We start from the raw sequence: 286545 nt of genomic DNA on the forward strand, positions 1-286545 counted from the left end.
ATACAAGAGCTGGGGTGCAAGCAGGTGTGTGTTGGGGTGGTGGTGAGAGGATTCATCAGAGACAGAGTGGGGAGCAGAACAGGCGGATCTACTGAAATCCACTGCTGAGGGGAGCAGCGGGGAGACAGGAGATGTCTGCTGCGCCCTGTGGGTCAGCTCCCTGGCCGGGCATCGAACACATGTTGCAGTGGCTGCCAATAGCTTGATAGCGCTGCCAGGGGTGCCCTATACATTTGATTCTTTTTTTCATTCTTATTTGATTTTTTTGACTTATTAAATAATTTTAATACCTGTGGGAGAATCACCGCGTCAAAACTTGCAATACTTTCAGAATGTACGTTAAAAAATTCCTTTCTTGTGTCTGTGGTATTGTTGAGGGAAACACAGCATCTGCAGCTCTAGCGCTGAAACTAACCAGCAGCCCTGCACCCGGCCGTGGGGACCGCGCGCCTCCAGGGCGCAGCGCCCCCAGGGGCCGCCAGGGGCCGCCACCGCCGGCGGAGCCCGACAGCGCCGCTCTGTCTCCCCCGCCGCCCGAGGAAACGCGGACGGAGGGCGCCGCGCAGTGCATCCTGGGTCGGTGTAGCCATGGCGGCTCGTGTCCTTTGCGCCTGTGTCCGCCGACTGCCCGCGGCCTTCGCGCCGCTGCCTCGTGTCCCCGCGCTGGCCGCCGCCCGGCCCCTCAGCACCGCCCTGTGCCCCGTCGGGGCCCGGACGAGGCCCGGGGCGCCGCAGCCCGCCGCGGTGCTCGCGCAGGTGACTCGCGGTGACTTTGCTGGGGCTCGGCAGGGGTCAGGGCTCGGGGTGCGGGGGAGGGGCCGCCGCGGGGCCGCGCCAGCTGCGGGCGGGGAGGACGGGCGCGTTTGGCTTCCCCCCCTTCCCGCTGCCCAACGGTGCGCGGCTGACCCCTCCCCGGAGGCCGGGTGACCTGGAGAGACCCGCGAGGGCGCTGGCCCGTCTCACGCCCCTGGGCTGAGTGGCCCCTTCCTGAAACTTTGGGCAAGTTTCGTGACCTCGCCCAGCTTCAATGAGAACCGTGAAATTGGGGTACCGCGTCTCTCTTTTGTGGGGTTGCAATGAGGTTTACTGAAGATACTGCACGTAGAGCACCTCGTGCGTTGCTTTGGAAGCTCTCAACATAGTGGGAATAGTGATGATAAATGCGTGATGGTTTTTTAGGGGAAGCCAGTGACGGTGCAGCGTGGACTGCACGCTCGCCTGCAGCCCTACCCAGGACAGTTTCTTCCCTGGGTTGCTGGATGTGGCACATTTTCCCTGTTTCCAGAATGCCTGGAAGTAAGGGTAGGAGGCAATATTTAGCAAAAGGTTTTTTATCGGATGAAACTTTTGTGAGGCTGAAACTTCGTAGGACAGCGATTTTCAAGCCTAGCTGCATGTCAGATCACCTGGGTAACTTGAAATGACAGTAGGTGTACCCCCTGCTCCTTTAATTGTCAGCAGTGTGAACTGATTTCTTCCTGCACAGACACTGCACCTGCACACCGCCTTCCCTTTCCTTGGTCTGCCTTTCCCTCCTTGAATAATCTGTCTGGTTCTTTTCCTAGCTCACTCCAAGTCTGGTATCTTCTCCTTCCTTGTCTCAAGGATTGAATGACAGTTTTTGTTACTGAAGAAGCCTGCAAAAACCTATTGTCATGACTCCTGCCATTTTTTTAATAACAATTGAAATGAGCTGTTTGGGTTGGTCTTTTCCATTAAACTGTAACCTTCTCTAAGGTGAAAGGTCACACATCTCAGTCATCTTTGTAGTTCCAGCCCATAGCAAGTGCTTGGCATATGGGTCAAGCTGGACTGCTGAACAGGCATGTGAAAAGATAAAGGCAAGACTTTGCTGCATGTGAGGACAGGTGGGTGGGTGGGGAGAGCAGAAACAAGAGGGACTTCGCTCACTCCCAGGGAGCTGCTAGCTGTGAGCAGCACCGCTTCTCAGGCAGCGGTTTCTCCAGCAGTCAGGGCTGAACATGAAGACACATGCAGAGGCGGGAACTCTCCTGCCAGTGGGTTGGGTTGGGATACCGCGAGAAGTGAGGGTGAGAGGATGGGAAGTAGGGTTGGCACTGAGATTTCTGCCTGGGGGCCCAGGTAGTGGAGAAGGAATAGAGGTCTGTGAGCAGGTGTTTTGGTGATAGGTAAGGAGTCCAAATCCAAACAGACAAGATGTCTTTCCTGGGGAGTTTTTGAAGGTCGCCTTTGGAGCCCTCGCTTTAGGCTCCTTGAGTTTCCCTGAGTCAGAGAGAAACCCCAGAGGAGGTAAGACGGGTTCTGGTGGAGGCTAGTGGGGTTTGTTTTGTTTTCAGTAGCCCAGGGGATAGTCAGTCACTCTCTGCACACCACACCTTCTCTGATGTCTGTGGGAGGTGATTGAAGCTGCTTAGGATGAAGTGTACGAAGGTCTTGAGGAACACGTAACACCAAAATAGACCACGTTGGATGTTGGGCACACATTTCAGAAGCGCTTGCCCATTCTGTATCCCGTTTTCAAATGGCTGATCCTCAACAGGAAGGAGCTGGGAAGGCTCTCCAAGAGACCATGTTGGGAGGCCTGGGTCAGATGCCTGACCTGTCCTTCCTCAGTTTCCTCATCTGTAAAAAGGGCATGATAGTAGTATGTGTCTTGTGGGATTATTGTTAGAACAGAGGAGACAATGCATGTGAAGTGTTCAGTTGTGCTGTCGCCTGATTTAATGATTAGAAATCAGTAGAATCCGGAGGAGAGCCTTGGGAGGGAAAGGGTAGGATCAAGTACTTTGAAGCAACACTCCCACCAAAGCCTCAAGCTTTAGGCCATTGTCAAACTTCTCAGGTCATTACATCCTGATCCTCTTAGCCCCAAGGAAGCGCTCGCTGTGAGTGTGCGCCCAGCAGTGTCTGGGCCCTTTACACTGTCTTACAGATGCTGCATGATGGCCCATTGAACTTGGTGCTGTCCTTTATCTCCCTTTTGTAAGGGAACAGAGGCTAAAAAGAAATAACTTGCCCAGGGCCAGAGAACTAGTAAGGAAGAGCTTGTGCCAGGGTACAAACGTGCTGTCTCCTTCCATATTCTTCAGGCCCTCCTACCATACCTGCCTCAGGCTGGCCTACTGCTGCCACCTGCTTCAGTGGCCTGTGGCCTCCAGGTGGAGGCCCTTTAATTGAATCACAGGGCGTTCGTGGCCCTTTTCGACATAACCATAGGCCCCTGAGCAGCGGTGTATGCGCGTGCCCTCAGCTCAGTCCCCCTTCGCAGCAGTAGCCCCACCTCACGCCATTCCTTCTGCGCGCACAGGCGAGGCTTGTTAGGTACTTCCACCCCAAAGTCCTTTTCTGTCATTACCACTATTAACCCGTTTCTTCTTCCTCTTTCTTCCTTTTTGCTTCATTTTATTTGGAGCTTAGAAACCTCTCCTAGCCATTGTTGATAAGAAGGCCTGGTGATGTTCCCACCGCAGAGGTTTCCTTAACCCATAATGTATTGAAGACAACATAGACCAAAAGAACAAGTGCTCTGAAAGTACTTTAGAATATCCATAAAACACTTCCTCTCGCTTTTCTTTTTTTTTTTTTTTTAAGATTTATTTTTATATGCATACAAGAACTGGGGTATAGGCTAGAGATGTGGGGGGTGAGAGGATTCACCAGAGACAGAGTGGGGAACAGAGCAGGTGGATCTACACTGCTGAGGGGAGCAGCAGGTGAGTCTGGAGAGGTCTGCTGCGCCATGTGGGTAGCTTCCTGGCCAGCCGGGCATCGAACGTGTGCTGCAGAGGCTGTGGATAGCTTCACAATGTGGTGCTTAACCCCATGGGCCACCAGGGAGATCCTTTCTCTCGTTTCTTTAGCTTGCCGGTTACACCTGATTTCAATACGTCTGATTTTTTTTGTAAGATAAGTGTTTTTTGTACAGAGGTGTACATGCTGGTTTGGTTCACTTGGCAGTGTTTTCGTTATAATTTTCATAGACCTGGGTGACTCAGACCTGAACCCCAATAAGCAAATCCAATTTCAATGGGAAATGCCTAAGAACTCAAACCACAGACTAACCCCCAGCTCTGAAAGGTAAAGGTGCTGCTGCAGTGAGCAAAGCTCAGGCAGCTGTTTTTTCCTCTTGTCTCTTCTGTGGTATTAAGCCCCTCGCCTGTGTTGGAGCTCATGCGTCATTGGTGAGGGGATGACGTTGAATATCAAGTAGGCTGATACCAGCCATCAGAGATAATCTCTGTCAAGGCAAAGATGAGGACAAAGGCTGGTTATTTGGGCAGGTCCCCAGGAAGGAGCATGTCTGGACTATAGGAGATGTCACTGTGCCTGTCTCTCCTTGGGGTCAGCAGCTGCTTCCTCTGAGCTAGCCAAGGTCAGTGTGGTTACCCTGACTGGGGTCCAGGGAGACACCTCCAGTGTATATTCCCTGGTGTGAGTCACCTCGCAGCCTGCCGTCATGGCTCTTCCTGCGGCTTATTTTGACTGAGGCGTGGCCATTAGAGGTGGTAGTCCTGGGAGAGGCCTTTGGCTGCTAGAGGCATGAAAACAGGCTCTTCCTCAGGCCCTCGATGATGTTTGTGGCAGTGAGTCTCACTGAGCAGGTCAACATCCCAAGCCTGTGGGCTGAGCAGAGGAGCCAGGGGCCTGTCCTGGCTCCGAGGGGAAAGGAGGTGCATCTTATGCTGCTGAGTGCTGGGCCTCTGAGGCCACAGGGCCGTGATGGAGTGTCCTAGTGACCAGAGTTAGAGTCAGGGGAAGCGGGTTCTGAAGCCCTAAATGCTTGGTTAAGATGTCTGTGGACTAGTGCATTTATTTAGAAGCATTTTCCGTGAACCCACCTGCTTTCTTCCTGCCCTGGTTTCAGGTTGCGAGCAGAGCTACACAGCTGTGCCGCCAGTACAGCGACGCGCCCCCTCTGACGTTAGAGGGAATCAAGGACCGTGTTCTGTATGTCTTGAAGCTCTACGACAAAATTGACCCAGAAAAGGTAATGATCGGACTTAAGTGGTGGTTTTGTTTGTTTGTTTTTGTTTTTTGAGAGGAGTAGTACAAAATTCCAGCCATCAAAGGACAGAGTCCATCAAAGGACAGGGCTCCCTGCCACCTAGTCCCCCCATGGGAGGCCATTGGTGGGACCAGCTTGTGTCTGTGCAGAGACACTCAGCGCATATGTGAGTACACACTGCAGAGGCGGTGAGTAGCTGAGATGTAGCTGAGTATGGCTGAGAGTAGCGCTCCCCCCTTGTAAAGGTGCACAGATGGTAGCAGACCTTACATACCATTCTGCACCTTGCTTTTTTAATTTACACGCCTGGAATAGTAGTACATAAATAGTAGTATAAATATATATATATAATAGTAGTAGTGTATCATAGTAGTATATAAAAAAATTCTTTTCAAACTATTTTGTGGCAGGATAGTTTGGTTTTGATATAGGATTTTTAAGAATATGTCCTAGTGACCCTGAGATCTCAGTTCAAGACAGGGTGATGCTAAATACTGCCTGCTGTTGTGGAGGGGAAGGAATGACACTGGTGGGGTGAGGCGGCTTGGTTGTCAGTCGGGCAGCAAGGAAAACCAGACTCTGAGATGTGACCAGAGATGCCACTAGGATAATGCCAAGTGTACGTCCTGTTCTCCCATTCAGAGCAAGGTCGCAGTTAATGTAAGCAGCACACCGAGTGTTGTTGCCCACACAGGTTAAATGAATAACATTCGTTAAGGCTCTTTATGTTTTTAAAATTTAATTTCTAAATATCTTCCATATAATGATTAAGTGAAGCAGGTGCACTTGTGGGCTAAATTGCGTTTGGTGTTCCTTTTTTGCAGCTCTCGGTAAATTCCCATTTTATGAAAGACCTGGGCTTAGACAGTTTGGACCAAGTGGAAATTATCATGGCCATGGAGGACGAATTTGGTAACACTCACGGGCTTATTTGTCCTGGGTCTGCATATTGTGACTCTTGATTTAGGTGGACGAAACAGAAAGAAATGTTGGGAGTCTGAATTGGGATTTGAATCAAACAAATACAAACAGTAGCGCTGCTGCCCCCTCCCTCCCCCCACCACACGCACTTGCTCACCATCAGGTGAGGTGAATATTAGGAAGAGGCATTTGATCAGAAAGCACTTAGTGCAGGTCGGCGGAGGCCTGGTGAGGATGGGACTTGGAGTCTTGAGCTGGGGCTCCTCAAGGTGAAGGTGCCGCCTGTGGAGAAGCTGAGCCTTAGCCCCGCTCAGGGCCTAGACCTGCATGTCTGTGCCTGGAGCTGTAACCGTGTGCTGGGGGCAGGCTACAAAAATGAACAGTGATGTAAGAAAATACAGAAAGGAAGAAGAAATAAATTGCACTGTAATCTTATAGTTTCCTGCTGAAAACAGCATCCTAGCACTGGAAAACAAACACACGCCATTGTGCCCAATAGGATGGATGTTGTCTAGAGCACAATGAGCTCACAACTTGAGTGGGATTTTGGGTTGCTGGAGGCGTCAGTGTACTTGTGGGTGTTACAGAAGTTTTAGGGGCTTTCAGTCCTACTAGGTTTCCTGTTGCTACACTCATGCATTGCTGTGATTTTACTTTCAGGGTTTGAAATTCCTGATATAGATGCCGAAAAGTTAATGTGTCCACAAGAAATCGTAGATTACATAGCAGATAAAAAGGATGTATATGAATAAGATAGCAGGTAAATAATTTGACTTATAGAATGATATTCCTCCTTAAAATCAAATTTCTCTGGTTCTTAAGTGAAGTAAGACATGGGAAAGATTGGAATGGTTGGCAGGTTTTCACTGGTTATAAAATGCAGGCCCCCTCTGGTTCTCTGCCACTCAAAAGGAACCAGCCTTGGTGATGGTCTCTATCCTCAAGGGCAGTTGAGAGCAATTCCTTCCTGTCACTCTTTTTTTTTTTTTTTAAGATTTATTTTATTTATGCATGCATATAAGAGCTGGGGTGTAGGCCAGAGGTACGGGCAGGGAGGGTGGTGAGAGGATTCACCAGAGACAGAGTGGGGAGCAGAACAGGCAGATCTACTGAAATATACTGCTGAGGGGAGCAGTAGGCGAGACAGGAGAGGTCTGCTGAACCTTGTAGGTCAGCTCCCTGGCCGGGGATTGAACTCAGGCCATAGTGGGCATGGCACTAAGACTTAACCCCTAAGCCAGCAGGGAGGGCCCTGTAACACTTCTTATTTTTTTTTATTTTTTATTTTTTCTAAATATTTATTTATTTATACAAGCACTGGGTACAGTCAGAAGCGCGGGAGGGTGAGAGAATTCACCAGAGCCAGGGCGGGGAGCAGAGCAGGCAGAAGGACAGAAGCACACTGCTGAGAGGAGCAGCGGGCGGCAGGGGAGGTCTGTGCGCCATGTGGGACCCTCCTCTGGTGGCCAGAGCAGCCTGGGATTGAACCGGTGCTGCAGAGGCTGCAGGCAGCTTCGCAACTCAGCGCTTAACCGCTGCGCCACCGGAGAGGCCCTGTAACACTTTTTAAATAAAACTTTGTATTAATGTTTATAACTTAGTTATCTTGGATTTAGCACCTAAAAGATTTTCACTTAAAGTCAGCAGTAGTGTACCCTCCCCCACCAAGAAAAAGAAAAAGCACCACCAAAAACTGAACTCATTTTGTCTTTGCCAGGCCCCCTTTCTCCACTGAGAGAAGATTCAGAAGATGCTGGCAAGTGTCTGCAAGTGAGAACACATTTGGCATCATCGCTGACTTTGACAGAGTAATTCTGTTTTGACTTGTATTTAAATTGTCTAAGTGTTTTTTCCCTTTGAAAATAAATCTATAAACCCAAGATTTTTCTCTGTCTTCAGTTATTCAGTGATGTCTATAAAGTGCTTTTTATGTTGGCAATACTTGCTATTTTTAAAACTTTCATTAGTATTCATATCAGAAATGACTTCTAGCAGTATATGTGAAGTTTCTCATTTCCTTTAGTGTAAGGAACCAGTGTGTTAGTGATAAAAGGACTTTTTGCCTAAAAAATTTGTCTCCATTAGTTTATTGAGGTAATTTTTCATCTCTGTCCTTCCTGAGTTGATAGAATTTAGTAATTTTGGAGGGTAGAAATTCATTTTCCTCTGAGAAGGTCAGTCTGACATTCTCCCTCTGGCATAGATGAGTATCAGGTGGATACTCTCCTCTTAGCACTGTGATATGTCTTTGGGCTGTGTATCGGCAGTTGCCTTGCTCCTCCAGTGGTGCAGTTTGAGAGGGGTGTCGTAAGTTGTGCTAGTAGGAAGCTGTGTCCCTGGGGTGAGGACTGGCAGTGACCTTAGCTGGCAGAGCACCTCCCCACCTGGGGTCAGGTGTGGCTGGGTCCACACTCTCACTGCTTCCCTTCCTGGAGGTGCCTCGTGTTGCCAACCCCTTCTGCGAGGCCTTAGCATGATTGTAGGTGTAGCAAGCAGACAGATTTCCCTCCTTTTCACCAGTAGAAGCATTTGTTTTACTGCACCCCTTTTTGTTAATATTCAAGCTATCTTGGGAAGCTGCCAAACTGGTGGGTGCATAAGGAGTTTCCTCTTTCTCTTTCCACCGCATTTATTCAGCAAGTAGCTCGAGTCCTTCCTAGGCACTGGAGACCCAGCAGGGACCGAAACAGACTGCAAGGAATGTACCATAACTGAATGCCTAGGCTACAGGTTCTAACTATTTTTACCCTCATGGCAGCTGCACTTTGTTGTAAAACTGCCCCTCTAGTTGTTTCTGCCTAGATGAATTCAGAGTACTGCTGCTAAGTGGTTGCTTGATCACACCTGTGCAGAAATGACCCCTCCAGCCCATCCACATCATTCTGCAGTTAAGAGTCAGAACGAGGGGAAATAACCTGAATCATGCAGATAATTCAATGGATCTGGGTTTTCAAACAACAGCAAAGGCCTTTTCTGCTCCAAGAACTTGCTAGAATGTTCTTTTGAAAGACCTGGGTACTACTATCAGTAGGCAGTGAACTGGTCAAGTGTGTGAATTAGAACATATAGATTTGTGCATAGTTTAAAGGCCTCCCAAACATGCCTCAGGGGCCTGTGTCTGTGCTGGGCGGTACCGTTTCTCTCTGTGAGGCCTCATAACCTGCTTCTGGCATTGTCTCTAGTTCAGACACACTCTTCTCACTGTCCCCCAAACAGCCAGTGCATTCACCGAGACTTAATGCGTGTAGGGGGCTAAGCTGTGGGCTAGGCGGGGCCTGAGTACACAAAGGTGAACAGTGTGTCTGCTCTCAGAGAGCTCCCTGTCCGGATGGGAGGAGTTACGAGTGATGGACTCACTTTCAGCATCACCAGTAACAGCAGGAGCGTTTGCTGGCAGAAGTGAACTGAGGACAGGTGACCTGAGGTACTCTTGCTAGAATGGCTTAACCTGAATGTTCAGGAGGAAGCAACTCCAGGTGGTGGGACTTTTAAAAGATAATGTCATGGGGGAAAGGATGGTAAATTTCTTAGGAGAATAACTAGTAGTTAGATTACTCCAGGGGGATAAATACTTAGTGACGCTTCAAGATTTCTGTAGCTGACTTAGATGGCTCAGAAAAAACAACAGCAAAATGTTAACCGGTGACTGTAACAGGTACACATACGCCTGTGCATTGTACTACTTTTTCAGCTACTGCTTGAAATTCGTCAAAAAGGGAGAAACCACACATGTAACAAAAAATACAGACTGATGGCATACGACTGGATATCCAACAATATGCAAGCGGTTAAATAGAAAAAAAGAGCCATGCAATGAAACTGGCACTGAAAAGTAGTAAACGGCTTGTTTCCATCACTGTGAAACATCAAGATGTTAAGGATTACCACACGATGGTAGAAATACATGCGGCTTATTTTGTTGTTCAGTATTTTCTAAATTATATATACCATGTATTGTGTAATAAATGAAAAGCAAAATATCTAAAAGTATGCATTTTAAAATAACAAACTAGGCGTTTGGAAAGCGGGCTAGTTCAGGGTGCTGAGGAACTGACTCCTGTGCCGTGAAGAGCCAGCATGTGGAAAGGGCAGGAGATACAGACTCCAGGCTGGAAGGATAGTGCGTCAGGAGTCTGAGGTGGGACATCAGTTGAGGCTGGGCTATTTGCTAGAGCATTGCTTGGTTGAGGTGCTGCCAGAGCTTAAAGATGTGGCTGGGAGCAGCTCACAAGGGCCTTACAGTCTGATGAAGGAACTCATTGGCCAAGGATTCCGGCAGAATTTTCTGAAGGGGAGAAACAACTAGATGCTTATGAGCTCAGCCACTGGTGGCAGTGCCAAGGGTGGACTGACAGGATATGGCTACTAGAGGAGCACATGGAAAAGGGCAGATTTGGAGGTTGGGATAAAGTGACATGGACAGTAAGACATTCTGGAACTACAAATGATGGGCTGTGGCCTGAGGAAAAAGGAAATGGTCTAGGCTCCCCCTGAAGTTTAAGGCTTGGCCTCCCAGTGCTGCTATCTGAACAAGGGACTAGAGGAGGATCAGATCAGAAGGGGAAGCCTCGGTTTGGGACATGTTGGGTATGTTTGTGGGATACCCAAACAGAGGGCAGATAAAAGATTAAGAACTCAAGAAAAATGCCAGGCTGGAGCCCGAGTGTTGACAAGGTGCTGCCCTGGCTGGGCTAGTTTCTCCTGTTGCCAAAGGCCCACTGAGGACTCCCCTCCCTCCTCTGGTAAGTAACTAAGTGGGAATGGTTGACTCTCTGCTCCTGCGATGGCCCCTTCAAGCTTAAGCCTATAGTGAGTTGTTTCCTTCAAGGATGAGAAACGAAGAAAACTAAGAGACCTTCCTACTATTTGAATTTTTTCCTCATGTAGAAGTATTTAAAAATTTTAAGTGGTAGCCAATAAATGAACTAATGTCAAGGCTCAAAGTTTAAAAAAAGAAGAATCACAAACGTGCCCTTGAGACATAATAGCTGCATCAGGCAGAGAAAAAAAATATATAAATTCTTTCCTGAGTTCTCAACAATGAGACAAGCACCTAAGGGTATGTCCTTTGACATTAAGCAAATTTGGGTTCAGCGACAGGCATATGGCCTTGGCAAAGTGTCTTCTGATGGACAAAGTAGGGGTGACAAGAGACAAGGGGACAATATTAAGGGTCACAATGAAAACTGAGATTAAAAAATACGGGAGCGAGGGGAATTATTCTATAAGAGACAAAGGCCAAGACTAGCAAAAATAAAAAAGGATATTTAAAAAATATAAGGCTAGGATAAGGATTTAAAAACATTAAGGGTTACTGATTGAAAAATAATTGCTCTAAATGACATTTTGGACTGTCTAGTAGAGGACAGGGGTGAACCGATCTCATCTTAGTTGAGAGAACAATGCTGTGCTAGGGAGCCACAATATCATTCCTAGGAGAGTCGTGCTAAAATATCCACAGAAGTGTCTTAAGTCTGTCTGCACGTCTGTCAAAGATTCCAGCAAAATCAAGTGTATGCGTGTCTAGAGGAGACAGAAAGCAAACATGGCTAATATTTTAGCAATTGGCTACTCTGAGGGAAAGTTATCAGGTGGTCAGTCTTATTTAAGCTTGCAAATTTTCAAAGCACAAAGGGAAAACAGCAGGGAATTAAAACTATGTAAGGCGGAAAGGAGAAGAAAAAATCAGGAGTTCAAAAATGGGGTGAAAAAAAAATGGGGTGAACAGTAAGAAAAGTTGTATCCGGAGAAAAACACAGGTGAGCAAGCTTTAGAACAGAACTAGCCTTGACACCAGAAGCCAGGAGTAATCCTGGCTGGTGGTGCCCAGGTGGGGTTGGCCGAGGGCTCCCGGGTGAGAAGCACATCACTTCCTACAGCACAGATGGGCTAGTCAGACCACCTTGAGCAAAAGCAGAAAGGAGCTGGTGCCTCTTGGCCCACTGACTGCCAGGTCTGAGGGGTGCCTGTTGTGGAGGGTGCTATTATGTCTCAAGAGCAAATGTTTGTGATTCTTCTTTAGTTGCCTACAGTGGAGAAAAAAACGCCAGCTGTCCCTCCAGAAGGCGTGGTGAGGTACTCAGACTGGGGATCCTCTCAGGCACCATCTGAGGAGAGTCAACCAGCCTACTGGTTTTACAGTATCTAAAATAACGAGGATAAAACGAGATAAATCCAGAACGAGGATAAATCCAGAAATATTCTCTGTGCACCCAGAAGCTTCTCTTTGTGGGCACAGGCCAACATAGTCCGTGGCAGTCCCACCCCATGGCTCGCCCAGGTCTTTAAGAAACTAACAGTTTTGTTTTGAGATTATGAGGCATTAGAAATAGGGAAAAGTTGGGAAGTGAGGCCAGAACCCTCAGAAATGGCAGGAGAGGGGCCCAGCAGGAGTGGTGTGCTAGCAATGATAGCACACCATGCCCAGGATTCTCTTTTTGCCTTATTTCTGGGTATAGATCCTCTCCCCCTGGGTCTCTGCAGCTTGCAGGGAGAACCAGAACTACATCTCAGTGTTTTCTAAATGGCCAGGTGAAGTCCCATAGGCACTAGAGGGGGAGCAGGGGGTAGGGGGGGACAGGCCCAAGGTCAGGGAGAGGCATCCCCTCTGGAGGAGGGCTCCCAAACAGCGATGTGGCTGGCGAGTTGGTCACTTTGGCCAATACAGAATAAATCAAACCAGGTTCCCTGAATAACCATTTTCAGCAGGAACAAATGTGGATATACTTAAAAGCCAAATAATACAGTAATAAGTGAGACCACAGCTGGCGGAACAAGGGGCTCTGGTCCCACTTCCAAATAATGGTCAATTCCCAGGTACAGATCAGGCGCATGAAGAATTGACAGGAAAAAGAGACACAATTAATTATCAAACTTTAATTGATAGACTAATCTTACAGGATAAACAATAAGACAGCTAGTCAAGGTTACACTTTAAAAAAAAAAAAAATCCAGCAGCGCAAATCTAATAGACTAAATACGTTCATCTCCTCCCAAACAGGCATTAGATTTAAAAACAAAAACCAGAACAGAGCACACGCCACAAGGAGACATGGTTTTTACGTATATTGTCAAATAATTCCGCAGAACTCTTGAAGAAAAAGAAAGAGGTTCTTAGAAATTTAGAAAGCAGTAGACCCCCACCAGCCTGACAGGTAGGTTCACTGGATGTTCCGCACGTCAGAGGACTCCTGACCGCCTGTCGCCTCAGAAAGGCCACCAGGTCCTGTGAAGAGGAACCAGGCGCCGCTCCAACTGGAGATGTCTCACAAAGCCTCAAGACAAAGGGGCCATCCTTTGCAAGACAACTGGCATGAGCAGATGCAAGGAGCGAGGAGGTCTCCCTCCCAAGATGGGGCGGAAAGCAAGGCCGCCCTTGCTCGGCCCTTAGCACACTGTGTCTATCCCCTGGGCCTTCTCCGCCCCAGGCAAAGAAAGGCGGGCCAAGTGCAAGTGACCAGGATGGCTCCTCCAGGCACATGGTTCAAGTAAGAGTACGAGGAACACAAGCCCCTTCTGGCTGAAATATGGCAACTCTTCAGAGAGGCAGCAATGTGGCAAAGTTGGTCTCTTTGGCCCTCTTAACAGAACGTAGCAACTAAGGAGGCTACCGAGGGCCTCACTTGGGCCCCTGCCACATCAAGATTATAGGAAAGTGCATCCTTAGCTCGGTTCAACTTCATTTAAAGAGAACTAAAACTACTTGCAAAAGGCCCATCATCAATCAAAATACATTAATACCAAAGAGTTCCAGCAACTGGCGAGTTGGCTAAGTCCTCTGAAACGGAGCTGAGAGGGCCCCGAGCCTCCGCAGGATCCCCTCGTCAGTGTTCTGTCAAGTCACCTCAGGGAGGGAAAGAAAGGCATGATGTCTGTGGGCAAAGATCGGCAGGAAGACCACTAGCAGATTCTAGACGAGCAAGCAGCCCACCAGGAGGCTCTGAGAGGCGTCCAACGAGGGAGATGTGCTTGCCTGGCCTGCCCCCTGAGCACCGGAGCCTGCTCTTAGAACCAGCTCTGCCGTAGCCCCTGCAGGCCCTCTGCCCGGGGAGGAAAGGTCGCACCCCAGGGAAAGAACTAGTGTGCTCCAACAGGGCAGGCCTGTGTGGAGAGAATCCTGAGGAGAAAATTAACACTGCAACGCTACCTAGGGGAAAAGAACTTCCGCGTGCTCACAGAGGCGTCAGTGCACTCTGGATGGCGAGGAAAGTGGGAAGAGACTGCTCACAGGACTGAGTGACAAGAGTGAATACTGCTGTGACCTGGACACGGAGCTAACTAAATACTTCTCCCCGGAGGGCCAGTGGCGTCCACCTTTGCTCTCCCAGGGGCTTCCAGCAAGGTCTCCGTGCAGACAGGGTCAGGAGCTAGAGCTCAAGATTGTTCCTGAGCCCATTGAGCGAGCTCTGTAAAGCAATACTCAGACAGCTCTGTACGAAAAGGTGTCATTTACATTATTATTTATATATAGTATCTTGAAGTAAGGAAAAAGCACCATTTTACTTAAAATAAAAAGATTCACACAGGCTTTGGTCCTGTCTTAAAATGACACCCGCCTGAGTGAGAAGCAGTTTGGCCCTTGGGGAGCAGGGAGACGATGGAACACATGCCGTCACCCGGAGGAAGGGGTGGCAGGTGGCGTGGTGGCCACATGAAAGGGGAGAGAAGACCTGGAGGGAAGGGCCTCTGAGCAGCACTGTGAGGCCAGCCTGGGGACAGAGACGCCCGCGGCCCTGTCAGGACGCGTCTCCAGAACAGGGACACTGGCCAACAGAAGGGCAGGATTCAAAGTGAGATGACGCTCTACTTGCTACCTGACCGTGTCTTCTGTAGACCTGTGGAGTGCAGAGGCTTCCAGGCAGCAAAGCAGCACTCTCTTCTCTGCGAACTGCAGGCCCACGAGGACAGAAAAGCTGCAGTTGCTGCTCCTTTTTCAAGGGATGAAAAACAGGCAGTTTCTTGGATGCTACACTTCACATATGTATGATGCCCCCAAAAAAGCGAGAGTGGATTTTCCTGCCCAGATGCACAACTTGGCATTGACTACACCACGAAAAGCAAGAGCCTGTCTACAAGGGCTGGATTCCTGAACTACAGCTTAGGAGGGGAGGGTGTAAAATATCACCATGAACTGGCTCACAAGGAACAGTCATCTTAGGCGAACACATGCTAATACATTTCACAGAATGAGGGGAAACAGCCTAGAATCCAAAATGTGAAGTTTGGAAAATCTCTCGTCAAACCTTACTAGGAGAGCCTGCAACCAGGGAGGGGAGAATCGCAAAGACAGCAGCAGAGAAACAGCAAACAGCACAAAGGGTATCACTCACCAAGAGACTTCCCCCTATTTCAGAGTCAATCAAGCCAGAAGGAGACAACAGAAGTTCACATGTACGAAGAACAAAGGGCTAAAACCAGAAGAGGGTGAGCTAATCACAAAAAGCCATTTATCCCATCTTCGATGTCTAAATACATGGGCCAACCCACTCGGTCAGATGTCTTCTTATGGAGAAAGGTGGCATTTCTGAACCTGGGATGAAGGACACTTGAACACAACGCATGAGCATAAGGACCAAATGGAGACGCGTAATTGAAATAATCGTTGGACTGCTTAGGAATTTCTCAAAACTTCCAAAGAAAGAAGATACCTGGGTCTGTGGCTCTATGGCTCAAACTGTCTTCCACTGGCTCCTCCTCCAAGGGACTCTGCTGATGTGTGGAGTGGCCCCGCCCAGGTCAGCCAGACGGGCAGGCCACCATCAAACCAGCAGTGGGACCCCGCAGACTGGGGCCCAAAGGCAGGACATTTAGACAGGAGTCACTGTGAGATACTCTGCTGCTCGACAAACACCACAGCAAGTGTGAGCGCTCCCTGACCAAGACCACATGGCTCCTCCCCTCCCACCGCGCATTCACCAGCAGCAGCTTGGCGGGAGGGAGGCCAGGCAAGGAAGCATGGATGAGGTACGAAAAGAGGAACTGACATCTTTGGGTTTTAAAAACAAAAACTCAAATCTAAGAAGTGAGAAAGTAAAAAAAGGGGAAGAATTAAATCTGAATCAAGGGAGAGAAAAATATGGCTTACTAACCCCCCCATTTTTGCATACAATTTTATATGAAAAATTAAACAACAAAACACCCCAACTCATCACAATGCAGTCCAAATGTTTGCAACCAAATATTTATGAAAATATTTCAGTTCAAATCATTGGGGAATAAAACCAGAAAGCTTTTGACCATTCCTTTCTAAACAAGATGAGGAGACCTACTCTCAAACACACTTCAGAGTATTCCACACAACATGTTCTGAATTCAGATTTATTGATCTCCACTGTATTGACTTTAAAAATGGTATGAAGCTGACTGGAAGAAAGGGAACCGGTGATTTTAAGTTAAAATTAAGCTAATGGTGAAAGTCCATCACCTCTGGCTTCAGTCACCACATCGCCTTAGATTGGATATAGATTTTTTTGAACAAAGTTCCAGAACTCTGAAATCCAGGGATGCTGCAGGCCTCTCCCAGCAATGTCCTTCACTTTGGGTCAGTCTCCTGGGCCAGAGGTGAAAGTGCTTTCAAAAATACTGCCATTTCCCCAGCACAGTGTCTTTGATTGCATCCACATATTGAGTTGGAACCCAGTACACCCAGTAGTAAGAGGCTTCCGTGGGGCCCAACTGAAACGCCTGGAAGGGAAAAAGGAAAACCAAGCGGTACTTCAGCGCTCAGACGCAGAGCAACAACACACACACATACATACACACGCACGCAGGCACACGCGCGCGCGCACACACACACGGGGGAGGGCGAGAAGGGAGCGCATTAGGAAGGATAAAACTGCAATGGGGAGGGAACATTCTCCTGTCAAAAACAAAACCAAGAAGGTGGGAGAGTTAAGCATAGCCAAGCCTAAAGCAGTGGTTCCCAAACTTGGGCGTACATCAGACCATCGTGAGGGCTTGTTACAAGAGACGGATGGGCTCCACCAAATCAGAGCTTGATTTGGAAGGGTTGGGATGGGGCCTGGAGACCTGCATTTCTAGCAATTCACAGGGGGAGATATATTGCTGATCCAGAGGCCACAGTGTGAGAACCACTGCCCTAGAGAAACTCAACACGTGCACAAGGAAACAGAAGTGAATGTTTGAAGCAGCCCTGGCAGGAACGCTAACTCAGGAAGCAACCTCTGTTCCACCAGCAAGGGAGCGCAAACCTGAGCGTGACAGTGGCCTATTCATCTGAATACTGGATTACTTTTCAAAGGTGTTAACTGGATCTATAGCTAATAAAGACAGATCATAATGTTGTACCAAAAAAGCCAGTTGCAGAACGTTATAGATCATGATACACTTATGAAAACTGGAAAAACACAAACACTGTATCTTACACGTGAATATATATGGAAATAAAAGCACAGACAGACGGGAGGGAGCAGATGATCAATCAGGATAGTGGGAGTGGGGGAGGGGAAGACAATGGGGACATAATCACTGTTGCCAAATTTTCTTTTATTTAAAAAATGGTTTAAAGCAAGTTACAAAATATTTACAATTATCATTTCTTGATGAGGGTCTTATGGGCTTGTTGCAGTTTTCTGTGATTTTTTTTAAACATTCTAGATGAAAAAGCACAGCCGCCCTTTGCTGAATTTGAATTGATACCTTGATCTAACTAACGAAATGGCACCTGCAAAAATACTTGAAAACAGTTTTATTAGGACAGAGGCACAGGCACTACTTCATGGGCTTGGAGGAGACGGAAACTGTGAGAACCACCTCTGCCACTGAGGACTCCAGAGAAAGACACATATTTAAGCTCAAGACCCATTTCAGCACCAGCCCTCCGGACCGATCTTAAAAGATGTCCAAAACGGTCCCCATCCCTTGCTAACTGGGGCTGCACATGGGTAAGATAAATGTTTCAAAAGGGAAAGGCCCCAACACTATTTAAGTTCAACTTTAAAACAAACAAGCAAACAAACAAAATAACTGGGCAGGCAAAACAAATCCATCTGCAATCCTCCAAAGACTACAGAGAGACTGGGGCGCAGGACCGTGAGGGCCTTAAAGAGCTCCTGAGCCACAGCCTTCACCCCTAGCAGGGGAAAACCCCAGGATGCCTGTAGCCCACAGACCGCAAACCCCCAAAAGGACAGGAGGGGCGGTTTCCTAGAGCCAGAGGTCTGCTGCATAGTATAATCCCTTTTCTGGGGTAGCCACCACTACCCTTGACCATGGACTCAAGAAGCACCACCCCCAGCTCACACCACTCGCTGTTCATTCTCCCTGGCCGGGGCCAGCTAACACCTGTCTGCTACACATGGAAAATCTGCCACCTCAGAAACAGAAAAGCAGGAATCCCCACCCCCGCCAGAGCAACTTCTGAGTCAAGGTAGCTAAAGTTCATTTCTAAAGTGGCCCCTCAAAGAGTACTGGGAAAATAGAGGGGGTGCCTGAGTGGCTTCACTAATGGCAGCCCTGAGTTCTCAGCTCTATTCTGCAGACCCGGGGTGCCCCCAACACTGCCGGCGGAGCAGCCTCTTTAGACTGAGAGACCTGGCCTCCCACAGGGCCCTCGGCCACTCAACGACTGCAGCCTGGCGGGAACAACGCCAGCAGAGGGGCTGCCAGAGTCCTCTGGAACACCACGGCTGGGGGAGGTCTCCTCTTATGCACAGCAAAATTAAAAATGAAAACCCACAAAAGCCATTCCTCCTCTTTATATTTATTTTCCTGGCTAAAAACAAAATATTACAAATAAGGAGGCAAGAAAGTGAGAACACGTCCCCTGCAAACTGCTGGGAGGTGGGGGTGGGTGGGTGGTGGCAAAATAAACAAAAGTAGGAGGAGGTCATGGGTTAAGTTCTAAAAGGATGAAGAAAAAAATAAAACAGTGAGTCTTCTGAATGCGTTTTCTCAAGTGAAGAAAGCTCAGGGAAAACTCCGCCCCCGTCAGAGAAGCAGAAGCAGAGCCGGGCGAGGGGCTACTTACCATCATGTGGTAGTCCTCGTGTCCTTCGATAGGTTCACTGACCACATTTTTAATGGAGCCCATGGGCAATTTCTCAGTCCGCTCTAAGTTGAGAGGGATTACAGTGATTATTCAAGGGCCCGCCTGCTCTACTCCTGTGGCAAACCGAGTCACCACGCCCTGCGGGACGACGGGATGCCATCCGATCAGGGCACAGGCGCCTCCTGGGAGCTGGGGACTTCTTAGGACCAAAGGGGGACCCAGCTCTAGCAACGGCACAGCAGGTACTGAGAGACGCATCTTTGCTGGTATTATTTCTAAAAGTAGGATGATTGACACCCAAGAAATCCCTCCATGTCCTTCTGCCCAAGCCCAGCCCTGGCACGGTTTCTGACACCCGGGGAGGGGGTTTCTGACGTCCGGGAGGAGGGAGGTCAAGAGCACCACGGACAGAGGCAACCACACCGCCGCGGCTCTCACAGGGAGGCGCAGGACTTAAGGCCCTGAGATTTGTTTCTACCCACCCCCCCAGCCTGCAGACCAGACCTCCCGCTTGCCCCCCTGCACCCCCACAGACACACTCGAGTAAGTTCTCTTAAGACACTCATAAGGTCTCATGATTAGCAATGAGGACAATCACCTCTCCTGGGAAGACACTCTGCGGCAAGTTGAAAGATGGCAGGTAAGAGGGGGAGGCAGTGAAGGGTGCCTGGAGCGAGCTGAGACCCCAGTAAGCCAAGTGAAGCGGGTGTGGGGGGGGGAGGTGTGTGGTGGTGGGAGAGGAGAGGGGAGGGCTGGGGGATGGGAAGGGAGGGCTGGTGGAGGGACAGGGGAGGACTGAGGGAGGGGGAGGGGAGGGGAGAGAGGAGGGCTGGGGGACTGGAGGGGGGGAGGGGAGGGAAGGGGAGGGGAGGGGGAGGGCTGAGCCTGCTAACAGGAAGCCCCGCCCAGAAGCAGCAGACACCTGGAGATGGGAGGTCTCAGCAAACAGATAAACCCAGTAGAGAAGAAACACACAGCCTTTGTGGGGAAAAAATTGAGAAAAGGGACACACAGGAAAGAGCTGACTAAAAGGAATTCAGAGACCTGGGTTTTGAGCTAGCGGGGGGCCTGAGACTTCTGTTCTTTTCTGTGAGCTCCAGTCTCTGAGCAGCCCTGATGATGTGGGTCAGGTTCTAACTTTCAGTGTCTCTAAAACAGTGCAGGGCTTGGCCAGGATTTGTCTTTAAAATGGAAACGTCTTGAAATACAGACATCTTGAAAAGTCCAGAGATTTCACACAAAAAGCTTTCTGGCTTCTCTTGAGGACTCAGAAGATTTACCAGCCCTGGGCCCTTATTCCTGAGTGACAGCATCAGCTAGGTCCGACTCAACAGCCCTGCAAACAGGACACATGCTCCCCTCTCCTGCCTGGAGCATGTTCATCTTGCTTGGGCAGGCTAAGGCTGTGAGTACTGCCTCTTACCCAAGCTGCCAGAGGAGACCTGAGTGTCACTTGGTAAAGTGTCCCATCAGGGATGGCCAGTGACCTGCTGGGGCGGTCACGGCAGCTTCTTGCCAGCAAAGATGAAACTGGGGACAAGCTGTCTTTCTAGGGGATTGCGTGTGACACTCAGGACAGGCCACCTGGGCAACTGAGTGAGATGAATGCCTGAGGTACAGAGCTGTGGAGGATGGTGGTGTGGATGGCAATGTGAATCTCAGCCTTGGTCAACCCTTGAAGACTCAAGTAGTTCATGGCCATCCATGCTCTTTAATGAGGCTGATGAGTAAGGAGTCTTTTGACAGCTCTGTAGACAACATGGCCAGGTTCTCTTAGAACTTTATGTCAAAGTATGAAGATGCTGCTCCCATGCGTTGGAATAAAATCCCCAACACAGGTATGGGAAGTTCTCAAGAGTCCCTGCAGTCATATATTTCCCACATAACCTCAAACATGAAAATACTCCCCGAGGTGCTGCTAAGTACCTCCAGACTAGTGCTCAGCCAGACTTCCTGCCTGCACCCCTCCCAGCACCGCTGGCCTTGTAACTCAGCCTTAGCAACTGCCTTCCATTAGGATGCCCCAAGGTGAAAGTGGGAGAAGAGGGGGCACCCAGCAAGTCAGCACTGTGATGAGAAGTGAGCAGGTCACCTGCAAAATCTTAAAGACTCTGACAAAGGGGGCAGCTCTCCGCTGAGCAGAAAGGGGCATGATGGGATGGGCTCTTGGGAGAGAAGAGCCTATCAAGGCTCAAAGGCCCTGGGAAAACCCGGGACACCTTCACATCTTCTGCAAAACTTGCTTTGACGAGCAGTTTAAGTCCAATGGGAAATGCAGACCATCACCAAATTGTCAGAAAACTCAAGTGTTTTTAGCATTTCGGTCTCTAGTCTAAGAACCAGGATAGGGCTGGAAGAAACTGATTTTTATATTAGGTGACAAAAATCTCATTCCTCATTGCCCCTTGCCCCAGCTAAATTTTCATGGACCCATTTTTAACTAGACTCATACTAAATGGCCTGTCCCTGAAACCAATGAACCTCAGGTGACGGGCCCCTATGCTTTTCCTGGGCATTTACCTCGCACACTGAACACCTACAGTGCTGGCCAGAAACAGGTGAATTAGGCATGTTCGGTCCCCTCCAGGAATCTAACGGGACAGACAAGTCAGAGAGTGAGTAACGAGTGCGCTGGGGCGGAGGGGAGTGCTATGAACAGAAGCGGCAGCAATTCTCCGGAGGGTGGCGAGACACAGGGAAGGTTTCATCAGGAGAGGACGTTTAAGTGGGACCTTGGAAGATCTTATTAACGAGGGCCAGGAAGGCGGCATTCGGCTCAGGGCCTAGCATGAGCAAAGACGTGGAGCTGTGCAAAGCATGTTGGGAAGGTGAGGAAGTGATGCTGCCGAAAGATCGAGGGGAACGTCCCGCAGGGCAAGCAGGGCAGGAAGCCAGTTTAAAATTAAAACTACGGCCCCACTGTTGAGAGCACTGGACACTATGTCTGGGCATTCAAACTTGGCTTTAAAGAGCCAAAGGTATTTGACTTGAACACAGGAACCTGTGCTGGAAAACCAGTATGGAAGGCGTTCAGGGTAAGAACACCACCAATGGGCGCAAGGAAACAGGTTACCTTGCTTTAGCGGACCAAATTTAAAGACGGCAGGAGCCTTAAGTGGCACAGCAGAGGGGCAAACAAAGGGACAGGTAATTCTAGAGGGTAACTTGCAAGATCTGAAGCATCTGGATGAAGGGAGAGGGAGGACAGTCACAGACACTTTCCAGAAAACAGCACACAGCATGCCTGGCCCACCGTGCACGGGCAGGGGTGGGTGGATGGGGGCAGGCAGGGACAACCAGGCAGGAGGGGAGGTCCCTCATACTAGGAAAACTTGCCCTAGTACAGGGGCAAACTCTGACCTACAGGGGCCAGGCACGGGGCATAAATGAGGGGAGCTGGCGACGTACAAAGAAAAAGGGGGCGGTACGGGCTGCGGTGTGGCCCTTCCTGGACAGTTACTCGCTCCAGCAGATCGCTGCCACATGAGAATCAGATCCAGAATGGCTGTATCTTTTGACTTTTCTCAAGAGAAGCCAAAAAAAACCAAACAAAAAAAACAGACCAAGTGAAATCTCCCCATTTTTAGAGACTGTGTGTAAACCCACGACACCCTGTGTGTGGACCAAACCTGGCCCTCAGGTCACGTGTTTGGTACCACTGATTTGGGTGCAACTGTACAGCCAACATGTGATGGACTGGCCCTGAGAGCAGAAGGGAAAGAATGAGGGAAAAGGGTCCAAACAGGTGAGCGTCTCAAAGCGGAGTAAAAAAGCCAGGAGCACGCAAAGCACAGCGAGAGAGACGCAGAATGAGGAGCAGAACCGCACCCAAGCCCAGAGCTGCTGGGTGCCAGAGGCAGTGAGCCAGGAAGGGGCCCCGAGCAAAATGTACCTTTAGTGCCGATCCACAGCTGGTCTTGCTCGAGTTTAAAGGTGAGCCTCACTTTTCCACCGGACTTGTTGTACATGCCCGATAAGGGTACCGTGGGCAGGCGCTCCTGGAGCAGGGTGAGAGGGGGAGGGTGGGTGCACAGACCAAGGAAGAGAAAAGGGACAGCACTCCAGGACTGGATTTCGGGAGCCTGGGGAGTCAGAGGGGCCCGATTCCTTTCCAGAACACTCACGAGGAGTCTGGCTTACCTGGGCACCCTTAACAGATGGCATCACATCTTCGGGTTTTCCTTTATCCAACACTTTCCTGTGTTGCTATAACACAAGTCAGAAAAGATAATTAAAAGATAAAGAGGACTACATTTTAGTCATGCTACTACCTCTGAGGAGGATGAAAAAAGCTCAATACTTGGGTTCAAAAGCTTCCTGTGTCTATAGATTATGCTTTCTTTGTGACTATACAGCAGAGATGTCCAACAGAAATGTCTGTGCTGATGAAAAGGTTCTCCTTGTCATCCAAAACAGTAGCTACTTGTGGCTATTAAGAATTTGAAATGTGGCCTGAATTTTTTTATTTAACTTTAATGAACCACCTTTGACTACCAGAGCAAACCTCTAAAGTAACTAGGATTTTTCAGACTGTTAATTCAAATAAACCTCATACCCTCACACCACCCAAAAATCACTACAGAAAGGATTAAACGTCACATCAGAGAGCCACACAGGGCGCAAAGGGTTGTCACATACAGAGTAACAACCATTTCCATCAACTTAACTCCAAAGAAACCCGCAGTGATGGCCTTTCTTCAACAAATGGAGACTGCAAAAGTCTCTCCTAGCACCCCACCCCCAACCCCAGTCACACAGAAAGCTTAGAGCCACATTTCCAAAGAGAAATGCTGATTACTCTAGAGCCCGACGTCAACAAGCCTGACCCAGCCCAGGAGTTGAGGCAGCTCATGAAGGGTTTCATTAGGCTCATGGTCCCTTGCTCTGGTCTGGGCAAATGACCGAGTCTGGTTTCTGTGCTGTGGCTTTATAGGTGCAGTCATTGTTTAGCAAAGCCAGAACTATGGGGCAGCGAATGCGTAAAGGGTAAAAACTTAATTAAATCCCAGCATCAAGTGGCTATGAGCCAAGTGGAAAGCTCACTGGCATGTCAGAACCCTCCAGAAGGAATACAATACTGCCAGGATGCTAGCAAAGAGTCACCTATGCCTCAGCCCCAGCCTCTTGAAGGAGCTGATAAAAAGCCTGGGCACTTGTTCCCTCTTATTAGACCATGTCATGCCTGATGGCTGGCATCGGTGAAACAAAGCAGCATGGAATTAGAAGTGTCATTTGAATCAGAACCTGGAAGTACCTTTTGAAGAATTTTCCCTACATTATGGCAAACAGTTCCAAGCCCGTTAAGCCACTATTAGCAACTTGAAGGCTCTATTTGAGAGGCACGTTATGCTCCAAAGGCATGAGCAGTGGGAACACGCACTCACTTTGGACATGCTCATATTCGATGGTTTCTTGTATATGGCAGAGAGAGGTGGGGAAATGGAAATGATCTCAATTTGTTATGACACTACAACCTCAGATTTGGGGTGAAAGTGTTCAAGAGCCCACTTCAGAGATATTAATACAGATTCACAATCAACCTTTTATCTGTAATCCCATGGGTGAATGGGGTTTTATAAGCCTTTTGTAATGTCCAAACATTTCAGGGATTTTTATAAAGGTAATAGTTTTATAAAACATGATCCTCTCTGTGGGGCCTAGGGCAGCACCCTATCACCAAACACATTAATATTTTGATAGCAAAACATGAACATTCACACTAATTCTGGTCAGGTTTTGCTGCCAAATTTAGAAACACATTTGGTTTGCAGACTCTTTTTGGTCTTAGAAATACACACAAGAAAATGGAGACATGGAACACAAAATTAAGTCCTCACACTGCCAGCCATATGCCTTGGTGCCCACGGTCACTCAAAATGATGTTTGTTCAAGTTGGTAAGGTCAGCAGTTAAGTTGAATATACCTATTTTCTTGGAATCTAATAAGAGTGGCTGGAAGGCTCCAGAGCAACAAGTGGGGTTCACTGGCTGATCAGCTCAAGAGATGGTTCTTCCAACCAGTTTCTTCTACAAGAACTACTTTCCCTAATTACAAAGAATTTTAATGGCTAAAATAAGCACAAGACAAGGCAGGATCCTTTTCATACATAATAAGCAACAGAAAGTCTGGGAAAATCAAGTCCCCATGTAACAAATCAGGAGAGATAAAAAAAAAAAAATCAGTGTAGCTGTCTTTCTAGTCAGTTTCATTTGGCTTCCGGAAACAGTTTTAGAGGAAGCTCTAAAATGTCGATATCCCTGCCTATCCAGACATAGGCTTGTTGACATGGGGGCAGCCACAGACCAAAAAATAAATGTAAGCGCTTGTATAAAATGTAGTGGCATGTTTCTCTAGCACTAAGTAGGAGAGAATCCCACATCTGAATCCTTCCAATACCTGGTCTGAAGCCTGCCTTTACAAAGGCCTTATCCTAAAGTAGGTAGACTTGAGACACACTGACCAGCCAGATGAGACAAAGCTGCAAATCTCAGGTAGTTGTCACCTCCACTCAACAGCCAGCCGCACCCAACTGCTGCCATAAATTTCCATCATGGGCCCTGTCCGAAAAGGAGCTTATTCTAGGGAGAATACAACCAGCCAAGGTTTGAGAGGACAAAGCCTCCAACTTCCCAGGACTGACAATCACATGACGGACTCACTTTCTGTCTGCAGAGAGGCTCCTTCTTGTTCTCTTCGGCTTTCGCATCCTGCTGCGCAGCATCTTTGGGTGTGTTTACTGCTAAAACATCATTTATTGTGGAGCCAACCACCATGATCTTGGCCCCACTGGTCACTTTTATTTCTCTCAATGTCTTATCCTCAGGAACCAGTCCTTTATACATAACTTTCTGCATGGCAGGCGGGAGACCTTGAGAAAATGTAAGGGCATACAATGAAAAGAAGGAAAGATAATTGAATCTGAACCAGAACCCTTCAGCAACACACCCGGCAACAAATACTGTTCTACTTTTGTGATTTTGGGCAATTCACAACATCTCTGAGCCTTGGTCTCAAAAACTTTATCGCACGATGGCAGTCATTTCTTCCCTATAGACTTGTTTTAAGGATTATGAGATAACACAAATGTAGTACAGCCCATAGTACAGCAGCTGGGGTTCAGTAATTGTTCAATAAGTATTAGTTACGATTCATTCCGAATTGCTCCTCAATCATCCAATCATTCACTCAATTATTAAACTAGAGTCAACAGGCTACAGGAATACTGAGACCAGTCATTTCAAAGTTCATGGTTTTATGGAGCTTACTGTCTACCAAAAGAAAGCTTTAAAAGAAAATCAAATCAGAATGCAAAATGCTATAAATGAGATAAAATTAACCAATATGAGCATCTGTGAAGGGATCGGCATGATAGTTGACAACGGTGTTTCCCTGAAGTTCTGAGAATAACTAACACATTTGCTAGACATTAATTCCTGGCCATTCCAGACCGACTGAATCAAAATCCCCAGTGAGAAAGGCGGAGGAACTGCAAATTTAATACCTAATTGCCTCAGGTGATTTTTATTAGAGAGGCTTGAACAACGCTTGTTAGAAGCCTAGACCTAAGCGTCAGACCTGGGCTTGAATCCTGGCCCAGCTATTGACTAGCTTTATGATCTTGGGTCTCGTTTTCCCCATCTGAATAATGGGCATTCAATTACTTACTTGGGAGGGCTGTTTGAGGGTTGAAGGAGCAAATGTCACGAAAGCAGCCAGCGCGGTGCCTAGCACCGTGTAAGCACTAGCAATCGGCAGGCGGGATGGGGAAAGCTGGCAGCCGCTGGCAGTGCCACGGGAATTACCTGTAATCGAGTGAATCTTCTGCTTTAGTTCGGAGCCTGTGCTGTCCAGGGGGAACTTCACGTCGTGCTTGGTCTTGTTCCAGATGATCTTCAGGTCCACCAGCTCTCTACCTGCGCCGCCGCCAGCGTCCTCACCGTTGCTGACCGAGGCCTGGGCCGCGGGGTCCCCAGGGGGCTGGGCCGGGGCCGGCTGCAGGCTGCCTGGGCCGGCGCAGGAGTCCTCGACCGCCGCCCCCGCCGCGGCTTCGGCCTCCACGCAGTTGAGGGACCGCGCGGGCGCCTCGGTCGCCACGGCCTCGGCCTCCGTGTCCATGGCCGGCTCCTCCATGCCTGCAAGGGGTTAGGGGGTGGGCGCTCGCCGCGGGCTGGGCCTGGGGCTGCTCTCTGCCCGGGCACCGCCGGGCTACCGCCCCCAAACCAGGCTACTCCCGCACCAGCGGGGGCCGCAGGCCCCGCGGGGCGCCCGCCTCACCTCGGCCCAACCCCGGCACCCGCCATCCCCTCCACACTCACCATCCGGGGCTCCGGCCGCCGCCATGATGATTGTGTACAACACCCACCGCGCCCGCAGAGGCCGCCGGGAAAAGGCGAGCTGGCCGAGATTGGCCCCCGTAGCAGCCCCTAATCTCGCACAGCCTGGCCGGAAACAGGTGGAGGTTTCTATGGAGACCCGCCTCCTCCGCTTCCCCGGTCCGGCCCCTGCCACGCTTTAGTTTTTAGGAGCCGAGGGGGGCGGGTCCGGAAAATGGCCTGCTCGACGGGTTCCGCCCCCTAGAAGCCGACTGGGGCCCCGGTCGTGCAGAGGGGGCGTGGGCTTGCAAGCTGGAAGGACTGTGACTTTAAGAGGCGGGGCCGCGCTCGCTGTGGCGGAGGCGGATTGGTTGAGAGAGAACCCCGGAAGTGATGCACCCGGAAGTGCACGTGTGCGATTCCGCTCCACATGGCGGTGCTCCTGAAGAGGTTGCTGCGGGCGGGGAGGGCCCCGGCGGCCTTCGGCCGTTCAGTGGTACGGCTGGAAGCCAGCCTGGGCACTGAGCCCGGGGCTGCGGTGCGAGTGAGGTTCGCTCCCAGTCCCACAGGTAACTTGGGCGGACGTGACGCTGCAGGCTGAGGCCCACCGTCCCGTCCCCGCCCCCCGAATGTTCGAGAAAGAATCCCTTCCGGTGGGGTCAGATTGGGCGGGCAGTGCGACCCCATTTTACAGAGGCGGAGACGGGACCGCCAGAGGAGAGTGTTCACGTTGCCGGGACTCTCCTTGTTGTAGTAGTCCAGCTCTTTCGGTCTCTTTTCAGCTATTCAATAAATGTGACTTGAGCACGGACTGTTGCGTTAGGCGCTGTATTAGGCGATGGAATACAGCGGGCATGGGGAGAGTAGGGCCTGCTCGCAAGAATCCTACACTGTCGTGGCTGCGACAAACGCGTACACAAATAATTAATTCTAGCCAGTCACGTGCCATGCGGGACTTGAAGCTGGATAGTGGAGTGGGGATTAGGTAGGAGGCTCAAGAAGGCCTTACCGAGAAGATGACATTTGAGCTGAACCAAATGACAAGGAGCTAACTATGTGAAGTCTATAGGAGAAGCTTTCTGGGCAAAGGCAGTTAATTGCAGGCACAAAGGTCCTGTGATTAATATTGTTGGAAACGAGAAAGCGAGGCATGGACCATGGTATACCCTAGCAGCGATCTTGTAGGGCCACCCCACCAATTGCCAGAATTCTTTTGTCACTAAGCATGTGTCTCCAAACCACATGGTCTGCCTTTAAGGCTAAGCTTGTGGCTAGATCTCAATGCAGAGTGATAGATGATTTCTTGACAGGAAGTATAGTGTCCAGCAGTGCTGCTCAAACCATTGTGCAAGGGATGGTTTTTAATTTACGTTCAGTGATGGGTCAGTATCACTATAAGAATCAATGTAAATGAATTACTAGACAGAGACTCAAGAGCATACAAAATATGACCGTATTTTGTCCTATTAGCATCAACAGATTTAAAATTCCTATATCAAATTGCTATCAGTTTCTAAACATATCCGCTCAATTTCTGTGCTTACTTGGTTCTGAACCAGAAACTGTACAGACCAGCACTAGTCTGCATCCCAGTTGGAGAACCACTTAACATAAAGGTTGGGTGTCAGGGCCTGGGATTATCTGGGTGCGAATTCCTGACTTTGCCGCGTATCAAGTAAACGTAGCATCATTTTGTTCAAAGTTAGAGGGAACTGTTTTTTTCCTCCCCAGTGTTATAACAAAACCATGGTACTGGAGAACCTGATATACTTGCTTACTAGGTTTGAGATAATGCAACTGAGGTGCTTAGCAAGATTTCATATGGAAAGCACACAGCAGCCTCTTAAGATTATTCTCATTTTCTTGCTTATTTGCCTGAATAACCCATCTGGGAAAGTCTGTTGATGACAGATGAAAGAATTGTCAAACAATATGGATCATTATAATAGCTAAGCATAATTAAAGAGTGTACTTTGATCAGCATTTAGTCCTCTCCACAACCCTATAAAGGAAGGTGTCTATTTTTTTAATTTTTAATGACTAACTGATGAGGAAGTTGAAGCTCATAAATGATAAGTGCCCAAGGAATAGAACCACTAAATGGTGGATACAGAATTTGAATCTAAGGCTTTTTGATGTAAGAGGTCTTGCTTTCAACCCCTTTCTTCTATCTTGGGGGCCACTGGTTTGTGGTGGCCTTGCAATAACTAACTGAAGGTTGCATTTGTAATCAGTGTTGAACTGGAGTCTGCCTGCCACCAGATGAGCTTCTTGTCCCTTGCTGCCTCCTATACCTGGGAGAGGCAGGTGAGCTCATTGTGGAGACAAGGCTGTGGGCTGAACCAGAGCAGGTAGGATGAGAGGAAACGGTGGCCCTGAGAAAAATCGGTCATTTTAAGTTTTCAGTTGGGATTGATAAAAAAGTAAAATGTTAAGATTTTAATCTTAAGAGGAATAGAGGACAATCAAGACTTTTGGTTAGTGTTTAAAGTCAGAACTGAAGGTAGAAAACTCAAGTAGACAAAATTCAAAATGTATAATGTGGTAGCAACATACCATCCATGGAGGAAATTGCAAAATGTAATTTTACAGCATTTTACAATTGGATTTTTCTTATTCTTTTTTTTTTTTTTTTTTTGGCCCAGGCACGTCATTGCATTGGTATAAGTTAAGCACAGATGATGTGACTTCAATGAATAATCCTCTGTGTCCCTTTTGGATGAAAGTTAGCCTTGAGGCAAATATCAAAATAGATAGACAGGTGCAGCTGGGGAGAGTTGGAACCTCTTCCCAATAGAATGACATGCTCCCGGGCCTCCCTGTGGTGCAAGGGGTTAAGACGCAACCTATGAAGCTATTAGCAGCCACTTCAGTATACAAGTTCGATCCCCAGCTGGGGAGCTACCCATATGGTGCAGCAGACCTCTCCTGCCTCGCCCGCTGCTCCCCTCAGCAGTGTATTTCAGTCAATCTGCCTGTTTAGTTCCCCACTCCGTCTCTGGTGAATCCTCTCATACCCCATACCTCTGGCCTGTACCCCAGTTCTTGTATGCATAAATAAATAAATCTTTAAAAAAAAAAAAAGACATGCTCCCAAACTTAGGTAGTCTTCCACTTCCTGGGTGAGGGACTAATGAATGGCCACCCCAGTCCTGACTGTCTGGGCCCCATCTCTTGATGGGACAGAGGTAGCAGTGTGTTAGGCTTTGAACTTCACTGGACGTTCTACCACAGGACAGTTTTCTTTCCCCTCAGGTGAGGTCCATTGGCCCATCCTCTTGTCTGAGCTACTCCTTTCTTCTGCCAGGCTTCTTGCATCTGGGTGGACTCCGCACTGCCTTGTACAACTACATCTTTGCCAAGAAGCATGGAGGAAGCTTCATCCTGAGGCTGGAGGACACAGACCAGACCCGCCTTGTGCCTGGGGCTGCAGAGAACATTGAAGACATGCTGGAGTGGGCAGGTGAGGTTGGCAGGGGAAGAACCTTCTCCAAGGGAGGAGCAGGGAGGTAGAAGTCTAGGACTTCTCGCAGGGCCCAGGCTAGAGCAGAAGGAGCTCCTGGAGACATGGGGACATTTGTGCTGGTAGGGGTGGCAGGGCTCCGAGGCTGTTCTGAGATTGCTGTTCTTATCTCAGAAACTCAAGTCATTATCTCAACCTCAATACTGAGAGCTGATAGGAAACACTGGCCAAGTGTACCCTGGAACTTGATGCCTCAGGCCTCTGGGAGCAGGAGGAAGTGCCAGCTGCTTGTTCCCATATGGAATGCTGGCCCAGCTGCTCAAATCATCTGATTTCCAAGAGGAGCCAGAACCCCAGGTTTTTCGCTTTGTTTTATTTAATGAATATGTCCCATTGTTAAATCTGACCTTGGATTTTTTCTTTAATACCACATTGCATGAGCCAAACAAAACTCATGTGGCCTCTAAAGTCTGTCTTCTTGTGGAAAGTTTAATCTGAGGACAGCTGAGCTCAGGGAGAACAAGGAGTGTTTGTGTTCCCTGGGCCAGTAGCTGCCCACCTGCCAGGACAGGTACGACTAGTCAGGCTTCCCAGGTACAATACCCAAAATACCAACACCGCTCTGAAGCATGTGCTCTAATCTCGGGTAAATGATTAACTAGCCTCTGGGTTTTTAAGAGCAGAAATTGATTTTGTGTGTCTTCTGTTGTAGACGCCTTAGCAGGTCTCAGGCGTTCATTCAGCAGGACCACTGATGGTCACCCAAGTTTCCAGCCTTGAACACAGACCCTGTGCTCAGCCAGGAGGAAACAGTTTAAAGCAGTTGCTATAATCTGAGGTGGCAAGTGCTATGGAGCAACAGGTCCAGAGTAGGAAAACAGTGGTGAGGGCTGCTCTTTTGGGGGGGCGGGGAGTGCACGGGCCTCTGAGCAGGCGATCTTAGCGAAGACTTGAACGAAGTGAGGACCCAGCCCCATGGCTAATAGCGGCAGAATGTTAAAAGCAAATGCAAAGGTCCTGTGGAAGGAATGTGCTGGGCGGATTAGAGGAGCAGCCAGGGTGGCCGGAGCACAGTAGTGACCGAGATGGGATGACAGAGGCTGACAGGAGCCAGTTCTGCTGTGCCCTGCAGGCCAGGGTGAGAGGTTCGATTTCATGGAGCACCTACTCCTTGTCAGGCACCAGGGGTAGGTGATGAACAAGACTGCCTTGTGAGCACCACTCTCCTGGAACCCCAGTGCAACCCAATTGTGCGATTGGGCCTGTGGCCCCTCAGCGGAGCTCCCCTACCCCAGCACCTTGGGGAGGCAGCAGGCCGGTATCAAGTCACCTCTCGTGGCAGACTGCTAGGGCTCCTGGAGTCACACCTACTAACCGACCTGTAATTCACTTAATGTAAAGTCCACCATCTCAAAGTATACAGCTAAGTGGGGCTTCTAGTACATACTGTGTTGTGCAGCTGTCACTGTGTTTAATTCCAGAACATTCCCATCACTCCAAAATGAATCCCTAACTTATTAGCAGTGACTCTCATCCTCTTTCCCTCTGACTCTGGCCCATCTTTTCTCTGCTTTCTAATTTGCCTATTCTGGACATTTCATATGAATGGACTGTGTGGCCTTTTATGGCCATGTTTACGTAGCGGAAAGTTCACCTGTGGTGTAGCTTATATTACTACTTTGTTCTGTTTAAGACAAAACAGCATCCATTATATGAAAATAGCACATTTATCCATTGTATGGAAATTGCCACTCATATCCTTTCACGATGGAGGAATATATAGATTATTTCCCCTTTTTGGCTGCTGTGAATAACATTGCTACGACCATTTACATACTAGTTATTAAGTGAACACATGTTTTCCATTCTCCAAGGAAAAAGTTGCTATTAAACCATAGGACATTCCAAGATGTTGAACTTGTTAAAGAGATTTATTGAAAGTTAAGTCAGGAAGGGACCCCCTCCATGTTCCTAATGCAATCCTTTTTCCTGACAAATGAAGCCACACAGGCCAGTGGGAGAGGGAGCTAAGTAATGTTAAATGTACGCAGCAGAATTCACTGTAATCTGCACACACCGTGTGACGTGTCAGCTGTGTGCCTACAGCGTTTCTTTCTACCCACCAGGGGAATTTACCATCCATATCCTTTTGCAAAAGGGGAAGCAAAGACTGAAAGGTGACTGGCCCAGGAGCTTGTTGAAGGCCTGTGCGTGTGAGTTCAGACCTGTCTGTCTCAGGTGAAGCAAGGCTAACCATACACTTATCTTCCAAAGTCATTTGAAAGCTGCTGGAGGGCAGAAGGGCCATCGTCCAGTTCATCTGTGTCCCCTCTTCTGAAAGTCTTTAGAGTTGAATCTATCCTTTGTGTCTGGAGGAAGCTGGATCTTGGGTTGGCCGACAGTAGATCACATTGGCTCTAACAGCTTATGCGCAGCTGTTGTACATGTCAGCCGTTGGGCAGTTGGCTCAAGCACTCTGGAAGCACTGACGAATTTAGTTCCCACGTTCGCTCTGCACAGTAGACCTTTAGCTCCACTTTTCAGAGAAGGAAACCAAGCCTCAGAAACGCTGAGGAACACAGAGGCCATACAATGGCTAGTTAAAAGCTAGCCTGGACCGGATGGTCTCACTCATAGCAGGAATCTAGAAAACTTAAATAAGGGACCAGGAAAAAGAATAACTATAAGAAAGTGAAAATCAAAATCAACAAAAAACTATGAACCAGAGACACTTTTTGGGGGGTGGGGGCCGGGAGGGGAGGGATTGGGGTCAGAATGGGGCATGTGCAGTTGTATGGGGGAATATAAAAATAAAATTTATTATTTAATTAAAAAAAAAAAAAGCTAGCCTGGGTCTAACTCTAATTGGACTCCTTTTCCCTGGCCACTGCAGCGGCCACGTCACATAGCAGAGCCTTTCTGTGCCCGGCTGTCCCCTTACTGGTGGGGTGACAATAACACCTACACCTACTCAACTACCAGTAGGGTGGTTCTCAAGCTTCCAGAGACCATAAAAGCAGCCTGGCAGGACACTACATTCTTCCCCCACCCCCGTTTGTTTATTTATTTTTAAGATTTTATTTATACAAGAACCGGGGTATAGGCCAGATGTGCAGGAGGGTGAGAGGATTCATCAGAGACAGAGCGGGGAACAGAACAGGCAGACAGATGAAATACACTGCTGAGGGGAGCAGCAGGCGAGACAGGAGAGGTCTGCCGTGCCATGTGGGACCCTCACCCAGCCAGCCAGATCAAACCTGCTCTGCAGAGGCTGTGGACAGCTTTACAGCGTGGCACTCAACCGCCTGCGCCACCAGGGGAGGCCCTGACAGGACCCTACATTGTAGCGCTTACACATCCTCAGTCAGTTGAGGCCCAGGCTGGTTTCTCACTCCCCAGGGGAAAGGTGGGTGGAGAGCGTGGACTGGGGTGCCAGTACACCTCTGAACCTCTGATTGACTCCTTACCCACCAGGCATGCATCCTGGCATGCCTTCTCCTGTGCTTTATCTCCTCACCTATAAACGGGAAAGCAAATGCTATCAACATCGTGGATTGCTTGTGAGGATTAAAAGCTTTGCTGTATTTGCAAAACACTTAAGAACAGTGCCTGGACTGAATGCTGTGTGTGTCTTAGTTATCACTATTTGGTGACTATCTTCTCTGCCTGTGTTCCAGGCATTGCCCCTGATGAGAGCCCTCGCCGAGGAGGTCCAGCGGGGCCCTACCAGCAGTCTCAGCGACTTGAGCTTTATGCCCAGGCGGCCGAAGCTCTGCTGAAGACCGGAGCAGCATATCCCTGTTTCTGTTCACCACAACGGCTGGAGCTCCTGAAGAAGGAGGCCCTGAGGAACCGCCAGACACCCCGGTAAGAGGGCCCTTGTCTGTGTCCCAGGCGCCACCCCAGAGTTGGGTGTATTCATTAGCTGTTGCTGCATAACAGATTACCCCAAAACTATCTTCCTGTCTCTCAGTTTCTTGGCTTAGGAGTCTGGACACAGCTTAGCTAGGCTCTTTAGCTCGGGGCATCTCTCAAAGCTGAAGTCAAGGTCTGGGCCAGGCTTGCCGTTCCTCCATGCTCAACATGGGGAGCCTGTCTCCTCTCAAGAGCCTGTTGCCAGGAGACATCAGTTCTGTGCCACTTGGGGCCCTCCACAGCACAGCTCACAAGATGGCAGCTGGCTTTCCTCAGAGTGCGAGAGAGAGCATGTTGGAAGCTAGAGTGTGTTTGTAACCGAAGCGTGGAAGTGACTTCTCATCACTTCTGTTGTACTCTGTTCACTGGAAGGAAGTCACTAGGTCCTGCCCACAGCACTGAGGAGAAGGGATTCTCAGGCAGAAACACCAGTAGGTGGGACCACTGGGGCCTTGTCACAGCTGCCTCCCCCTTGGGGCCCCAGGCAATAACATGTAAAGTAATCGTACATATTTTCTCGTGTTCAATATTTAGAAGATCCAAAGATCCAAAGAGCTAAACACAGAAAAATCTCTGCCCTAACCCTGACCTCTCAGTCCCCCTCTCCAGAGACAACTGGTGCTAGAATTTTCTTACCTCCTCCAGAGACATTCAGTGCCTCTCTGATAAACACATGTTATCCCTCCCCTTTCAGATGGTAGCACAGAATGTACAGTATGTTCTTCTCTACGTCTGGAGGCTCCATTTGTGTCAGTCCCTCCTTTTGCTCGTAGGCTTGCACAGAGACCCACTGTGTAGCTTTGCCGTCGTTACCTTAATCAGTTCCTTATCAGGGAGGCTTTATGGCATTTCCAATCTTTCATTGTTAGAAGAGAGACCTGGGCCTCCTTGGTCTCTCAGGTGTTAGTCTCAGCACTGTCAAGCTGTCACCAGCCACTGTGCCCTGAGTTCAATCCCCAGCCAGGAAGCTGACCCACATGGTGCAGCAGACCTCTTCTGTCTCCCTGCTGTTCCCCTCAGCAGTGTATTTCAGTAGAACTGCCTGTTCTGCTTCCCACTCTGTCTGTGGTGAATCCTCTTACCCCCTGCACCTCTGGCCTACAGCCCAGTTCTTGTATGCATAAATAAAAACAAATCTTTAAAAAAAGAGAGCTGTTGTGGATGACACCAACAGGCACTGTTTTGCGCATGTGCAGTACACGGGTTGACTTACCTCCCTATGTGTGTACCAGCAGGGTTGGTTTGTAGATGCTGCCTTATGGCCCCTTGCTGACTCACTCTCCCATCAGCGCTAGCATCATTCATTAAATTCCAGTTTCAAAGTACTTTGTGGGCAAGGGTTCTGATATTTGTACAAGGTCATGACCTTCACTGAAGCATTGCCTTATTACAAACAGTGTGCTTGACCTGTGACAGTTTCTTTGTTATAGTCAAGACGAATCATGGCCTCCATGCAGCCACTGATTGGTTGAACACGTAGTTCCCTTTCAAGGACACACTCCAGGCATCGTCTTTGTGATTCTGTCAGGGCTTATTTTCTTTCCATAAATATTTTACTGTAATAATAAACAATTATATTATTTTTTTAAATTTATACTTTATAAAAAGCATACCTGTTTAATCTGAAATTACTTGCTTTACATACATTATTTAACTTTCACTGCTAATATGTGAATCTCTTCATTACATTTATCTTTTTTTTTTAAAGTTTTTTTTTTAATTTTTTTTTTTTATAGAGACATGTTTTATTTATTTATTTGTTTGTTTGTTTGTTTGTTTGTTTATACATGTACAGTCAGAAGCGCGGGAGGGTGAGAGAATTCACCAGAGCCAGAGCAGGGAGCAGAGCAGGCAGAAGGACCGAAGTACACTGCTGAGGGGAGCAGCGGGCGGCAGGAGAGGTCTGCTCGCCATGTGGGACCCTCCTCTGGTGGCCGGGGAGCAGCCAGGGATCGAACCGGCGCGGGCCGCGGGCAGCTTCGCAACCCAGCGCTCAACCGCTGCGCCACCAGGGAAGCCCCCATTACATTTATCTTAAATATAAACCAAAATAGCTCAATACTAGCTCTAGAGAATTAGATTCATGTATAAGGATCACGAGTGAATATTTCAATTAACATTTTCAAAAATTGTCTTCAATAATTTCTCCTGTTTTTGTTCTTAGTTTACAATAGTTTTAAGCACACAGTAGCATCTTGAAATCCACGATTTAAATCTAATACCTTCTTGAAATCTTTCAAAGTATCATCAAAATCTCCCACTCTATACAGCATCAATCCTCTATTGTAATATGGAACTTCAAAACTGGATTGGACTCCAGTGGCAGAGGGTTGTCCACGGCACCTTGAAGTGGCCTTGAAATGCTTGATTTGCCCCCTGTGGTGGCCACATCCCCAGGCTGTGTTTGCTCCCAGAGCTGCTCCCATAGAGGCTGTACGGGCACACTGGTGAATAAGCAGAGAACAGCGCCTCGGCCTCCACATTTTCAGCGGTGGGGGATAAGGGTTGGTTCTCGAAAAGTTGCAGTTCTGAAAAGTTCCCAAGCTAGGCTGATGCCAGGGGTCTACAGATCACATTTGAGTGGCAGGTGACACAGACATTTGTCACCTGCCCCAATTGGAGGTGGAAGACACCAGGTGCAGATGTGGGGGCTCTGTTCTGGCCTCTGTGTGCTTCCCTTCTATCCCCCCATAAGTTGAAAGTGGTTTAGCAGCTCCAAGCATTCTCTCCTTGTAGGACAGCAGGGGAAGGTGGGAAATTTAGAAGGGATTTTCCTCCTGTGCTCTCTTACTCCTGCTTAGAGAATCTTTTCCAGAACCTTAACCCTCTCCTCCTCCCCCAGGGTACCTCTGAGTTTTTGTGACAGGAATTTATCTGGGCTGCTCTCTGGCATGCGGCAGGGGGATTGCTTGACTGGCTACACCGATCTTAATCCAACCCCTCAGACTGGGGTTCCTCATTAGCAAGGGCATAGGAGGATAGGCTGGTGGGTAAGCAAACGTAGGCATCTGCTGCATTATGTTCTCTCACTTGGTTTTCCGCATAATAACCTTGTTACCGTGGCATTCAAGACCCAATGAGACAATTTGAAGAGGCATATTGCCCAAGGTCATACAGTTCGCAGAAACAGAGGACTCAACGCCTGTCCTCTCAGCTGCTTCTCTGCTCTGCTTCCCTACAGATATGACAATCGGTGCCGGAACCTGAGCCAGGCGCAGGTGGCCCAGAAGCTGGCCAAGGACCCCAAGCCTGCTATCCGCTTCCGCCTAGAGGAGGAGGCGCCAGCCTTCGAGGACCTGGTGTATGGCTGGAATCGGCATGAAGTGGGCAGCGTGGAGGGGGACCCTGTCATCCTGAAGAGCGATGGCTTCCCCACCTACCACCTGGCCTGTGTGGTGGACGACCACCACATGGGCATCAGTCACGTGCTGCGGGGCTCAGAGTGGCTGGTCTCCACTTCCAAACACCTGCTTCTCTACCAGGCCCTGGGCTGGCGGCCACCTCACTTTGCCCACCTGCCCCTGCTCCTCAACCGGGATGGCAGCAAACTGTCCAAGAGGCAAGGGGACATTTTCCTGGAGCATTTTGCAGCTGCTGGCTTCCTGCCCGATGCCTTGCTCGACATCATCACCAACTGTGGCTCAGGGTTTGCAGGTACCCACTCCGCTGACTGGTCACGGTGGGTTCATAGCAGGACTTCAAACCACCTACCAGCTGCATGTTCTTGGACAAGTTCCTTCTTTTATTCTACAGCTGTTTATTGAGCCAGACACTGTAAGTGCTAAAGCTACGATAGTGAACGATATTGACATGATCTCCAACCTTGAGGAGCTGAGGGTCTCTCAGCCTCAGTTGCCTCATCTGTAAAATGGGACTAAGGGCCTACTCCTAGGCTGAAGTTAGGAATCACTGAGCTCAGTACAGCACAGTTTGTGTGACATTAGCACAAAAATTAAGGAGCCTATGAGTATCACAGTTATATTACTGCTGCTAGTACAAGAAGGTACTCTCAGAGTATCCTTAGTATCACTAGGACCTTTGTTTATTCCAAGCTGAGCCCTTCTCTTTGGCCCAAGACTTAGAGCCAAATCTTAGGCAGGACCAAACAGGATGGCCTTTTGTAGAGAGGATTTCTGAAAATGTGGCTAGTTTGCTTACTGTTTATTCTGCGCTTATGTCATCTAGTCCTTAAAATATTCTTTTTTTTTTTTTAAAGATTCATTTATGCATACAAGAGCTGGGGTACAGGCCAGAGATGCAGGGGGTGAGAAGACTCACCAGAGACACAGTGGGGAACAGAACAGGCAGACTGACTGAAACACACTGCTGAAGGGAGCAGTGGGCAAGACAGGAGAGGTCTGCCTTGCCATGTGGGTTTCTTCCTGGCCAGCCGGGGATGGAACTCATGCTGCAGAGGCTGCAGATTGCTTCATAGTGCAGTGCTTAACCCCTTGCACCACCAGGGAGGCCCAGTCCTTAAAATATTCTTTAAAAAAAAAATTTGGCAGCTCTTATCCTAAGACCACCCTCCTGTGACTACTTCACAAACCTGTCCTTTTCAGAGGCAGTTCTTTAATAATAAATCTGCCCTTTTGGATATAAAAAAATATATATCCTTAAGAGGAGATAATATATATGCCTACTGTTTATGAGGCCTGTGAGGCTCAGAGAGCTTGAGTAACTTGCCCGAGGCACACAGCTAAGAAGGACATGGCAGAGGCTGTTCTTAGGCCAGTGCCTGGCCACAATGCCTACTGCTGGGACAGAACTGGTGCTCACGGAAGGTCCAGGTTGCTCATCTCTGACTTTGGAATCACCCAGGAAGCCTGTAAAACACTGGTGCACAGACTCCATCCAAAACCAATCACAGCAGAATCCCCACGACATGACTAGGCAGCGAGTGTGCTTTTCCCGCAGCTCACCTCTGTGAGGGAAATGCTTTAGCCTCGTGGTTTTCACATGTATTTTTCTGTAGTGACAGATCTCTTTCTGCAAAGTCAAGTGCCTTTGGGCCCTGGTTATATAAAATAGAAGTTGGATCCCTTTGGTCAGAGTGGACTGGGAGGCCCAGTGCATCCCACCCAGCCTCCTGTGTGTCTGGAAGTGGAAGGAGGCAGGCAGGTGGTTGAATGCCTGGGCTTTGCTCCCTTTCAGATAACCAGATGGGCAGGACCTTGCCGGAGCTGATAACACAGTTTGACCTGTCCCGAGTTACCTGCCATTCAGCCTTGCTGGACCTGGAGAAGCTCCCAGAATTCAACCGGTGAGTGAGGACACCCTGAACAGCCCCTCGTGGGAAGGGCTTTCTCGCTGCTGATCAGTCCCCCTGACAGAGGGTATGGTAGGCCCTGCAGTCACACACCTGACTTTAACTTTGGGCTCAGGTGCCTATCACCTGTGTGACCCCAGGTGAATCACCTGACCTTTGTCCTCCTGTCTAAAACAGGGCCATAATAGTACCCACCTTGTGCAATTGTTATCAGAGTTCAAATTAGATGTTGCATCAAAGTATTTTCAACAGTGTCTGGCACACAGGTAGTGCCCACTGTGTGGTAGCTATTGTTTCCATCCTTACCTTCATTCCTAACACGAATTCTGTTAACAGCTGAACCCTGGAGAGGATCACCTTTTTTTCACAGTCACCCCACACCACCCGGAACGAGCACTGTTTCGAGCAGCCATCCTAGGTTACGAGTCCTTGGTCACTGTGAAACCTTCAAATGCAGTGATGTTTCAGACGTCGGTGCATCTCATCCAAGGATGTAGCCGTAAAGGCAGCTGACAGCTTGTGCTTAAAGGGGCAAGGGACTCTTGATGCTTCTCTTGGATGCTGGTCTGGCTGCCTTCCTTGCTTGAGCCCAGGGAATTCACATCCACTGCAGATGTTTTAAGGATGATTCTTTATTTACTTCCCTCATCTGACCTGTGAGGTCAGTTGTATGATTTTGCTCTATTTTACACATGAGGAAACCAAGATGTGGAGTGCTTAGATAACTAGCCCAAGTTTACACAGGAAACCTGGGCACCCCTTAAATGGGGCATTCGAGAGTGAGACAGCAAAAGTGTTGAATGCATCTTGTGCTCACCATTCTTCTTATAGAGAAAGCAGAATCTTGGGGAAGTGGGGTGTTGACAGGCAGAGGCTTTGTGACCCATTCCAGTCCCTTCGAAGCACGAGGGGTGGCAGAAGAAGCAGAATTGGGCTTTGGCCTAATGGAAATCAGGGAGGGGATGCAGCATGGAGATTGCTGTCCTCAGGTTTCGTGCAGCCGAACTGTCACCTTGAGGCGTTTCTGTCGTCAGGCCACTGCTCTGATGCCTGGGCAGAAATAGCAGCAGTGGTGTGGGGCAAGCAGCGGCAGCAGTTAGAGTTCCCTCAGCACTTCCCGGTCCCCACCTGGACCTCACGGTAGGGCTCTCGATGTCTCTCTGTGGTCTCATCGGGTTACTGGGAAAGTCCTAAAAGATTCAGTACAATTTCACGTGATTTTTCTTAAACCTGCTCTTTAAAAAAAAATGGTTTTTGACCACTCTGTGCTCCAGATGGCTTCCCAGGGGGTCTCATCCCTCCATCCTGTAACAGACCCCCCTGGCCAAAGATGTGATGGAAGGCGGGCCTTGTGCCTAGTGCTTTAATCTGCACAACACCCCGTGAGCATAGTCCCCTGTGGCCCCCGCCTTATAGATGGGCAACTTGAGGTCATGCAGCTTGCTGCCAACACTTGGCAGGCAGGCTTCACTCGCAGGCCCACCAGTCCCGCGCCCAGGAGATGTTCACCCACACCTTGCCACCTGCTCACCTTCCCTGCCAGGATGGGCAAGCGCCTGCAGAACAGCCCCACCCTGCACTGCTCACTGTCCTCTCAGGTCCCCTTCTGCCGTGAACGGGTGGCCTAGGGATTGAGAACTGACAGGCCTGGTTGGCGCCTTAGAGACTTGACTGCTTCCAAAGGGGAGAGCAGGGCACTTAGGATTCAGTAAAGCTGAAGTGACAGGGAAACCTGGACTTTTTAACTGTGAGCCCAGAATTCAAAAAACTGCCCTCTGGACTGACCCAGGACTCTGAATCCTAGCGATCCATACTCTTGACTTCAGCCCTTTGGAGCCAGAGCCCCACATCTCAAGCTCTGCGAGGAGACTGACACCCCCAGATCCTGCTTTATAAACTCAGGTGCCAGTAGAGGCAAGCGAGGCAGGGAGCCCAGGTGAGAGAGGTTCAGGCTGCTGAGCCCAGAGCTCTGTGGGTCTCCACCTACTCCAGCCAATTGAAGCTCCAGGAACAAGGCCTCTTTGCAGCCAGATCTGCATTCCCACAAGAAGCCGAGAAACCTGGTATTCTACTAGTTTAAAATGTCAATTACTTATTTACGAATCCAGCACATGTCCAGGTTGCTTAGTGCTCCCAGACTACCAGTTTCCAGCCTTCACCAGATCCTTTTCCTTCTAGAAGTATAAAGAAAATTCTTGTGGGCCAGAGGAGGGATGGCCATATTAATGTGTCCTTCGAAGCCTCCTCCACCCCCGGCCCCCTGAGGAGAGAAGGTTTGGATGGGCTGGAGGTGCCCGCAGCACCTTCCTTGATTTCCATAGGCTGCACCTCCGGCGGCTGGTGAGCAGTGAGACGCAGCGACGCCGGCTGGTGGGAAGGCTGCAGGCCCTCGTGGAGGAGGCATTCGGGAGCCAGCTGCGGGACAGGAGCGTCCTGGACTCTGCCTATGTGGAGAGAATCATTCTACTGAGACAGGTGTGGGGGTAGGGAGCTCCGGGACAGAAGGGGTGGGTGGCACCCGTTTCTGCCCCTTCTGATGTGTCAGAGCCCTGTCCCCAGCCCATTTAGTACCTTCCTCTTCCACCAGGGTCACGTTTGCCGCCTGCAGGATTTGGTCTCCCCAGTGCACGCCTATCTGTGGACGCGCCCCACTGTGGGCCGAGCGCAGCTGGGCGCCATCTCGGAGAAGGCGGATGAGATTGCCACGCGCGTGCTGCAGTGAGTTCCCATGGCGGGCTCAGGCTTCTGCACCTTCCTCCCCCTCGCCCTCCCTGGCACCTTACCCAGGGTGTCCTGTTGGGCTAGTGCTCCCTACTCCTCCATGCTGGCCACTCCTGCAGAGGCCCTATATGAGGTGGCTGAAGAGAGGGGTTCTCTCTCAGGCACAAGGTCACTCCGCCCCCCGGAAGTGGCTTCCCTTTCGTAGAGTCGGGAACTGGCAGTCTAGGGCTGAACAGCTTTTCTCCACATCGCCAGGGCCCTGCCATCCCTGAGTATGCTCTTGTCCAAGGTGGCTCATGGACCACCTGTGATCCAGCCAGAGAAGAAAGGAGGCAAAGGGGAAGGGGACAGGACGTTCCTTCCCCTTAAGGACCCAACTTAAAAGTTACACGTTAACTTCCATCCATGCCTGCCGTCTAGAATGCCTGTCTTATGACCGCGCCAACCTACAAGAGAATCTGGTAAACGTTTTTTAACTTGGCAGCCATGTGTCCAGCTAAAAGTTTTATTACTACATACAAAAGGGAGAAGGACCCTAGGGAGTCGTTACAGCTGCTCTCACGGCCTCAGATCTCCACCGTGCTGGGAAGACGGCCGTGTGGCTCCGCACCACAAAACCTCAACTCCAGCTCTAGCCATGTCTTGAGTTAAATCTGATGAGGCTTGTTTGGCCTGCTTGCGGCCTGGGCAGTGTGCTGTGCTGCTCGGCTTAGGCCTGAGTGGACACTTTCCCAGAAGATGGAAACCAGCAGTTTCCCAGAGAGACTTGGGCACTGACAGCAGGAGAAAGTGGGATGGACGCCAGACAGCAACCCCCACAAATGTCCATTTTACTTAACCTTCACTTGGTTGTGAAGATCAAATTAGATAATAAAAACAAACACCTGTGCTTGCCTGCTACACAGGCCTGCAGCGTGCTGTGTTCTGTGTTACATACCTCATGTATGTATAGGTATGTACATGTGGTGTTTGTACTTATATCCACAGCAGCCTAATGAAGTAAGTACTGTTGTCCCATTTTACAGGTGAGAAATTTGAGGCATAGAGAAGCTAAGTAGGTATCTAGAATTATACAGCTTGTAAGGTGGTGGAGGAAGGATAGAAAATCACCAGGCCAGGACTAGCAGCCATCTGTCTAATCATATTCTCTCTTGCTTTTCCGTGGGATGATGTGCCTAGACAGTACCTGATACCTGGAAACCTCCAATGTTTTGTTATAATATCCATTTTGAAGAGACAAAGATATATACACATGGCAAAATATTAGTACCAGAGGGTTCAATAGCAAAAAGTAGGTCTTCCCTCATACTCAGCCATCAACAGAAAGGCAACCACACTAAGCAATTTCCTTTGTTGCATGTCTCTGTGGTCAAGGATGTGTGTGTAGAATTCTAGTCTTAAAATTTTTAAGATTTTAGGGCCTCCCCTGGTGGCGCAGGTGGTTGAGCACAGCGCTGTGAAGCTGTCCACAGCCTCTGCAGCACTGGTTCAATTCTGGCCGGCTGGCGAGCATCCCACATGGCGAGGCAGACCTCTCCTGTCATGCCCGCTGCTCCCCTCAGCAGTGTATTTCGTCAGTCTGCCTGTTCTGTTCCCCGCTTTGTCTGGTGAATCCTCTCACCCTCCCAAGCATCTGGCCTGTACCCCAAAATAAGTAAATAAATCTTTAAAAAAAATTTTTTTAAAAAAGATTTTAAAATACAATATATTTTTTTAAAGATTTATTCATTTATGCATACAAGAGCTGGAGTGCAGGCCAAAGATGCGGGGGGTGAGAGGAGTCACCAGAGACAGAGTGGGGAACAGAACAGGTAGACTGACCGAAGTACACTGCTGAGGGGAGCATGGGCGTGATAGGAGAGGTCTGCTGTGCCATGTGGGTTGCTCCCTGGCTGGCTAGGGATCGAACTCGTGCTGCAGAGGCTGTGGATGGCTTCATAGTGCAGTGCTTTGCTTAACCCCTTGCACCACCAAGGAGGCCCTTTAAATATAATATTTTGATGATTAGTACATCCAAATCTCTTAAATCTGGATTTAAAAGCTAGATGTTATTGAAAAGGTATATTGTAGGAGTCCCATTTTTTATCCTTGTCCCCTGTTTGCCCAGTTCCAGAACCATGTGTGTTACTACTATTTTTAATTGTCCTAAATAAGCCGTATTATCCCCCCTTTTCTACACTGTCCTGTGCCTTTGGGGGTTTTCTTTCCTCCTAGCAGTACACCTTTCCATCCATCCAGTGCTCAGAGAGCATCCTCATTCTTTTTCACAGCTGCACCTATTCTATTATTATGCCAGTTGACCACATTTTGTTTAACTCACCCACTGAGGGACGTTTGGCTTGCTTCCACACTCTGCTGTTCCAGACAGTGCTGTGGTGAATCACTTTGTTTGGACATCATTAAATTTTAAGGAGCTGTTATTGTTAATGATATTCTCTTAATTCAAGATATTCCATGATAGGGGCTATTCTAATTCCCCAGGACTAAAGTAACTCCCCATCCCTGCCATGGCATCAGATTTCAGAGGCACTGGGGTTCCCTTTCAAGTCAGGAAAGCTGGCACCCAAACCTTCAGAAGCTGCCAGATCTCTAGAAGTCCTTTCTGTGCCTCTGCCATGCTCTGGTCCAGCTCCCACACGTCCTGAGCTGCCACTGTGCACCAGCTCTTTGGCAGCCTGCTTCCTTGCAGTGACATTGAGGAGGGTATCTATTTTTTCCCCCATATCAGAGTTTATATTTTCAATATTTCATTTCATAATTTTGTACATAACAGTAATCATGAGGTCAAGTACATAATACAATAAGAGCAATTTCTTTTATCTCAAATTCAAGCTCAGTTGCTCAGGTACAGGCAGTTATAGGGAATTCTATACTAAAGGCTGTTTCTTCAAACTACTTACAAACCTAGTTCCCCGAGCCAGGAGTGCCCCCGCTAAGCTGACTGCAAGATGATGCTGTTGGAGCAGGTGGTGTCAGAGCTAGCACCAGGGGTCATCTATACCAGTGAGGCTCTCTGGTCTCAACCCCTCTCCAGTGTGGATGGGGTGGAGTTTCCGGTAGTGCCTGAGGGGAGCTGGGAGGTGCTGTGGAATAGACTGGCACCACCCTGCCCCTAACTCAGAATCAGGTCTGGGAACAGGGTTTTTGCGAGTCCAGCTGTAACTGACTTGGGAATTTCTCTTGATATTCGAGCTCACTTTTGGGAGAGGATCTCAACTGGACTGCCAGGAAAGGGGAGGGTGGTTGTGGACCCGATGGATTTTTCTTTCTTTTTCTTTTCTTTTTTTACACTTTTAAAGGACAGATTTGTTAGGAAAAGGAGGAAAAGAGAGGCACCTGCATAGTCACAGGAGGGCAGGGGAGCTCTGGCCTGTTGGATTTTAAATCCTTAAGTGCTTCAGTTTGGGGCAGAGAACAGTTGAAGCAAGTGGGTGGCAATGCCAGTACTGGTGCCAGGGTCTCCTGATCCTTTGCTTACTGTTCCTCTGTGCTGCATCCCCCCAGCAGTCTTGGTGCTGTGTTCCAGATAATTCCCCAGGGCATAAGCTGTCTGTCCTAGGTCTAGCTCAGTCTTATGTTTCTTGTTAGACTCTTAGACTCGAAGCTATTTATTTATTTGTTTGTTTGTTTGTTGTTTATTTTCAGTTAAAAGCTTTGTTTTGTTTTCAGTAACTGTAGAGTGGAGCCACCGTAGGAGTAAGAATCAGAACTCAGAGCTGGGTCTAATCTCCAGCAACCTGATCTGGCTCTTCACTTAACATCAGCACCTTTACCTAATTATTTGAAGATGATGTAGTCATAGCCTATGTGATTTGTAAGTCAGCAAAGAATAGTTTAATGGTTCATTTAGCTCCTTGAGGAACTTCATGGTGCTTGAGGTATGCCAAATAAGCAGCACGTAACCTCATGTTGGGGTTCATATGATGGGGTTCAGTGTGTGGGCTTCTTGGGTCCATCTAAGAAAGAGTTCAGCAGACATTCCCGTTCATCAGCATATGGCAAGTTTAGTAAGGAAAAGAGATAAAGGAAAACAAAACAAAGCAAAAACACCTGTGTAGATACGGGCAGGCGGGAGAGCTGCAGTCTCTGAGCTCTTGATGTAATATTAATTTAACTTTTTATTGAAATACAAGATCTGATCTGATACTTTTGACTACTTAGCAATGTTCAGGCAATATACTTGGAGCTTTACAAGTTTTAACTTAGCCCTCCCATTGCCCCGTGAGAGGCAGACACAATAATTATCCCCACTTTACAGGTGAGAAACCTGAGGCATAGAGATCACAAGACACAGAGGTAACAATCAGGAAATCCTCTTGTTATGGTGCCCTCTTGGTTTCCTGTGTTATGCCCCCTTGGAGTCTCTGGTAAATGTTCCCTCAGTGGTTCTTTTGGCCCCCTTAGTGGGGTTGGGATTCACTGATCTTCCTCCCTCACCCTCCCCCACACATTGGTCATGCACTTCCATTGCAGCTGATCAATAATCTTCAGAAGCTCTCCCTCCCACCCACTTGCCCTTGGCCAGTGCTGGCCCCTCATGAACTGGCCTCTTCTAGGCTCTTCGAAGGAACTGGTACAAGCTTAACTCAGGATGTGCTGAATGGAGAACTGAAGAAGCTGTCAGAAGGTCTGGAAGGCACCAAACACAGTAATGTGATGAAGCTCCTCCGAGTGGCCCTGAGTGGACAGCTGGTAAGCGGCGGCCAGGCCCCCTCCAGCCATTCCACTCCCGTCATGCAGGCGCTCAGGGAAGTTTGGGGGATACCGAGATGAATGGTACCAGATCACTTCCCTCCTTCAGTCACTCAGGGGATAATATTTATTGAATACCTGCTATGTGCAAGCACGTGGATGTAGTCGTGAATGAAGCACACACTCCCTGCCTTCATGGAGCTGGTGGTTGTTTGGGGGCAGCAGATGTGTCAACCTGGGGAAAAGAGGCATCCAGGACCCAGTAGTCAGCCACAGAAATAAGATGATACATGCAAACTCGGCTGGTTGGGAAATAGTCTGTAGAGTGGGCCAGCCTGGCTGAGACTTCTAGACTAGGATGGGCATTAGTTCCCTAGACAGTAGTCAGCAGTAATGTCTTCTCCTTTTGTTCCTAGCAAGGACCACCTGTAGCTGAGATGATGGTGTCCTTGGGACCAAAGGAAGTCCGGGAACGAATACAGAAGGTGCTTTCCAGCTAGAGAGAAATACGTGCTGTGGTGGAGGTGGCCTAAGAACCTGGACGCGTGAAGGCTGCTTCGGAGAGGAGGAGGAGGAGACCTGGGGCCTCTCAGGAAGCTTGAGGAAGGAACCAAGAGTGGAAACAGTCTTCGTCCCTTTGAGCACATTATGGCTCCACCACAGGCCCATCCTCGTAGGTTGGCCAAGGAGGTGCAGCCCCAAGGAGGTGCTGCACCAAGGAGGTGCAGAGTCAAGCAACTCCTTGACTCTGGAAGGGAGGCCTCCTGTCCGGTGACAGACATCACATAGCAAAGGTTAGAAACTGCTTCCCAGAGCAATCGGAGGGCTTCTGCTTTGGTCCACATGGGCTGCTGGAACAAAACACCACAGGCCGGGGGCTTAAGCAACAGAAAATTTTTTTCTCACAGTTCTGGGGGCTGGAAGTGCAAACTCAAGGCCTCAGAGGTGCTGTTTTTTCCAGAGGCCTCTCTCCTCGGCTCGCGGATGTCTGCCTTCTGGATGTGTGCTCACCTGGGCTTTCCTCCTGCTGCCTCTGGTAGCCCTCTGGGTGTCCTCCTGTAAAGACACCACCAGCCAGCTTGGATTAAGTCTCCCTTACCAGCTTCCTTTTAACTTAATAACCTCTTTAAAGGCCCTGTAACCAAAATATGTCACATTTTGAGGTGCTGAGAGTTAGGGCTTCGACATAGCAATTTTGAGGAGACAATTCAGCCCATAACCCAGCAGCAGCCAACTTGTGGATCCTGTTTCTCAGACACCGTCCGGATTCAGAGCCATAAAGGACGGGACTGACACAAGCAGGGCCGAACCGATGCCAGATTTCCTTGGGGATTGTAAAGGGAGAAGCTACTCACCTGCCCAAGGGGGACGTGTTTTATATTGTTCGTCCTTAGACTTGGGGCAGCCTTTGTCTCCCTTCCCTCAGGATCATCTGTTCCTCTCTTCCAGTTCTCCAGACTTGGCCCTTGGGCTGGAGACCTTCACCTGCCTGTCTTGCCTCTTTCTTCACATCCACCTCCTTCCACTCATTACTTGTAAGTCACTCTCTGCTTGTTTCTGTGTGAGATGTTCTTGGGGTGAATAGCAAGAACTAAAGTGAATAGAGGATGATGAATGACCCCCAAGGCCCCCTACAGGGCTGCTGAGCACCCCCCGTGTGGCAGCCAGACTGAGATGGCTCCCGTCAGCCCTTCCCCCTGCGAATAGGGCTCATGGCTTCCATCTGTTCCTGGGACACCTTACCCACAGGGAAAGCCAGTTTCCACATCATGAAGATACTCAAGCAGCCCTTGTTGAGGGGTCTGTGTGACCAGGAGCTGAGCCATCCCGCCAACAGCCTTGAGAAGGAGCTGCCTTGGAAGCTCATCCTTCAGATGAAAGCAGCCCTGGCTGACTGTGACCCTCGGGGAAGATCTTGAGCCAGAACCACTCTCAGACTTCAGACACACACAGATTATGAGAATAAATGTTTATTTATTGTTTAAAGCCACTTGGTTTGGAGATAAATTGTTACCCAGTAAAAGCAGGTACGTTTACCTCGCCTGGGGAAGTATGTATAGGGGGCTCAGAGTTTGCTGAGCCACCTGGAGACCTAAGTCTTTGCATGAAAAGGCAGATAAAGTTCTCTGACTACAAGCAACAGGAACCAACTCAGCCTAACTTAAGTTTATTGGGGACTATCACTTTATGGAGAGTTTATGGGAGTCAAATAATCTACGGGAAAGCCAAATCCAGGTCTTGGAAAAGACAGGAACTAGAGGAGCTCATCTGCGTTCTTCAGGACGGACACACTTGGAAAAGTATTCCACGCAAAGAGGTGAAAAAGAGAACTACCCAGCATTCCCCATGATCAGAGCGAGGGTAGCTGGGGGAGCAGTAGACATGGTTGAGAAATGCAGCAGAGGGGAAATCCAAACTGCCCACTTTTCCACCCGCCTTTCAGGGTGCCATCTGATGCAAGTCACGAAATCTAGATTCAAACCAGCTAAAAGAAGAGTCAGTGTCCTACATAACAGGAAGTTGGGGGGGCGGGCAGGCTTGGTTAATTAAGTGTTCAGTGACATCAGTGTGGCCCCAGGGTCTTTCCATCTCTGCTCAGCTGACTCTAGCATCTGCAGCAGCGTGGAGCAGGTTCCTTCTGCTCACAGTTCACTGCTAGAGCAGTCGGCCTCCCTGCACGTTCTCCTCCTTTGGGGCTCTCTCCCTGAAGGTGAGGAGCTCTTCAAGCGCCCTCCTCCACCAACTTCCTTCTTGAACCCATCTTGAACCCCGTCGTTATGGGGAAGCGGGAGTTCCGGTAGAGCAGTCAGGCCCATGCCCGGGGCAGGGCCAGCTCTTCCTGAGGGTCTTGACGGGGTCTGCAAGGAGCCTGGAAAACCTCAACAAAGCAGGGGTTCAGTTAGTGAAGATGAGTTGGATGGTTTTGTTTTTTTTTTCTTTACATTTTAAAAAGAGGTTTATTAGGAAAAAGAGAAAGAGAAACACCTGCATAGTCTCAGGCGGGCAGGCGAGCTGCTGCTGCTTTGCAGAGGGAAATAGTTTGCAGGGGGGGAAAAAAAAAAACAAAACACCTTCCCAGTCACAGGTGGGCAGGAGCTGCCAAATTGGGTCTTTATGAGGTGCAAGGTGTGGGAGCCATTGAAATGTTTTAAGCAGGGAAGTGACCGGATCAGATTTGTATTTTTCTGTGAGATCATTTTGGCAGCTATAGTGAGAGATTTGAACATGGTCAGAAGAAGGGCGCCCCATGGGCCTCCCTGGTGGTGCAAGAGGTTAAGCACCGCACTATGAAGCAATCCGCAACCTCTGCAGCACGAGTTCGATCCCCAGCAGGCCAGGGAGTTACCCACATGGCGCAGCAGACCTCTCCTGTCTTGCCTGCTGCTCCCCTCAGCAGTGTGTTTCAGTTAGTCTGCCTGTTCTGTTCCCCGCTCTGTCTCTGGTCAGTCCTCTCACCCCCCGCATCTCTGGCCTGTACCCCAGCTCTTGTATGCATAAATAAATAAGTCTTCAAAAAAAAAAGAAAAGAAAAGGGCGCCCCAGGAGGAGATGACAGGCACAAAGGGAGGTTCTTGTCATGCTCAAACCCCATTTCTTCTCTGTAGCCTGACCTTTGCCTGGTTTAGCTTCACCCATTCCTGCCTCGCACACACCCTCTTCTCTGTTCTGCCACCTGAGCCTTCTCGAGGTCCCTGCCTCCCTGCTGCTCTTCTTTCTAGAATGCTGTCAGCCACTCCTTTTTCTTCCCCTTTGCCAAGTGACTTCTGTTTTAGCCTTCAGATGTCAGCTCCACTTTCACCTCTGACTTCCTGCTGGAAAGTCATCTTCCTCTGTCCTTAATCATCAGCATCTTTTTCTCTTCCACAGCACACAATTGGAATTGTGTAAATAACATGTGGTTGTGTAAGATAAAAGATCCCATGAAATAAGGTACCTTATCTGTCTTGTTCACCACTGTACCCCCCATGCTAAGAATGGGGGCCTGTTTACATAGCAAGTGCACAGAGACATCTCTGATTAAATCGTATGGTCAGTACATGAGTCAAGTGTCCCCAGGCTGACTGCCACAGTCACTGTATTAAGTTTAGAAAAAAGATGACAGGCCCACAATGGAGTCACCTATGCTAAGCCCCATATCAGCAAACAGACTGAATTATAGCTTCAGCCTCTTCAAGAAACAAATTCTGAAACCAGCCAATCAGGAACTGCCCAACCAGGCTCCTGCCATCCCCAAGAGGAAAGGGACCTTGCCGCACCCCATCTGCCTTTTGCTCATACCCCTGTGGTCCCGCTTCTCTTCTGCTCACTACGGACAGCTCCTCAAATGCCTTCCATCTGCTAGATTGGATGCTGCCTGATTCGTGAATCATTGAATAAAGTCAGTAAGATCTTTAAAACTCGCTCATCTGAATGTTGTTTTTTAATGTTATTTTCATTAGTGAATCACATGATGCCAATGTTTTTTAATTCAGAAGTCATTACAAGTTTGACTTGGCACTTGTTCATTACGAGCCTGGGGGTGCTCTGCAAACTTATCCTTTATATCTGGGCAGAATGTTAGGATCACAGCTTTTCTGTCCAGGTCAGAGCCCCCTCAGCTTTGATCCCCAACATCTTTCTCCCAGCTGACTCTGTGGGACAGTCCAGCCCAGGTTGCAGGGGGAGCCTTCTCTATCTAGAGAACCCCTTTGGGCCAAGTCCATTCTATCCTGTCTTCATTCATTTGGCAAACATCTGATGTGTGCCAGACCCTGCAAGACGAGGTCTCATTGGTAGTGGCAGCTCAGTCCATAGATGTTTGTTTCATTCATTCATTCAATTTCTAAGCGTTAAAAAAAAAAAAGAAAAAAGAAAAGGTAAACGCCCTGCCTCAAAGATCAGTCTCCTGGGAGACGAACAATCACTCATATGAGTGTGGATGTGGTAACAAAAGTGTTACAGGGCAGCCCTGAACAACGTGATAGAGGAATACAGATCTCCTGGTGTGGGGCAGGCAGACAAGGAAGCCTCTGCCTGGCCAGGAGTTGGGTCGTTGCTCTTTACTTTTGAGTTCAGATAGACAGTGAATAATTTTTTAGTATAAGTTTGTCCCATAGAATATTTGAAACATATATGTGCCAAAAAAATATTTATAGAGATGTGGGTGTGGGGGAAATCAGTGAAGGTGGTCAAAAGTTCCGGACCTCCAGTTAGAAGTTCCAGGGGTGTCCTATAGAGCACCATGACTGTGGTTAACAATACTATCTGGTGTGTTGGAAAATTTCTAAGAGTAGATCTTAAAACTTCTCATCACAAGGGAAAAAATAACTGATGATGGGTGTTCACTTACTCTAGTGATCATTTTGTGGCATATACAAATAGTGAATCAGTTTGTTTCCCTGAAACTGCTTCTAAAGCAGTATGTTAATTATATCTCAAGAAATTATTTACTGTTGGACTGAAATTCAGATTTCACTGGGCTTCCTGTATTTTCATATGCTAAATCTTGCAGCCCAGCCCTGAGGTAGTTTGACAGACAACAGAGGGAGGACACTGGAGAAAGAAGGAACTAGGGTACAGTTAGTTCCCAACTGGTGCTAGAGAAGCAGTTACTGAGAATTCTGGTTCCACCTATAATCATTTTGTGCCTATGTTGTGCAAGCATGCACACTAGGTTCACTGTGCATTTGGGCAGAGTCCTGCAGCCCTCGACAGATTTTGAGGCCTTTAGTGTTGGAGCAGGGAACCAGGTACACAGGCACGCCAGGCAGGGTGGCGGGGCCAGCAAAGAGGCAGGCATGGGCCAGACGGGGGCTGGGAGGCAGGCAGGCAATCGAGCCTCCCAGCACCCCACGAATCTTTGCTCTCTCTTTCCCCTGGCCTTTTTCTCTGGTATTCTCGTTTCATCTCACAGTCTTGCCTTAGAGAGATCCTCAGCTGTGCTGCTGCCGCTGTCTTTATCCTCCTTCTCTAGGCATGGGTGTGAGCATTTACACATGCACACGCCTGTGCTCTTTGGGCACACGTGCCCCTCACCACGCCCATTGGCCCTGGGCATCACACAAGCTGAGAGGAGGGTCAGACTTCAGGTGGTGGTCATAGAGGCTAGCGGCTGGGAGGGCAGAAAAATGCCTGATAACTTCATTTACAGCCTATGAAGTGCCCAGAAAGGAGAGACAGACAACCAGCCACACACTCTACATAAAGGAGATGGAAAGGCAGAGAAGACCTTGGACAGGAAGACCTGTCCAAGCACAAAAAAGGGACCTAGAAAGGCCTCTTAATGTCTGAAGGCAAAACCCCCACACCAACCACTGCACTAAACTGAACTACTTTCTTCCCACTCACTTATCCCTTAAGCGCTCAGCTGTGGTCACTATAGCAGCTGCAGCAGCAGCAGCTCCTGAAGCCTAATTAGAAAGACGGATTCTTGGGCCTCACCCCAGATCTGCTGAACCAGAACCCAGGTGGGCCAGGCCCTCCATTCCGTGCTGGTTTTCTATGCTAAGCAGACATTTTTATTTATTATTATTGGGGTGATGTTGGATTACCATACTGTATATTTTAGGGGTATACATTCACACCTCATCAGGTGTATGTCTGTAGGGTAGGTAAAAGTATCAGGCTTTTCTGCCCTCCCTCCATTAGGATAGATAACGGAACCCCGAGGTCCTGAATGCAGGCCTGATGGCGGGCACCTGGAGTAGGGTGTGGGCCTATGTAGATGGGATTCACCTGGGCTAAGACTGGGCTTTTTTAAGGGTGGCGTCATGGGGGCACCAGCAGAAGCCGAGACAGAAGTAGAGCAAGAAGCTGAGAAAGGAGCAGAGAAGCCGAGAGAACACCGGAGAGCCCAGAAAGAGTAAAGACTTGCTGGGGGCTGGGAGGTCTGCCTGCCTCCCGGCCCGCCAGAACCTCTGCCTGCCGTGTACCTGGTAAATCCCAATAAAAGCCTGCAAAAGCCACTAAGGGCTCCAGGACTCCTCCTTTACCCCATCTGCATAGAAACATAAAGAACCTGCTCAGTGCCCCTCCTGCCCTTACAATGTCACTGATGTGTTCAGATGATGGGGTTCAGTGTGTGGGGTTCTGGGTTCCTCTGAGAAAGATTTTAGCAGATGTTTCTGTTCATCAGCACACAACAAGCTTATTAAGGAAAAGAGAAAAAGGAGAGATGCCCGCATAGACACAGACAGGCAGCCTTAAAGGACAAGTTCTGCATTTTGAAAGGGCCGGTTTACGAGGAAGAGAAAGGGATACCTGGGCGGGCAGAGAGCTGCATTTTGTCAGAGCAAAGGGTATCTTTATGTGAGGTTCTTTGATGAAATGACTGTGGCATTTATTGCCCCAGGGTCATATTGGGTTGGTTCTTTAACTGATCATCTTTTCTGCCCCCACCTCAGATTTCTGGAAACTTCCATAGCTGGTTTACCTTCTAGTTAAGCATCCCTCTCCATCCCCAGGTTCTGTCCCTGGGAAATCTTCCATCCTAATTTTTCTATTCTAAGCTTCCATCATTACCACACCACACCCATCACCAAAGCACTGATATTACTTGCTTCAATCCATTGGGTCCCCTCCCCCACTTAACTGTCACCCACTACCCCATCTGGTAGTGGAAGTTTTGCAGTGAGATTCCAAGGGCTTGTTTTTCCCTCTTCCCTTGTTTTGCTTAATTACATTCCACATATAAGTAAAATCATCCAAAGGTCTTTCTCCTTTGCTTATCTGACTGACTTTGCTTATCATAATCTCCTCCAGTTCCATTTATGGTGTTTGAAATGAGAGGACTTCAGTTTTTTTTTTTTTGTTTTGTTTTATTTTAAAGATTTATTTATTTATACAAACAACGGGCACAATCAGAAGCATGGGAGGGTGAGAGAATTCACCAGAGCCAGAGTGAGGAACAGAAAAGGCAGACTGAGGAAATATACTGCTGTGGGGAGCAGCGGGCACGGCAGAAGAGGTCCGCACCATGTGGGACCCTTGCCAGTGGCTGGGGATTGAACCGGCACCGCAGAGGCTGTGGGCACTCAGCACCCAACCGCTGCGCCACCAGGGGAGGCCAAAGACTTCAGTTTTTTTAATAGCAAAGTAGTATTCCATTGTGTATATGGACTACATCTTCTTAAGTTACTCATCTGTTTTTGGGCACTTGGGTTGTTTCTACAACTTGGCTATTATAAATAGCGCAGCAGTGAGCATAGGAGTGCATATAGCTCTTCGATTAAATGTTTTTGTATGCTTTGAATAGACACCTCAAAGTGGGACTGCTGGATCATATTTTTATTATAATTTAATACATTTTAATAAATTTTGAGAAACCTCCATACTGTTTTCCAGAGGGGCTGGCCTAGTCTTCATTCCCACCAACAGTGTATGAGGGCTCCTTTTTCTCCACATTCTCACTAGCACTTTTTTTTTATTTGCAGAGAACTGGGGTGTAGGCCAGAGGCACAGAGGGTGTAAGAGGATTCGGCAGAGACAGAGAAGCTGGACAGGCAGATTTTACTGAAATACACTGCTAAGTGGAGCAGTGGGTGAGACCGAAGCCATGGGCTGAGCTATGTGGGTCAGCTCCCTGGCTAGGCTTGAACTCATGCTGCAGTGGTGATAGCACTGAGACTTAACCCCTACGCCACCAGGGAGACCCACCTACACTTGTTTTCGGTCTTTTTGTAGACAGTGTGTGGTGGTATCTCATTGTGGTTTTGATTTGCTTTTCCCTGTTGAGAAGTGATGATGGGCATTTTTCATATGCCTGTTGGCCATCTGCATTACATTCTGTGTGTTAATAAGCCTTCCAGGTAATTCTGACACGTTAGTTTGAAAACCACTGCTCCATGTGTCAAAATGTTCAATGCATGCAGGTCCCCAAGATAAGTAAAGCAAGTCAGGTATCATAAATATTAAAGAGGTGATGCCAGGTCCTTGGCAAAAAGGGGAGCTGGTGCCCCCTCCAGAGGGCACAACCTCTATTCATCCATCTCCATGCATTTTTTTTTTTTGCAATGAAGAAACCTGGATTCTGTGTTGCTATATGTGGAATTTTTGAGAGATATGTGCTTAAGATTTTATCTAACCCTTTAATAAACTGGTAAGATTTTATCTTAATGAATAAACCTGTGAGATAGTACAACAATGAAGAAACTGGTGAGCTCAAAGGAGAGTCCAAAGAACAGACACAATTATCCATCAGAAATATTGAAATGAATGTGCAAATGCTGGCAAACTGGTTTTTCCCCAGGCAGAGGAATGTGTCTTTCCTCTCCAGAGAGAATTCATTTAGATGTTTACAAATAAGAATAATTTTCTATTGTTTTTGGTTATCTTTAGGTGACAGGGATATAAAATAATTCCCAGAGAACCAAAATGGAACAATACAGAAGGTGTGCTGTAGACAATGCTGCATTTTCATTGCTGTGCAAAATTTCCCCCATTTGAATAATTTAAGGTCTGAATCTCTCTCTCTTCCTCCTTCCTTTCTTCCTCCCATCACTTTTTCTCCCCCTCATATCTCACTCTTGTGATCCCACAGCAAGAAGGGAACGCTTTGTAAACCAGCAAGAGGGGTTTGCCAGGAACCCAGTCTACAGCATCTTAATCTTGGACTTCCCAGCCTCCTGTGAGAGATAAATGTTAGTCATTCACCCAGTCTATGGCATTTTGTTCTAGCAGCCCATGTTAACTATTGACTGTAAAAGATTTAACGTAAAGGGCTTTCCTGGTGGCCCAGGGGTTAAGTTTCCAGGGGCTGGTCTGAGTTCGATCCCCGGCCAGGGAGCTGACCCACATGGCGCAGCAGACCTCTGCTTTCTCCCCACTGCTCCCCTCAGTGGATTTCAGTAGATCCATCTGTTCTGCTCCCCACTCTGTCTCTGGTGAATCCTCTCCTCTCTCTCTCTCTTTTTTTTTTAAAGAGTTATTTATTCATGCATACAAGAACTGGGGTACAGGACAGATGTCCAGGAGGATGAGAGGATTCACCAGAGACAGAGTGAGGAGCAGAACAGGCAGACTGACTGAAAAACACTGCTAAGGGGAGCAGCAGGTGAGACAGGAGAGGTCTGCCTGGCATGGGTGTGCCAGGCACTATTCTAGGTACTGGGAAAACAGAAGTGTGAAATCAAAGTCTCTGCTTAATGGGGTAAGATAGGTAATGGAGCATAGAGGAACTTGTGTTTCTGTGGAAAATTATACATTATCTTTCCAGCACACCCTTCTGGTTTTAGCCCTCATTGTCTCAGCTGTGCTCTACAAGTTGTGGGTAACCAGATCTACAGACACAGCCGTTATCTGTGGATATCAGATACATTCTTGCCTGTAGACACTCGACTTAATCCTGTCTGCTGCATGGACAACCCTCCCTAATGGTAGAATAGCTCCTTTTGTATCCCTTTGTACATTCCTCCCAACATTGCTCTGTTGCAACATAAATTTGTCCTTTAAAAAAATGTTTTCTTACATCATTGTTCATTTTTGTACAGTATTTGGTTTCTCCCCTCGGATGCAGTCCCCAGAGCTCTCCCACACCACAGCACCCATGCACCATCACCATAGCCCCCTGTGCTCTTCCCTCCCCTGTTGTATTCCCTTTCCCGTCTCCTCCCCTGATGTATGCCCCAGATCTATGGTCAGCTTGCCAGTGTTGTCTTTTCCTGACTCTTTGTTTTCTCTATATTCTGAAAATATTTGTCCGTTTTTGATTGCTCTTTTTAACTGGTTATAACATCTGCTTGCTTCTCTCATTTAATTAAGGAATTAAATAAAATATTTAACACGTATTTGTGTCACAATATGGGAGAATCGCGACCTTTTTTAGGGGGAAATTATTCAACAAAATAAGCCAGTAAATATCTAGCACACGGATGGCGTAGTGCGTTATGGAGAAAATAAATCCCAGCGTGGAGGGAGGCGAGGTGGGAGTGTCATTTTAGAGAAAGGGTTTGGGGCAAACCCTCCTGCATAAAAATAGTACCAATAGGGGCCTCCCTGGTGGCGCAAGGGGTTAAGACACAACCTATGAGGATATGGGCAGCCTCTGCAGCACAAGTTCAATCCCCGGCCAGGGAGCTACCCACATGGCGCGGCAGGCCTCTCCTGACTCGCCCACTGCTCCCCTCAGCAGTGTCTTTCACTCGATCTGCCTTTTCTGTTCCCCACTCTGTCTCTGGTGAATCCTCTAACCCCCCACACCTCTGGCCTGTACCCCAGCTCTTGTATGCATAAATAAATAAATCTTAAAAAAAAAGTACCAAGAAATGAAATGTGTTACTCAAGCGGCTCACGTCCTGCATTCCATCTGGGCAGCGTAGTTTCGAGGTGCGGGACCGGGCGGCCCCGACTCGGGGACGTCTGCAGGGCCCTGGGGCCAGGGTAGGGGTCGCGGGAGGCGGCGGCCCGCCCGGGGGCGGGGCCTGCGGTGGGCGTGGTCCGAGGAGACCCCGCCCCGTCACGTGCCGGCCCGCGGCTGCCGCGTCGGCATCCCCGGAGCGCGCCGGGCGGCGGCGGCTGAGGCCGGGGCGGGCGCTGCCTTCGCGGCGGGGCCGGGCCATGGCGGCGACGGCGGTGGCGGCGGGGGCCGGGGCGGCGGCGGGGGCCGAGGCGGCCGAGGGGCGCGCGGGGCCGGCGGCGGCGCTGGAGCGGTGGCTCAGTGAGTAGCGGGCGCCGCACGTGAGGCCCCGGCCTGGCTCGCGCGCCGCGGCGGGGAGGGGCGCGCGGGGGTGTGTGGGGGGGAAGCCCCTGGCGCGCGCCGCGCACGCACCGGGTCCCGCCGCCCCCTCGCCCGGGGGTCGCGGGCCCGAGACGTCACTCGCGCGGCGCCGGCGCAGCCCCCGCGCGGCGCCCGGCCCGAGCTCAGCCTTTGTTGGCCCTCGCGACCCCGGGGGCGGCGCCCGTTTCGGCCCGTTTCGCGGAGGTGGGGGCTCGCACCTGAGGAAGCTCTCGGCCGGGCGCGGGGCCGCCTCCTGCAGTCTCTCGAGCCGAGAGCGGTCCGGATCCGGCTGCCCGTCTCGGTCTCGCCGCGAGCCCTGGGCTTGACCCGCTGCAAGTGCACGAGTCAGGTCCCGCGTAATTAGTGGGTGACACAGGTGATATTTAGCAAACAGGTAGTGGAAGAAAAATTACAGCTTTTGCATATGTTTACTCCCATATGCCGCCCCCCCATATGTGTGTGTCGTCTCCCACATGCCTCCTGGCAGGCCCCGGGGAGGTGTCCCTGCCGTGCCTGGACGGATGAGGAGAGCACAGGACAGCGACCTGGCTCCTTGCGTCAGGCTCTGCAGGGTGCTGGGAGCGCGGACATGCGTGACACAGGGCCTCGCTCGCAAAGGCAGTGCTTGGTGGGTACAAGTCAACAATAACGGCACTTTGTAGGGTGAACAGAAGTTCGGGGCGAGGCATGCGTTTCAAGCGTGGTGGTGGGAGTTGGTGTATTTCCCTGAGGATTGGCACAGCGGAGGAAACATTTGAGCGGACCATGGAGGTGACAACATTTCAGCCACAGGAAACTCCATGCGCAAAAGCTGGGGGGACAGAGTGTGGAGGGAGCAAGGAGGTCCTTAGTGACATCGTGCAAAGCCTGAAGAGAAAAGGGTCAGGGGAGGAGGCACATTTGGGGCGAGGCCTTCAAACATCTTGGATGCTGCAGAAATGTTTGAATTTTATTTCTGTGATTTGGGGGAGTGTTGGTGTTTCAGCAGCAGACTGATCTAGTTCAGTTCACCTGTTAAAAAAGCATCCTCTGCAGCCCCATGGAAGTGAAAAGGTTGGCAGGTGACAGTGCAGCAGGGGGAGCAGAGAAGCTGTTCATAGTGTTTAGAGACTGAGGTGAGACAGAGGGGGTGGGGATGGAGAGCAGAAGTAATGAGTCAACAGCCTTGGTGTATTGGAGTGGAGGCAAGAGATGGGGGAGGGAGGATCTAGGATGGATTCTGGGGTTCAGGTTCAGGTCTGGTTTGGTAACAGACGCCTCACCTGTGAGGAGGAACTGATTTAGGAAGGAAGGGCAGTGGGGTTATGGAGTTTGAGGTACTTATGGCATAGTCAGAAGGAGACACTAGGTATTTGGTTGGCTTTTGAGAGGGCAAGAGCTGGAAGTCGGCTTGAGAGTCTTCAAATCAGCGGCGGTGAGGTTGTCCAGGTTGTCCAGGGCTGACAGTGTATGTTGAGGAGAGCAGAGGTGTGGAGATGGAGGCGTGCAACATTTAAGAAGCAGTTGGGAAAAGCCGCCTGAAGACAGAGCAGACGAAGGATGAAGGCAGGGAGAAGGAGTCACAGACAAAGGAGGGGTGTAGTTGGTAAGTAGGTTTGCTAGCAAAAGGCGGAGTAGGATGACAAAGGAGAAGGGGGATCTGAATTTGGTAACTAAAAGGTTACTGAGATTTTTTTAGTTAAATGCTGGGGACAGATTAGGAGGCCATGGAGAGCTGTAGGCTTGGTTGCAGTGGCAAAAAAAAAAAGGTCCAGGGCTGGCCCACGGAGGAGACTCACGGGAAAGGTGGCTGCTCCAAGAAGGGGCTTCTTTAGTCCCAGCTGTTTTGGACCCTTGTGGCCCCAAAGTGGTGGGATCTAATGGTTTTTCAGGTAGGGCTAAAACTTCTATTTTTATGTGAAATCTGAGATCTTAAAAGTTAACAACTACTTTGAAATCTAGAATTTGGGGGGCCTCCTTGGTGGCACAAGGGGTTAAGTCTCAGCACTATGAAGCTCTCCCCAGCCAGGGAGGTGACCCACATGGCATAGCAGACCTCTCCTGCCTCTCCTGTCTCACCCGCTGCTCCCCTCAGCAGTGTGTTTCAGTAGATCTGCCTGTTCTGCTCCCCACTCTGTCTCTGGTGAATCCTCTCACTACCATCCCTCCCCCCCACCCCAAACACACCTCTGGCCTACACCCCAGCTCTGTATGCCTAAATAAAATAAATCTTTTAAAAAAATATATAGAATTTGTCTGGTGTAGGTTCTGATAGAAAGAACCTGTGGGGAGGTTGTAGCACTGGCCACCAGCTACCGCCCTCCCTTTTTTTTTAAAAAGGCATTAGTGAATGGAGGGGAGAAGGTTGCCACAGAATTCAGGTGTGAGGAGATTTGAAAAGGGGAGCGTGACTCTGAGTCCCAGTCTGTGCTGCTCTTCCTCTGGGGAACTAGCCCTCCCTAGTTCTAGGCCCCGAGTTCAAGCCCCTGGAGGGGTTCTGTGGTGCTGCGGAGCTCAGGGCAAGAGCAGGAAGGGCTGACAGCCTCGCAGAGGGGAAGTGCGCCTCTTGTTTGAGCGTCTGGGGAAGGAGAAAAAGATGATGCAGGTTCCTTTGTCAGTATCACACGGCCACCACTAGGGTCAGAGGAAGGCGGACTTGAGGAAAGTGGGGAAGTTTGGGATGACTTGTAAGAGAAACAAAAGGCAGCCTACCTGGACACTTGAGAACAGGATTTTGGCACAGTCTCACTCGATATTTTGGGCCTGAGAGTTCTGTGTTGTGGGGACTGCCCTGTGCACTGCGGGATGTTGAGTAGGACCCCTGGTTGCGGTAGATAGCAGTTACCCCCCACCCCCCATCTTGACATGATATCTGCACACTTTGCCTCTCCTTTTCTGCATGAGTGCCTCTGATTCTGGGCTTCAGTGTGCTCATGGGACATCAGAAATGTGTCTTGGAGTCTGTGGTTGTGTGATTCCCCCGCCAGCCTGACGGAGAGGGTGAGCTCTGGTTTAAACCACATTTCTGGAGGGGGTAGGGTGGGGCAGGGAGGAGGTGCCACGGAAGGAAGGAGGGTTGATGGCATGGCGAGGAGGGGTTATAGTTGAAGGAATGTGTGTAGTCCAGGTGGGATGGAGGGGCCTGAGGACCCCTGCGCTCAGGTCACTGACAGCTCTTACCTCAGCATCAGGCAGCTGTGTCTGACCTGCGGTGGCACAGGCATGCGCCTCTGAGGGCTGTGAGGGGCACCTGGAACAGTCGTGGGTGAGAGGTAAATGGTAGCTTTAACTATAGTTAGTCTTTCTAGTTGTGAGAGGCAGAAAACTAACTCATACTGGCTTAACCAAAATAAAAAAAAAGAAAAAGAATAAAAAGGAAAAACATGGGACCTAGGATTGGGGAAGGTGGTTTCCAAAGGCACATCAGGAAGCTGCTACCAGAAGCTTACACTTTAAGAATACAAACAGTCGCTTCTGTGCTTTCTGCAGCTTTCCCCGTCTGGTTCATTTTGGTCATTGGCCACATGACTGCATCGAAGGGGCCTCCTTCCTGTTTGTGGGGTAGGCCTCTTGGGCGGGTGCTGTCATTTATTCAGCCAGCTCCCAGCTGGGGGGCACTTTAGGTTGTTGCCTGTCTGTGCTATTAAAAATAGCTCTGGGTCCCCTTGGTCTCTGGGATTCTTGCTCTGGTAGATTCCAGCTGCCCGGGAGGTAGTAGCTTAGTGAGTTTGGGGGGCTCAGTAAATTCCATTCTGCTACCACCCAGATCCACACCCAGGTGATTTGCCCTGTCTTCCAGCCCCACCTTGATGCCCTTGGGGAATCTGGGGGTCTGGATTGCACTCTATATTCTCTGAGCTTCCCTGAGGGGTATGCGTCTTCTTTCTGTAGGAGCCTGGCATGAGCCCTTGTAGTGGTGGTCTTGGGCTTTCGGCTTGGCTCATTTGGGTGTTTCTGGACAGTAGCGGGGTGTCAGTGTCCCTCTTGCTGTAGAAGGAGGAAAGGTCACATGCCCCTCCAGTGACTGCTTCCCCAAGGCCTGTGCCCGCCCCCCCTCCCTGGCCTGTGGGGGGCTCCCCAACTAGCCAGGCAGCTCCTAGTGCTGAGTCATGACCCCCATGACCTGGGTGAGATGATTTGACTTCTGAATTAGTCTCTTGTGGAGGAGTCCTTTCACTCAGCTGGAGGCTCAGCTGTTACCTAAATGCCTCTCTGGACAAGCTTAAAATGCATGCAAACACTGCTTTTATTAGGCAAATATATGGCAGCTGTTAACTGTCCTGCCTAATGCCAACTACATAAACCACCTCGGTGTCTGGGTAGGCCTTCCACCCCTGATGGGGCTGTGATGGTCACCAAAAGTAAAGCAAGGGTCGTTGGGTCTCCCCAGTCATGCCCTGTCAGGCCTCTGTCTTCTCCTTGGGGAGATGGCCTGTCACACCCAGCTGTTGGTCCTTTGGGGGTCCTTTTCTCTGGGACTGCTCAAGACCTCTGAGGTAGCTGGGCAGGTGAAGATTAGGTGTCTGGAGACCCAGTTGTTTCAGAACTGGAACAACCCCCTCCTGGTGTCAGAAGCGTGTTCGGCCAACTGGCCAAACTCTAGCAAAAAAAATGACGTCATTCATTTATTCATTCATTCATTCAGTGGAGACCTGTTCTGTGCTGGAGCAAGTGAAGATGGAGACAGACCATTTTCCTGCCCCAGGGAGCTGTTAAGTTAGTGACAAGAAAGTCAGAGTCACCAAAAGAGGCCCTGCCTTTGTCAAGGTGGTTAAAGACTTGGCCCTGAGAAATGTTTTTTCCCTCAGGGCCCGGCAGGACTGAATTTTTGTTTTGGTCATTTTCTAGCTTTGTGGTTGGGCGAGTTTCTTGTCTGTAAAATGTAAGATCATAGTGCCAGCCTCAGTTGTTCTGAGGACTCAAGGGGAAGGGATGCGGCAAGATGTCTGACCACAGTAAGTTCTTTTAAAAACAAAAAAGCTAGCTGTTACTATTGCCTTTTTTTGGGGGCTATAATGAACTTTGAATGACTCCTCATATAAGATTACACAATTTAGCAAATAAAAAATGATCATACGCTTTATAGATCTTTTTGCTGCTTGGCCTTGGTGAGGGGTTTGGAATGTGGCTTAACTGGCAGGTTTATTTCTTCCTTTCTTTGAAAAAACTGGTATCTGTCAATACTTCTTCACTTGGTGGGCTGGGGATGTTAGGGGCTGGATGTTAAGAGCTGTGTTGAAGTCTGACTGCCTTTCAGGTGTCAGTCTTAGACTGCAACTTTGTCAACTTAAAGGGCAAAGAATTCTCTTAGATGAGTCAGATCCCCTTAATCAGAATTCCTGAGAGTCACTGCTTTAAATTTATTTCATAGTGTTTCTTTTATTCTCATGGGGAAGGCACTTTGGGGAATATAAGAGGGGTACCTATTTTTGAATTAAGAGGTGGGGACTGTGCGTTGTAATACATGGTAACACTAGCCATCCTTTATGGTTACTTAGTGTTTGCTGCTTCACCAAGCTCTTCAGACACGCCTTTAATCTCATGACAAGCCCATGAGGAAGGCACTGTTGTCCTTACTTCATAGTGAAGGATTGATACGCACGCTCAGAGAACCCAAGGATGCGTCTGCTCCGCGTGCCTGTCACAGCCCCACCAGGCCACTGGGAGGCCCAGGCACCGAGCCGGTTTATTTAGCTGGCATTTGGCGGGCCAGATAACAGGCTGCCATGTATTTGCCTAATAAAGGCAGCATTTGCAAGGGTTGGCGTTGGAGATGGGCAGGTAGAAGGACGTCTGTGCTCTAGGGCGGGAGATGAAAAGCTCAAGCGCGTGTCTGTGAGGAAAGGCATTGACCCGGGAGGAGGGGTGTGTAGGCTTCCGAGACAGAACGTCGGGAAAGCGCTTAGGAAAAGGGGAGAGGTGTCTGGGAACTGATGATATTGTTCCTTTGCTCTCCTTTGTCACCTTGGTATGAAGTTGGTAGGTGGGAAGATGGGTGATTGTCCTCCTTCGAATCTCATTGTTGACCTGGGAGACACATGACTTCCGCGGCGTGGCGTGGTGTGGGTGCAGCCAGGAGAAGTTCAACTCTGGCTGACTGTAGAGTCTTAAGGCATCAGGAGGGAGGAGAGTGGGAAGGGCTGGAGCAGTGCCGGGAGGAGCTGAGAATTCCACTGGCCGTGAAGAATGGATGAGATGTGGAGAAGAGAGGAGTGAACATTCTGACTGGGGGAATAGTGACATCAGAGGTATGACCTTGAGAATCAGTTTAATTGCAGAGCTTGAGAGAGCTGCTCTGTCAGGAGCAGTAAAATATTTCATTGTGAGGAGGGCCGGCCAGGGTGCGCCGCAGTGGGGAGAGAGCCGGGTGATGAAAGGACAGGATGGAGAGGCGGCCATGGCCGGATTCTTGGGCCTGGGCCCGGCTTCTGGCATCCTTGTTGGGTTGCTGGATGAGCATTCTGGACTGAAGCACCAGGAAAGATCCCTACAACCCCTAATTCCAGGAAGGTGGAGGAGCGCCCCTTCCCTCAGCAGGCCTGGGGTCATGATAGGCGCCCCGATAGTCCCCTTTCTCCAAGCGTCTCCTGCCCCTGGCTGTGCCCTGTTGCCTTTGATACTCAGTATCTGCAGATTTTATCCAAATACAATTCTGGTAGGGGAGACTCTTATCGTGATTGGATCTGGGGTCCCTGGAGTTGCCTAAAGTTATAGAAAGGAGCTACATTTTGAGGTGTGAATGCGAGGAGGGTCCTCTTATCACTTGGGAAAGCTTCTTATACTGGCTGGTCAGAGAGGAATCAGTAAGCCAAGCCTTAGAATTAGGGGTGTCACTTTTGAGAAGATGTTGGGATACATAAGTAGAGCCACTTCAGAGTCTCCTAGTATGTTCTGGTCTTCCTGTTACAGGCTTCCAAGCTAAGAAACTTGGTTAGCCTCTCAGATGCTGTGCTCATGCAGGGCAGAGAGCGGGAGTCTGGTTTGGGGCTTGAAGAAGGCCCCCGTGGCTTGACCTGTGCATGAGAAACAGGCCTGCCTGCTGGTGGTGAACCGGAGGGGCACTGGTCCCTGTCCTGATCACCTGTGTCCCCCAGGTCTCATCTCCGAGAGAGGTGATGGCATGGCCCTTGACTGTCAGGCTTTTTGTAGTGAGATAGTTCTCTTTTTCCCTTACAACTTTCCTTAATTTTTTTATTTCCTTGGCAGATAAAGCCACAGACCCAAGCATGCCAGAACAGGACTGGTCAGCTATCCAGAATTTCTGCGAGCAAGTGAATACTGATCCCAATGGGTAAGGTGTCCATCCCACACACGCTTGTCCCAGAGATGCCTCAGCTCAGGGCAAGCTTTTGCTTCTTGGGGCTGACAGTTAGACTTCCTTTCCTTCCCCACCCCCTTCCATTATGTACTGAGAATGTTATTTTTCTAGAAATAGGACTCCTGTGGGTTTTTTTTTTTTTTTTTTTTAAACAGAACAGTTGGTTTATAACTGGCAATTATGAGTGGCTAATGTTATACAACATCAATGCTGAGGAGACCTGAATGTTCTGGAGAGAATGCATAGCAATGTGAAGGAGACTGGTACATTTTCCATCATTTAAATGTAACCTTTTGGGGCTCCCTGGTGATGCAGGGGGTTAAGTGCCAGCACTCTGAAGCTATCCCCAGCCAGGGAGGTGACCCATGTGGCACAGCCGACCTCTCCTGTCTCGTCCGCAGTGTATTTCAGTAGATCCCCTATTTCAGTAGATCTGCCTGTTCTCCCCATGCTGTCTCTGGTGAATCCTCTCACCCCCTGCACCTCTAGCCTGCACCCCACTTCTTGTATGCATAAATAAATCTTTTAAAAAAAATAAAGCACAAGGCCCACCTTCCACCACATCTAGAGCATCAGGTTAGCAATTGAAGAGTCAAGTCAGTCATCCAGGTGCTTACATGTGGCTCAGCTATGGGCATTTTGAAATGGGCTAGAAAGTTGACTACAAAGTTCACTGAAATGTGTCATATGACAGGCGGGGTCTGTGTTGTTCACCACTGGCTCACACTGGGGCCTTCGGGTGAGTTGTCTTGGGGAGGATGATGTGGCCCGGGCAAAAAGAAGTCTGTGCTGCCGTAGCTGCAAGAAGAGTGCCTCGGAGTCGGCCTCCTTCAGAGCCTCACGTGCAGGCTGTGCATGGAGACACTGCCTTGGCTTTGGGACCCAGGCTCCTGGGCAACAGGCGACTTGGCCCAGCAGATTTAGCCAGATTGGTTAGTTTTTCTTTTCCCTTTGGGTTCAGGTCTCTTTATTTTCCCATAGCCCAACACATGCGCCCTGGCTGCTGGCCCACAAGATCCAGTCTCCACAAGAGAAGGAAGCCCTCTATGGCTTAATGGTGAGTTTCGTTAGTTTCTTAGCCTGAGCTGTCCGGTCCTGGCGCTAGAGAGGGTGTGGTGCTAGGCCCCACTGGGTGGGATGGAGAGTTCTTCACTGGCCTGGGGAAGGAGGCCGGTAGGCAGCTCTGGGCTCAGATTGCCCCATCTGAGGTCTGTGTCTGGAGGGCTGTGTTGAGCCTGCTTTGGGAGAAGGAAGGAAAGGTTTATTTCCTTTTACCCTTCTTAGAGTGTGCCTGGCAAGTTCAAGAGCCCACAGGGCCAGATTGGTCACATAAAAGAGTGAGCTGCTAGGGGGAGGGACCAAAATCTTGGAGCACACACGTGCAGTCTGGAGAAGGCAGCGGGAGACGGGACAGATGACTGTTGGCAGACGTGAGCATGACCCAGTGTTGCTAGAACTTCCTTGTTTAAAAGAGAAACCAGAAATCCAGATTTTGACATGCCGTCTCTGAATTTTTAGTGTCGGTGACTTGTTTGAAGTGTGAAACAGCAGTGTGGACCAAGGCAAATGTGTCCACAGCCAGCCTGCCACTTGAGTGCTGCAGGGCCCCTGGGCGCAGCACTTCTTGAATGCTGCGTATCAAATTGCTGCTTGGGAGGAGGAAGTGACTCTGTTCCAAGGGTCTCCTTAAGGGGTTGGGGGGGGTGACCTCAGGGTACACAGCATACTACGCTGTTTGCTGGTTGACAGATGCAGCAAAGTCAAGCAGGTGACATTTTTTCTTAATCTGAAAATGTCACCCTTTCTCTAAAACTTCGTGTCCTCAAAGTCTTGAAGAAACACCAGCCATGGTTCCAGCAGATGCTCATGGGATCTGAGATGAGCCCTGGAGCCCATGCCTTTCTCCTCCTCATGGGGTCATGTTTGTGCAGGTGCTGGAGATGTGCGTGAGCCACTGTGGAGAGAAGTTCCACAGCGAGGTGGCTAAATTCCGCTTCCTGAATGAGCTGATCAAAGTGTTGTCCCCAAAGGTGAGTGCCCGGGACTTGGCCCTGCTCATGTACTCACCTGCCCCCAACTGCAGGCTCCTGTTTCCTCTTCAGTGCCCAGGTAGGCCGGCTCACGCCAGGCCCTGCCCACCTCTCTGTCTGACAGGTTGCTGGGAGGGAAGGGCCTCTCTAAGACTCAGGGCAACCGCCGTGCTCATCAGCTGGTCCCTGCCCTGGGAGTGTCAGCCTTCTCCAGTTCTCCCTTTAAAGATGGCCTTGTGGGTGGGGGTTTCTGGCTGGGGGTGGGGGGATCCCCAACTTGTAGATGCAATTTTCCTGGTAGAGATGGCAAGAGAGTACCAGGTATGCCTTTAGGTGTCACATCACCTACTCCTTGTCCCCTGCACCTTTCTTCCTGGCCCGTTTCAGGCCTCACATCGATGGGGCCTTTCCTTGCTGCTTCTCAGCAACAGTTCTCTGATTACAGTTATGTGTCCTCTGATGTAATTCAACTCAGTTCTGACACCATCTCCCCAGAATTAACAAGGGGCTCAGTCCTACATAGACCACACCTCCTTCAGACCCTTACCATGGGTCTCAGGCATCCCCCAGCTACTTGCATTAACTTGGAGGTTCCCATGATCTCCACCCAGATTCCATAATTCACTGGAAAGACAGAACTCACGACAGCACTATACTCAACTATTATCCTTTATCCTAAGAGACATAAATGGAGAGAAACATAGTGCAAGGTCTTGGGGGTCAGAAGGGAGCAGAGCTTCTGTGCCCTCTCCTTGTGGAACCTGGGCATACCACCCTCCTAGCACATCCATGTTCAAACAGGAAGCCTTCTGAACCCATTGTTTCAGAGTTTTTATCTAGAGTTCCACTATGTAGGTATGAAGATAAAATCACTGGCCTTGTGTCCACTTGTGCCTCTGCCCCCAGCCTGCAAACCACTATCTCCCTCCTCAGCCCAGGCAGGCCTGCTAATTGTCTCCAGCCCCCTCCTCTCCCGGGTCAGGATGCGGCTGGTTGTTCTGGTCCTCTGATCTTGTGACTGATCTTTCTGGAGTGGCCAGCCCCTCCCTTGAGGCTGAGGAGTGGCTGGCATAGACTCTGGGAGGTCTGGGTGGCGGGGAGAGGGACTGTGAGTAACAAAAGGCATTCCTGTCACTTGGGAAATTCTAAGGGTATTTAAAACTCAGTGTCAGGAGTGGGCATGAAGATCAAATACATTTTATTATTCTGAACTTGCTCCAGTCAAAAAATGAGTGTCCCCAGTGGCTCTGACCTGGCCCGTATATGTGGGCTTTAAGAACAAAAAAAGTTTTAAGGCTTGACTCCTTGGAACTCAGAGCCCTGGGGTTGGGCTTCAGAAAAGTTGGCCTCTAGTTGTGCCTCAGCTCTTAACCAGCCCTGGGCAGCTCATTTCAGGCCTCGGCAGCCGGCTCTTTATTGGGAGTGGCTGCTCCGCCAAGTTCCTTCCTGCTCTAATTCTCCTTCCTTTTAATTTTCAGTACCTCGGGTCCTGGACCACAGAAAAAGTTAAAGGAAGAGTCATTGAAATACTTTTTAGTTGGACAGTCTGGTTTCCAGAAGATATCAAGATCCGGGATGCTTATCAGATGCTGAAGAAACAAGGTCTGGCCCATAGCTAGCCCTCGTGCTGCCAGCTGTGCGTTGCAAGTTCCCGAGGAGGACAGACAGTTTTAGTCCCTCGCATGGGCAGACCTTTCCTTCTGGTGGGCAGGAGTTAGGCTGGTTTGGAGATTGTTCTGCTGTGGTTCTCCTCACAACACAGATTTCTAACTCTTCTAGTGTTAGCTAGTATTTCAGGTGGGAAATACTTGCTAGAGGTTCCCCCCTCCCCCCAAAATCTGTTCCACTCTTAGTTTTGGGTCTTCCTTTGCCCTGTACCTTAGAGAGGGTCTGATTCCATTGCCTTTTGTAACAGGAGGTGGTTGTCGCCCGGTGTTGGCTGGCTGGCTTATTGTGCTGGTGTAACCTCTCCTCTCTCCGTGGAGGCCCCTCTCTCCTTAGGTTTCAGATTAATTGGTTGTTGCCCTGTGAGCTCAGCTTTATGATAGAATCAAGAAAAGTTGTGTGTTGCCGTGAAGGTTGTGCAGTGTTGTCAGGGTTGGACTCACACTCTCGCTGCCTCTATCCTGTGTCCTGGAGGCCATGTCCCATCTCCTGGGCCCTGTAGGGAGGGAACCTGGATTCAGGGTGGCTTGTTTTTGCTATCACAGGTGCCCACTTAATGTTTCTACGACTATCAGGAATCCAACAGTAATTTCTGGGTCCTCGTTACATACCTGCATGAAATGAACAGCGTTTTTTTTTTTTTTTTTTATAGAGGCATGTTTTATTTATTATTTATTTATTTATTTGTTTGTTTATACATGCACTGGGTACAGTCAGAAGCGCGGGAGGGGGAGAGAATTCACCAGAGCCAGAGCGGGGAGCAGAGCAGGCAGAAGGACCAAAGGACACTGCTGAGGGGAGCAGCAGGCGGCAGGAGAGGTCTGCGCGCCATGTGGGACCCTCCTCTGGTGGCCGGGGAGCAGCAGGGGATCGAACCTGCGTCGCAGAGGCCGCGGGCAGCTTCGCAACCCAGCGCTCAACCGCTGCGCCACCGGGGAGGCCCTGAACAGCGTTTTTAATGGTGTAAGGCTCAGTGACTGCCAGCCCTTGGGCTGTTCTGCCTAGTTAGCTCTGATATCCCTGTCTTTGGCTGGTTCTTGGGTTCTCCTGAGGGCGGCTCACTTCTGGGGGAATTCCTTTTAAGGTTGTTGATGGTGTTTTTCCCCATAGGCTCAGGAAGCAGACTTTATACTGCATCTTGCTGACACTAGCACATACCCTTATCGGTACCCTAACCTCATGAATCATGTTTTAGGAATCATAAAGCAAGACCCTAAACTCCCCATGGATAAGATCTTGCCCCCACCTTCTCCCTGGCCCAAGAGCTCCATCTTTGATGCTGATGAAGAAAAGTCAAAGGTAAGGAACGCCTCCCTCACCTGGAGTCTGATCAGACCTTTCTTTTTTTGGATTCTCCCAAAATGTCCCCTGACCTCTGAACTGCAGTGGGGAGTCCTTCCTGGAGCAGTCCTTATGAGTGAGGTGGTCTGGTGTCTAGACATGTTCTCCATAGGTGGGTGGATACCAAATGCACCCCCTCGCATCTGCGTGAGTGTCCTTGAGGAAAGAAGGCCTAAAAGATACCCCAAGTGGGGAGTGTGGACAGTGATGGTATCTATTGATGTCTGGGATTGGGGGACGACGGTGGTGAGGAAAGAATTGGTTGTGTCTGGGCTCAGATCTGATTTAGTGCCAGTAAGGCAGGGTCTACCTGTTTGCCTTCCACTGCTATCTCCCAGAAACGTTGTTCCTCTGACTTTCCAGTGAGGTGAGGAAAGGGGAAAGGAAAATGGTCAAACTGAGGCCAGGATTCAGGGCTCCTCATAAGTGCCTCTGAACGGGGTGGGCCCTGAGCACCAGCTACAGCAGTGCTGTCTGTCACCCTCTTCCTGACCTTCCCCATGCCTGGGAAGGTGGTCCAAGAAAGCTCCAGGCCATGCATGTGTCTCCTAGGTCTCCTCTGCCTTCCAGCTTTGCCTCCGCCTGTGCCCTTCCCACGGACCTAGTGCTCAGTGACCCTAGGGTCCCTGTAGGCAGAGCAGGCAGGGCTCTTCCATTTTCTGAGCTGCCTTCTCCAGCTCCTCTCCTGCGGGTGCCATACTGATCAGCGACTCCTCTGTTCCTGCCTCCTGCCAGGATTGGGCATGAAGTGAACAGGGTCATCATAGAGAGCCTGGTGCAGGATAGCCTCAGTATTGTGGATGTTCTCTGTGGGTGCTGTCCTGTCCATTGTGGGATGTTTACAGTATTCCTGACCTGCACCCTCTAGATGCCAGGAGTACTCCCAATTGTGACAACCTGAAAAAATTGTCTCTAGACTTTGCTAAAAGTGCCCTGGGGGCTATAATCCTTCACCTCCCAACCTAGTGGTTGGCGGACGGGGAGATTCCTGACACCTGCATTGTAGTGCCCTGTGAGGGTATGGTGGTAGGATGATGCGTCTAAAGTATGTGAGCTGTTAATTATTAGTGTGATTCTCCTATTGTGATGCTGCTGCTCTGGGCCACGTGACGGAGGAATCAGTTCTCTGCTCTTCCCATTGACCCTTCAGCTTCTGACCAGGCTTTTGAAGAGCAACCACCCTGAGGATCTTCAGGCTGCAAACCAGCTGATCAAGACTTTGGTCAAGGAGGTGGGCAAGTTTCTGGTGGGCTTTTTAGAACTGGCAATTGACGGGGCTGCACGATGTCTGAGGATGTGCTTACGGGTGTGGATCAACACCTGGCTGGGGGAAGGGACAGTTGTCTAGCCCTGTGCTGGGGATGAACATGCTGCTCCTTGGTGGGCACCTGGGTGTGACTAGAAGTAGAATCTAAGTGTACTTCTAGGAGCTCAAAGCACTTCAGCCACCCCAGCTGCTGTCCCAATGACTGATATTGGTGTGGACAGAGTCTGGGTTCGGGAATCTTGTTTTTCAGGGAGATTGAGGCTGGGGTATGAATTAGCAGGCCCCCGAGTACTCCCACTGCATTGCCTTTCCCAGAATTCTGGGTATTGAGCCCTCACCCTCTGCACATGCTTAGTGACTTCTCTGAGCTCTTCACACCTCCCTCGTTCCATCCTTTCCTTTTTCCCAAAAGGAACAAGAAAAGTCAGAGAAGGTGTCCAAGAGGGTCAGTGCTGTGGAGGAAGTGCGCAGCCATGTGAAGGTGCTTCAGGAGATGCTGAGCGTGTACCGCAGGCCTGGGCAGGCCCCCCCAGACCAGGAGGCCCTGCAGGTACTCTGACAAAAAATCCAGTTGTAATTGACTTTGTAGGAGCTCCATGCATTTAAAGCATATTTGCTCTAGTTTGACATGTGTATATTCACAAAGCCATCATCACAATCAAGGTAGTAAACTGGTCACGCACCCTCCAGAATGTCCTCAGGCCCTTGGTCTTTCCTCCATTTCATCTCTGTCTCTATACCGCCAAGCAGCCCCTGACTCACTCTCCTTTCTGATGAGCTTGTATTTCCTAGACTTTTGCATCTATCTGTGGAGTATCAGGGTACAGTGTGTGCCTTCTTTCTTTTTTGGTCTGCCTTCTCCCCCTCAGCTTGAGAGATCCACTCCTTTCACATGTATCAAGTTTTTTCCTTGTTCTGCTGAGCAGTGCCCATTGTGCCTGCTGCCACAGCACATGTCTCCTCAGCAGCTAAGGGATATCTGTGCTGTTGCCAGCCTGGGTGATGATGAGTGAGCTGCTGTAAACAATGTGTACTGGATTTTGTTTGAGCACACACCTTCATATCTCTTGGAGAAATGCCCAGGTCATGAGTTAAGTCTATAGTTCACTTTTTAAGAAACTATTTTCAAAGGATTTATATCATCTTATGTTGCTATCAGCAGTGCTGAGAGGTCCACCTTCTCCATCTCCCAAATTTTCCGAGATCCTTTTTCTTTTTTTGCAACCACTTTATCCAGAATTCACATATTAGAAAAGCAACCACCTCTGCTATCTAACTTGAACACATTAATCACCCCTGAAAGAAATCCAGGCACTCTCCTCTTCCCACCCCTTTCCCCCGGAGCCTCTGGCAACCTTCATCTATTTTCTCTCTGTGGATTTGCCCGTTAGAATGTTTTATATAAGTGAAACTAAGCAACACATGGCCTTTGAGTCTGGCTTCCTCTTAGCATGATGATTTCAAGGCTTGTCCACCTTGTATGTGTTGCACCTCCTGTTATATGGTAACTCTGTTTGCCTTTCTGAAAAACTGCCAAGCTGTTGGCCAAATAATTGTACCATTTTACAGCTCCACCAGCAATGTATGAGGGACCAGTTCTCCACTTCCTGCAAACTTTGTTACATCTGTCTTTTAGATAATAGCCATTCTGTGGGTGGCAAGTGGTATCCTTTGGTTTAGATTTATATTTCTTTGCTGGTTTATGCTGTGCTTTCTTTCATGTGCTTATTTGCCACTTGCTTGTCATCTTAGGAGCAATGTCTGTCTACGTACTTTGCCCATTTTTTAATTGATTATCTCTGCTTTTTAGTTGTAAGAGTTCTTTATATACTCTAGAAAAACTCCCTTTCCAGATAGTTTTCTCCTATTCTGTGGGTTGTCTTTTTGCTGTCTGTCAGTGACTTTTGAGCAAAAGATTTTAATTCTGAAGTTTAATTTGTCTGTGGCTGGTGGTCCTTTTGGTGTCGCATCTAAGAAACCACCACCTTGTGGGTAGATGTCCCAGAAGGCCTTTTTCTCAGACTCTCTTTGGTGCTCTGCCTTCTGCCTCCCTCTGCAGGCCGATTCCCTGTCCTCTCTGTCTTTGTTTCTCCCCTTGTTCCCGCCCCACCCATCCCCCTGCATTCTAGCTTTTATGCTCCTCTACACAAGCCAGCCTTCACATGGTTCTTTAATTTACTTGTCCTTCCATTTCTGCTAACAGGGTTAGCAGAAAACAAACTAGTGTCTTTCTTAATTTTAAATTCCTGAGAGAAAACTCTTGTTTGGCCAGCTTGGCTTATGTATCTACTCGGGTCAGTTAGCTGTGCATGGGATCGGTAATGGTCGAAAGAGAAAAGTCCCGGCCTTTCTTTGTGGTTGGAGGCACAGGAGCAGCAGAGTCAGTGGGCTCGGGCCAGGTGGACACTCCACAGCTGAACTCTCATGGTGAGGTTGCTCCAGGGCACTTCAGGAATGTCGGTGTATTTGACTTTTAAACAGCACAGATTTCCCCCACCTAAAATGGTAACCAGCTCCCAGATAGGAGCCATGCACAGGAAACAAAACTTCCTCTTTACAATGGGTAAAGAGAACTTTGGGAAGTGTGGCAAATAGACACTGGCAAGTGGCTTTCTAATACTGAATCACGAAGTCAGGCAGGCTTACCTTCCACCATAGCCCGTGCTGGCACACCACTGTCTCCCCACTGAGGCCTCCTCTCTTTATGGCAGGTGGGAGCAGAGCCAGATATCCTTATTGGCTCAAGAATAAAGGGACTCCTTTCTGCCGCCTCTCCCGCAGTACCAATCAGATGTGTCTTTTCACTAGCCGGGGTGGGGATGTGGGATGCAGTCAGAGGGAGGGGCCTAGAGTGTTAGGTTCATTACTGAACTCCCTTGAAGGAAGGAAACTAAGATGTATGGGGGCCTTATCTCTTCCTCAGTGTATATGGAGGTGGAAGTTGTCCGGAGCACTCTTCCGGGATGAGAACAATGAGATTTCCCAGATGTTATTGAGGGGAATGAGGCTTGGCTCCGGGAGGACCTCTGCTGGGTGTCTAGGGAGTGCTGCAAAGGGGAAACTGGCATCAGGAAACAGTTGGGTGGGGAGTTTGGGCGGTAGTTGTTGCAGCAGGAGGTTGTACACATCCGTGTGGGGTCTTTCTGTTGTTAAGCTGTTCCGCGTGGGGCTTGGGGGGTCCTGCAGAGACAGTGCTGTGCACACCGAGATGGTGTATTCTTCCATCTGTCTCTGTCGACTGTTGAAACATTTTTTTACCCATAAAACGTGTACATTTGTAGCCCAACCTCTTTCTGAAACTGCCATGTTACTTCAGATGGGTTTGAGACAGACCGGGGGAACACCCTGGGAACCCCAGGCCCCTCTGTGCCCCTGTTGGCGGCGCCTGTGAGGTGTGTGGTGAAACTGAGCTCTTTCCCTAGGCGGTGTATGAGCGGTGTGAGAAGCTGCGGCCCACCTTGTTCCGGCTGGCAAGTGACACCACCGATGACGACGATGCCCTCGGTAACAGTCTCATTCTCCGGTGTGCACCGTAGGCACCACGCTGCCCACGCGCCGCTGCAGAGCCAGAAGCAAGTCAGAGAGACTTGAGGGATTATGGTGATTGGGCTTGGAAGGGCACGGCTGGGTTGAGTTAGAGTGACTTCTGGAGGAATCCAGGCTTAAGAAATCAGCAGCAGGTCTGAGAACATAGAAAGGGGTGAAATTTACCAAGTAGATTGGATGTGAGGGAGAGAGAGAAAGGAGGAGGATCATGAAGGCTTGAGGAGAGCAGAACATCCCACAGAGGTGTAAGAAACAGCTTTGAGTGGTATATCTTACTCACCACTACACACCTTTGGGGGTGAGGTGACCTGAATGAGGCAGGCTGAGTGGAGTGGAAGGGGCAGTGGGGAATTTTAATACCTGTGCACAAGTGTTAAAATATCTGAAACTTTTTATTACGGAAAGATCTCAGAACAAAGGGTCAAAGTAGGATGAATCCCATGTGTTCTTCCTTTATTGTTAGTTGTTATCAGCTCATGGCCGTTTTGATCCTCTTCACCTGTAGAGCTCTCTGCCCACTCCCCCAAGCCCTGCATTCTGCTCTGAAGCAAATTCTAACATTTCTCAAGGGATGAAATAGTCAGTGTTCAGATTCCCGAGGTCATTTCTCTCTCTAACCATTTCTTTCAGTTAATTTTTCACAGTTCCTTCTTGGGCTCAAAAAGAAAAGCCATACTTAGTAATTGGTTGATATTTCTTAAGTCTCTTTTAATGACTAGGCCCCCCTACCCTTCCTCTAGCTTTTTTATTTTCTTGAATGAGAAACATGTTTTTTGTATACTTGTTTTTGGTCTTAATTTTTTTTTTAAGATTTATTTATTTATGTATACAAGAACTGGGTTGTAGGCCAGAGGTATGGGGGCTGAGAGAATTCACCAGAGACAGAGTGGGGAGCAGAACAGGGGGACTGAGTGAAATACACTGCTGAGGCGAGCAGCGGGCGAGATAGGAGAGGTGCCATGTGGGTTAGCTCCTTGGCCGGAGATCAAACTTGTGCTGCAATGGCTAGTGATAGCATGATAGTGCTGTGTCTTTTTTTTTTAAGATTTATTTATTTATAAAAGAACTGGGGTACAGGCCAGATGCGCGGGAGGGTGAGAGGATTCACCAGAGACAGAGCGGGGGGCAGAACAGGCAGACTGTTGAAGTACACTGCTGAGGGGAGCAGTGGGTGCAGCAGGAGAGGTCTGCGTGCCATGTGGGACCCTTGCCGGCCGGCCAGGATCGAACCGGCACTGCAGAGGCTGCAGACAGCTTCATAGGGCTGTGCTCAACCGCCTGCGCCACCAGGGGAGGTCCAGTCTTAATTTTTTGATGGTATCCCTCGTGGTACTTAATAGTTTTCTCTGTTCCTGATATTTCTTATAAATTGCCATTTAGAGTAAGGAGCTTGATCAGATTCAAGTTCAATTGAATACTTCATAGGTGATGTCCAAGAGACCCATGGTATGGTGTCTGCTTGTGATGTAATTATTATCTAAACCCATATTTTCTCAGAAAATGAAGTCAAAGGTAATCAAATTAAAATTTTTAAGCAACTTGAAAGTCCAGGTTAAACACTTTACCCGGTGAATTCAACCCTTATTACCAGTTTGCAACCTTCATCCACAGTTAAGAAACTGACAGAACATAAACATAAATGGCTACTTTTGAGAAGTAATCTTCGCCACTTTGGCTTGCAGTGTTGTAAATTGACCCTTGCCTGGTTGATCTTTCTCTCCTAGGAGAGAGTTTTTTGCAGTAAACCATGAGATAGTCATGAAGTTTTTGAAATCCAGTGTGTATCTTAGGTGCCAAATTTTAATTGGGAATACTTGATCTGTATTTATATTTTATAAAATTTACATGTAAAAAAAAAGTAGATTCCTGTAACCAATTTGTTCTTATACTTTTAATAACTTTCCAATAAGTAATTGCCCAAAATTTCTCTAATATTTGCATCCATTTTGACAAAAAAGCTTAGTATTTTACTTTAAATTAATTAGAATTAAATAAGGCTCTAGTTACTCAAATGAAGGACTCACATTTTAAGTGTCGGCTGTCCCGGTGGAGGGTGGAGGCACAGAAGGCAAAAAAAATTGCTTCCTCCTACATCCAGCGAACTGAGTGTCGGGGCTCAGGGGCTGAGTGACAAGGTCTGGGGAAGGGCCTGATATACTGAACCTGGCAGAGCCTACTGCTGCTTTGTAGAATGGCTTCAGAAAGACTCGGGATTGCTGGTGGCTAAGTCGGGGTGCTCTGATTTTTCTCTTGTTTTCAGCGGAGATTCTCCAGGCAAATGACCTCCTCACCCAGGGAGTCCTGCTGTACAAACAGGTGATGGAGGGCCGTGTCATCTTTGGGAGCACAGTGGCCAGTTCAGTGGGAGACGTACCTGTCTCCAGAGGTATGTGCAAAGAGCATCTCCCTGCCATTTATTTTGGGGCAACCTGTAAGTCTCAGAAAAGAAATGGAATCTCAGAATATTCTGGGCTATGGTGTAGAAGTGAGAGAATGTGCCTTCTTTTCACTTTCTGTGAGAACTGGTTCTGTAGCGCCAGCCTCTGCCTTCTGTGTGGTCATGAGCTGACTGCCAGTTGGACCCAGCTCTGGCTGTAAACAGAAGCAGATGCCTTTATCACACCGGGCTGGATTCCGCCTCTTGTGAGTCCTTACCTTTGAGAATGAGGGGTCTAAGACATGCTGTTGTTCATTGTCTCTTAGTCCCAGGCAGGCTGCATCAGAATCTCCTGGAATGTGGGCAAAAATGAAGATTCTTAGGCTCCTGGCCCAGCCTTCTAGGGATCTGCATTTTTAGCAAGCTTTCCAATGAATTCTGAGGGGGGTCTGTGGTTAGAAATCTCGAAAGACATCTGAGCTGGAGAGGTCAGCTCTGCTGCTGTCCAGGTGGACTGGACATTGGAGGAGACTCAGGTTGCCGGAGTGGGGAAAAACTCACCTGGCTGCCTCAGACTCCAGGTACTTCAAGGTTCTCTGGGTTGTGTTGAGAGTGGCATGACATGATGTCTTTTGGGAGGAGACCTGTGGGAAGATTAAGTAGAGGCTTTACTCTCATTCGGACATTTTTTTTTAAAGATTTATTTTTTTATTTATACAAGAACCAGGCCAGAGGCGGGAGGGTGAGAGGATTCACCAGAGACAGAGCAGGGGACAGAACAGGCAGACTGACGAAGTACACAACTGAGGGGAGCAGCGGGTGAGACAGGAGAGGTCTGCCATGCCATGTGGCTTGCTCCGAGGCCGGTGGGGATCAAACCTGCACTGCAGAGGCTGTGGACAGCTCCACAGTGCTGCGCTCAACTGCCTGCGCCACCAGGGAGGCCTTCATTCAGATTTTTTAACCTAACTCTGCTTTCTAGTCTTTCAGAATCCAACAGGCAGCATGAAGAACTGCCCACTGATTGACTTGGAGATGGACAGTGGATCTGAGCAGACCAGGACTGTGGCACCTTCTTTACTTCATCAGGACCTGGCAGCCTTAGGTGAGGGTGGGTGTTTAGGGGGAGCAGACAGGCAATGGTCCTGAGTTCCAGGGAGAGCAGCCAGCCAGTTCTGCTGGGAGGTGTACCTGCCTGAGAGGGAGTTGGGTATAAGGGGCAGTTTAGAGGGTCCTCTTTGCACTTAGTCTCAGATTTGTGGTGAATGAGTTGTATTACTTTGGGTAATTCATTTTGATTTATCTCAACTCTAAACATTCAGGAGCGGGGAGGTCTTGGTACGAAAGTCTAGCTTATATCAGGCAGGGTTACTGGTGTTCATGTCACTTTGTTCCTTCCTTCCAGGAATCAGCGATGCTCCAGTTTCCAACAAGGTAGGCTCTAGGGGCCAGAGAGGAGTGGGGGGCTTCTCACCCTGTCTTCGTGAGGGCAGCCCTGCCTGGTGGGGAGAGAGGTGCTGCCACATGGCTAGGGGCACTTATGGTCTCCGAGGTTCAAGGCTCCTTCCTCTCCTACACCCTCTGGCTTGAACCCTGGAGAGAGTATCTTTAATTCTCCTTAGATGCTGCCCTCTTCAGCCCGAGTATCCATCTTTTTCACTTTCCTCCCCTCCTGTCCAGGACATATGGAGCCTGGGTCCCAGTAACTTGGGTGAGTCAGGAGAGCCATGCGCAGTGTCACCTGGCCCATGGCCTTTTGTACCCTGGCCTCATTTTATCCTTTCCTGGTTTGACAGGTTGCGGGGCAGAATTACTGTAAGGAAAAGCAGAATCCTACTGCCAGCCCCCTGCAAGGTGGTGGTGGTGAGAGCTCTTCTGCGGAGACAAACTTACTGGATCTCCTCTCTCCACAACCGTCTCCATCCCCACTGTGAGTCTTGTGGGCAAGTGGCATAGACGGGTGGCTCCTGACATAGTCATTGCTGCTGCCCAAGGACCAGGGGTACTACTGCTTTCTGCTGAAAATGTCATCTGGGCTCCCCATTCTAAGTCACAGGAAAACACACAACTTGACAGGACCTCTGAAAATGGGTTTATTTAGGGAGCAGCTGCGATGATGGTTTGAGTCTTTATGTGTTTTTTTCCTCTCTGGTTACAGTGTAATCTGATCATTAGAGAAATAGATAAAATAGAAATTTGGCCTCAAGTGTCACTCACTAAAACATGTTCCTTTGTTTGTTTATTTTTCTGTACACATAGTGATGGGTTATTGTGGCTTATTTTTACACGAATGGGACCAAAATTTACAATCTATACTTCCCTGTGGCTTTTTTCACATTACGTATCTTAGATATAGTTCCACATCTGTTTATATAAATTTGCTTCATTCTTTTTAATAGCTGCATGATAATTCATATACATGAGTGATCATTTCCCTCTTTTTTTTTTTTTTTTTCATTTCCCTCTTGTGGATATTTACATGGTTTCCATTTGGAAACACTTAAAAGAGTGTTTTTTTGTTTTTTTTAAAGATTTATTTATTCATGCATACAAGAACCAGGGTACAGGCCAGATGTGCGGGAGGGTGAGAGGATTCACCAGAGACAGAGTGGGAACAGAACAAGCAGACTGACAAAATACACTGCTAAGGGGAGCAGCAGGCGTGACAGGAGAGGTCTGCTGCACCATGTGGGACCCTCGCCTGCCGGCCGGATCAAACTCATGCTGCAGAGGCTGCGAACAGCTTCACAGTGCTGCGCTCAACCGCCTGCGCCACTAGGGGAGGCCCAACAGTGTTTTTATCGTAAAGATTCCTTTCCGTGAAGGGTGCTCTAGTGTGTGACTATAACACATTTTTACCGATACTGCTTCTTTGCTCTTGGAAAGGATGAAGCAGTTTGACCCCCAAATAGTCCCTGGTAGAGATGCGCGTCCATGGTGTGGGTAGCATGTGCTGTGGATGCAGCCATAGGGGTCTGTCCACTTTACTGCTCTGACCACTTGGCAGACCAGTACACATTCTCAGTTAGGTGGGTCACTCTGTCTGGACTTTAGTTTTCAACTTGTATTCCAAATAGACAAAACCCTAAAGAAGCATGAAAGAAGTGGGCTGTGGGGTTTGTGTTACCTGCTTTGCTTCCTGCCTGCTGACCCCCGTCATCACATACGGGAGCTTCCCTGACTGAACTGCAACCTTAGTAACCACAATAATAATAATAACAGTAGCTCTGGTATTGGGTCCTTGTCACGTGCACACATTCAACTATGTGCTTTTCATGTATTTTCTCTGTGGTTTCTTATAACAACTCTATGAGGTAGATACTAGGTTTATTCCCATTTTATAGGTAATGAAACTGATGCATTGGTCATAACAGTGTCTGTCAGTATCCTCAGGGGCTTGGTTCTGGGACCTTCCCCGTGGATACCAAAAATCCCAGGATGCTCAAGTCTCCCTTGCGTAAAATGCCACTGTATTTGCAGATAAGGCACGCACATCTCCTGTATGCAGGGCGCCCTTCGTATTCAGGAATAGCCCATCGAGGATTCACTCATCTCTGCATTGGAAATTACACACTGTGTAGTAAGGCCACCGATGGTTACGTCTGCACTGAATATGTGTAGACTTTCTTGTCAGTGCTCCCTAAACAATGCAGTATGACACTGTTTGCATTGAATTAGGTATTATAAGTAATGTGGAGATGACTTAGAGTACACAGGCGGTGTGCAGAGGTCATGTGCAGATACTCTTGCCACGTCACATGAGGGGCTTGAGTGTCCTCAGCTTTTGTGTCCTGAGGGGGATGCAGGTGGGTCCTGTAACCAGTCTCGTGGATGTGGAGGGACGACTGTACTTAAATCATTTCTTGGTCACTTAACGATACCTAATATACCTTCAACACCATGAAAGTGGTTGTCGCTCTGCACTGTGTAGAGAGTAATGACAAGACTACAGCGAGTCTGTACCTGTTCAGTACAGACAGAGCCATCAGAGATTTTACTCCATGGTATCTATTTTCCATCCACTTGGATGACTGTGATTATGGAAACTGAGGATGTGTTGGGTTGACTGTATTTTGTCTAAAGTCATTTGTTTCATATATGTGTATACACACACACAGTATATAGTTGTATGTATATACTTATTTTATATCAGATTCCTGGAACTGTCTACAATTTTTGCTAGTCTTGGCATGTTTAATTTCTTTGCAGGAATTATGTCCCACAGAAAACTATCCCTAAGGAGGTGCCACCAGGCACTAAGTCCTCTCCAGGTTGGTCCTGGGAGGCCGGCCCACTGGCTTCTTCATCTTCCCAGAATGCACCTCTGGCTCAAGTATTTGTCCCTTTGGAATCTGTTAAGCCCAGTAAGTAGTTTTCTCTTGTTCTCTTTTTCATTCAGTAGATGCATAGCTTTATCCACTGGAGTGGTGTGGGTGGGCAGGCTTTATATTGGTGGTGGCGAATGAGCAGAGGGTAAGAGGTGACTTCACTGGTCTCTTAGCTAATGCTTCTCTTAAAGTTTTCTCTCTCTGGGGTTGACCATATGAAGGAGACTGGCAGGTAGACTAACTAGGGAACTGGATTCTACTTAGGGATAGATGGTCATTCACCTGGAATTGAGAAGGGAATGTGTACAGGGATGCCTGGCATTACTAGGAAGAGGTAGAATTAGAAGGAAAGGAAGAATGAAGAATCATTTAGGGACCCTAATCAAAGGAACGTGGATATATTATCTCCCTAAAAAAGGGACAGGAAACTGAAGACTCAGGTAAGTAGCTGGCTGCCCACAGCCAGCCCACCAGAATGTGAGCAGGAAACAAGCCAGATCCTTAGCACCCAGGCTGGGGCTTTCTCTGGGTTCAGCGCCCTCCTGTGACAGGTGAGGCTGGATTGCAGGGAACCCTGGAACTGGCCAGAGGAATTTAAACAGCGGGCCAGCAGTGGGAACCCTTGAAGGGTTTATTAATGGTTTATTAATTTTTGATATAAAAATAATGTTAATTTCTTGGTTTTGATAATTGTGCTGTGGCTATGTAAGATGTCAGCATCTGTGGAACCAGGATGAGAAGGGTATGTGGACATTCCTTGTGTTCATTTTGTAAGTAAAGTAAAAAATATTAAAAGTAAAAAAAGTACATGTTGCGTATAGAAGTTTTAGAAAAGAACAGAAAATTAAAATCACTGTGCCATTGCCACCAGAGGTAGAAGTTCTGATAACGTCTTCACGTATTTTCTTGTCATCTTGCCCATGTGCATATGTGCACACGTACATATTTTTTTAGTAAACTGACACCACAGTCTGTGTGTGTGTGTATGAATAATTTTATATCCTATTTTATTCACCATTGCATCATAAGCCCTTAGCTTTTCTTCATGCTTTTAATTGCCCTTCAAAACCTTGATTTTTAATGAATTTATATATTATGCCACTAATTGGATAGCCCTTGATTCATTATTCAGTCCCTGCTGAAGAATAATTTGCTTCCACTTGTTTGTTTCCACTGTGCCATATTTGAGCACCCATTTTAAAATACTTTCCTGATTATTTCAGTGGGATATTTTTTTAAAATGGAAATGCTGGGTGTAGACAAATTTAAAATCTTGATTTGCATTACCAAGTTTCTTTCCAGAACGATTTCCTTCTCCCTCATACCCTCATCACTATATCTCGTGGTTATTTTGTCTCTTAAATATTAGACAGTTTTGTTGTTAAACTATAATTTTATAATGTGCATTTGTATCTTCATTAAGATTTTTTTTTAAAGATTTATTTATTTATTTATACAAGCACTGGGTACAGTCAGAAGCGCGGGAGGGTGAGAGAATTCACCAGAGCAGGGAGCAGAATAGGCAGAAGGACCGAAGTACACTGCTGAGGGGAGCAGTGGGCAGCAGGAGAGGTCTGCGTGGCATGTGGGACCCTCGCTGGTGGCTGGGGATCGAACCTGTGCTGCAGAGGCTGTAGGCAGCTTTGTAGCCCAGTGGTCAACCGCTGCGCCACCAGGGGAGGCCCATTCATTAAGATTTTTTTTTCCAGATGATTAGCGAATCTTCTGCCACTCATTGAGTCATCTACTGATTTTGAAATATACGTTCTCAACATGTTAGAGTCTCATCTTTGGGTCTGTCCTGCACTCTGTTTTATATCACATGGCTTGAATGCAATTTTATGTGTATCTGCGTCTTTGTTAATGCAACTAGTCCTACCTCCCTCTTTTTTTTTAATGGCTGGTTTCCAATTTTTTATCCTTTGAGAGTAACTTTAGTTTCACTTTCCAGCTAAATAAAACAAGTCCTTAGGGATTTCCTTTGAAATGTCATAAACCTATTTTTGGAGAGATTAGTTTTTACGCTTAGGTAAAATTAAATATAGGAGGGCTATGGGTGTGTATGTAGTCACACAAAAGAGACCTGAAGGAAATAGGCCCATATGTTAGCAGTACTTCTTTCTGGGCAGTTAGGATGTTTTTATTTTATTATCTATCATACCCTCTTTTCTATAGCATCCATATGTTCTTTTAATCTTCATCTTCATCAGAAGCATGGTATTTTTTAAACTGGTGATATGGTTAATATGGTTAAAATTTAAACTTGTGGGATGGTGGGGAGAGCTCAGTTTGGAGTCTGAGGGTGTGGGTGACGGTGGTTCGGAAGAGCAGCAGGCGCTGTTCAGGTGGGACACGCTGCAGTGCCTGCTGATGAGGGCACATCTCTTCCAGGCTGGGCTGTCGGGGAGTTTGGTGGCGCTAACTCTTCTGCTGGGTCCTTCTCTGCCAGGCAGCCTGCCGCCTATTATTGTGTATGACCGGAATGGATTCAGAATTTTGCTCCACTTTTCCCAAACTGGCGCCCCTGGCCACCCAGAGGTGCAGGTGTTGCTGCTGTCCATGATGAGCACTGCCACCCAGCCCGTCTGGGACATCATGTTTCAAGTGGCAGTGCCAAAGGTGAGTCATCTGCTGGCCAACTGCTTTGAATTTTTCAATAAAGGCTATGACTTTTGCATACCAGATTCTTTGCTGAAACATTATCTATTAGGTATAAGGGACAGAATCGTCACTCAAAAGTAATTTAAGATAAAAAGAAAATTTTACTGGCTTATCTGAGGATTCATAGATATCTGACTTCAGATGTGGCCAGGTCCAGGTAGGTTCTTAAATGACACCTTAAATCTGTCTCTTTGCACTCTTGACTTTGCTTTCCTCTTTGGAGTCTAATCTCTGATAGACTTTCTCCATAAAGCAAGGCAGTGGGTACTAGCAGCCCTAGGGTTACCTGGTCCTGAATTCTGTTTTCTAAAAGAATCTCTCAGCTAGCATGAGGCATGCATATTGATGACCCAAGAGAGAGCTCAAATTGACCTTCTTGACATGCTTTGGACCCATAATTTGTGTTTAGGGAAAGGAGGTGCTTTGACCAAGTTCGTCATTATAACCTCTTTTCAGGAGAATTAGGATCCTACAGCCCCATCACACACTTCAGAATCACAAGAAACAGGGACAGGTTATGTCCTGAGGGGAAAGATCCAGGACTGATAAAAGTAAAGTATCCTCTTGAAGATTACCTGGGGCACGTATTTATTATCTCTTCTATTTTATAAAGTATTAGTCCAGGATTCAGGGAGCTTAAAGATTTTGCTTACGATTCATAGAGCTAATAAGAGGCAGAATTCAACCCAAGATGTGCCATCCTCTTGAAGCTGCCTTTTGGCAGCCCCGTGGGCCATACAACTTAAGATACATTCTGTGTGTGGAAGGAGAGGCGTTTGGATCCTTGGGTCAGTGGTGGGGTGGAGGTCAAGCGCTCCTGCTCCTCTCTAGTGTATTAGGAATGAGTTACATGTTGACTTTGTCCCCCCATAGTCGATGAGAGTGAAACTGCAGCCAGCGTCCAGCTCCAAGCTCCCTGCATTCAACCCTTTGATGCCTCCAGCTGTGATCTCCCAGATGCTGCTCCTTGACAATCCACACAAGGTATGTTCTGGTATCTTGGATAGGGGAGAGAGGGGCCATGGGGCCGTGGGGCCACTTGAGAGGTAGAGAGAAGTATATTGAGATTTTGCTCTGACGTTTCTGGTTTGGTGGGGACTGGTGGTGGATTGTCCCTTGCTAGAGTCTGTTTTCCTTTGGGGTTTATTGAAACAAGATTTGTATATTGTCATAGCTGGGAACCAAGGCAGTGACAAGAACTCTCCCTAATACCATGTGCCTCTGAAAGAGTGAGGCCTGTGTTTCTTAGCTGGCTCTGAGTCCTGATCCATCTCAGCACTGCCTGAGTGTGGGAGGGCACCAGGATGTATCCCTGGCTCCCTTGTGCTTTGGATTCAAAGCATCCAGGGTGTTCCTGGATACAGCTGTTTGAAGCCCTCCTGTGGGTGGAGTTAACATGCACATACTTTTCCTTGGTGACAATTGGGTGGGTTAAGACTTTTATTCTGGTCTGGTCTATTTGTTATTCCCCACTAATTTAACATCTTTGTCTTCTTCCAGGAGCCCATCCGGTTACGGTATAAGCTGACATTCAATCAGGGTGGACAGCCTTTCAGTGAAGTAGGAGAAGTGAAAGACTTTCCAGACCTGGCAGTCTTGGGTGCGGCCTAACTCTTCACAAGACAGACTCTGCAGACTCTGCCTTTCAAGCTTAGGCAGATGTTTCGCTGTCTAGACAGGACTTATCAATGGCGATTCAATGCAGGGTGCCAAGTTTTATCCTGACTTCAGGCTTTGGATGCCAACCTCATACTTACTCTGCAGATAGTATGTGTGTGTGTATATGTATGTATGTTGGGTAAGGGGGGAGGATAGAGCAGGGTTGGGATGTGGGCAGTGTGGGAAATGCTAAACATTTTTGATAACCATCTGCTATAATCATAGCTGTTTCTGCATGTTGGTGGACAGTGATGTCCCTGCCTCAGGTGAGAGGTTTTATAAGCCAAAGTGTTTTTTTCCCCTACCCATGTATTGTTATCTTCTCATTCATCCACTCTGTGCCTTGTCAGCCTTTGAAAGTCTTGGTTTGCTCCCAGGATGCTTTTCTCAGGGACCTTAAAAGGGACCTGGTTGGTCTTGGGGCAGAGAGTATATTTTGGGACACTCTCTTCCAAGAAAGACCTTGTCTCCATTTCCATTAGTCTGCTGCTTGCATGTGTTCGGTAAGATCTAAATGGAATGCCTGTTGCACTGTTTTCCAGGCAAGTTGCTGCCGCTAGAGCAAAGGACCACACTGGGTGGGCCAGTCATGTCCTTCACCACTGTGCCTTAGAATCAGTCACCCACAGCTGGGCCCACCAGGGCAGAGGGAAAGCAGATCCCAGGGGTTACTCAGGCCTCAGGTTCCATGGGTTTGGTAGCCTGTCTGGGCCCTTACTCAGGACCCTCATTTCCATCCTCATCTTTCTCCACAAGCATTTGCTCAGCTTTTTGATTGTGACACCATGTCAGTCTTTGTATTGATAAATCATAGCTAACAGGTTCACTCTTGCCTGTTGACTTCACAATCTGAGATAGAGAACTGTGATGCTGATGGATATGAAGAGAGCTTAGCAATGATTTGTGTGGTGACCGAAAACAGAAAGTCATTGAATAAACACCCGTGTAGCAAATACACTTTGTGGAGTTTTGCATGAGTGGGAGATACATACTCCATTGCATTTGGAGCTGGTAGACCTCAGGGGAACTCATTTGTTGAAGTAAGGAAGACTTCATGGGGGATGTGGCACCCTAAGAACTGCTTCAGTGAAGAGAAGCTCTGAGGATCTGAATGAAGATGGAAAAGAGGTGGATATTTGTTACTTTTGTGGTTTGAAGAAAAGAATTCAGGTTTATGATCAACTAGTACTTAGTTCCTACTCAGTACTGGGTGCTTTGTGCATGCTTTAAAGTCCTGCTTGGCCTGATTGGTGAGAGAAGAAAGCTGAGTCTGCTGATGTGGCCTAATGGATTAAAATCTGAGCAGCTCACCTCACTGGACGGGATTCTACCTCAGAAACTCTAAGGCTCTGTTTGAGGCTCGTTGTAACAAGATCTGGTACTTTACAGTCTAATCTTTCGACTTCTGCATGTAGTTGGATGTCCTCTAACACAAATTGGTGGGGGTGGAGCTGTAAAAGATCATCAAGGAATGCTAATTTTTAAGCAAATGTGAATACTTACGAAACAAATTATGGGGTGATTTCTTCTTGTGGCATAACTTACCTAATTTTTTTTTTAAGATTTATTTATTTATACAAGAACTGGGGTACAGGCCAGATGTGTGGGAGGGTGAGAGGATTCACCAGAGACAGAGTGGGGAACAGAACAGGCAGACTGACGAAATACACTGCTGAGGGGAGCAGCGGGCACCACAGGAGAGGTCTGTTGTACCATGTGGGACCCTCGCTGGCGGCCGAGAATGAACCCATGCTGCAGAGGCTACAGGCACTTCCCAGTGCGACACTCAACCGCCTGCGCCACCAGGGGAGGCCCCCCACCTAAGATTTTAATCAACAATAAGTTTTACATTCAAATGTTCTATGTAGCTTTTATAGGCTCTGTAGCTGTTCATAGTCAAGAGGTACTCATTGCGATGGCAGTGTCCACCTGTGAAGACTTTCATCCAAATGTGTGAATGAGACTGGCATGTAAAAGACAGGTGACTTTTATCCCATCTTCAAAAATGAACTCACGTGTGTGCCTAAACATTCTTTATTCTGGGAGACAGACTCCCAGTGGTGGTCTGCTTTAGTCAAGTTGGACAGGATAGGCAGGTGTGTATGTGACCTTAGTTTGTTATGCTAATTATTAAGTTTAGTGATCACTTAAGACCCAACCCCTATCTATTCATTCAAGTAGTTGTTCACCAGCTACCAAGAGCCAGGCACAATTGTAGGTACTGCGGGTATAGCAGTGACAGAAAGTCCTTGTCTTCATAGAGTAGTGACAAATCGGTAATAGATCTGGTGGAGATTTGGCATTTCAGTATTTAATCCTTAACTCTTCCAGGATCTTGCTTACCCCATTTCTTGGCCTACTTCTGTGACTGCTGCTCTCACCATCCCTTAACTGGGGTGGTCCTCTGGGTTTAGTCCTTAGGAGTTTTCTAATCACATCTAGGTAATCAACCACTACATGGGTCCTAGGCCTTTCTCCAGCTTCCCTCTCCTTGCTGACATCAGGTCTCTATTTCAGGCTGTTTCTGGAGGTTCTGCTTTTTAAAAACTTTACTTACCTCTAATTTAAATTAAAATGTAAGCATCCACATTTGGTTAGTGCTACCATGTTGCAGAGTGCATTTCTGCTAGTAAATGCTAACCAGTAGATGTTCAAATTATGTTGTTAATTGAAAAGCAGTGTAGTGTGGAAAATTCCAATTTGCTCTTATCTATCCTTCTGGTTATGCAGATGATGTTATGGGTGGTGGGGTTACTAATAGTTCATATTATATTCTTAGTGTGTTGTGTGTTTCTGTCTAGGAATCTGTTCATTTCATCTAGGTTATCTAGTTTGTTGGCATATAATTGTTCATATTTTGCTTTCATAACCCTATTTTTCCCCTGTAGAATTAGTAATATCCCACTTCCATTTCTGACATTAGTAGAAATTAGTATGCTTATGTGACGGAAGTCCTTGTGTCAGAATTGCAGATGAGTTTTCTTTATATACTGCATTTTCTAAAATTTCTAAGCTGAGAAAACTGCTCAATGCTTTTCAAAATTATAAAAAGTGGAAATTCTTCCCACCTGCCCAGATACTTTCCGAGGAGACAATATTCTATCCCTTATGTGACCTTGGAGAGGTCCTAGGCATGTTGGAGCAAATAAGCTGCTCTGCAAGTGGCTTTTCTCTATGTGATCATGAAGCAAGCCTGGCGATTACCGCCATTAGCAGTATGAACTGCATGTATGGCCTGATCTCTCCCCTAGCCTGAGTCAGCCTGTAGAATTCAGTTATATGTTGGCAAGTGCTCCAGGCTAAAATCCTGCTCAGCCTCTTCCCTCCTTGGGTCTTCTTTCCTGCTGGCCTGATGTTTGAGTCTTCCCTAGCAATCTTCCTCCTGCCTTGTTTCTGGGAGCTTGCATGGTGCAGAGGAACAAATACAGGCTCTGGGGGCACCTACATTCAATTTCCAGTGTTTTGCCATCTGACATTTTGGAGGAGTTACTTAAAATCTCTGAGGCTCAGTTTTTACATTAATTGTTAAAAGTGTACTTAATAGATTTTGTTGAGGACATAACAAGTGGACAAAATACCAGACCCAATAGATATAAATGTAGGTGCTGTTATTTCTCTACATGTCACCTCACCTGAGATTCCTCCTATTTTTATTTACCGCTTTGACAGTCGTGACACCTATTTTGTCACTTTGTTCATTTCACATTTCTCATGAAACCAAAGATGTGTTAAGGATAGCATTAACCTAACTGAGAGGCAGCTAAAATACTTGATACTTTTGATAAAATCTTACCACTTCCTCTAGTTGGATAAAATTAGAATCAGTTGCAAGAAATGAAAAAAACCCAAAGTAACCATAGCTTAAACAAAAGTTACACACTTCTCTACTAGCTTCCTGGGACTGCTGTAACAAAGTACCAAAAGGTGAGTAATTAAGTTTATTGCCTGGCAGGTCTGAAGGCTACAAGTCTGAAATCAGGGTCATGCCTCTTCTGAAATCTCTAGAATTCTTATGATTTGCCAGCATCCTTGGCATTCTTTGGTTTGCAGCTGCATAAATCCAAACTCTGCTTTGGTCTTGTGGAATTCTCCCTGTGTATCTTCACACAATAAGACGACCTTTAGAAGGCCACTAATCATATTGGATTCAGGGCTCACCCTACTTCAGTGTGACCTCACCCTAACTGGTTACATCTGCAATGACACTGTTGCCAAATAAGATCACATTCTGAGAACTTTATCTTTTTTTTTCTGAAGGGGGAGATACAATCCATAATTCAAATTCAGGAACCCCAGAGGTAGTGAAACTAGGGCTGGAATTGATCTTAATACTAGGTGCCTTCAGTCTTGTTGCTCCAACATGAAAACATCCCTTTCTGAGAACACTAGTGGTTCAGGGTGGCAGTTAAAATTCTAGCTGCCAGATCCATATCCAGCCAGTAGAAAAGGGGAGGAGTAGAGTATACCCCACCCTTTCAAGAGCACACGAAAGTTCTGCTCACATCCTGAATGTCAGGGCTTGGACACATGAACACACCTAACTTGAAAAGACACTGGGAAATGCCATCGTGCTGCGAGGCTGTAGACCCATGAGGGAGACCCAAAGTCAGGGGATAATGGGCAGCCTCTGCCACACACACAATTTCTGTGACTTTCTGACATTCCCCTAGTCCTTCCCATTTCCCTCCCTAAACTTCCGATAGAGACACTTGCTAAATTAAAAAAAAAATATTTATGCATACAAGAACTGGGGTGCAGGCAATGAGAAGATTCACCAGAGACAGTAGGGAGCAGAACAGGCGGGTCTACTGAAATACAGTGCTGAGTGTATTTCAGTAGACAGGAGAGGGTGGGTGAGACAGGAGAGGTCTGCTGTGCCATTTGGGTCAGCTCCCTGGCTGGGGATCAAACTCAGGCCTCAGTGACTGTTGATAACTTTATAGCTCTGAGACTTTATGGCACTGAGACTCCCTGCGCCACCAGAGAGGCTCTACTTGCTAAAGTTTTGATCCTCACACTTCCCTATCCGTAGACTCTGACCCTACTACTACTCTAACCATAAACTCTTGATAATTTCTACCTTTTTGGATTAATTAAAACTAATTTCACTAGTATTCAAGTTTCTTCACAGTATAGCCTCATCTGAAATGCAGTGTTTTTTTTTTTTTTTTTTGAAAATAGAAATTGTACTGGCTTTTAACTCCAGCAGTTATGAGGATTAAAATAGAAGGGTAAGAGAGAGCAAATTTTAAGCTGTAAGTTAAATGTGTGAGAGATCTGGTACTTTGTTTTCATATGGATGGATGGGTCCTGTGTTCTACCTGATCTGGACTCCTCCCTGGCATAGGAATCTGTTTAGTAGAAATGGAGAGGGCTTGTCCACACAGAAGGAAGCCACCAATTCTAGCAAACCTGGTTTATGCCAATTGCCTGACATGAAACAGCAACTTGATTCTGGTCATTGGGCATTTTCCTCAGAACCTGTCAATGTTTGTGTGCTCTGCTCATAGGACAGACACACCTATCAGACAATATTATATCTTTGATAGCGACTTTTATACTTTGTACTATGATATGATAGGCTGGCACACTTCCTTGTACATAGGGTAGCAGGGAAATGTATTAACCAAATTCAGGAACCCCAGAGGCAACAAGACTGGGGCTGAATCTTTTAGTAACCATTCCTTCTATTCCAACAGCCATTCCTACATGTCCATAAAAGAGCTCTTCATGCACAGGTCAGATTGTCTTCAGATGGTACGGTTTTGCTTCTTACCACACCTATATTAGGGCCATGTAGGGAAGGTTGACTTGCTTTTGGCATGTCTCAGAGAGTGGGTGGAACTTTTGGCTATGGTCCAGTAAGGAGACTGGCAAATCCTCTCCAAAAAAGCAGCTATAAATTTACCTGGACAGATTTGACTATTTCAGCACTCTGGGAATCAAAAAGGGTAGATAACAGTCTGAAAGTGTTTATACTCAAAAAGCTAATTAAGTCTGGGTAAGAACATTTGTAATCTGTTCTTTCCTGAGGCTGCCCCCAGCTTCTCCCTTGCCCCAACTCTGTAGGACTGGCATTTTTGTCATGATGTTATAGTTTGAAAGCCATTATTAGTAAAGAAGAGCAGTTTCTAACCTAAGATGCCACTTTAATCTACTAGGTAGGGAAGAGTAAATGAAGCAATCAAGAAAGGAAATGGGGTGCATATTCAACTTTATATTTGGCACTTCCATCCACAGTTGCTTACCTCAAGAATCTACCATGCGAGAATTCTTCCCCTCTCGTTCCAATTCATCAAGTCCCCCTCTTTTTTCCTCTAAAAATATCTTAAATCAACCCAAATTAATAAGTTTAAATCTTCCCACAAAGAAATGGTCAGGCCCAGATGGCTTCACCTTGAATTCCCTCAAAATTTTTAAAGGTACCAAATCTTTGAAAGCACAAAGTAGGGAAGGCTCACTTTTCAACTCTTCCTGTGAGGCCACTGTTTACCCTTAAATAAAAGTCAGAGAAAGCTGATACAAAGACAATATTACAGAGAGAGACACAACAAAATATTTGCAAAGAAAATCAAATTACAAAGTCATATATCATGACCAGGTAGAACTTTTCCCAGAAACGCAAGATTGGTATGCCATTCAAAAACAGTATGTAATACATCGCATCTTTGAGAATAGAAGACAAAAACAATAGGACGACCTCAATAGGCACAGAAAAGAACATAAGTTTCAACATTTTAAACTCAACAAGTAGTCCGCACGGGACTGTGAGGACTAGGTGCTCTAATTTAGTCCTCAACAAGCGCTTCTAAGTTTGCAGAAGTACGGGGCTCACGCCTGACAGCTGCTCTCCGTCCGGGGCGGCGCTTGTACGCTGAGGTCACAGGCGCGCCGGCAGTCACTATGGTAACGGCCACCTACTTCCGGGAGAACTACGGCGCGCGACGAGGGTCATTTCCAACCTGAACGCGCTGGCGGAGGGGCCGCCGAGGGGCAAGTTGCGAGTGCCGTGGATTCCGAGGTGCCGCCTCCCAGGCCGTAGGCTTCTGCTGCGCGGTTGCCGCCCGGAGCTGGGTCTGAAGGCCTGGTGGACAGGCCCGAGGCGGCGCGGCCATGGACTTCTCCAAGTTCCTGGCCGAAGACTTCGACGTGAAGGACTGGATCAACGCAGCCTTCAGGGCCGGCCCCAAAGAGGCGGCGGCGGGGAAGGCGGACAGCCACGCGGCCACCCTGGTGATGAAGTTGCAGCTGTTCATCCAAGAAGTGAACCACGCCGTGGAGGGTGAGCAGCGGGCCTCGCCGCGGGACCCCCACACCTGGCAGGGCCGCCCCACCTGGGCCCGGGGCTTCCGGGAGGTGCGCGGACGGGGCGGCAGGTGCCGGCTCTGCGCTGCGCCAGCCCCCGCCGGCCCGGTGGGCGCTCCTCGGGGAAGGTTCGCCTGCTGCTCGCCGCCTGCAGCACTTGCTTGTTTGGATCTTGGTTTTCCACCTCTGACAGTGCTGTCAGGTTTCCCTTTCAAACTTGAAAGAGTAACCTTTAAGATTATTAAATAACTGACTGGTCCTTACATTTGGCAGAAGCTTATTTAAATTTAAAGGTGTGCAGCAGTGACACGAGTCGGCAGGATAAGATGGGCTGACCTAAACAGAGACTTGAACCATCGTTTAAGGAGAGTTAATTATAAAAATTCCAGCAACCATTTCATCAGCTCCTCTACCTGATTTTCATTCACCTTGTTTATTTGGCATATTCTGTAGCTAGTCTCTCTACTAGGTTCCATGGGGTCAAATAGAAGCTGAAAAGCTTAAGCAATGGTAAATAGAATTTTGTCTTACAGCTGTGTGTTGTGTTAAGGAGAAGGCGGGGGGGTGGGGGGGAACAGGATGCTCGATTTCACTGCAGAGTCTTTGTTGTGCTTTGCATCTTTTACTTATTGAGCATCTACTATGCATGGGCACTAGGGCTGAAAACCTGAAACTTGCTGTCTTGTGGGGAAGATGGGGAGACAGTTAAATTATAGTGAGGGGTGGCTTCACTGAGGATAGACCCAGGAGCTGTGACAGCTGGAAAAGGGTGCACATACCTCTTGTCTGGGAGAAGTGTGAGGCTTTGGGGGAGACTTCATAGGGTCAAGAGGGGGAGGGCATTAGGAACATAATAGCAAATATTTGTGTCCTTGCTATGTGCCAGATGCTGGTTTAAGTGCTTCATATATATTCACTAAGTGGCCCTCCACCAAGGCTGGTAATGTTGCCCCCACCTTCACCCTTGGAATATTTGGAAATTGGTGGGACTGTTTTTCTTTTCTTTTTCTTTTTCTTTTTTTTTTTCCTGTGGGACCCTCGCTGGTGGCCGGGGATCGAACTGGCATTGCAGAGGCTGCGGGCAGCCTCACAACCCAGCGCTCACCCGCTGCGCCACCAGGGGAGGCCCCATTGGTGGGACTTTTTAAAAGTTGTCTCAGTAGTGGGGAAGGTCACAATGGAAGGATCCAGCATTGCCTAATGGTCTGCAGTGCTGGGGACAGGCCTGAGCTGTAGTTTTCTTATCTGTAGGAGGGGGCCACTGCTGATTGCCAGGGACATCAAGTGATGATACTTTAGGTGAAGCACCTGGTGCTTAACTGCTATTGTCTCAGTTTCTGATTTCTCAGTGTCTGATTTCATTCTCCTGCCTCCAAAGGAGCTATGATTTAACTCAGTGGTGGGAAACAGCTGACGATGGAACAGGCTGATGGCTTGTTTCCTGTTAAATCACCTGCCCTCACTGTCATTACCTCTCCTTCTCCCCCATTTTCCATAGGCTGGGAGAACTGGGCGCTTGGCAGTCTGTGGGGGCACATTTCCTTCCTGTTGTGACATCTATTCCTGTTGTTCACTGGGGATGGGTCTGATTTTCACCTTTTGTACTTATCCTGCTGCAGAGACGAGTCTCCAGGCCCTTCAGAACATGCCCAAAGTGCTCCGGGATGTCGAAGCCCTTAAGCAGGAGGCATCTTTCCTGAAAGAACAGATGATTCTTGTCAAGGAGGACATTAAAAAGTTTGAACAGGACACATCTCAATCGATGCAGGTAAACGCTGCCCTCAATGCTGATTCCTGTGCTTGGAAGATGTTCGTGCTCAGTGGGAGGCCAGGCTTGACTCAGAATTAATTCTGCCAAGATGCAAACTACCTTTTGGTGTGGTTCTTCCACTCGTTTGTCTCAGTACTCACCCAACAGATTTAGCCGAGTGATTGGTTGGGGAAGGGGTACAGAGACTCCCTGAAGATAGCGTGCCACGCTGCTTATGTTTCAAGTCACGGGCTGTAGGTAGAGAAAAGGGAAACACCACTTCCTTAGTTCTTGACCCCTCTTTTCTCTTGTAGGTGTTGGTTGAAATCGACCAGGTGAAGTCCAGGATGCAGCTGGCTGCGGAATCGCTCCAGGAAGCAGATAAGTGGAGCACATTGAGTGCTGACATCGAGGAGACATTTAAAACTCAGGTAGGTTTCTTATTAGGATGTTTTGGCAGGAACTTGAGGGTGGAGAAGCACACGAGATAGCCACGAGATAGCCATTCCCTCAAGCCGTAGGGGCTGCTGAACAGCGGCCATGAAGTCCACCCTGCAGGCCTCGTGTCCAGCAGCTCTACCCTCGAGCTGCTTGACTAAAGCTTCTTAGTCCAGAAAGAGGGAATGTTCAGGAGAACCCTCAATAAAAAAGGTGGAAAATGAGTGAATGAGAGCAAGAATGTGGGCAGAGGGACTTTACACCCCGTGCACCTTGGCAAGTTAGCACCTCTTGGGCTGCAAGGTGTGGAAACTCCTTTTGATACATGGTTATAAGGATGAAGTGAGATTATGATTTAAGAAAAACTCATTTGTAAAACAAAATGAATTATTTACCTTCTGTTCTGCTGTTTTTAAAAACATTCAGCGTTTTTTTTAATTATAAATGCACATGGGAAAAATTTAGTGACCAGGAATCAAAAAATGTCTTTCTCATAATGCTGACACCTCCAGTCCAGTCCCCCGATTTCCCTTCAACATACAAACTCTTTGCCATTTTCATGCCTACCCTTCAAAACGCGCACACACACACACACACACACACACGTATATTTATGTTTCCTGTCATTTTTCCCCAGAATGGTAGCAGCTTATGAACACTGCCTTGCCCTTTGTTTTTTCACTCAAAAGGCTGTGACTCTGTATCAGTGTCCTAAGTACAGTCATGCGTTGTCCTCCCTGGGGTCTCCCCTAGTTCATCACAGAGTGCTCAGGGGCTTCACGAGTTAATTTATCTGGGCCTCATAATATGAGTTGCAAATCTTATTGAATTCCTGGCACGTGTGGATGAGAGAGCTTGGATTAGATACGGCCTTTGATTTTAGTTGTGGGAGACCTCTGCTGTCAATTAGTGAAAAGTTATCTGTCTTGTTTTTCCCCTCCCCATCATCCTGATACTCAGAACTACCTGCCCACGAGACCCAGTGCATCCAGCTGTAGCCCTTCAAAAGTAGAATTTGCTACCTCTGTCCAGAGCCACTCCCCAGTTGCTCTTTCTTTTCTTTTTTTTTTTTTTTTGGTCAGTTGCTCTTTCTTGCACCACCAGGGAGGCCCCCATTTATTAGATTCCTAATTCTTTTTTAAAAATACCATTTTTCTGGGCCTCCCCAGTGGTGCAGCAGTTAAGTGCTGGGTTTCGAAGCTGCCCGCAGCCTCTGCAGTGCTGGTTCGATCCCCGGCTGCTCCCCAGCCACTGGGTGAGGGTCCCACATGGTGCTCAGACCCCTCCTGCCACCCGCTGCTCCCCTCAGCAGTGTCCTTCGGTCCTTCTGCCTGCTCTGCTCCCTGCCCTGGCTCTGGTGAATTCTCTCACCCTCCCGCACTTCTGACTGTACCCAGTGCTTGTATAAATAAATAATAAATTAATCAATTAATTAAAAAAATAAAAAATAGCATTTTTCTAACTATAAACATAATTTATGTGTGTCTTGGGAAGATTTGGAAAATTCAGAGAAATACAAGGCAGACAACAAAATGATGGTGTTTCTTTTCCTTAGTGAATTTTTGTGTCCGTTTGGCATTTTTCTGTATGTTTGTACATATTTGTACTTGTGTATTTTGTGTATGTGCATAAATTTTAGGTAATTTATAGACATTTTAATATCTATCTTTTATCATTTTTATTTCACTTAATTGTAAGTTGTATTTTGCTGTGTAATCAATGCTTCTCAAAATGTGATTTTTGGTGGCTGCCATCTGAGTGACCCATAATTTACATATTTTTTGTAATAAAAGATCTAGGCTGCTTCCAGATTTTTATTATTACAACACTAAAATCACATTAATTAATTATGATTCATTAATATCTTCGTGCCCTTCTGATTATCCCCTGAGAACAAATTTCTGAAGAAGAGAAGAAGAAATACCAGGACCAAAGTTGTGAATATTTTTAAGGCTCTTAGTGAGTATTTCTGTAATGCCTTCTAGAAAGGCCAGACTTACTCTCTTTGTACGCTCACCAACAATAGTTATTGTAAGTTTTCAAAAGCTGTCTCAATTTGTTAGGAAGTAGCACTTCCTTATTTTAGCTTGCATTAATTTATATGCTAATAATATTGAACATAATATGTTTATGGGTAGTTTTCTTATTTTATGAATTGCCTTTTCATGTATTTTTAGTTGAAACCGCAGGGGTCTTTTGAAGTGAATGTCCTCTATTCTGTTCTTATAGGATGTGGGTGTGATTTCAGCCAAGCTAACAGGTATGCAGAACAGCTTAATGATGCTTGTGGATACTCCAGACTACTCGGAGAAGTGTGTGCACTTGGAGGCTTTGAAGAACAGGTTGGAGGCCTTGGCCAGCCCCCAGATCGTGTCTGCATTTGCCGCTCAATCCGTAGGTGCGTGTGGTCTCCTCTCGCCTCTGTGGACACCCCTCCACAAGGCTTGAGAATGTCTTAATGTTGATTAAATCATGTAGATTGGAAGTAAATCTGTGACCTTATGGGGTTGCCTTCCCCCCACTTCAGCTTTTTATGTGGAAGATTTCAAGCATATGGAAAAGCTGAAATGGTCGTGCAGAACAGATAGATTGACTGAAATACACTGCTGAGGGGAGCAGTGGGCGAGACAGGAGAGGTCTGCCTTGCCATGTGAGTTTCTCCCTGCCTGGCCAGGGATTGAACTCGTGCTGCAGAGGCTGCGGATTGCTTCATAGTATGGTGCTTAACCCCTTGCGCCACCAGGGAGGCCCCTTTAGGGTTTTTATCACAGTCCAATTTGAAGCCTGGCCCTTTTTCAGTCTAGTCCTATGACCACACTTGCCTTGGGACCAGAGTCTCTGCCTGATTCATCTTCATGTTTTTTTAAATTATGTTTATTGAGGTAACATTGATTTATAGCATTATATATGTTTTAAGGGTGAGGGTTCAGATAACATACAGATGTATGTTATCATACCATACCTACTACCAAAGCACCAATATATGATACATTATTATTCTTCCATTTTTTTGAGAAATAAGTTTTATCTTACTCCCCTGTCCTCCACACAACTGTTGGTCAGGCAGGAAGAAACAATAGTGGAGCTGTTTTCTGACCTTCACAGCTATTCATACAGGTATATATATATATATATATTTTAATGGTAAATATTTTTATATTTATCATATAAATTTGTTATAACTACAGACTTATGAAACTCACTTGTGTGTTTAGTTGGTTTTTTTTTTAAAGATTTATTCATTTATACAAGAACTGGGGCACAGGCCAGATATGTGGGAGGGTGAGAGGATTCACCAGAGACAGAGTGGGGAACAGAGCAGGCAGACTGACGAAATACACTGCTGAGGGGAGCAGTAGGCGAGACAGGAAAGGTCTGCTGCGACATGTGGGTTGCTCTGCGGCTGGTGAGGATCGAACTGGCACTGCAGAAGCTACAGACAGCTTCACAGCGCTGCACTCAACTGCCTGCGCCATCAGGGAGGCCCTCACTTTTGTTTTCAGGGTATACGTCTAGTTAAGTGGGGTTGGAGAAGTAGGAGTTGGGGGTGGGGAAGAGATAACTCCTTAAGTTGAAGTTTTCCCTTTCCCTCTGGGTGAGCTGGCTGCTTAACGTGGGCATCGGGTTTGAATTATGCCCTCTGGGTTTTGGTTTGAGGAGGGTCAGCCATTTTGACAGCTTTTGTTCAGTTTTGAATCAGATTTAATCCCAGATGTACCTCTTTTTTGGTGGGGTGCCCACTGCTGGGCTGAGCCAGAAACAGACCTTTCCCCACGCCTGGCCCAGGCCTCCCTTTGCTCCTCACTCTCTCTTTTTCCCTCCCTCTTCCAGCTCTCTGTTCAGAGCTGTGCCCGTACTCACTCACCTTGGGCCAAAATTACTGAATACCTGACATTTTCTGAAGTTTACAGTAAAGGTATCTGCCTGGCTCCAGCACAGATAAATGGTCTTGTATTTTGGTTTTGGTGACCAGTTTGGTAAATACTGGGAATATTTATCCCCCCAAAGTAGTGCTCTCTTTAGTCAACCATCTTCCTGGGCAGCCACAGCACAGCTTTACCTAACAGTTTTTATTATTTATTTATTTATTTTTTAAATAATAAATTTTATTTTTATATTCCCCATACAATTGCAACCCCCCCCATTCTGACCCCAATCCCTCCCCTCCCGCCCCCCACCCCCCAAAAAGTGTCTCTGGTTCATAGTTTTTTGTTGATTTTGATTTTCACTTTCTTATAGTTATTCATTTTCCTGGTCCCTTATTTCAGTTTTCTAGATCCCTGCTATGAGTGAGACCATCCGGTATTTTTCTTTTTCTTTTTGGCTTATTTCACTGAGCACGATCCCTTCCAGCGCCATCCATGTTGCTGCAAATTGCATGTGTTTATCTTTTTTGAATGCTGAGTAATATTCCATGGTACATATGGACCACATCTTCTTGATCCAGTCATCTATTTTTGGGCATTTGGGTTGTTTCCAAAGCTTAGCTATTGTAAACAGTGCTGCTATAAACATAGGGGTGCAGGTGCTCTTTGGAATTGATGTTTCTGTGTCCTTTGGGTAAATACCTAGGAGTGGAATTGCTGGATCATACGGAAGCTCTATGTTTAGTAGGTCCAGAAATCTCCACACAGCTCTCCATAGTGGTTGGACCAGTTTGCACTCCCACCAGCAGTGCAGAAGAGTTCCTTTTTCTCCACACCCTCGCCAACATTTGTTGTTGCTAGTTTTTTTAATATGTGCCATTCTCCATTCTCACTTTTACCTAACAGTTTTTAAAAGGAACTCTCTTGACATTCTCCAAGTATACACACATTAATCTTACACAGCCAGTGAGTTCAGTGGATATATGGAAGCAACTTTTTCTAGTAGGTTAATTCTATATGTAGCAGGAAGATTCATTAATTTAAGGGATCTTGTGTCAGTAATAAGCACTTTATAGGCATAGAGCCATTTTCTAACTCATGATTTCTGCCCATCAAAGTGAGATCTACTGGCAGGTCTCCAAGGTGTAGTTGACTTATCTCCACAGTGGTTGCTGTTACAGATTTCCCTAGAAATGGAGGGCAACAAAGCAGAAATGAGAATTGGGCACCTGTTAGCTCAGTGGTTTTTTTTTTTTTTCCTTCTTTTAAATTTAAGTCTAAGGGGCCTCCCTGGTGGTGCAAGGGGTTAAGATGTAACCTATGAAGCTATCCGCAGCCACTGTAGCAAGAGTTCAATCCCCAGCCAGGGAGGTGACCCACATGGCACAGCAGACATCTTCTGTCTCGCCCACTGCTCCCCTCATCAGTGTATTTCAGTCAATCTGCCTGTTCTCTGGTGAATCCTCTCACCCCCCCCACCCCTCTGGCCTAGACCCCAGTTCTTGTAGGCATAAGTAAATAAATCTTTAAAAAAAAAAAAATTCTAAGGTTGTGGCATCTCCATTTGGCCAGGAGGGGGCAGATGGGAGCCAGGGGTGCTGCTGCCCTGTTTGGAGAGCTGTGCTGGGACCAGCCGATCTTTTCAGCAATATGCCTGGGAGCAAGTGCTTTGTTTAGCCTTTTCTTCTGCCCTGAGGGTAACATATGAGAAACAACCTGATATGAGATCCCAGATGTGGCTCTTGAGTTCACTGCTATGTGCGGAATGCTGATGTTTACCACATTATTTACTTGTTCCTCAAACCACCAAATATGTCAACATATAGGAGTTCAGTTTGTTTGCTTTTTTACAGTTCCCACTTGGCATAATCAGAGTTGGAATTTTCAAAGAGGCGGCTGACTTGTAAATATTAATCATGTGAGGACAGAGCAGAATATACAGATGAATAAGACACAGTTGCTAGCCTTCAAGGACCTTACAGCTTGGCGGAGGGTGAGGCTGGGAAAGAACAAATACACAAGTAGTTTTATTACAAGATGGAATGGGAAAATTGCTGTAGGCCTCCCCAGGATGAAGGGAAATCAAGGGAGCTTTTGTGCAAGAGCTAGTATATATGTGTTGAGCCTTCAAAGAGAGCCGAATTAAAATTTTTTTGTTTCTGATTGTCAAAGTAGTAATACCGGTTATTTCAAATTCGAAAATTATAAAATAGAAAATGATTGGTCAGGAAACTCACTATCTGGAGATGACAGTATTTTCTTTCAGTTTTTTTCCCTCTGTGTGTCCATAAATCTTTTTAAGCAAAGTATGTAAATTTAATATTTAAAACCATGAATCTTTTTTTTTTTTTTGACTTTATTTTATTTATTTATGCATACAAGAACTGGGTGTAGGCGAGAGGTGCGGGTGTTGAGAAGACTGACTGAAATACACTGCTGAGGGGAGCAGCGGGCAAGACCGGAGAGGTTTGCTGCGTCATGTGGGTCAGCTCCCTGGCTGGGGTTTGAACTCAGGCCTCAGTGGCTGGCGATAGCTTGATAGCTTCGAGACTTTGACCCCTGTGCCACCAGGGAGGCCCTCTGGGTCTTCTTTTTATCTGCAGTTATCACTGTGACATGAGCATGTCCCAGTCAGTCTGAGATGTTGATGGGGTTGCAGAGTGCCCTCGGGGGTGGCGGGAGCACTCAGTTAGAATGACGCTGCATCCCTGGAAAGGCTTTGGAACATGTCCTGTGGGTGAAAGTGGAGTGCTGGCCTGTCCACAGAGCATTCTCACAATATTGCTGCCTGCTGTGCATATCAAAGGCCTTTGCTGTTATCCTCACCCCTGTTTATATTTAGTCATGTCAGATATGCTCTTTCTCTGGGGACAGAGAGCAGCAGAAAGTGAAGGGTGAAAAGCACAGTGGAAGCGGTCTCTCACCTTGTCCCCGCACATCCTGGGGATTGGAAGCCCCCTTCAATTTTATAACCCAGACTGGCCCCCCGTACCCCTATACCAGCCCTGTCGCAAACTCATTTTACTGTTCACATGTGATGATTACTTCTCTGACATAGAATCTGACCTACATTAAGGATTATTCTGAACAAACCAATATTGTGGTGTCTGATTGTGTCACCTTTTCTTTTTTTTTTTAAAGATTTATTTATGCATACAAGATCTGGGGTACAGGCCAGAGATGCAGGGGGTGAGAGGATTCACCAGAGACAGAGTGGGGAACAGAACAGGCAGATCCGTTGAAATACACTGCTGAGAAGCAGTGGGCAAGACAGGAGAGGGTCTGCTTCACTGTGTAGGGTGCTCTCTGGCCAGGGATCGAACTCGTGCTGCAGAGGCTGCAGATTGCTTCATAGTGTGGTGCTTAACCTCTTGCGCCACCAGGGAGGCCCTGATGGTATCACCTTTTCTATCCTTAACTTTACTTATTTTCCATATTTTTGATCCTCATGCATGAATGTTAATTTATTGTCTAGGTGAGAACTTCTGAATAGTAATCGACATATATCCACATCTTGTTCTTGGCTGCAGCAGAAAACCTGGTAACAGCAGTTACACATTTTATGTTGTTCTCCTTTAGATCAGGCCAAAGTGTTTGTGAAGATATTTACTGAGATTGACCGGATGCCCCAGCTTCTGGCATACTACTACAAGTGTCACAAGGTGAGAGGCTGTGCGGTCCGGATTGTGGCCTGCGCTAGCCCCAGGCTGCATCCCAGGCTCAGAGCTGAGGCAAAAGTATGTTGCTTCCTGGCCAGTAGGGGGTGGTCTTGATCCAGCCCGTGGCTTCATTTACTTAGTGGGAAAAGTGGCCACTTTTCAATGTCTTTTGTATTTATGGCTGGATTTCATTTATAGACTGAGAAGTTATCTTCATTTGTCCTATTTTTGTCTCATAAGGGGAGATTTATGCCCTAAGCTTTATTTGCCCTCAGCAAGCCTTAAGAATTTTATGTTTCCTAGGGTTCTTGCAATCGGATTTCTGAAAAATTTGACAGCTTACTGGGCTAACTTAATTCCTTCAAGTCCAATGCCCAGGTATCTCTTACGTACTGGTGTTGGGATAGAGTGAAGCGCTAAGTAGATGAAGCTAAAGCAGTGCTCATGGCCACCTCTAAGGTCTGTTGGGGAGAGCTGTTGGCATGCTTTGGGGGCAAGATAGAAGAAGAGAGAAGCACTTAGAGGGCAGCAAGTTCAAGCTTTGGATGATAACCGGAGCAGGTGACTATAAATGTTTTCTTTTCTCCCCTGCCTTTTTACGATGTGAATGGTCATCGCTCAGTGCCTGACTGCTCAGGATAGCAGGCGGTGGAAAATCGCTGGCTTTGGTAGGAGGGCAGGGCGGTTTCCCCAGGCAGCGTGTCTCGCATACCCCATAAGGCCCCTTGCTCTGCTTCTGCAGGTGCAGCTGTTAGCAGCCTGGCAGGAGCTGTGCCAGAGTGACCTGCCCCTGGACCAGCAGCTCACTGGATTCTACGACGCCTTGCTAGGTGCTTGGCACACACAGATCCAGTGGTCCACACAGGTAACAACTCATTTGGGTTCTGGGGGGTGGTGACCGTCCCAGAGTGGTCTCTCTCTGGAGTGGGGCCGCCCCTCTTGAAGGACCTCCTCATTTGCTGCCATCACCAAAGGGTTAAAAGATAAGCTTCAAAACCCAGGGCGATAAAATAGGTCTCCATTAAAACTCTTCTTATCACTCTTATATCTATATCTTAAATAGAATCTAATGTGACAACATTGCTTGCTGTTCAGCCAGAGAGCCTGTGGAATTCCTGGAGGCCAATATCTTCTGATCTGAAACCAGGAGGCCCTTAGTCAGGCGATGTTTGCGTGAACACAATTGTTTTTATCTTAACTTTGGGTAAAATTTACCTGACCTAAATTTAGTTTCCCTTGTTCTCACAAGATGCCAAGCGCTAAGAGGAAGAGTGTAATTTTAAAGGCACCCTCTGACTGAAGGGAGAGGAAGTTGGCTTCAGGTGGAAACTTTCCATCACTTTCCCGGCGTCTCTAGGTGTTTTCAGCCATAAAGGTTTCAATGCTTGTTCCCTTGCACACAAGGGGCATGGATCATCTATTAGAAGGGACAAGGGCTGCCTTTCTTCTGACTAGTGACTTACTGGGCCTGTTTATGGTGTTCCTTCCCCCTGGCCCAAAAATTAGCTGTGAATCTCTCTTCGCGTGTTCATCGGAATTTGCCGGAGAGAACTCGGCTGAAGTGGGAGAGAACTCCTCACACAGGGCGGTGCTGTCCCAGGTGGCTAGGGCTCCCTTCTCCATCCTCCTCTTCGCCTCCTTTAGTCAGCCTAATTCAGCCTTAGGTTAAAAACAAAACCAAAAACCAACCTCCTATACAAGTGTCACAGTTTTGAGGTAAATGTCGGTTTTCAGTGACCCCCGTCCACCCATGTTCACGTGTCCTGTCTCTTCTAGTGCTGGTGTCAGGAGCATACAAAGGATACAAATGCCCTTTATCACAGAAGAAGGAGGATTTGTTTGTTTATTACTAATTTTTGATCTGTGATAGCATTACTTTTTCAATGGCCAAAAATTGGTATCGTTTACAGTATCTTAAGGTGAATTTCCTTTGAATGGGAGCCTCCTTTTTCATACTTTGCGGTTTACAAGATATATCTAGAAAATTTACTACTGTGGAACACGAAGACTTGAATCGAATGGGGTGGGGGAAGGGCCTGCGTTTTTTCTTTTTGATTAATTGCTGTAACTCTGTCCTTCCAGTGGCTGAGCAAGAGTCACATTTTTTCTAGACATCAGTGGGTTCTGAAGCTCTTGCAAGACAGTGTGGATGCTGTATGAATGCCGCCATTTTGCTGGTGCTGATAGGACTCCTGGGGTCCACCATTAGAACTGTTAACACCATGTTAGATTTTGTTGCAAATCTTAAAAAAGATTCTGGGTGCTTCTATCTGAAGACTGTGTATTTGATTTTCAGAAATTGTCTGTCAGTGGAGGTTGCCCTCTTGCGTCACTGTCGCTCAAAGGCTTGCCAAGAAAAAGGATTTAGACTTTTCCACTTCCATTCAGACCACACCCTAAGTTGTAAGACATAAGTTGATGCTAATTTCTGCTTTGGTCCCTGGTCTGCTTTTTTTTCTGCACGGTGGCTGTCATCTCCTGAAGCGCAGTACAGTGCAAAGGAAACCAGAGCCTCCAGGGTAAATGTGCTTCCTTCAGAGCCCCTCCCCACCGCCAGTATTAATGTGGAAAATTTCCAGCATATAAGGAATTGAGAGAATTGTATGGTGAAGACCTATGTAGCACCTCCCGAGTGCCACAGTGAACATTGTGCTCTGTTTGCTTTTTTATCAGTCTGTCTACCTATCCACACACCTGTTCATTCACTCATCTTATTCTTTTGGTCCATTTCAAATAAATTGTAAGCATCACTCATTTCAGAACATGCATGGTATTAACTGGAGTTCAATATTAGCTTTATTTTTTAATAAGGTAAGATTATGAAATGCAGTGATCTTGAATATGCCATTGATTTGGTTTTGACAATTACTATGTGATCCTGTTCCCTATTAGGGTGCCAAACATCACCATAAAAATGATCTAGAAGTTGTTCTCATTCTCCATCACTCCAGAAGGCTACCACCATTCAGATTTTTTCTACCATAAATTTGTTTATTCTGTTTCAGAAATTTCATGTAAACAGAATCACACAGTATATGTTCTTTTGATAAGGCTTGTTAGATTCAGTGTGTTGTTGAGATTTATTCATGTCATGTTTATCAGTAGTTTGTTCCTTTTATTGCTGAATACTGTTACATGGTGTGAATATACCACAGTTTGTTTATCCATCCTCTTCTTGATGGACACTTGGGCAACTTCCAGTTTTAGGCTATTACGAATAATAATAGCATTGTTCTGAGCATTGTTCTGTAAGTCTTTTTGTGGACACACGTGTTCATATCTCTTGGGTAAATACCTAGGAGTGGAACTGCTGGGTCACAGGGGAGGCGCATGTTTAGATTTATAAGAAACTGCCAGACATTTTTCCGAAGTGGCTTTGCTCTCTGCACTCCCACAGTGTGAGTCTGATTGCTCCACATCCTTGTCAACATTAGGTGTTGTCAGTCATTTTAATCTTAGCCTTTCTGATGTGTGTGTTGCAGTATCTCACTGTGGTTTTAATTTGCATTTCTCCAACTGACTAAGGATGGAGAGCACCTTTTTATGCGATAATTAACCATTTCTAGATCTTCCTTCGTAAAGTGTCTGTTCAAGTCTTTTGCCCCCTAGAAAACAGGTGGATTATTTGTCTTCTTATTGTTGACTTGTGAGAGTTCATTTTGTATTCTGAGTACAAGTCTTTTAACAGATATGGTTTGTGGGTATTTTCTTTCGCTCTGTGGCTTGAGCGCAAATATTATTTTGATGAATTCTAGTTTATCAGGTTTGCTCTTATGATTATTGCTATTTGTGTTCTAAGGAATCATCACCAGCTCCCAAGTTGCAAAGATCTTTTTTTTCCCCCTAAAAGCTCATTTAGCTTTTGAAGTTTGTTTTATCATCCACCTTGCATAATTTGTTTATGTAGTATAAGGTAGTGTCAAATTATTTTCATAGAAGCTATTTAGATTAATTCTATAACCCTAAGTGATGGTTTGGTCTTGTTGTTGGTGAACTTTTTGGTTGTTCTTTGGCCAATGGCCAGAAAATTTCCCTTGCCAGATTATTTCAATGGCCATTCTGAGAGGACCCTCTTAGAGGACTTCTAAGAGGCCTAGTTTGTTTTAATTATAACATGCATTTAAGAAATGTTATTGAAAGTCTAGGATATGGCTTTCTAGTCAGTTTCAGCTGACCAACCAATTAGAACTCTTTCGAGTAGAGTTATTTAGTCTAATTCTTCCCCCTGTTCCAGGCCATTTAAGTAAGAGATAAGAACAAAAGTTGCGCAGTCCTTTCTTTTAATACATAGAGAAGAGGTAGGATTTCTTTCTAGATGAGAATTGTTTTCATTCCCTTCTTTGATTCCTCCTTAGAGTGAAATGTTTCTTCTAGCAAATGAGGAACTGGGTGGTATCTCAAGGTCTTTACCGTTCTCTTACCTTAGTGTGTTTGGGGACGATGAGGACAGTGTGTGGCTGGGATGCCTGAAATGGCTGGAAAGGTGGGTCTGCTGGTGCCCCTATGTGTGTGGATAGTAGAACCATACAACGCAGGAACTTTGAATTCAAGACAGGAGTTTGGCTTTCTCGAAAAGATAGTCTAGAGCAATAGAGAGTGATTTTAAGAATGATTTTGGTATCAAAACATCACCTACGTAATTTCCCTGTCAAAAAATGTAACCTTCATGTTATCATGAAGAAGCTAAGAGACCCAAATTAAAGATTGGCAAAACAGCTATCCTGGACTCTTCAAAAATTCCAGTGTCATGAAAGAAAAAAAATAAAGATTGAGATACTGTTTTTAAATTAAAGGAGACAAATTAAAAAAAAAAAAAACTAAATGCAAAGGCGTGGTTCTTGGCTGGCTCCTGCAGGATGACAGAAAAGCCACGAAGGACATGAACGGGACAACGGGGAACATCGGATCAGAGACGCAATAGGCAAAGGCATTCTGTCAGGGTTCATTTGGTTAGTGGTGGAGCTGTCACACGGCAGGCCTCGGCAGAGCTGCTTAGTGGCGACACGTGATTCTGCGGCTGCCTCTCTAGTGGTGCAGAGAGAAGCACAGCAGATGTGGCAAAAAAAAACAAAATAACCCAAAAAAACAATCACTGGGGTGGAGGTCTGTGAGGAGCCCCCTTCTAAATGTACTCATCTAGTTTTGTCCAAGAGACCTACAATGCATAGGACAGGAAAAAGACTCTCCGTGAATAAATGAATCTACTCTAAAAGGCTATGAAGACACTATTCCTGGTGGCCCTTCGGATAAAAAAAATCTTCACCGAGAACTGGGTCAAGGGGAGAGGTGGCTGGGCTGGTCTGCACGCTGCCTGACGGTTGTCCATTTCTTACTCCGTGACTTAATTTTTCTTTAATTCTGTTTTGTTCCCTCCCTCATGTCTTCCAGCTTCTGCCTTGACATCTTCACAGTCTTCACTGTAGCCAGTTTTTGGTGAGCATTTCAGTGCTGCTTACCATAGAGTTGAACATAGTCAGGCTCTTGGGGTCAGTGATAGACATAAAGTGGCCAGTTGTTCTGGACCATTCACAAGTGCTGCCAGCTGACTTGGCCCTCTGAACATGCTCACTTTTGTGGTGAGGGAACCTGGGGCTTATCGCTCTTGAGTAGACCACTTTCTGGTGATTGGAAGGGTGCCTTTGAGCCACCCAGGAGACTGCCTCTGTGGAAGCTGTGTGCCTCTCTGGTCCATGCTCTCTCTCCCATTGCAGGTTTTCAAGAACCCCTACGAGGTGGTGACGGTGCTGCTGATTCAGACCCTGGGGGCCTTGCTGCCCTCTCTGCCAGTCTGCCTCAGTGCCGGTGTGGAGCGGGCAGGGCCTGAGCTGGAGCTCACCAGCCTGCTGGAGTTCTATGACACCACTGCCCACTTTGCCAAGGGGCTGGAGATGGCGCTGCTCCCCCACCCACGTGAGCATTCCTTCCTCCCAGACTCTGGCTTGTCTTTACTTGCTCTTTTTGAAACTTCTGGGGCCTGGGTTTGCTTGCTTTTCCAGGTGCTGATTTTATAGAATGGAAGGGATCATTGTTTCCCTTTTCAATAGACATGGGAGGCTTTTCCATGAAGACATTGCCATTGTGGCAATGGTTGTTGTATAATGTATTTACCCAGCACCACTCAGGTGCTTTCCTCGCTCTGGGGAGGAGATGGACCCTTGTAGGGGCAGGATGGGACAGAGCAGGATTTCTATGATCGGAGCAGACCGGGTAAAGGAGTCCTGGAGCACTCAGTGGCCATTGCAGGCTTTTATTGGGATTTACCAGGTACACAGCCGGCAGGGGTGCCGGGGGCTGGCAGGCCCCCCAACCCCCAGGAAGTCTTCACCCTTTCTGGGCTCTCTGGAGTTTTCTCGTGGCCTCTGCTTCTCTCTTCTCCTTCTGGTTTCCCACTCTTTTTGCTCTCTGTTCTGCTGGCATCCCTGTGATTCCACCCTTATAAGCCCACTCTCAGCCCAGGTGAATCCCATCTACATATGCCCACACCCTACTCCAGGTGCCCGCCATTAGGCCTGCCTTCAGGACTGCAGGGATGAAGCATTGATCTTAATGGTGGGAGGGCAGAAAAGCCTGATACTTTACTTACCCTACAACACCTCTACAGGGATTTAGAAGGTAAAAGAGGCAGGTAGCATTTGTAATAGGTCGGTGGCAGGTATGTCTGGGAGAGGAATGTCCTCTACCTTTTAAGTCACACGATTCAATCTAAAAAGTAAGTTGAAGAGAACAAATGGGTTAGAGGAGCTTTTTGAGCATACAAGTTTCAAGGGCAGGGATGTGGACTGAAGGTGGCTGTAGGGGAAATGGGCCCAGTTACACCTGAGAGCGAAGCCTCATGGTCCCATTCAGGCAGACAATGGCTGATGTGTTAGTTTTCCCAGCTGTTTCCCATCTAGGTTAAAAGCACCATAAACTTTTACATAACATAGACCTTGTGACGCATTCTGCTGTCAAATCAGGAAATCACTTCAGGAAAACCTTGTTCTGCCGTTTGGCTGCTTCGTCACTAACTCAGTTTATTTAAAAGTTATTCTCTTTAATTACATTTGTGCATAATTACCTTAGACATTCCAGGGAGTGTGTTTATTGTTCAGGCTCCTGATGATTCATAGGTGTTTGTGGCACGCTCACTAGTTAGGGCCTGGCCGGGGGCAAGGCATGGGGGCCATGTGGTTACTGCTGGGGAGGGGGCACCCTGGGCCCAGTGGCTGTGGGTATCTGGCCACACACCCTCCTGGGTCAGAGAAGGGTAAAGGTGATGCAGGAGCACAAAGCCTTCCTCCCCTTCGTGAGGAACGTTACTGAAGAAGAAAGAATGTCACTTGCAAGAGTCAGATACAGAAATCAATTGTAAGTCAGGTTTAGATTTTTAATGATTCCTATTGAGGCTTTCAAAGTATTTTTTTTTAAAGAATATTTATTTTATTATATTTTTTTTAAGATTGATTTTATTTGGTTTTTTTTTGTTTGTTTGTTTATTTATTTATTTATTTATTTATTTATTTATACATACAAGCACTGGGTACAGTCAGAAGCGCGGGAGGGTGAGAGAATTCACCAGAGCCAGAGCGGGGGTGCAGAGCAGGCAGAAGGACCAAAGTACACTGCTGAGGGGAGCAGCGGGCGGCAGGAGAGGTCTGCGCACCATGTAGGACCCTCCTCCGGTGGCTGGGGAGCAGCTGGGGATTGAACCGACGCTGCAGAGGCCGCGGGCAGCTTTGCAACCCAGTGCTCGACCGCTGCACCACCGGGGAGGCCCTCAAAGTATTTTTTTAAAATTAATTTAAAAGCATTTTGGAAGCATACATAAAAATAAAAGAATGTAAGTTATCCCCAACCTCATCACTCAGAGAGTGCCTCTGGCAACAGTCTGTTATTTTTCCTCCTAATAAATCAGATACAAATGCACATTTTCTACAAATACACATTATATAAATATAAATGAATATAAATATAAATATATACATGTATGGCTATACACATATTCTATGTGTTTAAAAGTGTGGTTCATATGCAATCTTTTCTTTTTGCTTAAAATAAAAAAGCTTTTTTTTTTTTTATTCAAGATTTATTTATTTATTTATACAAGCACTGGGTACAGTCAGAAGCGCTGGAGAGTGAGAGAATTCACTAGAGCCAGAGCAGGGAGCAGAACAGGCAGAAGGACCGAAGTACACTGCTGAGGGGAGCAGTGGGCGGCAGGAGAGGTCTGCACGCCATGTGGGACCCTCCTCCGGTGACCAGGGAGCAGCCGGGGATCGAACTGGTGCTGCAGAGGCTGTGGGCAGCTTCGCAACCCAGAGCTCAACCGCTGTGCCACTGGGGAGGCCCCAGCTGCTGATTGCTTTGTAGTGCAGTGCTTAACCCCCTGCGCCACCAGGGGAGGCCCCTGACACATGGTTTTTAATGACAACTATGGCTTACTTGAAATTTTTTAAATCCACTATTATAAATAAAGGTATCGTGAATAATCTTGCACATTAATTATTATGTCCAGCTCTGGTTATTTCTTAGGACAAGTTTTAAAATTATAGTTGCTAAGGAATGAAAATTTAAAAGATGCTTGCCATATTGTCCTCTTTATTTATTTTTAAAGATTTATTTATGCATAAGAGAATTGGGGTACAGGCCAGAGGTGTGGGGGGGAGTGAGAGGATTCACCAGAGACAGAGTGGGGAACAGAACAGGCAGACTGACTGAAATACATTGCTGAGGGGAGCAGCAGGTGAGACAGGAGAGGTCTGCTGTGCCATGTGGGTCAGCTCCCTGGCCAGGGATTGAACTCAGGCCTTGACAATGATAGTGCTGAGATTTCACCCCTAGGCTACCAGGGAGCCCCTCTTTGTTCATTATTGCTTTTTGTTTCCATTTCCCTAAAGATGAACACAACTTGGTCAAAGTCATGGAGCTGGTGGATGCCGTGTATGCTCCGTACAAACCCTACCAGTTGAAGTACGGTGACATGGAAGAGAAGAACCTACGCATTCAGATTAGCGCGGTGCCTCTGGTAATGTCCTATTATTGCCAGTGGCCTAATTTGAGGAATCATTCTGTTTGCCAGGCATGGGGTTAGGGATGGAATGCACTGGAGAAGGTATGAGGTGGAATCAGGTTTGCAAAGAAGTGGGAACAGGTCTGCAAAAAATGGGCTCTAGGTGCCTCCTGGGCTGTTGGGATCCTCGTATGAAATGCAATTCCAGCTAGGCTGGCAGCTTTCTAGGTCCCCAATAAAGATCTAGAAAAAATAAGATGCTTAAATCTTCTGGGGATGATTCCGTGTCTCTGATTTGAATTCATCCCCTAGAAATCTGGGGATGAATTCAATGTCTCTCATATTCCTACTCTCATAACGGGCAGTTTTGTTTAAAGAAGATGTGCAGATGGCATGGGAGCCAAGCTGGCATGGGCAGTGTTAGAGGTGATGTAGGGATGGGTCACTGACACTGGGGGGTAGAGGTCATTCCCAGTACAAATGCTATTTTAGGGTTGTCCACTCTGGGGAGAGCTGACATTAAAGAATTGATCTTAAAGTCATTAGAATCTGCAGCCTGTTGCCATTTTTGTGTTTTCTAGGGACGTTCCTAGAAAGTGTTCTGCTTCTGTTACATTCTTGCCCCCCAAGGAAGCAGTTTCTGTTCACTGCATTCTTTTGGAGTGTCTTATATGGAGAATTTGAATCCTAGCTGGTAAATGTGAGCAAGACGCCATCTCCACCACAGAAAAAGAAGAAGGAGATGAGAACTGTGAGGATGACTATAAGGATTTGATAGGCTTTTCTGTTGTGACCTCACTGGCCACTTGAACCGGCTGCCCTGGGGCAGGCCTTGAGGAGCTGTCGGGTTAGGGAGTGTACTGCTGACATCCCTGTTAAAAAAGTGGTTGTACCGTGAATGAGGAGGCTTGGCTGTCTGCCTCACCTTAGTGTCTGCTCATCTGTTCTTGGGTCTGAGGTGGCTTTTGCTTGTCCATATTTGCTGTGCAGGAGCACGGAGAGGTCATCGACTGTGTGCAGGAGCTGAGCCACTCCGTGACCAAGCTGTTTGGTCTGGCGTCCGCAGCCGTGGACAGATGCATCCGATTCACCAATGGCCTGGGGACCTGTGGCCTGCTGACAGCCCTGAAATCCCTCTTTGCCAAGTAAGGCTGGGGTGGGGACAGGGCTGGCCACACTGGAGAATGACGTCTGTCCCAGTGAAAAATATGTGTATCCCTGTCCTGTATCCCGGTGCTGCCCCTGGAGAGGACATCACACTCGGGCCCGAGAGGACATTCCCAGGGGTGTTCGCTGGGGCACTGTTTGTAGTGGCAGAACATTGGAAGCAACCTAAATACCCATCAGTTTGGCAGTGGCTGAATAAGATCTGGTGTGTTCACACAGGGGCCGCCATGCAGCAGTTAAGATTTTAGTTAGATCTATGCATAGCAACACGGTTAGATCTCAGAAACATACTGCAGAGTGAATAAAACGAAGTTGCAGAATAAGTTGTAGTCTAACACAGTATGTAAAAAGAACGTACAAAAATGAGGTTTATTTTCTATAGCAGGACTTGATGAACTTTTTCTGCCAAGGGCCCAATGGCAAGTATCTCAGACCTTGCAGCCGTAAAGTTGGTAGAGACTTTTGTGGCCCTTTGCTTTCCAGCATGAGAGCAGGCACAGACAGCACTTCCGTGAATGGGCGTGGCTGTGTACCAGTAAAACTTTATTTACAAAACACCAGGAGTACCAGCTCCTTGCCTGGATCTTTTTTTATACTTTAAAAATGTATTACATATTCCTATAGATAGAGGTCGATAAACTGGAGCTCATGAGTCAAATGTGGCATGCCATCTGTTCTTGTAAATAAAGTTTCCTGGGACACAGCCATGCCCATGCACTTCCTTGTGGCCCGTGATGCTGCCACTCTGTGAAGGTAGAGGCCTGAAGATACCTTAAAATATCTGCGCCCTGACAGGGCAGGGCTGCTGAGTCTGGATGTGGAAGGTTAAGCAACAGAAGACTCAAAGCATTCATTTTCTTTGGGGAGTTTAGGAAGGCTAGGATGGTGGTGGATAGCTTTGTTATTTTCTCTCTTTTAAAAAGGGACACATATTTCTTGTTTCATTAAAAATAGAAAATAGAAAGATTGTGAGCTTCCTGCTAAGTGAAAGTAGCAAGTCACAAAAGGTGACTTGATTCTGTGTAGATGAGATTGGAGAACAGGCAGCTGCAGAGACAAAGTAGATTAGTGGTTGCCTGAGGCTGGGGAGACAGAATTGGAGGAGATGGGGGTGACTGCTACACGTTTTGGAGTTTTTTTTCTGGGGTGATGAAAATGATCTAAAATTGCTGGTGGTGATGGCTGTTCGACTCTGGGACTGCACTATAGGCTTGTGCCCTTAAGTGTGTGAATTGTGTGGCTGTGAATTATGTCACAACCAAGTTGCTAAAACAAAGAGAGAAGGGGAAATGGAAATTAAGTTTAGTTAGCAAAAACAAAAGGGAAGCCAGCCATTTAAGACGGGGTTCTCTGACCTACACCTGAGGTGCAAGGGCCTCAGGATGCCAGCCACTCCAGCCTCTTGCTTATAGACAACTACATTCTTAGGCTCTCCAGGAGACCTCCCAGGGGTAGCTTGTTTAAGAATGAAGTTGCTCTGAGTCTCAAGAAATTCCTTTTATTGAACCGAATGCTGTTTTGCTATAAGTTTAGGGAGCTCTTGTCATTCCAGAAATACTGAGCATGCCCCCGTGAGCTCTGAGGGTCCTTGGGCGCAGTGCTCTGTCGCTGCCCTGGGCAGGCAGCGCCTCCCGGGGAGCTCCCAGGAGCGGCATGGAAAGCCGCTGGGGCCTCATGCCCTGCCCACAGATGCCCGTGTCACCTGTGGATGTGTTCCCGTGGAAAGAGAAGCCTCAGCAACAAGCTAAATTAAAAGAAAAAAAAAAAGTTACCTCTTTCTCTGCCAGCAACCAGGGTTTTTGGATGGAAAGAAATTTTTGAGATCTAAGAAAATGACACTATAAAATAACAAAAATACTGCTTTTAGAAATAACTTTTAAAATATGAAAAGGTATTAAAAAAAAAAGCCTTTCTCCCCCTTCCTGCTTACCTTAGTTCTTCTGAGAAGTAGCCAGTTTTGAACATTTAGCTGTTTGTCTCTTCATTCCCCCGCCCAACTTTAGAGCAGACGTCTTGTGTATCAGCATTAACGACGGCCTCTTGCCTCAACTATGAACGGTGAGGACCGCAGGTACCCAGAGCTGCCCCGCTCTCACCCCGTTCCTCCCAGTGCTGGCTCGTTCTATTTTTACTTTTTGTTTTTCAGTTGATTATTTTAACAACTTCATTTTAAAAAGAATACAAACCCCTCTTGAAAATCCCACTATACCCAAGGATATTTCATGAAAATGAAACAACCGAAACAGCTGATGTTTATGAAGTTAGGGGTTAGGGCGAAGCTCGCTGGCAGGACGGGCCATTGCCCAGGTGTGTGTGTGTGTGTGGGGTTTGGGTAGGGCGTTGAGGGAGGATGAAGCATGCAGGGCAGACAGGAGGACACTGGCCTCACTTGAACTAGACTACAGCAGGTGACAGGTGTGAAAGAGGTAGTACTCGATGGTGATGGAGCCTGGGCCCAGGGGCTCGTCTGGCCTTTACTTTGGGGCCCTTGGTGGGTCAGTGCTCTTCTCTGCATGTTGCTATCTTTCCTCTGAGGAAACTGGTGGTGCCATCTCCTTGAGACAGTGAAGTGAAAGCGTGTAATTAAAGCCCCTCCCAAGGACACACACTGTTCATGTGCCACCAACTCTACAGCCTTAAAAAAGGACCACCCCACATCAGCTTTCATTTCATACTTTTCAGGGAACTCTTGTTTATATCATTTCCTTTACTTCAGCATCATGACAGCTCTGTGAGGTGGTGCAGAAAACAGCACTAAATCCATTTGAAAGACTAGGAAACTGAGGCCCAGGGCTACGGGCCAGTCTTCTGTTCATTCAGGTGCTATTTCCACATGTCTCCCTCAGCCCGGCCCGCTGCTGATTTCCTGGGGACGCAGTTATGAGCTGGGGCTAGTCCTGCCCTCCTAGAGCATCTAGTCTCAAAATGGAAGTACATGTTGAACATGTACTCAGATAAGCTATTTAATCCAACCCATGCCCGGCGCCAGGATGGAAGGTTGGTGTGCAGCAGGAGCAGGCCGCATGTGAGGGAGTCTGCAGCTCCAATCTAGTTTCATGCTCCTGTTCCTTGAGGGCAGGCTCTTGCCCGCCGGGCAGCTTGGTAGTTTAATGTAAATGCTGCAAAACAACCCTGGACAGGGTCCCAGGTGACGGTCAAGTGCCATAGTAGGACTGCGATGTTTTAAACAATTCTTGGAACCAGCTTCCAAAGAAAGGCCCCTGTTAGGACGAGGGAGCGGTTTGCCAGCATCACTGTTCGGTCACCAGGGTCTTAGTCTCAGTGGCTGCCTCCCTCCTCCACTGCAGCTGCTCTGCCGGGTGGGCACGGTGGTCTTGCCACATAGAGCAGACCATTTTGTGGTCACACTGTAAAGGCAGGGGCCTCTGAGTACACATTCAAGGTCATTAGCAGTTTGTCCGAGGCTGTCTGACTCCGGGGGGGTTTGGACCCGGGGTCTGACGCTGTCCTCTTTCCCCAGGTACGCGTCTGACTTCACCAGCACGCTCCAGTCAATACGGAAGAAGTGCAAGCTGGATGAGATTCCTCCCAACTCCCTTTTTCAAGAAGACTGGACAGCTTTTCAGAACTCCGTTAGGTAAAGTGGGGGCTGTAGCTTAAGCCTGCTCCTAATGTAGGAAACATAAGCATGTAGAATGTGGTATATGAAATGGTGACTGTGTCCGTAAGGGGCTGGTTCTTGTTCTCTTGCTGCCATTTCTTCTTCAAAGCAAATACTCTATCTAGCCTCTGAAAACAAGCGACTCAACGAAAACCCACCCACCATATAAAAGCACCAGGGTGGTCCCTCTTGCTCTTACAGTATTTTAAAAAGTTCTTTATGAACTCACCTCCTCTGGGGACTTTTTTTTTTATATTTTGTTTAAGGCTCGCCCCCGCCCCCCAGCCTATGGTTTCTACAGAGCTAAAATAACATGGCGCTTGTATTTGAGAGAACTCGCAGCTGGCTGGACCCTGTTTCTGGATCTCAGAGCCATAGTGTGAGATGGTGAGGCCAGACCCCATGGCCTAGAAAGGGCTGCGTAGGAGTCCCGGTGAAAGGCATTGAGGTGACCCTCCAACCTGGCTGTTGATGAGCAGATCCTGGGTGACCTGTGAGCCCCGAGGCAGACACCTGTTGCCCCAAGCCCTGAGGGGACAGTGTGATGGGCAGTGGCCCTTGGTGTGTCTAACCAGTGGGTGCTGCCAGCTCCGACCTGTGGGCATGTTTTGATCTAGAACACTACATTTCAATTTTGAACACTGCATTTCAACAGAACAATTTTGAATTCATTATCAACATTTAAAAACCAGATTTAACATAATCCGTATTTCTGATTTCACCTAAAAATTGAAGGCTTTGAAAGCTGGGCCCTCATTGCCCCAAGGCCGTGGCCCATTGAGGGTAGTGGCTGGAGTCCCCGCAGACTGGGCATCTGCTCAGCTGTCCTGTGCCTCTGCCACGTGCCTGGTGTCTAGCATCTATACTGTCAGAGGTGAAAAGAATTTAGAAATTTCTCTCAAAACCATTCTTCATGGGTGTACACGCCTCCCAGAGAAGCTGCTTTTTGCCCACTTACAGCTTCTGCCTGACTCTGGCCTCAGCTGGCCGCACTGATGCTCATGACACACGTCAGTGTCGGCAGGTGGCCCAGGCCATGGCGGATCCAGACCCTCCCCAGGCTTCTTTAATCCAGGTACACCCAGGACTACGTCTGAGGACTCTCCCCACGGGCCCAGACCTGGATTTTTTACTTTCTTTGATGAAATGTAGTGTTCTAGATGCTGACTCTGCCCCACCGTCGGTGGTACTGGATGTGCTGGGATATGGGATTCAGTCGGCAGATGTGCCGCTCCTGAGGCGAGGGGACCAGCTGGCTTCCTCATAGGCCTCTCTCAGCGGAATGCCGGTTCCCGCTGCTGATAGGTACTCTTAAAGAAAGTTAAAAGTTAACCAGGCTTAAGATGTTTTTTAATCCTTGGGTTTGTCCTGACATTATAGAGTAGTGTTGAAGGACTCTGTAGTTGGAGTTTGAGGCCTAGCATAAAATTACTTGAAAATTAAAGGATTACTAAACACAGATATGCTGATCACTCGGGCTGCCTTTCATGCGATCAAAGAGAGATGCCTCTGGTGTCAAAACAAGTTTCTCTTCCATGCCTTGCAAATAGCAGACATCCTACAAATACTAAATAATGAATTTTGGTTTTTAAATTTTGGATACGGCGTATTTCTAATTTGTTTTCTCAAGGACAAAGCCCAAAACACCTCAGTATTTTGGAAATGTGAATTTATTTAATAGTGTACTGGGGAGAATTATGATTCAGAGGTTATTAAATGATATTAGAGGGGCCTCCCTGGTGGCACAAGTGGCTAAGTCTCAGCACTGTGAAGCTATTAGCAGCCACTGCAGCATGAGTTTCATCGCAGACTGGGTAGCTGACCCACATGGCACAACAGACCTCTCCTGTCTCGCCCGCTGCTCCCCTCAGCAGTGTATTTCAGTCAGTTCTCCTGTTCTGCTCCCTGCTCTGTCTCTGGTGAATTCTCTCACCTCCCATCCCCCCCCACTCCGCACCTCTGGCTTGCACCCCAACTCTTGTATGCATAAATAAATCAATCTCTTTTTTTAAAAAAAGGAATACTAGAAAGGACTAGCATTTACGACTGACACTAATTACTAAACCATTTCAGCTAGGTGATCAAATGGTTAACTGCTTTACCAGTTCACTCCCAAAGGAGTGAATAGTTAGAATTTTTATGAATGAGACAATGTTTGTCCTGTAAACGTGGCATTCCAGATACTTGAACGTGAAGTGCTTTTTGCTTTGTTTAGGATAATAGCCACCTGTGGAGAGCTCTTGAGGCAATGTGGAGACTTTGAGCAGCAGCTAGCAAACAGGTAGGCGGGGACTGCGTGCTATTCCCCGGGTTTGTGGTTGGGGGAAGGACTTTTCACACAGCACACAGGACAGCAACAACATAGGGTCACTCTGAAAGCCACCAAGCTCAAGGACTGTCTGTACCTAGATACGCAGTGTCATTATTGTCATCATTACACATTTATTGAGCACCTAAAACAGGCACAACTCTCACCTACTTGGCTGTGGGCACGTCATTTTGCTTGGACGAGGACATCACAGCCTCAATGAGGAGTAGTACATATTGTCTTCAAATTATGAACGGGCTGGGTTCTGTCTGCTTGTTTGTCAGCCAGTTATTGGTACTCAAAATAAATCTCGCCAGGGAAACAAATGGTGGCTTAGTCCCTGGGCCGGCCTACAGCACTGAAACGACCCCAGCCAGCCTCCTTCCAGTTCTGCAGTGGAAGTCTGTGCCACTGAACAGACTTGTGTCCAAGATTTTTCGGGTCAGCTCTTGGAAGAGTCCCTCCTGCACCCTTGTCCACTCTACCTGGGCTCTTGTGCCCTGAAGCGACCCATTCAGACTGGTTTGCCCCTCAAAGACTCCAGCCTGCCACATTCCCTTCCTCTTAGCTGAAGCTCTCCTCTCCCGGGTAGGCTGTTTTCTCTACTCTAGGAATTGGGGATAGAGAAATCTGCTTTACATTAGAGTTGTGTGAGGGCCTAGCAGAAGCTCCTTCACCCCTTTCTTGGAAAATTCCGTATTGTCCTAAAGACATCTGTGGTAGGGACTTTGTGGTGGTGGTACAATGCGAAGTGAAGCTGGGGTTGGGGGTGGGGCTGAGTCGCCAGCAGGGGGTCACACTTGCTCCCAGGTTGCCTATTTCTTCTTGTCACCACCGTTTGGGTTTCCTTCATTTCTGAACTCTGGATCATCATATCGCTCTGATTCTCCAGGGGAAAGTCTTACAGTGGGTAGAATGGGGGCAGCCCTGGCTGTTCGTAACTCCTGACCAGCCTGGCATGAAAAATGTGTAAAACCCACCCCCACAGGTGTGGTGATGCAAGTGAGGCACGTGCCTCCCACTCGTGTGCTCACCACCCACGCAGCAAGGGGTGCCAGTGGTAGAGCAGCGAGTACATCTGGGCTCACAGAGGGCTCCTTAGAAGAGGTGAAAATAGAACATTTACCTATTTAAAGGAAAGGCATGTAGTGTATTATATTCTTAATTACAGTAGTAATTATAGGCTGGCCCCAGCTCATTGAAGAAATTAAAGCAGTCCACCAGCATATGAAACGAAAACTGAAAATCTTACCTGGAAACGCTTTCTCCAGAAGGAACATGGTTAACAGTCCCCTTGGTCCCAGCTGGACATCATTTACTGAGTGAGCTCTGATCTTAAGGGGGTCCATGAGTTCACTGTAATCTCCCCAGTGCCAAATAGCTTGCAGGTTCTATTCTTATTCCCCTCTCTACAGATGAGGAGGCGTTGAGGCGTAACGCATGGCATGGGTAGTATCTTTTCAAGTAAAAGAAAGTATTTGGGGAGATAGTTGATTCAACTGAGAGGCAGGATCTGCCCCTGGACACCAGCGGGGTCCAGCAGTGTCCTCACCCCACACTGTCCTTTATCACAGGTGAGTGCTTGTCCTTGGATTTGAGTCTCTGCATCTTTCCATATTGGACAGACGGGTTTTCTTAACCTTTTAATGAAGGTGAAATTACATTCAAAGCACAAGGGGGATCTGCTTGGGAAGGTGCATGATGGGTGAAGGATGGGCCCGCCTGCATCTTGCATCTTGCTGGAAGCCTGACCCCAGCTTTGGAACGTGGTGAGAGCAGACTTGGTGTAGCCAAAGGAGCCTCTGCAGGAGACCAGGTCATTCTGGAAGCTCTAGAAAAGGAAAAGAGGGACAGCCACCACCTGTTCCCATTAGGGAGGCTGGTGTGTGCCACCTATAAAGCTTATCTTATCTCCCGGTCAATCTCACTGGAGAGCCCGGCTCCTCCCAGGTAGCAGAGGTGATCGTTGCTGCCATTCCAGATCGCTTTGGTGGAAGTGTCACATGGGCTGTTGGGCTCATAAGATCACCTCCTTGCAGAGGGAGATGATTTTGTGACTTATGGGCCACCTTGGGAGTCAGTGCGGGTCTTCTCCTGTGCCGGGACATTGCCTTGCTCCTCTGTACTTTTGTGGTGCTCATTTCTGGAACACTGGTATTTTCACCAGGACAGGGTCTTAATAGGGCATTTCGGGGCCTCCCCAGTGGCACAGCGATTGAGCGCTGGGCTGCGAACCTGCCCGCAGCCTCTGCAGCGCCGGTTTGATTCCCGGCTGCCGGCGAGGGTCCCACATGGCATGCAGACTTCTGCCACACCCGCCGCTCCCCTCAGCAGTGTATTTCATCAGTCTGCCTGTTCTGTTCCCCGCTCTGGCTCTGGTGAATTCTCTCACCCTCCCGTGCTTCTGACTGTACCCAGTGCTTGTATAAATAAATAAATGAATCTTAAAAAAAATAGAGCATTTCAATAGGGCAGTCAGACTCTGGGATCCAATATAAATGTCTGCGTTTCCATGACTGAAGAGAGGCTAGCAACTCTTCATGAAATGAGTTGAGGAAATAGAGGGGGTTGAAATGCCATTCCTCCCTCGATTGGCACATGTCCCCCATTCTCCTGGCACAGCTGTTAGCACTTCAGCACATATTGAACCCCTGTTCAGCTCCGAGCTTCTTGAGGGCAAGAGCTGTGTAATCATTTGATAGCCCCAAACCTAGTCTAGAGCCCATGGCCACAATGAGAAAATGCTTCCTTGATGAGTCAAGAAATCAAGTGTACCTCTCATTTAGTTCACAGCATTAGTGAATACGGAACCTAGCAGATCAGGTGCTGAGGTGAGGTCTGGCAGAAGAGGCTAGGGAAAAGATGGCATTGTTCATTGGGGTTGGAGCTGTGTTTGTCCGACATTTTTGCCTACAATCTTTAACACTGAAGACATTTCTGACATATCTGTCTTCATCCTGGATGGCAGACTGACGCAACGTCCCCAGCTGAGGCCCAGACATGTATTGCCGTGACCCTGCAGAGCAGAGCTGCCTTCCTAGGGGCACAGAAGAGCGCGTAGCTCCTAGCCTACCTGTCATTCACCTTGTGGTTGTGCAGCACCTGCCCAGTGCCAGGCCTGTACACGGTGCTACTGACTCAGAGAGAAAGAACGGTCTGTTCTGTCCTCGCAGAAGTAGCTGCATGTGATAAGAGCCCTGGGAGAGGCTGATGGAGCAGAAGTCTGAGTGCCTGGGGGAAGGGTGACGGCTAGAAAGACCAGCACAGAAGCCACCCCTGGGACCAATCCTTGAATAAGAAATCGAATTTCCCTTCATGCACGAAGGACAGGGCGTTTCTGACTGGGGCAGCTCATGAGCAGGGCCTGCCAATGTGGTGGGCATGGGGTGTGAGCTGGGAGCAGGAGTGGGAGGAATGCAAGGAGGGTGCCTGCCTCACTGCTTTTAATTTCATCCTGGGGGCACTGAGGTATCTTTGGGAAGGAGACAAAAGGAGATTTGCCTTTTGGAAAGGCCATTGTTAACCCTGAAGAGGACAGACTAAGTGGAGTGTGGGAGGGCAGTGGGAAGGTCATGGAGATTCAGACAAGGGAGAATCAAGACTTGGAAGTCAGGCAGTGATGGGGATGATCCAGTTTGGCAGCGAGAAGACCCAACCAAAATTCCCTGTAGGCTTAAGCAACGGGGAAAGCTGCAACTTGACCTTGACGGTGGAGGCAGGTGGCTGCTTGTGTTGGCAGTGGTTGCTGAGGAAGGCCCAGCTCCCCAGGGTTTGTTTGCAGATACAGGCCTTCCTTGACAAGCTCGGGGACTTGTTTTTGAAAAAATGAGTGCAACCCAAAGCTTCCATGTCCAAAGCAATTTTTTCAAAAGAAATTATGATGAGGACTGGGCCAGGGAATTAGCTACACTTGAGGTCTTGTCCTGCTGTGTTCACCTGGCTACCTGTGTGCGTGTCATTCTGCACACGTAGATATGGAGACTGGCTGGCAAAGCTGGGCTAAGGAAAGCAGTGGAGAATTTTCGGCCCCCTTTGGAGGGGCGGGGGTTCTCCCAGTGGGAACTAGAGGTCCCGCTTCCCCAGCAGCACCGAAGGTCAAGCATCAGAGAGAGCTTCCTCTGGGTCTTTTTCTTTCTTACAGAAACGGGAAGGTACCAGTTTCTCTCAGGGATCTCTCTCTGGCACCTAGAACAGACTTTATACAGTGCCGATGAGCTCAACCACACAAGCCCCACAGCTGCCATGCTGGGTCCCGTGGGTGGGCACATGGGAGGGCCAGTGGCACCACTGTCCTCGGGAGCAGCTGTCCCCTGCCTGTACAGCACCTTTGCAGGAGGTGGTGCTGGTGGCTCCTCTTGGCTTTGACCACTCCACACAGTGATGCTCATGTAGCAAGAAAGGTCCACGTGGAAAGTGCACAGTGGCTCAGGTTGAGTGAAGTGACAACTGTCCTGTGTGGGCGGTTTGTCCGGTAGGTGACAGTTTCTAGGAGAGTGAGTGTTAAATAGGGATGACCCCCATAGTGTACTACTGTGCATCTGCACCCCAGCTGACTCCTGAGGCTGGAGTGTGTCTCCATGTCCTTCTGTAATGGACCTTAAATCAATCTGCCTCATGAAACTGTCCCGGGGTACACCTCAGGAGGATCTGAGTGCTCCATGAAGAAAGTGCCGAGCAGACGACTCGGGTGTGACCCTCCTTGTTGTCGTTACAGGATCCTGTCCACAGCCGGGAAGTATCTCTCCGACTCCTATAGCCCCCGGAGCCTGAGCGGCTTTCAGGAAAGCCTCCTGACAGACAAGAAGAGCTCTGCCAGGAACCCATGGCAGGAATATAATTATCTCCAGAAAGATAACCCTGCTGAATATGCCAGTTTAATGGAGATACTTTATACCCTCAAGGTATGAGACCGGACTGATGACATTCTTGCAATGGAAAGGTTTGGGCCTGGCACTCACCCTTTCCATGATCCGGGCCACTGGCTCGGTGTGTGAGTCCTGAGCCGTGGCGTCTCCTGCTGCCACTTCTCTGTCTCATTGATATTGAGGTCCTAAGGCATTAATAGACCAGACTGGGTTGGTCCCAACTGAAATATGGATGTAGGATCATATAAATAGTTCTTTGTTACTCAGGAGAGGCAGACTGGGGCACGTGGCTAGATCTGTGGTCGAGTGGGCTTGTCTTGCCCCCAGGCAGAGCTCAGCTTGCCGGCAGGACAGGCAGAGCTGGATGGCCCTGGCCCCCACACAGGGACACTTCCCCTTCCCGAATGGCAGGGAGGGGGCCAGGCTATATACTCCCTGCGAGGGACCCGGCCCAGCCCTTGGGGAAGTTGCTGCTCTTTCCCCAGGAGAGAGGGAGGGTGGAAAGAAGCTAGGAGCCCTTCTAGTGCCAGTTGCTCACATGGCCATCAAGGACTTGGAGATACGTGTTCCCTCCTGTCTGGTCTTGCAGTTTAAGCTCTTAGTTTGCCTGCCATAAAGCTTTGAGCTTGGACTCCTGGGGATCCGGGAACAGGAGAATCTCCAACAAATGGAATGAGCCACACAGACCTGGAAATGGCCCCCAGGCTTCTGAGAGTCAGAGCTGTCCTTTCTAGAACCTCTCCTCCCCTCTGAGCTGGTTTGAACCTCCCTCTTGGTGACAGGCAGAGGAGACATGCTGATCCTCTGGTGCTGAAGCCCATCTAACATTGCCCTGATGGGCTGCGAGCTCTGGGGGTTATGACACAGTTATCCCTGGACATGTCTGAGGCCTCAGTGTTGGCCTTGCAGAGCTTCCCCCATCTCTCTGCACCTTGACCCACCAACGGGCTGCATTTGAACTTGAAAAACACTTCGTCAAGCACTTGTGCAAGTTCATTCATCCATGCTTCTGTGATTAGGTTAAGGCAACTCTGTTTATCTTTATTGCTAATCTGATTTATGTCTGTTTGTTGTAATCGGTTCAGTTATAATAGCAAAACTAAGGTTACATTTTCCATCTCCGTATTTTTCTCAGGCTTTTTGAAATTCCTTGGTACTCACACAGGTCTTGCTGCTCTGGCCTCTAGCCGAGTGTGGTTGACCTGACCTCGCTGGGAGCCGAGCCCTGCCCATCGCTCCTGCTCCTTTGTAGTACTTCTGACCATGCCCCACCCCCCATCTTTACGGGATGGTCACAGCTTAATTTTTCCTGAACTGTCATTGCATAAGCTTGTTAGCACAGATGCATCCCAATCACCTGGGAAAGTGAATTAAAAATCTATACCAGGGCCCCACCACCCCGCTGGGTGGAACCCAAGTATCTGCTTTCCAGCATGTTCCCCAGGGAGGCTGGGGCACAGCCATTGTGGGGACCCCCACTGCTGGAAACCATTCCCCTGTTTACCTCTCTCTGCTTTTTCAAACTGTTTAGCAAAACCTCAGTTGGACTTGAGGCCTAACAAACTATCTCTTGCATTTTCTTGTCTTAGGAGAAAGGGTCAAGTAACCACAACCTGCTGTCCGCGTCGCGCATGGCTCTGACCCGCCTGAACCAGCAGGCCCACCAGTTGGCTTTTGACTCCGTCTTCTTGCGCATCAAACAGCAGCTGCTGCTCGTTTCCAAGATGGACGTGAGTTTCCTGGGGATTGACACCCTCCTCCCCAAGTCTTACCTCCCTCAGAGCACATTTGCCTTTGGGCTCAAATCCCCTCCCCTGGAGCTCGGGAGATGCCACAGTGAGGCCCAGGCTGGAAGTCCTTTGGGGGGGGTGGGCGGCTGGAGCGGCTGTGCTCTGGCCAGGGCTTATCTTCACTGCAGCGACTGCGATGCTGTACATCCAGGCCCTTTCTCGGAACTGTTACTGTTGCTTGACTGACTTCACAGTTTGGAGAGGCACAGGCGTGCCCTATCAGGGAGGGAGCTTACGTGCTAGATAGGTCAGGGCAGGTCAGAGGAGCTAATTGTCCTCTGAGAATGAGTTGTTTTTAGGTCACAGACATTTCTGGAGAATTGGTTCTAGAGCCTTGCTCAGGAGAGTGCCTTATCGCATTTCATCGGGTGCTTTGGCTGGGTAGCGTGGAGGGGGGTCCGTCCTTGATGCCTTTCTGTGTGGCTGCCTTAGATTGGCACACTCTGCTGGCCTTTTCTGCTTATCCTGATTCATTTTCCAGGGATTTCTTGCTAGTCACACTTTCTCTACTGGCTCTATCTCTCTGATCTCACTTTCCTTGTTTGGCTTCTGGGACAGTCCCCTGACTAATCTTTCTCCCTGGCTCCTCAAGTTTACCTGGGTTCAGGCTTTGGGGAAGATAGTCTTTCCAGAAGGATGCAAACATGGGCCTTTCATAGCCAAGAGGTCCTTTTAGGAAGGACTTTAGCCGCAGGAACTTGTTGGCGTAATGGCAGGTTCTCTGCTTTCTGCTGCCCTCTGGAGAGTGCTCACTCACTCCCCATGCGACTTGGTATAGGGAAGATGGAGCTACTCCAACTTTTGTTCTCCTGCCTGCCACTAGCCTCTGTGGCTGCCACCTGCAGCCTTGCCGTCCTGCCAGGCCTCATTACCTACATGTGATATCGTGTTATTGTAAAGAAGGGCTTGGGAGCACAAGCTCGGGCCACACCTGCCAGTGGGCGAGAAGCTGAAGAGCATGGGGCAGGTGCACCTGTTAGTCGGGTGCCTGGAAAGAGAGATCATCATGAGATCCAGAGAGAGAGGGGTCATTACGAGATTGAAGACAGAAGGGAGTCCCGGGAGAGAGTGCAGAGATTGTGGGGGGTTAGGAGGCTTGGTGGCTGCTTCCTTCCCAGCCTCCCTGCCTGCTGGTCTCCCTATATCTGGCCCCTGCTTCAGCATTAAAGGCCTGTCGAGTCTCCCGAGGGCTCCAAAATTTTCTTTTTGTTTTCTTGACTCAACCATGAACCTGCCCAGGCTGGGATGGTTGCAGACATTTGGTCAAGTCTCAGTCCCTCCCTGCCTCTCCGACTCCTCATCCATAAAGTGACACGATGGACCTGCACGGTCATGAGGCTCACCCCTGAAATTCTGTGATTTTTATTCTTGATGTTTTCTACTCCAAGCAGATTTTGCTTTCCTAGTGGGTGGGAGGGTGGAGCTGGAGGAGCCGCTGCGTCAAGGGCAGGGGAGTGATGATGTGGACGGCCCGCTGCAGCCTGAGCTCTGGGCCGCATGCTGAGGCCTCTCCTTGCTCTGTGGCCTCACTGACCACAGGATGAATAATTCTCCCCAGCCAGGGAGGTGAGGGCTAAGAGCTGCCACGAGGAGATGCTGAGCTGGTGGAGGTTTTCTTCCTTTCTCTGAATCTCATCTTTTTAAGAGGAATGACAGTTTTTTTAAAGAAAAATTATAATCATTTTCAGAAATTGAAGCAATACAGGAAAGTACAAAGAAAAAGGCAATAAACCCCATCAAGACCCCACCATCTAGAAGTAATCGGTGTAAATACTGGGTGTCCTTGGAGCCAGGCCCACTCACACGCTGCAGGCTGGTGGCGTCCCCAGCTCTGTAGGGAGAAGTAGAAAGCACTTCCTGTCTGCACGTGCTGCTTTTAAAGACACAAGAGATTTATAATAGAAATTTTACTTGCACTTAACTAGGAAACAAAATAAACTAAATGGCGCCAAAGGAATGGTTGAACTTGAGGTAGTTTTTTCACAACAAAAGATATTATTTTCCAGAAGGTCTCTTCAGAGTTAAGAAAAAGAAAGATTATGGAAACTCTTAAAAGATGGAGCCATGCGCTGTTTTTGTTAATCGTTTTTTTTCCTCCAAAGATTTATTTATGCATATAAGAGCTGGGGTACAGGCCAAAGATGTGGGGGGTGAGAGGATTCACCAGAGACAGAGTGGGGAACAGAACAGGCAGACTGACTGAAACACACTGCTGAGGGGAGCAGTGGGCAAAACAGGAGAGGTCTGCTGTGCCATGTGGGTAGCTCCCTTGCCAATTGAGAATCGAGAATCTAGGCTGTGGACAGCTTCACAATCCAGTGCTTAACCCCTTACGCCACCAGGGAGGCCTTTTGTTAATCATTTTAGATGGAGCTTACTATTTCACCTGCTCTCAAAAGTGAGGGATTAACATTCCTTACCTTCCTCATCTCCTTTCCTGACCTCCAGATTTGGTTGCTTTTATTATTGTGGTTTTTTTTTTTTTTTTTTTTTTTGGTCAAAGCTTAAAATCTTGACCTTCTGTTCTGAAACCTAACTTCCAGTTACTTGGTCTTAGTTCTGCATTGAAAAGGGTTCTGTGCTTCCCACTTGTCCTGGGGGCCCCTACTTCTGCATTCCAGAGCTCATTACCCAAGTGGCTTGTTGGTGGCCTGCATCTTACTTTCTCACTCTAGCCTTACCACCGCCCCCGGGGCTGCTGGGAATGGACACAGGCAGCTGGGGAGATTAGGAGGGCTCTCCCCCAGCGCCAGCTTGAAAGCTCACAATACAAAGGCAAATATGAACTTAAGGATTTGAAAATTAAACCCTGATCATTAAATGTTTGTTTTTAATGTTTGCTGGTAAATCGTACTGCCCTTTACATTACAAGAATATAAACCAACACTGTATTCCTTTTCCAAATAGATTATTGAAGTTTACCTATATTACCTGGTGACAGATGGATAGATAAAGCCCATTTAAGGACACTTTAAATAAATTTTGAACAATTGAAATATAATCCACAGCATTTCCCTGTTGCCCTCTTCAAGTCCACCTCGTCTTGCCTGCTATTTCACCCCTCCCTTGCTCAGTCCACTCTGCCTCACCCTTATTCCAGATTCTTCCACTCTGGATCTGCTCTCCCTCTGCCTGTTCACTTTCTTACCTTGCTGCTCCCACTTCCTCCTGGAAGCCTTTCTCAGGCCTCCAGCCCACAGCACTCGCCCCTCGGACGTCCCCCAGTGACCGTGACCGTGGTCTGTCCCCCCCCATCAGCCCCTGCTCTTGTGCTGCCGGCTCAGCCCCTGGCCTCCTGAGCCACTGCTCCCTGACCCTCACTGCTCTGCTCCTTGCCGCGCTCCTTTGCCACCATAACAAGTACCAGTGACTCTGCACCAATTTGCTTTGTCCCTTCTCTCTAAGTGTGTCTCCTGTCGCTTTCTGTGCCACTGCCCCCCTTCAGGTTCTCATCATCTCTAAACTGTTTCTTGAGCTTTTTTTTTTTTAAAGATTTATTTATTTATGTATACAAGAACTGTACCCGGTATAGGCCAGAGGTGTGGGGGTGTGCGGGTGGGTGAGAGGATTCACCAGAGACAGAGTGGGGAGAAGAACAGGCGGATTGACTGAAATACACTGCTGAGGGGAGCAGTGGGCGAGTCAGGAGAGGTCTGCTGTGCCATGTGGGTCCCCTCCCTGGCCAGGGATCGAACTCATGCTGCAGTGGCTGTGGATAGCTTCTTAGGTTGCATCTTAACCCCTTGCGCCACCAGGGAGGTCCCTGTTTCTTGAGCTTTTTACTGGCTGCTTTCTTACCCTCACTCCTCTGCATTGCTGCGTTGATTTTCACAAAGCATCGCTCTGACCTTGCCTCTCCCAATGCAGAACATTCACATGGAACCCCAAGGCCACAATGTTAGTCTGTTTTTAAAAACTTTTCATTATTCAAAACCACAATGAGAATGGCACACATTAAAAAAGCAGGAAACAACAAATGTTAGTGAGAATGCGGAGAAAAGGGAACTCTCCTGTACTGGTGGGAATGTGGACTGATCCAACCACTATGGAAAGCTGTGTGGAGGTTCCTCAGACTACTAAAAATGAGCTTCCATATGACCCAGCAATTCCACTCCTATGAATCTACCCAAAGGACACAAAAACATTAATTCAAAAGGATGCCTGCACCCCTATGTTTATTGTAGCACTATTTACAATAGCTAAGCTATGGAAACAACCCAAATGCCCAAAAATAGATGATTGGATCAAGAAGATGTGGTCTATATGCAATGGAATACTATTCAGCAATCAAAAAAGATAAACTGATGCCATTTGCGGCAACACGGATGGCACTAGAAGGGATCATGCTCGGTGAAATAAATCGGAAGGAAAAAGAAAAATATCTAATGGTTTCACTTATGGGAGGATTATAGAGGAACCGAATAAGGGATCAGGGGGAAAAAATAACAATGAAAGAAAAAACTAGCAGGCAACCATAAATAAAAGACATTCTGCGAGGGAGGGGGAAGAAAAGGGATCAAAACAAGGGCAAAAAGAGCACAGGGGACTACAGTGAAGGTTCAGAGGTGAACTGGTGGAGGGAATTTTATGGGGAAAACACAATGATGTAAAAGATATAAATTAAAAAAATTTTTCATTATGAAAAATGTCACTTCTATGCAAGAGAGGGTTGTAATGAACTCTCCATGTCCTCACTGCCTGGCTTCAACGGTGACCACATCTCAGCCATCCTGTTTCATATGTACCCCCATAGGAACTCTGCAAATAATCATGACTCTATAACCAACCCTAAAAAAGAAAATTAAAGCTACCTTTTCAAACAAAGATTTATTTATGCATACAAGAGCTGGGGTACAGGCCAGAGATGCAGGGGCGGGGGTGAGAGGATTCACCAGAGACAGAGTGGGGAGCAGAACAGGCAGACTGACTGAAATACACTGCTGAAGGGAGCAGCGGGTGAGGCAGGCAAGGTCTGCCACACCATGTGGGTAGCTCCCTGTCCGGGGATCAAATTCATGCTGCAGAGATTGCGGACAGCTTCATAATTCGGTGTTTAACCCCTTGCACCACCAGGGAGGCCCCTAAAACTACTTTCTTAATATCATGAATCAGTATTCACAATTCCGGTTGTCTTTTTTTTTTTAATAGAGGCATGCTTTTATTTATTTGTTTGTTTGTTTTGTTTATACATGCACTGGGTACAGTCAGAAGCGCGGGAGGGTGAGAGAATTCACCAGAGCCAGAGCGGGGAGCAGAGCAGGCAGAAGGACCGAAGTACACTGTTGAGGGGAGCAGCGGGCGGCAGGAGAGGTCTGCGCGCCATGTGGGACCCTCCTCCGGTGGCCGGGGAGCAGCCGGGGATCGAACCTGCGCCGCAGAGGCCGCGGGCAGCTTCGCAACCCAGCGCTCAACCGCTGCGCCACCGGGGAGGCCCAATTCCGGTTGTCTTATAACGTCATGACTTAACTGAACCGGGATCCAGAGCAGTTCTGCACACTGAGGTTGGCCTATGTCTCCTTTCAATTCCAGGTTCTCCTGCCTCTTTCTCCCTCTCTCCCTTATTGTCACTCGTAATTTACATGTAATTTATATGTCATGGGCTTTACATTTAAAGCCCGTCTTCATCCTCCTAAGTGCATTCTCCTGGACCTCCCTCTCTGTGCCGCACATGTGGGCCATTTCTAACCCTTGAGCCCTAACTCCTTACTGTACAAGAGAGCCCTTAAAGTGGAGGTCTGTGAGGGCGAGGACAGGGTGTGTGTCTGGGGGGTTATGTCAGGGGCTCTTACTCCCCAGAGCTTCTGGAGAGCAAGGGCCAAGTCTTCTGTCTCTGTCTCTGCACAAGGCTATACAGCATGGACACTGGGTCCGTGGGGAGGACTGAAGTGTCCCTTCTCAGTGGAGTTAATTAAAACAAGTAGCACATTTTGCAGCTAAAGAGGACTCTCAAGCAAGAACCAAGGGTTTAGACAATTGTAGGGGCAGGGGTGGGAAGAAAGAACTTATCCAGAGCAAAGAGAAAGAGACAGAATGGAATTGGTGCTGGAGCGCATGGGGAGGACGCTGAGGCCTCGCCCGGGCCAGGAGCCCAGGGGTGGATGTGGCCATTACATTCCGGGAACGCTACTTAAAGGATCAAGCAACCAGATCGGGCGTCAGGTGGCTGTGGAGAGAAGTTCCAGTGTGACCTCAGGATCCAGTCCAGGAGTCTGACCAGAAAGAGCCTTGTTTTCTAGGCTGGCTTTAGGGTGACTCAGGCTGGAATTAGGAAACTGGATTCTGTGGGAAGGGGTGCCAAGCTGAGCTCTACAGCACGTGTGTGTGGGTGTTGGCCGGCCTTGGAGAGTGCGCCGGGAAGCTCATGCTGTGGTGTTGTCGGCCTTCCCACCGGCAGTGACAAAGATTTGTGCTGCAGAGGGGTCACGAAGGGGACAGAGGGGCAGCTGGTGGGCTTTGGAGCTGCCTTCCTGACCCCTTCCCTCCAAGTTCTGAATTGGTAGAGAATTAGACCCAGAGGGCAGGTAGAAGTGAAAGCAGCGGCTTTAACTTGGTGAAGTTAGCTTGGCCTGCAGAACCACCACCAGCGATTGAGGGAGTGAGGTGAATGAGGTTGGGATATTGCTGCAGCCAGAATAGGCTTCCCCAGCCTCTGTCTTAGAGCTGGGACTTACCTGTGTTTCCCTGGAGGAAGTAGGGTGTCCCTAAAATCTTCAGCATGCTGAAAAACCATGAGTTAGGCTACCTGCACCCAGCAACTTCCCCAGTCTGCCCCCAACCCTTGCACAAGAGAAGCTCAGACCACAGGGTGTGAAACTCTTCCATTTCCTGTTCTGAGTGAGGGAACAGAAGGGCTTGGCCTCCATCAAATAGTGTTTGAGAAGGTGGAGTTGCTCAATGTCATGGATGTTATAGATCCACAGGGCTGCAGAGAAAGAGGATGGATGCTTTCTTTGTGGTGGGCTCAAGGGGATGGTTTCAAGCAGAGAAATCCCTGGTGGGGATTCTGCAGACCAGGCCTGAGCAGAGGCGACACCTGCGGGGAATGACCCATGCACTGTGTGTTCCCCAGTGTGGTGCTCGCTGTGCTGCCAGATGGCCGTGACATTGATGGCTTCCTCTCCTTCCTTCCCCAGAGCTGGAACACGGCCGGCATCGGAGAAACCCTCACCGACGACCTGCCCACCTTCAGTCTCACCCCTCTCGAGTACATCAGCAACGTAAGAACGCTGGCACATACAGCCCTTCAGACTTTGCTTGATTCTGGCTCTTCTGGGTAAAGCAGGGCTCTGTCGGGATAGTCTGGACCTTTGCTTTTGGTTGGTCTCCACCCATATCCAGAACTTTATCAGATGAAACATGCTGATTTCAGAACCTGACACATCCTCAACCCTCCCCACTTCTCCCGCTGTGAGGTGTGCCAGTCCCCACGGGCATCAGGGTGTGAGTGTCCTTGTGAACATGTTAGAGAGGGCGCGGGTGTCTGAATTCTTCTCTCTGGCTTTTCGGAAGAGCAGAGTGTATGTTGTTCTGATTGGGAAGTCAGCAGGCTTTTCCTGAGCACCTACTATGTGCCAGGCCCTGTGCTGAGTGCTCTCATGTTTAACTCATGGCAGCAAATCTCTTCACAGGAGTTGAAGTGATAGAGGCTTATATGAAAAAAGAACCCTGGAGAGCAGGGACTTGAGAATCTCTTCCCCCATTCACCCCTGGGAGTTGACAGTCACCCCACGTGCCCTTTCCGTCCTCCTCCCTGCAGTCTAGCAGAGTTGCTCGAAAAGTCCCCGTGCGTAAGGAACGCTGCACGGGCCTAAGAGACCCAGCTGCCTGGACCTCGCCTGCGGGCGGCTCCAGGAAGCCTTAAGGACGATTTTGAGGTGGGTGATTTCTGCCTGACACTCTCGCTTCAGCCCACCCTGCGTAAGTGATGACTCTACTGTAGCAGATACAGGGGGGCCTTCAAAGTCACTCATGTTCATTTGGGAGGATGGGAACAGTGTCATGGCCAGGAGGCAGCCGACTTCTGTTTCCCAGCACTGCCCAGCGTCCTGTGCTGACGAGACTGTCCAAACATGGGTGGGCTTTGTGACCAGGGGGAGTAATCTTGTTTTTTAGAATTGAGACAAGGTGCATCACGGTCTATATTGACTCAGGAAGTGATGTTACTGGAAGGTACTTGAGAGATGACCAAATTGATTTTAACGGTGGAGAAGCTGAGATATAGGGGAGTATGGAAGGCTGGGCTGCGTCTCCAGGCTGGCCCTTCCCTCCTGTGGCGACCCCCTGAACTCAGTCCCCACCTGAACTCAGGAAGGAACATGGACGGGACACTCTGCAGGGACAGTGCTCGCTCCTTGTTGGGGCCATGAGGCCGTGTGCGGTCCAGGCTGTTCAGGGCGCCGCTGGCCGTTGCCTCCACACAGGCAAGCCCTGCTCTGGGCACTGGGAGTGGGGGAGGGAGCCATTCCTCCAGCAGCCGCTGTGAGGACGCCTGTTGCCTCACATCTGTGTCACCCAGAACAAATTTCATCCTCACCAAGTAAGTATTCATTCATCCTCATTCATTCATTCATTCATCCTTCCAAGTAAGTATTAGGTCATCCTCATTTCAGAGGTGATGCAACCAAAGCCCTAGCAGATTAGGTAAGTTGCCCAGTGTCACACGGTGGTGGAGCCAGGACTCAAATCCAAGTCCAGTGACCACAAAGCTTGTCATATTTCCCCGAATCACCACGCTTTCCTGGAACAGGGTGTGTATCCAGGACTGTTTATGGAATATGCGAGGATAGTGGACCAAGAGCCACGGGTATGATGACAGGGATCCCTTTCTGCGCTGATTTCCACTGAGCAAATATAGACAGAGCTCCTGCACGAAGCCTGAACACATGATATCTGTCTGGAAACCACAGTCACCCCCAGGATCTAAGGGCAATTAACTGGCCTTTGAGATGTCAGATTTTTGAGATCTGCACCACAGTGGCACCTTGCCTTGGTGAATCCCCTCGTCCCCACAGAACTGTATGGGCACTGTAAGGGGATGAAAGAGGAGGAAATGTTTTGAAAAATTAAAAACGGTACAGGCACGAGGTATAGTGACGAAGATGCATTTGTTCAAGTAGTGCTGGGTCCGAGGACTAGGCTCGGCTGCAGATGAAAGGTGCACCAGGTTCAGGAGCGTGCACGTGGCAGGTGTTCTGGGAGTGCTTGCTGGATGGAGACACAAGAAGAGCCACAGCGCAGGGTTCTGACACTAGGCTGCCATCCCCGCATGCCCCCGACCGCTCGCCTGCCCCTCTGCACCGTGTCTGGAGTGACAAACCTGACATGAGATTGAGAAATTCAGTCAGTTGAAAGTGAAGACAGAAACACAAGAGCAAAGTCCATCACCTTCGAAAGAAATGCTCAGACAGGAGACAGAAGCAGGCGGTTGCGGCGAGGCGTGCGGGCCAGCTCTGCTCACCCTCTGCATGCGGCCACCGGGTCTGCGCGTCTCAGCTGTTCACTTTGTGAGATGCAAAGAGGTCGTGTCAGGTTTACATCACTGCTGCCCTGTTCCCATCTCAGGACGGAGAAACTGCTGGGGACGAGGGCTGCACCTGATGCTCCCGTCTGCCCACTAGGTTGGCAGGGAAAGAAAGAGCTTGTCTGATGTGAAGGAAGAAACTGGGGGCAGGCGTGGAATCTAGAGTAAAAGCCTGCTGCTCCTGAGGGCTGAGATACACAGTTTAATCGAGGGCCTTTTTTTTTTTTTTTTGTCCAAATCATTTTAATTTTTGAAACGCACAATTTTAAAAATATATAAATAATTTTAAAGCCTGAAAAAAATTGGAGAAATTCCAACCTTAGAAATTAGCCTCCTTCTCTTTCTCTAGCCTTCTGGAAAAAATGATGAATTTGTTGCCATTTTTAAGCTGAAATGGGCAGTGCTTCTTGGTATAGTGATAGTGACCACTTGCCTGGCTTGAGTGAACAATTGCACTAAGTAAATGAATGCGGGAAAGGCTGATTTATTTTGCCATCTGTGTACCTCTTTTTTTTTTTTTTTTAAAGATTTATTTATACCAGAACTGGCATATAGTCAGGGGCAAGGGAGAGTGAGGGGATTCACCAGAGACAGAGTGGGGGCCAGAACAGGTAGATGGACCAAAGACACTGCTGAGAGGAGCAGTGGGTGAGGCAGGAGAGGTCTGCTGTGCCATGTGGGTTTCTCCCTGGCCGCCCGGGGATTGAACTTGTGCTGCAGAGGTTGCAGACAGCATCACAGTGCAGCGCTCAACATGCTGCGCCACCGGGGAGGCCACATCTGTGTACCTCTTTAAAGGGAGCCAAACAAACCATATTCTGTTAGCACCATGGACCATCTCGTGTTCAGACTTATCACCGACAGACCACCTTAGTGCTGGGAAATGAGGAGGTCATGACCCAGCATGTGGTCTTCTGGGCTGGGGGGACTCTGGATTCTGCATCAGCTTCTGGACCCCAATCTCTAAGAGGGACCTGCCCCCATGGGGTTATGTGCGAGGCCAGTTGGAGAACTTACCTTGATCGTCCTCGAACTCAGAGCCTGAGAGTCCGCATCAGCTTTAAGTGCAGATAAACGCACGGGATAAAGGTGGACCCCAAAACAACAGGCTCAAGGAACTTTTAAAGATACATGTATATGATGTCATTGTAACCCAAAACATCAACCTTATTTTGGAACAAAACACGTACTCGCCCTAACACAAAACCGTTGTGAGTCGGAACAGAAACAGGTGTCTAAGTGTCCCGGTGTGGCAGGCACGCGGATCTGAGGGACACACGACAAGCCCTGAGGGTTTCGATGATCTTCTTTTCCCAGAGTTTGTATTATGAAAACAATATCATTTCCTCTCCAGATTAATTTATAATTATAAATGGCTTTTTTTCTCCCCAAACGATTCCTTCCTTCTCTTGGTTAAGTCACCTGGAAGGGAGAGACTGGACCCAAGTCCACAACACAGGATTTCAGTTCGTGCTTGGCTGTGCGCTTGTTGACATTAGCATCTGGTTGCCATCTGTGTACCTTTTGTCTGTGCACAGTAATAATGACTTATATTTACACAGGCGCTTTAAATTTTACAAAATTTACACTTTGGTATCCATGACCTCATTTGAGGGAGAGGTTGCACTGAGTGCATTCCAAGATGCGGGGGGCCGTTAGCGAGAGGGGTGAACCCACGCTCGCCAGGCAAATACCGTTGATTTCTTTCAAGGTGTTGCCGTATCCAGTGTCCCCACATGCCGGAAAGGGCAGGCTTGGGGCGCCCCAGGCCTGGGGGTTTAGTCTCGCTGCCATTTGCCACGAACACACTGCGTGGAGTCATTATCCAGAGGAGCCAGTGTGGGGCTGACATGCTTGGTTTTGCTTCAGATCGGCCAGTACATCATGTCCCTGCCCCTGAATCTGGAGCCGTTCGTGACTCAGGAGGACTCTGCCTTGGAGCTGGCCCTGCATGCCGGGAAGCTGCCGTTTCCTCCCGCACAAGGTGAGAAAGTACCCGTATGGAAGGCGAAGGGGGGCTCAGGGCTGTACCTGTTCCTTTCAGCCCCTACCCCCTCGACACATACACACATCTCCAACCACCACCCCCCCCCCCACACACACACCAAAACTGTTGCCAAGGGATGAGATGGCAACAGAGAAAGAGTGTGGTCCACCTAGCAGACCTAGCTCCCGCTGCAGAGCCCCTGCAGGACAGAGTGGGTGAGCCAAAGAGCCGCCCTAACGGTCTCACCAAAGCACTTACGGATGGAGGGAGTGAACTCACAAGGCGAGGCCCAGCCTCAAGTGCTCGCCCCCTCCCGTGGGCCCCACACCTTGTGCAGCTTGGCTCTTAGGACAGAGACGGCTCTAGCGCGGAGGCGACATATCCTGCCCAGACCCCTCTGGGTGAAGCTTGCATCCAACTCCCGCACTCCTGCGGCTCCACACAGTACAGGACACTCTTTATCTGGGGCTGACAGATTTGAACAGGTGCCTCATATGCTGATCAAAATCTTTGTCATTCCTCACGTTGGGTGTTAAAGTTTGTAGGCACGAGCAAACAGAATCACTTATTACCTAAAAGATTCAGCAGTTGGAGAGGAGGGAGCACACTGGAAGTCACATCTGCAGGTTAAAATAAAGGACGCTAAAGGCTCATGTTTATAAATGCAAATAACGAGAAAGCCTGACGACAGTGTGACCCTCAGATGAAGTTGAATCTAATCAAAGGATAAGTGGGGGCGAACGTAAGGTCCTCACAGACAGCCATCTTTTATTATTAAGATGCAAAAGCAAGGTGCAAAACGATGTATGTTTTCTTATGTTTGACAAAACCCGGCCCGTATATTTCCACACACGCGCACGCCTGGAAAAGCACCGAGAGCAGGGCTGAAAACACAAGCCTGGCTGGTGCTGGTGGCCACTGACAGGCAGGGAGCGGGCGAGGCGCTGAGGGATCCTGACGCTTTACTCACTGGATTTCTGGATTGTCTGAAAGGTTTTCTTTTTTTAAATATGTGTGTATATGTATGAAATCACGTCTCTGATGAGTATGAGAAAGGCACGTAGCCAAGCTGTTGATTATCGTCACTAGAGGCTGTTAGTTTATGAAGTGATTATTTTTATCCACCTGCTAATATACTTTTAAGTCTAAAATCTAAAGACACATTTTCATAGACATTTTCTCACGCATGAAAGTAGAACTGTGCAAGGAAGCCCCGGGTCCTCACCAGCCCACTTAAGAAACACTAGCTGTTTCACACGGCCCTCTTATGCCCTCCGCAAGGGCATTTAAATCAGGCATCCTTATTTCACCTGTGAGTACTGCAGTTGGCAGCTCCTGTTGATAGGATTAAATTCAGGTTCACACTCTCTCTGGAAAACCGTGTTGCCGTAAATATTGTAGATCCTGCCAGGAAGGACCCACTGTCTTACCTGGACCCCCAAACACCTGAGTGCATTGAGACACAGCGAAAACAACCACCAGTTGTTTTCATTCACGCCTTCATCTGTGCTGCATTTGGGCAGTTGGAAAAGGATCTTGGAGCCTTCGGTAGACTTGGCCTTAATGCTGAAGCAGGACTGGAGATGGGCAGACCGGCAGGCAGGGAGGCAAGCAGGCAGCCCCTGAGCCTCCCAGTCCCTGCAATCTCCGTGCTCTCTCCCTGGCTTCTCCCTCCGTCTCCCCGAGTCCCTCTCTTGGCTGGGGTGTCCGTCATCAAAGGTGCATATGACGTGCTCATGCTCCCCAGCTCTTTTTGCAATAACACATTATCACATGTGGGTCAGGAAAGCTCAGGAAAGCCAGGGCACAGGTGGCAGCTGTGGAGGCTAGCGGTGGGAGGGTGAAAAGGAGCCTGTGTTCCTCCATGTTCCTCACGGCGGCCTAGGGTGGAGGTGCTGTGGGTGTGGGTGCTGGCCCACGTGCTGGCCCCCTCCCGCAGTGACTCACACTGACACCATGGTGTCTGTTGCACTGAGTTTGGCTGGGCCCATGCAGGGGGTGCTGCTGTGGAGCCAGGACCGCGCTGCTTAAATCTCGCAGGTGAAACAAGCCTCAGAGAGGCCAGGCCCTGCGCTTGGTAGTGGGAGAGCGGCCTGGAAGCCTGGCTGATTCTCACGTGCTGCCTGTGTCTTGACCATTCCGTCTTCCGGCGGGCTGTGCCAACGCTCCTGCCGTGTCCCTTTGGGTGCGGGCTCCCCTCTCACTGGGTCTCCCTCTGTGGAATTCCTCTGGGCTGCCTGCCCACTGCACGCAGTCCCTGGGCCTGTGGGAACACTGACGTTATTCTGCCTCACCTAATTGCTTCCTTATCTGAATCCTCATTGTGCTTGGTCAATTCCACTTGACCGAAGATGTCATTGTTCCTTCCCTCTGTTTCCCATCAAGAACGCAAGCTCCCTGGCATGTGTCCGTAGAGCACCTGTCGTGGGCCAGCTCATCCAGAGGGTTCTGTAGAAGCCACCTGAGCAGGTGGTTTCTCTGCTGACACCCTGTGCCTTTCCAGGGGATGAATTGCCCGAGCTGGACAACATGGCTGACAATTGGCTGGGCTCGATTGCCAGAGCCACGATGCAGACCTACTGTGACGTCATCCTCCAGATCCCTGAGCTGACCCCGCACTCCACCAAGCAGCTGGCCACTGACATCGGTGGGTCCCCGGGACAGGGTTCTGCTGGGAAGTCTTTATGTGTCTCCTGACCCCTTGGGTTCTCCACCTAGTCAGTGGGAATCCCTGGGGAGGGACACCCAGAAGCCAGGAGCCCCCAGTGTAGAGTCCGGTGAGGTCAGCTGGCCCTTCAGATGGGGGCTGGAGAGGTGTGGGGTGGTGGGAGTAGAGTTAGAATTCTAGACTCGGCCAAGCTTGCAGGCAGGTAAGCCTGCCGGAAAACCCTCAGGTAAAGGCCTGCCTGCTGAGGGCAGGGGGCATCCTGCTTTGGGGGTCTTGGGGGGCATCTCTGTTTCTTACTCAGGGGAGGCCTTTTGGGGTTTTCATCCCACTGAGTCTGCCGGGCTGTGTCTGCCCCCCGCCCACAGACTACCTGATCAACGTGATGGACGCCCTGGGCCTGCAGCCGTCCCGCACGCTCCAGAACATCGTGACGCTCCTGAAGGCCAAGCCCGAGGAGTACAGACAGGCCAGCAAGGGCCTGCCCCGCCGCCTGGTCAGCACCGTGGCCGCCATGCGGGGTGTGGACTACTGACCCCCAGAGCCCGCTGCCCTCCAGAGGGGGCCTGCCGTAGAAACGCCCCCAGGATTGGGCGGAGCTGGTTTTAAAGACTTGTTTCATTTGTATAATCAAAGAGCTTGTACATCAGAGGGATATTATTTATTAAAGAGGAATTCTCGGATGATTTTTTTAAACATGTCGAAATGGAATTAATAAATGCCACGACATGGACGAAGGCCTGGCCCCCCCTTCCTTCCTCTTCAGGGCCTGCGCGGTGCTTCCGGGGGCCGGGCCCGCGGGGACACGTGGGAAGGAGGCCCTCGGGAGGGGAGGCGCCGAGAATCAGGGCGGCCACGAGGATGAGGTGAGATGTCAGCACTCGTGGCCAGAGGGGCCCGGGTGGGCGCCTTGGAGAGGGGCGGGCAGCACCCCGGGGCGCGTCCTGCGGAGGGAGCCTGGCGGCCGGGCCGCGGTCAGCGTGCAGAGGGAGGGAGGCCAGAGGCTCCTGCAAGCCGTGGCGAGACCGACTTTATTTTCTCAAATGGACAGGATGATGTGGATTCTGTCAGGTTTTGGTTTTTCTTTTTTTCCACCGTAGCTCGTGTGTCTGTTAAGGCTGTCCTCGCTGCAGCAGCGGCAGGATGTGCTTTGATGGACTCAGGAATTGGCGTTTCTCAGTAACAAGGTCCAGCGGTGGTGGCTCTGGGCTCTGATTCAGTGATGGATGGAGTCAGGGCCGGGCCCAGCCTCTGTGACCTTGACCTTTCCCCTGGGTGCCGGCAACCCCTGCAACCCCGGGGAGCACATCCCCCTTCAGGGGGAAGAACGCAGAGCTGGCAGGTGGGGCAGCCTTCCTGCCCTTCCGGACGCCCCTCACCCACCCTCTCCGAGCCCACCCCGGCCATCTCTCGATCCCCGGCATCTCCCCAGCTGGGGAGGTGGTGACCAGGGCTGGCCTCCCCCAGGGTGCAGCCTCAGCATTTGGGCTGCACGGGTGCGTCCTGTGCCTTGTAGTTATCGAGGTACATCCTTGGCCTTGCCCCACGGGGTCTTGGTGGGGTCCTCTAGTCGCGACATCCAAAATGTCTCCAGAAAGGACCCAAGGGGCAAGACCACCTGCAGACGAGAAGCCCTGGCCTGGACCAGTCCGGATTTACCCCGAGCCTGGGCTCGCTGCTGCGCTGGACGCTGGGTTTGTGTTGGCAGGAGAGGAGGGAGGCCCCGTGTCTCTTTCAGGGGTCCTTTACCGGAATTGAGTGCTTCCTGTGTTCCTGGAGACAAGGTGTGGAGAGCTTGCGGGGCCTGGCGGAGGGGCTCAGCCCGGTGACTGGCCTCTGCATGCCTGACCGCTGGCCAGGCAGCCCACAGCGATACCAGCCCCAAGGGGTCTGCCTGCCTCTGGTTGCCCACATCCTCCTGTGAACCAGCCCCCCAGGCTGCCAGTGCCGTGTCCCTCTGGCCTGTGGTCCAGGGGTTCCCACACATTCTGTCCTCACATCCCTGGGAACCAGTTTGGCCGGCCCCGAAAGCATTGTCTGGGAACCTGGACCAAGACAAATATTTTGGTTTCTCGTGTGAGGAATTGCAGGCTGTTTTGGCAGGAGACCGGTCTGGCTGCTGCCTTGAAGTGACAGCCACGAGCCTGGCAGGTGAACGGCCTGGGCTGCAGCGGAAACCCCTTGTGGTAACTGCACCTGAGTCCCTGGGCTGGAGGGGACAGGCTTGAGCTCAGGTCCTGGCTTTGCTGCCTCCCAGCTCCAGCTGTGTGACCTTAGGAAAGTCACTTCACTTCGCTGAATTCATTTCCTAATTGGAAAATGGGGGTCTGTTTTTCAGCTATCCTGGGTTGAGTAGGTTCATCTTGTTTTTGCAGATGGAAAAATTTCGAAGCCCTCAGTAGATTTTTACAGGCTTTTAATTCTGAATCAGGGGACAGACCAGCTTTCTCTCTCAGTATTTCTCTGGCTGTCTCCCCTCTGTCGTCCTGCCTCAGAGTGACTCGGACCTTATATTCCCTCTCCCCTCGTCAAAGATGCCCCAACACACATATGCGCATGCCCGGTGCCCTCTGGGACTCTGTCCACAGTTACAGGTGTGCGTGCAAGACCGCAGGTGCTGGTCCTAGATGCTAATGGTGGGAGGGCGTAAAAAGCCTGATTTTTAACTCATTTACCCCCCAGGGTCACAATGGTACCTAACTCAGGATTGTTTGAAGAACCACTGAGAAGCAGAGGGGTCAAGGGCATGTAGTAAGTACACGGTGTGTTAATTTCAGAGTCCTCCACTGTCTGTGAACCCCTTTTGAGGTAGAATGTCATTTTCTGGGCCCCTATTTTTTTTTTGTTGTTGTTGTTGCCAGCCTAGTTTTTCAACCTCAAGAGACTGTAGGAACCCCAGGTGGGAGCAGGGTAGTGCTTCTCTCTGCATCTGGAAAGGAGAGGAAGCCTGTCTGGCCCACGCAGCCTGCTTCCAGAGATGGCCGACACCCATCATCACCCTGGCCCTCAGCGCTCCCCCAAGAGCAGGGATCTCAGCAGATGCCCCATCAGGCTGGTCTCTGCAGCTCTGGGGGCACCCTTCCCACTCCAGCTTCCAAATGTCTGAACAGAACCTCTCCTGGTGTCTGTCGGGGCTGCTGCCCCTATAACTGCCCAGGGCTGGCCAGCAGCATCTCCACGCCCTCCCGTCTGTTCAGGGCGAGCATGTGTCCGGGCTGATCCAAGTGGGGCTCTTCCTCAGGGCATTTGCTGGGACCCTGTGAAGGAGGAGCTCTCTGCTCAGCGTGGTTGCTGAGCTGAGGGGGCAGAGCTTAGCAATGTGGGCATAATGTAGCACACAAAGAGGACCTATTTGGGAGGAATATCAACACGCAAGAAAACAGAACCGGTAGCTGGGAAACCACCCAACCTGGATACAGCCATGCCTGAAATCCCTGGACTTTTTAAATAAGAACCCAAGACTTCCCTTTCTTTTTCTTTTTCTCTTTTGTTGCTGTATCATAGGTTTCCATCTGTAGGCTAAAGAAAATGTCAGGCTTTTCTGCCCTCCCGCCATCAGGATAGATGATGGATCCTTGCGGTCCTGAATGCATGCCTGAGGGCGGGCACCTGGAGTAGGGTGTGGGCATAGGTAGATGGGATTCACCTGGGCTGAGACTGGGCTTTTTAAGGGCGGCGTCACCGGGACGCCAATAGAAGCTGAGGAGAAACCGAAGAGAAGCCAAGAGAGAAGCAAAGAAGCAGAAGCAGAGAAAGCCAGAGAGCCCAGATAGAGTGAAGATTTGCTGGGGGCTGGGAGGCCTGCCAGCCTCCCGGCCCCCCAGCACCCCTGCCTGCTGTGTACCAGGTAAATCCTAATAAAAGACCTGCAAAAAGCCACTAAGGATTCTGACTCCTCCTTTACCCGGTCTGCATGGGATCAGAAAACCTGCCCCGTGTCCAGTCCTGCCTCTACACCATCCTTGTCGGTGTTTTGACCGTATAGGACTCTCACACTCAGGTGTAGTCACTGTAGCTCTCCCATCACAGAAGCACCCATAGTCCTCCACCACAGCCCCCTGTGCTCCTTCCACCCGGTTCTCACTCCCCACCCCACCCTGGGTGTCTCTGTTCCACTTTCAAAGCTTGGTTTTAAAGTTTGTCTTTGACCCTTTGTTTGAATTCTCTTATTCCACATATAAGTGACACCATCCAATATTTATCTTTCTCCTTCTACCTTATTTCGCTTAGCATCATCCCTCCCAGCTCCATCCATGTTGCAGCTGCAAATGGCATGAGTTTATCTTTTTTGATCACTGAGTAGTATTCCATCGTGTGACCTCCTTTGTAGCTTGACTCAGTGCAAATTAATTTGTGACCAAAAAGCTGGCAAAAGGATCTAGATTGTTGTTGCTCTGCCCGCCCCACTGCATCAGAGGAGGCAACAAATCCGAAAGCGCTGGGCTCCTGTTAGGAATTGGTATTATTCCAACTATCGACTATTGGCACCAAGAGGTTGAGGCAGGATGGGGTCTCACCTCATCACTTACTGGGATTGTGATCTTGGGAACCTCGCTTTACCTCTCCGAGTCTCGACTTACTTACCTGCAAATGGAATGATAATATTTCTCGGTGGTTGTGAGAAGGAAATAAGATTTATAAAGTACTTGGACCAGTGCCTGGCATGTGTCAAGTGCTTGATACAACGTAGCCTTTGTTTAATCACAACAAATGATAATAGCAGTGATGATACTACTGCCAGTAATGAAAGCAGTAGTCACAGTCAGACTGTAACTACCAAAGACTGTGACTCCAGCTGGCAGACTCAGTGCTGAGGGGTAAGCTCAGCTCCCACCCCCAGCTCCCCTCCCTCAACTCAATCCCTAGCAATGCCTCCCTTGGCTGGAGTGGCCCCCAGTCTGCAGCGCTTCCTTCCTCCACAGATGCCCCTGTGAGCTCCAAGTGGGGCTGCCTTCCAGGCCAAGGAGCCAGGTGATTTCCCCCAGGAGGGCTGCACCCTCAGAAGCTGCTGCCCCACAGCCTGAGTGCAGCTGCACCTGCCAGACCCCTTCCGTAACAGCTTCCTAACCGAACGAGGAGCCATTTTAGGATTGCTATATTTAGCAATTAAAAATACAGAAAGCCCGATTAAAGGAATGATTTATTAGTATATGTCCCAAACATTTACACGGATGTACTTCTATTAAAAAATTAATTTGCAACGTGTTTATCTAAAATTCAAGTTTAATTGGCGACCTGTATTTTATCTGGCATCCCTAGGAACCACGGCCCCACCAGCCTCAGACCATATAATTCTTCTCTGGGGCCCAACCGGCCTCAGGTGAGGCGGAGGCTGACCAATCTGAGCACCTGTCCAGTGGGACGCACTGATTGGTTCAGAGACAGACATGTGACCCCGCCAGTGACCAATGAGAGCCCCGGAACCTGCCGCGCTCATTGAGAAAGGCGCCCTCTCCGGGGTCTCCCTGGTGGCGCAGCGGTTGAGCGCTGGGTTGCGAAGCTGCCCGCAGCCTCTGCAGCGCCGGTTCGATCCCCGGCTGCTCCCCGGCCACCGGAGGAGGGTCCCACATGGCGCGCAGACCTCTCCTGCCGCCCGCTGCTCCCCTCAGCAGTGTACTTCGGTCCTTCTGCCTGCTCTGCTCCCCGCTCTGGCTCTGGTGAATCCTCTCACCCTCCTGCGCTTCTGATTGTACCCAGTGCATGTATAAACACAAACAAACAAACAAATAAATAAAAAGCATGCCTCTATAAAAAAAAAAAAAGAAAAGAAGAAAGGCGCCCTCTCCGCTGCTGTTGCTAAATGGAGACGTGGCTTTGGAGCCGCAGTGGGTTTTTTTTTTTTTGTTTTTTTTCCCCTGCAATGTAAGGAGCGCCTGCCTGGACGACCAGAGATGGGCCCTCAATTTGCATTGCTGAGACCCTTTTGCTTAAGTCACTATGAGTATCTTCCTTGCTCTCTCCCCCCACCCCCTTGTAACCCAAAGAACTAAGTGGGGTGAACTGAACTTACTCTGAATAGAGCCCCAAGGCCACAAGTCAGGGACAACCTGAAAGGGACATTAAGACCAGCCGCCCAGCCCGAGGGATCTTTCCCTGGCCAGGCCTGTGCGCTCAAGGATGGCCGCCCGGCCCCCACCCCAGAGCGGCCTCAGAGGGCACCCGGCCGCCAGCCCGACAAAGAACATAGCTCGGTTCTACGTTTCCTATTTTTTATTTTCTAGAACAAAACATATGCCCCCTTGCAAGGTCTCCTAGCCCGATGCCCTTCTGCTCTCCACAGCCCATGCCCTCCCTGAGCTCGTGCGAGGGGTCAGCCCCAGCAAGGCAAGCTGGGGGCTCACCAAGGTCAGCCAGGCCAGGAAGGGGGCGGTGTGGGTTCTGGGCACAGACAGCACGGAATGCTGCTCCCGGGCTGGCCCGGAGGGGAAAGGCACCTGTCTGCAGGGGAGGGTGCTGGGGAGCTCTGGGACCCGGCTGGGGGCGCCCAGGCCAGGTGCAGGTCACCTGGGGGTGGGGCTGGGGGGGCACAGCGCCGGCATCGGGCCAGCAGCGGGACCCCACGGGGCGCAGGTCTCTCGGGGGAGGGACAGACCTCGGCCTTGGGACCCGCAGGCCTGGCCCTCTGGAGAGGGCACCTTGAAGAAGACCCGGGCATGGTCTGGGCATCTCGGGTTTGAGTTCTCGGCTGCCTGGGTGGACCGGGGGGTCTAGACGGCGTCCCCCTCACTGTCAGACTCGATGACGTCCAGGGGCTGCAGGCGCAGGGAGTCGTAGTTGGGGGGCGGGGTGCCCGGGATGGGCAGGGCCTGCTCGTCGGGGTAGGCGCGGGCGGCGGGGCCACGCGGGGCCGCGTCGGGCTGGAAGCCGAAGTTGGTGTGGGCCTCCACCAGCTCGGCCACGGTGGGCGGGGGGCCGGCATAGCGCGTCGGGGTGCGCCTCCGCCGCAGGCCCCTGGCCAAGGCCACCAGCTTGATGATGGTGATCCACACGAAGTCGATGATGATCTCCCCGAACTCGATGAGGCACAGCACCGAGCCCCCCATCCAGAAGCCAAACTGGCCACCCAGGTTTGAGAGCAGCCAGACGATCTGTGGGGAGCAGGGGGCTGAGGTCCTGGCAGGGCCACAGGGGTGGGGGGCTGTGGTGGTGGTGGTGGGGCACAGGTCCCACCTGGACCCCGGGAGCTCACGGGTTCCTGTGAGGTGGGTGGTGGCCGCGAGGGGCAAAGGCAACTATTGCAGCCCAGGGAGAGAACTTGGGACCTTCTCAAGTCCCCTGTTGGGCCCAGGACCCTGTCCACCCTCAGGGAGAGGACAGGAGGGGTGTGGGGAGAGGCAGGGCAGGGCTGAAGTGGCAGGAGCCCCCAGACTCACATTGTTGGCTGCAGACTCCTCAATAGTGCGATAGTTGAATTCTTGGAAGTAGATGTTGAGCTTCATAATTCCCTTCCTGCAGAAACAGGAAGAAAGCGGTGCCCCCGCCTCAGACACACACACGCACACATGCACACACACGCACACACATACATGCACACGCACGCGCCTGCTGGCCCGAGCTTCTCTCAGGCTCACTCCCTTGAGTGGTGAGGTCCAGTGAGGCCCAAACAAGAGCCAACAGCACTGCCTTCCCGGCGCCCCCTGGGCCTGGAGCCACAAAGGGCCCAGAGTCCACCCTGTGGCACCTCGTTGAAGCCGCTTCCTAAGAACACTGGCCTGAGACAACCCCGAGGACGGGTTCTGAGCTCCCCCATGACCCGGCTAACAGGCGGCGGCGGGTGCTGCAGAGTCCCAGGCCTGCTCCTTCCAGAACAGCGGCTGAGGGGCTTCCCCTTCCTCAGATGGGGATCTCCCACAGCGCGCCTCTGTCTGGGCCGCTTCACTCTTGTTAGTCTGAGCAGTCCCTGCTCCCCCAGATCCAGCTGGGTCACTCCCCACTCCCCATGCGGACGCCTCTGCTCTCAGGCAGCTGGAGGCGAGGCTCCTTCCCTGCTGTGCCCCCAAGTGAGGGTCTGGTCGGAAGCTCCTCCTCACAAGCTGTGGGCATCTCTCCTCCACGCTGGAGCTTCCCGAGAGCGGGGCCCGTGTGCTGCTCTTGCGCGCAGCGCACACTTGTGTTGAGGGGCTGGAAAGGGGGCGAGTGGGAGGAGGAAGGTGGGTGGGTGCAAGGGTGGAGGAAGGGACGGATGGACGGTGGGGGTCGGGGGGTAGGTGGCGGGCGGTGGGTGAATGGAAGGGTGGGTGCTGAGTGGAGAGATGGAGGGTGGGAGGGTGGAACAGGTGGGGGGGGCTGGGGGGTGGACGGGGAGAGGCGTGGCTCTCCTCGAGGAAGTGTGGGCTCTGCGTCCCCGCCGGCTGGAGTCTCGCCCTCCCGGGCTCCCCCAGGCTTGCTCCTGCCTCTGCTGGTGTGCGGAGGCTCCAGGGAGCTGCCCTCTGCTCAGACCTGTCCCCAAGGCGCGCGTTCTTTCCCTTTCGCCTTCCCCAGCCCTGCCAGACCCCAGGCTCACCTGCTCAAGGTGATATTAGTGCTTTGATCCCGCTCCTGAGACAAGACGTGGAAGATCCAGTCCTGGAACCAAGACGGCAGCTGAAACAATGGTGCCTGCGGCAGCCCCGCCCTGTCCTGGTCCTGCTTCCCCGCGGAGGCAGACCCCGGACCCCGGCCCTGCGGCTTCCTGAGGTCCCCTGGGGACCATGCATGGGGGGCGGGGGGGGGGAGGAGGCAGTGGCTGTTATGGGGAGAAGGTGCCAGATCGCCAGACTCCCCCCGACAGCCCGCGGAGCCATGCCCCTCCCGTCCCCAGCCCGAAGACGGGGCCGGGCGCTCGGCCACGCGGCCGTCTCACCTCAGAGGCCACAGAAGGCCAGTCGGCCATGGAGATGGTCATCTTGTACTGGGTGTCACTGGAAGAGAGAAGGCAGGGTGTGGCTGTCCCCCCAGCGTGTCCCCTGGGGCCCCGGGGCCCGCCCGGCCCGCGCCCCACTCACTTGCAGGACTCCTTGCACAGGTGGATGCAGGCCTCCCTCTGCGCCACGCTCCTGCGCAGGCTGGAGTAGCAGTAGGCTGCGCGGGGGACAGGCAGGCGGGGCCCCGGGTTTTCCTCTCCCCTCTGGCTGGCCCCTGCCCTCCCGTCCTGCCCGCCCGAGGCCTGGGCTAGGCTGGCGGGAAGGTCTCAGTCCACACTCCGGCCCCGGAGACTCCCCAGCCCCACCCCTCTCCCCGGCTGTCTCCCCAGAAGCCCCAGACTCTGCGCACAGCCTCCGAGCAGCAACCTTGCCCCCAGTCCTGGGGGACAGGGGGTGGAGGGAGGGCAGGGGTCAAGCTTCCCCCTCGTCTCCACGTTGTGTTGGGTTTAGGAGGGGACCGTGCTCTCTCTGTGGCTGCCCGTCCCGGGCTGTTCACACTCCGGACCACCAGGGCCGGGCCTGGCACCAGCTCAGCGGGAGTGAGACGGCCAGGGTCGTCTGGCTTCTGGTTTCAAGCTCCAGGGAGCCACCCCCTCTCCCTTCCCCGCCCCCCTGAGCCCACTCAGGCGCGGACACGTGCCTGGACCTAGCAGGCCTTGTGCTTGCACACCCGTGCGTGTGCTCAGACCAGCACACACGACAGCGCACGGGAGCGGGCACCCTGCTGGCATGTGAACACGCACAGGCACAGTGCCCGGCTCTTGAGTGCCCCACATTGGCCCCCCAGTGCCTTTCACAAGTGTGTGCAAATGTAAACACACACAGGTGCACCTGCCAGCGGCGGCGTGTGGAACACCCACACCCCTCGAGGACGAGGTCACTCCCTCGCACACGTTCCCAGCTTTCACTGGGTGGACTGGGCTGGGAGGGGCTGGGGCCTGGGGGCTGTGCAGGAGAGGCGCGCCCTGGGGCCCCGCGAGGGCTTGGCCCTCCACCCCCAGCTTGTGGTCAGAGCCCTCGTGGGCAGTGGCCCAGCGGGCTAGGGCGCCCCACTCACCCCAGTCTGGGAAGTCCCGGGTATTGCAATATTTCTCCCCCTGGGGCAGCGGGTACAGGTAGTGGCCGCAGCTGCAGTTGTGGATCATGTGGTCTTGGAAGCAGGAGCGAATGCAGGCCTGGCGGGGGTGGCGGGGCGGGGGAGAGAGACCGTGAAGTGGCCGCCTACCCCAGCCCAGGGGCCAGGGGCCGGCTCGGGGAGCCGGGGAGCAGGCGGTGCCCCTGCGGCTGGGAGGCTGGGGGGCGGTGGCTGAGCTGCGTGGGGGGGGGGGCGTCCCCCCATCCCTGGCCTTCCAGGGGCTCTCGGGCCAGGCTCCCCTTGGAGATTGTCCCGCCACCCTTCAGAGCCGGGTCCCCCGGAGGCACCGGGAGGGAGGCCTGTTCCAAGCGCCAGCGCTGACCCTCCGCGCGTCCTCCCAAGGCTCCGGCTCTTCCCGTCTTCCGGCTGCACCCAGGAAGGGCAGCCCCGCGGGGGGCGGGCAGGCTGGCCCCGTGTCCCCTCCTCCTGGGGGGAGCTGCTCAGCACAGGTGAGCAGCAGACGGTCCCCGGGGGGTGCCGGGAGGGGGGACTTGGGCACTGGAGGTGACGAGTCTCCACTCATCAGGCCGCGCCCTCCGGGCTCCAGGCCCTTCCCGCTGGCTGCGGGGCCAGCTGCGTCCAGGACTGTCGGAGCCTCTGAGTCTCCGTCCACTCACGGGGTGGGGGGGGGCCTGGGGACAGCTTCCCACAGTGGCCTTGGGGTCAGGACGGGAGGGGAGCCCCCAGTGTCCGCAAAGGGGCCGGAGGCCAATATGAAGAGGGACTTCCTGGAAACTGAAGAGGGTTCGGGTGGGGTTGGGGGTCTGGAGATCCCAATTTCCTCTTTCCTAATAACAGGATCTACAGCTGAGGGCCCTGAGAGGCTTAAATGAGTTAATGTATCTGTAAAGTGCCTGGAAAAGGAGCTGCCTCCACACGTAGGCCTGTTCCTGGCGTATTAATAAACGCTTGTAACACGCGATAGTGGATGCTATTGCCAACAGGCTGGCAGATGCCAACAGCAGCGAGCAGTCATCGTTAGGGTATTATTGCCTCACAGGGGTGTTCAAAGCAGGACTCGCCTGCCCTTACCATAGTGTTTCCCACACGGGGGCTCTTCTCGGGACACCCCAGAGTGAGATCCCTATCACCTTGGGCCTCCCCAAGGGCACGCCTGCCAAGGGGGGTGAGAGGCGAGAACCCGGGGACCGGACTGGGCCCACAACCTCCAGGGCACCCGGTGTTCACAAAAGTCCCGCCGAGCCAGCCTGGACAGGGCCGGCTCTCTCCTGCAGCCCCGAGGCCGTGGGCAGCGGTCAGGGAGCGCCCCCAAAGTAGCCAGAGCTGCGCCAGCCTCCCACCTGGATGGAGTAGGTGGTGTTGTAGCTGCTGTAGAGGTTCCGGATGGGGACGTCGGAGCCGTTCACGGTGCACTGGCTGTAGGGCTCGCCCATGCGCTCCAGCTTGTCCTGTGTCCAGAGAGGTTGCTTGTGGGGGCCCCTGGCCACCCCCAGGAAGTCCCGTGGGACCCTTCCACAGGCATGAGGATCTAGGGGATGCTGAAGGGGGATGGGGAGCTGGGCCAGGCACCAGGGGCGCTCATCTCTCCCATGGCCACCCTGGGGTGGGGCTGGGGGTTCCAGCCAGAGTGAGGCAGGAGTGATCTTAACCTAGGCCAGGCGAGCCTTGGGGAGACCCGGGCCCCTCCTCTGGCCGTACCACCAGCACCCCGATGGATGTCTCGGCCCCTGACATGGCGTAGATGCCCTCGTCCTTGATGAAAGGGTAGGACCGCTGCTCGTGAAGCAACAGGCGGGCGCCGGCCGTGGACGTCAGGAAGGGCACGTAGTCCTCCTGGCCTATGTCCAGGATCAGCTTGAGGCCTGTGGGGAAGGGGTCAAGGGCGGCCTGAGTTGCCCCCACACTGCTGAGGGGGGCCCACCACCCCTTTGTCTGAGTCCCTCCAGCCGAGGGGACCTCCGGGGTGAGGCTCCACTTTGCAAAAATTTCCACTTCTTGTCGCCTCCAAGGTCCCCGTCCCAGTCCAGGGCCCAGTCTCCTCCTTGGGGCCGGTCGCCCCTCCCGTCCCCATAAGCCCTTCCACGTGGCAGGTAGATCCAGGGCCCAGCCCGGCCTGCTCACACCAGTGTCCTCACGCTCCCCGTTCCTGCTCTCCCTTGGCCTCCGTGCCCCTTCCTGCCGCCTGACCTCCAGCACGCAGTCATTCCCTCTGGAATGCTGCCCCAGCCTCACCCAGCACCCAGAAACTCCTGCTCTCCCTTCAGCTCTCAGGTGTCACTTCCTCCAGAGGCCTTCCCCGACCACCTAGACCGGTCTCAGGGCCTCTGGAACTTCTCTCCCAAGTACTGGCCTCGCTTGTGATTCTTCTTTTTCTGTCTCTTCCTTCCCCATTCGCCTGTCCCCTCGTGGCGGGCAGAGAGCTGACCCCAGGTTTTATGCTCCATACATATATCGGGCTAGGTGCTGGCACTTATTGAGCACTTGCTGTATGCTGGGCACTTATTACCCACGACCTCAGTGGTGCTCACAGGACGTGCTGAGGTCGCTGCTGTTACTGTGCCCACTTTACAGATGCGGAAACTGAGGCACAGAGAGGCGAAGGGACTGAGGTCACCCAGCAAGGAAGTGGAGTTGCCGGGGTCCTAGATCTTAATCATCTGCCCCTTAGCATGAGGGATCGGCCCCTGGGACTCAGAGCTTTCAGGGCCACAGGGGTCAAGGGAAGAGTGCTCAGCGCCCCCATCCTGGCCCCCAGCCCTGATTGTTGCTGAATGACAACTGTCCCTTGGTGGCTGGAGAGGTCAGAACCTGAGGGAGGAAGGATTCACTCCCACAGCCCCAAGTCCAAGCCCTCTGAGCCCACCAGCCTCTCCCTGCCTCCTGCCTGGCTGCCTCCTGACAGGCAACCAGCAGCTTCCTTCAGCCACCATCCACCGCCCACTCTCCGCTTCTATTTGCAGCTTTGCCCTGCTCTGACTCCCTGATTCTCTCTGCAGGAAGTGCATGGCCTGTGGCTCTGGCTTGGAGAAGGGGTCAGCGCATCTTCACCGGGGGATCGCGGGTAAGATCTCTAAGTGTCTCAGAATACAGGGCATACGTGGGGCCTCACCACCCCTGTGGCTCCGTGTGGAGCAGCTCTGCCACGTATGGCTCACGGTGCAGCGAGGCCTGTACCACCCTCTGCGCAGTGCTACTAGACACCTGTTTCAGATGGGAAACCACAGCTCTGAGGAGCTCAGGATCCCCCAGGGGGTAAGCGGTGGAGCTGGGATTGGACCCCTGAGGCCCGGGGGATAGTGCGAAGCGGTACTACTTCTGAATCCTCACTTTGCTCCTCAGCAAAATGGGGACACAGTCCTCACCCCCTTTAGGCTTGACCCCAGGATGAACCAGGACTCACCGAACTCAGCTCCCGGATTGGCCGAAGGGAGCGCCTTCTCCGTCATGCCCCAGTTGAAGATGTAGCAGTTGCCGTAATCAGGATGGAAGATGGTGGTGAAGTTCCTGGAAGAAACTCCGTTGGTGGGAGGGCAGGGCCCCAGCCAGTCAACAGCTCCCCCACCGTCTGCTGTCTGGGCTGGTGGTTAAGGGGAGCTGGGCTGCCCTGTGCTCACTCTCAGAGGGTTCAGGAGGGAAAGGTCATTCTGCCCATGCCCCTGCCCCCATGCGCAAGCCAGAGAGGAGAGCCCCAGCCCCCTGGAAAAGAGGGGCCGAGGGAGACTCTGGAGCCCGGGCTCAGACTCTGGTTCAGCCATAAATCATGAAAAAAGAAGTTTTTTGGATGCTTTTGTGTGTCACATCTAAAGGGTCTTCCCATACCATGTGTGTGTGTGTGTGTGGGTGAATGTTGGTCCCCCAAAAGATATGTCCATACCCTAACCCCAGGACCTAGGAATGCAGCCTTATTTGGGAAAAGCGTCTTTCTTTGCAGATATAATTAAGGATTACCATTACGTATTAGAAGTATAAGGATTAATAATTGAGATGAGGTCCCTGGACTGTTCAATCACAAGTGTCCTTACAAGAGAGAAAAGAAGCAGACAGAGATGGCCACATGAAGGCAGACAGGAAGACAGTTCTGAGACAGGAAGTTCTGCGACCAGATGCTGCAGGAGGCAAGGATACTCCCCGAGAGTCTCTGGGGAGCCGGGTCCTGCTGACACCTGGATTTCAGCCTCTGGGCTCCTCTGGGAGAGCCCCTTCCTGAAGAGTTAAGCCACCTGGCTTATAGTACTTTGTGACAGCAGCCCCAGGACATTAGCACAGATCTTGAGACCCCCTCCAGGCAGCTCCTGCCCCAAGGGCCACACAGGTGGGCTTGTCTGGGAATATTTGGAACTTGGACATCGAGGAATGTGACTGAGATGGAGGGTTAGAGAGGGGGTGAGTCAGGAAGGGGTGAAAGCAGAGGCCCGAGAGAGAGTACTGCAGAATGAGACCTGCAGAGGCCTGGATAGGGCCCTTTTGTATGTCATGGAACTGTCTCCAAAAGAAATAATTCAACAAGAAAGGTGAACTTGAAGATGCTCACAGAAATAGCAATGGTATAATGTCGTTTCAAAAAATTCAGTTTAAAAATTGTTTTTGACATGAACATTTCATACATACAAAAGTCAAGAGAAGGAAGCCCACCGTCAGCTTCCACCATCATCGTCCCCAGCTGGTCCTGTTATCTCTGCACACCCCCCCACTCTCCTTGGCACAGCATTTTGAAGCCAATCTGAGACATCATGATTTTATTTCTAAATGCTCCCATATGTATCTCTAAAAGTAAGAACTTAAACAATAGTACCATTACCACACTAAATATAATGAACAAAAAATTCTTAATGTTAAGTTCAAAGTTCCAATGGTTTCATTAATGTCTATTTGGAATCTATCATTAAAGTTTATGAAACTGGAAACCAAATGACATTAACATGTGATTGGCTGATATGTCTTTAACTATTAATCTGTGACGCCTCCAGCTGATGTACTTTTTTCTTGCAGTATAGGTATTAAAGGAGTTCTGATTGGCTCCAGCTCATAGAAGGGGAGGACAAACTACCAAAGATCATTATTTTGCATCCTTGACGAATGCTTGGCTCTGAGCAAAGGGCAGTGTGATGATCAAGCTGTGTGTCACCTGTGGGAGGGCCCAGGCAGCAGAGGAAGTGGCTAAAATATCACCTTGGAACAGGAGGGAGCATCCTTCTCTGCATTTCCAGGAAGCACTGGGGGCAGAGGAACAGGGCCCTACACACCACTGTAGAATCCAGACAGCAGCGAGCTCAATGGGATAAACAGCCCTGTTCCTTCAATGAATAAAACGTAGAAGAGGGCAAGGGAGGCAACCTATAGGTTAAAAGAATCGTGAAGAACTTGGGACCCATCACAATGTGGAGCTTTAATTGGCTCCTGATTCAAACAGACAGACAGAAACCTATGGCATTTACCAGTGTGAACATGACTACACGGTTGAGGGGATGGTTGTTAGTTTTTTCAGGTGGGATGATGGCCTTGTGGCTCTTCCCCTCTTACAGCCCCATTCTGAACTATTTCCAGACCAAAGAGATCAAGCCCGGGATTTGCTGCATGCTGCAGAGGGAGGGGGTGTGGGCACGGTTGGTGGCTCTGGCTGGTGGCTCCACGTGAATTGATCAAACTCTATTTTCTGGATGTGTCTCTTCTCAGGTCTCCATAAGAAATAGCTTAAAAGGGCCTCCCCGGTGGCGCAGCGGTTGAGCGCTGGGTTGCGAAGCTGCCCGCAGCCTCTGAGGCGCCGGTTCAATCCCCGGCTGCTCCCCAGCCACCCGAGGAGGGTCCCACATGGCGCGCAGACCTCTCCTGCCGCCCTCTGCTCCCCTCAGCAGTGTACTTCAGTCCTTCTGCCTGCTCTGCTCCCCGCTCTGGCTCTGGTGAATTCTCTCACCCTCCCGCGCTTCTGACTGTACCCAGTGCATGTATAAACAAAAACAAATGAATAAATTAAAAAAAAAAAAAAAGAAATAGCTTAAAAAATGCCTGTGATGTTTTATATGGTTTCTCTTATTAAAAGCAGGACAGAATGGGGCGAAGAGAATCAGAAGCTGCAGAAATCGACAGACAGATGCGTGTGTCTTTAAAATGCCTTCGAGTTCCCACCCAACACCCACGGAGAGACTTTTATGGGCCAGGCCCTGCAGAACGTCCCTGTGGCATTCCTATTCCATATGATATGGCAGCAGAACGTCATCACTTCATCCCACAGCAGCCCCACGAGGTCAGGAGTCACTTGTCCCTGTGCTCAGACAAGGCAGCCTCATCCTGTCTTTGGTCTCCACCACAGCAAGGTGGGTCCAGGGAGGCTGCGCCATCCGCAATGCGGAGCTGCCGCACCGCCGACTCCACCTCTGAGCTCTGGTTTCTCAATGGTGAAAGGGAAATCAGGGAGAAGCCACATTTCTACACCCACTGAATGTTTATTGAGGCGGGACTGGCTTGGGGACAGCACAGGGGAAAAGACAGCCTTGCCCTGGAAGCTGCCAGTGGGGCTGGCAACAGGAGGGCCTCAGGGCAATTCCTCAGCTCCCTCCCCAGTCCAGGCCACCAGCACCCACCCACGGGCACCCTCGGGAGGAGCTGTTTCCACCCTTGCTGCCTGACCTTCTCCAGCACAGCTCCACAGCTCAGGACCTGTGATGAGACTTTGACACTGCCCCGCCCGGCAGCCTCCAGGGGTTGCCCTGCCACTCCAGAATAACATGCAACCCCCCTGCCTTGGCTTCCTCTTATTCGCTACATTTCAGTGACTCTCCAAGAGGTTTCCAAATTCCAGGCCCCAGTGGCTGCTCCTTGGTCTGGAATATTCTCTACTAGCACTTCAAATAACCAGTCTGTCTTCATCCTTCAGGTGTCCTGGGCTCTGAGACTCCACAGACCCTGCCTGTGGAGTCCCTGCCCGTCCTATCGTTCCCACCTATTTATTCCCTAGATAGCAGGAGTCAAAATCTGAAATCACCTTCTTTATTTAATTGTGCGTCTGCTGCCTCCTGCTTTAAAATGTAAGCCCAGTGTCTAGAGGGAGAAAGAACTTGGAGGCTGAGGCTCACACCAGGCACCCAACCTGCCTGAATTCCAAGGCCGGCGCTGGCTCTTACTACCTGGTGACCTGGGAGAAGCCGTTTTACCTCACGGGGCCTGGCTTTCCCCAGCTGTAACACGGGGATCAGAGCAGCCCCCAGCGGATGGGAGGTGAGGGCCAGACGCCGAGAATCCTGATTCGTCCACAGACGCTGGCCCCTGCCACTCACAGCTCTGCCTGGTCTGGCACCCAGCAGACAGACACTTGGTAAATATTTGCCGGATCAACTGCAATACTTGATAAGGTCATCCAGAGATAAGTGTGGAGGAGCGACACCTAATTCCCCCTGGGGGTGCAAGGAGTAGTGGGTCTGGGAAGGGTTCTTGGAGAGGTGAGGCCTGAGCTAAGACTTTAAGGACAAGTCAGAGGCGCTGAGCCCAGGGCAGTGGGGAGGAGAGAGGGCACAGCAGGCCAGGGGCCCGCACAGGCACGGGCTGGGAGGGGAGAAGACTTTGGGGCGGGCACTGCTGAGTCTGCGGCCTGTGTGGGATCAGGGCTGTGGCCACAGGGAAGGAACAGAGCGGGGCTAACCAGCCCCAGCCAGCATGGCTGGAGGGAGTGACCCCGCCCCAGGGGCAGAGGGACACTGCATTCCCAGGGAGCTGCGGCCATCTGCAGCCCAGGAGTGGGAGGCAGCTCAGGGCGGGGCGGGATCCCCTCCTGCCCAGGGCCCCACTCCTGCTCTCAAGCTTGTGCCAACTATTTGCCTGTTGATAAAGCTCTTTACCCAAAGAGGCTGCTCCCAGCCCTAGGCGCCTTCAGCTCCAGGCATTTCCCTCCAAAACTCTCGTGAGACGGAGCAAGCCTCTAGGAAAAGCCTGGAAATAGAGCGCCAGGGCTGGAAGCAGCGTAACAATAGGGGTGCTGTGTTAGGGGGCAGGAAAGCTTCCCAGGGCAGAAACTAGCCAGCCAATCCCTGATAATGATTACTATCCCGATGATGATGATGATGATGATGATTTGCTTATAGATGGCGAGAGCTTGGTTTCTAAATACTGTTCTCCAACGAAAGGAGCCAGGGCTGCTTCGAGAAGTGTCTGGCTCTAGGACTGGGGTGTCTTGTAAAGCCAGAAAGTAAGGACAGAACTCAGAATGATAAATCAATAAAAGAAATGGCTGGAGAAAAGTCAAGGGGACATTGAGCCAACTGAGTGAGCTCCCATTGACCAAAGCTGGGAGAAACCGAGTAAGAAAACAACTAGCGCGGTGTTGGCTTACAAGCCAGATACACGGGAGCTCACGCTGGCGTAAACAAACAGTTGGATAAATAAACAAATGGAGAACAGACCAGCTTTCCTCACAGAAGAATTCCAAATAACCTGTTATCTCCTCCCCCCCACCCCACCCGGTGTAGACTGGAGCTGGTGACTCGCTTGGGTGATGCAGCACATGGCAAGGAAGGGGGTTACTTCACACTGGAAATGCCACACGTGACTCCCTGCCCAAGGAGGAAGGTCACCTCTCGGGCGGCGGCGCGCGGCACGCACTCACCTCCGTGGCCTCTTCCCCCAAACCCATCCCTTGGGTTGAGATCAGCAGACAAACCCAACCTGAAGTCTTTCTTTGCTGATTCCTTCACAACTGTCCCCCAGAACAAGGAAGCCCAAGAAACTGTCACTCCCTGGGGAAGACGCAGGAGATGCCATCGCTCCCGGGGAGAGCTTGGGGCAGGCACAGCTCAGCGGGGGACACGGGGGAAGCCAAGCCCAGCACTGAGTTCATGGTCACGAGCCCCGAGGTTGTGACGATGAAGATGTGATGCAAGATGTTCAGGGCAGAGGGGACGGGCGAAGAGGGCGAGGGCCCTGTACTCTCTCTGCAACTTTTCTGTACATTATTCCACAGTAAAAGGTTTATTTGAAAAATCCTCAGCTAAGCCTTGCCATGTGCGAGGTGCTGGATGGGAACTCATTGGGAGGTGATTTTATTCTTCCCACTTTCCAGAGGAGGGAACAGAGGCACAGAGGAGGTAAGGCACGAAGCCCACCGCACACAGCCCTGGCCCCAGAGCCGGGAGCTTTGGTGTTCGGTCCCGACACGGTCACCTTCTCCTAACACCCTGCCACTGCTTCTGGAACGCTGGCTGGGCCGGCAGGAGAGGATGAGTCAGAGGGACAGTGAGGAGGCAGGGGCCCTGGTGCTCGGACACCAGCACAGGAGGCCGGGAGGCTGAGTCAGGACGGTGGTGAGCGGTGGCGACCAGCGGCCAGTGGGGTGCACAGAGACAAGGGCTCTGAGACTTCTGGGCCAGGCCGGTGACGCCTCCCACTCAGACCTGCCCACGACTAGAGAAATGGGCTTGGGAGAGGCCGGGAGAGGAAGGTGAGCATCCCAGTTTCAGATGAGGTGGTAGAGCGTCATGGGGTGGGCCTGGCCGGGCCATCAGCCCTGTCACTCACCAGCTGTGTGACTTCAGAGCCGTTGCCACACCTCTCTGGGCCTCGGTTTCATCACACAACGTGGGGAGAAATAATAGTGCCTTTCTCACAGGCTTGTGGCCGAGGTGAAAATAGTTTTATGCATGGAAGAAGGTCTCATTAACTGTTAGCATTATGACTGAATAATGAGAGCCTTGGCATATGTGGGCTTAATGTGAGTAATAACTAATATTTCTTGGGCTCAGGACTATGGTCAGCCCTCTTGCATGGTAACTCATTTAATAATCAAAATTAGCCTGTCGAGCAGGCGCAGTTATTATCCTGTTTTAGGGAAGAGGAAAACGGAGGCGCAGTGAGGTTAAGAGCCTCGTTCAAGGTCACAAGCTTGCAAGACAGAGCCAGGGCCTGAACGCAGAGTCCAGCCCCTCCACGAGGCTTGAGCCCCAGACTCAGCCACTCCACAGATGACGTGTGGTCCACACGGGACGTTGTGCCCTCTCATCAGCCATCTATTCCTCTCTTTTCTGCTAACAGCTTCTCTGCCTTATTTTTTTGGAGGGGGGAACCCATCCCTCACCCTCAGTGTGTGTGACCCAAGCGGGACTGGCTTTGAGGGTGCCGTGTCGGCAGGAGGTACACGGTCCCCAGCCTTGACACTGCCTCTGGTGCTGGACCGGTCCATCAAGCAGCCTGCTCAGGCTAGGGGCCAGGCCCTGGGCAGCACATGCCTTTAAACCCCAGGATGCTGCACAACGGGAGAAGCGTACCCTTCAGTGCCGAGAACCAGACAGCAGATCCCAGTGGATCCCGGCAGGTCCTAGTGGATCCCTCTTTCCCCCCTCCCTCGCACTGCAGGGTGTGAGCTCACAGAGCGGACGGGCCACGCATTGGGAACGATAGCATTGCACGTCCTCTCAGCGAGGGGGTCAAGCTGAACTTGTGGGCCTGAAGCTAGTGCCCCAGGTACCCCAGCTTCACTCAGGGCTGCCAGATGGGGGGCGAGGTGTGCAGCACGCCTGCTCTGTGGGCTCGGCTCCGGGACACCAGCTGCAGCGACCACAGGAGGGGGTGGGGGCCCATGCCTTTCAGCAGATTCTAGAACTTCCTGAAGGTTCCTGAGTTGAGGCTACAGTCCCCAAGAGAGTGGATCTAGGAGCCTGTCACGTGTCTAAAGTCAAACTCCCTTTCTCCGGAGGCCTGAAGTGTGTGGACAAGCCCCTGGCCTGGAGGACACCATGCCTTCTTAGCCCCCAGCCTGGGAAGTCAGGAGACCCTCCTGGGGGTCGCATACAGCAGAGTGCCAACGGGCAGTACCAGAAGGGATGGCTCTGCGGTGTGGTTTGTGCTCCAGACCCCATAGAGGAGGCCAGGCCCACACCGTCACCTGGCTCTGTCCGCCTTCCCGCCTTGCTTTTCTTCCAGACTTTTCCTAAAGCGACCCCCTCGGGGTGCCACGGGGCATCCAGGAATCTGACCGAAGCTACTGAGGCACAGAGAAGTCATGGTCGGGCAGGCCATGGGGGCAGCGGGGTGCCAACGGGGTGCTCACCTGTGGCTGCAGGGCTCAGCCCCGAAAAGGCAGGCCAGGATGAGCCGCTCGGCGGGGTAGCCCATCTGCACCAGCTCCTGCCGCGGCACCTGCGCGAAGATGTCGGTGGCCTGCAGGCTGTACCACTCCGTCACGGCCTGGGTGGCACTGGTGAAGTTCCTGAGGGTGCACACGGTCCCGTTTCTGCTACACTGCAGAGGCCAAGAGGGGCTCCCGTGGGTATGGGGCTGCTGCCGGGGCACCACCACTGCCTGCAGGTCCTGCTGGCTGCACCTCATCTGGCTGCACCCCGGCTCCCCGTACGCAGGGGCTGTCCCTTCACACACAGGGACACTCACAGCCACCGGTCAGCCCATAGGCAGCTTAACAAGAGTGAACACACACACATGCAAGCACACACATGTGCACACACAAGACACATGTATAATACCCACGACACGTACACATGTGCACACATGACACACACGTCCACAGAGGTCCATTTCTGACACTAGAGCCCCAGGATGTCACGGAAACAACTATGCACACACACGCCCGCATTGCCCCCCAAGTCCACCCACCCACATTCACCCAAGTGGCCCCACTGGCATGCGCCTGTGGCTCAGACACAGACAGACACTCGGACCCTCCACTGTCCCGAGTGCTTTCCCAGCCCCCCACCCCCCGACTTGCAGAGGCTGCTGGGGGAGGCTGGGTACACACAAAGGACTCAGGTTGTGAAGTTCTGTCCCCCCAGCAGGGAAAGGACCTTGCCGGCCTCCCACGGAGGGGACAGGCTTCCCTCCCACCTGTCACAGTGAGTCCACCATGAAGCTCAGGGCCCTGACACAGGACAGGCTTCGCCCTTGGACATGGGCCTTGCCAGCTCTGCCTCTGTTGGCCCTCACAGGGGGCCTTTCTTCTGGAATGCTGGCAGCTTCTCACTCTCTGAGGTAGTCCTTCCTGGCGTGGACTGGGGTGCTGTCAGTGGGCCCATTCCTGGCTCCCCTCATCCCCTCTGGGAGATTATAACACTTTACACTGTCCTCAGGGCTTCACGTCTATTAACCTCTGCCCCCACCACTGGTGCACATGCGTGGGCACACATTCACAAAGGGCCTGACCCTGTGAGCTGCTGAGCACCAAAGACATGCCTGCTTCACAGATGAGGAAAGGGACACAGGAAGTAGGAAACTGATGACAGCATTCGAATGCCTGGATCCAGCCATACCTGAATCTAAATACCTCAGACTTCTCAGCATGTGAGCTGACAAATTCCCTGTTCTGCTAAGCTAGTTCGAGCTGGGTCACTTGCATCCAAAAGGGTCTTGACTAACATACCAACAATTTCCATTTTTCTCAAATGGTCATGCAAACATACAAAACAGGCACTGGGCCCAGATCATTAAAGAAAATCAGCCCATCAGCCCAAGGCCCATTGGTTGGCATGTGCCCGGGGGCCACTTACTAGTCTCATGGCCATTTTGCACCCGTGGGCATTGCAGAGATCTCCTGGTGCTGGGCTGCCGCTCGCTGAGCCATTGTGGTTGTCCCCAAAGAGGTCGAGGACAACTGGATGGTGGGGGTCCCGCTCATCAATAAGGACTAGAGGTGTGTGGTTCCAGATGGTCAAGTTCAGGGCCCGGGTGGCATTGCTCTGGCTGGGCTCTCGAGCCAGGATCCTGTCTAGGACTGCTTCCATCAGCTCATCCACGTCCTTGAGCAGATGGCTGACTTTGGTGTACCTGAGTGGGGGAGGCAGTGGGTCACCGGAGGGCGGGGGGAGAAGGGGAGGCTGCAGCCTGTCGTGCCCCGGTAAGTTTGCCCCTGAGCCCTGCCCAAGCACCGCCACTTGCTACCCACCCATACATTTCCCTGTATCCTTCCACCCCGCCACCCTCCTACCCACTCACTCACTCATCAAGTATTTCATGAACACCTACTATGTGCCAGGCACTGTGTAAAGCAGAGGATCCAGTAGCAAACAAGCCCAATCTAGACTCTTACGAAATTCACATTCTGGTGAGCTCACATGCCAGGTACTAGTGCTTTCTACTTCTTAGTTTATTTAATCTTTGCCATAATTACGATCACAGAGGACACTGGGGCTCTGGGAGTTGCTGTGATTTCCCAAGTTCATGCCATGATGAGGGGCAGAGCTGAGGTGGGAAGCAGGGCGATGGGCTCCAGTGGGTGGGCTGTTTGTGCACAGGGGCGGCTTTCTTCCTCCCAGGAGAGGATAGGAAGCTGGGGGCGGGGAGGGACAGGTCTGTGATCCTGGGGTTCTAGTTCTCCAGCAGCAATTTGGGGAACAGGAGGAAGAGGTTGATGGGAATGTGGGGCTGGGCTCCAGAATCTTCTCTCAAGCCCTGGCAGCTCCCGTACTAGAAATGGTGACCAGTCTGCTGGCACCAGCAAGTGACCCCCCCGGGTTTCAGTCACTCCATGCCCACACCAGGGCAGCGTGTCAGCTCGGGCTAGAAGGCTCCCTGCAGGAGACAGTGCTAGGCCCGGGATGCCGGCCCAAGGCCTGGTACAAAGACGCACGTGAGCCACGTGATACCCCCGGCCCCTGACTGGCTCATGGTCACAGGACGAGGAGGAGGGTAAGGGCTCTTAGGGGCGGGGCTGCTGTTACAGCCTCATTGTTGCAGCTGTTGGGTTTGGTGGGTCATTGCCTGGGTTCTGGGTTTGAATCCTGGTGCTTAATTCTGCGCTACAACGGGAGGATTAAAATATGTACCCAGAGGGCACATGGGAGGATTCAACAAGGTGATGCTGCTAATGCACGCGAGGCACAGTGCCTGGACAGAGGGCTGCTGTTGTCATGATAATTATTCGGGGTTCTCTCAAGTAGCTCTCAGGACCCACTCTAGGGAGGAGGAGCCCCATCACTAGAAAGAAGGAACATTCGGATATCTGGACATTACCAGGGAGTATAAATTCCATCCCTTCTTTTGGACGAGAATATTCTCTGTGACTCAGCCACTCGGGTCCTTCTTTCAATTCCTTGTATGTAATCAGCTCTGTCTCACGCCAGGGCCTTGGCATGTGTCATATCCTTCTGTTACGACAGACTCCTAAATCTGCCTGGCTAACTTCTATTCATTCACTGGGGCATTTTTCTCTAGCTGACACCCTGTCTCTCTCCAACCCTGACCAGGTTGGGTCCCCTTGTCTGTCTGTGTAGAGGCCTCACCATTAAGTGGTTGAACAGCAGCAGCTCTGGCGTTCGATCCGACCTGGGTTCAAATCCCACAGTTGCCCACTGTGTGTCTCTGGGCAAGTGCCCTCACCTCTCTGAATCTTTGTTTTCTGATCTGTAAATTGGGACTTCTACAGTGGTACCCACCTTACAGTGGTCTTGTGGACTTGAATTACATAAATTACCCAAAGAACACTCAGCACACTGGCACTCCTAAGCAACGACGCCTGATTACTGTATGTTTTCTATCATCACAAATACAGTTAGTTCAGGGTTTATGGAAAAGCATTAATGTGTTTTTTTCCTGTGAACAGGGCAGGGAGTTTCTTTTACTCGCCGATGCATTCCCAGTACCAGGAACAATACCTGGCACATAATAGGTGCTCAATAAATACATATTGAACCAATAAATAGGTGCTGGTGCGCCTGATGGCGGGGGCTACCAGGTATATGTTTAGATTCTCTTTAAACTTAGGACGTTTATGAATTTTGAATCTTCTTTGCTGCAAGGAGGGAATGAAAGAGAGAAGGAGAAAGGGAAAGAAGGCAGGCAGGGAAGGAAGGAAAGTTGGGAAGTCGTTAAAAAAGGAGAGCAAAACAGAAGCCCCCAAGGACCGCCTACTGGAAGGGGCTGGCGTTGCAGATGGTGACGGCCGGGAAGTCCATGGTCTTGAAGCCGATGGAGAGGGAGACGCTGACCTCCCAGCTCAGGTAGGTCCTGATGAAGATGCCCCACTGCCAGCAGACCAGGGAGGCGAAGAGCAGGGTGAGCACGAACCACATGGCCTTCTTCTTGGGCCCCTCGCGGATGATGCGCTTGGGGCCATGGGTGTTGGTGTTGTCACAGTACCACACCAGCAGCTCCTTGTACGTGTAGCCGGGGCCTTTCTGCAGCCGGTGCAGGCACTTCAGCAGGTACTTCTTCACTTGCATTGTGGCACCTGCGGAGAGGCACAGGAAAGTCAGGGCAGATGCCACCCACACCAGGCTCGAGTCGAAGGGTATCCCAGGTGAGGCCAAAAATGGGCCCCGGACACAGGAAGACCTGCACATGCCAGTTGTCTCTACCTCCTGCCCTGCCATCCATCCATCCACCCACCATCATCCATCCATCCATCCATCCAAGAAGTTTTTATTTGGTACCTATTGTTTTTTTTTTTTTTTAAAGATTTATTTATTTATTTGTACATATAAGCACTGGGTACAGTCAGAAGCATGGGAGGGTGAGAGAATTCACCAGAGCCAGAGCAGAGAGCAGAGCAGGCAGAAGGACCGAAGTACACTGCTGAGGGGAGCAGCGGGCGGCAGGAGAGGTCTGCGCGCCATGTGGGACCCTCGCCGGCAGCCGGGGATCGAACTGGCGCTGCAGAGGCTGCGGGCAGCTTCGCAACTCAGCGCTCAACCGCTGCACCACCGGGGAGGCCCTATTTGGTACCTATTGTATGCCAGGCACTGTGTTAGTCCCTTTGGACACAAGAATGAGCAAGACAGATAAGGTTCCCACTTTCTGGGAATTTCCAGCTTCATGGACAAATTACTTAAACTCTCGACTCCAAGGATCGCCTTGCGTAAAGTGGGAACACGTGTACCTCACTGATAGGCTCGCTGAGAGGATGAAATCAGGAGATGCAGGAAAGCGCTGAGGAAAGTGCCTGGCAGGCTGGTGCTCAGTATCGGCTTCCCTTGTTACCAGCTGTTAGTGGGTAGAATTAACCTAAGAATCCAATGACAATGCGTAGTTTCAAAGCGTGATGGGGCACTGGGATCCTGTGCTCTTAAGTGCCGGGGGTGGTGAAGAAGGAAGAGTCTGGGGCTCAAGCGTCTGGCTTCGAGTCCCGCTCCACCACTTTCTAGCTGTGTGACTTTGAGTGAACACTTTCCCAGGGCCTGGATCCAGCCATTTATTCCTGGCTTCGTCTGCTATGGGAAGAGGTACATTTTCTTTCTTACTTATGCTGATCCTAGTTGGGCGTCTGCCAATCACAATCAGCAGAAACTTCATAGAAAAAGAAATTCACTCAGTGCTATTCTGTGTTGTTGTCACCTGTGCCTGCAGCTTCTCACTCTTGTGAGACCATAAATTCTTTAAGGACAGCAGCTCTGTATCCCTGCAAGCCTAGTACAGTGCCTGGATCCTCCAATAGGCAAATGAATAGCACCAGAGCATCCTACCTAAACAGAGATGCCCAACTTACACAAGCATGTTCACTCCTGACCTAATTCTCTGCAGAGTAACATCCCACACCTTTTCCCCAGAAGGGATCGTAGCCAAGCAGCAGGGCTTCCCCCTCTAACTCTGCCATCTCTGCTCTGCATGAAGCCAACTGCCCAGGCTGTCGGATGGGTGATCACAGAGTGACCCAACCCCCTTCCCCAGGTGGCCCACTCCCTGCTCTGAAATAATGGGTAACATCTGAAATAATAGGTAACTACATATAAGAGCAATATCAAATACTAAGTGTTCCCATGTCCGGGCACTGCAAGGGCTTCATTTTTAGATGCTATTATCCACAATTATACCTTGAAAGGGGACTTCGTCTGTCTTGTGGAGCCCAGCACCCCAAGGCCTAAGAATGAACAGCACACTGGGCTCCAGCCAGTAGCTGTGAAAGAGATAGATGAAGGGCCTCTCTGGCATCTTCCTTCCTCTGTTCTCATTTGATCCTTGGGCTTCTGGCAAGGACAAAGTCTCCGCTGGGAGGGCGGGCACAGATGTTAACACCCTGCTCAGCTGGGGCCTGGGACTAAGAGCCTGCTCAGGAGAAGGAACAGCAGTCGGTTTCCACTGGGCTTATTTTTAAGCAGAATCTTCTATGTATGACAAGAGACGCCGGCTTTTGTTTTAGGTTCCTAAATACGCTTCAGTGAAAAATGAGATAAATTTAAAGAAAAATATGGAGTAAACAATAGCATTGCATGTAGCCAAAACTGCCCATAGTTGGCAAATAAGAGAAGTTTGTCGAGTACTGGTTTATCTCTTAACTAGTTTGCTCCCTTGGGCCATCAGTCAAGTAAAAATATCAGTAAATGCTACAAAACAACTTTCTGTTGTCCCGGTCAGATTTCACTCCCCAGGTGATAAACGGCCTGGGTTTGGAATGTATACACAGCTTGTGTAGAAAGGTTTAAACCAGCTTTCAGCTCGAACCAACCCAAACAAGCCAAGTGGAGATTGAGTCCGTGTGTGGACACAAGACGAGTGGACAGTCATGCTTGGGGGAGTCTCAGATTGCTATCTGCTCCTTGGCCTTGAACTTGTGGTAGATGTTGCTGGCAGCAAGTGCAAAAACAAAAAATTTTGTGTACAATCGTTTCTGTGTTCTAATAAGGGAATAACACATCTATTTTTTTCCCTGAGATTGACTCAGTGTTCTGGCAGAAGGTTAATTGGAAGTGTCTCTACATATTATTTTTTTAATATTTTATTTTATGTAATTCTTACATCATTTTTCATTTTTGCACAATGTATGCATTTTCATTTTGGTTATATTCCCATACAATTGTACCCCCCCTTATTTTGACCTTCATCCTTCCTCTCCCCACCCCCCCATAATGACACAGAAACATTAATTCAAAAGGTCACCTGCACCCCTATGTTTATAGCAGCACTATTTATAATAGCTAAGCTATGGAAACAACCCAAATGCCCAAAAATAGATGACTGGATCAAGAAGATGTGGTACATATATACCATGGAATATTACTCAGCAATCAAAAAAGATAAACTCATGCAATCTACTTAATATTTTGACATGTAAATGCTGTTACTATTGTCATTTCTTCTCAATCTTTTGAATGAGGGGCTGTGGATGGATGGCCCATGACTAGACTAGGTTTGCAGAAGGTTTTGGTTGTGGCTAGCACATTTTTTTTAGAGTATAATTTCCTTTTTAAAATAACAGCTTTATAGGGGGCCTCCCTGGTGGTGCAAGAGGTTAAGTCTCAGCACTATCAAGCTATTGGCAGCACCTGCAGTACAAGTTTGATCCTCAGCCAGGGAGCTGACCCACATGGCAAAGCAGACCTCTCCTGTCTCACTGGCTGCTCCCCTCAGCAGTGTATTTCAGTCAATCCACCTTTTCTAATAGTTTCGTGGTGCTGAGACTTAACCCCTGTACCACCAGGGAGGCCCACCTCTGCTCACTTTTTTTTTTTAAGATTTATTTATTTATTTATACAAGCACTGGGTACAGTCAGAAGCGCAAGAGGGTGAGAGAATTCAGAAGAGCCAGAGTGGGGAGCAGAGCAGGCAGAAGGACCAAAGTACACTGCTGAGGGGAGCAGCGGGCGGCAGGAGAGGTCTGCGCGCCATGCGGGACCCTCCTCCGGTGGCCAGGGAGCAGCCGGGGATCGAACCGGCGCTGCAGAGGCTGCGGGCAGCTTCACAACCCAGCGCTCAACCGCTGCGCCACCGGGGAGGCCCTCTGCTCACTTTTTAATTGGGTTACTTTGTTATTAAGTTGTAAGAGTTATCCATATATTGTTTATACAAGTCATTTATCAGATGGAGGATTTATAAAAATATTCTCCTGTTCTGTGGCTTATTTTTTCACTTTCTTGGTGGTGTCCTGTGAAGCATGTAAGTTTTCAATTTTGATTGTGCCTAATCTGTCTATAGATATATATATATATATTTTTTTTTTGTGCTTGCGCATTGGTGTTGTATTTAAGAATCCATGGCTTAAGCCAAGGTTAGAAAGATTCATTTCTATGATTTATTCTAAGTGTTTTATAGTTTTAGCTTTTATATTTAGATCTTTGATTCAGTTTGAATGAACTGTGTAAGGATATCCACTTGTCCCAACATAAAGACTATTCTTTCCACCATTGAATTGTCTTGGCACCTTTAATGATTTTAAAGAAACATCTAAATTAACTAAAACCTAAATAAGCAGAGAGATGCCATATTAACGGATGAGAAGACTCAATATTGTCAAGATGACAATGAGCTTCAAATAAATCTCTAGAGGGTCTCCCTCGTGGCACAAGGGTTAAGATGCAACCTATGAAGTGATCCGCAGCCACTGCAGCAAGAGTTTGATCCCCAACCAGGGAGCTACCCCCATGGTGCAGCAGACCTCTCCCGACTTGCCCACTGTGCCCCTCAGCAGTGTATTTCTGTCAACCTGCCTGTTCTGTTCCCCACGCTGTCTCTGGTGAATCCTCTCACCCCCCACACCTGTGGCCTGTACCCCAGTTCTTGTATGCATAAAATAAATAAATCTTTAAAAAATTAATCTCTAGAGTTAATTCGATCTCAATCAAAACCCAGCAAACTTTTTGGAGAAATCAACAAGCTGATTCTAAACTTGATATGAAAAAGAGGGAAAAAAAAAACACTTTTGACAAAGAATAAAGTCGAAGGACACATATTATCTGATAGCAAGACTTACTATATATAATACACTGATCCAAATGGTGTGATATTGCTGTAATGATCGATATACTGATTGGTGGAAAGGAAAGTGCGTCCGGAAATAGATCTACACAGGTGCCAATTTAATTCAATACAGAAAGGATAGTCTTTTCAATAAATGATGCTGGAACAAATGGATGTCCACATGTCCACATGCCCCACACTAGATATGAAAATTAACTTGATATGGATCGGAGACCTAAACATAAGAGCTAAAACTATAAAGCATGTGGAAGAAAATATAGGGGAAAAATCTGTGCAGTCTTGGGGTAGGCTAAGAGCTTTTAAAGAGGAAACTAAAAATCCTGAATCATAAAAGCTTTATAAATTACAATTTATTGAAATAAAAACATCTGCTAAGAAAATTGAAAACCAAATCACTGGGAGAAAATACTTGAAAGAACACGTGTCAAAAAATTTGTATGCAGAATATAGAAAGAATTCTTAAAACTCAGTAATATTCAGACAAACAATCCAAACAGGAAGATATGAAATGATACTGCATCAAAGAAGACATACGAATGACCCAGAAGCACCTGAAAATATGTGAACCACCCTCACTGGGGAAATGCAAATCCGAACCACAATGGGATACCATGTCTAGTCCACCCACTAGGATGGACAGTCCTGGCGGCAGTGAGGGTATGTGGAGCAATCGGACTCTCCTACAGGACTGGCTGGAACGGCACAGCCACTTTGGGAAACAGATTGGCAGTGCCTCATAAAAAGCTATGGACACTTATCCTATGACTTAGCAATTCTGCTTTTATTTATCTCAGAGATCTGCAACATAGTTCCCACCACGACAGCAGCCTCATTCATTAATAACCCCCACTGGAAACCATCCAAACGTGCACGAACAGGTGAATAAATAAATTGTGGCACAGACACACAATGGGATACTATTCAGACTTAAAAGACACCAACCGCTGATACAAACAACAACATGGTAGAATAATTAAAGGAGACAAGAGTGTGTGCTCCAGAGTGCGCGCTCTATGAGTCCATTCACAAGAAGACTAGAAAGACACACTCATCTCTAGATCAGTACCGGCTGGATCTGTGGTGAACATGCTTCACTAGAAGTTCCCCTCTCTTTGGAGGTCATGAAAACGTCTTACGTGGGATGGTGGTTGATTGGATGTCTACATTCGTAACAACTCATCAAATGCTGTATTTGAAAGGAAGGTGTTTAATTGTACATGATTATATTGAAATGAAGTTTTAACAAAACACTCAAATCTATTGCCATTTCAAAATTATAGTTCACTTTTTAAAATCTAGATTTTCTTCATCTTTTGAAAAATTAGAATGATCCAACAATTGTTTTCATTTAAATAATAATATTCTTCGAGAGCTGCCCCCTAAGATGGAGAACGTGTCCCCAATTCTCCCCATTCCATATTGTCTTATACCCAGCCCACTTCACTCATTTTTAAAAATGAATAATTCCCTACTTTGACTTTTGTGGACATCTGACTTTATGACCCTTCTAAATGGTAGATCAAATGCTTTCATTAAAATCCCCTGTATTTATTTTTGTAGCAAAACCTCAATTATCCAAGGTTATGAGGGAATAAGAGTTCTGGGTAGCTGGAATTTTATAGCTAATTGAAGGTTAACCTGAACATGCATTTGACGCTGGTTATTGAAAAATCTTTCATGTTTCTGCCTCTGCTAAGGCAGCCCCAGAACCTGACTGACCCTTTGTTCGAGAAAAGCTCTCTGGGGACAGTCACAGACGGTGCTCACGAACCAGGCTAACATGGTGGACAAGACTTTTAAGGGAGTGGCCTGAATCTTTCCAGGAGCCAAGGCACACCCTGGACATTGTTTCTATTTATAAACACAAATATTATGAGCATTGCAGGCGCCCAGATTTTGGTCTCTAAATACCATTCCTAACCAAAAGGAACCAGGGCTTCTTAGCAAAATGACTGAAAACAGTTTTGGTGCCAGAAATGTACAAGCGGAGCCTGACTATTGTATCAAAGACGCCTGGGCTGGTGGAGGAGTCCTCCAAGGGCCCCGGACTACAAAGGGGGGATAAGTTGAGCATCTTTCATAAAAAAAGTCCTGCAATGAATTGAAACATTAAATGCATTAAAAAATCCCCAAGTTCCTAAGAATACTTCACAGGAGGGGTGGGAGGGAAGTAAAACAGTAATGTTGTTGGGGCTTCCCTGGTGGCGTGGTGCAAAGGGTTAAGTCTCAGCACTATCAAGCTATCAGCAGCCACTGCGGCATTAATTTGATCCCCAGCCAGGGAGCTACCCACATGGCGAAGCAGACCTCTCCTGTCTCCCTGCTGCTCCCCTCAGCAGTGGATTTCAGTGGATCTGCCTGTTCTGTTCCCCACTCTGTCTCTGGTGAATCCTCTCATCTCCCGTACCTCTGGCTTGCACCCTAGTTCTTGTATGCATAAATACATAAAAATAAACCTTTAAAACATTAATGTTGTTTATAAATAAGAATGATTCACACATGGGCCTCACTTAGGCTGTGCTCTCTGTATTTGTTCAATAAATTTCTTAGTTTTCAGCAAGGATCTGCACTTTTCAGCTTAAAATCTAGCCCCAGGCCTGTTTTCAGACAACCCCGAAGCTCAGAATGATTTTCTGTTGTTGTTAAGTGGTTGAAAAAGGAAGAATAAGATGGGAAAGAGATATGTGTGGTCCGCAGAATCCAAACTAGTAACCAGCCCTTTATAGAAAGTTTGTCAACATCCGGTTCACTGTGCCTTAAGTGTGTTTGCTTTAAATGGATTTCCGATGGATTTTCATATCAGTATTTTTAAACTTGATTTTGGTATTTTCCCCAAGCACATGCATACTGCTTTGCACATTTGCTCAATCCCACGATCATCATTGTATCATTATTTATTTGATCGCAACATCGCTCAACCCACGTTCCTTGCTAAAAAAATTCAGCCTCATCCTAAGCCACCCCACAAACACTAAGCAACTCTGTGCGGGTGCAGGGAGCTGATGGGCTAAGCCGTTTTTGCCCAAGACACATTGAAATAATTTCACTATTTAAAGAAGATTCCTCTACGCGTCACTTAAAATCATCTTGCTTCTCATCCCTTAGGATTTCTCTGCTAATTGCTTCCTCCCCAGCCGAAACACATGATCTCCTCTGAGGGTTTCCTCACGGCTCTTGGTGTCATCCTCTTAAGTGCACCAGGGTAGGTATAATTATGCCCATTTCACAGAGAAGGTGATGTGGGCCTGGAGGGCCTTACCCACGGTCATGGTGAGTCAGAGACGGATCTGGAAATAGAAACCAGGTCGCCGGCTTCCAGCCACCTCGCACCCCCACGCGTGAGGGAGCCTCTGCCCAGAGCACCCACGTGGCAGGCACAGGGATATCTGCAGCCCAGCAACGGCGGGGGTGCCTCCTCTGTGGGCACATGTGCACCTCATTGCTCCAGGGCTGCGGCTCACCGACATCTGGGTGGGGGTCACCCATAAAGTCACCCTCACCCTGACTAATGGAGGAAATGAGAAAAATGGCTCCCTTCACCATCCTCTGGGTGCGGAGAGGCAGAAGCTTATTATTTTTTTTTTTTAAGATTTATTTATTTATGCATACAAGAGCTGGGGTACAGGCTAGAGGTGCGGGAGGTGAGAAGACTCACCAGAGACAGAGTGGGGAGCAGAACAGGCGGATCGACTGAAATACACTGCTGAGGCCCCTGGGGTCTTATTTGGGGGGGGTGGTATTGCCTCGGTGTATACTCCAGTGAGAGGAAAAAGCCTACATGCATGTGTTAAAAAAAAAAAAAAGGAGAGAGAGGGGGCAAAGATGTGGACTTATTCACCTGTGAGCAAAGCCTGTCTCTGAGAGGTCACACACGCAACTTCAAGCACTCACCCTCCTTGGGTGCTGATGTGTGTGTGGGGTGGGGAGGGGGTGTTCAGGAAGGGAAGGAGTCCTTTAAAAATGAGTCACTCTGGGCCTCCCTGGTGGTGCAAGGGGTTAAGACGCAACCTATGATACTATCGGCAGCCTCTGCAGCATGAGTTCGATCCCTGGCCAGGGAGCTACCCACATGGTGCAGCAGACCTCTCCTGTCTCCCTGCTGCTCTCCTCAGCAGTGTGTTTCAGTCAGTCTGCCTGTTCTGCTCCCCACCCTGTCTCTGGTGAATCCTCTCACCCCCCACACCCCTGGCCTGTACCCCAGTTTTTGTATGCCTAAATAAATAAATCTTTAAAAAAAATGAGTCACTCTTCTCACAACTTTGTATCTTGGAACCTATCCATGTTTACTCTCTTCCTTTATTTAGCCACTAAATATTTATTAAGCTCCTACTCCGTGCACAGCATGTTTAGTGCCAGGCACCTATCAGTAAACACACATAAAGAAATAAACCCCTGGCTTTGTGTGGCCCACCTGCCAGCGAGACCAAAAAAAATAATATTAAAAGGGAAATTACATTAGAAAATTTATGTTGATCAGCATTAAGTAAAAAAAAAAAATCAATCTGGCTGCCTCTGGAACCACAACGATGAAAATGTTTTGTGATCACTATTATTGGCCAAGCTTTACACGCTGGTGGCGTTCAAGTGGGTGCTGTCATTTGGAGTGGAACTTGGCAGTTTCCGTTACATGTGAAATGTGACAGCAACGGCCCAACAGCGCTACCTCTTTGGCATGTGTGCATCACAGCACGTGCCTGCACGGATGCTCACGTGTGTGCTTGTGTGTGTGCATGTGTGCACGTAACGGACAGGATAGTGAATGCAACCTATGGTACCCTCAATGCAACCTGTGGTACCCTCAATGCAACCTAGGATACCCTCAAGCTGGAAACAGTCTCACCGCCCATAATGAAAAGGCTGCTGTGGGTGGATGGGGTGCAGATTGAGCCCCCGCCCCAAGAGCTGCAGAGGGAAGGCAAGGAAGAGCAGCTGTGGGTCAGGCTGGTGCTAGGGGGTTGGCTGAAGGGATGACTAGACTGGTGCAACCCCCACAGGTGCACCCTGAGTGCTTCCGATGAGCCCGAGCTGCTGGTGCACTTGACCTTGGGAGGTTGGGCGGGAGCACTGTACTCCCCGCCCCTCCCTGCCCTCAGCCGCAGCCACCTGGCCCCCTACCTGTAGTGCCTGATACAAATTCGTTCATTCTGTCTGTTGTGTAGTGACAGAGGTTGGGAGGCTGGTTTAGAGACACTTGAATGTTCATCCCAGCCCTGAAATGCTAATAATTCATAGCAATGCCATGCTCAGGTCATGTCTGAGTGTTCTGGCGGGGTCAGGGATGCATCACTCTCCTCTCCGTGGTGTTGAAGTGCTGGCCACACTCCTGCACCCTGCCCAGGTTTTGGGGTGGTGTCTGGCAGTGGTCGGGGACATGCTTGTTTCATCCCGTGGTGGGGTGATGGTGGGCAGAGAGCATCCCTCAAAGGTCAAATGGGAGGGGTTCCCATCAACCTTTGAGGCCCCGCTAATGTCCCACATCCAGGTCCTGGAAGCAACTTGCGTTCATAGGGCCTTGACCAGGACAACATTAGGTTGGCTCCTCTGAGTCCTAATTTTCTCATCTGTAAGGTGGAGATAATGTATCCCTGCCTCCTAGGCCTTTGGGATCCTTTGAGATAAGGCAAAGGTGGCATCTGTTCAGGGCACAGCCAGTGGGGTAGGGGCAGCTGCTGGTAACTGCTGCTCTCGTTACTCACACAAGGAGAGGGATTGTTCAAAACGACCCTGGGTGTTCGCCTGGGTTGCTGGGGCTGTGATGCCTGGGGAGTGGCCAGCTGGAGAAGTGGCACCCAGACAGACTCTGCTTCTTGTGGGACCGAGTGCTTCCTGCAGGGAAGTCCCACCTCCCTAAGGTCCCAGTGGCTGGCAATTGGTGTCCCCTGACAACTTGTGCAGACATGGCCCTACTCCCGCCCTGGCTGGCACAGCCTGTGCGTGCAGCCCACATCTGCTGCCCCAGGGAGGCTACTTTCTACGCTGTCCCACATGAAGAAAGACAGAGAGGGCTGGCTTGGGCTTGTGGGGTCCCCAACAGAACCCCTTCCTACAGCCCTCGTAGGGGTGTAGATGCATCGTGGCTTCTGCACGGCCGGTGTCAGCTCATGAGGATGTGGGTGTGAGGCAGGACCTGGCCCTGGAATATAGAATCCCTCCTTCCTGTGCTGATTCTATGTCATCCTGGGAAAGAGGTGGTGTGAGTTCTCTAGGGCTGTGCCAAGCTGGGGGCAGGCCCCCCACCCCCCATGCACTCTTCTCTGCAGTGACTCAGGAGCTCTGCTCTTATCCCCAAGCCAAATGAGTCCAACAAATACAGGAAGTTTGTAATCTGGGGTGTCAGAAAAGAAGGGAGCCCATTAGGCTGAAGTTGCAGGCTCTGAACACAGACCAGGAGAGCTAAGAAGGGAGTGGTGACTCTGACAGAAGCTCAGGGGGAGGGTTGGGGAGCAGACACAGCCATCTGCTCCCCAGCTCCATGCCAGGCTCCATCCTGCTCAAGGCGGCCCTGCTGTGCCAGTCTGGCTGGTCCTGGGAGGAAGGATGAGTAATGAAGTCAGGTAAGTCCTCAGAGCGACTGCTGGGGGCGAGGAACGCGGGCCACACCTTGCAGGGATCAGCCACCAGGGTCCCTGGAAAACTTGGTCTGGTCTTGATGAGGGACGTTACACTGAGCCCCCCCCTTCGCTGACCCATCCCCTCCACCCAGCCAGCTCCACGATGCCTGGAGCACAAGAGACGGCATTGTACAGAGCCCCACGCCCTCCACACCCTGCTCCTCAGGAGACAAGCAGGCCACAGGTGGGAAATGCCAACGGGGGATTCCCCTTCCCTCCCCCCTTCAGAGGCCATCTGGGCCTTAGAGGGATCCTGCCAACACCTCGGGTGTACCCAGCAGTGACCAGGCCTCTATGGCCCCAGATGGCTGCTGGCGCCAGATTTTCTCCTTGCCCTCCGGGAGCAATGGGTTTAGTCTGTCCAGGATGGAGAGCTGGGGAGAGGCCCTGCAGCTAGTGGTAGGCCCCCTGCCCCCCAAGGGCTGCAACTGCACAGAGGGGCACCTTTTCTAATTCTAAGATGTCACATGGACAAGTGGCGAAACACCCGCTCAGCCTGCAGCAAGGGTCCCCACATTTGCTTGATGGGGCCATATTTTCAAAAGAAGGACGTGTCCTATCTCTTGACTGGAATGTGGGGGTGAATTCTCCCCAATATGGGAAAAAAAATCCAATAGAGGTTGCCGGGAGGGGACACCCATGACTCCCTGTGTAGGGGAGAGGCTCAGGACTTCGGCGCCAGAGCCAAACTTTGGATTTGCAGCCACAGGCGTGCTGTGCAATCTTGGGCAAGCTGCACGGTGTCTCTGTGCATGCGTTTCCACATCGCACGCTGGGAACAACATTGCACCCGCCTCTGAGCTGCTGAGAACAAGCCTGGATCACAGCCCTCTCTGTGCCTGGGCTCTTGGCAGCTTTAGCTCTGTCAAGGGCCCGTGCAGGCGGTGGGGAGGAGGGGCGGCTGTTCTCCAAAGACAAAAAGCATTGACAAAGAGCAAAACAGTCAGAAGAATCCCTCCAACGCGAAGCCAATCAGACAGACCCCACACAGCTCTAAGTGATGCCATGCAGGTGATTTCTAGTGCGGGTGAGGGTGAATTCAGTAGGTCCGATGCGGCACAGTACGTCTGTCCCATCGGGGGCGGGGGAGGCGAAGGGAGACCAGTGTGATACAGTGATACTTTTTCCTTGACTTAAAAGGAGGGTCAAGTCTTTGGGAAACATTTTATCCAAAGGCAAGGTTTAGACTAAAATTTATTTTTTAATTCTAAATATTTGGGATTTTTAAAAAAAATTGAGCATTTTTGGGAAAAGTAACGCAAACACACACAAAAGTGGAGAAATGCTATAAGCACGCCCTGTGAATTTGTTGCCCAGATGCTACCATGCTGTCACTTGCTTCACTATCCCTTCTCCATTTTGTTCTATTTTTTCCTCCCTTCCTCCTGTTTTCCTCATCCCTCCCTTCTTTACATTTATTTATATTTTAAAGATTTTATTTATTGTTGCATAGAAGAGCTGGGGTGCAGGCCAGAGGTACAGAGGGTGAGAGGATTCACCACAGACAGAGTGGGGAGCAGAATAGGCAGACTGACGAAATACACTGCTGAGGGGAGCAGCGGGCGAGACAGGAGAGGTCTGCCTCGCAATGTGGGTCACCTCCCTGGCCGGGGATGGAACTCATGCTACAGTGACTGGCGATAGCTTCATAGTGCTGAGACTTAACCCCTAGGCCACCAGGGAGGCCTGCTTTCTTCCCTTTTTTTTTTTAAAGATTTATTTATTTATTTATACAAGAACCAGGGTACAGGCCAGATGCACGGGAGGGTGAGAGGATTTACCAGAGACAGAGTGGGGAACAGAACAGGCAGACTGACTGAAATACACTGCTGAGGAGAGCAGCGGGCGCGACAGGAGAGGTCTGCAGCGCCATGTGGCACCCTTGCTGGCTGGCTGGGCCGGGATTGAACCGGCGCTGTAGAGACTGCAGACAGCTTCACAGCGGGGCCCTCAACCACCTGTGCCACCAGGGGAGGCCCTTTCTCTCACTCTTATAATCTTCCTTACATCGCTCTTGAAAGCAACGACATCTTCTTCTACAGCTTCAACACCATTACAGCCCCTGACAACACCATCTCTCATGGGAACTCACTTTTTGACAGTGAAAGTTATAAAGGTCAAAAAAGAAAATGAAGAAAATGATCCATCACCCACTTCAGGAGTCACTCTTACCAGCCCCAGCCAAGAGATTAGTTAAAAGCCTAAAATCTTTTTTTTTTTTAAAGATTTATTTATTTATTTATACAAGCACTGGATACAGTCAGAAGCACGAGAGGGTGAGAGGATTCACCAGAGCCAGAGCGGGAAATAGAACAGGCAGACTGATGAAGTACACTGCTGAGGGGAGCAGTGAGTGGCAGGAGAGGTCTACACGCCATGTGGGACCCTCGCCGGTGGCCGGGGATCGAACTGGTGCTGCAGAGGCTACAGGCAGCTTCTCAGCCCAGCGCTCAACCACTGCGCCACCAGGGGAGGCCCAAATTTTTTTTTTTTTTTTTAAGTAAAGATTTCCATCTGTATAAATAGTATCAACAGCAACAGCTAGGTCCCTTTATAGGTCAACACGATAATCCAGAGTCTAAAGGAAATCTCAAATGCATGGATCCATTAAAAAAAACAAACTCATTTCATAAAGAATCACTTAAGTCAAGGCACAGAGGGTGAAATCCTGGCGGGCAGTTGGAGGCATCACCACAACGCTGTCCCACAATGCTGCAGGGTGGGACTCCCCTGATGAAAAACGGTCTGACCAGCCCAGCTTCCAGGGTTTAGGAATTCAGATGATGTGTCTGTACTGGCTGTTCCAGTGCCTTCTGCGTTTTTGAGTCCAGCTCACAAGGGAAGAGGGAAGAAGCTTGCAGAAGGTACCTTTTGTGGCTTAAGGGGGATCAAGAATGGGAGGTGAATTGGGCTTTGTTCCCCAGTTGCCTGAATCCCAAGGGCTGACCTTGAGTGTTGACCTTCATGATCTGGGCTGCATTTGGGTACCAATTATATCCTCACTGACTTCTATCTTTCTTTACATTGACTCACTCTTGTTTTTACTGAAACACCAACTTTAGCTAAGCCAGAATGCCCACAAAATCACAGGTTTGGTGCTACTAATTATAGATGCTTTCTAATACACCTCAACATAAATAATTACTGAAGAGATGAAAGACATTTGTCTGCACACCATCTAAAAGCCTTGGCCACACACCACACTGCTTAGGGAGACAGATTCAGCAGAGATCCTTCCTCATCTTGCAAACTCACCAGATTAGATAAAACACCTCGCCGTTTGCAACTCAAAGACAACCAGCTGTCTGACCCTGGCAGCCCCCTGCAGAGTGTTCTGTTGGTTTCTCCACTGCCCAGTCAAGGATTTTATCAGCCTCCATCCCGGGTGTACCACCCAGATGCTACCACCCAGCAGGAAGACCCCAATCTGCAAGATATGACAGCTATGAGAAAAATCTATTGGAATGGACATTTAAAGGAGAAACGAGTCTGTATCTAGCCTTGGGCAGAGCCTTGGGGGGGCCTGTCTGGTCACGAGGCCAGATGCTCCTGCTTTGTCATTTCCTTGTTCACCTGGTGGCCAAGGACTGCAGGTGGGTTTGAAAGGTGACCACATCCTGTGGTGATGAGACCCTCATTGTCCAGCTTCCCTGCGTGGATATAGAGTTCACAGCAACCCCCCAAAATGTTGACCAGGAGCAGGCAAGCAGGGCAAACCCCAGTATAGGCTCATGATGGAAGAATGGTTATTTATTTAAAAAAAACACACACACACAAAAAAAAAAACCCTATGGATTTATAGTTATTCGATGTGCATAGGAAAAGTTTTGGATGGGGTTCACCAAAATGTTTCTAGTGATTATTTTGGGTTACTTAAAAGTTTTTAGTTTTTTCATGTTTTGTGACTTTCCTGCCATGGACATCTATTGTTTGTATAATAAAAAATAATAAATGAGAAAAAGATTTTTAAAGCAACATGCAAAAAAAAAAAACTTATGATGGAATGTTGCTTTCTTGACTATGTGGAAAAAATCAACCAGGAGGAAAAATGGTGGTTGGGGTAGTGGGAACGACGGAAGAATTTTTGTTTTTTAAAGGCAGGTTTCTTAGAATTCAGATGCATGTCTGGGGAGGGAGCAGGAGGATGCTGGATGGACTGGGATGAAATGTCTAGTATTTTGCAAAATGAGAGTATATAAGAGAAGTTCAGATTGGATGTCCACTTCCATTTATGTCCTTCTATTTGTACCTGTTTTCCAAAAATTCCTGTTACTTTCAGAGGTTTTCTTTAAGTCAAAAAGAAAATCAAAAGGAAGGGGTGTTCAATCAACCAGGAAAATTCTTTCCATAATTTAAGCGGGAGGACCTTCCTCTCCTCTGGGGGACAGGGCAGGCCAAGGATGGTTCCAGAGGCGGTGGTGGCATCAGAACTAGTATTTCCTGGCTGGCTCCTGCCTTCCAACCCTGTGACAGTCTCACTGCTGTGTTTGCTTTCCTTATTGTCAAGGATTCTGCTACACCAGACCTTATCCTGCATAATCACAATTACATGGGAAAACACCTCGCCCACCAGCTCCAGTTCCAGGAGCCGTGTCATCTGTCCTAAAGGCAGATGACTGGGGGCGCCAGTGGCAAGCACATGAGCCGGTGGCCCTGCCCCTCCCCAGCCAGGCAAGTGGCCACTTGCCCAGGGTGGGTGTCGCGTGTTGACAGTGGCAGGGAAGAATGTGGTCAGTTTCATTTGCTCCAGCACGCCTCCCTGCCAAGGCTGGAGGCGACTTAGAGGATAGTATCTGCTGAGCCTTGGAAGATACCAGGGCTGGGGGGTGAGGGGTTGGGACGGAGGAGGGAGGAAGCTATTCCCCTGGGACTAAAAGGCAGTGAGTGTCCCTGACTAGAATCAGAAAAACTAGGTCCGCTGGGAATGTTCTGAGGTTCACGTGTGGTAGGTCCCACTTTGGAGCTTGTTTCCCCTGGAGAAACATGAATAATTTTATTATTAATAAGAATGTGAGTTTGGAATCAGATTTGGGTGGGCCCCAGATGGGCCCCATCTCGTTGCCACTTGGAGCCTCACTTGTCTCATCTATAGATGGAGTCCCCCATAGCACCTTCCTGCTGGGTCCCCTCCACCCCCTGCAGTGAGGATTAAAATGAGATACTGCATATAAAACACTCACCATACTGTTGACTAAATGTTGGCTATTATTATCATTATTAGGAGAAAGAAAGATAAAAACCTGTAGGTGGCCGCTAAGTTTACACACCTCTGCAAAGTTAAATATGTCAACCTGGATACTTAACTGCTCTACAAAGGACAGGTGCTGGATGGGGAGTTTCCCGCTTCAATAAATGAATGATTTGTTTGAGGCGGCACTTCCCGGAGGCTGAGCTGGCCCAAGTCAGAAACTTTCAAGAGCTCCTCCCTGCACAGCAGAGGCCACCCCTAGCTGGCTGTCAGGTTGCTTCGCCCCAACTACCAGTGCCTCCTTTTATTCCCCTCATTTCCCTTCAAGCTGGGGTAGTGATGAAGAACCTGGGCTCAAATCCCAGCTCTGTCTGTCCTTACTAGCTGTGTGACCTCGTGGAATCGATCTATCCTCTTTGTGCTCTTATTTTCCCACCTGTAAAAATGAGGGGAAATCATACTTAACACCCTCAGGTTGGTGTGCAATTTCCCTGGCATGATTTTACTCATGCTATTTCCCCCCAAAACTTCTTTCCAGGTCCAGCGCCAGTGCCACCTCTTCCAGGAAGCTCCCCAGTCCTGCTGGGTGCAAGTCATCTTCCCTCCCTGAAGCTCCATGTTTTCCATGGACCAGCCCTTCTTCTGTCTGTTCCCAAGTGCCCTATGTCATGGTGATGTAATCCCTCTCTGATCAGTCTTACTGGGTGCGGGGGTCCTGCAGCAGATTCCCCAGTGCTTGGGCTTGGATTTGTACATAGTAGGTGCTCAATAAATATGTCTGGACTTCAGGGCTGGGGTAGACTTGACATCCAGCTGCAAGGCTTGGTATGGTTGTGGGATGGACCTATCTGGAAATCTTTGCCATTGGAAGGTGACTTTTACCTAAACACTTCCAGAATTACTGGTGCTTGTGTGTGCGTGAATGTGTGTGTGTGGAGGGCAAAGTTGGGGGGAGAGAAAAGTCCCTGGTCCCTCTCTTCCACTTGCTCCTTTGAGGTGTGATATGGACTGCGTTGTGAACAACCCCCCACCCCCTGCAAACTCCTATCTTAAAGTCCTCACCCCAGAGTTCAGAATATGATTGTATTTGGAGAAAGGTTTTGGATGAGGCCATTGGGTTAAAAGAAGGCCACCGGAGCATGCCCTCATCCAATCTGACTGGGGTTCTTAGGAAAAGGGGAAATGTGGACACCCCAAGAGACTGGGGGCTTCATGCTCCCCGTGGAAAGACCCCTTGAAGACACAGTGAGAAGGTGGCCGTCTCAAGCCAAGGAGAGAGGCCGTGAGGGATCTTCATCCTGCCGACGCCTTGATCTTGAAAATTCAGCCATCAGAATGGTCAGAAAGTAAATTTTTGTTGTTTAAACCTCCCAGGCTATGATTTGGTTGTCGCAGTCCTAGCTAACTAGTAAAAACTAGAAAGAGAGAAAGAACCAGAAGGCACAAGGGTGAGCAGAGGGTGAGGACAAAGGAGATTAGAATCTCCCCCCCCAGTCTAGGATTGGATGAGCCATTCTGTACTCTCCCTTCTACCAGTGAGGAATGATTTAGGCTCGGGAGTGAATCCATTCCTTTTTCTCCCTCCAACCAAGGTATTCCACAACCTTCCATGAAGACACACTCCCCTATTTGAACACCCGCCTTGGAAGTCCTTCCTTATGACCAGGGTAAGGGCGGTAAGAGTACCTTAAGCTTCTTGCTTGTTTGTACTGAGGCAGAGACAAAGAGTAAGTGTCTAGAACTGTTGGCAAAAAGATCTTGAAATTTTCTTTCGACATGTCTGGCGACGGCTTTGCATCACAGTTGGAATAAAACCCAAGCTTGGCCCTGCCTTCCTCCAGGACCACCTTCTATCCCCTCTCCTTCGCATCTGCTCCTCCAGCATGCCAAGGCCATTGCACCTCCTTTGCACCTGCTGTTCCTGCTGTGCTCCCTGGGCAGCTTGCAGACTCTCCTGCCTGATCCAGCTCCTAAAAATATACCAGCCAGGGCGTCAGGCACAGTGACTTTGACCCTGAGGGTCCAGGAGGGGGTGGCAAATATACATTTTTTGAATCGTCTGCAGAGTCTTATGCAGGATGGTGGGCCATCCTTCTGCATCTTCTTAGGGCTGGCTGCTTCTGGGAAGCCTGGCTCTGCCAACCCCCAGGCACTCTAGCCCACTGCCCTGTTCATTTTTGCAATGCCATGGGAGACTGGCTCATCTATTCACGTGTTTCCTGTCTGTGTCCCATCACTACTGTTGCAAACTCCCCACGGGTGCTTCACCCCAACAGCAGAGCTTCTCTGTCCCATGCGGTGGCCACTCTCCATCTGCAGCAAGTACTGAGCACTGGATGAGCTGTAAGTGCAGACATTGAAGGAAATAGAGAGGCAGAAAATTTTAATCTTTGCACCATGAAAAAGAGCTTTGCAGTTGGGTGCACAAGAATGTGGATGTATTTTACATCCTCAGCTGTTCACTTAGAAATGGTTAAGGTGGCAAATTTTATATTATTTTTTCACTGCCATTCACACTTCTAAAAAGACACATCAAAGATAAAAAATCACATTAGTCATGCTTAATAGCCATGACATGTTCAAGCGATAATATTTTGAATAATGGGCTCAATAAAATAGATGATTCAAATTAAGTTCCCCTGTTTCTTTTTACTTCTGTCTCTAATGTAGCTGTTAGAACATCTTAACTGGCTTCTGTGATATTTACATTGGGTAGCGCTGACCTAGCACCAGGGCCGGTACACAGCAGTCCCTTAAGTAATGGTTGCACACAGAGTGAATACAGTTGCTGCCAAATAGGTGCCTTTTGGAGCACAAGTGAACTGTTTCTGCCAGGTTGCAAGACAGTGGGAGGAAGGTGGTGGTGGGGCAGTTGATAGAACTAAATAATCATCATTCCTTTAGCAGTTTGTCAAGCACCTAATATGTGCCAGGAACTGTCAGGGTTCCTTCCTGTAGCATCTCATTTAACCCTCCAGTCAATCCTGCGAGAGACGCCAGCTTCCATGGCACAGCCACTTCCCAAGGTCACCCTGCTGGGGGTGGAGAGCCAGCGCTGGGCTATCCAAGTCTCCCCAAGCACCCGAGCACTGCCCACCCCCAGGCTGGCCCCAAGTGCTGTCCCCGTCCCTCAGGACTTGACGGTCCTGCCTGGGTGTGCAGCGGCAGGGACTCTGGCTTCCAGGAGCCCCCCATAGCAGAGAGTCCCTGATCTCAAGGGTCCAGGAAGAGAATGAAGTAATTCAGTCTCAGATATCCTTAAGCTCACCCATCCAGATCCGGCTGCCAGCCCTCTCAAGTTCAAGGACTCTGGGAACCGGTCCTCATCCGGGTGGTCATTCTTGTTTGAGGCAGTTGTGGTGGATGGCGCTGGGCCCAGCCTGACCCTCAAGAGGGCCCTGCCCATGTGCCTGGGGCTGCGGCAGCCACATCTGTCTGTGGGGCACACCCCCCTCTCTTCCCATCAAGCCCCTTAGGTGGGACTCAAACCTGAGTGAGGGGGACTTTGTTGTAAAACGCATAAATAAGAACCACTTGGAATGGGGAAGAGGTTTGCAAGGAATAGACAAAGTTCTGCTGTCCTGAGCTTCCATTATGTCTTTTAATACTGTGTTTGAACTTGAGGAAACTGCTTGGGTCTGGTTGAAAAGACAGTTGGCTGAAGAAGTCAACAAAGACCTAATTTCCTCAGTGACAGCTGGTGTCATGGATTTTGACCTCAGGGAGAATACAGACTCCATCATCTGGGGGATCTCAGAGCACCCCACCCCAGTGGAGAATCGACGGGTCGGATGCACAGGGTAGACCCAGATCCAGAGCGCTGCTCGTCAAAGTCTGGTTATAGACCAGCTGCAGCTGCATCCCGGGGAATCTGCTAGAATCCTCAGGCCCCACCCTCGCCTCCCATATCAGAGACTCTGTGTTTGAACAAGCCATCTGGGTTGTTTTTTGTTTTGTTTTGTTTTGTTTTGCTAGATATTTACTCAGAGAATACGATGACCTCTGAAACAAAAGGACTTATGTCCTCCTGTGTTCATAGCAGAACTGTCCGCAATTGCCAAGCCATGGAGCAATCTGGGTTTTAATGGCTCCCTGCTCCCTGGAGATTCTGGCCAGAGTTAATTTGAGAACCAAAGTCTACAGCCTTATTATTCAAAGTATGTCCCCAGGACAGCAGGTCAGCAACATCTAGCAGTTTGTTATAGATAAAGAATTCAGGCCGCCTGTGACCTACCGCGCCAGGATCTGCACTTAGCGGGAGCCCAGGGGACTAATGTGCGTGTTGAGATTTGAGACACGGTGGCTTACAGCTCCTTACCATTAAATTAAGGGTCTCAAACTTAAATGCCTTCAGAGGCCAAGTGGGTGATATTAAAAACAATCAAACCGAAGCTAAATCAGACCCAGCTACTATGGACGTGCGAAAGCAGTCTTAGAAAATAAATGCTTATTTATAAACACTGTGCTTTGAATTGCCTATCATGTGCATGGAATATTTTTGTCATGTTTTTTTCACGGAAAAACTGTTCTTAACTCACAGGTTATACAAAATCGGAGTGGGCTGAACTTGGCCTTGGGCCTTAGCTTGCTGGCCCCTGGGCTAGAAGGAATGAAGTGAGGCACTGAGGCCTCACCTGCAGCCTGTCCTCTTCCTGGTAATGGCCCGCACAATCTTCCTTACACAGTCCCCAAAACCTGAGTAACACTTGATTTTTGAACAGGTTATGTTGACAAGGCCCTATCAAGTATTGGCTTGATCTAGCTGCAAGCCAAAGACTTCAGACTGGGCCCCAGATCTGACATCTGGCAGGAGTTCGGGGAGCTGCCTTCCAATGGGCGATCCATGTCCCACCTCCCTGCAGAGCAATACTGACACCATTTCTGTGGCAGCTGCTGGGCTTAAAGCCTCCCGCCTCATTGCATCTCCTTCTCAGGGCAAGTCCACAAGAAAAGGGGAACTAGCATATATATTCCCAGGCGTGTTATATGTACCCATCCTTTAGACGAGAAAACGGAGCACAGAGAGGTCAGGTCATATGCCCAAAGTCACACAGCGAGAGCAGCAGAGCAGACTTGAACTATGTCACACTCCCGAGCTACATACTGGGTCCTAATAAGCAATGTTAAGAGGAGTCAATACCCCATCACCCACAATGCTCAGACACAACTTTCTCAAAGACAAGCCTTGGGCAGCAAACCTGGGCTCTCTGCCTTTGGACTGGCACCCAGATACCACTCAGACTTCTCTGTCTTGAGCTGCAGCTGGTAGATTCTGCACCCTCTTCAGGCTTCAGAGAGCTGCCTGGTATGGCTGTGCGGGTTGTGCGCTGCACAACTCTAGGGGGTCTTGTTCCCAGTGTCGTCTGTGTTAGGAACACCTGGATTGGTGGAGCAAACAAGCCACAGGCTATTTGCAGCAGCCCTATTTGCAGCATCCGAGGTGAGATGCTCAGGGTTGGCGTGGGACTGACCTTGAAGGCCAATTGTTACTGCTGTTCAAAAATAAATAGTCAAAGTGGGGGAAGGGCCCAGAAGGAAATGTCATGATGGTAAGTGGTCTGTGCTGGCAGCTTTGAGACGCTTTTGGGTCAGAAGGGCGGAGTGGATGGTTCTTCCTGGGACTTCTTCCTTCAGCTTGGGAAAGGATCCTGCTCCCTGCTCAGACTGGACTGATGGCAGCTTCAGTTCTGAGCCTCCAGCCCTGCTGCAGGTGAGAGTCCCCTGCTCCGCCCCCCTCCACACCCTGGCTCCTTAGAAAGACAGAAGGGCCCTTGAGTGTTCTCTCCAGTCCTGCCCCCACGCTGGCCCTCAGCACCTGTTCTCGGGCAGCACCTGCCTCTCACCATCCAGGCCTTCTGGGAACTCCCAGCCCAACTTCCCAAGCTGTTCTCTTAACCATAGCTCCCTGGCCAGTATTTTCCCGTATTTGTCTTTTATGATTTGATCCAGGCCCTGTGCCAGTGCTTTATATGCGCCAGCTCACTTGACCCTGATCACAACTCTCAGAGGCAGGAACTGTAACCATTCCTGTTTTACAGAGCAGGACTCTGAGGTTCAGAGAGGTTAGCTCACTTGCCCAAAGTCACACAGCTAGAAAGTGTCAGAACTAGGAATCAGATTTGGAGCCCAACTCCTAATCTTTTCAGGGCCCAGTGTGGCATATCCTAGAGCTCTGTTTCCACATCTGCAGGTTGGGCTTGGTCCGGGAGACCATGCAGGAGACTACGATGTTGCTGATGGGGGTCATGGTGGTGATGATGAATGCAACCTTCCCTGAGTGCTATGCCCCGCCCTATCCCAGCTGAAGCTGGGCCGAACTCTGCAGCCCTCTGGAGTTAATCAGCAGCGAGGAGGTCGGGCCGGTTGGTGATGGTGGCCAGTGAGCTGCCACCACTGGGCTAAGGTGCCCTGCCCTTAGCTTGCTGTCCCCTCACCAGGCTCCAGAGGAGAAGCCGCTCCCCCAGTCCACAGGGGTGGCTTGGGACTCAGTGGTTCAGGGTCTTGTCTGAGATCACAGGGAGCTGAGTTCTAACTCCAGCCACCTGACACCCAGACTTCTAAGCGTTACACAAACGTCGTGTCTGGAGAAGAGAATTAAGGAGCCCGGGGATTTTTAACACCTGAACTTTGGCAAGAATGCTTTGAGGAGAGGCATGTCTCCCCAGGCAGCGTATGGGTAACCAGGGCTCCTCAGTTTAATAAATGGCCAGCAGATGCCCGGCCTCCAGGACAGTGGACGATGCAAATCTCTTCCTCTTCCACTCCCTCCTCCCCCACGTGTGCCCCACATCTTCCTTCCATCAAGGAGCACTACCATGCGCCGGGCACATTCCTAAACATCGACCATCCCTCCCTCCCATCTCTAAAACAATCCCCCAAAGGCTGACTTCAGGGCCACAGTCTCGGACTGGAAAGTTCTCTGTGGTCTCTCACTAACCAAACTCGTGAAGCCAAGCTCCTCTCTGTGGTGCAAACCACTGAGAAAACACAAGGGTGATCCCTCTGGGGTGCAGGTGGCGCTCTTCCCAGGACAATCAGCACATTCCCAGACAGACCAGTGCCAGGCCCACAGGGAATTTCAGGAAGCTTCTGGCAAGGGGCCAGCTTGTTTGGGGAGGTGCCTTCCTGCTCCTGCTGAAGGGCCTGCGTGGACCCAGGCCAAGCTCCTGAAGAGGTGATCTCGCCCTCCTTCCAGACCCTGGCTGGGAATGACCTCCCAAGCACATCAGGAGAACCAAGGTGCCTCGATTGTCCCAGAGGTCTGTCAGGCCACTGGTGGCTCCGGACTCTCCAGCCCGCCAATCCTGAAGACCCTGCAGTCAGGGGGCACAGGGTAAGTCCCTAAACTTCTCAGAGCCTCAGTCTCCTATTGTCCACCCATTCGTGGGGTGCCCCTTATCTTACTTCAGTCTCTTCCAGCCAGGGCTCAGCCAACCCACCCCAGGGAACGCAACTGGTTCAGCGCCATGACTTTATCTTGGTTAGAACAGTTTTCTTAGTGTGAAAAAGATCCCCTTAAAAGCAAACCTGCTAAGACTCTTCTAGACTCATTTCAAATTTAACATTTATTTAGAATTTCCTGGGTGCCAGGCACTGTTCTAAGCACTTGACAACTTCACTCAACATAACATCCCAATGAGGTGAGAATTATTGTCATCTCTAGTTTGCAGATAAGAAAACTGAACAGAGAGGTTAAGTCACTTGCCTGAGGTCACACAGCTAACATGGGGCAGAACCAGGATTCGGGTCTCTGAAGGTGTTAGCAAACCCCGGGTTAAAAACTGCTGAATCTTTTGTGTATTCCCACCACAAGAAGATTTTGTGTGACTCTACATTTTGTAGTTTACATTATGGGAAAATTAGCAAATAAAATGTGATATAAAAGTACAGATGGTGTTTTTACAAATGCCCGAGACACTCCCCAGCTGAATCTGATGGTCTTAATACTTGGTCCAGTGCCTGGTTCTCGACTCCATACTGTCCTAACCCAACCCCCAGGAGATGCAGAGCCGGGGCTTTGTGAGGGTCAAGTCACGTAACCCCTGCAGGGTTCCTGTGAGCAGGCATTCCTGGCTAGTCCCATTCTGCAGGTGGGAAAACAGAAGCTTCGAGAGGTATACTTGTTTGATCAAACACACACAGCTGAGGACTCCCCAGGGGCACAGCGGTTGAGCGCTGGCTTGGGAGGCTGCCCGCAGCCTCTGCAGCGCTGGTTCGATCCCCGGCCGTGCCCGGCAAGGGTCCCACATGGCGCGCAGACCTCTCCTGCTGCGCCCGCTGCTCCCCTCAGCAGTGTACTTCATCAGTCTGCCTGCTCTGTTCCCTGCTCTGGCTCTGGTGAATTCTCTCACCCTCCTGCACTTCTTACTGTACCCAGTGCTTGTATAAATAAATAAACAAATCTTAAAAAATCCCAGAGAGCTGAGAAGTGGTGAAACCAAGGACATCAACCCAGCAATCTGATCAAAGCCCTTCCACTTTTTTGGGGGGGAGTCATCCCTAAATTTTTTCAGTGGAGAAACATACAACAGAAAATTTACTGTTCCACTTTGTGGTATTTACCACCTTCACATAGTTCTGCAACCATTCTTGAACTTTTTCATCATCCAAAAAGGAATGAAACTGTATCCCTAGGAAACAATAACTGCTCAGTCTCGCTCCCTCTGACTATGGTAAACTCCATTCAACTTTCTGTCTCTCTGAATCTGTCCTGGGTACCGCTGCAAACAGAATCACACAGCATTTGTTCTTTTGTGATTGAAGGCCCTACTTTTATTATTCATTTTAATTAATTCATTTTTATTTTTTTAAAAGATTTATTTATTTATGCATACAAGAGCTGGGGTGCAGGCCAGAGGTGTGGGGGATGAGAGGATTCACCAGAGACAGAGTGGGGAAGCAGAACAGGCAGATTTACTGAAATCCACTGCTGAGGGGAGCAGCAGGTGAGACAGGAGAGGTCTGCTGCACCATGTGGGTCAGCTCCCTGGCCAGGGATTGAACTCATGCTGCAGTGGCTGCCTATAGCTTCATAGTGCTGAGACTTAACCCCTGCACCACCAGGGAGGCCTCAATTTGTTTTTAATTTGAAGACATTTGTGCAGCAGTCAAAGGGGGTTCTCATTTTTCTAATGTTATGCTTGTTTTAAACAAGGGGAAAGATGTGCAAGGTTAGATTATAGCTATAACACAATAAGTGCAAGGGGAAAAATACATCGAGAGAGCACCAACATGTGTGCAAAGGGTAATAAGTCTCCTCACCTAAGATTCTCAGTTTTTCTCCCAAAGTCAATGACAATTCCCAGCATCCAGTGGCCTCAGATTTTACCGTGCCTATGTAAACACAGGTCCTGAAATAACGTCATTTCCTTATAATGTGGGTCAGAAAAAAGTATATCCCTGCCAGAGCTGAAGGCAACAGTGCTATTAGGACCTGCTTTCCTAAGAGTATTTTGCTTAAATTTGCAGTTTCCAAGACACCAATGGGTGACAAGCATCCCTCACGAGGAAGGATTTGACTCCTCTGAAAGTAAATCTTGCCCCAGGCCCTCAAGATGGGCAGAATGGAAGCTTCCAGACAAGGAAGGAGAGCAAGTTCTAAAGAGTGATGATGTGGGTTCCTTTCTCCACATCCTTGCCAACGCTGGTTATTGTTTGTCTTCTTGATAACAGCCCTGCTCAGGCTGTGAGGCACTCACTGTGGTTTTGATTTGTGTTTCCATAATCATCAGGGACACTGAAGATCTTTTCCTGTGTCTGTTGACATTGGTATGTCTTCTTTGGAGAAGCATCAATTCAGATCCTCTGCTCATTTAAAAATTTGGGGGGGGTTTGTTTTTACTGAGTTTTATGAGTTCTTTCTACAGTTTGGATAGGAACCCTTTGCCTGAATGTGATTCCTGAATAGCTCCTCCCATTCAGAAGGTTGTCTTTCTATTTTATTTTATTTTTGTTTTTTTACTTCAAAGACCGGTTTCTTTGGCTGTGTAGAAGCTTTTTAATTTGATGTCGTCCCTTTTGTTTATTCTTGTTTTTTTTGTTCACCTGCTGCTGGAGATGCAGCCACAAGAATATCACTTAGGCCAATGTCAGCGCTGGTCGCCTATGTTTTCTTCTTTGTATTTTATGTAAATATTCAAGTGTTTAGCTCATTTTGACTTAATTTGTGTGTCTGGTGTGAGATAGTGGTCTAGTTTCATTTATTTACATGTGGCAGCTCAGTTTTCCCAATACCATTTATTGAAGAGACTTTCTCTATTTCATGCTCTTAGCTCCTTTGTCAAAATTAATTGTCCATATATATGTGTAGGCTGGTTTCTGAGCTCTTAACTCTGCTCCATTGATTATGAGTGTGCTTTATTCCAACCCCACGATGCTTTGTAAAATTCCCACACTCTGTGAGTTGGATGCAGGGGGTTGGGGGACCTCATTCAAAGTTTCTCTCCAGGCCAGTGATTCTGAGACTTTAGCATGCAGCAGAATCACCTGGCAGGGGAGGGAGGGTGTGTTAAAATGCAGATTGCTCAAGGGGCCTCCCTGGTGGCCCAAAGGGTTAAGATCCAACCTATGAAGCTATCTGCAGCCACTGCAGCACAAGTTCGACCCTGGCCAGGGAGCAACCCACATGGTGCAGCAGACCTCTCTTGACTCGCCCACTGCTCCCCACAGTGGTGTACTTCAATCCGCCTGTTCTGCTCCCCACTCTGTCTCTGGTGAATCCTCTCACACACCCCCACCGCTGCACCTCTGGCCTGTAACCCAGCTCTTGTATGCATGAATAAATAAATAAATCTTTTTAAAAAATACAGATTATTCAACACATCCTGAGTCAGTGGGTCTGGGACAGAGCCTGAGAATCTGTATTTTTAACAAGCTCCAGGTGTTCCTGCTATTGTTGGTCCAGGGTCCTGCTGTTGCCAAACTCTGAGATGCACTAACCCAGGTCATTCACTCCCTGGGATCCCCCATCTGACGCCTGGCAGTGGTGTAAGAGGCTGAGAGGCCTCGAAACCTCATTCCAATCAAAATAACAGCTGCTGCTCTGTGCCTGGTATTGTGCTAAGGGCTGTGCATCTGTTCCCTTGCCTAATCCCCACACCAGAGCCATGCAGTTTCACTAGTACTAACTCAACTTTATGGTGAGAAAGCTGAGGCCTGGTTGATGGTGACGATTTCTATACCCCAGCTCAGCCACTGACACACTGAGCGAGCTCTGGGGCAAGTGGTTCCCCTGCCCTTAGTAAAAAGGGCATCATAAACCCTGATTTCCAGGGGCACATTAAGGACATTTGGGCTGTGATTACAAGAGCACTTGCACATAGTAGGTACACAAGAAATGTTTATTCCTTTTCCTGATGTAAATCCCCTAGTGATCTTATGGTCCTTTTCTTTCATACTTTTTGTTTCATCTTCTTCCTCCCCTCAAACTATGGCTTCCTGGAAGGCCATATTGGATCTCTTGTCACTTCCTAATCATGATTCACTTGGTCCTGCTGCCAGGATTTTGTTAAGGCTGTTGACTCTTCATGGAAATGCCTTTCTTACCATTGTTTCAGAGAAACTCCTACTGATCCCTCAAAACCCACCTTAGAAATTCCTTCCTCTTTATATTTTTCTCTTGAAATGTTGTTCTCTTCCTGTCCTTGGGCAGAAAATTTTCTAGGATTGCAGCATCTTCTTGAAAGAAGGCACTCAAGGGTTTCCTCCCTCCCTCTGTTCTTTCCTCCCCACTTGTGTTTCCACAGCAGTTTATATGGAGTATAATTTGAGATACAAATTGTATCTTTACAGGGACCAGGCAGGTAGCACCACCATTATCTGTATCAGCATCATCCACACTTAGCGTTTATCACACACCAGACACTGTTCTAAGAGGTTGAGGCAGATCAACTCATTAGATGCCTAAAACAACCCTTTGAGGCAAGTACTACTAATTATTCCTGTTTTTACACACAAGTAAATAGAGTCATAAATATGCTAAATAATTGCCTAAGACCACCCTAGTCTGGCAGAGCTGGGATTCGAAGCTGGCTCTGAGTCTGTTAGTCACTTTTATATTATGCTGCGTCTTATGAAAGAGGTGGGCCCGGTGGGGAAGGCACCTGCTCCTTCCCAGGGCACGGCATGTGTTGGGCTTGGAGTTGTCAGCTTTCCTGATTTTCTTTTCTCACAGGCCCCAGAAATACAGTTTTATGTGACAGTCCCACTTTTTAACATCTTGGGAGTAATATAATATTTTGAAAGGAGCAAAGTCCTCATAAAAGCTGCCCCAGGCCTCCTGCCTGCTTTCTCCTAAACCTCAAAGGTCCAGCCCTGGGCTCACTTCCTTTCTGCACCTCAGCTCAGGGGCCTTTGTAAGAACGGGGTCACTTCTGGACCCCCCTGTGAGATGAACTTGACTCCAGCCAAGCAGAGATGGAGCCTCAGTCCCACATAGCACTCAGACTCTCCAGCCCATACTTGGACGAGGTCCCAAATCGGGGCTCTGCGTGTCACCCTACCAGGGGCTGTCTCCTGAATCAGACTGCGTGTCACCCTACCAGGGGCTGTCTCCTGACCTCTGCTGTCCAGAACCAGATGCCCTGCCATCTGAGTGCAGACAAAGCTCTAAGCGCTGTCTGATAGTCCCACTGACCCACTCAACAGTTTGCAGGTCGGATGCAGAAACAGTGGCGGGGGCGGGGGTGGGGGCAGGGGTGGTGAGAGGTGGGGAGTTGATTGAGCAAGGTAATGGGGGAACTGGGACAGTAATGCCGGCTTCCCCTCAACTGGCTGTTATCAGGCATTTCACCAAACTTGAGGGTGCTGTCACATTCCAGCCTGGACCTGGAAAGCTTGCATGCAGCACACAAATGGAAGCTTGGACACTCCCTTCTCTTAGCTGTGGTTCCAAACTCCTCTGTCTTCCATTGAAGGGTGGGGTGGCATTGGCATCAAGAGATAACCTGTGGGCATTACCTGCTCCATCAAAGGGGGCAGCTGCGTGTTGGGCCTGGACCTTATGGGAACCCTGCCCACTGGGGCCTGGACAGGCAGCACCTGTGGCCTGGCTCAGTCCCAGGCTTTGGGCTCAGCAGAGACCACAGAGAGAGGGGGTGTGGTGTTTGTCGTCACCCACAGACTGGATGAAAGTGTGTACGTGTCCCCATGCATGTGTGCAGTATGTGTGCTTGTGCATGCAGAACACACGTGAGTGAGCAGGTGCATGTGTACAAGAGTAGAGCTGTGTGCAGGGCCTATCATGTGCATGCACTGTGTACTCAAGTGCATGTGCGTGCCTTGTGTGTGTGCAAATACCTACGCCTATGTGCATACGTGTGCATGTACAATGGAGAAAAGGGAACTTGTCTCCCAAACACACATCCTGAAAGTTAGTTTAGGATAAAGAAGAGAGACGTTTTACTTAACCTAGAAATGCCAGTGTACAGAAGAGGCTGAAATAAAAACCAGTCTCCTGGATTTTACGATCTAAATGCCCATCAGAAGGCGTATCTATGCAGCAAACTATTCAGCTGTTAAATAAATGAGCTAGATTTATGTGCAGCAACGTGGATAACTCAAGGAAGTGATAATTGTGGGGCTGGGAGTTCCCTCCTTGGTAAGCCAAGCTGCAGAATAATATGATAGCAGTTCTACTAAACACTACCTACATTACTACACATGTTACATGTCTGCCATTGGATGCACCTGTATAACTGCAGAGGTGTAGGCAAGGTCTGGAAGGAACACCCTAAATTATGAATCTCTGAGAAGTGGGGAGGGCAGGAGTTGGAAGATGACAAAAGAGAATGAATCTATGTGTTCCTCCTGGAATGACAGCTCAGAGGGTAGGTAGGGTCTCGCACGGATGTCCCGGGGTCAGGGGTGCTGAGACACAGGGTGGCACACAGCTCCCCAAGGATTGCTGAAGGCTGTTCAGCCAGGGACAAACACCAGCCTCCACTCTCTGGAGCTTCTGTGGATGGAGAATCTCTGTTGACTCCCCCTAAATTTCTCTATGCCTCAGTTTCTCCCTCCACGCTAGAGGCAGGAGGCCCAAACTCCTGCTGGGCCTTTTCACCCTTGTGCCACCCAGCACAGGGAAGAGATATGGGGGGGGGGTGTCCCCCAAGCCTTGACCCCTGCGCGGTGATCTGGCCCAGAGGGGTCCTCAGAGAATACACCCATTTCCTACAGAAGGGGCTGAGAGGCGGCTGAGAGCCGCGGGCTCTGGGTTCCAGGGCGTCTCTGAGACTTGCCAGGGGCACCCAGGGGCTCCCCTCTGCGAGGCGGGGACACAGGAGCCCCGCCGCCCCGGGTGTGCGCGAGCTGCCGGCTCCTTCCAGGAAAGCGTCGCTCTTCCCCGCACCCAGCGCGGACGCAGCCCGAGCTCAAGTTTCGCTGTGGTCACCCCAGGGCCACCCCTCACCCCGCCCTCGGCGCCCGGACCCCGCGAAACCCTCGGCGGGCGGCCCGCCCCCCGCGCCGGGCGCTCTCCCCGCCCGCGGTGCCCGCGCGCCCCGGCGCCTCCCGCGGGGCCCGAGGCCGGGGCAGCGGCGGGGCGAGGGGGCGCGGGGAGGGGCTGCCGGGCCGCGTCCTACCTGCTTCCCGCGGCGGCTCCGCGGCGGCTCCGGGGCGGCTCCGGGCGGCGGTGGCGCGGGGGCTGGAGCGCGCGGCCAGGCGGCGCCCAGGGAGCCGGCGGAGGGCCGGGCGGCCCGGGAGTGCCCGCGGGCGGAGCTTGCCCGCGACGGCCCCGCCACCGCCGGTCCCCGCCGCCCGCGCCGCCCCCTCGGGGCGCCGGCCCTCCCCCGCGCCCCGCCGAGCCCCGGGGGCGCGCGCCCCTCGCACCCACGTGGCACCGTCACTCGGACGCCCCACCGTCCCCGCGCGCGCACCTGCGTCCCGGTCCCCGCCCCGCCCCGCGCAGCCCAACGCCCACAAAGAGGTGCACGGAGACCCCCAAACGCGTGCCCCCAAACAGATCACCATCCCCCACATTCCCCGCCCCTCCCCCCCGCCCCGGCCCCCAACATCGCACATGACCATCCATCCTACCTCTCCTGGGGACCTGCCGGCGCAGCCTCACCGAAACATCACAAACACACCTGGACAGCCGCGCCCCTGGTCGCATCCACACCCCCGCAGGCACAGCTTGTCCTCGGGGCAAGGTGGGGACTTTCGGGAGTTTGCTTAGGAACTGGCCTGTGCAGCTGATTTCCCCGGAAGCCTCGCAGCGCCTCACCCGACCTTTGAATTCGCTCTCCTCGGCTTTTGCAGTGACCTTCTCTCTGCCTCACCCACCCTCTCCACTACCTGAAGGCCCCACAGGGGCATTAGGAATTCCAACAGCAGTCGGGCTGGGAGTTGGGGCCTCAGCTTCCTCCCACTGCCGGGTTTGAAGACTTCAGGGGCCTCCCTGGTGGCGCAAGGGGTTGAGCACCACACTATGAAGCAATCCGCAGCCACTGCAGCACGAGTTCGATCCCGGGCCAGGGACATGGCGCAGCAGACCTCTCCTGACTCACCTGCTGCTCCCCTCAGTAGTGTGTTTCAGTCAGTCTGCCTGTTCTGCTCCCCACTCTGTCTCTGGTGAATCCTCTCGCCCCCCACATCTCTGGCCTGTACCCCAGCTCTTGTATGCATAAAAAAAGAAAAAAAGACTTCAGGGCTGCAGGGTCTTCCCAGTTGCTCTAATGTCACTTCCCCCCTCCCCTTCCTGCTTGTGGTCCATCAGGCCATGGTGTCCAGGACTATCATTTCAGCCACTTCCTAGCCAATACCCTCTCCACAGGGTCTTTATTTAATTTGTGCATGGCCTAGCCCAAAGGTCAGCCTTTTTATCCCACTCTTGAGAGACCGAAACTTTTCTCCTGTTATGTAAAAAGTGATGGCAAGTGTAGTGGCTTAAAATGACACAATTTGTTATCTTACTGTTCTGGAGGTTGTAAGTCCCACAGCCCTAAATCAATCATTGGGTAAACTGGTGTTCTTCTGGAGGCCCAGGGGAGAGTGGATTTCCTTGCCTTTCCCAGCTTCAGGCTACTGCCTGCTTTCCTGAGCTTGTGGCCTCTTTCTCCATCTTAAGAGCTGGCAATGTCCAACCAAGTCTTTCTCACAGGCCATCTCTCTGGTTCTCTTTTCTGCCTCCCTCTGCACTTAAAAGATCCTAGTAATTACATTTGGCTGATTTAGATAATCTAGGATAATCTCTCCATTTCTAGGTCAACTGATTGCCAACCTTAATTCTATCTGCAATTTTAATTCCCTTTTGTCATGTAATTTAATGTACTCACAGAATCTAGGAATGAGGACATAGCCTTCTTGCGGGGAGGGGAGGTTGCTTTTCTGTCTACTGCAGAGATAAAGCCTTTGGGAGGATGCGTCCTAGTGTGGAAAATTAGTCAACCAAGATTTTTGGTACTTTGAATGTATGACCCTCTATAAGTAGAAAGAAGTTTATCGTTGTTATTTGATGGAATATGATACAACACTTAACAAGAGCACATTCCACCTATGTATATGGATTTTCATAGGCTTCAAAATTATGAGTGAAAAAAACAAGAGAATTGGAATTTTTATAGTGTCTAATCTGTGCCACAAACTGTTCTAAGCACTCATATCAAAACTCACAATAATCGGCGCCTCCCTGGTGGCGCAAGGGGTTAAGACACAACCTATGAAGCTATCTGCAATCACTGCTGCTCGAATTCCTCCATCCCCAGCCAGGGAGCTGACCCACATGGTGCAGCAGACCTCTCCTGACTCACCTGCTGCTTCTCTCAGCAGTGTACTTTGGTCCATCTGCCTGCTCTGTTTCCCACTCTGTCTTTGGTGAATCCTCTCATCTCCCACACCTCTGGCCTATACCCCAGTTCTTGTATGCATAAATAAATAAATCTTAAAAAAAAAACCTCACAATAACCCCCCATGTGAAGTGTTACCCTTATTTTATTGATGTGAAACTGTCGCACAAAGAGGTTGAGTAACTTGTCCAAGGCCCCACAGCTAAGAATCATGAGAGCTGGGATTTGAACCCAGGCAGCCTTAATCCAGAGCCTGTGCCTTTAACTGCAGCAATTTATCTGTACACCATGAGTCAATTCAAGTATATTTTTTAAAGCACACAAAACTCTTACGTATACTCTAAGGAATTTATTACTATAAATACTGGAGGGAAACCACTGGAATGCATGATGGGGTTCAGAAAGGTATTCTAACATTAGCCAGGAAGTTTAATTAATGAATTAAAAAAAAAACAGAAGCAAATATTACAAAATGTTAACTTGTAGTTATGAGTGGTGAGGCCTTGGGTGATTATTTATCTTTTGTTCCTTTCTGTATTTAAAAAATTGATTTCCGAAAAATACTGTGGTCTCTGAACTCAGTAATGTCTTTACATTTTTGTTTTCTTATTGTTCTCATTCCTTTTGTTACTGATTTTGAAGGACTTTTGTCTGGCTTTGACCAATTAATCCCCCACAAATTTTGAAAAGCCCTTAATAGGTTTCAACCAGGGCCTGTTTATTATGGATCACATGAGAGGAGAGGATGGCAACTTCCCTGAGCCACACTCTTGACCTGACACTGTGGGGGGCCCTGGGTTGACAGTGTTGGTTACCTGGGTGGGGTGGCAGGGGACCAGCGCACAGCGACTGGGCTAGGCAACACTGGGGCACTTGCAGATGTGCTACCTGCTTCTTTATAGGTTGACTCTCTCATTAGTATCTTAGTCTCCACCCAGGGGTGTGCTTTTTAGCATGTTAATGAGACCTAGGTTACTTTTAGGTCAGTTTTCTGCCATCTGCAAGGCTATCAGCTTTCAGCTGACTCTGGATCCCTTGCCCAAAAGTGAGAAGCCTCTGCAGAGCAGAGGGTCTATTTCTCACTGGTGATTGGCCTGGCTGGGGCCTATTGGCCTAGAGGTTCAGTAACAGGAAGTTTAGACAAGCAAGATCAGGGACCCAGTCTTGTAACATTTTCATTTCATTTTGTATAGGCTCGCCATAGGAGGTCCTTAATAAGAGTCCTCAGAGGTTTTGATTTCAGGAATCCTTTGCACTTTTTTTTTAAATTTTATTTTTATTTATTTATGCACAAAACTGGGGTGTAGCCAGAGGTGCGGGAGGTGGGTGATAAGAGGATTCACCAGAGACAAGGTGGGGAGCAGAACAGGCAGACTGACTGAAATACACTGCTGAGGGGAGCAGTGGGCAAGACAGGAGAGGTCTGCTGCGCCATGTGGGTCAGCTCCCTGGCTACAGTGCTCCCTGGCTATGCTGCAGTGGCTGGTGGTAGCTTGATAGTGCTGAGACTTTAACCTCTGCACCACCAGGGAGGCCCAATCCTTTGTGCTTTTAAAAATTATGAAGTCCCCAAAGATATTTTATTTAGGTGAGTAATGTCTATTGGTAGGTACCATATCGAAAATGTAAAAGATAATTTTGAAATGTTTTATTCATTCCTTAAACTGTGACATGATAACCCATTACATGTTAACATAATTAAAATGTGCTTATGAAAAATATTTTCCCAAACAATGAAAATTAGTGGGAAGAATGGCATTGCTTAGCATTTGTGCAAATTTCTTTAGTCTGGTTTAATAAAATCGGCTGGATGCTCATAGCTGTTTCTGCATTGGGTCTATTGCAAATATATTGTTTCAGATGAAATGCATGAAGGAAATCAGCCTTGTTATAATTTTACCCCCCACCGCTTCTGTCAACTGTTGCTTTTGTCAGTACAAATATAAACATGGTAAAAAATGGAAAATAACCCCTTGGTCCTCTTATGAAGAGAATTTTGAACTCATGGTCTTGAAAGTCTTAGCTCCCTCTTCCTACCTGCTGTGGACCACACTTTGAAAATACTGGTATATTCAGTTATGATCACAAAAAATGGCTGGCATTTGACTATCACTGATCTACAAATATAACACTTTTTCTATGGTTCCACCTAATGTGTGTTATTGTGGGGAATTCTCCTTTGGGCTCACCCACTGTGTTTTCCCGGCCAGACCCCATCGTTGGACATTTTTAGCTGCGTCTCTGCCAGTACCATGCAGGTCTTTGTGTTATGACTTCTAGCCTGGGGGGAGCTGAAGTTGCGTGTGTTTTAAGGTGTGTGTTTTAAGCAGTTGTGAGCAAAGGGAGTTGTGTTCTCTCAGAGTTGGCCTGGCTTCATGAAGAGCAAACTAACTTCTTTCCCTTTTTAATCCTTTGGAGAAGAGAGGCAATTCTCCCTTTTTTGATAAAAATTCTGGTCTGAAACATGTGAGATAATGTCTGCGTGGAGTTTTGCCAGGTGATTAGAATGATGACTCAGCTAAAATGAAAAAAAAAAAAATAAAGACCAACACTTCTTTTAGCTGAAGACCCGTGGGCTCAATATGTATGAATGCTTAACTGGTTTGGGAGGTCTCTAAGGTCAAAGAATGTTCTGATGCGTATTTGTATACTATTGTGGAAGGCCAGTCCTCCTGCTTTATTTAATCAGGTTAGTGCAATTCTAGCAGATGATGAGATATGAAAGGGGATCCAAGATTAGCCTCATCAGCCAGCCCTGGTTATCAATGGGGTGTTAGCAATTGCACTTGATAAACCACTATCTAAACAATAGCTTGCATAAAAGATAAGATGAATATATTTTTTTTTCTCCAGCAGGAGGGGGGCAGTGATTCATTCTACTTTGGATAATTACACCTGATCCACCCCTTGTCCAGCTCTTGATCCTGGGGAAGTTGATCACATTTATTATCACCACCCTAGTGTGATGTCACACCCCCCCTCACACCACCATGGGCAGCACTTTTTATTCCTCTTGGGTTATTGATTAATTCAGGGGAGGGAACATGACCTCACTGGGTTTTACTCTGAGCATGTAGGGAGTGCTGCCTGCTTTTGAGTTGTTCAGATGGGAGCTGCTGTTGGGAAGAGAATGTGTCAGAATGAATCTTGAGGGTTTGGAGAGCTTCTAGGCTAGTGAACTGTGAGCTGTGTCTCTCCCTTGTACCTTGCCCTGTGCATTATCTCTTCCATCTGATTGTCCCTGTTATATCCTTTTATAATAAGCCAGTGATGTAGTTAAAAAAAAAAAAAAAAGACTGAATCTCAACCAAAAAGATGATAGAGAAAGTAGGTCCTGGCTCCATCATGTACCCCCCTCATCAAGCCATACCTGAAACTAGCCCTACCCCTGGACATTTCAGGCACCTGAGGCTGTAACCTCCCTTTTTGTTAAGCCATCTGGGTTGGGGTTTCTGTCACTTGCAACCAAAGACTCCTCACTGATTCTGGTGAAAATTTTATCCAGACTATAGAAGAGGTCAGGAGGGACAGTTAATACATCTATTTACAGAATCTTGATGGTCTGGAATATGAGGTTCTAACCTATGAACAAGAAAACATAAAGTTCTCCAGTTAGGCTCACACAGACAACTGTTATACTTATGTGCAGAGCAGGAAGCCCTGGCTGGAGACCAGGGCCACTCCCTGCCATAGAGACGCTCTTGGCGAGGCAGCACAGAGCCACCTGCAGGTCTGGAGGCCCCAAGGGCTGGGTCTCTGACTTGGTGGATGAAATCCTAATCTAGTCTCTGGATCCTCAGAATCATTCTCCCAGGCTTTCCTGCCTCTGACCAGGAAGCATCAGCTGACTTCATGTGTATCATTTTGTTACTCTGCTTTCTCTCCCCCCACCCCCACTTACTACCACCATCATTGCTACCTTTGAACTAAGGTGCCTTTTGCCAGCGTGAGGTTAATCTCTATCTGCCCAAAGGCTATCTAAGGTAGGGTTTATCCTGCCTTCCATTTTACAGATAAAGAAACAGACTTGCAGATGTCAAGGAACTTGCCCAAACAGCAGCAAAGCCAGGTCTCTCTGGAACCAAAGTGCCTGTTTTAAATAGCAGAGTTGTAAACTGTTAACCTGGGACGGGGGTGCTTGGGGGATGGGGGAAATTCAGTTTTCAAAAATGTTTTGTCAAATCACATGACATTTTTTAAAAATGAAGCACAGCTTAAAAATCAGAAAATAACACCCAAAAAAATAATTTCGCCATCATTTGGAAAAAAGTCAGGACGTCTGACGAAACTGTCCTCCTGCTTGGCCTGGGTCACCCACAGCTGAGCAGTAGCCGAATGGACTTGGTTTCTCGACGATGCAGCAGCAACAGCAGTGTTCATATCCACAGTCTGGTCTGCTGCCGGGACATTTGAATGGAGCCTCTGATCCCAGCAACCAGCCGCCTCCCCTTGGCTTTGACCTTCCCCTCGATCTAGCCAGCTTTGTGGCTGCACAAAGCCTCCAGCCGCTGCCAAGAATGGCAACTTTCACTTTGTCCCCAGAAATCCAACCGCAGAGTCCCATCACACGGGGCGCAGCCAGGCTGGCGCTCAGGACTCACCTGGTCACTCAAAGCGCATACCTTTCCATTTTATCCCTTCCCCACTGGCCCAGAAGAAAAATTTAATCTCCTCGTCAGCCTTGACCTGGGGAAGAGGAAGAGCTCTGTAAACAGACTTAGTGACTTTGCTGTTGAGGTTTTCAGTTGCACCTGGAACCTTGAGAAAGATCAGGTCACGGCTTTGAGAATTTAAAGCACTCTAATACACTTCTATTCTAGAGTGAGCAGGCAGGTCATAAATCAAATCAAGAATCCTTTAGATGGTGAAACAGCTATGGAGAAAAAAGAATTCAGGCCAAAGGAGATGAGGTTTGGAATAGATGATCAACCTAAAGAAGGTGAGGAAGCCACCTGTGGATATTTGGGAGAAGAATGTACCCCTCAGGGAGCAGCGAGTATAAAGGTCCTGAGGCTTGGAATATGCCTGGTGTGATTAAGGAGCAGTAAGGAGACCAATGTGATTAGAGCAGAAGTGAACAGGAAGAGAGAGTTGGGGGCAGAGGGGAGAGATCAGAAAGATAATGGGTGGAAGTTGGGACAAAACATGGGGGAGGGCCAGGTTGGCATAGGGACTTTGGTCTAGAGTCAGTGAGGTGGAAGGTCTTTAGAAGGTTGGCGGAGATGTAATCTGATTGAAAATTTTAGAATGTGTTTATTGTAATAAGACAACATAAAAATGATCATTTTGACCATTTTCAAGTGTACAGGTGCGTGGCATTTGGTACATTCACACTGTTGTCAGCTACCACCACCGTCCAACTCCAGGACTTTGTCATCTTCCAAAAATGAAGCTCTGGACCCATTCACTCCCCAGTCCCTTCTCCTCCCAGCTCCTTGTAGTCAATATTCTGCACTCTGACTTGCCGAATCTGACTATTATAGGCCCCTCACTTAAGTGGAATCATATGACACTTGCCTTTTTGTGTCTGGCTTATTTCACATAGCACAATGTCTTGAAGGTCCACCCATGTTGTGGCATGTGGCAGAATTTCCTTTTTTTTAAGGCTGAATAATATTCCATTGTATGTATACATGGCCTGTATTTTCTATCCATCCATCTGCTGATGGGCATTTGATGTTTTCTGCCTTTAGGCTATTGCAAATAATGCTGCAATGAAATGGGCATATGGATATGGATATCTGTTCAGGTCTCTTTTTCCTGTTCTTTTTTTTTTTAAAGATTCATTTTTGTTTATGCCTGTAAAACTGGGGTGTAAGCGAAAGGTGTGGGGGGTGAGAGAATTCACCAGAGACAGATTGGGGAACAGAACAGGCAGATCTACTGAAACACACTGCTGAGGGGAGCAGCGGGCAAGACAGGAGAGGTCTGCAGTACTTTGTGGGTCAGCTCCCTGGCTGGGGATAGAAACTCATGCCGCAGTGGCTGGTGATTGCTTGATAGTGCTGAGACTTAACTCCTGTGCCACCACAGAGGCCCTGCTTTCCCTTCCTTGGGGAATATCTAACTAATAGTTGAGGAGGCTCACTCTGTAAGAGTTGAAGGAGTTGAAGATGGCTCACAGGGCAGCAAGGACTGCATGCGACCAGGGTGAATGACATGGAGGTAGGAAGAAATGATCAGGTGTATTTTCCAGAGAAAGCTGACAAATCTTGCTGAGTGATTGACTGTGGGGTGTGAGAAAATTTAGGACCAGCTCTTTCCAGACAATTGGGTTTTTAATGAGTCATATTCACTTTTGAAACTTTCAAGCAAGTTACAGAACAATGCCTGCAATATAACTTTACATAAAAACCATATAAAAATAGAATGCATTTTAATAAGGGCATACATGCGTAGTAAGCAAACACAGAGACAAAGCTCTAGGGCACATACCAGCTTGTTAGCACTGGTTACATCTAGAGGGAGGGTACAGAGATAGGAAATGGTGGGCAAGGAGAATTTTATCCTTAGCTACATTACTTGTTTTCTTAAGCAGTATATTATAAAGAGTATAGATCACTTATGTAATTAAAAAAATGGAAACCTCTAGTAAACAGTGATTACACATTAAAAATTAATAGGAGGGGCTTGATTTAATTTAGGGTGAAGTCCTCTCAGACAATTGGGTATTTAATGACTCAGATTCACTTTTGAAGCTATTTAATTGCCACTTACATGACCTGAAACCGCTGGGTCATGGTAGGAAGAAAAATAGGAGATCTTCATTTAGCTTAGTCTACTGAAAGATAAAGCCTTTTTAGATGGTGGGGACCCAATACCTGCTATGTACCCATGCAGCTTTAAGGAGGTCCACAACTGAGTGGACTGAAGAATTAATCAGTAACAATGATCATCTCAACAACAATAAAATAGCAACAGCAACCACTTGTGTAACACTGACAGTGCCAACTACTGTTCTAAACGTTTTATATATACTAGCTCATTTAATCTTCACAATAGCCCAGGAAGTTAGATACTATTATGCACATTTTACAGCCAAATGGATACACAGATTTTCATCGGTTGCATATTCTGCATTTCAAATCAATATCCTGTTATTCCCTCCCAGCTTGGCTAGCCTTTTGACTTCATTTACGAAGTTTATATCATATTGAGGGATTTCATATTGAGCACCTCCAATGTGCCAGGCACTGGGCTGGGCATTGAGGCTATAGAAATTGAAGTTTTTAAAGTCCCGGCCCTCCTGGAATTACATCCAATTGGAGAAAGATGACAAAATCATCTAGGAAGTATTTTTTCCAAAGAAAATAAGTGAACTTGAATCTGATCAGGCCTTTGCACCTAACTATGAACTTACAAGAAATCCAGGGAACAAAGGAACAAGTTAAATGACACCACAAGGATGTAACAAGCAAAACTCAGATGTTGGAAAACACTACAGAATGAATGACCCAGTTTCTTCAAAAGAAAAATGGAAAGAAACAAATATAGGCTGAGGGAAATCATAGCGATCAAGAGAGACTTACCTGCTTTTTCAACGATTGGGTTTCCATGAGTTTCATTTGAACGTGGACTCACAAATTCAATGGAAGCTATTGATAAGACAAGTAGGGTATTTAATACTAAATTCTGTATGATATTTAGGAGTTGTTTATTTTTCAGATATGACAATGCTTTTGTTGTGAGGATCCTCAAAGACACCTTATGTTTAAAGGCATATACATAGATATTTTGAGATGAAATGATAAGATGTCTGGGATTTGCTTCAAAATAATCTACTTAGAGTGGTGTGGAAGACATAGATGAAATAAGATTCATCTTGCATCCATGGTGAAGTTATGTGGTGGCTACATTATGCTATTATATCTACTTTTATATATTTAGAAAGTTCCATAAAAGCAATACTTTAAAAATCAAAATAAAGTTTTATCCTCCCTCTTAGGTTTTCTATCTGATTCAGAGTAAAAGCTGAAATGGCCTTAAGTGGAAACACCCCATCCCTATTATTACCTCTCTGAGCTTATGTCCTTCCATTCTCCCCCTTGTTTATTCCTCAGTACTTCTTTAAGATCTCCAAGCGTGCTCCTGCCTCAGGGCCTTTGCACTTGCTATTCCTGATGTTTTGTACTCCTCTACCAAGTATTCCAATGGCTTCTTTCCTTTTTTTCTTACTTCTTTTAGATCTCTACTTAAACAACAACACTTCATAAAGGCCGTTCTTGATTATCCCACATAAAATAGCAATATCTACCCTTTATAGATATTCTTGTCCTTATTTTCTTGCCCTTATTTTTTTCCATGGCACTTGTCACCACTTACATTACACTTTACCTGCTTGGCTTGTTGATTTTCTTCCTCCTGCAACCAGATGTAATTCCATGAGGGCAAGGATTTAAAAAAAAATATTTCATGTGTTTAAGTGAAACTGTGCCTTTATACAGTCAAAACAATCTGTATATGGAAAATAATAAATATGTTCTCTAATTTCTGTGGTGTCTATAACCTATTAAAATCCTCTGAATGAGGGGTGAGTTTTTCCCAAACTTCTACATGTATACATGTCGTTGCTGTATTGTGCATTTAAAGTTCATGGATTTATTTATTTATTTAATTTTTAAATTTTTTTGTTTTTTTAATATTTATTTATTTATACATGAAAGAACTGGGGTACAGGGCAGAGGTGTGGGGGGGTGAGAGAATTCACCAGAAACAGAGTGGGGAACAGAACAGGCAGAATGACTGAAGTACACTGCTGAGGGGAGCAGCGGGCTAGTCAGGAGAGGTTTGCTGCGCCATGTGGGTTGCTCCCTGGCCAGCCGGCCGGGATTGATAAAGTTCATGGATTTAATAAAAGTATTCCAGTATGGTTCCCAGTGCTCAAGCTGGATTTCAAGCTTTCTATAGAGTTATTGTTATGCCTGAGCAGATAATGATATGCCCCCAAATCTTTAGGAGCAAAGACAGAAATGCCACCAGGCTCTGTTGCAACCATTGCAAGACATGGATTCAGTCATGGTGAAAATAGGATACTATTTCAACTTTTCATGAACAGATTTTGTAATATGTTTCAATATGCGTCATTGGTTTTCAATCAAAGTGTTTACTTGTGATGAGATCATTGCCCTCTCTCTATCTCTAGTCCCACATTTCCACGTTCCTGACAACTCATTCCTCTTTGGGCAAGTCATTTGCCATGCTGTGCCTCAGTTTACTCAGTGGCTTACCATTGGACTGTGAGCTCCTCGAGGGCCTTTGTCTTAGCCATTGTTATACCCACTGCCTTGCTCCAAGCCTATCATATTAAAAGGTGCTCAACAAACATTTGAACAACAGCAAAATACTTTCTATTACTGTAGTACCAGTACCTAGATCAGAGCCTGGCACGTAGTAGGTAGTCAACACGTATTTGTGGAGTAAATGAATTCTTGTTTAGCTTGCACATCTTTTGTTCCTCATGATGAATAACTTCAAACATATAGAAACAGAGAGAATCATATCATGAACATCCACATCACTTAGATATAACAGTTGTGAACATTTTTTCCATATTTACTTCATCTACTTTTTCTTTTTTGGTTGAAGTATTTTAAAATATTTAGAATCAGCATGATATTGCATCCCTAAATTCTTCAGAAAGCATCCTTTAAAAAGCAAGACACTTCTTTACTTAGCCACAATACATTATAACACTTAACAAAATCTAACCTCAGCTGTGCATTAACACTGAATTCCCCCAAATCCACATTTTCCCAATCACTCCCCAAATGTCTTTACAACTGATTTAAACCAGGATCCAATAAAGGTCTACAAATGTGTTTGATCACATCTCATCAGTCACTTTAAGCGTGGAATCATCTCTGCGGGCTCTCCCCTCCACCCTGCCCTTCCTCTCTCTCTCTCTCTCCCTTGTTTTATTCTAGGTCATTGTCTTATTAAAGAGATGAAGTCCACTGACTGCTGGAACACCCGACCCCACTTGGCTCTGTCTGGTTGCTTCCTCATGGTATATTTCACTGGCACTCTATCTCCTGTATTTTCTGTAAACAAGATACTAGATAAAGATTTTGATAAGATTTTGGTGAAGCATTTCCTCCTACTTTTATTGAGAAATGATTGACTCACATCACTAAACAAGGGGAATGTGTGATGGTTTGATTTATGGACATTGTGAAATAATTGACACCCTTGGTTCCACCAACATCATCTTTTCATATAGATACAATGAAATGAAGAGAGAGAAGAAAAAAATTTCTCCTTGGGATGAGAACTCTTAGGATCGCTTAACAATTTCCAAATCTACCATACACCAGTGTTAACCCTGGTCATCGTGTTGTACATCACACCCCTAGGGATTATTTATTTTATAATTGGAAGTTTGTACCTTCCGACCATCTTCTTCCAACTCCCCTTCCCTACCCTCTGCCTCCAGTGATCACAGGTCTGACTTCTTTTTGGATTTTTTTTCTATTAGATTCCACATATAAATAAGATTGTACAGTATTTGTCTTTTCCCGTTTGACTTGCTTCACTTAATATGACTTCAACTCCATCCATATTGCCTCATATGGTTGAATTTCCTCATATTTTATGGCTGAATATTCATCTACATATCATATCTATTTCTACATCTCACACCGTTTTATCCATCCATCCATTTATTAACACCCCAGTGGTTGCTGTGCCTTGGCTATATGAAAAGGCTGCTATGAATGTGGGGGTGCAGATATTTTTTCAAGGTAATGTTTTCATTTCCTTTGGGCATAGTCTCAGAAGTGGAATTGCTGGATCCTATGAGAGTTTAACTTTAATTTTCTGTGGAACCTCCACCCTGTTTTCAACATGGCTCTACCAATTTCTGATTCCCCCAACAGCGCACCATGGTTCCCTTTTCTCCACATGCAGGCCAACATTTGTCATCTGTTGTCTTTTTGATGGTGGCTGTTCTAACAGGTGTGAGATGCTATCTTGGTGTAATTTTAATTTGTATTAAAATTACATTTCCCTAATGACTAGTGACGCTGAACCATTTTTTTCATGTATCTGTTAGCTTTTTCTATGCATTCTTTGGAGAAATATCTCTTGCAGTCTTTTGTCCATTTTTAAATAGGGTTATTTGACTTATTTTGCTATTGAGTTGTATGAAGCTTTCTATGTTTTGGATATTAACCTCTTCTCAGATATGGGGTTTGCAAATATTTTTTCCCCACTGCTTAGATTGTCTTTCCACTTTTTTTTTTTTTTTAAAGATTTATTTATTTATGCATACAAGACCTGGCGTACAGGCCAGAGGTGGGGGGGAGTGGTAAGAGGATTCACCAGAAACAGAGTGGGGAGCAGAACAGGTGGATTGACTGGAATACACTGCTGAGGGGAGCAGTGGGCGGACAGGAGAGGTCTGCTGTGCCACGTGGGTCAGTTCCCTGGCCGGGGATTGAACTCATGCCGCAGTGGCTGTGGATAGCTTCATAGTGCTGACGCTTAACCCCTTGCGCCACCAGGGAGGTCCTGTCTTTCCACTTTGTTGACGGTTTCTTTTTGTGTTGATGTTGTCATTGATTGTTGGTTTTGTTGCTTGGGGGGCTGGACATTTTTGTAGACAGTCCTCCGAGGTGAGTGTCCTATTGCCTCACACCAGAAGGCTCAGAATGACTGTCTCATTAGCTAAGTCTGATCAATGGCTTCAGGTGGGGTGACAACCTGATCCCTTCATTGTCAAGGTGTTTCTTACAACCGGTAAGTGCTCTATGGATTGATGAGTTAGCAGCTGGCGAATAGCCAGTCTTCCTGAACCTTTCACCTGCTGGGCTCAGCATCTATTGATGAGCATCCCTTGAATCAATTATTGCAGTAGGGTTTGCTAATTCTGATACTGTTCTTCCCGCAACACTTACAAGCTGGTATTCTGTAACGAAGAGCTTATTTTTCTCATTGACAAAGCAGAGTAAATTACTGTCATTAATTACTGCTTTTTTTCGAGTAAGGATTAGATGCAATTGTTGCCCTGGTGGTACAAATTACTTATTTGTTGTTCCTGTTGTTTTTTTTTCTCTTTTTTGAGTATCGTTATGAACTTATTAATTTTTTAAAAAGAGTTGCGTTGTTAGAGTCCATGGTGTTCGTTATTTGAATTTTTAAAAAATTTTGGAATGATTTTAAATTTACTGCAAAGTTACAAAGACAGCAGGCCTCCCTGGTGGCGCAGGCAGTTGAGTGCCCCACTGTGAAGCTGTCCACAGCCTCTGCAGCGCGGGTTCGATCCCGGCCGACCAGCGAGAATCCCACATGGTGAGGCAGACCTCTCCTGTCATGCCCATTGCTCCCCTCAGCAGTGTGTTTCGTCAGTCTGCCTGTTCTGTTCCCCGCTCTGTCTCTGGTGAATCCTCTCACCCTCCCGCGCATCTGGCCTATACCCCGGCACTTGTATAAATAAAAGTAAATCTTTAAAAAAAAAGTTGCAAAGATAGCACAGAGAGTTTCCTCATGAGCTCCTTTAGTGATAACAGCTCATGTTTCCTTTGACAAAACTGATGCACCGACACCTATACACCACTATCAACTCAGCTCCAGACTTTATTTTGAAGTCACTTGTTTCCTCCCTCAGTTCCCTTCTCTGCACCAGGATTCATTCTAGAATCATCTGTTCACTTTCTTTTTATTGCTTAGAAATGACCCACCTCCAGCAAGTGGGAGTCTTGGGGTACAGATGGGTATACCATGTGCCCTTGACATCACCCTGCCCTCGGATCAGTGGCTTTGCTTCTGGCCCAAAAAGATGTCCCAGGCTCATCTGGATTTGATTTCTTTGCCAACATTTACAGAGCAGCAGATTTAATTTGGAAGTCAAGATTTCAGTTTCCTTTGAAAAGTCAGCAAACCTAGTGACACTGAACCCACATTCCTATTGGGCAGAAATGGGCCGCAGCTTAGTAGGGCTGTCCCATTTGGACAGGGTGTGTGCCCTCTAGTTTGACAGCATCCTCACCACTCCTTGTAACCAGTTCCTGCCATGCCTTGATGCAAGAGGCCTGTCTTCTGGAGGGATTTGACGTTGCTCCCTCTGGGTGAAGAACAGACTATGGTCTGGCCTGCCCTTCCCTCCCCTTCAGCCAGGGCCTTCTGTGTGCCAAGCACTGTGTGAGATGCTGGGGCACCAAAGACAGATGAGAAAAATATGCAGGTTAATGGCCTGTTGGTCCCTGGATGTCCTTGACCTTCATCTGCAAACTATATTTCCCAGGTGACGCAGCTAACTGACTTCTAGCTCATTGGCAGGAGAGTGGATGGTGGGACAAAAGGGGCACTCCGGGAGGCCACCCTGCCCAACTTCAGGGAACATTTTCCAGCAGAGGCTGCATGGACTTCCAGGGGCAGCCTCCTCCATGGCCCAGGGAGAGACACCCCGTCCCGCCTCTGCCTCACATGGTAGCCGCGTCCCACTTCTGCTGAGCCCGCAGCAGCGTCACCATCTCCAAGTTGGCTTCTCAGCTCTTGGCTCATATGTGTAATCAGTTACTTGCACAGAGTTCCCTCTCTGAGCAATGCCCAAATGGTTTCTGTTTCTCTATCCAGCAGACCTGGTATGACCTCATGTCACACACGCTGGCTCCTTTTCTTTTTCTGTCTGCATTGATGTGCTTTGTGACTCTTGGCAAATGACTTAATCTCTCTTAGCTTCAGGTTTCTGTCAGGAAAATAATATAATAACAGTCTCTATGTCATATTATTTTTGCGAGGATTAAGAGCAATGATGCATGTATGGTGCTTAGGTCAGTCCTGGCACCTAATACATGTCTAAAAATGCTACCTATTCTGACTTTAAGCTGTGGGGTACAGCTGTAGCCCATTCTGCCGGGTACTGGCAGGGACTCTCTGTGGCCCCATAGATACCAGCTAGTGTTTATTGAGCACCTACTATCACCAGGGTGTTAACTTATTAATCTTGATCATCTTTTAAGGTGGAGGCATAACTATTCTCCCATTTTCCAGATGAGAAAATCAAAACCCTTTTCTTTTTCTGTCTGCATTAATGTGCTTTGTGACTCTTGGCAAATAACTTAATCTCACTTAGCTTCAGTCACACTACTACTACTACTACTACTACTACTACTACTACTACTACTACTACTACTACTACTGCTACTACTACTGCTACTACTACTACAGTTTCCCAGAAGAGGAAGCTTGATGTGAAGCTGGGTGAACTGCCTTCAGAGCCCACGACTTTAACCTGTACCAGAAACTTCCTCCATATGCTGCACCCCATGGTTCAGCACGTAGGAAAGGGTCTCTCCCCCAGAGAAGCTCACAGCCCAGCTGGAGAGACAGGCTCCTGAATTACTAAACACAATGCACTGTGATGCAAGCTGATCATTTTTTTTGTGTGCTTATTCTATCATTCATTCATTCAGTAAGCTCTGGACACCAATTATGTCCCAATCCCTGTGCTCAGGGCTGGCAAGGATCCCAGACTTGCACACCGACTCTAGGTACTGAGTGCAGAGTCATGGAATGGGAGGCTTCTGACATTTCAAGTTTTTACTCCTCCAAAGTACGGAGTTCTAGAATTGGGCATATTTGAGTTTGCTGCCTGCTTCTTGTTTTACTTGCTGTGTGACCTCATGCAAATCATTTAACTTCTCTGTGCTTGCTTATACATGTGAAACTGGGAATACTACTACTACTACTACTACTACTACTACTACTACTACTACTACTACTACTATTACTACTACAACTAAAGCAGACCTTGCAGGTTTAATGCTAAGGCAGAATGATGATGAATGGAAAGTTCTTACCAGACTACTAGGCATATGGGAAAGGCTTTGTTATTATTATCCGTTATTACTATTATTTGTTAATGATGATTGTTGACTGCTTGTGATCTCCAACAATGGAAATCTTGCTCTAAATACTGCATCCCTTTGTTGGGCAAAATTTCACTGGTCTGACAAACCAGATTTTTTTCTCCTGGCTTTTCAAATGACAAGTCCTAGCAGGACAGAAACAATGCTTGCGGGCATGACAGACAAATAATTACGGAAGATATGAAGTTGACTCTGATTTTGCAGGTGCTGCATAGACGCGGGGGAGAGCCCACAGCTCTGCAGCTTGCCTCCGCCCTTGCAGCAAGCCCAGCCGTGCCTGGCTCCAGATCAGTCATGCCTGGATGGGCTTAAAGAACTGCAGCCCGTTCCAATGGAAAAAGCATGCGTTTCATTCCACTAACTTGGCTGTGAGACCCATGGAATTGTTTACTTTCTGCAACAACATGATTTCCAGGTTTGGCCTCTTCCTCCAGGAAACAGGAGTATAATGCCGGCAGATCCCAAGTCTAAAGATGAAGCCTGTACTGAAGACTTGCAGTATTTCCCACATCTCTGAAATCCACGCTCACATCTGCCTTCTTGACAATCTCACTGGGGTGTTGAACAGGCATCCCAAATTGATAATCATCCGAAACGGAATGCTGCCATTTTCTTCCCAACCCTGCTTCTCTTGCATCTTCTCCTTCTCAGCAGATGGTGACTCGTCTTCAAGTTTTCAGACCAAAGACTTCGGGGTGATTTTCCCCCTAACATTTGTTGACGTGAAATTCACATGACATGAAATCTTCCATTTAGGCGCTGAGGACATTCCCAGTATGAGTGACCACTGCCTCTAATTCCAAAACGTCTTTATCCCCCGTGAGAAAATCCGGGGCCATCCCCTGTCCTCTTCCCCTTAGCCCCTGGCAACAATTCATTTACTTTCTGTCGTGGATCGACCCCTTCTGGTTATTTCATGCCGGTGGAATCCATGTGTCGGGGTGTGAAGCCGTGCTCCTGAAATGCATGGTATCGTGAACCCACGGTATGTGAGATAAAAAAGAATAATCCATAGAGGCAGAAAGAAATGGAATCCTACAACACGCAGCCTTTGGTGTCTGGCTTCCTTCACTCAACAACATGTTTTTGGGGCTCACGCGAGTGGTAGCGTATCTCAATGCTTCCCGTCCTATTCCCCACAGCTGGATTGTGGCTTGGGGAGATGTTTCAATGCCTCTGTTTCACACCCCAACCAACCGGCTACCCCAGCAGGCTCTCCCTTCACCCTGTTTCTAGAATGGGTTCACTTCTCACGTCTCCACTGCTGCCACCTGGTCCCTGCCCACCCCCTCACCTGGACGAAGACACTTTCCCCCTCACCTGGACGAGGACACTTTCTTGCTTCTGTCCCTCCAATCCACAGTCCGTGCTCTGTGTCTCCGTCTTTCTCCACAGGATCCAGAGCGAACGGTTCTGTTATAGCACATAGGCAGTTGGTGGCTGGGAAGTTGGATAGCTGGTTGATGTGGGGAGAAAACCGCCCCCACATTTGATGTCAGGCATAGGAACAGATCTTAGTGCTATCACTGCATTCGAATATAACCCCAGCAGGGCAGGGACTTGGGGATATTTGGGGTGCTACTCGATGCCCATGCCTAACCCCCAGTGCGTGCCTGCCACGTAGCAAATCCTTCATATAATTTGTTAAATTATTGACTTGGGGGTTCTCCACTCTTTCCGCCAGGTTGGTGTCTAAGTTCCAAGGGCTTGCAATGTGCCCCATATTGAGGAAAGCTGCCTTCTAACCTAAAACACCCTCTGCTGCTGTGCCAGACCCCGCCAACTCTGGCCTGCCCTCGTCCCTTCTTCCACAGCCTGCCCGACCAAGCTGCCTCCTCCACCTGCCTCCCCTCATCAACCCTCTGCAGTTTCGTTCCTGTTGGAGTCACCAGCTTCTGTGATGCCAAGATGGGAGTTGGCTTTCAGCTCTTAATTTTCTTTGTCTCTGTGAGTTTTACCCTGTGGGCCACTCAGACTTCCTTGACACTGCTTCTCTGCTTGATTTTCGCAAGGGCATGAGTTCCTTCTCTCTTGGCCCTCTGTATCTGCTGTTTTGGATCAAAAGCCTGTGTAAGCGCCTCTCCATGGTAGACCCTGAAATGTTGACATCAAACAGGGTTTCATCCAAGTCCTCTTATCTCCTCTCCCTCTCCCAAGAAGGAGCTCACCCACCCTCAGGACTACATCTGCAGCCTAAATCCTTTTCTTAAACTTTCAGAACCAAATACAACTGGCCTAAGGGCATCGCTCCTCACATGTCTCATGGGCACCACAGAGTCACCAAGTCCAAAGTGAAACAACCCTCCAGCTAGCAAATGGAATCACCAACCATTCAGTTGCCCAACATGAAAACCTAGCCTTTGTCCTCGATGCATCTCTTTTGCTTGGTTGCACACCACAAATCCTATAAATCCCACATCCTAATGTCCGGACCTGTCTGCTTCTCTCTGCAGATGCTCCCATCTTTTCTGATCTTCTGGCATCTTCTCTGGGCCCCTTCCAAGCTATCCTTCACAGAGGAGCCAAAGAGATTTTTCTATAATACAGATTTGATTCTCAATTGAAAAACCCTCTATGGTTTGGATTACTCTTGGGATAAATTCCTTAACTTAGCTTTTAATGCCATGTCTGACCCAGCCTGGGTCTTGCCTTCTGCTCTCCAGAGCAGCAGAACATCTTTCTTCTCAGTATACCATGAGTTTCTTTTCTTTTCTTTTTTTTAAAGATTTATTTATTTATGCATACAAGAACTGGAGTATAGGCCAGAGGTGTGGATGGTGAGAGGATTCACCAGAGACAGAGTGGGGAGCAGAACAGGTGGATCTACTGAAATACACTGCTGAGGGGAGCAGTGGGCAAGTCAGGAGAGGTCTGCTGCGCCATGTGGTAACTCCCTGGCTGGGGATCAAACACATGCTGCAGTGGCTGCGGATAGCTTCATAGGTTGTGTCTTAACCCCTTGCGCCACCAGGGAGGCCCTACCATGATTTTCAATGCTTTGCATTCTTGCTTACATTGTTCTTCTCTAATACTGCCCTTCCTACTTTCTCCTGCCTCCCTTCCTCTGGTAACACTTACACATCCCGCAGATATGTGCTTAGAAATGACTCCTCTGTTGGGGACTCCCTGGTGGCGCAAGGAGTTAAGCACCGCACTATGAAGCAATCCGCAGCCTCTGCAGCACGAGTTCGGTCCCCGGCCGGCCAGGGAGAAACCCACATGGCACAGCAGATGTCTCCTGACTCACCTGCTGCTCCCCGCAGCAGTGTATTTCAGTCAATCTGCCTGTTCTGTTTCCCATTCTGTCTCTGGTAGAGCCTCTCACCCTCCCACATCTCTGGCCTGTACCCCAGCTCTTGTATGCATAAATAAATAAATCTCAAAAAAAAAAAAAGAGAAAGAAATGACTCCTCCTCTGGGAAGTAGTTTTCCCCAACTTCCTAAGTCTGGTATGGCACAGATTGCTCCAAACTCTGATACTCTTTGTTTTGGGGCTCATGACTGGACTACATTCCTCAGGCTATTATGCAGGGTGGGGCCATGTGAAAAGTTCTGACCAATGTTAAGTGGGTAGGATGATGGACACCTCTTCAAACTCCAGCCAATAAACACCTTCCATGTCATTCTGCATAGACTCTTTTTCTCCTCTGCCAGGAGAATGCAGTTCACCATGGAGAACTCTGACTCCCTTGGGAAGGGACCGTAGAGCCAATAGATAGAAGGAGACTTCCGGTTGATTTCAATATCTGTTTAGTTGATACTGACTTGTGTTTCTCCTCTTTCCCCTTTCCTTCTTTTATCGCTCTTCTTTACTTTTAATCACCACTCTTATGATTTAAATTCATCAATGAAAAGTAAATGGTGAAACCCTAGACTTCCTACCCTCAGTCCCAATAAATGCAGGTCTCTAGGCCCTTAGGCCTGTGCACTAAAATGTGGACTCAGGTGAGATTGTACTACCCGTTACTAGCTGTGGGAACTTGAACTAGGTGATTGACCTCTTTGATTCTTCTGCAAAGAGAGATCATAAGACCACTACCTCATATAGTTGCTACAAAATGAGCAACTATATAAGGATCAAATGCACATGAAGTACGTAGCCTAGTGACTGGCACATAGGAGTGTTTGTTAAATATTGATTACTGTTATATAGTATTATGACAGTCACCACTTGAATCCAAAGAGTTACATGTCTCTTGGATTCTGGCCACGTGTCCTGCCAGCATAATGGTCTTCTGCATAAGCATGGGACACTCCAGTGTGAGCTCACATCTGTCCCTCCCTTACTTCTTTGCACAATGTGACAGCTGAGTAACACTCAATCATAGGTCTGGGACTGAGCAATTGTAAGATGCTACTCATAATGCCTCATGCTGGGACCTCAACTGTCACACAAGCTTCCTCATGACTCCTCATCAGAGTGCCCAAACTGGGAGGCACCTGGACGTCAGCTGAACCCACACCCAAGTCAGCATAACACTGAAACCAGTCCAGAAATTCATCTGTGTTTGCAGTCGGGGGTGGCGGGAACCTGCTTTTATTTTTAAATAATGTGCCCATTTTCAGATTATAATATGGCACAATATTGCAAACTTAGAACATTCAGAAACATAACCAGTTGACCTTTGAACAATGGGAAGTTGGGGAATTGACCTCCAAGCAGTAGAAAACCCTTATATAACTTCCAACTCCCCCAAAATTTAACTGCTGATAGCCTGCTGTCGGCCAGAACCTTACCTGTAACACAGACAGCTGATTAACACATATTTTCTATGTTATAGGTATCATATCTTATATTCTTAAAATGAAGTAAGCTAGACAAAAGAAAAAGTTAAGAAAACCGTAAGGAGGGGAAAATACATTTAGAGTATTGTACTGTATTTATCAATACCATTAATTTATGCTCTCTGCTTATAAGAAAGTGGACACACACAGTTCCAACCCATGTTGTTGAAGATTCAATTGTAAAAAAGATAATTACCATAGAAAATCACACGATCCATTTACAAGTATATTTCTAGTCTTTATTGCTATGCATATTAAGTCTTCAAAATAGGTCTAGTTCATGATTAAAACATATTTATTATAGAAAATTACATGTACAGAAAACCACAATGAAGAATATGAAAATCAAGTATCATCCCAACTTTCACAGAAAATTTGTTATTGACATTTGAAATATAGTGAAATCTTTTCCTTTTTTCTGTATATATACTTTTTGTTGAAATTGTTTATTTTTTTATAATCCCAAAATTAATATCAGCATATGATGTGTATTTCTCATTTTATTAAACATTCCAAAACACAGTTTTTAAGATTTCAAATGATCTCTTCCAAAGGATATATTTAAATAACATATTTAAATACTTCTTCTTTATTTAGATTGCTTCCAATTATTTATTATTATAAGAAATACTATAATTAATATATGTGTACATAAGATTAGTTTTTGTTTCTTATGTTTTTTCCTTAGAATAAATTGCTACAGTAGAATTTCTGGGTCAAAAAGTATAAAAAAATTAAAACTCTTTGATACATTTTTCGAACTGCTTTCTAGAAGAATGCTATCAACGTAAAATACCTGAGCTTTTCCTGATATCTCTCTGTCTGTCCATCCACCCATCCATCCATCCTCCATTATCTTGACCTACTCACACACAAGTTTCACCAGTTTAAGTGAAGTGTGGGAAACTTACCTTCTATTCTCCCCCTATTTATAATTTATCTTAAATATTTAGAGCCACATTTAAAGTTGCATCAGATAACATTACAATTTTTGCTTCAATTGTCAAGCACAATCTGGAAAACTCAAGGGGAGAAGGAAAGTCTATTTTATTTACATATATTTTTGCAGTGTGTCCTTTTCTCCTTCATGTTCTGAGATTCCTTCTTGTTTTATGTCTTTTCTGTTTAAAGAACTTTTATCCACTGTGGGGCTCACCGTGGGCCCCAGCTTTGCAGCTTTGCATTATTGATATTTTAAATTTTCTTTATATTTGATGTTTGGACAACTTTAAAACCTTTCTGGCTGAGGAGAGACTGCCCTTCCAGGAACTAGGACTCAGCCTGGAGAATGCCTCTAATATGCAAATTAACCAGTTTGAGAGCGGCCTATCTGTTCTATCTGGCCCTACAACCTAGGAAGCCTCCAAGGCCAAGTACCAGGCCACCTGGATGCCCCTATGGCTAAAAGCCTGCTAAAATTATACAAATGAGTCAATTTGGGCCATGCTCTCCCCTTGCTCCTGATTTCTGCCTCCTGACCTTGCTGGTTTCACCACATGGCCCTCCCTAGCTTGGGGGGTGGGGGTGCCTCCCACACCCAGGACCTGTGGTAGATGAGCTTTGTTTTCCAGCCTTTCCTCAGATTTGTGTTCTCAAAAGATCTTTAGTCTGTGATGGAAAAAATGAATTGGACAGGAGGAGAGAGGAGGTAGATGCGCTAAATGGGAGGATTTTTTTTCAAGTTGGGGTAACACTGGTTTACAGCACTGTACATAATTCAGGGGACTAGGTTTGCACCTCTCCAGAGGCTTGTGATCACACCACACGTACCACCAAAGCACCCACAGTCCTTCCACCATAGGCCACTGGGCCCCCCTCACTCCCTCGTTCCCATCCCCTCTCTTCTCAAGCAGCCTCAATTCTGCATTCACATTTCTAGGATTAACTTTTGTATAGTTTTTGTCAGATCCTTTGTTTTGTTTCTCTATCTTCCACACGGGAATGAAGTCATCAGTACTTATTTCTCCTTCTGACATATTTCACTTAGCATCATCCCTGTCAGTTCCCTCCATGTTGTCATAAATGGCAAGAGTTCATCTTTTTATTTTTTATTTTTATTTTTTAAAGATTTATTTATTTACTTATTTTATTTGTACAAGCACTGGGTACAGTCAGAAGCGCAGGAGGGTGAGAGAATTCACCAGAGCCAGAGCGGGGAGCAGAGCAGGCAGAAGGACCGAAGGACACTGCTGAGGGGAGCAGCGGGCGGCAGGAGAGGTCTGCGCGCCATGTGGGACCCTCCTCCAGTGGTCGGGGAGCAGCCAGGCATTGAACCGGCGCTGCAGAGGCTGCGGGCAGCTTTGCAACCCAGCGCTCAACCGCTGCGCCACCGGGGAGACCCCGAGTTCATCTTTTTAATAGCTGTGTGGTATTTCATCATGTATCTACACCACATCTTTTTTTTTAAGATTTGTTTTTATTTATGCATGCTTGCAAGAATTGGGGTGCAGGCCAGAGTTACAGGGGGTGAGAGGATTCACCAGACAGAGTGGGGAGCAGAGCAGGTGGATGTACTGAAATACACTGCTGAGGGGAGCAGTGGGCGAGACAGGAGAGGTCTGCTGTGCCATGTGGGTATCTCTGTGGCTGGGGATTGAACTCGTGCTGCAGTGGCTGGTGATAGCTTGATAGTGCTGAGACTTAACACCTTGCTCCACCAGGGAGGCCCTACACCACATCTTCTTAATCCACACTTCTGTTGTTAGGCACTTGGGTTGTTTCTGTAACTTGGCTATTGTAAATAGTGCTGCAGTGAACGCAGGCATGCATATATCTCTTTGAATTAGTGCTTTTGCTTTCTTTGGGTAGCTGTCTAGGAGTGGAATTGCTAGGTCATTTGGTAGATCTATTTCTAATATTTTGAGGAACCTCTGTATTGTTTTCCATGGAGTCCAGACTAGTCTATATTCTTGCCAATAGTATATGAGGGTTCCTTTTTCTGTACATCCTCACCAGCATATGTTGTTTTTGGTCTTTTTGGTATGAGCCAAAAAGTGAGTGAGGTGGTATCCTATTGTGGCTTTGACTTGCATTTTCCCGATGACAACTGCTGATGGGCATTTTTTTTTTCTCACATGTCTGTTGACCATCTGTGTGTCTTCTTTAAAGAAGAGTCCATTTAGCTTTTCTACCTAATTTTTTTTAATTGGGTTCTTTATTCTCTTTTTTTTTTGTTGAGATGTGTGTGTTCTTGTAAGATCTTGGATATTAGCCCCTGTTAATGTGTGATATGCAAGTATTTTCGTAGCTGGGAGGTTCTTGTTGGGCACCAGTGAGTAACAATGAGGATGTTACAATGAGGATGGAGAGAAGACTTGACTCGGGCCATTCAGGGAACTAACACAATTGGTCTTGGTTATTTGTCTGGGATATTGGCAATAGGGTAAAGGAGGGTATTAAAGCTAATACCTCTTTAGGATTCCTTGTATTTATGCAGAAAAACTACTTTTTTTGTTTTGCTTTGAATAGCTGGGGCCCCAGTGTGGACTAAATAGCCCAGAAGGTGCCTGCAACCAGTTTGACCATTAAAATAACCTTAAGCTCACCTTGTTTGCTGCCTGACCTGTTTCCACATCCTAAGACAATTATTGTATAACCATAAACCTCCTGTTGAAAATACAGCTGGGACACACAATGTAAGTGGAGGGTAACGGTGGAAAACATCACTTTGGTCTTTCAGCACAAGGACACAATCTGTAATGAGATGACGGGTGGCTTGAGGTGGAGCAACCAGACACCCGGAGCCTGTCACCTTGAAATGGGCACAGTTAACCCGCCTGACTTCGTTGTCCCAAACATTGGATGTTCCTTAAACTCCCACCTGCTTTCTGTGTCATATTTTGTTGTGTCCACGGTGTAGAACAAAGGATGGATTTACCTACTCAGGGAGAGGAGAGATGAGGACAGGATGGGAAAAGCAATGTCACACAATGTCACACTTCCCCAGCTGTCCTTGGATTTAAGACGCCAGGTGTGATGAGAAAGCCACAGGCTGTGATTGCGTAGTTTTCCGAAACTGGAATTTTCCCATTCTGGCCTCCAGCACCATGAGAATCTTCCTCTGGAAGGGATCTTAGTTCAACTGGTGAATAGAAGGTCACTGTGACCAGACCATACAAATGACTAGAAAACCTAGTTGGGCTTTAATTGCCATTATTGTCTGAGCCCAGGAATGAAGGTCAAAGTAGAAATCTATAGGAAGTTGTAGGCCTCCAAAGTCATATTTCCTAGTATTCCTTGGACCATCCCTCTCCGTGTTAAACCAAGACTGATCTGTGTAATAAGAACAGTGGCCTCTAAAGATTCTACATCCTAGCCCTCTGACATGTATATGTGTATTTTGTTACCTGGGAAGGAGGAATTAAGGTTGTCAATCAATTGATCTTAAGATGGGGAGATTATCCTGGATTATCTGGGTGGGTTCTGGTTTGGTATTATCTTGCTAAAACAGGATCTGATCTCTCTCCCTGCCCCTATACCCCTCATTGTCTCCCTTTGGCTATAGGATGAGTCAAATCCCCTTCAAGCTCCTCATCACCTTCAGTCTACCATTCCAGCCTGTTGGGCTCCCCTATTCATGGCAGAGTTCACCTGGCTGTCTTACTTCCCGCAATGTGACCATGTCCCTCTACGCCTGTGAGCATTTTCATGTGCTGTTTCTCTGCCTGGATCCTCCCCATGCATACTTGAAGAATCCCTCCTCCCTTTAGGATTTGGCTCAAATGTCACCTCTGGAAGATTTTCTCTAGTTACTCAGGTCAAACTCAGCAATCACCTTAATTTTTGTACTAATCTGCACCCTGACACGCTTCACATTGAGCTCTCCCCCTTCTGTCTCCAGTGTCGTATAGAACACAGGCAGGCAGCGCTGGTGTTAGTCATCCTGAGTCCCTTGCAGGAAGTGTTGTAGAGCAACCCCGATATACAAAACGGGGTGCCATCATTTCCCCCTAACAGAAGGACTGGTGGCAGCCACCCATGTGATAAAGAATTTGTGGAGGTGACATTACCTCTGAAGATGAAGGACTCCCCCCAGCATACTGGCTTTTTCCTTCTTTGATCTCTCTGCTCCAGAGATTTCACTCCACTTCTGAGTCACCTCTTAAAAAAAAAAAAAAAATGACAAAATGCCAATAACCTTTTCTTGATTGTAACAGTAATGCCGAATAACTTGCCTGGTATTTGGGAAACAGAAGAAAATAAACTCCAATGTAGACATTCCCGTCGTGCGTACACCAGGCACTCACTGCAGTGAAGAGCTCGCGAGTTTCCTTAGTCGTCTGGGCTGACACACTAATGGGGAAAGTCAAGCATTTTAAAAAAAATTTTCTTACATTGTTGTTCATTTTTGTACAATAATTGGTTTCTACCCTCACGGGTACACCCCATAGTTGTGGTATATTTACAGAACGGAATGTCAGTCTTTATCTCCATTGCCAGATGGAGAAATTGGGGCTCTGGGCAGCTAGGATAGAGAGACCCAGTTTATATGTTTTAGTTCTATGCTGTCATTAAATAGGCAGCAGGTAGGGGGGCTATTTTTTTAAAATATATTTATTTATTCATGCATACAAGAACTGGGGTGTAGGCCAGAGGTGTTGAGAGGTGAGAAGATTCACCAGTGACAGAGTGGAACAGAACACCAGATCTACTGAAATACACTGCTGAGGGGAGCAGCGGGGGAGACAGGAGAGGTCTGCTGCGCCATGTGGGTAGCTCCCTGGCCGGGGATTGAACTCGTGCTGCAGTGTCTGCGCATAGCTTCATAATACTGAGGCTTAACCCCTTGCACCACCAGGGAGGCCCAGGGGGGTTTCATTATTAACTCCATGGGACCTCTGTGTTTTTTCATCTCTAAAGGATCATGAGTTCTCCTCGCTCTCAAATTATTCAAGCTTAAATAGCAAAGATAAAGACTTGAAAAGAAGATTTCTATTGTACCACAGAAAGCAAACTCAGAGGTCTCCAGGGATCAATTAGGTTCCTTAATTGTTATAGGGACTTGGGTGGGGCTGGGGATTCCTTGGCAAATAATTCTCTCCATTGTAAAGTGTAGCCTTTAATAACCTTATAGTTTTGTTTTTTTTTTTAATCAGGGATGTCTGGTAGAACCCCTGGAGTCCAGTGTGCGGTTTATGTGCCTGCCCCGTTCCTAAAGCACCTCTCCAATCATGCAGTCTCCTTGGCAGAGTGTGAAGCTTCTTCCCCATCTCACCTCTGCTTTCTTAACAACCAAAGCTGTGCACGCTTCCTTTCTCCCACACCCTGTGTTCCAGCCACTATAAACTACTCCCCATTTCCAAACAAACACGTCCTTCTCTTTCTCTGCCTTGTGCTTGCGTTGCTGCTGGGAATACCCTCTTCCCCTTCCTCATTCTTTACAAGCTGGAGTCAGGCCCAGAGTTGTCTTGCATTTTGTCCATCTCCTCCCGGGGCTCCCACCGCCCTCCACTCTTGTCCTCTCCCTCCTAGACACCCCATGTGTGCTCATCGCCCTTCAAGGCTTCAGGACTGGCCCCAGGGCACGGCTATGCCTCAGCCATTTCCAGCGTGGCCTATAGTGTCATGTCGACTTCAGAGAAGCCTCTTGAAAGGCTGTGTGGCTGTGTAAAGCCAGCAAGGCCCAGAGCAGGTAATCTAGGACCTGAGCAGACCAGACCGGGTAAAGGAGGAGTCCTGGAGCCCTCGGTGGCTTTCTCAGGCTTTTATTGAGCTTTACATGTAGTGTGGCAAACAGGGACATGGCAGGCAGGGGTGCTGGGGGGAGGGGAGGTGGTTGTGGGGGGTAAGAGGCCAGGAGGCCTCCTCGTCCCAGGCAAGTCTTCACTCTGAGCTTCTCTCTCTCTCTCTCCTGGCTTTCTTCTTCCTTCTCTCTCCTGCCTCTCTCCCGCTTCTGCTTCTCTTGGTGACTATCTCAATACTCCTCCCCCGCCCACAGAAGTAAACAAGACAGCTTTCAACACTGCAACAACTGCAGGTGCCCCCTCAGGCAGGGCCATCCTAATGGTGGGAGGGCAGAAAAGCCTGAAAACCATTTACCCTACAGGCTGCGAGTCAGTTCTCTACCCTGTTGACTATTTGACTACTTTTCGAGAAAGCAGTGCTCTCTGGCCGCAGGGTTGTCTTTGTGGAAGGCCTGCCCTCAGGCTGTCAGAACCTGCTTTTCCTGCCAGTTCTAAAGAGTCCAAAAAAGTCTAAGAGTATTCCTGCCCTGGGGGCACCCCTTAATCAATGACTGAGAAGTGGGGCTGGGGTGTGTATTCCAGCTCCTCTGTCCTAATGTGACAACTCTGGGCCTGAGCTGGGCCCCCAAAGTCCCTCTAGCGTGTTGAGTCCTTTTGATCTCTGTGTGACTTGACTTTCTAACGTGCCCTTGCTTCACCGCCTTTCCCTCCCCAGCACCCATACCCATGTCTTCCCTGAGAGCTCTTCCTGATGAATCCTGGCACACAAATCCTAGGCTAGGTCCACAGATCTGCTGTTGGGGAATCCAGCCTAAGACAGAGGTCATGATTCAATCAACAGAAGAAGAATGAGTTCAGAAATCAATACTTCTGATCACCAACTGCAAGGAAGAAACAGGAGCAGGAGGGGAGTGTCTTCTGGGATGTACCGTGTTAAAGAGACAAGATTTGCATGCATAGAAAAGGAACTGATACAGAACATCACATGTAATAGACTGAGCGGATATAAGGCTCAAGGAAGAAGGGATTGATATGAGCACCGGGATGTGCGCGGCATGTGAGACTCCATCTGGGACTCAAAAGAAGGTTGAGATGGCAGGGCCAGAGACCTGGAGAACATTGTGGTGGGACTAGGATTATAAAATGATGAGGATTTAAGGCCAGTACGTGGAGACTTAGAATCCATCCAAATGAACATGGGCTTTATCATGAAGTTATGGGGAGAGGGGTCAACATGAATTTATTCATTCAACAAACATTTATTGCGTGCCTATATCATGGCACACCCAGCAAGAACGAGGTGTACTCCAGGTGTTCCTTACCTGAACAGCCTGTTCTGGACACTAGCTTCTTGACTCTATTTGTTGCTTGGATCCACCTATAATTCCTTGATAGAGTTTTTTTTTTTTTTTCCTTCCAGAATTTTGTCCTGTGTGTTTAGATTTTTCTGATGACAAAACATTATATCAATATAAAAAGTCAAAATTTGGAGAACTGTGCCCCAGAGGAGAAAGAGTGTCTACTATTCAACACGGAGGACTAGAAATCTTGCGCTAAGGTTGGGCTGGCCCTCCCCCCATAGAAGTCTGTCGGGAAGTAGTCACCCTTGGACTTGGGCTTGGGTTTGTGGCCCAGTTACTTGAAAGAGCTGTGTCTGGCAACTTCTAGGGTATTTCTGTTGGCCCAGAACATTCGATTCCATTTGGTTCAGTGCTTCCATTATGCTCTGGTAGGTGGTTAAGCCTATGCCTGTGTCTGTAACACAGTGGTTTGAGGACCACAACACAGATGGTTCTAGATGAACCGCAGTGAGTAGCTGCAGTTCTGAGGAAGTGGAAGGAACCCTGAGTTGGGACACAAGGATTCCCTGGAGAGCCAGGAATGGGGTAGAGAAGGCTACATTTCCGGTACCTGGGATTGTAATCAACTTATCATATTATGACAGACATTTAAAAAATGCAACTTTTGTTTGTTAGGCATGGGCTGGTGAGGCCTGGAGAGCTCATTGTTGCACACATTTCATATTTTAATAGAGTGTGAGGAGCCTTTCATGAAGGTTCTGTCCATTTGTAGAACTACCAACAACCCATCAGTGTGCCTACACTGTATCTTCTCAAACACCAAATTACAGATTTTATTCTTTGCCAATCCAATAGATGAAAAAAATTATTGCTTGTTTTATCTTGCATATGTTTAATCATCAATGAGGTTGAGTATCTTTGGTATGTTTTCTAGTATAATTTCCTATGGAATGTTTTCATTTTGTTCATACTTTTCTCATTGATTTGTAAGAACTCTGTATATACACAGTATTACCTATTTTTTTGATATGTCTAGTTAAATGTCATAAAATCATTATTATGAAGCTGTTACTTTCAGTATTTGTAATAATTATTGTACCTTACTTTTTGTAGCTAGAGCTGTGTAAGTCTTGACCTAAATTCTCTCTAGACTTAGTTCTGTACTCACTGGGGTATAGTATTCACTACCAATCCATTCACATTACACATTCTCCAGGCATAGTCCTTCATTTTGATTCATCTTCCAATTGGCTGCATTGTCTACTGGTTTTGCAAATGAGTCATGATGTTCTAACACCCAAGTTCTGCCATATTTGAGGCTGTCTTTCAGTTCTCTTTAATATGAACAATATTCCCAGTGGGATATAGAGTTCATGGTCTGCTAACTTGGCTCTTGGCATTTCAGGTGGAGAAAGAAAAGGTGGACTTGATTAGGGAGAGTGAGGAGTAGAGGGAATGAATTTTGTGCATCAAAAATGAATGGAAGAGGGGCTCCTCTGGTGGTGCAGCGGTTGAGTGCTGGGCTGCCAAGCTGCCCGCAACCTCTGCAGCACCAGTTCGATCCCTGGCTGCCAGGCGAGGGTCCCACGTGGCGCGCAGACCTCTCCTGCCGCGCCCGCTGCTCCCCTCAGCAGTGTATTTCATCGGTCTGCCTGTTCTGTTCCCTGCTCTGGCTCTGGTGAATTCTCTCACCCTCCTGCGCTTCTGACTGTACCCAATGCGTGTATAAATAAAATAAATAAATCTTTAAAAAAAAAAAAGAAATGAATGGAAGACACAGTTGGGGATAAAGGCCTTTGGAGGCCCTTATAAACCAGGATAGAGGGCTCTGAGGCATCTGGTCAAAGGGAGGCCATGTACACAGTCGGATTTTAGGAAGATTAGGCTGGTAAAGATAATGGGAAGAATTAGACAGAGAGATGGAGGCTTTTATTGTGATTTTAGGAATTCAATTAGGAATGATTTGACTACTAGTCACATAAAATCATTACTAGAGATTCATTTATATCATAGCAAGAAATTCAGAATCAGTGTTGATCAAGCTGCTTATAACAGGCTGATGTTATTATTGATCTTTTGATCTTTCTCTCATGGTTGCAGGGTGGCTACTGCAACTCCATACATACTATTTGTATTCAGGTGCAAGATGGGGGGAAGAGGGGATGTAGCTGCCTATTAAAGGAGCTGATTCATTTTATTGGGAAAGCAAAACTTCCCAGAAGTTTTTCTATCTCTTTATAGATAGTTTCTATCTATCTGTCTATCTGTCCATCTGGCCTCCCATCCATCCATCCTGTCACTTCCCAGAAGTTTTTCTATCTCTTTATAGATAGTTTCTATCTATCTGTCTATCTGTCCATCTGGCCTCCCATCCATCCATCCTGTCACTTCGCAGAAGAGAATATCCAACTGGTTTATAAATAATTGAAAATGTACTCACCGTCCACTAAAATCTCAAGTTACCCTTCTATATCCACTAATTGGCTAAAATGAAAGGCAGAGTCTATGAAGTGTTGATGAGGATGTAGAATAACTGGAACCCTTGTATGCTGCTGGCATAATCATGTTGAAATTGCTTTAGTCTGCTAAAGCTGCACTTAAGCATTGTCTTTGACTCAGCAATTCCACTATCAATGGTGATACCTGGCAAAGGAAAAACATACATAGAAATATACATGTGCATGTATATATTTACCTAAGAAGAGATATGAACTAGAATATTCATAGCAGCACTATTTGTAATGACCTCAAGCTGGAAGCTACCAGAAACCTACCAATGGTGGGACAAATAAACACACTGTGGTGGAGTCACACAGGGGGACGCTCTAACAATGAGAATAACCCCCCTGAAAGTATCTGCAAACCTAATGTTGAGCAAAAGAATATTTCCACACAGCATATACTGTGTGTTTACATTTACATAAAATACAGAAATGGAAGATGCTGATCTATCCTGTTAGAAGTTAGGATAGTGGTTACTTTTGGTGGAGAGAGGTAGGAAGGGGACAGGGGTGTTTGTGACTGAAAGGAGATGGGAGGCAGATTCTGGGGTGTGCTGCTGATCTTTATTGATCTGGGTGTTGGCTATGCAGCTGTGTTTAGTCTGTGACAGCTCATCATGCTGTGTTTTTGTGATCTGTGTACTTTGTTGTATGTAGCTTACACTTCAATGAAGAAAAGTAAGCTTTTTGAAAGTGACTGTTACCCCAGGTGTGAGCTTAGGAAAGGAGAACCTTGTCATCATCTCTCCTTCCCTAACTGTGAGAGGCTTTGCCCACAGCAGGTGTGTTGCTCTGTTGCAGGTGTACAGGTGTCCCATCCCACCCCTACCCCAGCAACCTAGACTGACTCCTCATTCAACCCAAAAAGCAGAGGCCCATGCAAGTTACTTAATAATCATCATTTATCATAGGGGTCTCACGATCAATGGTGACAGAATGCAGGGAGGTACCACAGGTTAGGCAGCTGTGTACCACAAAAAGACACGGAGAATTGGTTTCTGTGTGCAGTTTCCTGTAACTCCAGCTGATTAAGGCCACACTAGAGTGCAGGTGAGTGAAGTCAGATGTTCCAAATAGGTTAAAAAGAATCCAGAAATCCAGATTGCTCTATGATGGCTTTGAGTCATCAATTTTAGCAATTCATTCAAATGAAATGGGCCAGTGAAAACATGCCTCTGGGCCAGATTTGACCAACAGGCCTCCTGTTTGCAACCTCTAGTTGAACAAATGCTTGAAGGAAGCCCATCCACAGGAGCTGTACTATTAAAAACAATAGCCACTCTTTACTGGGTCTTTACCTACTACATGTCCTTGCTTTTAGGATGCCACCCACTCCATTTATAAAACAACAGTTTTCCAAGAAAAAAGAACAAAAAAAACCCTATCCTATTAAATGTATCATCTGTTAAAAAGGATACCTAGGTTTCAGAAACATTAAAGTGCAAAACAAATCAACAAAATCAAAACTAGTGTATGCCTGAGAAATGAAGTAAATATGGGATATTTTCTCATTTAATTGGTACAAAAACTGGTCAGTATGGTTGTTAGCTAGTTCTGTTCATTAACTGCCCTAAGTTTATATATCTAACCAGTGGCAGGGTCACCTCTTCAACCCAGACTTGTCCCACAGTCAATACCACAGTCAAACACCACAATGCATTGCTTTCCTTTGTGGAATGAATATCATTGAGAGCAAAGCCCATTGGTTTTGGTGAGTATCATCATAAGCTAAGCAGCTGTAACAAATAGGCCTGGCCATGTAATGGCTCCAATGCAATAAAAATGTATTTCTTCCTCATCTAATAGTCTTTGGTGACTATTTAGGGACTGGGACATTTCTTCCATGGAGTCTTCAGAGTGGTGACCCGCCACCTTCAACTTGTGACTTCCAAGACATCATTAGCTCAGTGAGTTAGATGGGGGGAAATGTGGGAGAGGCACTGCAGTCTTAGATGTCCTGGGAAGTGGCAACCACTCACATTCTAGTCTGAAGAACCCAGGCCACTCTAAACCACAGGGAATGCTGAGACAGTCACTACCTTGTTACCATGGACAGTACAATGAGTATTGGTGAAAACTACTGATCTCTTTCACAAAGTGGCTTTACAGGCATCAGAAGATATTGGATCACAGAGAAAAATCTCAATTTGGTATGTCTTTAACTATTCTCTACTTTTACTAGACTGATTTTTTGACAAAGAGAATAGATGATGTTTGGTAGACCTTCCTAATGTTGCTTAATTTTTATTGTGTTTACAGTTGTCTTTTCTTTTTGGCATCTGATGCTGGGTAGGGATATAAATTTGCTTTTACAATTAACTTGTTTATATTGAAGACAGACAGATTTTTAAAAATGTTAGATAATTGTGCACTGACATGTGGATATGACAAAAACTATAAAGGTGCTTTGCACATGATTAAACTCTGATAAACAATATATCACACTGGTGAGAGGAAGTGAAGTGACCAGCCTGGTAGGATGGCCAAATTGGAAGCTTGTGCTGTGGGATTCAGGCTAAGAGCAGAAGGGCCTTGCTTGAGTTCTGGGCTGGTTCTGGGGCTTTGAGAGCAGTCCAGGCTCAAGGGAAATCTGAGCCCAGGTCCCCATTCCTATGTCCCACTGGCCAGGTCCTCAGGGCATAAGCAGTACTGTGGGCCTGCCAGGTACCTAAAGCTACTGCTGGAAGCTTCCTGATGTCTCCTCCCTCTCTGTTCCATTGGGCCACCCTCCAGAGGACAGGATTCTTGGATGCCTTTATGGAAGACTCTCTACTTGGCTCAGTGCCTACCACACACACTTCCTGAATAGAAGGGAGGGAGTGGAGGCGGCCCCCAATCCTGGAACTGGTTGAGTGCAGACTCTGAAGCTCGCAGCCTTCCTGGAAATGACTTGCTCACTGATCATGATTCTTGGTATTCCATTAGGCCAGTGAAAACAGAATTTGCAGGGAATGGAGGATCATGGGAAAGCCTTTGGGAGGTGAATTTCCGCAGGGGTGATCTGAGGTGTTTTTGGTTGGAGTTGCTGAGGGCTGGCCCCCAAATCCTTCTGTACATGGGAGATAATGGCGAGGTAGCTTGAGACTGTGAGTGGGCATGCTCATTGGCTATCAGTGAAATGCAGATTAGAACAGTGAATTCTTATTCTTCTTCAGAGGGGCAAAGTCTTTGAAAGTCTGACAATATCAGTGCTATCAGGGATGTGGGGTAACTATTATTCTCAAGCATTGCAAGTGGGGACAACAAATTGGCCTTCTTCAGAAAAATTTTGGTATGTGTTGTCTTATATGTATACATGAGGAAGTACATTCAATTTTGTTCCTTGCTCTCTTGTTTGTAATGGCAAAAATGTAAAACAGAACAAGACAAAAGCAAAAGCAAACAGAAACAATCTACATGCCTATGAGAGAATGAATGGATAAAACACGGTTGTGGCTGTCAAAATAAACAAACTGTATCAATATGGCTGAAGTTGGAAAACACAACATTGAATGAAAAAGGCATGATTCAGAATGATATGTGTATTATCTATGTGTTATATAACAAATTATCCCCAATCTTAGTCACTTTAAATAATAATAAACATTTGTTATCTTCATGGTTCATGTGAGTCATGAATTCAAGTATAGATTAGCTGGGAGGTTCTGGCTTAACTCCCCTCTTGAACTCACAGTCAAGATGTCAGTGGGGCTGCAGTCATCTGAAGACATGACTGGGGCTGGGGTATTCATTTCTAAGGTGGCTTACTCATGTAACTGTCAAGTTCATGGAGATTGTGAGACGCTTGAGTTCTCTGTGGGCTGCTTGAGCATCCTTACAACATGGCGGCTGACTATCCCCAGAGTGAGCATTGGCAGAGCACACAAGGTAGAAGGGGCAATGTCTTTATGACATAGATTTGAAATTCACACACCATCACACTGTCACAGTCTATTCATTACAAATAAGTCATCAAGTTTGGTTTACATTTAAGGGAAGAGGAATTAAGCTTTGCCTTTCAAAAGAAGGCAGGTCAAATAATTTGTGAGCATATTTTAAAACTAGCCTATAGCGCATATCACTCATAGTTTAAAATGATACATTATACACATAGGCCTGGCCAATATGAGTTCCCACCACCTGGCTATGGTGATTGCTTCAGGGATGGAGATATGTATGTGTGTGTGTATATATATATATATATACATATATATATATATACATATATATGTGTATATATACACACACACACACGTATATAAATATACATATATATGTATATATGTATACATATATACACACAACTTGGCCAACCAGAATTCTCCCCAGCAGTTGGGTACTAGAGATTCTTTGGTCTGGGGTTGCTAGGCTTTTAGGATATGAATATTAGATTTCTTTAGCACATTTTGGACACCAGAATTGAGAGAGCATTTCTGAAGGACTGAGCACTAATGAGATCACTTGAGCACCTAGATCAACACCTTCCTGAAGCTTGAAATTATTCTGGATATTTCAGTTATATAAAATGATAAATTTCCCTCTTAGCTTGTGCTGTCTTGAACTGGATTTCTGTCTTTTGCCACCACAACACTCTGGATGAACATAAGTTATGTTGCTGTATTACCAGAGTTTTCCAGAGAAATAGAACCAATCAGAGATATTCTCTCTCTCTCAGTTTAAAGAATTAGCTCCTGTGATCATGGATGCTGAGGTGTTCCACCATCTGCCGGGGAAGTAGGCAGGGGTGCCCATCTGAGCTCAAAGACCCAAAACCCAGGAGAATTGATGATGGAGGTTCTAGTCCAAATCCCCAGGTCTGAGAACCAGAGAGTCTATGCTATGAATCCCCCCCCAAGAGTAGGAGAGGACCAATGTCTCAGGTCAACTGTACACAGAGATTGAATTCTCCCTTCCTCCTACTTTCTGATCTATTCAGGCCCTCACTGGCTAGGATGAGGCCCACCCATATTTATTCTCAGCCTTCCAATTCAAATATTACTAAGCCACTAAGTTTTAGGGCAGTTGTTATCTGGTAATAATAATTAATAAAACTCTAGTACCATGATCGGTAATATTAAAGTTATCTGAGTGTTTTAGATCCAGATTACTTATCTCTCTTTCACTAGTTTTTTTTTTTTTAAAGATTTATTTATTTATACAAGAACTGGGGTACAGGGCAGAGGCGCGGGAGGGTGAGAGGATTCACCAGAGACAGAGCGGGGAGCAGAACAGGCAGATCTACTGAAATCCACTGCTGAGGGGAGCAGCGGGTGAGACAGGAGAGGTCTGCTGTGCCATGTGGGAATCTCCCTGGACGGGGATTGAACCAACACTGCAGAGGCTGGGGACAGCTTCGTAGTGCTGCACTCAATCCGCTGTGCCACCAGGGAGGGTCTCTTTTACTAGTATTTTTGTTTCTTGCTGTTTCTTTGTAATTGTATCTTAGGCTAGATTTTTTTTTATGAATTTAGTTTTGGAGAGGTACGTGGTTGGCATTTTTTCTGAATGCTTGCTACCAGATTTTTTTTTTCTGTTTTACTTGCGTATAAATGGATCACTGTCTTTCTCATTAAAAACCTTTCATGTTAAAAGACCTAAAGAAACACTTCTCCAAAGAAGACATCATTGTAAGGAAAATTTTGCAAATTAAAACCACAATGAGATCTATCACCTCACACCTGTGGGAATAGCTTACATGAAAAAGACCAAGAACTGCAATGTTTTTAAGGGAATGAAGAAAGGACACTCATTCCCTGTGATGGGAATGGAAATTTTCCAGCTTCTATGGAAAATGATATGGAAATTTCTTAGAAAACTGAAATTGGAAATGCCCTATAAGCCAATAATCCCACTTCTAGGTATTTATCTGAAGCAGATTGAATCCCCAATATGAAAAGGATTATGTGCCCCTGTATTCATCGCTGCATTACTCACAATAGTCAAGACGTGGAATCAACCTAAATGCCCATAGATGGCTGACTAATAAAGAAAAAGAAATTGTGGTGTGTATATCCAGTGGAATACTATTCAATTATTAAAAAAAAAAAAGAATTTGTGCCCTTTGGGACAATATGGATGGAACTTGAGTTGATTCTGATTAAGGAAATATATCAGAAAGCAAAAGCAATTACTGGATGCTTTCACGCATTTGTGGAATACAAATGACCAAAGGAAAAACATGCAAACAGAGCAAAAATAACTGAGAGACTGTGAAAAAAAAAATGGTGATGACCAGAGGAGAGGAAGGAGGAGAGAGAAGGGACCCTGTGATCATTTAGTGCACAGAACATGAGTGAGGGGAGAGTGTGCACTTGTGTGCACTTGTGTGCACTTGTGAATCGGTGTTCCCCAAACTCTATAATTATGTAAAAGAGTTGTAAATCAAGAAAATTTGATTTTAAAGCACAGAATGGAATGGAATGTTAAAACAAGCTTGCTCATTTTCTAGCACCACCATGATGTCTGATCTCAGAAGTCAGCGGACAACCTAACTCCTACATAACCTAGTTTTTCTCCTGGGTTTGCGCAGAAGTTTTTCTGTATGTTTGAAATTTTTAAAATTTCACCAGACTATTTTTTAGACCTTGTAATTTTTTTAAATTAATTTTTCCAGATAATCAAGAAAACATTTTATTCTGTGGATACAAATATTTCTTTTTTTTTTTTTTTTTTTTTTTAGAGGCATGTTTTATCCATTTATTTATTTGTTTGTTTGTTTTTGTTTATACATGCACTGGGTACAGTCAGAAGCGCAGGAGGGTGAGAGAATTCACCAGAGCCAGAGCGGGGAGCAGAGCAGGCAGAAGGACCGAAGTACACCGCTGAGGGGAGCAGCGGGCGGCAGGAGAGGTCTGCGCGCCACGCGGGACCCTCCTCCGGCGGCCGGGGAGCAGCTGGGGATCGAACCAGCGCCGCAGAGGCCGCGGGCAGCTTCGCAACCCAGCGCTCAACCGCTGCGCCACCGGGGAAGCCCCGATACAAATATTTCTTCTGTTAAGCGACAGTTTCTTCTATAATCTTTGTTGTTATTTTTTTCATTTGTTATTCCTTTGAATCTTTCCTCTCTGTTCTGTTTTTCTGAGAATCCAATTATATGCAAATTTATTCCTTGAATCTCTTCTTCAATCTGTGTATCTTACCCCCACCTATTTTTTCTCTCTGAATTTTAGAACTTGAAGTCCATTCTTCATATTCACTAACTTGAGTTTAAGAGACATCCAATCTTGTGTTGACTGCCTGTATGGCTTTTGAAAACCTCCTAGATATTTTTTTCATCTCTAAAATAATTCCAGGATTCTTAATTAGAATTGTTTGAGAGAATCGGTGCCTCTAATGTTGGTAAAATTGCCAGTCAGCGATTTCCCCTTCAATTCTTGTTCTCTGGGCTGTAAGAGTGTTTATATCAGGGACATTTGTCCTAATTCTGCTTATCAGTATCCTTTTGACCTGGTAGATCCCTGTGTATGTCATTATTCTCTATTTGCTCATTCTTACAGAAAGAGGGCCATGTTTGTTCAACGCTGGGTGTTTCAGTGAATTAAATAGACTTTAAATATTTTCATCCCAAGCAAAGCGAGGAGGGGAAAGTTTATATTTGTTGTACCTTTTTACTTTGCCCTATTACAGAGTCAGCCACCTGTGAAAATACGATGGGAGCTTTAGCCCAGGGCAGATGCAGTAGGGGATTCCAGCAGTGTGCCAAATGGCCTCTTCCTAATGCACGTTTGTTGGAGCACATCAATCAGATTTGTCCGGGACAATGGCACCGTCTTTAACAAAACTGGCTGGTCGTATTGGGGGCCATCCTGTCTAATCTACCACATCTCCTAGTTGGGAGGCATTGGTGAACACTTTAGGAGGATCAAGGTTTGCCCCCTTTGCATCCGGTACTGCACCCACAGTTCAAGGTTGTCCCCAGATGGTGTGCTCAAAGTAGCAGGGACTCTAGGGGCCTTCTGTCCCTTCTGCTTCCCCCTGGAATGACTTTTCTCTTGCCTGGAAGAAATCATGGCTTGGCAGTTCCTACTCTCATTCTGACTTAAGGTCAGTGTATGTTGCAGAAATTGCTTAATGAATGTTTCTGACCTGCTATGTCAATGGCACTTTCTCCTATTTTCCACTTAGGCTAAATCTTACTGTCCCCTTGCCTTACCACTCTTTCCCTTGACCAATGGAGCCAAGCCTTGGGCTATAGCTTAAACCCCACTTCCTCGAAAAAGTGTTCCAGGAAATTTTCCCCCAAGAAGTTTCCCTAAGCTGTGCCCGTAGGAATTCTTGTATTCTGCCTGTCGGAGAACTCACCACTGGAATTCAGAGAACACTGGAGTTCTCCGTTGATGGGTCTGTCTTCCCCTTTAGGCCGTAGACGACATGGCAGTGCCTGTTCATTCATTCAAAAAATATTTATAGAGTAGACGGAGGTAGAGCGGAGAGCACCGCTCAGTGTCTGTCCTGGATCATTTAGCAAATATTCACTGGAAGAATGAATGGCTGGCTGCAAGGAACCAGGCCTGAGGGGGCAGCGTTGGTCCTGGAAGATGCTTGGAGCATGAGTGGGTGGGGCTTCACGGCAGCTCAGGAAGCAGGACTAAGTCCTGGAGTAAAGGAAACCAGCTTTCTTCACTGGGTGGGCCTTCCCGGGAGCCCCATGACCTGACCCACAAGGAATCTGTCTACAAGGCTCAGAAAAGTACTGGGCCAGGGGTGGACGGGGGACTCTCGGCGTGTCTGTGACTCATGTCTGCACGATTGGAGCTCTGTCCCCAGGAGTCACTGCACTGAAGTGGAGGGACATGTTGGGCCAGTGGACTTTGCAACAAAAGTCACTTCTCAGTTTCCTTTTCTGTAAAAAGGGGATAAAACCAGAACCTGCTTTGTAGAGCCTTGTGAGGACTAAGTGAAATCGTGTGTGTTGCACGTCAACTTAGCTTCTGGCATATAGTAAAAGTGTCACCCGTGCTAATGACTGTTATTCTGGTTTTTAGTGAGGTCCTATTGGTTTGCAACACGGTGTGAATCACGGTGCTGCTTCACACCTCAACTGTATACACCACAGCACATGCACTGCCAAAGGCCTGGTTTCCATCCCCCGCCATCCAGCTGACCCCTCACCTGCCCCTCCCCCTCTGGTCACCACCACTGCCTTGTCAGAGTCTGAGGGTTTGTCTCCGGTTTTGCTTTTTTTTTTGGTTTGCTTTGTTTCTTTATAGTCCACATATAAGTGCAATCATATGAATTTGTCTTTTTCCACCTGATTTATTTCACTCCACACAACCCCTCGAGGCCCATCTGTGTTGTGACAAGTGGCAAGATTCCATCTTTTTAAAATTGCTTCATAGTATTCCATTGTGAGTATAGGCCACGGCTTTATTATCCATTCATCTGTTGATGGGCACTTAGGTTGTTTCCATATCCGGGCTATTGTGAACAGAGCTGCGATGGACATATGGGTCCGTGTGTCTTTGCATATCAGTCTTCTTCTATTCTTCATCTAAACATACCAAAATGGAATTGCTGCATCCTAGGGTAGCTCTATTTTTAATTTTTTGAGGAAGCTTCATACTATTTTCTATAATGGCTGCATCAATTTACATTCCCACCAATAGTGAGTGAGGGTTCCTTTTTCTCTCCACGTCCTCCTCAACACTTGTTACCTCTTGTCTGTTTGATAAGAGCTATTTTTAATAAGTGTGAGTCTTGTTGGTTTAAATTTGCATTTTCCTAATGACAAGTGATGAAGAACCTCTTTTCATGTGTCTGTATGTCTTCTTTGATGAAATTATTTTTATCTAAGCTTGCTTTTTATTATTTGTGATGCATCGGAGGGAGATAGAAGGATCAAAACTTTTGTCCGATTTGGAAGGTATCTCTTAAGCTATCTCTTAGAGCCCCAGGGAAGCACCAGCTTTCTTTGGACTTTACCTTCCCAGGCTTCTGTGTGGCAGGGATGTAGCACTGAGCAGCTGGGTCTTCTCCAACATGAAGCCTTAGGCTGTGTGGGAAGGTAAAAGTTCTTAGCATTCATGAAGCATACCTAATAGTAAAACATTCTAAGATAAAAAGAGTTACCTGGATAGTGTGAAAAGAATTAGATTTAGAAAAAAAAAAGAGCTATCCTGTGGCTAAGTGGAGAGGAAGGAGATTTGAAAGAATCACTCATGAAGACTTCTGCCTAAAATTTAGATGTCCACATGATGGGTCTGGCCCAATGCATCGGATCAAGATTTTCAGTCTGTCCAACATTTAGGGCTTGGTGATTGATTGGGCTGAAGAGTGAGGGCTGAATTACTGATAGATATTTTGGTGTGACTTAAAATAGGTAGAGAGGCCACCTGTTGAACTTTTGGGAAGATGAACTGCTCTGGAGGGGGTGAGACCAAGTCTGGTTTGGAAAGACTTTTGAGGTATTTGAAAGGCGTTGAGGTAGAAATATCTAAAGGCAGTTGAGGGTGTAGAGCTGGAGCTTCTAGAGAGCAATAGAATGATGTAGAATTAGAGTTGTAAATAAGTCAGGGTAACAGCAGCTGTAGGCAAGAGCAGGATAGCCCAAAAGTGTAAGTAGAGTAAGAAGGGACCAAAGAGAAAACACCATGGAGAATTGCCATTCAGAGGGGGGCAAATGGAGCAAGGGAAGCCAGGAAAGAAGGAGGAGAAGGAAAAACAATCAGAACAGTAAGAGCAAAACCAGGCCTTAGATGTGGACCTCCAGACAGCTTGAGGAAGATTTTGATTGACTGGAAATGCACTGTTTTAAAGACATGAAAACATCCTTAGCCTCATTTAAAAAGGAGGAAATGTATAATAAAACAGTGAAGAAGTAGCATTTGAAAAATCTGTTTACTGGATTGGCAAGATTGGAGAAGTTTAACACCGTGTTGGAGAGGTTGTAGGGAAATAGTACAGACACATACACCTTTTGGGCCAGTAATTCCACTTCTAGAGATGCACGCGCAGATATATTTATATGCATTGAGAGAGGTTTATACAAGGACATTCACTGCAGCATTAATTGTTGTAACAAAGCATTTGAAACACCTAATGTCCATCAATAGGGGATTTGCCAAACAATGACTCATCATTTCACTGGAATGTATCGGGTTGTTAAAACAAATAAGTGAGACCTCTAAGTACTGATGTGGTATTTGAAGTGAAAAAAGTCGGAAGAAGAACAGAACAGGGTATGCTATGGATTAGGGTAGCTTTGGAGCCAGACTGACTCAGTTTAAATCCCGTTTCCACCACTTTCTACCTATGTAACTTGTGGGAAGTTACCTGTGCCTCTGGTTCCTTAGCTGTCACCTTTGCAGGGTTATCAGGGACTTTTCCCTCTTGAACTTTTTGAATTAGAACCAGAGGCATGCATTTCCCTAACTTTTTTTTCAATGAAAAGTTTTAACTAAAAAGGATATATGCATGTGGAAAAGATGTTCAGATTCATCAGTCATTAGGAAAATGCACTTTAAAACCACAGTGAGTTACTACATTGAATCTATTAGTATGAAATGGCTAAAGTTATAAAGATTGTTAATACCAAGCACAGCCCCCACGCCTATAATGCTTGACAATTCATTCAAGTAAAGGAACATGAGGTCCTTTCCCTGCCCCATCCCCCTAGCTTTTGACTATCCAACTTATTAAACTATTCTGATTGGTCTTACTTGTGTTACATGTTCAGCTCTGAACCAATCACAGTGGTGCTGTGAATCACCTTAGTGCTGGTGAATATGTGTAGCAATTAGAACTCTAATTCTTTGCTGGTAAGAATGTAAAATGGTACAACCACTTTGGAAAATGGGTCAGTAGTTTCTTAGAAAGTTAAACATATACCTACACAGTGACCCAGCAATTTTACTTCTGAATTTACCCAAGAGAAAAGAAAGCTATGTTCACTGAAAAACTTGTAGTTGAATGTGCTTAACAGCTTTATTCAAAATCATCAAAAACTGGAAACAACCCCAAAGGCCATCAACCTAGAAGTAGACAAGCTTTGGTATATCCAGACACTGGATTTAAAAGGAATGAACCGTTAATACTCTCAAGAGCTTTGATGAATCTTAAATTCATTATGCTAAGTGGAAGAATCCAGAAACAAAAACTGTGTGATTCTACTTACATAAAAGTCAAGAAAATTAGGGTGACAAAAAGCAGATTTATTTAGTGGTTGCTAGGGACTAGGACGGGGAGGGGTTGACTGCAAAAACACAAGGGAACTTTCTGGAATGATGGAAATCATCTTACACCATGATGGTGGTGATGGTCACATGACTGTATTTGTTTGTCAAAACTCAAATTAGATAGATAAGATTGTGAATTCTATGAACAGAGTTGTAATTAAACAACTTTGTTTAACAACTGCAAAATTATTTTAAAGGATGGCCTGATATGTAGTGTTCAGTCACAGAAGAAAATTAAACTGGATGAGCATGGAAGGCCAATTTGGTTGTCATTTTTTTGTTGTTTAGCTGGTAGGGGTGGGGTGGAGTTGGATCCCATATTACTAGGATTTGAAGAGTCAATGAGGTTGAAGAAATGGAGGCAACAATCTGAGGTCATCTTCCAAGAAATTCATATTTGTATAGTTGCTGAGTATACTTGACCTAACCTCTCTAGAGACAAGAAATACAGATTAAAACCACCTCACTGTGGCTCAATAGTACATTCAGGTAGCCTGGAGTAGCCTGAGTGTAGGGAGGTGGTGTATAACCATTGAAGAAAGGAATTTGAAATCAAAGCACACTCCTACCCACAAAATGTCACTCTCTGATCACTAGGAATTTCTCCAAAGGAAATAATTGCACCACTGGGCAAAATACAAGTGTCATTTATAATTTAAACCAGAGGAAACAACCTAATAACACAATGAGAGGGGATTGACTGATTAAAACAATCACTTACTCATTCATAATCTGCTGTCATCCTTTAACATTGATCTACACCATAGTTTGAGAGGAGAATGGGTATGTGGAAAATGGAGATATGTAAGGGAGATTTTTAGTTTTTCCTAATACTCCTTTACTTTTTGAACTTTGAATCCATTACCTATCAAAAAATTAAAATAAAAACTTTAATAAAATAGAAATCATGATTTGAAGCTATAATTACTAACATGGAAGACCATTAATAATATAGTACCTCTTGGGAAGGGCGAACTTATTTCTGTAAAAGTATACCCATATATTTATATGGATAAAATATTTTAGGAAAGCCACAAAATCTTAGCTATAGTTGCATCTGGATGGTGGGTTTTGGTGATGATTTTTTTTTCTCTTTTTATACGTATGCCTTCTAATTTTTAAAACAGTGATGACTATAGGTCTTATATCATAAAATATATATACTCTTTGGAAATTAGTGGAAAAACTGGTGAAGTTAAATAAAGTTTGCAGTTTTGCCCATAGTATTGCAACAATGTCAATTTCTTAGTTTTGAGAAATGTGCTATGATTTTTGTTAACATTAGGAATTAGGGGAAGCTGTATGAAGGCTATACAGGAATTCTCTGCACTGCTGTTGTGATTCACCTGTAAATCTAAAATGATTTCAAAATTAAAAGTCTTTTAAATAAGTTTTAAAAACAAGTTTATTGACATAAAAATACCTCTTTTTAAACTATAACATTGTAGGGGATAGAGATGATTTTTTTTTTAAAGCTTGATGGTGAAGGGAGGTGGCTGATTGGGTGTGAGTAGAGAGGGATTGTAGGAGGAGAGAATTTTTAAAAAATTTTTTAAAAGATTTATTTATTTATGCATACAAGAGCTGGGGTACAGGCCAGAGGTGTGTGGGGCAGGTGAGAGGATTCACCAGAGACAGAGCGGGGAACAGAACAGGCAGATTAACTTAAGTACACTGCTGTGGGGAGCAGCGGGCAAGTCAGGAGAGGTCTGCTGTGCCATGTGGGTTGCTCCCTGAATGGCTGGGGATCGAACTCATGCTGCAGATGTTGCAGAATGCTTCATAGGTTGCGTCTCAACTCCTTGAGCCACCAGGGAGGCCCAGAAGAGAGAATTTTTACAGGCAGAAAAAGGGCTAAGAGAGCAGAGGCTGGAGAGAAGCATAGATGGGGAATGTGATAGAACAAGGTAGCCGGGGATGGGGGTAGGAAGGGCTCTGGTGGAGATGGTGCCTCTTTCTCCAAGATTCCATAGTAAAGAACAAAAATAGCAGGGACCACAACTACCGTGTATTGGCAGAAGAGCCTGTGACATCATTTCACCTGTGTTTTTTCTGGAAGGTAGAGGCCAGCTCACTGCTGCAGGTGAAGGGAATGGGGAACGTGTCGAGCTTTTCAGAAGGTAGAGAAATCCTGGAAGTCAAAATGAGTCATTCAACCAAATGACTGCACATCAGCAGAATTTCCCAATCATCCCAAGAGATAAAGAATCACTTGAACTTATAAAAATGATGCAGTTTCATCAATTCCAAAGAACACCTGCACCCCTATGTTTATAGCAGCTCTATTTACAATAGCTAAGCTTTGGAAACAGCCCAAATGCCCAAAAATAGATGACTGGATCAAGAAGATGTGGTACATATACACCATGGAATATTACTCAGCAATCAAAAAAGATAAACTCATGCAATTTGCAGCAACATGGATGGCGCTGGAAGGGATCATGCTCAGCGAAATAAGCCAAAAAGAAAAAGAAAAATACCAGATGGTCTCACTCATAGCAGGAATCTAGAAAACTTAAATAAGGGACCAGGAAAATGAATAACTATAAGAAAGTGAAAATCAAAATCTACAAAAAACTATGAACCAGAGACACTTTTTTGGGGGCTGGGGGGCGGGAGGGGAGGGATTGGGGTCAGAATGGGGGGGTTTCAATTGTATGGGGAATATAAAAATAAAATTTATTATTTAAAAAAAAAAGATAAAAAAATGATGCAGTTTCTGGGCCTCTAATCTACCTACTCAGCCAGAAATTCCAGGAGTGAGACCTGATAATCTCTCTATACAACTGCCCCAGGCTGTTCTGGAGGGAAATTGGAGGAATGTTGAAGGAAAGGATTGCAAAATCCTGGCTGGTCACAGTGTGCTCTGATGACCTCTAGCACTGGGGTAGCCTGGTTAGAACTATACTCCTCACTCCAGCCATAAGAAATCAGCCTCTGCCTTGTCCATTTGCTCCCTGAGTGAATCTTGTGCATATCAGTTTCAGAAGCGTGAATGCTAAATAACTGCTGTTACCCCAAATGTGTGCATTTGGCCCTATTACATGACCAGTTCACTAGCAGCATGCAGTCACGTCCATTTCAACTGAGTGGGGTCATGAGGGTGGAAAGATGAACACTCTGAGGAGGGGGTGCTTGAAATGTTTGAACATTGGATCTAGGATAGAAGGAAGATTAAAGAAGAAGGCTGATGAATCGGGAAGACCGAGGTGGTCTGGACATTCAGATTGGGTCAAGTAGCAGGGGTGAAGGGAAAAGGAGAGGGGAGAGCAGGTATGTTCATACCCAAGGGGTAGCCTTGGCAATGGGCAGCTTCAGAGGAATGAAGATGAAAGCTATTCAAGTGGAGGAGCTCAAAGAATCATGAGATCTCATAGAGTGGGTCATTCACAGTGCAAGTTTAATTTTCTCAAGGTAAAGATCTATGTTTGTTTGCTCAGCCGCTGTTCTTGGGAGATCCATGTGATTTGGGTGGAACTCACCCTTATCAAGAATGGAAATATGACACAAACATAACCAACGAGAGTACTCTATCCTCTGGCCACAGTGATTGGTTAAGAGCTAGGTGAGTTTGACAGATGTGTTTCTTCGATATGAATGAGCTTTAAAGCAATATAGGCTTAGGGAGGTACAGGTGGGACTCAGAGGCCATCTTCCCATTGAATGGGGAGAAATGGTCTTGAGAGTAAAAGCAATTTGATCAGGGACATGGGGAAGAAAGATGGTGAAGAGCCAATGACAGATTCAACAGCTGGGTCCACCATGCCCAGTGCTGGGTACATTTCATGTTTCATTGAGTCAAAATATTCTCCCCTGCACCTCCTTTGACAAAGTCAGCAAGCACTGAGGTTCTGAGACAACTGAAAAAGCATGACTACAAGAAGAAAACAGAACAGCAGAGGCTGAAGTCTTCAGGGAATGTGAACAAGGGCCCTGGGTGGTGGGTGATGTGGGCCAGGATGAAAGACGGTGGTGTGTTGAGTGCCAGGAGCACTGTAAGGAGAGGACTGTAAGGAGGAGGACTGTAAGGAGACACATGGATTCGGGGGCCCAGGAGGATGCCAAGTCCACCCAAGGGATGCTGGCAGTTAAGGATGTGGCCTCCACCCAAAGCCTGAGAGCGAAGCGGGTCATCTGGACCAGAGACCTGGTTGCTGACTGGATCTGGGCCAATCTGAGTTAAATCCTGATCCAGACCACAGACTGACCCCTGACCCTGACTGTGGGCTGGGCCCTCCTCTGGCCATGGATTGATCTTTGACTCAGATCCCATGCGAAGCCCTAATTCTGTTCTTCTCTTTCATTTCCAGGTAAAGCCTCTGGAGCAAGCTGGTCGGCTCAGGGCAGCTGCATTTTCCCTGATTTCATGAGCTGCAGCCATCACTCTGGAGCACCTGGAACATGATTTTCTGATCTCAAGTTGTGCCCAGGAATTCGAAACCAATTTTCCATATGGAGAATCAACTAGTAACCTCCCCAATTCACCTCTCCTTCCCAGCATCTTGGCCCTAGGGGAAGAAATGATGACGAGGTCACTCCCAGGGCTCCAGAGATATACTAGAAGTCTTCTGTTTCCATCCACTGTCAATCAAGAGTCTGAAGGATAGGTTAGGACTTGTCTGTGCCAATCTCAGACATGCATTAAAATTGGGGGTTCTCCAGTGGTCCAGTTTGGCAATTTCTCAGGTGCCCAGCTGTAAACCTGGAAGTTAAGTCAGCAGTAGAGGGTGTCAGGTTAGACAACTGCCTGAAGATGTGTAGGAGCTGCAAAGCTTGAGGTGAGTTTTGTTATTTTTTAATTAAAAATAAAGCATATTTTTTTGTCCAAAAGTCCCTAGGTACATTGCCCGGTGGTCCTAACAGCTCTCTGCAGCCAGAATCTGCCTCAAGGTCGGCAACAAGGGACGGTTATAGCTGGCTGAGCTCGCCCATTTTTAGCCCATTCAGGTACCTGCAGTGGCTGGTTAATGGCTGATCATGGTAAATACCTAATGTCATAAAAACAACTGTGCTGAGGAACTTGTGAGTCAGGCCCTCAGCCAAGCCCTTGGTGTCTGCTTTATCTCATTATATCTGCAAAATAATCTTATGCAGTAGAAACTGCTATTAGCCTCCGCCTTACATGTGAGGAAACTGAGGCAAGATTAGTTAAGTAACTTGCCCAAAGTCACAGGGTTGTTAAGTATGGGAGGCTGGATTTGAACCAGGTACCAGGACCACAGAGTCTGACTTTGGAATGTAGAAGATAATTATTGGATCAGTGGGTGGGAGATAGCTGGATGGATGTGTGAATGGACAGGAGGATGGAAGACCAAGTGGATGAGGGATGGGTGGCCAGAGGGGCTCAGGGGCAGGAATTTGTTCAGAAGTTGGTGGGGATCTGGGGACACACTCACCATAGGAGATGGATCGGAACCACCAATGACCAGTCTCACCATCTTGCCAAAGTTCCCTCTGCTTCTTCTCTTGAATTCTTACTTGAATCACTGTCACGTTGGTGGGTTGGGGGATCCTCTGAACTTGACTGAATTTCCTCATGTATGAACAGATAATCCAGAGGGTCTGTCAGGATGCGTGTCACAGTGGAACAATGACTGGTCTTTATTTTCTATCACACATAGTGGGTGCCTGCTGTTTATGCCAGCACACATTCTTCCTTCGTGTGATAACAGCTCTTTAGTGGCTCTTGGGCAATATTCCTTACCCCCTTCTCTTTCAATATGACTTTTGGGGGTAAGGCTGCTCCCCCAATCCTAGAATAAACACTTGATTCTGGCCAATCATTATTTCATCCCTATGGCCACAGGGACTAGTTCATGAAGGACCATGACTCAAGAATGTCCAATGCAAGCCCGTTAGATAATTTCAGATGTTTGAATAGTCATGTGAGAGAGGCTCCCTTTCTTTCGGGGTCCTGAGAGATGGGACACACTCTGAGACCTTGACCATCCACCTTGATACTGTATAGAGGAGTGTGTCTGAGAATGGAGCTAACACAGGAATACACAGAGGAGAGCAAGGAAGTAAAAATTCTAATTTCATCCATTGAGTCTCTGGATCCAGCCATACCTGAAGCAAAGCTAGAGGTGCATTTCCAGTAATGTGAGCCAAAACGCCTTTCTTTTTTCTTAATTCAATGAGTTAGGTTTTTGGTTCTTATGAATAAAATTCCCAACACATTATCTATCTTTGGCATAAATACATTTTAAAACTTGTATGTTTCATACTGTTATTAAATAAGAACAAAAGGCTACTGCCCATACCTGAGTACATGCAGTCAGTCAACAAACAGCACTATGAAACAACAGAACCTGTCAAACAAATACCTGTGGCTCTGACCAGAGATTGGAGCAGACGCACGCAGCTGGGGAGATTCCTGCAGGAGCCTTGCTGGAGGAGGGTGAAGGAGCATTTTAACAATCAGTTCTTTTCGCCTCCTCCTGCGGCTCCTTCCAGCTGCGCACAATGAGGCTCCTTCAGGCTTTAGCTTGTAATTAGAGCACGTGCCTCAGGAATCCTGCTGGTCCAGACACCTTCTCCACCCTGGGCTGGTCCTGCCTCAGAAGAGGAGCTCGAATGTTCCTCATCTTTCTGGGGGGTGGTGGCAGCTTCTTAGAGAACCCACCCTGGGGGCTGCCTCAGCGGAGGAGGAAGGGAACAGAGTCAGAGAGATATTTGTCCCTTGGGGCATTTCCTGGAACTCCACGCTGCTGGTGAGATGCTGTTAACATCCTTCCATAGCTATGTCACCACCTGGTCACCATGTTCTTTCTCTTCTGAGATTTTAAAAGTTGGCTTGTGTGTTCATGAAACACAAACATGTGGTGTTAAAAGCCAGGGGAAGCCAATTGTAAAGGCAGGAACGGGCACAGTGCAGGTTTTCTGATCCCATGCAGACCGGGTAAAGGACTCAGAGTCCTCAGTGGTTTTTTGCAGGTCTTTTATTGGGGTTCACCAGGCATATGGCAGGCAGGGGTGCTGGCTGGGGGGCTGGGAGGCTGGCAGGCCTCCCAGGCCCCAGCAAGTCTTTACTCTATCTGGGCTCTCTGGCGTTGGTTCTGCTGCTTCTCGGCTTCTCTTTCGGCTTCGGCTTCTACTGCTGCTGCTGGCGTCCCAGTGACGCCGCCCTTAAAAGCACAGTCTTAGCTCAGCTGAATCCCATCTACCTATGCCCACACCCTACTCCAGGTGCCCGCCATCAGGCATGCATTCAGGACAAGGATCCATCATCTATCCTGATGGCGGGAGGGCAGAAAAGCCTGACATTTTCTTTACCCTACACCAATCCACTTAAGATGCGAGGTTGGTCATTGCCTGCCAGTGTGCCTGTGTGGGTACCCATGTGGGTGCCTGTGGGCCTCTGATCATGTCCACAGGGTTGGCTGCATGAGTCCTAAATGCTGTCACAAACGTCCCTGTAAAAAGGAGGCAGAGGGAAATTTGGCTGCATTAGGGTCAAGCTGACAACTGAAGCAGGAGGTCAGTGTGCTGGCCCTGAGCATGGAGGAAGGGCCAAGAGCCAAGGAGTGCATTCTGGAAGCCAGAAAAGGTAAGAAACTGGGTTCTCCCAGAGAGGGTCTTCAGGGAACGCGCCCCTGGGGAGTGTGGCCTTGATCTGAGGCTGGTAAGGCCCTTTCTGGAGTTCTAGCCTCCGAATCTGTGGGAGAATACATTCCTGGTTTTGAGCTGCTAAGTGTGTGTTATGTGTTACAGCTCTCATGGGACATGAAACAGGGCTCAGAAACACTTGTTGAATAAATAGCTGTTGAGGCAGTGGCTAAAGGAGACCCCAGTGTGGTTAAATAAGCAGAAGCTGACTTGAGAAAACAAAAACAGCAGGAACACAAGATGCAGTTCAGTGTGGGCTCGGGAGCCGGGGCTGCGGGCTGGGAGGCAGCGCTGTTAGAAAGGAGACTCAGCATGTCCCGGCATGCAAGAGATCCATCAGCACCGAACTGGGACTTGGTCATGGCACATTGAAAAATGGGGTGGTTTTCTCCCCTTGTCAGCTGAGGACACCATGCTTCAGTTTGCCAGGGCAAGGGAGGGGCAAGATGGATGCTGCAGAGCGGGTGACATCTGAGCTGGCCTTGGCTGCTGAGCCAACAGCGGGGAGCTACCCAAGATGGGTGCTACCCAAGGTGACCATGGGTCACAGGTGAGCCCTGTGACGTGAGAAAGGGGAGCCGCAGGAAGTGCCAGGTCCAGCTTGCCCTTGGAGACAAACTGCCAGCCTCGCCCTCCTTATGGGTAGGAGGTGGGAGAGGCCATGGGAAGGAAGGGCCTGGCTGCTCCAGTGTATTCCAGGCTCCTCATGCTGCAGCTGCTTCATAAACCCTAAGTCCCAGCTCTCCCTCCTCAACTCTCTCCTCTCTTTGAGTTAATCACACCCTCAAGACTGCCAGGTGCTTCTGCCCCACCCAGACCTTTCTCCTAGACAGGTTGGGCCCTTTCTTGGGAGCTCCCCTGGGTGCAGGTTGAGTTTGAGGTGTCCCTGTGGTCAGAGATGTTCTGTGGACCATGGGACACTTGGGTCTGACACTCAGTTGCCAGAAGGGAGCAGGGAGGGCAGCAGCGCTGATTACTTGAGAAGAACAAGGACACATCTAGAACATTTCCGTGACTCACAAATGGGGTCTCTGTCCCTTGAAGTCAGTAACTCCTGGTCATGGTGGCTGCTTGCCCAAGGGGTCAGGGAATGAAGTGCCCCCACTACTTCCTCCCTGCCCCTGCCTTGAAGCTGGAGAGGTCTGCGGCTCTGGGGGAGAGCTTCCAGGAGAAAGGAGCCCCGGTTCCTTTATTTGTGAGAGTCCTTGAGCTGAGAGAATTACCAGAGCTGATGTGTGTGAAGTGCCTAGAGGATCCCTGGCAAACAATAAGTGCTCAATAAATAGTAGCTGTTATTATGATTATTATCGTGTTTATTTGCTCCATAAACTTTTCCTAGATGCCATCACAGTACAGACAACCCTGACGTGTGACGGTTCAACTTAGAATGGTGCAAAAGGGATCGGCAATGCATAGAGACTGTACCTCGGGTTCTGAATGTTGATTTTAACCCCCGGCCCTGTGATACTCGTAGACAGGACTGTTGTAGGGTCCTGTCTTGTGATACTGGTCAGGGGCAGCAGTGCCCTGTCAGTGAGGCACCAGGAGGGTAAACAAATGATCCTTTATGGGCTATTTTTCACTTTCAGAACTGTCTTCATAAATTGCATGAGTATGTCACCACTGTATTCAAAAATAAATCCTGTGTTAGATGATTTTGTCCAACTATGGGACAATATACATGTTCTGAGTGCTTAATTTTAGGTCAGCTGAGCTGTGATGGTCACTAGGTCAGGTTCATTAAATGCATTTTCAACTTATGGTATTTCTGACTTTCAATGGGCTTGTCGGCACCTAACCCCATCATAAGTTGAGGAAGATCCGTGCTGAGTCCTGTCCCAGTCTGGGCACAAAGAGGTAAGGCACAGTGCTGCCCTCAAGAGCTCACCATTGAACCAGAGAGACAGACAAGTGGGGATGAAAGTTTATCCCGGTGGAAGCTCCAACGTCTAGGGGCAAAGGATTGAGCAGGGAAGACTTCACAGAGGTGGTGGGCTTTGTATCTGGCTTGGAAGGATGAGTGGAAGAGGAGGGAGCAGTACATGGCACCGTAGATGCACAAGCTGGGAGGTGGGGTGCCAGGGGGTGACTACAGCCACGGGTGTATGTGCTAGCGCTGGGGGAGAAGGGTACTGCTGGCTCCAGATGCTCATGGCCTCGCCTTCGACAAAGCCAACAGTGGCCCTGGTCTCTGGAAATATCCCTGCCTGTGACATCATGCAGAGACTGGTCTTTTCCACGAATTTGAGGGCCTGGCCCCCACCTTCCTGCCATGGGGAGGAGGAGGAAGCTCTTTACAGGCAATGCCCAGGCAGGCATCTACTGCATGTTCCCTGTCAGTGCTGGCTGCAGCCACCCCGGCCCAGCATGGACAGGAGCCAGGCTCGCACCCTGTGTAACCTGACGCTTGCCTGCATCAGCCTGGCTTCTCAGTCCACTCCTTAGGGGAGCTCCAACCAGCCTGGGGTCACAGTGACCTCCCTGCTGTCTGCATTGCCTCTGAACAGAGCCCCACCCCACCCCCTTACATGCAGCAGAAGGCACCATTAGAGCAGACCTGGCCTGGCTTGGGGTGGGACCAAGTGTTCCTGAATCCAGGCAGGGTCCTGTAGCCCTACTCTTTCCTGAGATGACTTCCTCCCAGCAGTAGCCTATGCCAGAAGCAGCCCTGAAGTGCAGGCCTGTCGGTTTGTCCCTCAGCCAGGTGTGAAGCCTACCCCTCTTCCCACCCAAACGGACATCGGCCTCAAAAGGCATAAATCCTGCCTGGATGCCTTGGTCTTAGGCCGGCAGGACCCTTTCTAGAGTTCTAGCTTCCAGAACTGTAGGAGAATATATTTCTGATGAAGTGTACAGGCTCTGGAGTCTGACTTCTAGTCTGCAGCTTCCAAAGGAGGAACTTGACCTTTCCATGCCTCCATTTTCCCATTCATAAAATGGGATAATCTTACCCACTTTGTGTGGTAAATCAGGGTCAGCAGCTTTTTTTCTGTAGGGGAGTGGAGAGTAAATATTGGAGTCCTTGTGGGCCAAAGAGTCTCTTGCAACTGCTCAACCGCGCCGGCCGTCCTGAGCGCGAAAGCAGTCACGGACAGAATGTCAATCAACAGACGGGACCATGCTCCAATAAAGCTTTATTTTTGGACACTGAAATCTGAATATCATACAATTTTCATGAGTTACAAAATAGTTTAAACCACTTAAAAGTGGGAAAAAAACATTCTTAGGTCATGGCTTACAAAATGGGATTTGGCCTGTGGGTCAGGTCCTAGTTTCTAATTCCCTGGTTTGCTAACCTGCAAGCGTTTAGGTCAGGATCAGCCAGGTGCTCTGGCTGAACCCCCCCCCCCCCCCGCGTGCTTAATGCCCGTTAGCTGTTAAGTCGGAGCCATTTGATGGCGTGAACATGGCCGGTTGTCTGCGGAGGTTGGCTAGTGGGTTAGGGCAGGCCATTCATTGAGGGGGCCACCCTAGAGGGAGAGCAGCTAGGTGGGTTATCAGGAGACAATCCTAGATGCCTTGGACTACCATTGGGAAGGGTGCCCAGCAATGCCCTTTAATTTGCCCTTCTCTGCTTGGGGAGAGGCTCTAGGCTCAGCTCATCAGGACATGGCCTACCCCCTTCTGCAGAGTGAGGCCCCCTGGTCACAGACCTCTGGCCACTGCAGTCTCCCCCTGCACATTCCAAGGACCTGGGCCAGCTCCCTGCCTGAGGGCACAGAGACCTCACCCCAATGTCAATGACTAAAAACAGATGATTTACAAACAGCTCCAGGGCGGGCGTGTCCTCCTGTCTTTGGCACCAGGCTTTGTTTTCTGGCCTTGATACCTAAGTCACATCCTTGGGCCGAAGCCCAGGCTGGGGACTAAGCGAAACCCCTGGCTCACAGCTTTGGAGTTTTTCTCTCTCAAGTTCTGGCGAAGAACTCGATCAGTCTTCACTCTGGTCTCTGTCCGGGCTGGCACTGTCTCCTCGGCCCCACCTCTCTCCGCAGCTGATGAGCTAAGGGTTTGGGGCCGCAGGGTCTATCTCTTCTTGGAAGGCTTTGAGTGTTGCTGGGCAGGGTTCTCAGGGACCCCCCAATACCCAGGCACCACCTTGTCTAAGCTGACTTTGTCAATGTCTCTGAAAAGTCCGGAGGTGCTGCAAAGGGTCCCCCTCTGCGTCCAGGTGACACAATTCTCAGACCGTGGCTGGGAGTCCCGATTCTATCTCTTCTCTCCATTTGCCTCAGGATTCGGTTGGCACTTGGGTGTCTGTGAGCTGGCTGGAGAAGGCCCTCTCCAAGCGTAAGGTGTTATATCTGGGGGGTGGTGTGCCCGGTACCTGGGCCCCGGGTGCTGGAGGCAGGCGCAAAGCAGAGGTGAAAGTGGGTAGATCATCATCTAGATCCAGGGCCTCGTTGTCCTGGCCCTGGGGCCCAGGGGGGGCCTCAGGACCAGAAGGTGCCTGCCTCCGGGCCCACCACTCCTTGGCTTTCGGCCACTGGCGGCGCGCAATGATGGAGAGGGAGTCTATGAAGAAGACCTCGATGATTTCAATGACGCAGACGACGGAACAGCTCATCCATAGGCCCAGCTGACCACCGAAGTTGGACAGAAGCATCTCAATCTGCAAGGGAGACCAAGCCACACCATCAAGAGGGACAGCCTGTCCAGGTTGACCTCAGTCAGGGACCCCCAGTTCCAAAGGGAGTCACCAGCTAGCCCTGGCCCTGAACAGGTTTGGAAGAAGAAGCAGACAGACTTTTTGTCCCCTCTTCTGCCACCCGCTCTGGCAGCCCTATTAACTCTGGCTGATCCCCAGGACCTGACTCTGCTCCCCCGGGGCCAGGCAGATGTGCATATTCATAGACCCAGCACAGGTCCTAGAAGGAAGCCACTCACGCTGTTGGCAGGGCTCTCCATGATGGATCTCTGGTTCAGGTCTTTGTAGAATATCAAGAGTTTGGCCAAGTCTGTTCTGCAGAAATTCCAACAAGCAGGGTGCAGGTGAGTCAGGGACTCCCAGAACAGCAGCCCTTCAGCATGGCTGTCTCTCTCTCGCCCACCCCCAGCATGTCCCAGCCTTTAAACTCGACAGGGTTTCAGAATCTAGTCCGGGAGGTTCTTTCTGCCCTCCGGAGCAGAACCCCAGCCTGGGCCTGGTTGTACAGGCCATTCATTCCCTCAAAAACCACTTAGCCACCTCCAGACCAAGTCAGACCACCTAGCTATCCTCCCATGCACCCTGTTCTTCATTAAACCTTGATTTGTGATTATTTGATTACAACCTCAAATAAGTACAGGAGTCACACAGGCATTGTAAATGAGCAAGGTAGGCTGGGTATAATGTAAATAATTAATAACCATAATAGCCGCTAGCATTTTTTGGGCATGTCCTGCATTGTCAAGCACCGCTCAAGAGCCTTATATGCATTAACTCATCTAGTTCTCATGCCCCTCTGAAGTAGGGATGCTTTACTCATCTCCATTCACCCGTTAAGTAAATTAACCAAGACGACACAGCCCATATGGGCAGAGTCACTATTCAAATGTAGCTAGATGTGGCTTCAGAGTCCATGCACTTAACCATGAAATTGCCTCCTGGTAGAACTGTGGCAAGTTGGAAAGTTCACGTGTATTCCAGTCGGGCAGCTCTTGCTCGGCTGTTTGGTATACTGTGCGAGAATAGAGATTTGCTGTTGCTGGAACTTTTGATCTTTTGGGGAAAATTAGAGATAATGGGCTACTTTTAGCCTAGGGGTTAGTCACCAGTTTGCAATCTTTGGTTTAATCAGTTGTAATTGTTTGCTTAAAGTTTATTACTGGACTGTAAGCATCTTGGGGGCAGGGACTATGTCTGCTGGATTCCCCTGCTTCTCCCTCCACTTTACACCGTGGCTACTCAGTCCATGTTGGAGGCCAGGCCAGTGCTGGGCGCTGTGATGGTGGGGATGGCCAGGGGGTGAGTTCCTATGGCTGTTCTACTGTCCTCTCCCACCTTTGTCTCTTTTGAGGTCCCTGAACTTTGACTTGGCTGATTTTTGCTAAAATATCCCATGAAATTGAACTTCTATGTGAGAAATTCAAGTGTGATTAGAAGCTTCAAGCCTCAGAGGAGTATTTCATCTGGTCATCAGGAAGCCGTGAATGAATGAATAAATGAAACCGATGAAGCCCTGAGCAGTACATTCTACAAACCGAAATACAATAGAAAATATCAGATTGTCTTCACAGAGCTATTCAGAAGTTTTAACAACTGACATGGACATAAATTGATCAGAGCATGGGTGTGAGCGGTTGTGGATGAGAGCAAATGGTTTGGCTAGCCTAGTGAGCCGTGGCTGAGAGCCTCCTGAATGTCCCATGCATGGTCATGGGGCTCTTTAGTTCAGTGATATATTCACTGGGCCCCGATGGAGAAAGTAATTTCATGCTCTAGGTCATGGTCAAAGTTTGAGAGCCCCAGGCCTCAAGCAGCATCTGACTCACAGTACGAGCTCAATAAATATTTGCTGGATAAAGAAATGAGTGAATGAAAAGGAGAGGACATGCAATGAGGAGGCCTATGCAGAGGCTGGGGGCCCTAGGGCCACTAGGGGCAGGGGAAACAGGGCAGGGGTCACCTTACTTGTTGAGCTTTTTCTTTATTTGTTGGCCTTGGTCCCAGGTAAGAACAGACAGCAGCCATTTCTGTGATGGAGAAAGAAGGGGTGGCCTGGGGATGTGCAGAGAGGCCAGGGCCAGCTCTTCTGCCCTCCCCTACCTGCCCCAGCCCCCTGACCATGGATCACCTCCAGGGCCAGACAGAACAGCCAGGATATCAACAAAGATCCAGGCTGCGGGCTCAGGTGAAGAGTGGGCCAAACAACTTACCTCGGAAACTGTAGATGGCCACTGCGCCAGGCTGGTGGTCAGTGTCCACTCCTTAAAGCTAAGGGGAAAAGGGCAGAGTGAGCATGGGTGGCCCAGCCTGGTCCAGCCTGGCCCTGTTGGTCACATCCCTCCCACCAGCTCACCTGCAGGCCTCTCGGCAAATGGTCTGGCAGTCCAGCTCTTCCCGGACAAATGCCTGGTGCAGCTGGTAGTAGCAGTACACTGAGGGGCAAAGTGAGGGCACTATGAACCTCACAGCGACAGGGCCCTGCTTGGGGGTCTCCAGGGGTGCCCCCCTAGTCTTTAAATTCCTTCTCCCGCTTTCTACAAACAATGGTTCTCTGGAAACAAATGCTGCTTTGGGATGTCGTGAGACAGAATACTGTGGAGGCATAGGGTGTGAGGTAGGGATGCAGCCTTTGGTTTGGAGCTGGCTTTGCTACTCCCAGGCTGTGTGACCCTGGGCAAGTTGCTGAATGTTTCTGAGCCTCGGTTAGCTGTTCCATGAAAGGGTCCCAGCCATTCTTCCTACCTCCTGGAGTTGACTGGGGTGATCAAGCTTTTAGCACAGGCTGGAGTGTAGCATTTGATCCTTAACTGGGAATTAAGCCAGGCTTGACAACAGAAGTGAAACTCTTGCTAATCTCTCTACCAATACCTCTCTCAGGCAAAAGGCTATAGTTGGCAGGCACCCAGGAGCTCTGGGTTCCAGGGGGTGTGCAGGGCCAGGGATGGGTCTTACTCCAGTTGGGGTGCTGCTGGTAGTTGCAATAGTTGGCTGCAGGTGGTAGAGGCTGGCTGTACTGGGCACACCCACATTTCTCCACCATCTTTGTCTGGAAGCATGAGTGAAGGCAGATCTGAAAGAGACCAAGAAATCACTTTGCATCTGGGTACCAGAGACCTCCCCCTCCACACTGTCAGCAAGAAGGGAGGTTATCCTCCCTGCTCCTTGAACGACCACATAAATCGGCTTTTTATGCCATTTCCAACTGGGCCAGGAGTGGCCCATCACTCCAAAGGGACTAGACTAGAACATTTATTGAGAATTTAGACTAACTGAGATGTGGAGACCAGGCAGAGCTGGGAGAGCTAGAGGAGACGCCAAGAAGCAGAGAAACAAACAGTTCTCGACTTTCCAGTTCTCAGGTTCATGCCCTGCACACAAAGTCCTTGGGGACCATAAACTGCCACAAGCTGCATGAAGCTTACAACACAAAAGCTAATGACAGGAACTCTAAATTCTGGCTGCTTGGGTTCAAATCCAAGCTTTTCTACCTCTCAGCTGTGTGACCTCAGGCAAGTTTCTTAACATCTCTGATACTTTGGTTTCTTTGAAATCAGTATACTAATACTTACTTCATGAGGTTGTTGTGAGAAGAAATAGTATATAAAGTGTTTGTACCTGATAGCCTCTCACTAAAAATTATGCAGGAGTTGACTTTTTTTTTTTTTTTAAGTCAGTTTGATTCTATTTCTATTTCTTACAAGTAGATGGTCTCTGACTAATGGTCTCTTTTTACTCGGTGTCTCCACCACCTCTCAGCTCAGCTCTGATGTAAGCTGGAGGACTCAGCAGAGGGGAGCCTGGCCCTTTCGTTTGGCTGGCAGACTCCCAGAACGTGAGACAGGATGACTGCGTGCAAAGGAGACAAATTCAAATGCCTACTGGGGCCAGAGAGGTGAGTAATACACTAGGGAATAGTGGGGACCGTGGGGATCCTGATAATACTCCCGTTGTGAATGGGGCCAATTCCACCCCCATTTTTCCTGCAGGAACATGGACCCGACACGGTCACCTCTCATTTCTCAAGACAAGCTGGAAATCTGAGTTTTCTTGTGCAATTCCCTGACATTTTAACATCATCCAGCCCAGGTGTGCAGCCTGGAGGGGACCCCTAGCAGCCCGGAGCCAACACCACATCCCCCTGTGCCTGTGGGGGCTGACACAACTTGCCCAAGGCCATCAGCAAGGGAGAGAGCAGGGGGAGGGGTGCACATGGATCTGGACGCCCTTGACCTCGAAGCCAACACCCCTCCCAGACGGCTCCACTCCTGTCCCTCGCTCACCGAGCCCCACTTAGGAAACAGGCTTGTCTCAGCTGTACATTGTGTTCCACGCAATGAATCAATTAAGCTCTGGTTACAGACGGAGTAAAGAGGACTGGAACCAGCTGGCATATCGGTTCTTGAGGTCTTTGGATGAACCCCAAGGATTCTCACTGAGTTCCTGGTCTCAGACACACCCCTGCCTCCACATACAGCTTGGTCTCCTGGGGCCAGGCCACAACTGGGCTGGGTGCCCCCTCCAACCATACCTGCAGGGAGTAGGCAGTCTTGTAGATGTTCTTGACTGGCACATCGCTCCCGTCCTCCGTGCACTGGCTGTACGGCTCGCTCAGCTTGAAGGACTCAGTCTGCAATGAGAGCAGCGCAGGCTCAGCCCTCTCTCCCCCGGCCCAGAGCGGCTGCTTTGCTAGCAGCCCTGGCTAGTCATGAACCCCCGCTCGCCTAGTAAATCACTCACAGATACTTATTGAGCACCTGCCCGGTGCCTGGCCTCTCCTGGTTGAGCCACCACGGAGTCAACAATGATCAAAATAGACAAGTTCCCTGCTCTCGTGGGGCTTCCATTCTGGTGGGGGAACCAGCAAATCAATCAACCAACAAGAAACTGGAGAGAGAGGTTGGAGGGGTGGGTAGAGGGGAGTCTTTCCAAGAGGATCGTTTGGGGGGAGGTCTCTGAGAAAGGGACACGGGGGGCTCAATGTGAAATGGCCAGAAAGGGCTGGCCTTGCCAAAGAAATGGAGGAAGAGGATGGAGCAGTGGGAGAAGCCAAGCACCCTGGGAGAGGGTCAGGGTGTGGCTGGACCATGGCAAATGGGAGAGAAGTCATTAGTGATGACGTGGAAGAGGAAGGTCAAGGTCAGATCAAGTGGGTGTCCTATGCTGTGCTGAGGAGCGTGCATTTGGCTTTCAGAATGGTGGGAGCTGTGGGAGAATCCCCAGGGAGGACGCAGGGGGGTTGGGAAGACAGGCAGTGACTGTGCTCTCTGGGGGGCTCTGGATCCTCCCAGTTGGGGATCCTCTTATCTTCTGCCCCAGGGTTTGACTTGGAAGACACTGCCTTTCCTCGAGAGGGCAACAGAATGCCCAACAGGACAGAAGGAAGCCCAGCTCAGCAGATGTAGGGCCCTCATAACTTGTGGTTCAAAACCTTTCTGAAATTACATTTCGATATGGTTCGCTAACTTTGGCTCCAGCTGAATATTTGTCACTGTGAATAAACAAGACAAAGAAGAACATGGAAGGAGTGGGAGGTGGATCGATGACAGATAAAATATCCAATCAAGACCAGCTTATGGCGAGGCTCCAGGGGGCGGGGGGCACAGTTTTGTCTGGAGTGTGGGGTACAGGCGAAATGGTTGGCAGGTTTGTGGGAGGGAAGAAAATCCTCTTTTCTTTGACGAGTGGCTGGACAGAGAGAAAGACAGTTGGGAGCAAGAAAGGAATCAAGAATTTCCAAGCAGGTAGAAACTGCAGACATGTCAAGTGGCTGTAATCCCTTTCTGTTTATACTGTAATTCATCTGCTGACCCATTAGCCTCCCTCAATTAACTGCAAGTACCTCCAGGTAATTGACGGGCGTTCATTTAAAAATATTTAAACAGCAGAAGCAAACAAAGAGGAAAGCAGTGGGCAGGTGTGCGCCTCTCTTCCAGCGAGGGCACCCACTCTAACAGATCACCCGCCGCATCCCAGACAGACGGACATATTCACCTTGCCTGGCGGACTGCCCTCCCCATTAACAATAAAAAGAGAGCCATCTCGGCACAGAATAAACAGATGTCATCCCTCTAATAGCTGGGTAGCAAACAGAGTTTCTAGCACACGCCAGGGCTGGGCTGGGCACTGGGGCACAGAGAGTCTGAGCAGTGCCTTCCCTCGAGGGCACCCCAGTTCAGTGCCACTCTGTAAGCCATTCCAAGCAGCAGGGTCCCTGGGCTCCTTTGAGTCCCCAGGTCTGGCTGAGCTGTCCCCAGAGCCCAGGTATCAGCTACAGGCTCTACCTGCCCTGGCATGTAGGTGGGAGGGACTGGCCATTTGGATAAACCGTGTGCAGCTGGCAGAGGTGGCCGGGGCTCCTTCTACATCGAGAACCAGCCCATGGGCCACTTCCAGGAAACTGATTGTGAGAAATTGCTTTGCTTTTTCTGCTTTTTGAGTATTCAATGGCCCTTTACTCTTAACGATACTTATCGAACTCAGAGCTTCTGGGTTATTCGCATTGCTTCCTGAAGCAGCTAGGGGTAGGGCAGGTGAGACAGATGGCCTTTTTTTGAGGGGGACAGAGGTCTGCAGCTTCTCAAAGTCTCAACTGGGTGAACTAGACAGATCTCTTTCTCTGGCCTTTCTTCCCTCTCTGCTCCCTTCTTTTTTCCTCTTTCTCTCCCCCACCTCCACTGTCAGCTTTCCAGAATGCTCATCTGTGGAGGGTGGGAAACATTTGTCTTCTGTCTTGCTCCCTAGAGGCACAAAAAAGAGAATGTATATGTGAATGTGTGTGTGTGTGTGTGTGTGCATACGTGCTTATATGAGCGTGTGTATGTGTATGGGGAAGGGGGAAGTTGCCCAGAAGCTCTGAACTCACCTCTCTAAGGTATGAACTGTGCTTAGGAAAAAAGCCAGATGGCAAGACGAGGCCTAGATGGTATCATGCATGGTTTAACTCTTTCTTTCTCTTTTGTTCTGTTTTTATACTGCACGCGTTATAAAAAGGTATTAGGTAAGATAAAATATAGGCTTCTAATCAATGACGAGAAAAAGAATTACTCCATCTATGAACACAGAACTATTTGTTAACACTTGGAGGAAGTAATAAATTCCATCTCCACAGCCTGCAGTAAAAAAAAAAAAATGTAGCACATGAAAGGATGAAATGATAAAATAACTGGAAGAAAATCCAGCTCAATATTTGATCTGAGGGAGGGAAAATCCTCAATAAACATAATGACTAAAGAGGAAAACAAAGATTTTGACTATGTAAACATCCATGTTTCTGCATGAGAAATGGCAGCATAAAGAAAATGAAAGGGAAAGTATAACCTGGGGAGATATTGGTAGATGACAAGGACTTTCGCATCACGTATGGAAGAAATCCAAGCCTCACTTGTCAGGAGGGTGTCGCAGAAGAAAGCCCTTCCTGAACACCTCCTTTTGCTTCAACTTCAGTTTCCTTCCCTTTATGTCTCTTTTCTTTAAAAATGTATTGCAACGACCAATATTTTGCGTGGGTGCCACGCTAGTGCTTCTCACAGATGGAATCATTATCCCCATTTTACAGAGGTTACAGATTATGCAACCAAAGTACAAAGATGGGTGTTGAATCCTTGGTCTGGCCCCAGAGCCTCTGCACGTAATCCCTGTCACATGCTCGTGAGAAGGGGTGAAGCATGCCCAGTCCAGGCTGGCCGTGGCTGTGAAGTCTGCCCCTCTCCACACACACACACACACACACACACACACACACACACACCCGGGGGGAGTTGTCCGCTCTTGCCTGCTTCCTCTCTCTGGTTCACGATCCAACCCATTGTGCTTCGGTTTCTGTTCCGCTTCTCCCACTGACAACTGCTCTGGCAAAGAACGCCAGTGACCTCGTGGCGGCCAAACCCCGAGAGCACCTCTCGCACTTTGTGTTGCTTGACCTCCCCACTGCACTGGGTTTGCACCTTCCTCGAACGCCCTTTCTTGATTTAATTTTCTCTTTCCGGTTTCTGCTCCTTTGTCTCTGACTCTCTAACTGCATTTTCTTTCTACTCAGTCCTAGAATATTTCACTATGTCTTGGGTGATGGCATTTCCAAGTCTAGGATTACACTAGATGCCGCCTCCCTCCAGCCACCTGCCAACATGATTTTCTTCTGAGCTCCAGGTTCATAGCATCTACTTACTGGGTATTTTTACCTTGATTTCCCAAATGCACAACAACTTGGGGATGTCTTAAACTGAAGCGGTCATCTTCTGCCCCAAACTTTCCCCTTCTCTTATATTTCCTAGTTCTGAGCCTGGCACCTCCATCTACTGCCTAACCCAGAACTAAATATCAATCCAACTTCCCTTTCTCACTGACCTAAGTTGTCAAGCCCTGTTGCTTGCATCCTGTAGTCTTTCTCAAACTATTCACTGTGCCCATCTCTGGAGCTGTCGCCTCAGCCCAGGTCTTCATTTTCTTCTAGAATTACTTTGAATGTGCGCCTTCCAGTATATTGATTTCACTTCAACCAAAGTGGTTTTTCAAAAAGTTTCTCTACATGGCTTGAAATCTTTTCTGCAGTCCCTTTGTAATTGTTATGCCCTTTGCTGGACTAGCTCTTTCTGACATTATTTGTTTGACACTTGTCCTTCAGAAACCCATCGTGTACAAAACCTTCTCTGACAGCTTCTGTCTGGGCTTCCATTGACAGCTACCCATCCACCCTCACCATCCACCCACCCACCCATCCATTCATACTCCCATCTAGCCAACAATTTATTGAATATCTACTATGTTCTAACAACTAAGGTTGGGAACAAGATAGACAGGTCTCTGTCCTCACAGAGGTGGGAACTATATTGCAAAAGTGTATTGTTTTCTCTTTTTAAAAGTAAGATCTTTAAAAGTAAGATCTCTTTTTAAAAGTAAGGGGCTCTACTGTATTCATCTCAGAATATCCTGTGCTTTGGACACACAATGTTCTTCAATGAATGAAGAAAGATTTGGTAACCAAACTGCCTACCCAATGGACTAAGTCTACCAACCTAACACTCCTATCAAAAAAATATAAATAAATAAGAAAGGAAGGAAGTCTAGCTTGTTTGGACTTATTCTTAGTGACCCCCTGCTGACCTCTTAGTAATCCCTGTTTTTTGTTGTTCTGAATGCTCATAAATCAAAACTAGAGCTGACTGACCCTGTTCTGTGGCCTTAATTTTGTACATCTTAAATTAGGTGTAGCAGAAAACCCACCCATGTCTTTGTTTATCCACCATTTGGAAAGAAAATATTTGCTTAACAATGTGATGGGTATTTCTAAGTTCAGAGAAGGAAATCAGAGGGCTCAACTTTTAAGTTTTTGTGCTTTTCCAAGCTTATAACTCATGCAAGTTTGTAGACACCGTGAGGGGCAGAAGGAAAGAAGGGGCAAAAGGATGTGGTATGAAAGTGCTACAAATTCCAGCTCCTTCTTCAGGAGGCAGACAAAACCACATGGGAAATGCTGGATCAAAATGTTCACTATTCTAATCTGGGAGTTTTGCAACCAGCTGAGGAATCAATGTCCCAGCTCCTGCAGGGAGGCCCTACAGTCTTGTCAAGCCATGGTTTGGGCAGGTTGGGACATAAAATTTTTTTCTTGGGTAGTCAGCACCCACACAGCCTACGCTGGTACACAATGCTGCTCATTTTGGAGCAAACTCCCAACATTGGGACAAAGTCCCTGAACAACAAGCCCTCAGGGGATACCTGGGCTCCCAGACAGCAATCCTGGTGGTTTGACCTGCCCAGGGCTGCCTTTATTGGGACACCATGAGAAACTGAACCCACAGATTTCCTCCAGAGCACCATCATTCTAGTTCCTCATTTCTGAAGTCTAAACTTAAATATCACATCCCCAGGAAAGCATTTCTTGAACTCCTCCCTTTCCCCATTAAAAAAAAGTGCCCTAGGTCAGACACTCCAGGATATGCTCTGGGCACCCTGCATTTTGCTTCCTCAGCACTTATAGCAATTAGAATCTGTGTGATTTTGTTTGTTTGTTTGTTTGTTTGTTACCCTCTCTGCTGGACTCTAGGTCCCAACAGGTCAGGGACAGTGTCTTCCACGTGGATGTCGTCCTCATGTCTAGCACCCCGGAAGGGCTCAGAAAACGCTTTCTGAATGTGGGTGGCTGTGCAATCCCCAATGCCCACTTTATGACCCAATATGAAGCCATCACATGGCTGTGCGAGACATTTTGTGTCATCCTAGCTTCACTTTCACTTGAAAGACAAGCCCTCTCCTCTCATTCAGATTCACATTCTAAAGGTGAAGTCTCCGAGTTTGCTGTCCCTTAGAATATCCACTGGAATCAGGTAAAAGCCCAGATCCGTGGACTCTTCTCTCAGTGATTCTGATTCAGTAGGCCTGAGTCTGATCATCAACCAGGTTTTCAAACCACTGCTCTAGAGGACACATTTGTAAGGATGAAGGCCATGATGTTTAATTTGGGACATTAATTTTGGACAAAGCTGCACCCAGACAGTCCACAAGGAGATTTTTTTCCCCCCTACAAGCAGGTGGGAAAATGCCGCTGAGGAGGGCTGCCAACTTAAGTTATAGTAAACACTATTTTTCTTTTGGAGATCAGCAAAGATTAAAAGCTGGGTGATATGGGCCTCCCCGGTGGCGCAGTGGTTGAGCGCTGGGCTGCGAAGCTGCCCGCAGCCTCTGCAGCACCAGTTCGATCCCTGGCTGCCGAACGAGGGTCCCACATGGCGCGCAGACCTCTCCTGCCGCCCGCTGCTCCCCTCAGCAGTGTACTTCGTCACTCTGCCTGTTCTGCTCCCCGCTCTGGCTCTGGTGAATTCTCTCACCCTCCCACGCTTCTGACTGTACCCAGTGCTTGTATAAATAAATAAATAAATCTTTAAAAAAAATAAAAATAAAATAAAAGCTGGGTGATACCTGTGTTGGTGAGAGTGTGGAGAACAGCTACTCTCATGCAGTGCTGAGGCTGCACATGGCTACCACCTCACGGAGGGTATTTTGTCAAGGACACACACTGTTTGGCTTCCTTCTAGGAAGCAGTCACATTGCACTGTGGCTTCCAGTCATGCCTGGAAATGACTTAATGTCTATCGACAGGGAATTTTTCATCAATAACTTATCCACACAATGGATAGTTGATGACATTTTCAATGAGTTAAGAACGAGGCAGATCTATATGGATTGATAAGGAACTATTTCTTAGTTATAGATTGAGCAAAAAATGGGGAAGAACAGCATTTTGGTTTTGCACTGAAGGAGAAAGGCTTATGCTTCTAGAAGACTATGACACCCCTGCCAAGACACAGAGGTGACAGCAACAGAGGGTGGAGAAGATGGAGGCCAGGGATGGAAGGAAGAGGCATCTGCCTGGTATGCTTCTTGGTGTGGTTTGGGTTTAATATTCTGTGCCAATAGTCTCTCTTACAAGTTCTTGATTTTCATTCTATGAGAGAGAAAGACCCCAGATCTACAAACCACAGAACTGCGGTGGGGTGATCAGGGACATCAGAACTCATTCCTCACCCTGCCCTCTGTTCTCACTGGGATTGGCGTCTGCAGCCCAGATGTTCTTCCACTGATAGGTCTGAGTGTTCTCAGCTCCCAAGAAGGTCAGAGAAGGTCAAAGATGAGGCACAAGAGACTTGTTGTTAAATGAGGTGAACCCGATGGGAGTGTGATGGGCTCACTAGAGCTTTGATGACCCGGTGACTCCATTTGCCTCTAAATTGTGGACTGCATGTCCCATAGGTTTTTGGGTGGCCCAGGAAGAAGGTGTTAATCTGCTCTATTTCCATTACTGACAATAGTCTCAGGCCTGCACAGGTTTCTTATAGGCTCCAGCAAGGAATGTTCCCTAAATTCCTTCCCAATATGGCATCCTGTCCTACTTCATCCACACAGAAGGGACAGAGGCATTGGAATGACCACTGGAGATACGGGACCTTTTGAAACCAACACCCTTTTCCATAAGCTGCACCAGATTGTTTATCTGTGAATACAACGTGTCCTCCTCACCCGCCTGCAGAAATGAGAATGTCCTCTTACCAGATGCATCCCTATGGAGGTGGCCATCGCAGTCTCAATCTCTGTCCCCACGTCCTCAATGAAGGGATATTCACCCTGCTGATGGACGATAATCTTAGCTCCGCTGGACGACACGAGGAAGGGGTTGTATTCCTCTTCATTTATGTACAGGATGACCTGCAGCCCTGTGAGGACAAGGCAGCCTGCTGTGGGTGAGGGCTTAGGGAAACATTTCCTGGGGGTAGCCTACCTCTCCCGCAGCTTTGCGAACCTCAAGACATTTCCAATGAGTGAAAATTGGCATGAGACTCTTCATGGGGTACACATGAAACTCTCCAATGAGAGTTATGCCTGCCCAGCTCACTGCCATGTGCCTGGGACTCAGCACAAAATAAGGGCTCAAAACCAGTGCCAGCTCTGCTGACCATAAGGAATGGCTATGCTGCCTGAGATGTACATCTCCACGTGGTGCTTTGAGATGGGGAGTTCTTCTGGGGAGCATCCCAAGGGACATGCAGCGCTGGTGAGGTTTGAACCCTTAGGGAGAGACGAAGCACAAATGGGGTGTCTGATCGCTGGTCTAATGTCTCCCCCTGCTCTGGGTCTTGCCCCCATGGACTACCTTGGAAATCAGAGATCAGATGAGGTCACTCCCTTCTGAAACCCTTCAGTGGCATCCATGGGCTGCATGGGATGCCATGGAATAAAATGCACAAACCTCACTGCTGTGCCACCCAGGGAGAACCTGCCTGCACCCTCCTTCCTCACCTCATTCTCCCCTCCCTCAATAGGCTGCAGGTGCACTGGTCTGTTTCTACAGCGTGAGTTCCTCGCCTTGTTCAAGGTCACACAGCTCAGATAGCAGAACCAGGACTATGCAACTCTTTGCTCCCAGTTGCCGGACTAGTTCTTCCAAGGAAGCGTGTGCCCTGAATTATGGTTTCTTGCAGACTCGGTAGGAACAGAGGCTACAGGGTGACAAAGACGAGGGGCCCAGGCGTGGCCTTCCACGACAGGCCCTGTCTTTCCTTGTGAGCGTATTAAATCGGTATATTAAATTATGTTCAGTTTGCCTGGGACCTTTCCAAAATTCCTTTTGTGGGTTAGCTAGGTCAGCCTTGAGTTCCTGCTTCCCTACAAAACCCATAGTAGTAATAATAGTATTTGAGGGAGTCACGGTATTAGTGGTGGTGGTCGTAGGAGTAGCAGTGGTAGAATCTCAGCCTCGCTAGCTTAATAACCACAACTTGCATGTCTGCTTAGTGTGTTTATATTACATACATACGTAACATATACTGTATGCATATGGTGTATATATATATAATGTGTATATATATATATAATGTGTATATATATGTATATATGTGTATATGATATGTATTATGGACTCAGATATACCCCCCTCCCCAAATTCATATGTTGAAACCTTAACTTCCAAAGTGACTGTGTTGGGAGACTGGGTTTTTATCTCTTTCTCTTTCTCTCTCTCTCTCCCACACACAGGATAGGCTATGTGAGGTCACAGAGAGAAGCTGACTGACTGCAAGTCAGGAAGAGTGGCCTAGCCAGAAACTGACTCCGCCACACCTTGATCATGGACTTCCAGCCTCCAGCACGGTGAGAAATTCCATGTCTGGGTTGTAAACCACTCTCCTGTGTTATTTTGTTATGGAGACCCAAGTTGATGAATAGCGTGGGTCAGGCCTTATTCTAAGTGCTTTACTATTTTTAAGTCCCTTGCAACAACCTAGCAGAGATACCATTGTTATTCCCACTTTAGAGATGAAGCGCAGTAACGTGCACAGGGTCACATCAAGTGGCAGAGCTGGCTCCTGAACCTGTTATCTCAACCAAGATAAAGATGTTTGCAGCCCTAATCTCCAGTTCAGCTTATCTGGGTTTAACCCATCTGGAAGCCATGGCCAACATTACTCACTCTAGCGACCAGCTTAAACCAGAGTGGTTTCTCAGGAGAAGAAAGTGTAGCCATGTCCTGTGCTCTCAAGTAAGGAGGACGCATCAAGAAGGAAAACAGACCATCAGCAAATAAGGAAGGAAGCAATATGGTACCCATGGAAACACGGCAAAAGGAAAGTCTACCCCTGGTTCTGCCCAGGTAGAGCGATCCTGTGACTCTGGAAGGATCAAACATGCCCAGCTGTCCCCTCAAACAGATGTCTTACCATATTCACTGCCCCCCATGGAGGTGCTGAGAGTCTCGTTTTCTCTGTTATTGAACGTGTAGCAATTTCCATACATTGGATGGTGGAAGAGTGTGAAGTTCCTGTGGAGGAAGAACGTGAGTCAGAAAGGGCTGTGATGAGAACTCCTCTCGCACCCCTGAGCTGAAGTCAGGATAGGTAGTGCTAACGGGGCCAGGGCTCTTTGTGGACAATGGATGACTGACATGACTCACTGTCTCAATCTTTTCTCTGATAAATGACAAACAAGGCCCCTCATTCAGGTTGGCACATGCTGATGTAGAACCAGGCTCTACTTTCTTCCTTCCTCTTAATCCTCTCACCTGTTTCTATCTGGACCTGCATTCCTTGTGCCAATACATCTGTCCCAAACCCCTCTACTCTTGAATTTCTTACTTGACATCTTTCCATCCTGATTTCCAGCCCCAGGAAATGGTCCTCAGAGAAGGAATCTTATCAGATTTGCCCCGGTCATTCATTTTTCACAAGGTCCAGTATTTACTAACGTACAAAAAGATTAGAGAGCGCCGGTACTTAAAAGGAATGAAGTAAACCCTGCAGACTAGCAGGAGCCCCGAGGATGTCCCATCACTGTCTGTTCACCACCAGGGATATGAGTTTAAGGGTAAGTTTAAGGATGTTTCAACTCTGTACCATCAACACCATCCTCACCAACCCTACAGCCTACCTCCTGTGCAGCTGCTTCTCAAAGGTCAGTGTCAGAAAAGAACACCTTTTGTTCCCAAGACCTATAGCTGAGCTACAGGGGCATGCAAGGGGCCAGCACTCAGAGCCATGGGTCCTTGGACCTGTGAGAAAAGCCTTCTTCTCCTGACCTGGCATCGCAGGATGCCCCATCAAAGAAGCAGGTGACCACCAGCTCCTCGGCAGAGTAGCTCATGTTGATTTTCTTCTCCAAGGGCACCTGCGCCATGATGTTCATGTAATGCAGCTTGTACCACTCCTGGATGGCATTGATCCCCGAGCTGAAGGTGTAGAGGGCACAGTCTGATGTATCATTTGGACACTGAAAAGAGGAGACACTGCACTGAGCCATCAGCTCTGCCATTGTCCTCAGGACTGCGAGGGTGGGGAGCTGAGACTCTAGAGAGCAGATACTCAAAGGAAGAGGAAGAATATCTGGGGTTGGATTTGTTCCCTCTCACTTCTGGGGACTAGGAGACCTCACCCTCAAGCCAAAGGCTAAGAAAGGGCTGAGTAAGGAAGGCCACAGAACCCCACTCTCATGATTCCCCACTCCGGCTCACCAGGTGAGAAGCAAAGCCAGCTTATCAGGTCCGCAGACAACCAGCTCTGGCTAAGGGCTGCTATGGCATTCCTGCCTAACCCTCGCTGTTTCCCACCGGGTCCGTGGTCTAGAGAACTCAATTCTGATGAAGACTTTGATCCTGCTTCTCTGCAGGATCTTGAGTAAGACATTCTGTCTCCATGGTTCCACCTACAAAATGCTGACAAAAATGCCATCCTTCTCAACCTATCACTTTATAATGAGAGCTCTGTAGGGAAACTATGGTGAATCTCGATGTTCTTATCACACAGGACTTGGAAGCACTCTTAAAAGGTAGACATCAAAAGACTGATTTTGGAGTCAAGGAGAACCTGTGGTTATCTTGTGAAAGGACCCAAGAAAACTTTGAAAAGTCTCCATGCCAAGAGAAAGGGTCATTTTTTCAGAATTTGTGATTGGAGCTGTGAGCTATCATAATCAGCAATTAAGGTATAAGATGTAGAAGTGGTTCTCATCCTACAAAAGTGGCCAGATGTGGAGAGGAGCTGCAGATTGAGCTTGCCTAGGAAGGTAATTGACTTCACTTTTAGTGAGTGGTTACTTCTTCAGAGTCCCTCACAGGCGACTAAGAAGGAGAGATGAGGAGTTGGGCTCTAGCACCTCACCAAGGGACATACTGCAGGGAACACTGGGTGTGTCTGCTGTTTATGAGCTATTTTCTTCTGAGGCTGTCTGCACCCCAATTTCACTTTGCTGGGATTTCCCCCTTTGGATACAGTCTGGTGAAACTGTCCATTAAGATGCAGCGCCCTTTGTGAGCTATCAGAAAGCCACAGGATGGAATCTGCAGCCATCTTCATGACTGGATCAACAAAAGAACTGAAAGAGCTGAAGCTTATTTAACCCAGCAGCAGGTCTAAATGACTCCATCATCTTGCCAACACAATCCCCAGATTTCCCCTCACTTCTGTCCTTGACGAGGACTCTGTGGATGGGAGCTGGAAGGGATTAGGCTAAGGGAAATAAGTCAAAGAAAAAAGAAAAATATCAAATGGTTTCACTTACAGGGAAATCAGACAAAGTCAAGAAAAGACAAAACTTGCAAACTGAGCCTAGATTTGAGGCAAACAGCAAGGGAGGGGATACAAGAGGGGTCAAAAAGTGGGGTGGGCAAGAGAACAAGGGACTGGGGGACAGTTCTTGGGTGCTCTGGTGGTGGGAGAACCACTGGGCTACACCTGAGGGGAGAACAATGATGTAAGAAAAGAAAATAAATATTGAAGAAAAAAAAAAAAAAGAGGCCTCCATGAGTAACTGGTTGCTTCTAAGACAATTTTGTCTGCTTGAGATTGTCCCCGTGGGTTTCAGTAGCTTGCAACCCGCTTACCTTAACAGGGTGTGTTTCTTCTAGCAAGAGGGGCGAGTGGCAAGAAGTATCCCTGGACCCACTCCCCCTAGCCCGGCCCGGCGCCAAACCGTGAAGACCAGCATCTCACCAGTTGGAACCCCACGACCTGCTTGGACTTGTGCATCTGCACGACATCCGACGCCTTGTGGATGACTCTCTGGCTGACCTTCCGCTTCCGTCCCGTGAGAAAGTCCCTGGCCTTGCCTCTCTCAGCCCGATTGAAGAGCAGCAGGGGGACCACGTTGAGGAATTTGGGCTGGGTGCCCTCCCAGGCCAAACTTCCAGACTCTGCCTCTCGGCGTTTCCGAGACTTGACCTCTGAAAAGCCGTAGAGAGTCTTCAGGGCTGCCCTGGTTTCCTGTTCCAAGTCAGCCAGAAGGTCTCGCACGGCGCTGTACCTACCGAGGTGGGAAGGAACAATCAGGGAGAGGCTGGCAAATCAGGAACCCCGCTGGCAAAGTGCTGGCACTTCCCTGCTTTCCACAGTGTGTGTCAGCCCTGTGTGCCCCCCACAGGGAGGAGACCAGGTCTTTCATGATTCATCTCACCCCCAGTGACTGCTGGCTGGAGCAGATGGGTACAGGCCTATGACCCTTGTGTGACTTCCTGTGGCTTCGCTGCCTCCACCAATGTCTGCTTGCTCTCGGGGTGTGTTGATGAGTTTGCCCCAACCCGCATTTCTGGAGTGGTGACTGTCAGGTGCCTCCCATAAACCAGCCACAGTGAGGACAAATAAATAACTGCTACCCAGGACTCTACCAGGGGCAGGCTCTGTCTCCACCCAGCATGCTTGCCCGGGCTCACTGACTCTCTCCAGCAGGGCAGGGAGGGAAGAAGCACAGCTCTGACCTCGACAGTCCCCCATAGCACAGCAGGGTGAGACAGGCACTGGTGCCTGGAGCACAATAACACCATCTTGTCATTTTCATAGCACTACCTGGCCCTGGTCTCCCTCTTATCTTTCCTCTCCTCACCCCCCTTGCTCTGGGTGCAGGCAAGCGAATGAGTATCTACACCCAGAGCCAGATGGACTGGGTTCCAGTTCCCCATCCTGGCTCTGGATCTGTGACCTTGGACATTTAGCCTTTCTGTGTCTCAGTTTTCCCAGCTGTAAAATGGGGTTATTGAGACGAGTCACTGAATTAGTTACATCTAGCTAACTAGCTTTTTTTGTTATATTCATTTACATGTAATTAAAATTCACTATTACTAATTTTATAAGTGTAATTAAATTTGTTAAAATTTTCCTCCTCCACTACACCAGAAGCTCTACTAAGACAAAGACTGTGTTGCGGTTCTTCAGTTCTATGCCCCAGAACCTCACACACTGACAGTTTGTAGACACGGAGTAAGTGATGACAGAATGGATAGAGAGACAGAAGGAGGCAGGCAGGAAGGGAAGAAGAAAGAGAAGAAAGACTCTGAAGTGGAAGATGAGTCCTAGACCTGATTTTGATTTTGAGCTCTGCCACCAACTCGCTGGTGATGCTGGACCAATTAGTGCCCTTTAAGAATCTGCCTCCCGGGCCTCCCCAGTGGCGCAGCGGTTGAGCGCTGGGTTGCGAAGCTGCCCGCAGCCTCTGCAGCACCGGTTTGATCCCCGGCTGCTCCCTGGCCACCGGAGGAGGGTCCCACATGGCGCGCAGACCTCTCCTGCTGCCCGCTGCTCCCCTCAGCAGTGTACTTCGGTTCTTCTGCCTGCTCTGCTCCCCGCTCTGGTGAATTCTCTCACCCTCCCACGCTTCTGACTGTAACCAGTGCTCATACAAACAAACAAACAAACAAACAAATAAAAGAATCTGCCTCCCTGCTCTTCCCTACCCCCACCCCCACCCTGGCAAGTGCTCTGATCAGCCTGGAAATCAGTTTTCAATAAATAAATAAAAGAATCTGCCTCCCTGCTCTTCCCTGCCCCCATCCCCACACCTTCCCTGGCAAGTGCTCTGATCAGCCTGGAAATCAGTTTTCAACAACCATCCCGAAGGACTCTGTTGACCCAGACTCTGTTGACCCATTTAAAACAGGTCCCGTGGCAGACAAGAGGGAGAGAGCCAGGGGTTGAGCCTGCTCAGGGCTCAGTGAGCTCAATTAATGGGGCTGGGTTTGTGCAGACAAGGGTTTGGGGCAGCTAAGATGCTTCCATGCAAGTCACCTGGGTGTCACTTCTGAGTCACCTTCAAGCTCACATTCCAGGGAGAGTGAGGGTGTGAACTTGGAGAGATCAGGGGAAATGGCTAAGCTGGTTTAGTGTGTGTTGTGGTATGGTGTGTGTGTGTGTGGTGGGGGTTCTAGCTCATTCCATGCCCAACCTCCAAGCACAATTATCCTGCATTCCACCCCCTCCTCTTCTCCAGCAACTAGTCCATCCTCAGAAGCAGCTGAGAGATAAAGACCTGGGGACAGATTTAGAACCAGTTTCCCAATGTTGGCCACTAATTCAAATGCCTAAAAAGCACGTGTGCAGGTGGGAGCCTGTCTCTTGCAGGCGGGGGCTTAGGCATCTGAAGAGGGCACTCGTGTGCCAGGTCCCTGCCTCTGCCTCTTACTTGTAAGGGTTGATGTTGCAGATGGTGACAGCAGGAAAATCCAGTTTCTGGAAGTGGACTTTAATGGAGACAGAGACGGTGTAGAAGGAGAAGATCAGGAGGGCGCACTGCCAGATGATGAGGACCACGGCGGCCAGCGTGAACGCGATCCAGAGCAGGCGGCGCAGGCGGCCGCGGGACACCACGATGCGGCGGCAGCCATGCGTGTTGGTGTTGAGGCAGTACCAGTGCATCAGCTCCTTGATGGTGGGCGCCTGAGGGCCCCTCACGGGCAGGTTCTTCTTGATTTTGGCTTTGATCTTCTCTCCCGGAGCCATGGCGAGGATGGGACTGGGGAGCTGGAGAGGCAGAAAAGCAAAGCAGGTGAGCTCACCACCCCCACCAGTTGGCAGGGGCCGGAGGTGCGGGGCTGGGAACACCAGGTGGGGGGCTGGGAACACCAGCCCACGTGCTCTCTGGGCTGCCTTCGGGAGCCTTGGCTCTTTCTCCAGGATATTTGTTTTGGGGCCACCACGACTGCCAAAGAGCTGCCCCCAGGCCCAGCCCTATAGGCCCAGCCCAACCTGTGAATCAATCACTGGACAGGTTTGAAGGACCTTTCTCTCCACCACTGGAGGGGGAGCCTTCCACACAACCCCAGGGCCGCAGCACCTCTTGTCATGCTCAGCCAGGGACGAGAGGATTGCTACCTCGCCCTATCACCTCTACTGCCCACCCTCCTCAAGGGAGCATTCCTGTCTGGTCAGATCCCTGGGTGCCTGGCTCTGCGTGGGACACAGAGAAAGCACCCCGCAGATGGCTTCTGACAGATAAATCTGCCAAGAGAACTTTCCAGCAGCCACCTTAGGTCAGGTTGAGTCACTCCCTGGTCGAATTCTCCCAGCCCTTTTTCCCTCTGCTTTTCAGAAAACAGGATATTTCTGTTTCATTTCTCTTTATATAGCCAAGCCCTTAGTGTTTCTAGAACATCTAATACAATAGCCTCCAACTGCTGGCCACTTAATAGCTGCCAGGAATTGTGTCATATTTCCTTGATTCTAAGACACCACTAATTTTGGGACTACGCTTTGATTTGATAACAGCTTAGTTTAGGGGAGAGTGTTGGAAAGCAAATGACCCTGTTCACCAATGTACGTGATGCACCTCAGTGACAGCAACTGGATGATGTGAAATCACACACCTTTTAGAAATGAACGAATCCACACGTGTGTGCATGGTATAAGTAGGAACTCACCTTGTGGTTATAGTCTGATCAGCTCATAAATAGACACAGTCTCTCTATATATACACACATGATCTATATATATTACATTTCATGTTTCAACAGCCCCAGGTGGTAGGCATGCTATTATTATCTCCGTCACAGAGAAGGAAAATGAGCTCAGAGAGGTGGAGTAACTTACGTAATATCACACAGCTAGTAAGTGAGGAAGCTGGATTGGAATCAGGCAGCCTTAACCATGACAGTGTATGCCTCTGAGGGGCCTGGTATTGTACTGGGTGCTACCCTCTCCCTAAGACAGGTAATTAATAGCACCTGGAGCTAAAGGGAGGCGGAAAGAGAAGGGATCCTGAGCTATTGAACTTCCAATCTCAGGATAATAAACACAACCACTTTCTGACAATTGTGAGCACTGCTGGGGGACAATATTTGGAAATTCTGTCCCCTTTGTCTGCAAAGGCCAATTAAGGCATACTCTATTTTGGAGCAGGACATTCAGGGTGTCTCCAGGCCTCTGGTGTTTCTGTGTCTGCTACAAGCACTTGAGTGGGCTCCATCAAGTTGAGGCAGAAGTTCTGAAATTGAGGAGCTACTTTCTCTCCATCTGACCCTGTAGGATGTGATTCAAAATTGGGAGCTGGCTTAAGGCAAGAGGTTTTCAAATTTATGATGCTAGTGGGTTTCAGGTTTCTGAGGCAAAGGAAATAGAGTCCTGGGGCAGAGGTGAGGCACCTAGAGGCAGCCAAACCACTGCAAACTGCAGACTTATATGATCTTGCTGGGATGGGGAAGCCATCTCTGGCTTTTAAAGTTTTATCTGAGCCTCTAGGCAGGAGGAATTTATTTCATTTTTATCATTTATCTTTACCTCTCTCACCACAATCCCAAAGTGCAAAAGTTATCAAGAGTTTGCTGTTTGTTCTTAAAACTCAAGTCCACGTTCAATTCCCTATCAAGTGAAACTGCACCCCAGGGAAGTTTCTTTCTGTTGCAAATAGTCAATGGAAACTTTGACTCTGGGAGCACCTGCTCTCCGGCCCTCCACCTTCTCGCTGAAACAACTCCTGGGGTTCTCTGCCCCATCAGCCCCTTACCCTGGTCTCAATGAACCTGATAGGATCTTCTGCCAATGTCAGTAGGTGAAACCGCATGAGAAAGACGGGGACCTGTCTTGCTCATCACAATTATCATTTTAACTTCAAGGCAAAGCAAAGTTGTCCTTAGCTAGGTTGTACTCTTGATTAAATCTGAGGCCACACAGCACTGATTTTCCAGGTATTAACTCACTCCATGTCTACAACCAACTTGGAGGCAGGTGCACTATTTCCCCTCCTTACACAGATCAAACAGCACTGAGGGGTTAAGGATCTTAAGGAACTTGCCCACATTCATGCTAGAAAGTGGTCAAGCTGGGACTTGAACCCAGGAGGCCATATCTCCAACTACTAATTGAAATACTACTTCAACTACTAGTCAAACAACTACTACTCTGATGATGATGATGATGATGATGATATAAATAAAATAATGACATCAACAACAGCAATAATAGCAGCTATCAGGTGGGCCTCCCCAGTGGCGCAGCAGGTTGAGCGCAGCACTGTGAAGCTGTCTGCAGCCTCTATAGTGCTGGTTTGATTCCCGTCCAGCCAGGGAGCAACCCACATGGTGCGGCAGACCTCTCCTGTCTCCCCCGCTGCTCCCCTCAGCAGTGTATTTCAGTCCTTCTGCCTGTTCTGTTCCCCACTCTGTCTCTGGTGAATCCTCTCACCCTCCCATGCCTCTGGTCTGTACCCCAGCTCTTGTATAAATAAATAAATAAATAAATAAATCTTTAAATAAATCTTTAAAAAAAAAAATAGCAGCTATCAGGTATTGATCCCTTACTGTATTCCGAGGCATCCTACTCAGTCCTTTATACACTTTACCTTATTTAATCCTCATTGTAACTATGTAAGCTACTCGCACTAACCCATTTCACAGAGGAGGAAACTGAGGTACAGAGGGGCTAGGCTAGGTAACTAGCGTAGGGGCGTAAGAAGGACTCAAAAAACTCTCTCCCCAGTGTCAGGGTACTGTCTCACGACCCGGATTTTACTGCCTCCTCCCCGAACCCCCTTAGCACAGTGACTGGACAGAGCCTCAGGCCCCGGGCGCCAGACCTGGGCTCCTCCTGGCACCTCTGCAGCCCCTGCCCCTGTCCCCGGGCAACCGGGTGCCGTCCTGGGCTGAAGCCACATCTGTCCCAGGGCAGTCTGGGCTGAAGCACCGCAGAGAATCCAACCAATTCGCTTCAAGTGTTTGCTTCTTTCTGCAACCACGGCCTCCCCAGAAGCAAGAGTCCGAGGCTAAGAGGAACAGCCGCGGTCAGGCCATGTGTCCCACCAAGTCCAGGAGGGGCGGGGGCCGGCAGGGGCTGGGCAGGAGCCGGCAGGAGAGGCAGGGCGAGATGTGGCCGCAGACCCTGACTCTGACCAATGCCTCTCGCGCCCGCGGTGCCCGGCCCCGGTGCGAGGGACGCCGGCGCGCCGGGCGGGGAAGGCGTCCTGCAGCCCCGACGCCGGAGCGGCCGCGGCTGGACTGTCCCCCGCGGACGCGTCGGGGAAGCCACGGGCCCCGCGGCCCCGCCCGGGCCAGAGCCCCGGAGCCGGCGCCCGGACCCCACGCGGCTGGGCTCACCTCGCTCGCTCCGAGAAGTCCGGGGCGCGTGCGCTCGGTTCGGCTCCCGGTCCAGCAGGAGCATCGCGGGCCGGCGGGGCCACCCGCTCTTGTGGGCCGGGGACGGGCCCCGCCCCTGAGCCCTCCCCCGGGCGCCGCCCCCACCTGCCCAGGTGTGTTCCCGGGGCGCCCCAGGAGGCGCGGCAACCCTAGCAAAGCACGACTCCGCAGCGCCCCCGGCACCTTGAGGCCGTTCTGCGCCCCAGCCGGTCCCGGCCGGTGCCTTGCGCGGGCATCGCGGTGCCTGCTGCCGCCCCGAGGCCGCCCTGCAGCCTGCATGCCCCCGGGTCCTGACACCGCCCGCCTCGCAGCGCCTCCTGCCGCCCTCGGACCACCCGGACCGCCACCCTGGCCAAGCTGGGCGCGCTCCCGCCCCAGCCCCCGGAGACGGCCCGAGCAGCCTTCTGCCCGGCTTGCAGCGAGGCTGCGTCAGTGCCAACCTGCATCCGCCGTGGGCTGCCAGGCCGCGCATCCTGGAGTTTCACCAGCTGCCTTTTTGTAGACACGCAGGTAACCACAAGAAATGAGCTTAGAAAACTGCAACCGGAAGGGAATCTGGGGACCCCTGACACCTCGGTCATGGTCCCTTTGAGTAGTTGAGAAACAGGCCTAGAGAGAGAGGCGGTGCCCTCTGCTCGGTTCTCGCTCAGCGCTCTGGTTATCAGGTGCTTAGCTCTGGTTACCAGGTGCCTAGGTTATCAGGTGGCTCCTGTGAAAATGCAGATCCTAGTTAGTAGGGGCACGGGGTGGAGGTTAGTAGGGGGCTTGGGGGGGGATTGGAATCTGCAGTTCTGTTTCCCCAGGTGATGTCTTTGTTGCTGGTCCAAGTCTCACACTTTGAGTAGCGGGACTACAGGCCCAGGTAAGTGAGGAAAGGTTAAGGTGGGTTGGGAGGGCAATTTAAAGAAAGGCCCCTCAAAAATCTCAACCACTTTTCTAACACTATAATGCTTATTACGGTAAGGACTTCAAACAATAGAGAAAATGGAAGTCTTTCCATAATCTTCAACCCCCAGTTAGAAAGTCCCAGTTACCAGTTCTGTTATTATTTGGTATGTATAATGATACAAAGGTTGCTCTTTAGTTTCTTAATTTTGCTTTAATGACAATTCCCGGCACAGTTATAGTCTCATTGTAAAATAAAGCCAGCATTTCCGTTTCATGGTATAGTATGGGTAACTTTCCTTATCCATACATACCTTTACCTACGCGTTCCATTCACATGCATTGAATTTACTGATATATTTTAAGATGAATTGTTCACCAATATAAATTATTCTGTAAAATATCTTCATGTACATTTTGATTATTTTCTTGGGATTAAATTCTTGGGATAAATTTCTTGGGATGAATAATAGTGGTATTTCTTTTCTGGTAGTGTACTAATTTAGCTTAATTGACACAACAAAAAGAAGAGTTAGAGAATAAAAGCAGGCGACATGTATAGAATATTATACAGTATAGAATAATAGAATGCATACAAAATGTTTAAAAAGTATCAAAGTAAGCATGCAAGCAAATTTTACTTATCTGTGTTTTATTTTTCTATAACTTATAATTTCGTGAACTCAATTCTGACTTCTTTTAAAACATTTTAAAAGATTTATTTATGCATACAAGAACTGGGGTACAGGCCAGAGGTGTGGGAGGGTGAGAGGATTCACCAGAGAGGGGAGCAGAACAGGCTGATTGAAATACACTGCTGAGGGGAGCAGTGAGCAAGTCAGGAGAGGTCTGCTGCACCATGTGGGTCACCTGCCTGGCCTGGGATCAAACTTGTGCTGCAGGTGCTGCGGACAGCTTCATAGTGCTGTGTCTTAACCTCTTGTGACCCCAGGGAGGCCCCTCAATTCTGACTTTTGTTTTCCCACTATCCCACCTCTGCCTCTGGCTACTGAGTTATTATTATTCCAATTATACAGATGAGGGGACTGAGTCTCAGAGAGGTTAAGTTTACCATTTGTTTACCAGTAAGTAGATAGTAGAGCCAAGAGTTGCATCCAAGTTTGCTCTGCTACAAAGCCTACATAAAGCTGCAAGAAAATCTTTTTTTTTAAATTGAGACAACACTGGATTACAATGCTGTATACGATTTAGAGTTACAGGATCACACTCCTTGGGTGCATGTTATCACACCACACCCACCACCAAGGCACCCACATAGTCCATTGTGCTGCTTCCCCTCTCTGTCCTCCCTCTCCCACCCTGGTAACCTCAATTCTACAGTCAGATTTCTAGGGTGTGTTACTGGCTAGGTTTTATCTGACCTTTTGTTTTTGTTTCTCTGTATTCCACATTTAGGTGACACAATCTGGTATTTGTCTTTCTCCTTCTGACCTATTTTGCTTAGCATAATGCCCTCCAGTTCCATCCATGCTGTTGCAAAAAGCAAGACTTTATCTTTTATGACTGAGTTGTAGTCTGTGTATATATAGCACCATCTTCTTTTTTTATGAATTATTTTATTTTACATAATTCTTACATCATTTTTCATTTTTGCATAATGTATGCATTTTCATTTTGGTTATATTCCGCATACAATTCCCACCCCCTTTTTCTGACCCTAATCCCTCTTCTCCTCCCCCCCCACTGTACTGTGTCTCTGGTCTATAGTTGCTTGTTGATTTTGATTTTTACTTTATTGCAATGAGTCTTTTTCCTGGTCCCTTATTGAGGTTTTCTAGATGCCTGCTATGAGTGAGACAATCCGGTATTTTTCTTTTTCTTTCTGGCTTATTTCGCTGAGCATGATCCCTTCCAGCGCCATCCATGTTGCTGCAAATTGCATGAGTTTATCTTTTTTGATTGCTGAGTAATATTCCATGGTGTATATGTACCACATTTTCTTGATCCAGTCATCTGTTTTTGGGCATTTGGGTTGTTTCTATAGCTTAGCTATTGTAAACAGTGCTGCTAGAAACATAGGGGTGCAGCTGCCCTTTTGAATTAATGTTTTTGTGTCCTTTGGGTAAATACCTAGGAGAGGAGTTGCTGGATCATATAGAAGCTCTATGTTTAGTAGGTCAAGAAATCTCCACACAGCTCTCCATAGTGGTTGGGCCATTTTGCACTCCCACCAACAGTGCAGGAGAGTTCCTTTTTCTCCACACCCTCGCCAACATTTGTTGTTGTTAGTTTTTTTAATATGTGCCATTCTCACTGGTGTAAGATGGTATCTCATGGTAGTTTTGATTTGCATTTCCCTGATGACAAGTGGTGTTGAACATTTTTTCATATGCCTATTGGCCATTTGCATTTCCTCTTTGGAGAAGTTTCTTTTTAGCTCTTCTGCCCATTTTTTGACTGGATTATTTTCTTTGGTTTTTTTTTTTTTTTTTTTTGAGTCTCATCATCTCTTTGTAGATTTTTGTGATCTGTCCTTTATCAGTAGTGTTGTGTGCAAAATACACCATCTTCTTAATCCACTCATCTGTCTTTGGGTATTTAGGTTCTTCCAAGGTTTGGTTCTTGTAAATAGTGAAGCAATGAACTTAGCAGTGCATACTTCCCTTCAAATTAGTGTTTTTGCATTCTTTGGATAGATACTTAGGAATGGAATTGCTGAATCATATGGTAGATCTATTCTTGATATTTTGAGAAATCTCCATACTATTTTCCATAGGAACTGGACCAGTCTACATTCCCACCAACAGTGGGATTCCTTTTTCTTCACACCCTCACCAACATTTGCTGTTTCTGGTCTTTTTGATATGGACCATTCTCACAGTGGTGAGGTGGTGACTCATTGTATTTTTGATTTGCATTTCCCAGATGATAAGTGATGATGAGCATTTTTCCTGTGCCTGTTGGCCATCTGTATGTCATCTTTGGACAAGTGCTCTTCTGTCCATTTTTTGGTTGAGTTATTTATTTTCTTTTTATTGAGTTGTATAAGTTCTTTGTAGATCTTGCATATCAGTCCCTTGTCAGATGTATGGTGTGCAAACATTTTCTCCCTTTCAGTAGAGTGTCTTTTTGCTTTAGTGATAGTTTATTTTTTTTTACTGTCCAGAAACTTTTTAGTTTGATATAATACCAGTTATTTATATTTTCTTTTGCTTCTCTTGCTGTTGGAGATGAATCCACAAAAACATCAGTGAAGCCTGTGTCATGGAGTGTTTTGCCTATGTTTTCTGCTATGCATTTTACAGTTTCAAGTCTACCATCCATTTTGAGTTAATTTGTGTATATGGTGGGGTGTGAGATAGTGGTCTTATTTCATTCTTTGGCATGTGGCTGTCCAGTTTTTCCTATAACACTTATTGAAGAGACTTTCTTTTCTCCAGTGTATACTATTGGCTCCTTTGTTGTAAACTAATTGTCCATGTTAGTGTGGGTTTATTTTTAGACTTTAAATTTTATTACATTGGTCTGTGTGTCTGCTTTTGTTCCAATACCATGCTGTTTTGATTATTATAGCATTGTACTATAGTTTGAAGTCTGGGAGATGATACCATCATTCTTCAAATGTACTAAGGGTACACCTTTCCAGCAGGTGGTGCTGTATGCCAGAGATAACTGGTCAGTAGCTGTTGAATGGGGGGGAGGGGGAGGGTTGGGGAGGGGCTAGCAGGAGTCCAGTCATTGATAGAAGTGTGGGTGGGAGTGGCTAAGTTTGTGGTACTCAACAGCTACTGACCAGTTATCTCTGGCATACAGCACCACCTGCTGGAATAAGTATATTCCATGTGCAATCCCAGGATCTCTGTAAATCTTCTAGGGAACATTTTCCCTGTACTTGATGACACCAGTGAGGACCTGTCATTTCTAAAAGGGAAAAAGGGGATTTGAACTCTGATAAGGAAATAGGCTAGCCTTGATTCCAGATGCTTTTACCTCTTCAGTAAGGCCTAAAGTTCACTAGATAATCTCCACAGGGCCTATGTCTTACGTAAAGACATACAGTCTTATGTAAATCAGGTGAAGGACCAGTAGGGTTCAATTGTGAAGGCCCACATTTATACTATGAAGCAGAAATGGTAGAATTCCAAGTGGTTATCAACAAGATCTTCCATGACTTGCAGGGTTCATGGATGGCATGATAGAAGACCATTTTTTTTTTAATGCTTCAGTATGTCTATTGACAACACCATATATATTTGTTTACAACACTATATATATTTTAGGGGAATAGGATTACACCTCCAAAATGTAACTTATACCAAGCACCAGTATTCATCCACTGCCATCCACTGAGTTCTCTCTCACCATGGTCTCCCAGCCTCCTCCTTTTCAGGTAGTCTCAGTTCTGTAGTCAGGTCTCAAGAGTTTATTTTTGTTGGTTTGTTCCTTTGCTTCATTTCTTTATCTGTTACAAATGACTGAAATTATCCAGTATTTGTCCTTCTCCTTTAGACTTGGCTTAGCACAATCAATTCCAGTTACATCCATGTTGGATAGAAGACCATTCTTATTTATTAATTAGATCCTAGTGTCAGAATAATTATTTTACTAATCCAATTTTTAAGGATAAGGGACATGCACAAAATACCTATGATGGGTTCATTGAACACACACAGGATGACTATCACATGAAAGTTTTTGCTACAATCTGCTTCTTTTGCCTACATGGAATCCATTCAACTTTTTCCTGGCAAGAAAACCTACTTTTTCTTTTGGGACATCATCTTTTCCTTATGTCCATGTGATTCTGGTAGGAACCCTATCCTCATTACCAATCATAACATTTCTTTCCCTGGCCAATGTTGGTTCAGGGAAGACCCTGCTTCCCAAATCAGTCAATAAAACCTTTCCCTGAAGAGAGTTTAATCAACATTTTTGCTAACAAAAAAAATCTTACCACCATCTCAGTTATATCAGAAGGGTTTTCACACTTTTCACAGTTCAATATCCCACCTACTTGGTCTTTCCCAATTCCACATTTTAGCATGCTTCCCCTGAAACACTCCACTTTGAGTACTCATTTCTAATTCATATAGGACTGTGTTTGTTGCAAGTATCAAAAACAAACAACTCTGAACTAGCATAAGTTTAAGAATGAAGCAAATTATTTTATGCACTGGGGAGTTTGATTTAAGACCTTGCTTAAACATGGATTCAAAAGAATCCAGGACCAGGTTTCTTTGCCTTTAAGTCTTGTGTTTTCTTTCTCAGTGCTCATGTCATTCTCTCTTGAGTACAGTCATGAGATAACTGCATTATCTCCAGCCCCTGCATGTGCATAACTGAATCCAGCAAGACTGGTGGGTCAAGAATAGACATTATTTCTGAATGATCCTGATAGCACTTTATTGCCTTGCTTGAAGCAAGTTTCCAAATTGAACACCATGGTTGGAATAATGGCATGCATTGATTGGCTTAGGGCTGTTACCTGCTCCAGCTTTGAATAGAATTGATTTCAAAACATGCAGAATGAGAGTGAGGAAGGGGTGGTTACCCCAAAATAAAATCAGAGTAAAATCTGGGTTGCAAAACGTACAGTCTTCCATAATTTCCCTACTCTTACCTTCTTTGGCACTTGCAATTGATAGTTGTTTCAGTGAAACACTCTCTTTTTTTTGGTTTCTCTTGTGTATCACTTTTCCTAAAATATATTTTTACTCTTAGAAACTTTTTGTAATGCCTCTATGTATAGATTTTCTGGGGTGTAGGGGACTAGAGTTGAGGTTTGGGGACTCAGAAAGCTTGTCAAAAGAGGTAGCAGGAGACTTTGAGTCTTCTGGAGAGTCATACAAGGTCTAATGATACTAAAATGGTTTAGAAAGGCTTGGTTAAAATGATATTAGGGCTTAGGCCTCAGTGGCACAGGACTGGCTAAATGTATGAGTCTAGTGGAAATAAGTAAGCCTGACCCCACATTTGGTTCTTTTCAGCATTCCTGCAGCTCTAGAATGATGTGCCTCACTCCTTGAAATGTTTTCTTGCCCTATTAAGATGACAAGGTTCTCTCTTCATGCATGGTCATTAACCCAATCTTTTTTGCAATCCACTGTTCTTGACATGGAAATAAGGGGAAAGAACCCTTAAATTCACTTGTGTAAATTTCATAATTGTTTTTCTGATGCACATTCTCTTGCAGAAAGCAAATTTCAACCGATCAGCACCACGGACAGCAGTTATAGGTGCGATTGTGAGTTCTTTCTATGGGAGGTCTTGGCTGGGATGCTCCTCTTCCACTCCCACAAAATGTTACTTAGCCTAATCAAGTTGACACATAAAATTAACCATCATGCAAGGTCTCAGGAGACAAAAGATACCAGAGGTTATAGAAGCCAAGTCCCATGTGGCCCTTTGTGATTTTGTTTGTTCTACTTTTTTCTTGTGTCTTTGGGAGGAAGATTGGGTTATTGATTTGAGGTCTTTCTTCTTTTTTTAAATTTTTATATAGATGTTGATGCCTGTCTCTAAATTTCCCTCTAAGAAGTGCCTGAACTACATCCCATATGTTTTGATAGGTTGTGTCTTCACGTTTAGTCATCTCTAATTATTTTTAATTTTCCCTTTTTCTTTCTTTTACCATTCATTGGCTATATTGGAGTGTCTTTGTGAAGTTCTCACATTCCTTTCTGTTAATCATTTCCTACTTCATTCATTAGTGGTTAGAGAACATATGATGAATGAGTTGAGTCCTTTTCACTTTATTGGGGCTTGCTTTATAGCGTGCCATATGCTCTATCCAGAGCTTGATGTGATTTTGTCCCTCTTAATCAGTTACCATTCTAAACTAATATCTTATTACTCACCCTTTTGCTCACCTCATGCTGGCTCCATGATGTTTCTCAGACGCAGTCAGGAATGACCCCATCTTAATGCCTTTGCATCTGTCATCTGCTCTACCTGGTGCTCTTTTCCCTTGTTTTTTTCTTTACTGGCTATTTCATTTCCTTCAAATCTTTGCTCAAAAGATCTGCTATTCTTTTTTTTAAAGATTTATTTATTTGTACAAGCACTTGGTACAGTCAGAAGCGCAGGAGGGTAAGAGAATTCACCGGAGTCAGAGCAGGGAACAGAACAGGCAGACAGACGGAGGACACTGCTGAGGAGAGCAGCTGGCGTGGCAGGAGAGGTCTGTGCACCATGTGGGACCCTTGCCGGTGGCTGGGGATTGAACCAGTGCTGCAGAGGCTGTGGGCAGCTTCGCAGCCCAGCGCTCAACCGCTGCACCACCAGGGAGGCCCAAGATCTGCTATTCTTAAAGTGTCATCAAGTTTCTTTTCCAGCAAGCCTTTCATGGTCACTCTTTAAAAAAATTTCAACCTCTGCAGAGATTTTTTGTTCACCTTTCCTGCTTTATTTTCATCTGACATATAACACACACTGTGTGAGTTACTTGTTTGTTGTCTGTCTTTCCTCATGAGGATGGGGACTGTCTTTCTCCAATGAGAACTTTTTTGTCTTTTGTTTATCCCTCTATCTCCAGTGTATAGAAAAGTTCCTGGCCCCCAATGGGGGCTAAGTATGTATTTTTGAATAAGTGAGAAAATAAAATAATAGAGCCAGTTCCAGTTTGAGTTACCTAGATCAGGAAAGAAAAGTCTCCCAAGAAATCTCTACAGACTTCTGTTTCATTTTAGACATTAGAATCGTGCCAGCTAAATGCAGGGGAGAGGAAAATGGGATTTTAAAGCTGGGTACACTTTTGCCCAAACAAATTCAGAGTAAAACATACAGGGATAATATAAATTGGTGGGCAACTAGTAATGACAGTCACAGTGTAATAAGGATTTATTTATACTTATCACAGTCCTACCACCCTTTCAGTATGGCAAAGGTACAGTTTTTTTTTAAGTTAATATGATGTTTTATGTTATTTTGAATATGCAAACACTATTCCATACTGAGCCATATCAGTGTGTGCTATAATTATAACTCCTCTCTTGGTCGACTGTTATGTTTTCCTTGGAGTTATAATTTTCTGTTTTTGTTTTGCTTAGCTTCCTATGTCATTGTCTCTAATTCTGTGTAAACTCTCCAACAGAATTACAAAATCCCACTTAAAATTTTTTTTTCATGTACTCAGACACATCAAGTTTTCTTCTTCTCATCCTTGGATAGTTTTTCCTGGGGTCTTCTATAAACTTACTCAGTCTGAACTGGTGGTTCTCTAAGCACTCTTGAATTTTCTTCAACTTCTTCCTGTGTTGGGTTTCTGTGTCTTGGTTGCGCTTTCCATCCTTATGTTTTTTGTTTGTTTGTTTGTTTTTAAATAATAAATTTTATTTTTATATTCCCCCATACAATTGCAAACCCCCCATTCTGACCCCAATCCCTCCCCTCCCGCCCCCCACCCCCCTCCATCCTTATGTTTTAATCCCTTGTTTTGGTTGATGATATTTTAATATGTAGTCTGACAAAGTACTGTAATACATTGGGTAATAGGATAATAGCATCCTGACAAA

The 286545-nt window shown here is 48.2% G+C and overlaps 7 protein-coding genes across 7 annotated transcripts; 4 read left to right on the plus strand and 3 right to left on the minus strand.

Moving 5' to 3' along the window:
• Nucleotides 1–588: 588 nt before the first annotated feature.
• Nucleotides 589–7759, plus strand: NDUFAB1 (NADH:ubiquinone oxidoreductase subunit AB1; the record flags this gene model as incomplete). The annotated part of the gene is made up of 5 exons (XM_084249147.1): nucleotides 589–756; nucleotides 4847–4969; nucleotides 5812–5899; nucleotides 6569–6668; nucleotides 7626–7759. The coding sequence occupies 4 exons, from the start codon at nucleotides 589–591 to the stop codon at nucleotides 6658–6660; spliced, it is 471 nt and encodes a 156-aa protein (XP_084105273.1). The 3' UTR covers nucleotides 6661–6668; nucleotides 7626–7759.
• Nucleotides 7760–16480: 8721 nt separating this feature from the next.
• Nucleotides 16481–27272, minus strand: UBFD1 (ubiquitin family domain containing 1; the record flags this gene model as incomplete). Its single annotated transcript, XM_084251330.1, has 7 exons — nucleotides 27233–27272; nucleotides 26720–27049; nucleotides 25577–25785; nucleotides 23058–23123; nucleotides 22810–22915; nucleotides 18897–18979; nucleotides 16481–16591 (listed from the first exon to the last, which is right to left on the minus strand). Exons 1-7 carry the CDS (start codon nucleotides 27255–27257, stop codon nucleotides 16481–16483), a joined length of 930 nt encoding a protein of 309 aa, XP_084107456.1. The 5' UTR covers nucleotides 27258–27272.
• A 387-nt stretch (nucleotides 27273–27659) lies between these two features.
• EARS2 (glutamyl-tRNA synthetase 2, mitochondrial) lies at nucleotides 27660–47789 on the plus strand (the record flags this gene model as incomplete). The annotated part of the gene is made up of 9 exons (XM_084249148.1): nucleotides 27660–27798; nucleotides 30537–30692; nucleotides 34370–34559; nucleotides 37789–38261; nucleotides 39762–39870; nucleotides 42198–42351; nucleotides 42464–42594; nucleotides 47154–47289; nucleotides 47706–47789. 9 exons carry the CDS (start codon nucleotides 27660–27662, stop codon nucleotides 47787–47789), a joined length of 1572 nt encoding a protein of 523 aa, XP_084105274.1.
• Nucleotides 47790–58821: 11032 nt separating this feature from the next.
• Nucleotides 58822–87104, plus strand: GGA2 (golgi associated, gamma adaptin ear containing, ARF binding protein 2; the record flags this gene model as incomplete). The annotated part of the gene is made up of 17 exons (XM_084251574.1): nucleotides 58822–58921; nucleotides 66167–66251; nucleotides 67260–67335; nucleotides 68210–68308; nucleotides 69787–69910; nucleotides 71169–71272; nucleotides 72465–72545; nucleotides 72994–73131; nucleotides 76004–76085; nucleotides 78388–78513; nucleotides 79487–79609; nucleotides 79910–79938; nucleotides 80301–80434; nucleotides 82714–82868; nucleotides 85282–85451; nucleotides 86367–86477; nucleotides 86994–87104. 17 exons carry the CDS (start codon nucleotides 58822–58824, stop codon nucleotides 87102–87104), a joined length of 1848 nt encoding a protein of 615 aa, XP_084107700.1.
• A 7161-nt stretch (nucleotides 87105–94265) lies between these two features.
• COG7 (component of oligomeric golgi complex 7) lies at nucleotides 94266–141618 on the plus strand (the record flags this gene model as incomplete). The annotated part of the gene is made up of 17 exons (XM_084249149.1): nucleotides 94266–94434; nucleotides 96077–96225; nucleotides 96522–96638; nucleotides 98875–99043; nucleotides 104091–104173; nucleotides 104913–105035; nucleotides 109882–110080; nucleotides 113047–113174; nucleotides 114150–114304; nucleotides 117808–117924; nucleotides 120164–120229; nucleotides 124971–125157; nucleotides 126711–126851; nucleotides 134045–134128; nucleotides 138301–138415; nucleotides 140922–141065; nucleotides 141452–141618. 17 exons carry the CDS (start codon nucleotides 94266–94268, stop codon nucleotides 141616–141618), a joined length of 2313 nt encoding a protein of 770 aa, XP_084105275.1.
• Nucleotides 141619–147790: 6172 nt separating this feature from the next.
• Nucleotides 147791–166228, minus strand: SCNN1B (sodium channel epithelial 1 subunit beta; the record flags this gene model as incomplete). Its single annotated transcript, XM_084250904.1, has 12 exons — nucleotides 147791–148171; nucleotides 148457–148532; nucleotides 149587–149648; nucleotides 149926–149983; nucleotides 150068–150143; nucleotides 151044–151161; nucleotides 152423–152530; nucleotides 152781–152944; nucleotides 154483–154586; nucleotides 162112–162302; nucleotides 163559–163835; nucleotides 165918–166228. 12 exons carry the CDS (start codon nucleotides 166226–166228, stop codon nucleotides 147791–147793), a joined length of 1926 nt encoding a protein of 641 aa, XP_084107030.1.
• Nucleotides 166229–253404: 87176 nt separating this feature from the next.
• SCNN1G (sodium channel epithelial 1 subunit gamma) lies at nucleotides 253405–273572 on the minus strand (the record flags this gene model as incomplete). The annotated part of the gene is made up of 12 exons (XM_084249368.1): nucleotides 273247–273572; nucleotides 270789–271098; nucleotides 268880–269070; nucleotides 268026–268126; nucleotides 265864–266027; nucleotides 258350–258448; nucleotides 256774–256891; nucleotides 256175–256253; nucleotides 256032–256089; nucleotides 255787–255848; nucleotides 254061–254136; nucleotides 253405–253785 (listed from the first exon to the last, which is right to left on the minus strand). Exons 1-12 carry the CDS (start codon nucleotides 273561–273563, stop codon nucleotides 253405–253407), a joined length of 1956 nt encoding a protein of 651 aa, XP_084105494.1. The 5' UTR covers nucleotides 273564–273572.
• Between the last annotated feature and the right edge of the window lie 12973 nt (nucleotides 273573–286545).

Source organism: Talpa europaea (assembly GCF_964194135.1).
Source record: "Talpa europaea genome assembly, chromosome: 12".
Taxonomy (NCBI): Eukaryota; Metazoa; Chordata; class Mammalia; order Eulipotyphla; family Talpidae; genus Talpa; species Talpa europaea.